The sequence below is a fragment of the Podarcis tiliguerta genome (assembly GCF_965153285.1).
Source record: "Podarcis tiliguerta genome assembly, chromosome: 8".
In the NCBI taxonomy this organism is placed as follows: domain Eukaryota; kingdom Metazoa; phylum Chordata; class Lepidosauria; order Squamata; family Lacertidae; genus Podarcis; species Podarcis tiliguerta.
Window position 1 is genome coordinate 22,234,542 of NC_139541.1, and position 261,387 is coordinate 22,495,928.

The 261,387-nt window shown below is 47.0% G+C and overlaps 6 protein-coding genes across 16 annotated transcripts; all 6 read left to right on the plus strand.

Moving 5' to 3' along the window:
* The first annotated feature begins 22,265 nt into the window (after positions 1-22,265).
* Positions 22,266-25,508, plus strand: C1QA (complement C1q A chain). Its single transcript, XM_083452270.1, has 2 exons — positions 22,266-22,457; positions 24,037-25,508. Exons 1-2 carry the CDS (start codon positions 22,295-22,297, stop codon positions 24,603-24,605), a joined length of 732 nt encoding a protein of 243 aa, XP_083308396.1. The 5' UTR covers positions 22,266-22,294; the 3' UTR covers positions 24,606-25,508.
* Positions 25,509-30,985: 5,477 nt separating this feature from the next.
* Positions 30,986-34,701, plus strand: C1QC (complement C1q C chain). The gene is made up of 3 exons (XM_083452267.1): positions 30,986-31,133; positions 32,472-32,656; positions 33,720-34,701. Exons 1-3 carry the CDS (start codon positions 31,129-31,131, stop codon positions 34,274-34,276), a joined length of 747 nt encoding a protein of 248 aa, XP_083308393.1. The 5' UTR covers positions 30,986-31,128; the 3' UTR covers positions 34,277-34,701.
* Positions 34,702-38,312: 3,611 nt separating this feature from the next.
* C1QB (complement C1q B chain) lies at positions 38,313-42,585 on the plus strand. Its single transcript, XM_083452268.1, has 3 exons — positions 38,313-38,471; positions 40,242-40,414; positions 41,728-42,585. The coding sequence occupies exons 2-3, from the start codon at positions 40,243-40,245 to the stop codon at positions 42,297-42,299; spliced, it is 744 nt and encodes a 247-aa protein (XP_083308394.1). The 5' UTR covers positions 38,313-38,471; position 40,242; the 3' UTR covers positions 42,300-42,585.
* A 23,789-nt stretch (positions 42,586-66,374) lies between these two features.
* EPHB2 (EPH receptor B2) lies at positions 66,375-180,946 on the plus strand. Of its 11 annotated transcripts, none has more exons than XM_083452089.1 (16): positions 66,375-66,760; positions 94,990-95,054; positions 106,501-107,185; positions 140,838-140,993; positions 141,647-141,982; positions 154,914-155,038; positions 159,045-159,207; positions 160,180-160,288; positions 160,968-161,074; positions 163,818-163,943; positions 164,737-164,984; positions 167,203-167,418; positions 171,171-171,392; positions 172,754-172,947; positions 173,798-173,953; positions 174,297-180,946. In XM_083452089.1, the coding sequence occupies exons 1-16, from the start codon at positions 66,670-66,672 to the stop codon at positions 174,403-174,405; spliced, it is 3,108 nt and encodes a 1,035-aa protein (XP_083308215.1). In that variant the 5' UTR covers positions 66,375-66,669; the 3' UTR covers positions 174,406-180,946. The 11 variants fall into 11 exon arrangements, with proteins under 11 accessions (XP_083308215.1, XP_083308219.1, XP_083308221.1 ...); XM_083452093.1 differs by having other exon boundaries at positions 161,007-161,074; XM_083452095.1 differs by having other exon boundaries at positions 161,010-161,074.
* Positions 180,947-205,510: 24,564 nt separating this feature from the next.
* LACTBL1 (lactamase beta like 1) lies at positions 205,511-224,646 on the plus strand. The gene is made up of 8 exons (XM_083454553.1): positions 205,511-205,629; positions 206,013-206,097; positions 215,123-215,264; positions 217,612-217,721; positions 218,558-218,715; positions 219,502-219,749; positions 220,359-220,464; positions 222,384-224,646. Exons 2-8 carry the CDS (start codon positions 206,077-206,079, stop codon positions 223,357-223,359), a joined length of 1,761 nt encoding a protein of 586 aa, XP_083310679.1. The 5' UTR covers positions 205,511-205,629; positions 206,013-206,076; the 3' UTR covers positions 223,360-224,646.
* Positions 224,647-247,384: 22,738 nt separating this feature from the next.
* On the plus strand, positions 247,385-252,706 carry GUCA2A (guanylate cyclase activator 2A). Its single transcript, XM_083454571.1, has 3 exons — positions 247,385-247,513; positions 249,871-250,054; positions 252,254-252,706. Exons 1-3 carry the CDS (start codon positions 247,442-247,444, stop codon positions 252,316-252,318), a joined length of 321 nt encoding a protein of 106 aa, XP_083310697.1. The 5' UTR covers positions 247,385-247,441; the 3' UTR covers positions 252,319-252,706.
* Positions 252,707-261,387: the final 8,681 nt, after the last annotated feature.

Here is a 261,387-nt window from a genome sequence, read left to right on the forward strand (position 1 = left end):
CCGTAATTAACAAAGCAAGTCTATCTCTCTGCAAAATTAACCCTTTGAAGACTGCTGCTTCTCTATGAATCAGTTTCAGTCCAATTTATACACGAATGCCAGCTCTAAATCTTCATTCCCATATATATGGGACTTGTCGGCATTTCCACCTGTCTGTCTGTGCAATCTTTGTAGCTGTTAACATGGCTGTTCTGTAGGATTACTAAAGATTCTCCTTGATCACATAGATGAACTCTATGCTTGTTATTATAGCGTATCTTATTTGCCTCCAAAAATCCACAAGCCATCTGACACTCCCACGTCGTGTGAAGCAAATGACCATGCGTTAACTGAGCAATACCAATATTTTAAGCAACGGATACATATGAAATGTTTACATTGGTTCACACCAAAATGGTGATGAATTTTCATGAGAATACTTTTTAAAAAATAATCACAAACAGCTGAGGAAACATGGAGAACCGAATTTAAGATTGGAGAAACTGAGAGAAACCAAAATAGATTCACCCATCCGTACTCCAAAATCAAGCTTGATCGGTCTTTCTTTAGTTGCTTTCCAGTCCTACAAATCTATGATTGATGGCTAGCTAAAATAACTCAGCACTTGTGTTTCTTACTAGATTCTCAACATGTTACTGCTTTATAAAACATTGGGTGGTGGCTGACCAAGGTGCTTTTCCTTCCGTGGGATTATTTGAATGCACCCTGCAGCAAATATTAAAGAGGCAGAAAACTGAAAGACAAATAAGTCATGGGTGGTGGTGAAGGGAGGCAGGGGAAATGGTGAGTGCGAAGCGGGTGGGGCCCCACAATCTTGCTGCTGTTCCTGCTCTCACCTGCTTGCTTCCATCAAGGCCTCATCAACATGCAGAACAACACTCGGTTCCTTCCCTCTGATCAGCTTACAGCGAGCAGTTGTCAAACACTTCCCTAATCGCAGGTATAATAAACCTTTCCCATCTCCCTGATTCCTGTCTCCGCTGGACAAGCCTGCTGTGAGCTGGGGAAGCTTTGTGCATGCAGATGTCATTTACCTGTTCCAAACCAACACAAACCAAGAGGCATTTCCCATGGCCTCAGGGATAGGTTGGTTTCTTAGGAGGACATCAACATCTTGGGATCCCTGGGTTGTATTCAACTAAGTTCATGGAATCATAGAGCTGTATGGTTGGAAGGGAGCCCAAGAATAATCTAATCCAACCCTCAGCAGTCCAGGAATCACAGCTAAAGTATCCCTGATAGATCCCCATCCATCCTCTCTTTAAAATCCTCCAGAGAAGGAGGTCCCACCACCTTCTGAGGTAGTCTGTTCCGCCATCAAACAGCTGTTACCATCAGAAAGTTCTTCCAAATGTTTAGTTGGAATCTTCTTTCTTGTTATTTGAATCCATTGGTTCAAGTCCTGCCCTCTGTAGCAGCAGGATACAAGCTTGCTCTATCTTCCCTGGGATGCCCTTTCAAGTACAGCGGTACCTCGGGTTAAGTACTTAAGTCGTTCCAGAGGTCCGTTCTTAACCTGAAACTGTTCTTAACCTGAAGCACCACTTTAGCTAATGGGGCCTCCCGCTGCCACCGCACTGCCGGAGCACGATTTCTGTTTTTATCCTGAAGCAAAGTTCTTAACCAGAGGTATTATTTATGGGTTAGTGGAGTCTGTAACCTGATGTGTATGTAACCTGAAATGTATGTAACCCGAGGTACCAATGTACAGTGGTACCTCTGGATGCGAACGGGATCCGTTCCGGAGCCCTGTTCGCATCCAGAAGCAAACGCAACCTGCGACCGCGCGTCTGCGCTTGCGCATGCCGCGATTCACCCCTTCTGCGCATGCACGTGACATCATTTTGACCGTCTGCGCATGTGCGAGCAGTGAAACCCAGAAGTAACACACTCTGTTACTTCCGGGTTGCCGCAGAGCGCTACCCAAAAATACTTATCCCGAAGCTACTTCAACCCGAGGTATGACTGCATTTGAAGATGGCTGTCATATCACCTCTCAATCTTCTCTTCTCCAGGCTAAACATACCCAAATCTTTCAAGCATTCCTCATAAGTCTTGGTTTCCAGGCACTTGATCTTCTTGGTCTCCTTCCTCTGCACATGTTCTGTGACTCACTTAAGCCCAGTAATTTCAGTGGGACTAAACTCTGCACAGAGTTTAGTTGCATACAACCAAAAGGCATCTCAAGAGGGTAGTCCCCCAACCCGTAAGTCCAGAGGCTAAAACTGCCTAACTTCACTGCTGCAAAAAGCAGCCATGTGACTTCTGTGGCCAGTCACATGACACATGGAATGGCCTGAGGAATTCCAAGGCTATCCTGCCTGTACATTTCCACACATGGGGTGCTGAAACCAGGAAAAATTCCAGAGAATAGAAAGCATGCATGCATGGAAAACAAAGCTGTCACTTACCCATCCTGTATCCTAGATAATAAGTTTTGTTTTTCCCCACTTGCTCCCAATGTGGCTTTGACCTTCCCAGGGCTGCTTCTGTGGAGTTCTGCTCCTGGCCTGTGATCTTTTGTGGGCTGGTGGTCTTCCATTCTGTAGCTGAGCACAGGGCAAGGTCCCAGCTTCTGTCTGTGCCTTTTTCCCTCTGACTCAAGGAGCTGGGCTTTTAGTGGCAAAACCTGCCAATGCATCCTGGTAGGGGGCCTTTCCACTAAATTAGTTGCTGGCACAAACGGTCGGGTGGCTGCATTATCTGTTCATCTGGGCCAGCAGTGAGCACAATCTCACAGCACCCGAATTCTACAACAACACCTGAATGCACTCATGGGCTGGGCGGTGGGCAGGCAAGAAAGATTGCTGCGGCATGCAAGGCAAAGCAGAAAGGGGAGCGAGGTCAACATTGTTTGGCTGTGGGGGGAGTGGGCAGAATTTTGCTGGACTGGCCTGAATTGCATTGGCAAATGAAGGCCATTTGCATAGGCCATTTGCCTGTGCAAATGGCCTTCATTTGCCAATGCAATTCTAGGGGGAGTTGTGGGCAGAGGCAAAGAGTTGTTTTGTCCAGAAAGCACATGAGATTGCACAGATCATACACTCCACACTTGGTGTTTTTTCTATAGGAAGCTCCTTTAGTCTCGTTAGACCATTGGTTCCTCTAACTCAGTGCTGCCTACACTGACTGGCAGCAGCTCTCCTGGGTTTCCGACAGGGAGTCTTACCACACCTCTCCTTAGAGATGCTAGGGATTCAACCTGGGACCTTCCACATGTGCATTTTTGTGGGAATATTTCCTTCTGTTTTGTGGGTGCCGTAGGAGGTCCTAGTGGACCATTGTTTCCATCACCCTTGCTAGTTGAGGCTGATGGGAGATGGAGTCCAACAACATATTGAGAGTCATTCCATTCCATTGAGCTCCAAGTTCTGGAACTCGTTTCTGATATCTCAGCTTTCTTTTTTTCCTCCTGGATCGTCAACTTCCCTAGAGGAGTCTTGCAAGATAGCAAAGCTACTCCTTTAGGTCAGCGGAAGTAGAGACATAGCCACAACTCAGTGGCAGAGCATCTGCTTGGCATGCAGAAGGCCTCGGGTTCATTCCCTGGCACCTCCAGGTAGGGCTGGGAGAGACCTTCCATGGGGCATTGTGGGCTCCTCAGTTTAATTACAAGAAATGGAACCATAGATACAGGAGTGGGAGTGACTCAGCAGAAGGTGACTTCATATGTTCCTACGGTGCCGGAGAGCAGGAGGAGAGAGGACTTCCATCCCATGTTCCCAGTGATTTTTATCGTCCCCGTTACCAGGAGAGCCAGTGTGAACTTCTGAATCCGGCAACTGGGACACGTTGGCACATCGGGGAGCGAACATTTACATTCTCATCATGCCTGGGAATTCCACACACAGTGTGTGCAAAGTGCCCGTCAGAAAGATTTCAAACCCCCTTATTAATCTGCGTCTTTGTAATTTGCTATTTTGATACTTAAGCAACTTGATGGGTTGCATATCCCACTGGGTCTGTAATACCGCAGCGGATGGAGTGGGTGGGGAGAGCCGAGGAGGAGAAGGAGGCAAGTGCAAAGGAAACTGCGGAAGAGAGAAGCGGGCATGAAAGGCAAGCGGCTCTCCCCTCTCCCCATCCCTCTCCACCTCTGTGTGCTGCTTTGGTTCCCATCAGCCTGTCGTGAGGCAGGCAAGCAGGCAGCGTGGACTGTGAATGCTCAATGAGGATCCCCAGACAGGAGTGCCTCGGAAAAGCGATTTCCCAGGAAGGGTAGCCCTGAGCCTGCAAGTCCTGGCAACTGCATGCCCAGCAAGGTGGCCCCTAACCTGATAGAGCTCTTGGTGGCTACTAGCCACAATGGCTACACTCTCCCATCACTTTCAAAACCAGTATGCCTCTGAATGTCAGGTTTTGGACATTACAAATGGTGAGGGTGCTGTTGCACCCTGGCAGGAGCGCCAACTTGGCCCTGCAACCGTGGGTGCTCAGGGCCATGGGTGTCGTGCAGCATGTATGGCCCTGGTACCAGAATTTGTGGGTACCCAGCCCCTTAATGGGGAATTTTGTGGGGGCTCAGGCAGCCAGCGCCCCAGGGAGTTGGCACATAAGGCACCCTGACTTTGTCTGGGGGCTTCTCATAAGTGTCTCATTGGCCGCTGTGAAAAGTGGATGAATATGTTGGCAGAAGTGGGTGATATTTGCAGGCATGGTAGCCCCTCCATAGTAATATAGCCTACCAAAAATACAGGCAAATAGATCCTGCAGGTTTTGTGCTGTGTGTGTGTGCGTGTGTGACACATCTAAAACTTGGGGAGGGTCAAGGCCACCTCTTCTGATGGCATTAATCTTGGCAAATTTAAGGATAGCTTCTGAAAATGGTGGTTTTCTTGCAAGGGCAAGAAAGGGAAAGGGCCATAGCTCAGTGGTTGAGAGTCCCTACCTGCTTTGCATGTAAGTCCCAAGTACAATTCCTGATGACCTCTCCAAGTCTGGGCTGCATCAATAGGAGTATAGCATCTAGATCAAGGGAAGTAATAATCCCACTGTATTCTGCTCTGGTCAGACCTCACATGGAGTACTGTGTCCAGTTCTGGGCACCACAGTTCAAGAAGGACACTGACAAACTGGAACGTGTCCAGAGGAGGGCAACCAAAATGGTCAAAGGCCTGGAAACGATGCCTTATGAGGAACGGCTAAGGGAGCTGGGCATGTTTAGCCTGGAGAAGAGAAGGTTAAGGGGTGATATGATAGCCATGTTCAAAAATATAAAAGGATGTCACATAGAGGAGGGAGAAAGGTTGTTTTCTGCTGCTCCAGAGAAGCGGACACGGAGCAATGGATCCAAACTACAATAAAGAAGATTCCACCTAAACATTAGGAAGACCTTCCTGACAGTAAGAGCTGTTCGACGGTGGAATTTGCTGCCAAGGAGTGTGGTGGAGTCTCCTTCTTTGGAGGTCTTTAAGCAGAGGCTTGACAGGAGTGCTCTGATGGTGTTTCCTGCTTGGCAGGGGGTTGGACTCGATGGCCCTTGTGGTCTCTTCCAACTCTATGATTCTATGATTCTAAGTAAGGCTGGGAATATCCCCTACCTGAAACTCCAGAGAAATTTCAGCTCTGCTCTAGAATAAAACCAGTGGGTCTAACACCTCTACCAAACTGGGCCATGTTCTAGTTTAGGAATTAGCTTTAGTTTTTTTCTGATAGCAGAATTTAGAACAGGATTGAAGAAAGACCCAGAGGAACAGCGAAGCAGGCCTTCCCCAACCTGGTCCCCCCAGATGCTTTGGACTCTGATTCCCATCAGCCCCAGCCAGCACTGCCAATTATCAAGGATGATGGGAGGTGTTGTCAAAGGCAACGGAAGGGCACCATGTTAGGCAAGGCATGGTGGAGATGTGCATAATGATTGGACAGAGTCATGGCAATGGCAGAGGCTGGGGAGAGGCAAGGCAGGAAGTGTTGTCATTTCCCCCTGACTGCATATGCACTGAGAGCACGCATCTAAAATAAACATTTATTACAGCACAGGACGCCTCGCCAATCATTGCTAAGGGTGCTGGGAATGGTAGCTGTGCGGGAGTAAACTACAACTTCCAGGATCCTTTGGGGGGAACAAATGTGTTTTAAAATGTATGGCGCACTGTCTACACAGACTGATTCTACGCCAGAGGGCTGCTTTCGCTCTGAGCCAAGCTGCAAGCGAACGGCAGGATTTTCTCCCCTCCTTGCTTTTATTTCATTTCATGTTTTGCAACCTCAAGCTCCGGCAGTAACTGGGTCACAGGAGCAGTTGGAAGTCAGCCCTGGCTGGAGATGATAGTGGCCACGTGCTTCCCGGCGGGTTTCCTCCTTCCCTCCAAGTGACCTTGGCAGCTTGATCGATACCAAGTTGCATCTCACTCCTCACGTCGGCTCAATTTGGAAGGCATCGCCTTGTCATTTAGGCAGCCCTGATTGCCTTGGCGGCCGGCTGCTGGGTCCTTCAAAGGCACTGCTGACGCTCCTTTTTCTCCCCGGTGCATTTAAGAGGAGGAACCGGGGGGATATAATTTGATAGGCTTGGATTGACCAGGTGGGATTCTGAGGGTGGGGATGTCTAAGCCATAAGGGAAGATTTACTGGCCAGGCATGGGGTGTTGGGTGCTTTTACGAGGGTCTTTGGTATAGGGGCAGTAACAAACTGCCATGGATACTAGAGGAAAATAGATTCATTTCAGCCACAGAAGCCTTTGCCTTCTTGTTCAGGAATTCAAACAATGCCATCTTGTGCAAGTCTGAATCTTGCAAGACGGGATATGTAAACAGCCTGCCTTATTATTATTTGCCTAGAAGGAAGTATGCAAAGATGGGGCAGATTTATTCTTGGCTATAAGCTCAATTCAATCTTACGATTCTTCCCCCAACTCCATATATGCCCTTTTCACTTTGTTTTTTAGCTGTCAGCACCAGAACTTTTTTAGTCTGTATACCCAGTGGAGGCTGGCCCATTGGGGTGAATAATAATAATAATAATAATAATAATAATAATAATAATAATTTTTTATTTATACCCCACCCTCCCCAGCCAGAGCCGGGCTTAGGGAGGCTAACACCATTAAAATTACAATAAAAACATAAGGGGGGGGGAGAGAAAAGAAAAGAAAAGAAAACCAATTTAAAATACGGGTTAAAATACAATTTAAAATGCAGCCTCATTTTAATAGTAGCCCATAGATCAAAACCATAAGGGGAGTCCATACCAAAGGCCCTGCAGAAAGATGTCAAGTCCCGCAGGACCCTAGTCTCTTGTGACAGAGCGTTCCACCAAGTCGGGGCCAGTACTGAAAAGGCCCTGGCCCTAGTTGAGACCAATCTAACCACCTTGTGACTTGGGACCTCCAAAGTGTTGTCATTTGTGGACCTTAAGGGGTGGGTAAAATATCAGCCCCAAGCAAAGGCTCTGTTACCTCAAGAGTCATTTGTTCCACCCATGGATTTCATGGATACAGACTCTATTCCCCAGGAGATCTCTCTCCATTGATTTGCATAGGTGGGGATGGTGTTGGGAAAATAGCAGATATTCCCAGGAAAGACTGGAATGGGGAGGGGAGTGAATGTGACCACTCCAACTAAGGCCTTGCTACCCAAGGTTGAGGAGGGGTTGCTGTCCCCCAGATGAATTTTTGGAATACAATGGAAATCTCTTACCCACAGGGAAACTGCAGTTTCGAACCACTCCCTCAAATCACTCTGATTGGAGTACCCTGGAGAAATTGTTTACTGTGGTTAAAAACCAAACCTGTCTGTCAAACTGGAAGACACCACCACCTCTAAAATCTCCCCATCCCTTCTTGAGCTCTGCAGATTTCCCCAGTCAACTCAGTCTCATTTCCTGCAGGGTATGGGCACAGTTCTTCATAGCAATGGTCACAAAGCTACTTGAAAGTCGAGGAAGCCCCTGCATTGCTTCAAGGCACCTCTTGCAACAGCACAGTGTAATTCAGCAAGATGAGGACCTCCCTTGAATGACCCAATTCTCCTTTGTAATTTTGGGTGCACACAGAACTGGTGCACTTTGCCATTGTAGCCCATTCTTGGGCTCAGGACAAGACAACACACTACATCATGGGAGGCAGAGATGGTCACCAACTTGGATGGCTTGAAAAGAGAGCTGGACAAATTTATGTAGGACATGGCTATCGATGGCTACTGGCCACAATGGTTACGCTCTGCCTCCAGGGTCAGATGCAACAATGCTTCTGAATAGCAGTTGCTGTGACCCACAGAAAGGGGAGAGTGCTCAGATCCTGTTTTCTGGTTTCTCATAGGCTTCTGGATGGCCTCTGTGAGAACAGAATGATTGGACTAGATGGACCACTGGCTGGATGCAGCAAGACTCCTCTTCTGTTCTTAGATAAGGAGTTTAGAGGAAATCTCTCTGATTAGTTGGTAAAGATAGTACTGTGAATATTTTAAATGGGATTCATTACTCACTGTGTATTCCAAATTATTACAAAGCAATGTACAAAAGATTTTCCAGGAAAGAACGATGCAAGGTACACATTTTTTAAAAACCTGAGAATTAGTAAGCAGCGTGTCTGAGATCATCCCTCTGGGAAGATTTATCTAAATAAGGTTTCCAGCAGGTGACAAAAATGAATGGAGATGAGATAGTATTTATAGGAGGAAACAACATTTAAAGTAGTTCATGGTTAGGCTGCACCAAAGACAATGGGGATCAAAGGAAGGGAACACAACTGTAATCTAAACAAGTTCAGGATTTTGTTTTAGAATATCAAAATAAATCTGTTGCTTGGAAGCAGCTGGGAAATAAATATTATTTCCAGACCACAGCTGAGAATTCGGATAAAATCAATAGTTTGTTAAGGGATGCTGACTGTATTTCACCATTAGCCACGATACATAATTCCATTAGAAGTCTCTATAAATCCATTGAGTAAATTAGTTACCTCGACCACCACCGCTCTGGCATTTGGGCTAGGAAAGTTCCTTATCCCTACAATTTAAACTTCTGCTCATCTCCGTTGGAAGAGCTCAGGAAGTTCAATGAGGGCAAGACCTTTCAGAAGCTTAAGAAAGGTTTGGAAGCGTGTTTTTGCTTCCTACAAACTTGTTTTTGTCTATGTTCTTTGTTCTCATCCCATATCTTGTTAATGTGTAAGTACTGCACATAAAAAATTTGACATTTCAGAGTAAATTAGGTTTTTATTTTCCGTTTAAAGGTAAAGGTAAAGGGACCCCTGACCATTAGGTCCAGTCGTAACCAACTCTGGGGTTGTGGCGCTCATCTCGCTTTACTGGAAGAGGGAGCCGGCGTTTGTTTGCAGACAGCTTCCGGGTCATGTGGCCTGCATGACTAAGCCGCTTCTGGCAAACCAGAGCAGTGCATGGAAACACCGTTTACCTTCCTACCGGAGCGGTACCTATTTATCTACTTGCACTTTGACATGCTTTCGAACTGCTATGTTGGCAGGAGCAGGGACCGAGCAATGGGAGCTCACCCCGTTGTGGGGATTCGAACTGCCGACCTTCTGATCGGCAAGTCCTAGGCTCAGTGGTTTAACCCACAGCGCCACCCACGTCCCTTTATTTTCTGTTTATGAATGTCTTTTCTCAAGCCTTAAATATTTTTGGTCAGTGTAAATCCTGTCAGAACAAGTAGAAGAAGATGCCTTCACCCCGGTATGGTTCCCCTTTATCACATACACAGCCCAACAAGACAACAAGAAGAATCCACTGAAAGCATACAAATCAATTTGGCTAACCTGATCCAAACACACACACACACACACTCACATACACACACCACTCACACACAAAAACAAATCTCACTACAGCCAGCTAAAGACAACCAACCACACCCTAGGCCACCAACCTCTCTTACCACCAAGGAAATCATGCTGACACAAAACCCCACACATACACTAAGTAGAAGAATAGAAGCATTGCCACCCGACCCCACCCCACTCCACTCAACACTCACCACTCCCCCTCTTTCCCCCTCTTTTCTTCCTAACCTAACACTGTATGTAACACTAATGTCTCACAGCAAATGAAACAAATCTGTAGAAAACACAACTTGAAAAAAGAGACAAGGTGCGTATTTTTGTAAACTAAGAAATCTTTAGTAAATAATATATTTTTAAAAAATCAGCCTATGCATATTCCATGCAAATCTATTCCCCCACTCCAGTAATGCTCTTCCAATACTTTGTCAATGCGTACGTTACCATGCTATGTACACTCAGACCTCAGCATTTTCAGCAGGGGGGGAGTGAGCAGACTCGGGGTGACAGGAAAGGGCCATTCTGACTATGGGATTCTGCTCACCTTTTGACGTAACCAGATCTCCATCTCTGGTTCTGCCTGCAGTTGTGAAAGCCCCCTCTTGCTCTTCAACCTTTCAAGCACTGCATGTTGAGATTCCTGCATTGCAGGTGGCTGGGCAAGATGACCCTCATTTCCCCTTCCAATTCTACAATTCTATGATTCTAAGAAAGTAGGGGGTTACTGCAATCCTTCGGCAAATATGGCTTGGAAAAGGCAATGAGCAAATAGCCTAGCAAGGGAGCAAAGAAAAGGAACCAACTCAGGCAAGGAAACCTTGTTTGCCTCTTTCTTTCCATTAAGAAGACTGCAAGTATTTCATCATATCATTAGTGTACTTAAGACACCAGCATAAATATTACATGATGTGGATTTTAAAGATTCCCTGCTTTGTGATTTCCCTGCTCTGGCCTGGAGACTTTGGGATGAGGGGAATTTCAGAAGCATCCATCCCTAGCCGCCACCCCACCATCAATTGTATCTGCTTGGGTTGGGTGTCTGTGACTTTAGAAGCTCAGAAAACTAGGGAAATTCTTTATCACACTGTGGAGCAAGGGAATGTCTTCTGGAAACAGTGAGGTTTTGAGGAACTCAAAGCTGGTTCTGTTTCTGAAGTGATGACCTCAGCACCTTCAATTGTGCAGTGGTCAATTCTGAAATGTTGAAATCCAGGAAGTGGTGGACTTCAGCCCTGGTGTAAATCATACCAAGTGAATTGGGTATGATCTGACTCTGTGTTGGACACGTGCTATTAGGCTGTGCACAGTTCATCACCCCACTCTGGACCAACCTAGGGAGCAACCAACCTGACTCAGATATGGTCCCAAATCAAGGGAGGGGAGGACCTTAATTAAACATAAGTTTGGGAGGGTGATGGGGGAGATGCAGTGTCAGAGAGACACTCTGAAATCCTCTGTGAGCAGGAGGGTTCAATCCTGCAGGGTGCTTCTTTGCAAGTATCTTCCCTGCAGAAGGAGGCCCTTGTGGAAGAGCACCCTGCAGCCAGCAGGATTGCATCTTCCGCTCACCATCTGGAATCGCAGAATTGTAGAGTTGGAAGGAATACAAGAGTCATCTAGACCAACCCCTGTTGGGCTTGTCTGCTCCCCAGCATGTTCTCTGCAGAATATACTCTGCAGGAGGGACTGCTTCTCCTTCTTTCAACCTCATGTCCTGCCCCCTCACATCCCTGGATCACTCTAGGCAGCCTGGCCCAGTTCAGGGTTGTCTCCACTGGACTCACCCAAAGCCCAGATCTCCCGCAAGCCACATTCATGCTGCCGTTCATTGTTGTTGTTGTTGTTTAGTCGTTCAGTCGTGTCCGACTCTTCGTGACCCCATGGACCAGAGCACGCCAGGCACTCCTGTCTTCCACTGCCACCCGCAGTTTGGTCAGACTCATGTTTGTAGCTTCGAGAACACTGTCTAACCATCTCGTTCTCTGTCGTCCCCTTCTCCTTGTGCCCTCCATCTTTCCCAGCATCAGGGTCTTTTCCAGGGAGTCTTCTCTTCTCATGAGGTGGCCAAAGTATTGGAGCCTCAGCTTCAGGATCTGTCCTTCCAGTGAGCACTCAGGGCTGATTTCCTTAAGAATGGATGCGTTTGATCTTCTTGCAGTCCATGGGACTCTCAAGAGTCTCCTCCAGCACCATAATTCAAAAGCGTCAATTCTTCGGCGATCAGCCTTCTTTATGGTCCAGCTCTCACTTCCATACATCACTACTGGGAAAACCATAGCTTTTACTATACGGACCTTTGTTGACAAGGTGATGTCTCTACTTTTTAAAATGCTGTCTAGGTTTGTCATTCATTACATTAAAATGTTGTCTAGGTTTGTCGTTCATTACATTTCCCTAAATTTCTGTTATTTTTGAAATTTTGCATAACATAAAAGCCATTTCTGGAACTCTAATGGAATATGGTGCATGTTTAGCACTCATTTCCATGTTATCTTATTCTAGGCAGAATCTATTTGCAGCCCCCTTAGTTGCAGGCCTAAAGTGACAAAATTTGGGGAGCTTTTCAGGTGCACAGTTATTTCCTAACATTTTCATGCTTGAATTGTGGGCATGCAACAGAAGCGAGCATGTGCAGAAAGGGTGTGGAAGAAGTGACATTGTCCAATGACATTCATTGTCATGCCACATTGCACCCACTGGTGTGAATGAAATTTAGCATGACGTGCCAATAGCTCTGACAGATCCATAATTCAACAGGTGCTGCAGTGTGAAAGGAATGTTAGAAAACAGGACAGAAGCCCTAGCATGACCATCAAAAAAATCTAATGCAATATTCCTCATCTCTGAATACACCCTGAATGTGTCCAGTTTGGTTCAAGATTCTGATTTCAGTTGAATCTCACACACCGCTTGAGTTCCTATGTATCAAGAATATTGCTCTAGCTATCTTAGTACTGACTACACCAGGGTTGGGGAAGTTGTGGCCCTTCAGATGTTGCTGAATGACAAATCCCATCTTCCCTGACCATGGGTCATATTGGCAAGGGCTGATAGTGTCCATTAGTCTAACATCTGGAGATCCACAGAGTAGCCACCTCTGGTCTACATGCATTGACCGTCATCTGCTTCCTAGGGCCTCTGACAATCAAAAGGACACCACAGCATATGCATGCTTCTGAAAAGACACCCTGCCCATCTCCCCCATATTTCTGAGGCGGCACAGCTCATCCTTTAGTTTGGGGGCAGGCTTTCTCATAATGAGGGGAAATGTCTGTCCTCCCCACCCCAGTTAAAAGCAAAGATGGGCCGTGCCAATGCATACTAATGCAGAAAGAAACCTGCAATTGCCTGAATGGCCAGACATCAATTGAATTTGCAAAGTCTCACCTGGAGAGAAGACCTGGGGGTTTTGCCTAAAGCAAAAGTCTTGCGGTAGTCTTCTCTCACGTTATTTGACATCCCTAGCTACCCGTCCTCCTATTTCTTCCTGTCTTTTCAATATCCTGGAAAGATTAGAAGGCTACTTTTATAACCTCATTCTGACACCTTGCCAATGGCATAACTTTCTGCAGGACCACAAAAATTGGCCAAGCTCCTCTCAAAGTCAACCAAGTCTTTGGGAAGCCAAGGTCAGCTACAGGAAGCAATGGAAATAACTGCATACGGCAGGGGTGGGGAACCTGGAGCCCAGGGCCAAATGCATTCACCCCCACCCACCCCAAAAAGCATATCTATCTGGTCCTTGGGAATATCACCCCTTATCCCCAAGCCACACTCCTCAATGACCTTGCTTTGTGCTCTCCTTGGATGCAATTTGCCTGCTTGGAAAATGCATCCTTGAACTCTGTCAATGCCTTTTGCTTGCCTGGATGGAGGATAGAGAGTTCTCGAAAGCATCTTGCAGGGCCCAGCCACTTCTCTTTGTTCCCCAGGGTGCCAGCACCCTCTGCTGTGGAGCAGACGTGTCCCGCCTCCCCGCTACAACCCAGCAAACTTTGCATTTAGCTGGGCAGGAATGCGGCTAATTATGAAAAGAGAACATGCTTTGCAAAGGAGGTCGGAGGCCAGCCTTTCTCTGCCTAATGCCCCTCTTTGAGGATATTTTAATTCTGAATCTAACGATTCCCCATTATGGAATCCTGCAGGGAATCCACAAGGGGAGGGGAGGGGAGGGGAAACTCCCTAGAAACAGAACATTTTAAAAAATGGTTTGGAACTGTTCAGAATGCTTCAGTGCCGGCTAGATTGGGGAAATGGCTCCCTCTGTTTGCGAGAAAATGTAATGGGCTGCGGATGAGTCAGAAGTTGAGACTGGGAATAAGAAGTGGGAGAATAGCAGGGTCAAACTACAGTGGTACCTTGGGTTACATATGCTGCAGGTTACAGACGCTGCAGGTTGCAGACTCCGCTAACCCAGAAATAGTACCTCGGGTTAAGAACTTTGGTTCAGGATGAGAACAGAAATTGTGCTCCGGCGGCCCGGCAGCAGCGGGAGGCCCCATTAGCTAAAGTGGTGCTTCAGGTTAAGAACAGTTTCAGGTTAAGTACGGACCTCCAGAACGAATTAAGTACTTAACCCGAGGTACCACTGTATATGTTGCACATTTCATTGGGGGAAGTAGAAATTCTCCAATGACTTCTCAGGGCTAGTAGCACAGTCAAAGTACTGCCAACCATTTTGCATCTTCTACAATGCACTGGGATAGCTTCATTCTAGAATATCCATACAGCAATGAAAGAAGACCCATAGTTTATGGGTAGAGCATCTGCTTTGCATGCAGAGGATCCCAAATTCAATCCCTGGCATCTCCAGGTAGGGCTGGGAATGTCTCCTGACTGGAACCCTGCAGAGAAGCTGCCACTCAGAGTAAAAAATATTGCGCTAGATGGACCAATAGTGCAGAAGGCAAATTCCTAATATTTTGGTGGCTGGGAAATTGCAAAGATGTGTGTGTGCATAAAATTTCACAAAGTGCCCTTTTTACCAGGGAAAGAGGAAGGAAGGAAGGAAGGAAGGAAGGAAGGAAGGAAGGAAGGAAGGAAGGAAGGAATCTCAAGAAACATTAGATTGTATCCAATGCTAGTCCTAATCAGAGTAGACCTCTTTTAAGTAATGGTAATGACTGATTTAAACACATTAATTCAGTGGGTCTACTAAGAGTGAAATTTAGTTGGCTATAAACCAACATCTTTTGACAAATGTGGGCTCGATTTCAATTTGAATGGACCAGGGTGCTCCCCCCTTTTTCTTTTGCCCCTTTGTATTTGCCATGTTATTTCTGTCTTCCTCCACACAAGAGAAGTGAGGAAGGAATAGGTGGAAGGAACCCCAGAAGAAAGGAACCAATGTGACAAAGCTGTTCGAGTGTTGGAGTAGAACCCCAGAGACCAGGTTTTGAATCTCAACTCAACCATGAAGCTCACTAGGTGTCAGGAGTGCAAGCTTGGCCCTGCTACCATGGATGCCCAGGACTGTGGGTGTCAGGCAGCCCTGGAACCAAAATTTGTGGCTGCCCGGCCCCTTCATGGGGAATTTCGTGGGTGCCCAGGCACCCAGGGCCGCAGGGAGTTGGCACCTATTGTGGGGATTAAATGAGGAGGGGAAGAACCATGTGACCACCTTGACCTCTGGAGGGTGTGGGGGGAGGGAGGAACATGGGGTATAAATGCAATAATAAATATATCATTAAAGGTGAGTGAGTTCTGGCTCTGTGACGGTGCAGACACCCAGTAAAGGGAGATGAAGAGACAAGAGGAAATCAAAGGGAGACAAACAGATCAAGAACCGAGAGATGAGGCTGTTGTCAGCACAGAAGCTCTGAATGCAAGAAGGAATGCTATGGATGGAGAGAACATGCTTGAAGGAGAAATGAGAGGCAGAGGAGACTTTATGACTTAAAAAAACAACAACACCTTTAATCTGTTCAGAAACAGGACACAAAACCTAGGAATTCCAAATCAGTCTGCATTTGCCGGCAGGGAAGATAAATTTTTAATAACTTGTATCTTAATGATTTGAACCACATTGTTTACAAGTCTGGAATAGCTAAATGACATGTGTTATCTTGTTGGATCACTACTAAAAGGGGGGGAGGACAAATGCAGATGCTCCCCACCACTAGACAGACAATTTGCACCCTGCCGTTTTCTAAAAGTGAGTTTTGCTGCAGTTGGACTTTGGCTGCTGCAGTTAAGGGCATCCACCTTGGCTTGTAGGGGAGGAGCTCAAAATGCAAGAGAGAACAAATTAGGGGAGGGCAAGCAGTGGCTCCCCAGGTGATGCTGAACTTCACCTATCTCTCATTCATTATCCATGGTGACTGGGGCTTATGGGAGCTGGAGTCTAACAACTTCTGCAGGGCCACAGTCTCCTGGTTCCTACTCAGATCACAAAAACAGAGGTTCATCACTGAGAATAAGGAAGAGGTTTTTACTGAGGCATAGTAAAGGTGCAACAGGTAGTGAGTCACAGAAGCCTCAGCGCTCAGGTTAGGTGACAAGAAAGGGCCATAAGACCAACTGGGCTAAAAGCAGCTGTTCAGATTTAAGTAGTCCAAGCTGGGGGCAAGGAGATCAGAACTGCGTGGAAGCAAGAGACCTGTCTCAATGGGTTGGCATGCCCACCCACCAAGTTTTTCAAGGCAGGGCAAAGCAAGCTTACACATGAGACTGCTGGGCATGTAAATGCACACTACATCAGGGAGAATGGGTCTTTCCCCAGTGACAGGAGCACCACCAGGCCCTGGGAGACCAGGTTGTGCCTTGCCCTTCTGACTCTGGTGCCTCCACTCCCAGTGATTGGTTGATGCCCTTCCTAGATTCCGTGGATGCTCTCCTCTTCCCAGGAGAGAAGAAGGGACGTGTCAGTCCTTCTTCTTCATCCAGAGCAGCCATATCCTGAGAGGCAGAAGAACCTGCCTCCTCCAGTCACCATTCCCCACTCTCATTTCCATCCTCTCCCTATTTTCTCCTCTTCTCCTTCCTTGAGCCTGCAACGCTTTGGGACTCAGGACACACATCTCTTTTACATTAGCACCAGCAACAGCATCAGGGGTGTGTGTGTGTGTGTGTGTGTGTGTGTTACTAATGGGTTGCATTCAACATTGGTACTACTCAGAGAAGACCCACTGAAACAAATGGACCTTACTTAGCTATGACCATTCGTTTCAATAATTCTGTTCTGAATGGAACTAATGCTGAATGCAGCTCAGAAAAAGTAAATAAAGGGAATGCAATTAAAACAAGAACAATGTTAAGCAACACACCAAAGGCTATGAAAACAGCCTCATATAATATTTCACACTAAAACGGAGCAGCAACCACTTAAGGCGAGTTAAAAGCTCCAAAGGACTTTTAACTGGCCTTTTGTCCAAGGTCCTGTCTAAATAAAGAGACCTAAATAAACAGACCTTTTGCCCGTTAACAGAAGGTCATCATTGAACTCAGATGGGTTTCCCTTGGGAGGAAACTCCTCTTCTGTTCTGTCTGTAGCTTGGACCCAGAAGGGACAGCAGCAAGAGTAGCTGTAGGTTTCAGCACCACGGACAGCTCCTAGTGAGCTTCTTGCTCCAGCAATGACTGAAGGTGAACTTAGACCTTCTGAGCGTTTGACCATGGCTGTGCAGAAGACTCAGGGGAAGGTACTCAAGAGGGACCGGAATCCAGTTTTGTAGGGTCCTGTCTGCCAGCTCTGTTGGTTTCTGATGCATGAACAGAACCACGGCTATGTTTGACTGGACCTCAGAGACTACACTGGATTGTGAATCCACACAACAGGAAACCATTTGTCCATTGTTCAATGGGAAAGGAAGGAGCATCTTTTGTGTGATGATGCCATCTAGTGGCCAGTCCTTTTCTATGACTACTGCACATTCTGTGTGTGAGAGAGAGAGAGAAAGGGGGGAGGGAGATGTTGGAGGAATTACAGATCAATGAAGGAAAGAGAGGGAAGAAGGATGAAAGGAAGGAGAATAAGATAATCAATGGCTACTTATCTCTGGTATCAGAGGCAGTAGGGTGGCAATCAAAAGTGAGGCGAGTTGCTATTGCACTAGACTTGGCATGTGTCAGGGAAATTCCTGACATGCCTTGGTTCTGGGGTGTAAAAATGGTGTCTGGGGTAATTTTGCCTAATTGGCAAAATGTCACGGAAAACTGGGATGTATGGCAACACGCTGGGAAAAGCATCAAAACAGCCCCAAAAGCTTAAAATCATTATTTGAGGGTTAGGTATCCCCCAAAAAGCTTAACAATTTTGGTGGGTTTCTAATAAAGCTCAACAACTTTGTGGGTGTCAGGAATTATACTTTTTGAAATATAGCAACCCTATACAGTGGTACCTCGGGTTACATACGCTTCAGGTTACATTCGCGTCAGGTTACATATGCTTTAGGTTACAGACTCCGCTAACCCAGAAATAGTACCTCGGGTTAAGAACTTTGCTTCAGGATGAGAACAGAAATCGTGCTCTGGTGGCGTGGTGGCAGCAGGAGGCCCCATTAGCTAAAGTGGTGCTTCAGGTTAAGAACAGTTTCAGGTTAAGAACGGACCTCCGGAACGAATTAAGTACTTAACCCGAGGTACCACTGTATTGCACTAAGGTACTGCATGAAGACTTCCCTTTGTGGCCACTGTGAGAAGGAGATGCTGGATTAGATGAGTCTGTGGCCTGATCCAGCTGGCCCTGAGAGAGAGAGGGAGGGCAGAATGAATGTGCGTTTATGTCCACGCTTTTTGGGCCCTATCACTTTCATTTTGGGATCTGCCCACCATTCTTGCTGTGAAGCTCCTGACCAGTTTCCCACAAGGGAAGGTGGCCCTCGGGAGTGAAAAGGACACCCACCTTTATAGTGCAGGACAAGGAGAGCCAGTGTGGGGACCTCCAGATGTTGCTAGGCTCCAACTCACTTTATTTCAGAAGATTGCCTGGGGCTTCTGGGAACTGGAGGGTACTCCATTGGCTATCCCTGACGCAAGCCAATTGCCCATCAGATGCAACTCAGCTGACTCCTGCATTCAGTGCTGCAGCTGGGCTCAGTTGCTGTGTCTGCATTTGCACTGTGTCATATTTTACTTTATTTTATTTATTAAATTTGTATATCACCCTTCACCCGAAGATCTCAGGGCACTTCATAGCACAACATGTGCAGGCTGCACTGGGCTGCCCCCCACCCAAAGATTCTTCTTCTTTTGACAGCTGAATTGTGCCACAGGGCAAGTTCTCCACGCAGTCTGCCTAATCAGAAGAAGAAGAAGAAAAAATTCATCTCAGCAAATACACAACCAGGCTGTGGTACTCTGACCATTAGGCAGGGCTGCTCAATTTCTCTCTCACTCGCTTTTCCCAAAACACAGAGAACTCTGAATCTACAGCATTCATATGTACCAGCATGTGGTCAGCCTGTTTGGGCCAGGAACACTGGGGGAAATTAACCAATGCAGAACAGAAGGGGGGGGGGCAGAAAAGGGGCATAACCTGGCAGCTTGATCTCAGACCCTTCAGCAGAAATCAGAGGGAAATGGTGTACAGGACTAGTTTGGAGTGAACTTTCGGAATAGAATAGAATAGAATAGAATAGAATAGAATAGAATAGAACAGAATAGAATAGAATTTATTATTCATACCCTGCCCACCTGGCTGGGTTTCCCCAGCCACTCTGGGCAGCTTTCAACAAAGTATTAAAATACAGTGGTCTGTTAAACATTAAGAGCTTCCCTAAAGAGGGCTGCCTTCAGATGTCTTCTAAAAGTCTGGTAGTTGTTCTTCTCTTTGACATCTGGTGGGAGGGCGTTCCACAGGGTGGGTGCCACTACCGAGAAGGCCCTCTCCCTGGTTCCCTGCAACTTGGCTTCTCACACTGAGGGAACCACCAGAAGGCCCTCGGTGCTGGACCTCAGTGTCCGGGCAGAACGATAGGGGTGGAGACGCTCCTTCAGGTATACTGGACCAAGGCCATTTAGGGCTTTAAAGGTCAGCACCAACACTTTGAATTGTGCTCGGAAACTCCCAGTTTCATTCCCCAATATGTTTCTGACAGTAATAGCTGTTCAACAGTGGACTGGGCAGTGGACTCTCCTTAATTGGGAGTTTTTAAATGGAGGTCTGATGGCCATTAGTCAGGGATTCTTTAGCTGTGATTCCTGCATAGCAGGGGGTTGGACTAGATGACCCATCCAAGACAGCTCAGTTGGTAGAGCATGAGACTCTTAATCTCAGGGCTGTGAGTTCAAGCCCCATGCTGGGCAAAAGATTCCTGCATTGCAGGGGGCTAGACTAGATGGCCCTCAGGGTCCCTTCCGACCCTACAATTCTATGATTCAATGAAATAGTGGGAAAGATACTGAAGCTCTTTGGGCATCATGGCTTGTTGTGATCTTAGAGAGTGGACAAACCAAGAGGAAGCAATCGAAAGGAGGAAGGGAAACTACATTTTCTGTGACTCAGCCAAACCCAACCCCCTCCCCACCATCCCCGTTCTTCCTCCTTTCTGTGCGGGGCCAAAAAGAGACATTCTGCTTCCCAAAGAAGCTGGTGGTGAGGGATCTCTTTCAAGGAGGTAAGTGACCCTCCCTGGGACATTTTTCTTATAACTAACTTCTTGATAATATTCCAATTTTATTCCTCTAAATTCATTTTTTAAATGAATTTCATTTATAATCTTTCATAATCACATAAACAAACAAAACATTAAATTAAACATTGACTTCCTCTCCTCCCTTCCATTTTTTCTTCCTTACTGCTGCATCTTCTACAGTTACTCCTTTTTTCCCCTTTTTCGTTTCTATCTCAACGTAATTATAACTGCTGAATTTACTCTCATCCGGCTAATGTTTCAACCTGTTTGCAATGTTTCGTCAGGTATTCTACAAGCATTTCCCAATCTTCCTTAAATACCCCTTCTTCGTGATCTCTTGTTCTGCGGCTTAGATTTGCCAATTCTGCATATCCCATCATTTTCACCTGCCACTCCTCCTTCGTTGGTACTGCTCCCTCCCTCTGTTCGCCAGATATTCTGCAAACATTTTCCAATCTTCCTTAAGTACCTCTTCTTATTGATTCTTTTTATTCTGCCATCTGCACAGTCCACAATGCAGCTTGACTATTCTGTGCATCATATAAAAACTGTGAGGCCCCTCTTTCTGCTGTTCAGAGCATCTCACAGGATGATGAGTTGGTGGGTTCCTTTCTGATATCAAATCAAGATGAAGGGGTAAGAAAAAGCCAGTAGCTGGATGAAATGAATGAAATTTATTACGGTCCCAGACCAGATTCACATACTGTACTAAACGAACATAAAACACAATAGAATTGAGTTTGAATTAACAATAGAATATGACAGTAAGCAATACAAATATGACAGCCATTAGAAACGTGGTTTAGGAATTAGTCTCTAAAATATTATCTAGAGTTTGCATCTGAGGCCTTAGTCTTTGTAATAGCACAGCTTGTTCCCTGAGTTTTATGGCAGCGGCACAAAATTTGGATGATAAACCAATTATTCTAGCTGCAATTCTCAATATCCAGTTGGGGGGGGGGGATGCATGTAACTTTCAAAACAACAACAACAAGGTCTTTTATACACTGACTCCCCTAATGGAGATCAAGATTAGGACAAACCTGGATTTATTCTTTGAAGTGCCCAAGTCTCAGCTGCAAGAATACAGCTCGTTTCTCAACTCTTAGTTGTGGATAACATTGCTGGATTGTATCACTAGGCTTCAAGGGACCAAAGTAAAGGAGTTTGCAGGAGTGGGGTTGATGTAACCTGCACTTTGGGAGGAAGGGTTTTCTGATGCCCCCTTCCAGCTCTTCAGAAGATCATGTCATGGGATTCTGGCCTTATTGAGTGTTGTCCTCACCCTGTCCCCTGCCCCCCAACTCTGTCCCAGCATTATTCCTCAGGGGTGGCCACTGTCTACCAAGTTTGACCTGCAATCTATGTGTACGTTTGGTAGGATTGTTATTTCCTGCCTTAGAACACCATTCCCAATCTATTGTAGGTATTCTGTACATCAACAGGAACCCCAAGCCAAGCCAAACCAAGCCTTTTTGCATTTTGGCTGTTTTACTCTGCCTGAGGTTGGAATAGCAGCTAAGCTAACTTGCATTTTTAGCTCTTGCCTGTGGAGTATTGAGTGTCTCTTATTCAGGCCTGCCCTGTGGCATTTTCCCCACTCCAGGCTTCAGACAACCTGCCAAGCCCCCCCCCCCCCCATTCCCTGGCTGCTAGAAAGACTGGAGTTGTTGTCCAGCAACAACTGCAGGGGTCCCCTAGCCCTGAATTAGATCGGTTCTCCATCTAGTACAGCATTGTTTACTCTGACTGGCAGCTGCTCTTTCAGGACCTCCTGGTCCCATGCTGCCTCATCCTTTAAAGTGGAGGTGCTGAGGAATGCATTTGCTCATCCACTGGGTGATAGTTCTTCCTTCCTTCAGAATGTAAGAAAAGTCGGGGTTTGGGGGTCAGGTAAGTCCCACTGAGAAGTAAGAAGAGGATGAGGAGTGGGGTGGTGAAAAAATTATCATATGGTCCTGTGCTTATGTCCACATAGGCAGGATGGCGAGCAGATTGTGGCTGGTGGCTTGTGCGCTGGCTCTGATTCTGGATGTTGCGGCTCCTCAGGACACAGTGTGCCAAGCAGCCGCTGGCAGAGATGGACACCCAGGGACTCCAGGCAGGGCTGGGCGCCCAGGACAGAAAGGAGATCTTGGAGAGCCAGGTAAGATGTCACTGGAGAGACTGGAGAAGGGAGTGCCTTCATAGCAAGAGTGGAAACGGCCTTCTAAGAAATTTCACTGTCAAATTGTTGCTAGGCTGGTCTTTAGTTTGCTTGTAGTAATAATAATAATAATAATAATAATAATAATAATAATAATAATAATAATAATTTATTTATACCCAGGCCATATGGCTGGGCTTCCCCAGCCACTCTGGACAGCTTCCAACAAAATATTAAAATACAGTAAAAGCTTCCCTAAACAGGGCTGCCTTCAGATGTCTTCTAAAAGTCTGGTAGTTGTTTTTCTCTTTGACATGTGATGGGAGGGCATTCCACAGGGCGGATGCCACTACCAAGAAGGCCCTCTGCCTGGTTCCCTGTAACTTGAATTGTTTCACCACTGTTGTGTTTTTCATTTTATTTTGCACTATCATTGTAGGTCATTTTGTTAAGACAACTGATTAATGAAAATGATTAGTAGTAGTAATAGTAGTAGTAGTAGTAGTAGTAGTAGTAATACCCTGAATGGGAGAGAGCAGAGCAGATATGGCTTCAAGACCTAAGTTGGTGTCTAACTAACTAACTGTCAGGGACTGGGCAGCGGAGGAATGGTGGAGACCGCCTCCCCATCTTGACCCTTCCAGGGGAAGAGGAAGACAGTATAGATTTACAACAGTGGATTGAGGGAGGTCACAGCTCAGAGTCAGATGAGGGGGAAAGTTGGGAAATCATGAGAGAGCCAGGACAACACCTGGCTGATACGTCATTAGAAAGCATTCCAGACCCTCCATTTCCCAGAACCCGGTGAGCCTTAAAAGTAGGAGAGCAAAGAGCTCAAAGACAGGGCGCTTAGCTGCACCTGTAGAGCAGACGATGAATGAGGAAGTAGGAGAGATGGTGGCTGGAGATTCACTCAGGCCAACACCACTATCCAAGAGGCTGGGTTCTATAGCCTCTCTCTGTAAAGAATGAAATAAAAAAGGACGGTAAGAAACTTTTCCTTGTCTTTATAACCAGCCAGGAGTTGCTGACAGCAACCTGACACTAACTAACTAACTAACTAACTAACTAACTAACTAACTAACTAACTATATATCCCCACAATTTCACATAAAATTCCAATACATGACATTTTTTTCTTTATTTTTATTGGCTTCCCATCCCATTTTCCATGGTGTTTATATATTTATATCTCATTGCTGCACCCTATCTTCACTCTTTTATATCATAACCATAATACAATAATCTCTAATTATTTCTGTTGCTTGTAGTTCCAATCCTGTTCATGAATTCATATAATAATATTTATTTAAATAATCTGAAAAAGGCTTCCATTCTTCCATAAACAGTCGTCATTAAGTTCTCTTATTTTAGCCATTACCTTTGCTGATCCAGCACAGTCCATTCTGTCCAACTAACATGTACCCATTGAAATTAACGAACCTCAGTTAGTTGTGTTCATTTATTTCAATGGGTCTGTTCTGAGTAACATTGGAGACAAGCCTTGGCAATGCCTGGGCTGGCCTTCTTCCCTTGAGCTGCGACAAGAAACACACATGTTTTTCTGCTTCCCTTTCAGGGAGGGCATCAAGGAGCACAGGCATACAGGGACCCAAAGGTGACCCAGGGCAGCCAGGCCCCCCAGGCACGCCAGGTAACCAGGGCTACCGAGGCCCCGATGGCCCCCCAGGCCCTCCTGGCGAAGAAGGAGACAAAGGCCAGAAGGGGCAAGTTGGCGACAGCACGAAGCAGCCCCGAGCCGCTTTCTCAGCCTCTCTGAAGAACCACAAGCCTATTGGCAATGTAGTGGTATTTGACAATGTCATCACCAACCAGGACGATGGTTACGACCTCCAGACGGGCAAATTCACCTGCAAGGATGCTGGGTACTACTACTTCTCCTTCCAGGTGATTTCCAATGGCAACCTGTGCCTTCGCCTCATGCACCAAGGCAACCAAGTAGCCACCTTCTGTGACAACAACAAGCAAGGCCTCCTGCAGGTCAACTCAGGAGGGAGCGTCCTGTACCTGGCTAAGGGTGAGAGCGTATGGCTGGAGACCGACCCGCAGGGTGGGAACAACATCAACGTCAGCAGCGATGCAGACAGTGTGTTCAGTGGCTTCTTGCTTTTCCCGTCAGGTGCCTGAGGGACAGGGAGGAAGACAAGGCCACCCCTTCTTCCCCAAACCCACCTCCCTCTTGCTACAAAGCTACAACCACAAGGACGCTTTTTTTCAGATCAATGTAACTGCATATATAGATGTCTGCTTCCTGGGGGTTGGGGGAGAAAGCCACAGAGTTTGAAATTTGAGGGGAAGCCGCCCAATTCACACACACACAAACCTCAATACACAAACCCAGTTAGGCTCTGGAATTCGCACTCCAGCAGATTTTGCTTTGCCATTCCCTGAAAAGAAACTGTGCCCCACTTAGCATCATGGGAACTCTGCACACAAGTGAAAATGATGTAGAAAATAGCATTATAACGGGGAAACTTTGCTTGCAAAAAGGGGTACATTTAGCAAAGTTGAACGTGAAAAAGGTGTATATTAGGAGAACTGAACACCATTGGTGGAAATTAATGGAATTAATGCACACAACTGCATTATATTAGGATGCATGTGCTTGCAAAAATGGGCATATCCGAAGGAATGTACACCAAAATGTGTACAAACCTTCATGAGGACTTTTTGATGTTGATTTTTTAAAGTTTGCAATCGGTGGGGAAAGGGAGTGAATGGAACTTACGTATGGAAAAATGAGAAAGTGAGGGGAATTAAAACAGATTTATCCATTGCTAGCCCGCTTCTGCATTCCAATACATTTAGATTCCCACCTTCCTTCCATCATGGCACCCAAAGTGGTCAAAGAGGTGTCTCCAAACAGGTCTCCCAACCCAACCCAACCAATCCCAGCACTGACCAGACCCAGACCTGCTCAGCTTCAGCAAAGTGATGACCTCATGTGTTCCCAGACCACCCAGGCTGGGACATTCAGTCTTGTTCCTACTTGGCAATGAATAAATACTGTATTCAGAATTTTGAAACTGGGCTGTTCAGTGAGTTTCTTTGTGCTGAGACACTATTTTTTTTTAATGTAACCGAAAATACTTTGCATAAACAACTCGAAAGGGGAAATGTCCAAAGCAGGGGCTGCCCTGACATCTGCCTTCCTGATTCTTCAGTGAACATGGATGGAGGCAATAGCACTTCCTGATAATCCAGGCAGGGAAACTGGGCAGTTAGGTAGAATATCCCTCGGGGTGGAGGCACCAATTGGACGCAGAAGAAAATGCAAGCAAGTGGTCAGTGGTGGTGACAGAGAAGCAAGGGGAAGAGTTCACTCAAGGAAGGATGGCAATGGAAATCAGATTGCCTGAGACACACACATCGGAAGAGCCTAGCTACTGAATCAGGTCAATAGTCCCTGACCTATCCAATTCCTCACATCCCTACATCTGGCTCGGACTGTCCCCTGTCTGGGAAAACTAGAAAGCCACTACCATCACAACAGATAATACTGAGCTATATTGATCAGTGGGTCAAGTATAAGGCAGATTTCCATCTTCCTATGTCTTAGCGAAGGGCATGCAGAAGGTTCCAGGTTCAACTCCCAGCATTTTCAGGTAGGGCTGGGAGAGAGCCCTTACCTAAAAACCTGGAGAGCTACTGCCAGCCAGTGTAGACACTAGTGAGCTTGCTGGACCAGTGATCAATGGTCTTGTTCAGTATACAGCTTCCTCTGTTTAGGAGAAGGGCATTTCCCCAGCTATGACTCTTCCTCTTTCCTAGGAATGCATGCACACAGACAAGCCAGGAGGGTCTGCTTTGCCCAGTGTTGCAATCTATATCAGTTGATTTTGTTGAAAGGAGAATTCCAAATAGGGTTGGTCCACATGGGTTTTGTTTTTTTGTTAAGGGTGGAATTTCCCCCCCCACACACACTTTTTTCTTTGCTGTGTTCTGTGAATTAAAATTCCCCTCCTTGCATCTTTGCATGTGCCAAGCAGCATAGCAATCGCACATTAGATGATCGTTTGCATTTTTAATGTTTTTGCCACTTGCTACCCTTTTACAACTCATGTTGGGTAGCCCCAGGCAGCGAAGAAAGATCAGAAGGCTCCCAGATCACAGTCCCTAGAATGTAGGACACACATTGCCCAGCCAATAAGCTGCTAAGCTACCTCCATGTGACCCACCCCCTTCCCTCCAAAAAATGCAGGCGGCAGAGCTCCTGCTCCAAGAGATTGACATCACTGTGGCAAGCCCACCTTGCAACTTGGACATCCTTGGTGGTTGCCGAGATAACGGGTGAATTGAACTGGCTCATATCCTAAGCAGGAAGGATGTCCGATGGCCAAGGATGATGGAGGTTGTAGATCTGCATCATCTGGATGGCTGAGGACATTGGGTTGTCTGCAACAAAGCCCTACCCAGAGTAAACCCACTGGAAATCAACAGCCCAAGTCAGCCATGAGTGTGACCTTCAGTTGGTCTATTCTGAGTAGGACTATGGTTGGAGACAACCCCTGCAAAGAATGGATGGGGAACCTTAGGACAGGGGTGCCAGATGTGGCCCTCCAGAACTTTCTACCAGGCCCTCAGGACTCTCCCCAGACCATGCTCTTCCCTGGCCCTGCTTTGCGTGCTCCTTGGGTGTTTTTATGTCTTGAACTCTGATAATGCCTGGATGGAGAATGGAGGTGTGTGTGATTGTATGTAGAAGCAAGCCTAATTTACAAAGTGTGTATTCATTGTTCCATCTCCTTTTGATTCTGGCCCCCATTGCCAATGGCACGAGGCTCCTGGGATGCTGCCCAGAAATGGAAGGTGACCCTCAGGCTGCAAAGTTTTTCCAATCCCTGTTGAAAATATAAGAATAATGGACTGGGCACACCTTGTTCTGGCCTGTTTCAACCACACATTTCTAGCATCCTTAAGCCAAGCTGCATTTTCAGGATCACTTAATATGAATGAGTTTTTTGCTTAATTGTTTGGACCTCTTGAGAATGCATGTTCACTTTGTAAATTTCAGAGCACATTGGTGGACAATGGGACTTCCTAGGAATAATTACGACTTTTTTATTTGAATTGCTTCTTTGCTGCTTTTCAAGCTGCTTGCAATAGCTCAATCACAAATAGAAAGGACAAAACAACAATGAGTCTACTCTGAGTAGTTTTGTGTGTGAACTACAGCTGAGTCAAAATTTATCACAAGGCATTGTTGTTGTTGAAAATTTCTGAGTTTGTTTGTTTTTCTTTATATCACCCCTTAAAAACAGAAGAACACAAGAACGTAAAATGAACCCTGCTGGATTCAGCCAGCGGCCCATCTAGTCCTGCATCTTCTTCTCATAGCAGCCCATCAAAAAAAGGTCCATTTTGCAGAACTTCCTCTGGCTATTTTTGATCATTTTTGGAAGTAGTCACCACTTCCTGTCCCAGGCATACACGCACACTGCTCCACTCAGTGCTAGGTTTGGGACATTGTGGAGGATGCAACTTTGCAGCATCAGCCAAAAAAAAGCGGGGAGGAAAAAAGGAAAGAGAAGCTGTGCTATTGCCACTGCTTAATGGCAAGCCCAGGACTGGCCCACCCATGAGGCAAACTGAGGCAACCACTTCAGGCAGCAGGACCCACCAGCCAGCAGATCCTGATTTTAGAGCTTCATTCCCCACTTGCTCCTAATGTAGATCTTCACACAGCCCTTGCAGGGAGGGTGGCTCCATTTGTGATTTGCCTGAGAGACCAAAGCGTATTTGGCTGGCCCTGGGCAAGTCCAGCTCCCGCAAAAATGGAGAAATTTAGTGATCGCCTAATTTCTTTGCCAACAGATAGAGTGGGGAAATGCAACGTGCCTCTTGAGCACAGCTCTAGGATGAATGATACCCCCCAACCCCCATTCCTAAGTTTGGAGGAAACAGAAGTAGATGTGGGGAATCTTCACATACCCCAATGTGGCCCTCAGAAATGTGTCTAGGCCACTCATCATCTCCCCACATCACGCCCCTCTGTGGTCTTACTCTGTAATCTGTCTGAATATTTTTATCTGACTGGAATGTGTCCATGAATTCTGATCATGCATCTGACTTGCCTGGGTAGATCACAGAGAGGGGCATATGAGTGCAGCAAAATTTACATCTGTTGCTTCCACCACTGGAATGTGGCCTCTAGAAGGTTGACCAGAAGAGAATGTGGCCCTCAGGCTGAAAATGGTTCCCCGCCTCTCCTGTTAAGGGCTGGAGGCAATTGAGGGTGCAAGATCTTCTCCCTGGTGGATCCGCTGCTTTGCTTCTGCTTAATGCTTTGCTTGCATATTTGAAAACAAAGCAAAAATTACAAAGGCAGCATCAGTCTCCAGCACTCTCTCATCCAAGAGCAAGCTTGCCCCTGGAAGGGTCAGGAAATCTTCTCATGATTCATTGGGGAAACATCAAACAACCATTTTGCACGTTTGAAGTTAGATGGACCACAGACCTTTGTGCGGGCCTTTGAGAGAAGCCCACAGAACTCATCTTCAGGAGTGACAAGATGATAGAGATAGAGATATATAGTCCATCAATGAATAATGGCATATTGTTGGTGTGGGCAACATGTGACCCTGCAGATGTTGTAGGATTAAAACTCCCAACACCATCCCTGACTGCTGGCCATACTTGCCTGGGTCTAATGAGAGTCAGAGTCCAACATCTGGAAGGTCACAGCTTCCCCACCCACAATTCACTGCAAACTTTTGTGGGGTGCTTTTAATCACTCTATTTAGGGAAGGGGTTGTCATGCACTGCATGCCACAATTCCCAGCATCTCCAGGTATGACCATGGGGGCTGCTTTCTGCTGAAACCTGTCCTTCAATTTCTCAGCAGTTTTCTTCTGCAAAAGAGGCATCCATTTCTCTTCCTCTTTCTATCCTCTGCCCCTCAGAATGTCACTGGCATTTCCTCTCAGTTTTCATGATTTCTGAATGCAATTTCTTAATTCAAAAATTGATGGAGAATGGTTGCAGGAGAAAAGTGGGAGCAATTTTTGGTGGAGCAGGAGCCTCCTGTCTGAAACCCTGGAGGGTTGCTACTAAGCTCAGTTGGTGGAGCATGGAACTCTTAATCTCGGGATCATCGTTTCAAGTCCCCTGTTGGGCAGAAGATTCTTGCATTGCGCAGGGCTGGACTAGATGACTCTTGTAATCCCTTCCAACTTTACAATTCCATGGTTCTAGTGTTCAAATTTATATAAAGAGTATCCCTGCATGCACACGCATGCACACACACATACACACACACACACACAAACACAGTTAAGGCAGCTTCTTGTATTCATAGAAATCACAGAATTGTAGGATTGGAAGGGATCCTGAGGATATGCAGCCCTGGCATTATCAGCACCGCAGTCTACCAAGCTGAGCTAGAGAAGACTATGTCTTCATGCACCAGTGGGGAACCCTTTTAAGCCCAAGGGTGGGTTCCTTTCTGGGCAACCTTCTAGAGGCCACATGCCATTGGTGGGCAGGGCTAGAGGCAAATGTGAGCAGGATACACACACACGCACACACACACACGCACACACACACACAGATGTTACTTTATGGGACGCGGGTGGCGCTGTGGGTTAAACCACAGAGCCTAGGACTTGCCGATCAGAAGGTCGGTGGTTCAAATCCCCGTTGCAGGGTGAGCTCCCATTGTTTGTTCCCTGCTCCTGCCAACCTAGCAGTTCGAAAGCACATCAAAGTGCAAGTAGTTAAATAGGTACCACTGCTGCGGGAAGGTAAACGGTCTTTCCGTGTGCTGCTCTGGTTCGCCAGAAACAGCTTAGTCATGCTGGCCACATGACCCGGAAGCTGTACGCTGGCTCCCTCGGCCAATAAAGCGAGATGAGTACCGCAACCCCAGAGTCAACCGCGACTGGACCTAATGGTCAGGGGTCCCTTTACCTTTACATGTTACTTTGCACATTAGGCTAATTTGTTCACACACTCACACACCCCGGCACTCATGCAAACAAGAGCCATTATCATTTATAGGATGAACCAAAGGACACTCTCAAGCACACCTTGACCACCTTGCAAGCAGGGAAAACAATTAGGGTACAAAGCAGGACAAGTAAGGGCTGAAGCCTAGGGAGCGGGCTTGTTGCCTGGGGAGAGTTCTGAGGATCAAGTAGAGAGACCTGGAAAGCCACCCTGGGTTCCTAAAACTGAGGTTCCCTCCCATGTCTTAATGAAAGGGTTGTGGGTTAGTGGTAAAGCATGCACTTTGCAAACAGAATGACCCTGCATTATGCAGGGCTGGGGACCCATCTGAAACTCTGAGAAGGCATTGACTGTCAGTATAGACAACTCTGGGCTAGATGGACAAAAGGATCAAGTGGGCATAATGAAGATTCTTATGTCCCTCTCTAAAAGAAAATAGGTCTCTTAATAAAAAAAAAAATGCTGGATCTGTGTTTTGGGTTGTGTTTTGTTTTTTAAAAGAATTGTTGACCAGAGAGTTTGCAGATGAATGCCATGAAACCAGGAAAGGGGATGGTCTACTTCCTAATTCTCCCAGGCCACCAACTTCCCTGTTGCGGGTGGTGATGTTGCAAACGGAGTGCTCTATTCCACACCGAGTTGGCCTGCAGCTCTCTGACACCTCCAAGTTGCCTTCAGGCTGCGAGAGTCCAGCTGGAACCCAATGAGGTAAGAGTGGTCATCTCAGGGCTTCTCCACCAACAGCATTGACCCCCTGGGATGTCCTTGGAGGGCTGGGGGAGTCCCAAAGGAAAGCATTGGGCACTGGAAGGGCTGGGGAGGTCCAGACAGAGAAGGAGAAGTGGATTTAGAATTGGGAAAATTAGAGACAGGGAGAAACCAAAATGGCCAGATCCACCCAGCCCTAACAGCAGGAGGTGGGGAAGTTCTTGAATGATGATCTTGGAGAGCAGCTGAAAAGACTTGAGGGGGAGAAGCTGCAGGCCTGGAAAGGGTTAAACATGCCTCCCCTTCTGCTTCTGTGCTCCAAGGTTAACCCTCCTGAAGCAGTTAGATAAAATGAAAACACAGGCAGAGAGTTAACAAGATCTCAAGCTCAGCCAAAGGAGAGAAGATAAGAGTGAGAAGACCTTTCCTCCAGCTAGCCAGCCAGCCAGCCTGCCTGTCTCCTTCCATCTTTTGGGGTGCAGAGGTGCCAGCTTCTGAGTTGGATACAGTAGCTCTGTCTCCAAAAGCAGTTTGATATACAAGAGCAAACAGGCGAAACTCTTCTGCAGCATGATGGAAATAAACATCACTGTCCGGCACATTTCTAAAGAATAGGCTGACGCTGAAAACACAAGAGCAGTCCAGGCTGGCTTTTTCCAGTCATTTGGCAACTTTCTTTTGGATTCCATGAGAGGAGGAAAAGGAGGGGGGAGGGAGAGACAGAGAGAAGCTCCTTCCACTAGCCTGCTTTGACCCCCTTTCCCCCCCTGTAATTATTTCTGTTGAAAATACAAGGCACAATAGATAATTAATTGGTATTGATGAACAAGCTGCTTGCATCTTTTGCTGAGTGGCTGGGTGAGGCAGAAGTGGAGAGTCTTTTTCAGTCCCTGGGCCACATTCTCCCAATGACATGTTTCTGGGGGCTGCACACCAGTGGTGGCTGTAGTCACACACACACACACACACACACACACACACACCATCCTCCATCCAGGAAAGCAAGAGGCATTATCACACTTCAATGATACATTCAGCCAGGTAAAGCCAACAGCCAGGGAAGGATGTGGCCTGAGAGAGATGCATGCCCTGGGCAGAGTATTAAGGGCCAGATAGAACTGCTTGAATGGCCACATTCCACCACCTTCCTCCTGCCTAAACCTGATGTTCACTATCGCCTGGGTGAGGTCTGCTGGAGATAACAGGGACAGTGTTTTCTTTTTATGAAACTTTTAAGGATGTTGCACAGCTAAGGGACCCCTTCTTTCCCTCTTATCCAGCCTAGTGAGGCATCTGTGACCCCAACCCTTGCTTCCTTCTGCTTCCTTGCCTCTGCAGAACAATGATGGACGCAGGGAGGTTCTTCAGCTGGGGGTGCCTTCTCCTTTTCTTGATACTGATGGAATCGTCTACAGGAGTTGATTCTCCACACTTCTGCTATGGAGCACCAGGACTTCCTGGTGTGCCTGGCCCTCCAGGAAAGGATGGCAGAGATGGGTTGAAAGGATCCAAGGGAGAGCCAGGTAAGCATCTTCTTCCTTCTCCTCCCCATCCTCCTCCTCTTTCTCCTCCTCCCATGGTCTATGGGCCTAATTAAGCTAAGCCAGGGTTCTTGATTTGGACCATGAGGTCCTTCTCTCTAAAACACTTTCACTGGTCCCACACCCTGAGTCATATATATTGGCAGGTGTTTGGAAGGTAAAGACCCTGCTGAGAAGAAACAATCAGGCACTTAATGTGTACTCCTGGTTGTTCCTTGGCAAGCATTGCTTGCTGACAGAGTCAATCAGCTGATCGGTGCTGACAACAAGTCGTGCAGGGTTTTGATTCAAATTGCACCTGCAAAGAAACTTATTTTCCTTTGCAGGCAGCTTTGCCAGTCTGTAGAGGGGAAGAAACATCCATTTGCAGGGATGGTTTGACTCCAAGTCACAACTACAAAAGGACAAGGCAGGGCTCACTGTCAGCATGCAATCAGCATTGACAGCAAGGCTCTTTTTTCTCCTCTTGCAAGTGCGACAACCAGAAGTTGTCACTAGACTTCATAACGTTGTCAGGCTGGATCTAGCTCCCCACCCTATTCCATGGGACTGCCATAGAGAGGAGAAATAGCTATTTAAGACAACATTCAATCACCTTAAATTCAAGTCAAGATGGGAGAGGGAGAGGATATTGCCCCATAAGAGGGTGACATGGCAAGCTCCTTGGAGTACCAACTTCTGTAACATTATGCCTAGTGAGTCAGTGAGAGCCAGTGTGGTGTAGTGGTTAGAGTGTTGGATTAGAACCAGGAGACCAGGGTTCAAATCCTCACTTGGCCAAGAAGCTCACTGGTCAGATCAAACAGCCCATGCATCCTCCTTTTATCCTCACTAGTTGGAACATCCCTGGGTAGTTCTCCAGCTAGGGAGCTTTGAAAGCACATTTTGCTCCATAAAAAGCTGAGTGTGTATGGCAGCCCCAGATTTGGCAGAGACAGGAAGCAGTGTGCTAGAAGGGATAGTTGTGTCCTTCATCCCCATCCTCTTGATTCATCCTTTCTTTCCTTTCTCCAATCACGACCTGCACTCCTTTGGTCCCCTGCAGGCCCACCAGCCATTCCTGGAAGTCGAGGTCCCAAGGGAGAGGAAGGAGAACCTGGAGCTCCTGGTCATGTGGGGAAGAATGGGCCTCGAGGCGCTGCTGGACCTCCAGGGGAGCCCGGCCCCAAGGGGGACAGGGGTGAACCAGGGGAGCCGGGCGGCTACAAGCGGAACCACCAGTCGGCCTTCACGGTGATGCGTCAGACAGCTCAGTACCCTGCCAAGAACGCCCCCGTTGTCTTCAACAGGGCCATCACCAACATTAACCAGGACTACGACCTCAACAACGGCAAGTTCACATGTCGTATCCCTGGCCTCTACTACTTCACCTACCACACGTCCCAGACAGCCAACCTCTGCGTCAACATGTACCTGAACCGGGACAAGGTGGCCAGCTTCTGTGACCACATGTCCAACGACAAGCAAGTCAGCTCGGGCGGCATCCTGCTTCAGATGCGGCAGGGGCACCAGGTGTGGCTGGCAGTCAATGACTACAATGGCATGGTGGGCATTGGGGGATCGGATAGTGTCTTCTCAGGCTTCCTGCTTTTTCCAGACTAGATTCTTGGTGGAGCAGATGAGCACAGTTTTCCTTCCATGCCTTCAAGCTTGGGATGGACATTTTTTTTAAAGTTTCTAGCTGTCTCATTTTTCCAGTCTTAAATTCATCATGGGGAGGCAATGTGCTTAACCCTTTCTGGGCCAGCAGCTTTCCCCACACCTAAATCATTTGAGTGCTTAACCCTTTCCAGGTCCTCCACTTCTCTCCAGAATGTTTATCTGATAGCTTCCCCACCAGAAGCTACAACACATTGTAGAGGGACTAGGTGGGATATTTTCCAACTCTGCAATGCTATGAGTCTTCCCCAAGCTTTGAGGTGCAGCTACTTTTATCATTCTTATTCTTCATCCTTGTTCCACCATGTCTTAGCTGTTGTGAAAGAAAGAAAAACATGCTCAATAAAGCAACTCTTTTTTTGGCTGCATATTTATGAATGTGTGAATTTTTAAAACACTCTAAAACAGTCAGCAGGATTCAAAATGGATCTAAAAGGTTTGTGTCTGCTTTGGAAACAAAGGCTTATTAATTCAAAACAGGTCTCTATTATCTTCTGGCTGCTTTCCCCAAAGACTCAAAGCATGCCACTGAAATAAAAAGAAATGAAAATAAAAATGAGAAATCAGCCACAACCAAATCACAGCTTTGCCTTTTCAGTTTGGGAGTTTCCAGAGGGAGTTAACACTGAACACAATGGGGCTTGCTTCTAAATTGATAGGTTTGTACTACTGGAAAAGTACCTTTCTAGTGCCCCCTAGATCAAATATTGGTTTATTTATTGCATTTGCATCCCACCCTTTTCTCCAAGGAGCTCAGGGTGGTGCACAAAGCTCTCCCACACTCCTAATTTAATCCCCACAACAACCCTGTGAGGTAGTTTAGGTTGAGAGGCAACTGGCCCAATTTCTCTCCATGAGCTTCATGGCCAAGTGGGGGGTTTGAACTCTGGCCTCCCAGCTCCTAGTCTGACACTCTAAACCTGACACCACACTAGAATTTGGAGAGGTGAGTTGAAACACCTCTCCAGAAAATGTTGTTAAGAGAAAAGGTTTGAACCAGCCTTCCCCAACCTGACAGCCTGCAGATGCTTTTGGACTGTGATTCCCATCATCCCTGAGCACTGAGCCATGCCGGCTGGGGCTGATGGGAGTTTGGACCCGAAAGCAGCTGGAGGGCCACCGGTTGGCTGTCACTGGTTTGAACCTGCTGCAAGTGTGATGCAGCTCTGATCTAGTTTGTGCTGTTAAGTGTCCTGGCATTCCAAAGCGGAAGGGAAGCACGCTTTGGACTCTGCCAACAGCTAAAGGTGGAAGAGCCACAATAAGGTTGCATCTCCTACCTCTTAGTAAGAGCACCATGGCAAGGAGAAGACCAGTCTGGCCCTATCTATCAACCAGAGAAGGAGCAGCTGCGGGGATCTTCCTTCCACCACCACCACCCTGTCCAGAAGGAGAACTTTGCTCTAAGTGCCAATTGCACTGGAACTTCAGAGCTGAAGCAAAGCCTACTGTGATCCCATCTGCTGGCTAAGAGGAAATGGGGCTATTGAGCTTTGTAGGTTTTGGAGTTGGGTGCATTTAGAATGGAGAAGAGGAGGTTGAGAGGTGGCATGATGGTGATCTTCAAATATCTGAAGGGCTGTCCCATGGAAGGTGGAGCCAGCTTGTTTTCTGCTGCTCCAGAGGGTAGGACCCAAACCAATGGATTCAAGTTACAAGAAAGGAGATTCCAACTAAACATTAAGGAGAACTTTCTGACAAAGCTATTTGTCAGTAGAATAATGGTGGATGATGGGCTCTCCTTCTCTGGAGGATTTTAAACAGACATTGCATGGCTATCTGTCAGGGGTTATTTAGCTGTGATTCCTTCATTGCAGGCTGTTGGACTAGGTGGTCCTTGGACTAGACGGTTCCAACTCTACAATTCTAGGATTCTAGGATTTTAACCCTTCAAATACCGCCTCATTTTTCATCATCAGAACTGTTAGCACGTAGGAACAGAGGAAGTTGCTTTATACAGAATCAGACCCTTAGTCCATCAAGCTTAGGTCAGATTCACACTAAACATTAGGAAGAACTTTCTGATGGCAAGAGCTGTTTGACAGTGGAAGGTGGTAGACTCTCCTTCTGTTTTTTTAAACAGAGGTTGGGTGACCATCTGTTTGGGATTCTTTAGCTGTGACTTCTGCAGAAGCCCATCCAGGTCATAACAGAACAACAGTATACACATAGCTTTATTTTATTTATTGCCCTATACCCGGGGATTTCAGGGCGGTTTGCAGAATAAAATCAAGAAGAAATAAAACCACAAAATAAATAATAAAAATAAAAACAACAACCCAATAGCTTTGCTCCACACACACACACACACCACATTTTAAAAGGGCATAGGATGTAAATCAGATCAACCAAAGGCCTGGTTAAAAAGGAACAAGATGTATAATGAAAGTTCCAGGAAAACTTCCCTGGGGAGAGCATTCCACAGGCGGGGAGCCATTGCAGAGAAGGCCCATTCTCATGTTGCCCCCCTCCAGACCTCTCGAGGTGGAAGCACACAAACAAGGGCCTCGGAAGGTGATATCAGGGTCTGGGTAGGTTCATATGGGAAGAGGCAGTCCTTGAGGTATTTATAGGTCAAAACCAGCACTTTGAATTGGGCCCAGAAACTAAATAAATAGCTTTAGGGTGGTTTTCAATAAACAAACAAAATACAAAAGCAATTTCCCAGGCCTTTACAATACATTTGGCAACCTAACAATACTATGTTTATGGTACAACCCTATACACGTCTACTTAGAAGCAGGGAGAGGTGAGTCTGTTTTGGTTTTGTTCCTCTCTTCCCCAGTAAATCCCGTTCTCCACATTTACACATCAGCTTTCAATCCTTTCTTTAAAAAAAGTCCTCGTAAGAATTCAACAGCATTTTAGAGTGAATTTCTCCTGATATCTGATGGGTCCCCACATGGAAGGTGGAGCAAGCATGTTTTCTGCTGCTCCAGAGGGTACGACCCAAACCGTTGGAGGTTTTTAAGCAGAAGTTGGATGGTCACCTGTCAGGGATTATTCAGCTGTGGTTCCTGTATTGGGTTAGACAATCCTGGGGCCCCTTCCCATTCTACAATTCTATAATTCTACCTTGGGACTTGAGAACACCCAGTGAAGCCAAATGTTGGCTGATTCAGGTAAGACAAAATAATGTTCGCACAGGGAGGGTGTGGTCTCCCGCAAGAGGCAGTGATGGTTTCTAACTTGGATTAGTGGATAAAAACTCAGTTAAGAGGTATATAAAGTATTGGAGCTGAGGCTCCAATACTTTGGCCATCTCATGAAAAGAGAAGACTCCCTGGAAAAAACCCTGATGTTAGGAAAGATGGAGGGCACAAGGAGAAGGGGACGACAGAGGACGAGATGGTTGGACAGTGTTCTCAAAGCTACCAGCATGAGTTTGACCAAACTGCGGGAGGCAGTGGAAGACAGGAGTGCCTGGCGTGCTCTGGTCCATGGGGTCACAAAGAGTCGGACAGGACTAAACGACTAAACAACAACAAAGTGACTATGTTACCCCTTCACTGTCAGAAGCAGTAGGTCTCTGAGTACGCATTGTAGGAATCACTGGTGGGGAGTGTTGCTGTTGCACTCAGATCCTATTTGCTGTCTTCCCATTGAGGCATCTGGTTGGCCACTCTGAGCAGGTTAGTGTACAAGTTGGGCCTTTGGCCAAATCCAGCACACCTCTCCTTACGTTCTCATGGTTGAAAAGAGTGCTGACACCCAGGAGACCAGCACAGAGCATCCTCAAGCCCAGAAGCACCAGCTGTGCCTTTGTGGGTTTCCACCAAACCGCAAGCCATTGGGAAAATGCCTTTGCTCGGAAAACGCCTGACCAGGCAAGGGCAGGTTCCCCATATTTCTTGCGCAGCTTGCACAAAAGGCCCCCAGAAATAGCACTGCACTTCCCCCGTGCTGTGTGGATGTGAAAGTACTGGTGTGTTTGTGGAAGGAGGGGAGCCAAATGGAAAAAAGGGAAGCAAACTCCAATTTCCCTTTTGTTGCAAACCCTGGGAGATAGGAGGGAGGCAGACACCACATATCTCATGGGGGGAGGTGTTTCTTCCTGTCTCTGCTGTGTGAGCGTCCTCAGTGTGGGCCTGGAGCGTGGCGAGTCTTGCTGTCCAGAGATTCTTTGAGACACTGCAAGGTAAGAGAAAGGCACTCATTGAATTATTTCCCCTTGCATTCAAGACCAGCCTTTGGAGGGGTGAGGAATTGATGGCTGCTGGCCAGAAGATCTCCAGAGGGAGATCCAAAGAGGGCACTGGTAGATAGGAAGCTGCCTTGCCCCAAGTCAGACCACTAGTCCATCTAGCTCAGTAGTGCCTACACTGATTGGCAGCATCTTTCAAGGATTTCAGACCAGGAGTCTTTCCAGCGCTGTCTGGCAATGCAGGAGATTGAACCCAGGACCTTCTGCATGCAAAGCAGGTTCTCTACCACCGATGACTACAACACTAAAGCACACAGAGCAGCACCATGCTAGAATCTCTCTCTGTGTGTTGTTCATACAGGAAAAGGGTTTCTATAAGGCATGGCTTTCTAAAATGGAAATGTCAGCACTCTGAATTTAGAAACTGGCAACCAGAAGGGTTCTCTCGGTGATGGACTGATATGGTCCAAAAGGGTAGCACCAGTTTAGAAAGGAGAAAGCTAGTTCAGCAGAAGACAGATAGTTTGTGTGAGGATCCATGCTTCATTTCATCCAGCAGCATCAATAACCCTTGGGATGTCACTGCTGTGGTCAAGGAAAGGGGATGAGACTCTGGAGAGGCTCATTTTGCAAAACTGGGTTGACACCAGGGAATTGATGTGCCTGGGAAGAGATTTCCTCTACAGACAATGCCGGCTCCTAAATAATAGGAACACAGGAAGCTGCCTTAGACTGAGTCAGAGAGCATTAGTCCATCAAGCCCATTAGTGTTCACACTGACGGGAAGCCGCTCTCTAGGGTTTCAGGCACATGGCATACCCAGCCCTACCCGAAAATGCCAAGGATTGAACCTGGGACCTTCTGCATGCAAGGCAGATGCTCTTCTACCAAGCTGCAGCGTTTCCCAGTTAGAGTACTGAGCTAGTTGGAGGAAGCACACCTGCAAACCCTCCAAGAGTCCCTATTTTCCAGGAACAGCCCCGGATTTACAAAAGCTGTCCCGGTTTCTGATTTGATCCCAGAATGTCCCACTTTTTCTTATAACGTCCCTGTTTTAATCTGAGAAATGTTGGACGGTATGTGAGGGTGTTCTTCTTGAGGTTAAGTTGGAATCTCCTTCCTTGTCATTTGAAACCATTGGTTCAGCTCCTACCCCCTGGAGCCACAGAAAACAAGCTTGGTCCATCTTCCGTGTGACAGAGAGATATTTGAAGGTGACTATTAGATCTCCTAAGGGACACGGGTGGCTCTGTGGGTTAAAGCCTCAGTGCCTAGGGCTTGCCGATTGAAAGGTCGGCGGTTCGAATCCCCGCGGTGGGGTGCGCTCCCGCTGTTCGGTCCCAGCGCCCGCCAACCTAGCAGTTCGAAAGCACCCCTGGGTGCAAGTAGATAAATAGGGACCGCTTACTAGCGGGAAGGTAAACGGCGTTTCTGTGTGCGGCTCTGGCTCGTCAGAGCAGCGATGTCATGCTGGCCACGTGACCCGGAAGTGTCTCCGGACAGCGCTGGCCCCCGGCCTCTTGAGTGAGATGAGCGCACAACCCTAGAGTCTGTCAAGACTGGCCCGTACGGGCAGGGGTACCTTTACCTTTTATTAGATCTCCTCTCATTCTCCTCTTTTCCAGGCTAACCCTAAGACCCCTAAGATTCCTTTTCACTCCATCAAGGCAGGTGTCCCCCATCCTATATTTGTGCATCTTCTTGCTTTTGTGCGTTGCTGGTCTCCCAGCTGGGTGCTCCTGCTTTCTCCCTTTACCTTTCCAGGATGCTGAGTCCCAAGAGGTTGGCATGGGCAATGCTGATGTGCCTGAATGCAGCCTGGCTGGTTGGTGCTGACACTTGCCGGGGGCCCCAGCTCATCCCAGGAATTCCAGGCATGCCAGGTGCCCCAGGCCCTGATGGCAGCGACGGAGTGCCAGGGAGTAAGGGTGAACGAGGTAAGGGGGCATTCACTTGGCGGGGGGCATGGTTTCTTTCTCACTATGGTTCTCGTCCACAGTGCAACGTGAGCATCTGAGCTGGAAATCTGTCCCAACCTATCAGGGAGCCAATCTATTGCATGATGGGGAGGCAGGGAAGCAGCAAGTATGGTGGTGGGGAGGCGGCAGGGAGTTTTGAGGAGAGGGCCTTACTAATAACCCTCTGTTGTGAAGGGCATGCTGATGGTGATTTCCCAGGACATGAGCCACATTCTCTCAACATCACAGGAGCAGCTTGAGATAGAAAGAGAGAGTTATATCCAACCAAATCCTACTCAGAGACAGAGCAGACCCCATTGCAATTAAGAAACCTAAGTGAGCCATGCACATTGATTTCAATTGGTTTACCCTGAGTAGGGTTAACATTGGCTAAAATTATTTTTTAAGAGCTCTCAGCTCAGCTCTAATTTATCGATTGGTGGGGTTGGGAGTTCCACATACAAACCATTCCCTTATTTATGATACCCCCCCCCTTTCCTGCAAGGAGGCCAAGGCAATGTGTACAATTTTCTCCTTCCCCATCTTATCCTCACAAAAAACCCACAACGCCGGTCCGGCTGAGGGTGCCCTGTGATGGCCCAAGGTCACCCAGCGAGCTTCATGGCTGAGCGAGGATTCAAATGCTGGGCCAGACCTGACCAAGTTGATAACACAGGTTTCTCCACACACACCACACCTCTTACTGGGATTGTGAATATTGTGCACCTGGAAGCCGTTGGATGAATGAAAACTGGCTCTTGTGTTGAGAAAAAAAAATCCAGTCCAAAAACATGGTTCAAAAACTTTTCTTTTCCAAACAATTTAAAACGATAGAAGTTACATTCATAATTTCTTATACTGATCCCAGCAAAGGGCATAATGCCATAGATTACAAATATCTTTAATTTTGAGCTTAAAATCAAAGGTCCATCTCTTCTCCATTGCAGCCTCCATTAGCCTCAGGCTGTTTGTGGGAGGCAGAGATTCACATGTCCATTCTCTTCACTAGCTTGGAACAAAGAGAGCACTCCACCCAAGACAGATGCCTACAAATTAGCATACGCATAGACCTGTAATACTCTCCCTTTCCTGTGACTTTAAGCACAAAAATACAGTTCCATGTTACAACTCCATTAATGATTAACCTGTCGGACTCTTCTCCAGCTTCAATGTAAATTTCTAGCCATGCTTCACAGTGCTATAGAGGCACATTATAGATTTGTCTTCCAATTCAACATACATTAAACAGTTCTACTTAACACCTCTGCCTTCCTCTTTCCTACTTCTCATAGGTCCTCCTGGGGGTGTTGAAGCAAACAGAGATTCTGGAGAACCAGGGGAGCCAGGGGAGCCTGGTTACCCTGGCAAAGTTGGGCCCAGAGGACCAGCAGGGTTCAAAGGCCCCCCAGGATCTCCTGGCCCGCAAGGAGCCAAAGGAGAATCTGGTGACTACAAGACCTCGCTCAAATCCGCCTTCTCGGCCTCCCGGGGAATCTCCATGCTGCCGCGGCGTGCGCAACCCATCCGCTTCGACCGTGTCCACACCAACGTCAATGGCCACTACGAGAGCCGCTATGGGCGTTTTGTCTCCAACATCACCGGGATTTACTACTTCACCTACCACGTAACCTCCCGGGGCAACCTGTGTGTCCAGATCAAGAAAGGGCAAGGCAGCCGGGGCGAGAGGGTTGTAGCTTTCTGTGACTACGTCTACAATGCCTTCCAGGTCACCACGGGCGGTGTGGTTCTCCACGTGCAAAGGGGCGAGTCGGTCTGGTTAGAGCCTACAGAGAAGAACTCGCTCATTGGGGGCACAGAAGGGGCAGACAGCATCTTCACCGGGTTCTTACTCTTCCCCATTTAGCTAGAGGAACCTGGGGAACCTGCTTTCCTGCTTGCTCTCTCCACCAGACTCCACCCTCTGCTGCAGGTCTGGTCTTGGGAAACTGCCGGCCAGGGATGGAGCACAAGGTATGGGAACTGCAATGCCCTTGCCTCTCTGAAACGGTGCAGCCTTAATGGGTGATCATTGATAGGTTCTTTCAATAACCACTCGACCTTTTTCAAACCCCCTCTTCCTCCCCAAAAACTCCATCACAAGAAGTCTCTGCGGTAACTTTGTAAACAAATAAACAATCACTTGTGCTTTGGTTTGGAGAGTTATTGTCGATTGCATCAGTAAGGATGAGAGGCATTGCTTTGTTGGTCACCACGAGGTGGCAGCAGATACCTAGGGATAGCTGACCCCACTTGCTGTCTAGCAAGCCTTGGCCAGGAAGAAAGTTTCCAAGAAAAGGAATTTATATACTCTAGATCCTGACATAAACAGTACTATGGCTGGGGTGGGGGAAGCCTTTGTTTCTTTTAGAGCTGTCACAAAACCGACTCCTCCCCCCTCCCAAAAAACCCCTGATCCCCCTCATTTTCAGTTAGTGAATTTTGTGGGAAGCACATTTTTGCAGTTCCTTTCTCTGAAAGGTCTGAATGTGATGTTATTCTGGAAAAGGACGTCTGCAAAGTTCAATCAAGAGGGGCTTGGAAACCAACTTTCAGAGGTTCATTAAAATTGACCTCAGAACCAAGGGCAGCTTAAAAAAGTAACTAAGATCACCTCTGGCTTTGGTAATGATTGGCACCAAAGGAGTTACTACCGCTGGCCCAGCACACAAACTCTGTCTCCAAAGCTCCTGACCCAAACACACTCCCCTTCAGGGAAGAACTGTACCTCAGTGGTAGAACATCTACTTTGCATGCAGAAGGTTTGAACTTTGATCCCCAGCATCTCCAGGTGGAGAGAGAACTGTGCCTAAAATCCCGGAGAACTGCTGCCGGTCAGTCTAGATAGTACTGAACTAGATGAATCAAAGGTGTCACTCCATATAATGCAGCTTCACATTTTTCTATTCTCCCTTTCCTCCTAGTTCAGGGGTGGGCAATGTCTGGTTTGTTGGACAAACCTGCACACACCCACCCAGGTTCTACAATTTGGCTTACAAGGCCATTTCTCTCAAACCACACCCACCGACCCCATACCTGATGTCATATTATCTATTTATTTGTTTATTTATTGCATTGCTATGCCAACTTTTTTCTCCAAGGAGCTCAAAGCAGTGTGCATGGTTTTTAAAATGCAAGCCCCATTGAATTCAGTAGAACTTCCTTCCTAGTAAAAATGCACAGGGTATATCAGCTTTCATCCTCATTCAACATGGCCTAGAAATCCCGTCACAGAGCCACAATTCCCTGAGTTCCCTGGGAAGAGGGATCAATAAACCACTCTGGGAATGGTAGCTCTCGGAGGGGAACAGAGATGCCCTAACAACTCTCAGAACCCTTAATAAACTACAGTCCCCAGGATGCTTTGGGGTAAGCATGCATGACTGTTTAAAGTGATCCGATGCAGCTTTAAATGTATGGTGCAGATGGGACCATTGTCACTCTTGGGGTGTTGCTGGGGATGGCATTTTCCTGACTTAGGTCTCGCTTCATCTCCCTTCCTCTTTCTGCGCTGCTGCCTGCAATGAATCCCTTTTCTCACATCATTGTTCTTCTGGTCATCAGGGCTAAAGAGCTGCTCCAATCTGGACCAGCAGGGAAGGGGGGGGGGAGAGAGAGAGGAATTGGGTTTGGTTCACATTTCCATGCAGCCCTGCCTGCTTTCCACTTCCTGAAGCAGCATGCAAACCGAAACTCATCTCTCCTTCGAAATCCAAAGCTCTCCGAATTTTGTAATTTAGTTCATCGACCAAAGCATGGGGTGTGTGTATGTGGAAGTGTGCGTAAGAAGGCATTCATTAATAAGAATAACATGCAAAAATGCATACAGTGGTACCTCGGGTTACAGACGCTTCAAGTTACAGATGCTTCAGGTTACAGACTCCACTAACCCAGAAATAGTACCTTGGGTTAAGAACTTTGCTTCAGGATGAGAACAGAAATCGTGCGGCGGCGGTGCAGCGGCAGCGGGAGGCCCCATTAGCTAAAGTTGTGCTTCAGGTTAAGAACAATTTCAGTTTAAGAACGGACCTCCAGAATGAATTAAGTTCTTAACCTGAGGTACCACTGTATATTAGTGGAAGTGCTAAAATTGTGCTAAAATATGTATCTTGAAACTACACGCTAAGATTCATAAAGATTTTTAAAGAAAAAAATACAAAGTGTCGCAGAAATGTGGAAAATGTAAGTTGAGATTGAGGGGGAAAAACAGAAGCAGAGAAACAGAAATTGACAGGTTTATCAACCCCTCACTGGGAGAGTCTTTCCGAATTTCACTTCTTGGGATGTAAGGCTGTTTGTTCCTGGGGGAGCCTTCCTTTCAAAAGGGCTGAATGAAAGAGGCTCTCTTGCAATGGGGTTCAGGGGGGTGTCTTTCGGCCCAGTCTCATCCCTTGGTTCCAGGACGAGACAAGAGGGTGGGAGGTTGCAGAGAGAGGGGCCAAAGCCATGATCATCTCCCATTTTCCTGTGCATGCCGATTGCGAAGACGGACGTGGAGGGGTTAATCCAGGGACGACACACTCCCTTGCACACACACACACACACTCGCCCGCCAAGCCGCTTCCTTATGAAAAGCAGGCTTTGTGGGTCTTAAGGAGCGTTGTCTCTCTGGGAATGAGCACGCCTGTGTGTTCCAGATATTAAATTACTCATAAAATATTTGTCCTGTCCCTGAGGCGGTTCGCCAGCCCTCGCCGGCCACCGCCGCTGACGTGCTGCTGCCTGTCACCTCCTGCCCCGAGGTCAATCCTGCCAAATTGAAAGCAACATCTTCGAAAAGGAAAGCCGGTCCGGGCCAAAATCAGCTTCCAGTGGGGGTATTTGGGGAAGGGGAGGGGAGGAACGCCAGACATCCTCCACGACTACTCCATCGCTTGCATGGATAGGCCTGCCCTGCCAGGCCACCGAACCTTTGCTTCTCTGTTTGTGGAGAAACAAGGGAAGGACCACCAGGAGAACTTCAGCATCAGGTTGCCCTTCAACAGACACACAAACCGCCTGACGCTGCCCAGTTGCATCGCTAACTGGCCAGAGCTTTGACCGCCAACTGGGAGCCTCTGAGGCCCATTGCACCGGCAGAGGCCATCTGTGACCTAGAATCTGCCACGGCTGCCAAGGCAGGATAAAGGGTGGCTGCTCTCCCTAGGCCGAGGTTACCATGGGGACGGCCAGAGAGCAGCGTGCCTGGCCTGCGTTCAGCTCCAGGCATCCCTACCCAGCATGCCTTGCTGTCAGCCCCAACTCCTTCCGCTCTGTTTCCTTTGAGGCCTTCACATCACCACACTGGATTTCCCTCTCTGTACAAATGGCCTCCTTTGTCCTTGCAGGAGGGGCTGGATGGGGCAGGATCCGTGTGGCCCCCCAAATGTGCCCTCCCCTCGGCCAGACCGGCTGCAGCGGCAGGGATGGGTTTGCCAACAGTGAGAGTGAGAACAGGTGGGGAGTGAGGTTCGAATCTTGCGACGCTGTTGAAATCTGAGCCTTGGTGCTTTGTCGACCAGACCACAGCTGCTGAGGCTCCATCCGCACTATGAAGCAGCGTTGTACCACGTTAAACAATCAAGGCAATCCCATGTAGGGTGCTGAGAGTTGTTAGGAGACATGGCTACATTTCCCAGTTCCATTGAACAACCAGTCGCTCTTCCCAGCACCCTTAAACTATGAGGGTTCTGCCAGGGTTTTGCAGGACTGAGCCTTCCTAAGTTTGTTCTGGAGAGGCAAGGTGCTGCCACACAGGTGAGGCCGCTTGGTAACTCACTGCACATGGTGGCAAGAGCTGAGAAGGGATATAAGGTCAGCATTTCCCTTCGGCTTTTTGCCAGAGCAACTCGTTTCCTGCCTTGCTGCGTTTGGCTTCTTGCTTCCTGATCCTCAGACCTCCGCTTCTTGACTCCTTGCTTCTTGACCCTCGGACCCTTGGCTTTGTGACTCCCTGCTTCCTGACCCTCGGACCCCTGGCTTCTGGACTCTTGTTCCTGCTCCCAACCTGCCATCTTGCCCCCAGTCCTCACGTCCTCAGCCGGGACTTCGATCACACATAGACTGGACCATGACAGGTTCTTAGAGACACAAGATGGAGCAAGCTTGTTTTCTACTGCTTCAGAGGGTAGGATCCGAATCGATGGATTCACAGCAGCCAATCCAATGCCTTGTAGGAAGACCGAAAGCAGGACCCACCCACCCCACAAGCCCACAAAAGTAATTCAGCCCAGCAGGGGTCTTAATCTGACCTGCTCAGCTACTTTCACTGAACCACTCCCACCTGCCTCACTGACATCAGGTTGCCATTGCTTTGAAGCCTGTTTGTAAGTGGATTGTTTTGAAACTGCTTGCAAACCAACTTTGAAAGCCAGCCCCCTCCAAGTTATCAGCTGACTGACCACTCTCACCTGTCAAGTTATCAGCTGGCCCTGAAGGGTGGGGAAAGGAAGGAGGCAGCCAGCCAGCCAGATCCAGCTAATCCATGCCTGATTTAAATTGTTTCTAACACTGCTTCACGTTAAAATGAAAGAAAGTTGTAAACCCCCTATCCTTAAAACATCAAACGTAACTTTGCAGAATATAAAAAACCCATTACAAACGAAAATCAAATACAGTAAAGATTCGCTTGTGAAGAAGCGCAATTAACAGAAAAGCAACATAGTCTGCGATATAGATATAGATATATCCCCATTACAAATGAAAAATCAAACACTGAAATACAGTTTTAAAAATCCCGCTTATAAAGCAGCCAAACATTAGAACTTCCTACTGGAACAATTATTGGGGACAGACTGTCCCAGAAAGTAGTGTGAGGCTTTTAAGAGGGGTGCTCACATGTTGCATTCAACAAGTGCACAACCTGTGTGGTTGTGCACACAAACAAATACTGGAGCAGCTGTACACTCGTACAGTTATTCATATGTAGAAGTCAAGGAGTGTACAGTCTGTGTACATGCTTACAGAGGAGCTGAGCCATGCAAACAAGTAAGTGTGCACACATTTGCACAATCACCTGCACATGTTAAGAGGCAGCTTGTACCTGTGTACATTGTGAATAGAATCAGAAGCTTTATCAGGGATATTTTAGCAGCAGATTTCCTGTATTTAAAGGGGGTCAGGTTAGATTATTTTTGATGTACCTTCCAATGGTATGATTCTGTTTTAATAGAAGGCCTTCAGAAATGCTGGTGGAGGCTTTTTTTTCTAGACAGAGACATTCATTTCCATTTATAGAAACAATTTACCAGCTCCACTGACCTAGAGTGATGTGTAACCACAACACTAAAACAAAGTGTTGTTTGTTTGTTTGTTTTTAAAAGCCCTGAATATCAATTATTCAATTTCAAAACAACTAACAGGAGGAAACAGTCAAGAAAAAAATGAATTGACTGATCCCTAAATAATAAGCCTCAGAACCATTGCTTAAAAACCTTAGTAAATATAAAAGTTTTTATCTGGCACCTACATATTGTTAATGAAGGAACTTCCTGAATCTGTAGCAGAGCTACCACTTCCTCTTCCTGGTCACTAGGGCTGGGGCAGGAATTTGATTCACGCTTGAAGGCAAACCTGGCAGCTAATTCAGGCTTTTCAAAACAATACACAAAATGAAAAACAGCCATCCTTTGAAATTCACACTTCTCTGCATTTTTCAGTGCCTTTCTCCAGCCAAGTAATGCATGCACTAGGGAGAAGTGTGCATAAAAACGCATATATTTGTGAAAATTGCATTCTGTGGGGGGTGCAGGGATATGCTTTGCAAAAATGTGCTCATTAGGCAAAACTGCATACAACAATACTGTATGCATGTTAGGAGAAATCTGCACTAAGATGCTGATGATTGTTCACACCCACATTGTCCCTCTGACTGGTTGGGGACCTGAGCATTGTCCCCCTTCACCTCTGAAATTCCAGGTATCTGATACTCGGAGCAGGAAGGAAGGAGGAAGCAAACTCCCTGCAGAAACACCTGTGGAGGAATGGTAGAGCATCTGCTTTGCGCGGAAAGGGTTCCAGGTTCAATCCCTGGCATCTCCAATTGGGACTGAAAATGTGCCCTGCCTGAAACCCTGCATAGTTTCTGCCAGTTAGCACTGATAATACTGAGCTAGATTGTCCTGCGGTCTGACTGAGTATAATGTAGTTTCCTTTGATCCTATGTTGCAACTGTTCCTTTTGTAGCCCAAGGCCACCACCAGTGTGGTGCCTCCCAGTTGAGCTCAAACTATCTTTTTTATAATATATATAAATTTATTTATTTGGTTTTTCAGATTAAAAGTTTACAGTCACATACAGTATCGAACACACAACATAAAAACAAGATTCCAAGGAATCTCCTGGACTTCCCCCTCCCCTTTGTGAGTCCTATTGTTAATCATTTCCTCCTTTGTGTCCAAAATTCACCATTAAGCTACAAGTGATATTCCAATCCTACTAACTGTTTACAATGGTCTTTAAAATGAGTTATAAATTTCCCCCATTCCTTATTAAAATTTTGGTCTCCCTGATTTCTGATTCTTCAGGTCATTTTAGCCATTTCAGCATAATCCATCAATTTGATCTTCCATTCTTGTCTGGTGAGGACTTTATAGTTTTTCCATCTCTGGGCCAATAACATCCATCCAGCCGTAGTCACATACATAAATAGTCTTTTCTGCTTCCTTGAGATTGTGAGTAAGGTTACCAGACATCTCTTTTTCCTGGGGACAGTCCCCGTACTTACCAATCAGTCCCCATACAAAAGCCATTGAAGTTGAAAAGTGTCCCCAGATTCATTGAAAAAATCTGGTAACCTTAATTTTGAGCTCCAACTATCAACAGCCCTGTCCATTGTGGCCAATGCTCAGGAATGATGGGAGTCGAAGTTCAGCGAAATGTAGAGGGCTACCCCTGCTTTAGCCGATGGATGATCTCCTCCTTCCCATGATTTTCTCCCTAGGAGGTAGGTAATGTATCATCCCACGGACTGTTGCTCTCCTCATTGATGAGAACACATAGGAGCCAACTCCTAGGGGCCATGGGGGCTAAGGCCCTGACAATAAAATATTTGAGGGGCTGAGTCCCACCCAAATAAAGTTGATGGGCACACACATTGAAATGGTGCGTGCGCACTGTGTCATATGATCAATTATGTGGGGCAGAGCTTACCTGGGCCCCCACAATATGTTTTTTCAAGTTGGCACACCAGTAAGAACATAATGAAAGCCTGCCTACAAGATCATGTAAAGGAGAACCATCGAGTCCAGCATCCTGTTCTCACAGTGGTCGAATAGAAGCAGCACCCGAGTGTAACATGTTCGCCCAAACTAGGATTCAGTATTCAGATGCATCCTGCCTTTAACAGCAGAGGGAGAACGTGGCTATCATTGTAAAGGTAAAGGGACCCCTGACCATTAGGTCCAGTCGTGACTGACTCTGGGGTTGCAGCGCTCATCTCGCTTTATTGGCCAAGGGAGCCGGCGTACAGCTTCTGGGTCATGTGGCCAGAATGACTAAGCCGCTTCTGGCGAACCAGAGCAGTGCACGGAAACGCCGTTTACCTTACCTTACCTACCTATTTATCTACTTGCACTTTGACATGCTTTTGAATGTGCTAGGTTGGCAGGAGCAGGGACCGAGCAACGGGAGCTCACTCCGTCATGGGGATTCGAACTGCCAACCTTCTGATCAGCAAGTCCTAGGCTCTGTGGTTTAGGCCACAGTGCCACTATCATTGTAAGTAGCTGCTAATAGCCTAATCTTCCTTGAATTTGTCAAATCCACTTTTGAAGTCAACCAATTTGGTGGTCATCACTGCCTCCTGTGGGAGAGTATTCCACTGTGTGGTAAACCACTTCCTTTCATCTGTCTTGAATCTCCCAGCATCCATCTTCAATGGATGAGTTCCAGTATTGGTAAGAGCAAGGCCCAAGTGGGCTTCTCTTCAATTCTGGGCTAGAGAGAGGCAATTTTTGGTCTCTCTCAGTTTCTTGTTTTTCCAATTAAAAGTTCATTTCTCCACATTTCCACATCTGTTTGTACATTCCATTTTTAAAAAGTCCATCCGAAGATTCACCAGTGGTTTTGTGCAAATTTCTCCCAACATGTACATTTGTACGCCATTTCTTCTAATACCTTTTCTTGCAAAATCATCCCACCCTCCCCATAGAATTCATTTTTGCATGCCATTTTTACGAGCACGTGTAGCCTTTTTCAACCTTGCACATTTCTGTATGTGTTCCTTTGGCTTGAGACCTGAATTGCAAAATTCAGATGATTGCGAACACTGAAGGATGGCTGCATTTCGGAGGAGTGCAGGTTGGGGAATTTTTTTGCAACGCCAACTGAATTGAACTTCTTTTCTACCATTGCACTGGGCTCCCAGCACATCACCCCTTAAGGGCCAGAGCTCACAAGTGTGTGTGTTTACTCAGAAGTAAGCCGAAGTGTCAATGTTTACCTGGCCTTACACACTTGGCAACCTCTGCTTACTGCGGCCCCTTCTCCCCTCTCCCAGGAGATCTCGAGCCCCCAGCCCACACTGCGAGGTTAGCATGCCGGGACAGTAGCTGGGATTCAGGGATCAGTGAGCATTGTAATGGCAACTGAAACCCTTTTCTTATTTCCCACAAGCAAGCTAAGCTGCTCGGCTCAGCCACAGACTCTCTCTCTCTCTCCCCCTCTCTCTCCCGGGAGGGCCCTCTCCATCTCCTTTCTCAAAAGGGGGCGATCCTGTCAAGGCTGGTCCCTCAGCCCAGCCATACAGCTCCCCTTAAACAAGCTGAACAAACACGGCCTTTATGGGAGCGTTCTTTTCTTCTCGGAGTGGAAGACGGGAGAGTGAAAAGCCCGCAGCTCCGGCGGCATCCCACGGCCGCCGAGAGCCTCACAAAAGGCCCCGTTTGCGCTCAAAAGGGGCCTGAAGCAAATCCTCTTAGGGGTCTGACTGTATGCGTATTCTTGTTGCGGCCCATCTGCTGGGAGAGGGAGAGGGAGAGAGTCCCGGGTGAGGGGAATCAGCGCAATGGAGCTCGCCTCCCCAGCCCACGGGAAACAAAAAAACAAGCCCAGGGCATTCAAAGAACTGAAGCGGGCTGGAAGAAGAAGAATGGGCACCCCACGTCACCCTGCTGATCCCAGGGGTAAATAATAAATACAGTTCTCCCAGGGGGTGGGGAAGGTGTGGGGGGGAGGAGGGGTGTGGGGGGCATAATAGTCCCAGTTCCTTTGAGGGAAGCAGGGGGAGGGGGAAGAGATAGGTCCTGGGGTGTAAATTGCTTTTCACTGTTCTTCGCTCAGGGTATGGTGGGGGTCTCTTTGCACCTTTTGCTCACAAAGATGGCCAGGAACCCAGTAAATCTCTCATGCACAGAAATGTTCCTTCCACCAGATGCAGAAACTATTTTATTTTATTTTATTTTATTTTATTTTATTATTTTATTTTATTTTATTTTATTTTATTTTATTTTATTTTATTTTACAGTGGTACCTCGGGTTACAGACGCTTCAGGTTACAGATGCTTCAGGTCACAGACTCTTCTAACCCAGAAATAGTACCGCAGGTTAAGAACTTTGCTTCTGGATGAGAACAGAAATCGTGCTCCGGTGGTGCGGCGGCAGCAGGAGGCCCCATTAGCTAAAGTGGTGCTTCAGGTTAAGAACAGTTTCAGGTTAAGAATGGGCCTTCAGAACGAATTAAGTACTTAACCCGAGGTACCACTGTATTCTATTTTATTTTATTTTTATTTCTCAAAGCCCAAGCGGTGGGCACTGCCAGACTGGGTTGGTCCTAGAGGACAGTTGAGGTGCTGCCCCCAAACATGCACCCCACAACCTCAGATCAAGTTAGCTTGTGCTTTTTTACTGGGGGTACTCAGGTGTATACAGTACTGGCACCTCCCCCCCCCCCGACAGCCTTTCTCAACCTTGTGTCCTCTGATGTTGTTGAACTACAACTCCCATCACCCCTAGCTTGCAAGGCCAGAGCTCCGGGATGATGGGAGTTGTAGTCCAGCAACATCTGGGGACCCAAGGTTGAGAAAGGTTGCCCTAGAAGAAAAGCCCTGGTTAAAAAGATGGCACTTAATAATGGGAAATGATTGCAATATAAGATTAATCATAGGGAGCAGAATGTGAATTAGAAATAATTGGGGAAACCATGCAGCAACAATATGAAATTATGGGCATGCCGAAAACAGAGGGTGTGAAGTCATATTCATTTATTTATTGGAAAAATTGTATTAAATTTGTTTTTATTAGTGGTGGATTTGATAAAATTGGGGAGGGAGGATTTGGCAAAAAAGTGTTTCATTTACTGTAGCAACTTCATTGTGAGTACTGGCACTTTTTTTTTTTTCCTAGAAGAAAAGCACTGAAGGTAGCTAACAACCAGCTTAATACTCTGGTGGGCTACAGAAACAACAAGCGCTCCCAGAAACATGTCCCCAGCATTTCCACTCCTTCAAAGAAAACTAGTGAAATGCTTACACATGCACACACACCTAACCCCCGGCTCACAAACAAACAAATCAGAAAAGCAGCTACAAATTCAGAAGGCTCCAACACAAGTTTCTGAAATATTGCCCAGGATCCTGACTTGGCTCCTGCTTGGGTAGTTATCCTGCGACCCTCCAGAGGCTGTTTTGGATTACGACTCCAGCCTTCCTTAGATAGTGTTCCCTTGGAAGAGGGGTGAAGCCACTTTGAGAAGTGTAGCTCTGTGAGAGGGATTAGACAAATTAGGTAAAGGTAAAGGGACCCCTGACCATTAGATCCAGTCGTGACTGACTCTGGGGTTGCGGCGCTCATCTCGCTTTACTGGCCAAGTGAGCCGGCGTACAGCTTTCCGGGTCATGTGGCCAGCATGACTAAGCCACTTCTGGTGAACCAGAGCAGCACATGGATACGCTGTTTACCTTCCCGCCAGAGCGGTACCTATTTATCTACTTGCACTTTGACGTGCTTTTGAACTGCTAGGTTGGCAGGAGCAGGGACCGAGCAACGGGAGCTCACCCCGTCATGGGGATTTGAACCACCAGCCTTCTGATCGGCAAGTCCTAGGCTCTGTGGTTTAACCCACAGCACCACAAATTAGACAAATTAGTGGATGATAACTAATGGACCTTCTGCATGAAGTGCTATTTCACTGAGCCATGGCCAGTATCCCCCTTCATGGAGAATCAGGTTACCAGTGGCTACTTGCCACGCTTTCCCTCAGGGCTATACTGCCTCTGACATTGGAAGGGAAGCATGGCAAGTAGCCACTGATAGCCTGATTCTCCATGAAGGGGGATAATGGCCATGGCTCAGTGAAATGGAACTACATGCAGAAGGATTTACAAGTGGGCTGTTGGCCTCAGGTGCTGCTTGCAGTCTCCCCATGAGCATTTGCTTGGCCACTGAGATCACAAGATTCTGGACAAAATGGTCTGATCCATCAGCCAGGATCTTCTGGTGTTCTTATCCTAAGGATGCTCATTCCAACCCTGCTCGGCAAGGCTGGGCTGGGGAACACACCTTTGTGGTGACTCTGTAGCTTGCAGAGGATGTCCTGGATTGCTTGCCAGGAAGCAATTGAGTAATTTCAAGGAGACTCCGCAAGTGTGTGAGTTCCTGTGTCTCTGTTCAGTCGTGGCATTAGATAAGCAAACATACAGTAATGAAAGCCAGGCTGGGAGGAGGCCGAGCTGTGGAGGGAAGTGGTTGTTTTAACAGGCGGAGAAAGCAGAGAGTTGGAGGGGAAGGAGGGGAAGCAGTGAAAGGCACACTGGAAGCTGGCAGCCTATTGCAGTCCAGGGTAGATCATAAGAAGAGCCCTCCTGGGACCAGGGGTTGTTGGAGCTGTGGTTCAACAGCACTTGGAAGACCACGAGCTCCACACTCCTGAGTTAGAACAGCGCACAGCTGTCAGAAAAGGAACTTGAGAGGACCCTAGTGTGGCTCATGGCTCCATGGCTCAGTTCCTGGTCTCTCCAGTTCACAAGATCTCAACTCAACTTTTAACAGACCATGGAGCACATTTTGGCCAGAGATCTTGGAAAGTTGGGCATGACATCTAACATGCCTCACCTTTGGGATGCTCATCTCTCTTGTCTTGGCCACATTCTCCCCCAATTTGGCTGTTTGGTAGGCCAGGTTCTAATTCACTACATTGTTAGGCAAAAAAAATAACAACTCAATTTTGGCACAGATGAAGAGTCATGCAGGATCAGTCCAGTGGCCCATCTAGTCCAGCATCTGGTTCTCACAAGGACCAAGCAGATGCTCAAGAGGAGCCAGCAAACAGCAGCTGAGTGAAACAGCAACTCTCCCCACCTGTGATTCCCAGAAACCAGTATCCAGAGGCATTGTTAGGTTGTGGGCGAACATATCAGATGACATAGCAATTCATCCAAAGCAGCTCTTTATTTGTAAGCTGGAACAGAACTAACTGAGGAGCTCAGTCAGCCTGCTTATATAGAGCTCCAGAACAATTGCAACTGTTGCAACTTTCTAAAACTATCCAATCACAGAACGTCACTTTTCCATCCTTCATTTGCATACAAACTATCCAATCAGTGAACATCACTTTCGATCCTTCATTTGCATAACTATCTACAGTATCCCCCTGCTGGCCCAGGGTGAGAACATCAGTACATAACAGGCATCCTGCCTCTAAAGACACAGCCACACTTCCGGTAGCCCTGCTGCATCTCCCTGGCCTGGGAAAACCTGCTCCTTACTGCTGAATTGGAGCAAACATCAATTGGGTTTTCTCTGGATTGGTGTTTGCTCTGATTTAACGCTAAAGAGTTGGTGTAGCAAAAGCACTCAGTTTCTCATTTTTCCCAGCCTTCACATTTTAACATCAATTAGCAAATTCTTCTTATTTTAAAAAAGGTCATTTTAGTGCTGTTCTCCTAATATACAAATTATTTTAGACATATTTATGCAAAGCAGTTTTCATTTATCTAATGAATTTCCATATGCCATTCCCAAGAATGTATGGATTTTAGCCAGCGAATGCATTTTTGCATGGGTTACTTGCCTGGACAACGTCATTGCAAAATTGGGAGAGGCCTGAATTTTGAAGGACAACTACAATTCAGTTCACTTACTGCTTCCGAAAGAGTGATTTGGGTAGATGCTCCATTAAGTATGAACTGAATTGAATTTCTTCCCTCATCCCTCATCACAAATGGAGAAAGCATCCTTGGGAATCTCATAAAGAAGAGGTGGGTTTTTCAATATTGAGGGGTAGGGGAATCTCATCTTCCAAGGATTGCCCAGGAGATATTTAGATAAGGTAATGGCAGCAGGTGGAGTTATACCATAGATCAATGGAGATAGATAGACAGATGAGAGAGAGAGAGAGAGAGAGAGAGAGAGAGAGAGAGAGAGAGAGAGAGAGACTGTGTTGCCCATTCTGCTCCCTCCCCCACCTCCACCAGGAATAGGTTTTTTGGCTAAAAGTCTGGAAAGGATTGCTGACAGGAATTATTTTGATGAGATCTGTTTTCCTTTAGCAGATCAAGATGAAACAAAACATATAAAAAGGCTTTTGAAAATGCTACATCAGCAAACACACACACACACACACAAAAATACACAAACCCAGGCATAAATTTCCACAGCCCGGGGGTTGTATCTCCTTCTGGAGATCTTTTCATTTTGGAGATCTTCGTGCTGTTTATGTATGTTCAGGGAGCGAGGGACTTAAAAGAAGGATGTGCTCTGCTTTCGTGACGGTGGTGATGATGACCGGTGGTTTTAAGCAGAGAAACTTCAATGAGAATAATTCTAATTCCACCCAACAGGTTCTGGAAGTGCTAAGCCTGGCATGTCAGAGGAGGTGGGTTCGACACACCTGGATTTTCAGAAAAGATGCTGGAGGCAAGGGAGGCGGCGACAGCTTTGATGTGGACTTTTCTTCCTTCCTTTCTTCCTGGACCACTGCAGGATCTGACATGTTGCCCCTCACCTTTCGGCCTGGCCACCTCTCCCTCCTGATTCAGCTTTGTGAAATCCTCTGCATCCACAGCCCTGCTGCTCTGCAGGTGAGCTTAGGGATGGAGACATGGCATGCCATCCATCAGGCTGAATGAATGAGCAGCTCACCTGTCAGGCTGCATTCAGTCACCGTCCATCTGAAGTGAGGCAAGAGGGCAGAAGTGACAAACTGATGACCCACAGAAGAGAGAGGACTCCATCCCACATGAAACACTGCCAGCCTTACCTGTACATGTGAAGATCTCAAGGTCCAGCACTCCTACTCCCATGGTCTAGAGGGAAACATCACAGCAACCTTGCCAAAGCCAGGGGCAGAGACTGGATGGGACACAAATATAGGCCACTTGAGGATGCATGATGGAAAAAAGACTGGATATTAAAAGGTAACTGCGCATTTCTCTGAGAACCAGCAGGGTGAGTGGAGTGTTTAGTGATCCAGGGCTCAGGATGGAGGGTCTGGTTCACAATTTAAGATGAACCAACCCAGCTCGGACTTCCCGAAACAATGCGAGAACAAGAATCTTAATAGCTCAAAACTGGAAGACCGGAGAAGTACCATTGGAAACACAATGGCATGAAAAGTGGATGAACCATGCAGAGTTAGCAAAGTTAATGGACAAACTGCATGAAAAGGACAATAGCAACTTTGAAAAAAGAATGGGAACCCTTTGCAATATATTTGCAGAAACAACAGAAAGAAGTGGTCTCGCTGGCAGGATTTCAATAAACATTTGCAATTTTATTTACAGAGAACAAGAAGTACAACAACGTGATAACATAATATTGTATATAAACAGCAGAATGTATCATCTGACGTAATAAACCAGAAATGGTAGTTGAGGGAAGTCAACAGGGAGGGAGGAAATTGGAAAGTGTATGCTTAGCAATGATATTGGATATTTGTTTTGAGAAAAGGAAATTAATAAAAATTGTTGAAAAGAAACAATGCAATAACAGAAATGCAGCTATTCTTTGAAATCCACGGTCCTCTGATTTTTGCTGTGCATTTCTCCTGCCAGATAAGATGCACCAAATTGCATATAATTAGAGGGAAGTGTGCACCCCAGAACATGCACCTAGCAGACAAAATATGCTGACCTACTCCAGTGTTTTGGGCATTCCCAGCCCTACCTGGAGTAACTCAGTGGTAGAGCATCTGCTTTGCATGCAGAAGGTCCCGGGTTCAATCCTTGGCATCTCCATTGGGGGGCTGGGGATTTTCCTTGCCTGAATTGCTGAGTTGGATGGACCAATGGATTTGCAGACTTGTGGGGTTGGAAGGGTCTCCAAGGGCCATCTAGTCCAACCCCCTGCAATGCAGGAATCTCAGCTACAGCATCCGTGACAGGTGGCCCAACAACCTCTGCTTAAAAACTTCCAAAGAAGGAGAGTCCACACAGTGGCGTAGCGTGGGGGGTGCAGGGGGGGGCCGGCCGCACCGGGCGCAACATCTGGGGGTTAGGGTTAGGGGGCGCAAATCCACGGGTTAGGGGGCGCAAATCCACGGGTTAGGGGGCGCAAATTACTTGCCTTGCCCCGGGTGCTGACAACCCACGCTACACCACTGAGTCCACAACCTCCATTGGGAGGTTGTTCAATTCCCAACATCTTCATGCAGGACTGTGAATGTTGGAATGGTCTGACTCGGTGTCAGGCAGATTCCTCATTTCCATACGTTCTTAACAGCAGCTGAGAAGCAGCAGCTGCCGGTCACTGCTAAGTTGAGATCTGCCACCAAACACCGTTCCGCCACCCCCTTCCCTTTCTCTCTCTCTCGGTGTGTATGTGTGCATGTCTCTGTGTAAGTTTCCTCTGGGCAATTGAATGCAGGGAGCAGGGGGAGGCAGGAGGAATTCCTTAAGACAGTTCCCTCTGGCTGAAAAGATTTGCTGTGTGCACTCACTCAGAACTGGATCCAAGCTCCAGGCAAGTTTGCACCGTTCACAAGGGGGGTGAATGCAGGTGCCTAAAGATGTCAGCGCAGTAATTATTGATGGCCTCTGCGTGAAGAGGTGATTCTGTTCGCTCCTTGAAGTTGCTAAGGTGGCTCTGCAGGAGGGAATGGGAGAAATGGCCCGTGAAATCCTGTAGGATGGAGATACGGTACAAACTGAATATATAGGATATTGCCTTAGACCAGGTCGGAATACTCCAGCCCAGGAATGGGGAACCCCTTTCAGCCTGAGGGCCGGATTCCCTTCTGGGAAACCTCTCAAGAGCCACATTCCAATGATGGGCAGGATCAGAGGCAAAGGTGGGCGGGGCAATGAAAACAAATGTCACCTTTCCAGCCAAGCAAGAGTCTATCAGGGTTCAAGGACACATTCCAGCTAGGCAGAAATGCTCAGGGGTCATTGCAGAGCAGGGCAGGTGAGGGGTGTGGTCTGGGAAGAGTTCATTTTAAAAAGTGGGCTGGGGGGAGGGAAGTGGTAGGGAATTTTTAGTCTAAACTAAGCCAATTATAATTTTGGGAACCGAGTTTCTTCATATAGTCCTTATAAATTATATGAAGAAACATAGTTCCCAAAATTATAAATGGCTTAATTTAGACTAGAAATTCCACAGGTAAACAAATTGTCTCTCCATTAAGTGCAAAGTGATTACAGACAGCTAAAGATATGAGAGCATATAAACTGTATAGTGGTCGAAGGAAGTCAACTTTTTCTGTTTTTCTTTAGACTTTTAATTTTTTTCTAATTCTCTCCCCTCCCCTTTCTTTTCCGATATGTATTTTTTTTGTATTTTTTCTTATTATTACTTTTTTTGTATTCAGTAATTTGTATTATCTGTATAACTGTATTTTTTCATGTATGTAATATGTATATTATTAATAATGATGATGATGAAATGGAAAATGTGGATTCAGAAAATGATTAACAAGAAGTAAACCCCCACAATTGAATTAGGATGGAAGCTGATTGAAGACTGGACTTAGTATCTAACTTAATGAAGATTTAGTTGTACCTAAGTTTTACTCAGAGGTAGGGATGAAATCCAATCCAGGACTCCGTTAAAGCCAAATCTATCATATTTGCACTTTTCAAAACAATATGTAAACCGAAACACAGCTATAATGCAAAATTCGCACAGCAAAAAACCACTTTCTGCTATGCAGTTAGCCAACCAAACCATTATTAAAGGCATAAATTCAGGAGAAATGTGCATAAAATTGAGCGTGTTGGTAAAAATAATAATGCGCAAAAATGCATCAGACACCAAAAGTGCATACAAAAATGTGTTTAATAGGAGAAATTCACACAAAAACGCTAATGGATTTTCATTGGGGAGTTTTTTATTCTGCAAAATGTGGATAACTGAACTTAACTGATTTTATATCTATTGTTTTTTGTATTTTTACTGTTGCTACAATAACTGCTTTTGTTTTTGATGTTTTTGATCTGTTTTATATTTGTTTTATGGTTCTCTTTTGTAGGCTACCTTGGAAATCTAGATTGATAAAATTATGTTTATCTATTTTATTTTTTTAAAACAGATAACTGAATTTAATATGGGGGGGGGGAGAGAAATAGTGAGAGGGCCAAAATGGACAGATTCTTCCATTACTACACAAGTTCCTTTATTTCACTGGATCTATTCTGAGTAAACCTTTGTTGAATGCAATCCTATGCCCGGTCTTTAATGAGCATTCATTCTAATTTGCTTACTCAAACCTTTCTTGGTTATTTGACCACTGGTCATAGAATCATTGAATTTTAGAGGTGAAAGCTGCACCAAGGATCATCTAGTTAAACCCCCACAATGCAGAAATCAGAGCCAAAAACCCCCTGATAGATGGCCATCCAGCTTCTCTTTAGACACCTCCAGTAATGGAGAGTTTATCACCTTCCGAAGAAGCCCATTCCACTGCCCAACAGCCCTTGCCATCAGAAAGCTCTTCCCAGTATTAGGTGTGAATCTCCTTGTAATTTGAATCCATTCATCTGGTTTCAACCCTCTGAACCTGCCGAAAACAAGCTTGAGCGTTCATCCTGATTTGCTTGCACAAAGTTTATGAGGTGCTTAGACCACGGGGGTTGTAGCCAATTTTAGCCTAACTCAGGGTAGACCCACTGAAACTGAATGACCATAACAAACTTAGGTTCATTCATTTCACAGCTCAGTTTCCTAAGAGCAAACTGTGTTTATAGAAGACAATCTTACTCGGCTACGAGTGATCGCCAAATGGGTGCTGATAATGCCAAGGTTGCAGGTTCGATTCCCCAAATAGGTCGGCTGCCTATTTCTGTACTGACCACTGGTCTTGCTAGCTAGGGATGATTGTAATCTAAAAGCAGCTGGAGACCCAAGTTTAGGAAATACTGGACTAGATGATCCTCAGGGTCATCCTTCCATCTCAACAGTTCTATAATCCTATGGTTCCAGGATTTCAGTGGGTCTGTCAAACTAGACATAGTCATTAATTTCAGTGGGGCTTCCTTGAGTAGGACAGGTACTGGCTACAACCCCATGGTCTAACCACCGCATACCGTATTTTCCTGTGTATAACATGCCCCCATGTATAAGACACCTCTTATTTTTGAGGACTCCAAATTGAGAAAATGGGGGATATTGTATTCATGTATAAGAGGACCCACAATTCTGAACATAATTTTTAAATAAAAAAAAACTAGTCTTTTTTTGAAAAAATCATTTTTATTGATTTTCCAATTAAAAACATCCAATTAAATATCTAATCATAATACTTCAATTAAAAAATAAAAAACTAAAATAAAAAGATCAAATTATACTCCAAATTGTATTTATTAATTTTTTGGGGCTCCCCACGGTTTGGATTTCTTATCCATTCTAGTTTTATACATGTAAAAGTATGGTAAGCAAATCAGGCTTAAGAACAGATAATCTCTCTGAAACACATCTTGTCTTTAGCAAGATGCACATAGAAATGCACAAGAATGAACACCCCCGGAGCTGGTGCATTTCATTCTGAACTGTGAGAAACATATGCTGAGGCATATTATGTTTGTTTGTTTGGAATCAGACATGTTGTGCCTGTCTGCCTGTCTGTCTGCTTGTAGTATGTCTTTAACCCAGAGAAACAATTAGACTCTCTTGGCTTTCGATTTGCCAGAGGAGAGGAGATTGCGGAGCAAGTGGATAAAAGCAAGCAGAGCGGAGCCTTCAGCAGTGCGTAAGGATGCCATGGGGGAGCCTTGGGCACTCTTCCCTGACTGTGCAAGAAGGGGGCTACCCCTGCAAAGTCTTGGAGGGCGTGTGGCAGCGAAAGAGGTGAAACTCTGCCTTTGCAATAGACAAATGTCAACTGCTGTCGTCAGATGCTTAGCAGTTTGTTCACACTGTCAAGGAATTATGCTTCTTTCAGTGGCCCAGCCAACCTCCCCACTCCCACTGCAAAGATTGGTTTTGTGAACTAAAGCTGATTGAGCATGCTTAGACAACATAGACCCATGAATGGGTTGTCAGAGAGCTCACACTACAATACTAATACTAATATTTTTATGCTGCCTATCTGACCGGGTTGTCCCAGCCATTCTGGGGGGCTTCCAACAAATTAAAAACATAAAGCACAGTAAAACACCAAACATGTAAAACTTCCCTATACAGGAATGCCCTCAAATGTCTTCTAAAAGTTATATTAAATTTCCTTGACATCTGGGAGGGCTTTGCACAGGGCAGGTGCCACTACAGAGAAGGCCCTCTGCCTGGTTCCTTGTAACTTCGCATCTTGAAGTGAGGGAACCAGCAGGACACCATCAGAGGAGGACCTCAGTGTTCAGGCTGAGCGATAGGGATGGAGACGCTTCTTCAGGTATACTGGGCTGAGAGTGTTTAGGGCTTGAAAGGTCAGTACCAACACTTTGAATTGTGCTCGGAAAAACACCCTGCTTGGTGTGCATAAGGTCCCAGCTTCAGTCCCCTGCATTTCCAGGCAAATCTGGGACAAACTCCCTGCCAGAAATCTTGGAGAGCCCCTGCCAGTCAGTGCACACATTATTGAGCTAGATGGCACTGGTGGAGGAAGGGCAGTGCAGTGGGTGCGGTCCGCCCTGGGTGTCATCGCCACCCTGCCACCCTGGGATGCTCGCCACGGGTGGCGCCCCCCTGGGGTGCTCTCCCCACCCCTGGGTGCACAACATGCCTCTGCTAGATGGACCAATGGCCTGACTCAGTACAAGGCAGCTTCCTGCTGATAGAGCATTCTATGCCAGCACTGCAGACAGGAACACACAGCATTCCTCGCAGGAAAGAACAATCAAATAGTAACCCTGAATGTGCAAACTACGGTATATGTTGTGTGCAAAGCAAAGTAGCAGCTGAAGTTTCCAGGCTGCTTCCCATATACTGTATTGCTATGAAATGCTATGCTGATGCATTGCAATTATAAAGGGGTGGGGAGCAGCCCCTGTCGCGTTCCATAAAGTGCTAGGAGTGAACATTTGCAGACTCACGACTGCTACAAAGAGTAACACATCAATCTGCTGCCAGCACTTGGAATCACAAACAGGTATAAATTCTACTCAGCTTGGGTTACTTGGCATGGCGAGAGGTGGGTCTGCACCCCTGTTTCAACCACCTAGCTACAATAACAGAAGAATAGAAGAACTGGACACCAGACTCCAGGCAGGGTCTGACCAAGGCAGAATAGAGTGGCACTATTAGTTCTTGTGATCTGGACACTGTACTTCTGTTGATGCAGCTTAGAATTGCATTAGGGGTTTTTTGCTGCTGAATCCACTGTTGGCTCTGTTACACTTGTGGTCTGCTAAAACCCCAGATCCTTTTCCCATGTACTTCTGTCAAGTCAGGTGTCCTTCACCCTGTATTTAGGCATCTGGTTATTTCTGCCCAAGTGTAGTACCTCAAATTTGTCCCAGTTGAAATTTGTTGTGTTCAAAGCAGTTCACAATTTCAAGAAAGTCTCAACACAGTAAAACAACAACAATGAAACATAATAAACAGTTCAATAAATGTCACCTATTGAAGACCTGAGTTCTATCCAATACTATTTCTACCTAGAGTAGACTCGCTGATGTTAATGGATGTTAATAGACATGACTGACTTAGGCTCATCAATTTCGATGGGCCTACTCTGAGTATAATTTATTTTCACATGGCTACTTTTTCAACAAGCCTTTTAAGTGGAGATTTTTTCTTAAAAACCCCCCAAATCCATTCTATATCTATACTTGATTTGTTTATTTTTAAATACGGTGTGTGTGTGTGTGTGTGTGTGTGTGTATATATATATATATATATATATATATATATATATATATATGAAGTTGTTTTAGTTGTGTTTTTATACATGACACTGTGTGTGTGTGTGTGTGTGTGTGTGCGCACGCACGCGTGTGTGTACACACACATGTCTGTTTATTATTAAATTGCTTTGTGCTGTTTTGTAGGAAGTAATTCATAAACTGACTCAAATGCATGGACAGTGTCAATATAACACTGGAAGACACCCACAATGAACCATTCATTTAATGCACAACAAAGATTTAACTGAGCAGAAAGCTCAGGTAAAAATACCACCCAATAACTTCTCAGCAAATGAAGCCCCAAAGTGGGTAACATTAGCACCTAGTAACACCCCGCGCCCTTCAATATTTTATTCTCAACCCTCAAAAGCCAGAAAACCCACTTTGGAAGATATTTTGGAAGCGGTTCCCTTGTGAAGGGCTGGAAGAAGGAAACTGCTGGCAAACACAGAGGGGTGTACCCAGTGCTGCTCCTACTCAGAGTATACCCATTGAAATGAATGGCTATGGCTCACTTCTGTCTATTAACTGCAGTGGGTCTGCTCTGGGCAAAACGCTGTTGGGGGCAACCCAGACTTTTTTGCCTACTCACAGTTCTTCTGGAAACAAAGCTCTAAACAAGTGTTTGGAGGGTGCAAGAGGATGACAAGCAGTGAAGGGAGAGCCATTGGGGTGAATGGGGCAATGCCCCACTCATCTCCTACTGTCTTCTGTCAGAGCCAAGCAAAGTATCTTCTTACTTATAACCAATCAGGGGGTGGCAATGCCTTTGTCCACCGTTGGGCTTCCTGCCTCCTTCTGCCTATTAGTCCCAAGGGAAACCAACGCCAAAGGTCTTCTTTCCTTTTCCAATACAAGTGGTACAACCAATTTCTATAAGAAGTTATCTTGTGAACTGCCCTAAGAGATTGTGATGAAGGCAGCTATATTATTAACAACAACAACAGCAACAACAATTCAGATCAATACCCCGAGGAGCGACAAATCTCAAGGCAGCGAGTAATGAACCCCACCTCCTGTTCCTGCCACAAGCCAACCAGAATGGGAGGAAGATGCTACTTCCTGGGCTATCAGAAGAGCCTGTTCTGAATCACATCAAAGGCCCACCTAGACTCTCAACCTGGTAGCTGATCAGGTGCCTCTGAGAAGCCCACACAAAAGGGGCATGAAGGTGACAGCAGACTCACATCCTTGCTCTCCAGCAACTGGTATTCAGAGGTAGACTTTCCTTAATCTTGGAGGCTCTGTCAAAGCCATTGACAGACCTCTCCAACTCCAGGGAAGTGTCTGATGTCTTTGTAAAGCCATCTAACACAGAGGCAACCATTTCCACTTCTTGCTGCAATGAGCAGTTATGTACTGCACGAAGAATAATACTTTCCGGTTACTCCTGGTCTACTGATTTCACTGGGCAGCTTTTCATACTCAGTTTGACTTGACTTGACAAAGTTACATCTAGCTTTCCAAAGAAAATGTTATTGCATGTTGTTCTGCTTTATCGTAAAAACATTAAGTCTTTACATTAAGTGGTGGTAGTGGGGAATCTACAAATAAACACATAAGTGATTTTTGCATGTTGCTAGATGTCTTTCCCTCGGACAAGTGTTGCTGGACTTCAACTCCCATCAGCCCCAGCCAGCATGGCCAATGGGCAGAAAGGATGGCAGTTGTAGTCCACAATGTCTGGAGGGACTTCCCTCCTCTAGAGTGAACCTTGGTGGCTGAGACCTAAGTGTGGTCCAGCCTCCTCTTTCCACCTGACAGCGGTGAAGAGTAACAATTAATAGACTCTGGACTTAACAGCCAGGTTCCCTTTAAGGTGGTCAGTTTCACTTATTTCACAATGCCTGAGTCAGCCCAGGATTAATAGACTCATAGAATCGTTGAGTTGGAAGGGACCCAATGGTTTTCTGGCCCAACCCCCTGCAATGCAGGAATCTCAGCTAAAGCATCAATGACAGGTGGCCATCCAACCTCTGCTTAAAAACAACCAAGAAGGAAAGTCCACAACCTCCAGAGGGAGACTGTTCCACGGTCGAACAGTCTGAAAGTTCTTCCTGGTGTTTAGTCGGAGTCTCCTTTCTTGGAACTTGAAACCATTGGTTCCTGTCCTACCCATCCAGAGTAGGAGATAACAAGCTTGCTTCCTCTTCCATGTGACAACCCTTGAGATATCACATATATCTAAACCGCAGCCCACCTTGGCCAGCCCTAAAGCATCTGAGAAGCCCGTACTCCCAATCATCTAGTAGGCTGCTCCTGAACACGGAGGCTCCATTCCGCAACGGGGACTAGCAGCAGCCACTGAGGGCCAGAGAGCTAGCCTATCCCCCTAGGGGATGCGGTGAGTGAGATGGCCGCAGGACGGATGCATCTCACACCCCTCGCAGCGGATCTCCATGTGCACAGAGGCTTCTGAGGCCACACGTCCAATTCTCCGCCCCGCTCCCCCCCCCATATATGCCGGATTAACCCTCTCTATCCTGGAAAGCTCTAAGGAAGCGCTGGGCAAGCCCTTTCCCCGGCGAGAGCGGAATCCACAAGAGCGCGCAGGCAGGGCGCAAAGGCCGGCGACGTGCCCAAGTCCTCGCGCTCGCCGGCCTCCTGGCGCGGCCCTAGCGAGGCAAGCGGGCGGAGCGGCGGCGGCGGCAGAAGCAGCAGCCCCTCGCTCGCCGCCCCCTCCCCCCGCCAGTCTCCTCCCCGCGCCCCCTCCCCTCTGCTCCCCTCCCCTCGCCGCGCCTGCCTTTGCAGCATCCCGAGCCTTCCAGGCAGGCAGGCAGGCAGGCAGGCGGCCAGCCCAGCGCGCCTCCGTCCAGAAGCCGCGGCTCTCGCTCCCTCTCCCAGAGCGCCAGGCGGACACGGTCGCGGACGGAGCGAGCGAGCGAGCGTCCAAGCGGGGCGCGAGCGAGCCAGGCAGCGCCCCCTCCCCGATCCTCCTCCCTACCCCACTCCAGCCCCCGATCCTCCTCCTCCTCCTTTCCCCCCCGCCGGCCTCGCCGCTCTCCTCGGAGCTCCATGGCCGCCTAGAGCCCCTGAGAGCGCCGCGCCATGGAGCCGCCGCCGGGCCCGGGTGCGCTCCTGCTTCGGCTCGGGCTCCTGCTATTGCCGCCGCTGCTGCGCCTGGCCGCCGCCGTGGAAGGTGAGTGCGAGCGGGCGACGGCGAGGATGCTGAGCCGGGAAGGGCGCCCCGCGACGGCCAGCTTTCGGGGGTTTTTTTGTGGGAAGGTGGCGAGAGGAAGGGGGAAGGGTAGGGGAGCCGAGGCCGCTCAGCACGAGCCCTTCCTCGGACCGGGAGAGCCAGCACCGCGTCGCTCTTTCTCTGGCTCCGGCTGCTGCTTCCAGCCCCCCTCGACGGGCGGCGCTCTATGGGAAGCGTCCGCTGCCTAGGCAAACGCGCGTCGGAGCCCGGAGTCCAGGGCGCGCTGAGAGGCCGCTCCCTGGCCCGGTCTGGCCTGGCTGGCAGCGGCCGGGAGGAGGAAGGAGGCCCGGCCAGCGAGTTGCCTACGAGGATTTCGTGAGGGCGGCCCGGGCTGGGCTGGGCTGGGCAGCAGTAGCTTCTCCTACGGTGGCTCCTCCAACGTGGCTTTGCCATTTGGATTTTGAAAGCTGCCTCGCTTCGTGGCGTTGGCGCGGCTCTGCTTCCAGAGCGTGGTTGGGCTTTTGTGCTGGTGTGGGAATGGAAAGGGAACGGGCACGATGCTTGGGAGGTGGCCGCAGCTCAGGCTGGAACTTGCTGTCTCGTTTTGGGTTGCAGGAGGAGAATAGAGGAGCCCTCACGAACCAGCGGGAATGGTGCCTGGGCGGTCGCCTCATCCTTTGACATCCTTTGACAGGTGGCTGTCACCTGGGGTGCTTAGGGACACAGGAAGCAGAGGCAGGCCGTCTAGCTCAATATTGCCCACACTCTGTGGCAGCTCTGTAGCGTTTCAGCAGGAAGCCTTTTCTAGAGATGCCAAGCGTTGCATCTGGGACCTTTTGCATGTGAAGGCCTATCCCAAACTGGAACCCTGAAAGCTGCGAGTCAGAGCATCAATTCATACAGCTCTGTATTGTCTACACTGACTGGGAGCAGCTCTCCAGGGTTCCAGGTAGTGGCTCTTCCCAGGTCTATGAGAAGGTGCCATGAACAGAACTTGGGACCTTCTGCATCTCAAACCTTTCATCTTCCACGAGGACAGGATGGTCCTCATTAACTAGCAGGAATGATGTCCCCACATGAACGGCCTCATCATGTGACAGTTGGCCAGAAATTTGGGGAGGGGGGGAGCAGGAGAAAGGTGGGCTGCCCTTAGTGGCCAGCAGGAGCCGATCATGTTCTGCAAGGTGGAGTAACAATGGGCTGCCTTCACTGACCCTCTAGGAGAAATGTGGTGGATGTACTCATCTCACAGGCTTTGCCCTACCAGGTGCTTGTGCGTATGTGTTTATGAATGGGTTGCGCTCACGGCAGCAAGGCTGATGCATGAATGGACCCCATCCTGCAGTCACACACCTAGGAAGTGGTCTGGAGGGGGTGATGGACTGCCTTCACTGACCACTGTGAATGAATGTTGCTTGCGCAACGCCATTTTGAGACACAAGTCGCAGGGTTGGTTCTGCCTCCCCCCATTCTGTCTCTGCAGAAATAGAGTACCCACCTTCCCTCTCCATTTCCTGCTAGATGTGGGCCCAGATGGACCTGGAAGTTACCACCTGGTGCTCTAGTACAATGTGCTAAGTGAAAAGCCCAACTCTTGGCCATGTGCAATGTGCTGTGGCCTTCGTTCCCAGCGATACGCCAAGCACAAATCCAAGACAAGCAACAGTCACTTTTAGGGGTGTGTCATTCCCCACCCGCACCCACCTCCAGGACTGAGACAGGCACACATTTCACTTCACCTACTGCCCTGTTGGAACTTCGACTTTTTTCTCCCCCAACTTCCTGGTGGTGAACTGGTGGCAACCACAGATGCCAAATATTTTTGTCACAATGCTGGCCGCGTCACACTTAATTTGTGAGCAGGATTATTGTTGCAATATTTGGGGTTCTGCAGGCTTTTATGTATTTACAGAAGTTCAAGGTACTGGGCAAGAGGGTTAAAAAATGGAGAAACACCCGCTGGGGGGCAGCCCCCCCTCCATGCAGCCTCCATATGCTCTAGTTGTCTTGTAGCTCCAGATTCATCAGCCATGACTTCCGTGGACTTCCAAGGGTACTCTCAGATCCTGTCCTGTTGATTTGATTTTCTGGAGCAGGTGGATGGGTTCCAGATGATGTGATTTCTAGTCCTCATAAGAATTCCCCTACCCCAGTTAAAACCATTTAAACCACTGTTCTCTGCCACAGAATACTCAATGTGTGTGTGTGTAGGGAATCCACCACACTGTAAATATTGAGTTGTGTGTGGATGGATCACAAGCATTAAGCAGAATGCTGTAGATCTATGAACGCAGCCACCAATATTATTATTTTTTAGCTTTAGAGAGGGGGGGGGCGTGTTCGGATTTCAGTCGAAGCAGCTTATGAAGTGGCTGTTTAAATCTATTCTCATTTGTTTTCCAAACCCAAGACTCCTTCCTCCACACACACACACCCCAATGGGTTTAGGAACATAGGGAGCTGCCTTCTACCAAATCCAACCATTGGTCCATCCAGGCCATTACAACACACTCTCCAGCGTTTCAGGCAAGGGAGCATTCCCATCCTTACCTGGAGATGCCAGGGACTGAACCTGGGACGTCCTGCATGCAAAGCTGATTCTCTGCTGCTTAGCTAAGGCCCTTCCTCATGATGCCTGGTCAGAAGCAGCTGAGAGAGAGAGAGAGAGAGATTGTGTGATTTAGAGCCAGCATGGAGGAAAGTGTGAACAACCCCTTTCCCCAGCTCTATTGGTGTAATCAAAATTGGAATCCCAGCGGCTATATATATTTATATAAAGCACTAAAGCAAAGAACGGAAAAAAAGCTTGGGAGATCTGATAACAGCTCCCCTGTGTCAATTTCGGCATTAAGATTCAGCCAAAGCCAGACTTCTGTTGCTTCCCGCCCCCTTCCCCGCCCCATGTGAACTTGGTTACCTAAAATACTGTCATTGCAGGAAGTGCCCAAGTACAGGAAATACTCCTGTCTGAAACCCTGCAGAGCTGCTGTTAGTCAGAGTTGACAACACTGAGCTAAACGGATCGATAGTCTAGCAGCTTTCCATGTCTTAAGGGAAGGGCCTCAGCTCAGCAGTAAATCATCAGTGCTGCATGCAGAAGGTTCCAGGTTCAATCCTTTGGCAAATCTAGCCAAGGGTTAGGTGCACCCCTTATGTAACCTGATTGATCACCGCATTCCTGCAGATAGCATCTACTCGGGAGGTCTGTTCCTCACAATGTAGAACGGGGCCTTTAGTGTGGTGGCACTGACCCTTTGGAACACCTTGTCCTTGAATATTAGGCAGGTGCTGTTTCTGGTGCCTTTTCCGAGCAGTTTCCTCTTCCAGCTATCCTTTTAAGCCCCAAACTCTTCCCAGCGTTTGAACTAGAATTGTGTTAAAGGTTGTTGTTGTTATAATTATGGTTTTGTCGCTTGCTGTTTGTGGCCCTTGGCTTCTTTTGGAATAATAACAAATAAACATATGAAGATTGCTGGGACGGGATCCCTGTCTGGTGAGCTGTCACCGATCAGTTTCGACAGTGTGAAGCTAGGAGAACCAATGACCAATGGCAGCTTCCTTTGTATATCATACGCACAAAACATTTCATCTTCATTTATAGTAGTGAATAATAGAGTGCAACCCCCTGCTAGGCAGGAATGTGCAGCTGTCTCATATGGGGCTTGAACTTGCAATTTTGGCATTATCAGCACCATGCTGCAACCAACAGAGCTGTCCAGAATCGAATACTGGCTGATCATGGTGGGAGTTCTGTTGTGATGTAAAACTTGGGTGATGACTCCCAGGGGTCTTAGACTCCAACTCCCGTCAGCCCCAACTGGTAGGGCCAAAAGGCAAGAGAATGATGGGAGTTGAAATCAAATGACATCTGAAGGACATTACTGGCTATCACCCCCAACCACTGACATTTGGCTGAGCCTAGGTGTCGTGGTTGGGCCTGGAGAATTACTCAGTGCCTATACAGTGGTACCTCTGGTTACATACTTAATTCGTTCTGGAGGTCTGTTCTTAAGCTGAAACTGTTCTTAACCTGAAGCACCACTTTAGCTAATGGGGCCTGCCACTGCACCGCCGGAGCACGATTTCTGTTCTCATCCTGAAGCAAAGTTCTTAACCCGAGGTACTATTTCTGGGTTAGCGGAGTCTGTAACCTGAAGCGTATGTAACCTGAAGCGTATGTAACCCGAGGTACCACTGTAAAGGTGAAGAGACTATACTTGAGATCTTTGGGAAAGCAAAGGGGTCTTGGGGAAGGCCAAGACTTATTTCCCTAGATTTGCGTTCTGCTTTCCTGACAATTATTGCCTCCTAGTTAAAATAAATGAGAGGCAGATCCTGCCATCAGATACAGATCCTGCTGTGGGAGAGAGTATGCCTCTGAATGCTAGTTACACAGAGAGACAAGCAGGAAGTGTTGATGTTGTACTTAGGACCTGCTTGTGTGCTTCTTAGGGCATCTGCTTGGCCATGGTGAGCAGTGTTAGAAACTCAGATATACAGTGGTACCTTGGGTTAAGTAATTAATTCATTCCGGAGGTCCGTTCTTAACCTGAAACTGTTCTTAACCTGAAGCACCACTTTAGCTAATGGGGCCTCCTGCTGCTGCTGCACTGCCGGAACACAATTTCTGTTCTCATCTTGAAGCAAATTTCTTAACCTGAAGCACTATTTCTGGGTTAGCGGAGTCTGTAATCTGAAGCATATGTAACCTGAAGCGTATGTAACCCGAAGTACCACTGTATAATCTAATCACCAAATGGCACCTTTAACCCGGGTTATGGTCACCACAATGGAATGTCTAGGCTTTGTTTTTGCCCCCTAAGAGGAATAATGATAAATTATTATTTTTAGTAGTATTATTTTCATTTCTATACCAATATATTTTAAAGAACAAATCACAAAGTGGTTTACGACACATTGAAACATCAAATAAAACAACCCAAATTCAAGCTTCCAGGAAAATATTTCAGATCCTTCCCTCAGCAACATTTTGCTTTCCTCAGTTTGGCACCCAGAGATCTCCACGTGGTCGCAATTGGATCCATTCCAGTTGCAAAATGTGCTTGACGCCTGGCTATTTTCTAACACTGATAATGAGAATAGGATGGCAGACATTTAGAAGGGCCCCCTGTGTCTTGATCCAACAAAGCTCTTGTACCTGACGTTCTGAATTCACCTTTGCAGCTGTTGATGCCCTGTATTCACCAAACATTCATAGAATCATAGAATCATAGAGTTGATTCATCGAGTGTTTTGTATTGGTTAGCAAGTCCTACTCAGAGCAGACCCACTGTGAAACTAATAGACCTAAGTTAGTTGTGTTCATTAACTTGATGGGTCCACGCTTAGCTCTTGCCCATGGTATTTGACTATCTTTGACAAGCTGGCATGCAATATAACTGATGATGTTTAGTAGCTGACATGATGCACACTTTCCTCTTTTTTTGGACAGTGTTTAAGAGTTAACATGCAATGGCTTTCTGTCTTGGACATGGTATGAAATGGGTATAGGAACAAGAGAATTGCTTTCCTGGATCACAAGACCTTGAGGTCATAGTGGATTATGTTAACCATGATTTGGAAAGCCTGCGATGTTTTGGAGCTTTTTTAGTTTACAGAAAAGGCGAGTATGGGGTGACATGACTGAAGTTTATAAAATGGTGCCTGGCATAGAGTAAGGAGATAGAGGGAAGTTTCTCTCTCACACACACAACAGCAGAACCTGTGGACACCCAATGAGTGTTGGAAGATTCAGGACAGAGGAAACAAAGGACTTCTGCATGCGGTACATGTGGTTAAACTATGGAACTCATTCCTGCAGAAAGTGGTGGTTCAGCAGGGCTCTTCCCCCCCTTTTCCTTTTCAGCAAAGCTTTTCTTGGGACTGGCAGCAAAGGCTCTCTCAAGTTTCAAACCAGGAGGCTCTTGCAGCCTACTTGGAGGAATGAACCTGGAACTTTCTGCATGCAAAGCAGACACCCAAATCTAAGCTGCAGCACTTAACGCTATCCTCTTCTAGAGTTGCATTCAATTGATGTGTTTGGCAATATTTGAGAGGTCCCAGCTTAAGATTTGTCATGTTCAGCACCTTATAAAAAAATCAAAACAAGAGTTGCCAACAAGGCTAAAGCACCTGGATTTTGACCATTGTGGTGGGGTGCAGAGTTCAGATTCAGAATTTACGTGGAACACTGCATGCACTGGTTTTTGGATCTGTGGCCTAAGGCGGTTAAAGGTTTCATAACACCTGAAGCTTTTTATTTTCACCAAAGTCAGCGTGAACAGTAGTGTGTGTGTGTGTGTGTGTGTGTGTGTGGAGAGAGAGATAGAGAGAGAGAGAGAGAGAGAAACTGTTACACAAAAGCAAAATGCTTCCTTCCCTTTCAATGCCTCTAAGAGGGCAGAGATGTAGATACTGTATTGGAGTGTACAATCCCCATTAGCAACAGCAAACATGGCCAGTGACCAGGGATGATGGGAGTTGTAGTAGTAGTAGTAGTAGTAGTAGTAATAATAATAATAATAATAATAATAATAATAATAATAATAATAATAATTTATTATTTATACCCCGCCCATCTGGCTGAGTTTCCCCAGCCACTCCGGGCGGCTCCCAATCAAGTATTAAAAACAATACAGCATTAAATATTAAAAACTTCTCTGAACAGGGCTGCCTTCAGATGTCTTTTAAAAATAGGATAGCTACTTATTTCCTTCACATCTGAAGGGAGGGCGTTCCACAGGGCGGGCACCACTACCGAGAAGGCCCTCGGCCTGGTTCCCTGTAACCTCACTTCTCGCAGCAAGGGAACCGCCAGAAGGCCCTCAGCGCTGGATCTCAGTGTCCGGGCTGAACGATGGGGGTGGAGACGCTCCTTCAGGTATACAGGACCGAGGCCGTTTAGGGCTTTAAAGGTCAGCACCAACACTTTGAATTGTGCTCGGAAACGTACTGGGAGCCAATGCAGATCTCTCAGAACTGGTGTTACGTGGTCCCGGCGGCCACTCCCAGTCACCAGTAGTTCAACAATATTTGGAGGGCCAGGTGTAGGCCAGATGTAGAACTTGAATGGGAAACATGTGGCCCTCTAAATGGTGATGGGCTGCAGCTCCCATCATTTGGAGGGCTGGGAGTTCCTCATTCCCACTTTAGAGAAGGAATTAAGCTGCCTCAAAAGCACCAACCAGTAATACCTGTTAGGCTTAAGCTTGTCTCTCCTGGGACCTTCCCAGCTGAGTCCTTTGGATATTTGCACTGGCATTCTTGAATGAAGGGCTGTGGGTTCTAATCCTATGCCATCTGTCTGGAGAAGGCATCCCGTGACACAGATCTCTTCCCCGGATAGAAGCAAAGCAGGCTGCTTTGAGAAACAGAAAATGAAACAGAAACACTCGACTGGCCTGCGGTGTGTGCATTGCTGATGCTTTCAAAGATAATGCTTTGCAGAGCCAAGCAGAATCACAAAAGAAACAGATGGGCAGGGAAAGAGTGGCCCTGGCTGCAGTCGTGGGAGATCTCCCACTGCTAGACATAAACAGGGAAATGTTAATGTCAAAGAAAGACAAGAGCGTGATCGCATGTGCACATTTAAATCCCACATTTGAATCTGGAACCATCTGAGGCTGGTGACAGCTACCCCATCTTCAGTGGCATCTGCGATGGCACTAAAGGTCTCCATCTGAAATGCAACGACCTGCATCTAAAATATTTACGCTAAATATTTTTAGATCAGCACATCCAGGTTTGGAATAGAGAGAGAGAGGAGTCCTCTTTATTCGTGGAAGGTGAACAAGGGAAAGTTCCTTTTGCATCTGGTGACAGGATCTACTGTTTTTAAAATAGGAAGTGGAGGGAGAATTTTCTCCTGCTCTTTATCTCCCCCTTTCACATCCCCAAGAATTGGGGGGGGGGGAGAATACCTCTTGTCATTGGTGGCAACAGGAGGGTGTTTCTCTTTTGGGTCACGGGGTGAAGGGAAGAGTCCTGATAGGCCGGCAGCACCGATGATGCCGGTGATTTAGACAGTACCATCCACGTAAGTTGCTCTGGAGAAAGAATGAGATGACAGGTCCAGGCCTCTGAGCAGTTTACAGTCTAAAAATAGGCAGGAGGGAGACAACAGACGATGGGAAGCCGGGAAAGGGTATGTCATTCTTGCACTGCAACATCAGGAAGTGCCTTGTGTTGAGTCAGGTCGTTGGTTTGTCTGACTCAGAGTTGTCTACATTTGGGATGATGGAGATGCAAATGGAGTGGCCTCCAGACAGACTGTTGGACTCCAGTTCCCATCAGCCTGTATCTCCAATGGTCGATGCGAATTGTAGTCCAATGTCCATCCTTACTGGGGGATGTCAGGGATTGAACTCAAAAGCTCTTGCATGCAGCTGAGCTTTGGATGCTGCTAATCTGCACAGAAATCTGCCTTACACTTTGTCACAGCATTGGTCTACCTAGTGGGTTTGCTGGATCTCAGACAGGGGTCTTTTCTAGCCCTAACTACTAAGGGCCACATACCTTTCTGGGTAACCTTCCGGGGGCTGCATATCAACAGCAGAAGAAGAGAAGAAGAAGAGTTTGGATTTGGTATCCCGCTTTATCACTACCGAAGGAGTCTCAAAGTGGCTAACATTCTCCTTTCCCTCCCTCCCCCACAACAAACACTCTGTGAGGTGAGTGGGGCTGAGAGACTTCAAAGAAGTGTGGGTAGCCCAAGGTCACCCAGCAGCTGCATGTGGAGGAGCGGAGACACGAACCCGGTTCACCAGATTACAAGTCCACTGCTCTTAACCACTACACAACACTGGCTCTCAGACAGGACAGAGGCAGAAGTGGGCAGAGAAACACACATAAGGTTTATCTTTGCATAGTACCCTAGCTATTCTCAGCCCTCCCTCTCTGTCCTCCAAGAAGCATCATTAGAGTTCAAGGACAAAGTCCAGCCAGGTAAAAACACTCTGGAGGGTGTAGAGCAGGGCCAGATGTGGACTGGGAAGAGGAGGTGTGGTTTGGGAGAGTGCAGAGAGCTAGAGGAAGAGGACCAGAGGGCTGCATTTAGTCACCAGACCTGATGCTCCTTATCCCTGAATTAAAAGGTCACAAAATTGTGAACAAAATGTCAAGTTCTCCGGAAGTTTTCCATTGGCTGGATGTTAATCAAATTGAATTTGGGGTTCAGAAGGAAGAGAGAAGGGAAAACTGGGCTTTATGTCGAAACTGAAAGGTTGGCTGTTCGTAACAGCTTGGAGACGGAGTGTAAGGAGATATATGAGAACATAAGAGCACAAAAAGAGCTTGTTGGTGGGTCAGGCCAGTGACCCATCTAGTCCAGCATCCTGTTCTCACAGTGGCTGACCAGATGTCCTAATGGAAAACCCATAAGCAGAATTCCAGCTCCCTTCTCGTGGTTTCCAGCAACTGGCATTCAGAAGCATTGCTGCCTCTAACCGTGAAGGCAGAGAATAGCCATCACGACTAGGAGCCCTTGATTGCTCTCTCCTCCATGAATTTGTCCCATCCTCTTTTACGGCCATCCAAATCGGTGGCCATCACTGGTTCCTGGGGGAGCGAGTTCCACAGATTAACGGCACGAAGTTATTTTCTCTGTCCCAACTCTTCCAACATTCCGCTTCAGTGGATGTCCATGAGTTCTAGCGCAGAGCAAAAAACTTTTATCTATCCACATTTGGCTTCGTGCCTGTTTCGCTTCAACTTCAGATCCAGGAGCGAAAGGTAATTCACTGAGTTGGTGTGTGACTTGTTTTTCAGGCTGGGGGCCAGTTTACAAATTGACCCCCGAGACATGAGAAGTCAGAGGGGATGAAGTCGTGATAGGAGGGCTCACAGAGCAGTGGCAGAAGAGCACATTATAAATGGTTTTTTTTGGGGGGGGGGAATGTTTCAGATAGTTTATGCATTTTGTTTTTAAGTTGTGTATCTGTTTACCGGCCTGGGGTCCTTGGGGAGAGAGGACAGGCTACAAATTCAATAAAAGAATAAACAGCAAGGATTTGCTTGCATGCAACATCTGAGCTCCAGAGCTGTCCAAGGTCCATTGCTCAGGCTCAAGAAGGAGCAAAGCTGTCACTGACATGGCAGGAGGCTTCACAGCTTGTGATGGGATTTGTCAATGTTGGTGTCTCTCGGTTTCCTTTTTTTCCAATCTTATGTCCGGTTCTCCATCACTCTGCATCAGTTTGTGTTTAAAAAAGCAAAAAGTAACCAGCATTTTACTGTGCATTCCTCCCAATATAGGAGACTGCCTCACAAGTGAATTAGATCATTGCTCCATCTAGTCCAGTATGGTCTACACTGACAGGCAGCACCTCTTAAGGGTTCCAAACAGGGGGACATTCCTAGTCATATGCGAAGGACTGAGCTTGGGATCTTCTGTGTGAAAAGCAGGTGCTCTACCACAGAGCGCTGACCCTTCCCACCATAGGAAACTGCCTCATGCTGATTCAGACTGCTCGTTCAATTAAGTCAGTATTGCCTACTCTGACTGGCAGCAACTATCCAAGGTTTATTTTAACTTTTAATTCCTTACATGCGCCGAGGGGCCCACGGTGGTGTGAAATGGTTCTCTTCTCCAAATTTTAGTCTCGCAACAACCCTGTGATATAATACATATAGGATAGTGTCAGGCTTCTGGGAATCAGCTTCCTCCCCTGTAAATAAGCAGATCAAACAGAAGGAAATTCTTACAAGTTAGTTCATTTAATAAATAAGGGACAAAGGAAAGCATCTACCTAGGAATGGCGGTGCTCCCAATTAAGGCTCACACCCCTCTGTCCCTATTAATCTACGTCACTCCTATGTCTTGTCATCCCAGCTTATACCCTCTGCGCTTTCTGTTCTGAGACTTTCTGAGCTCTTCTTGACCTTGGGGAGAGCGGAGGAATGCTGTCCAACGACTGTGAATCTGTTAACTCTCTCTCTTCCAGTGTTTCCTCTCCTAGCTATTCCCCATCCAGTATCTCCCAGCTTTTGCCTTCTGAACTATACCCCTCTTTAAGCCACTGTTTCAAATCTATACTGTCCTCCTGCTTCTGAGAAGATTCAGGAGATTCAGAAGAGCAGGAGCAGAGGGAGGGGGAAGCTCCCGCCATTCCTCCTCAATGCAGTGCTCCTCAGCGCAGTCCCTGACAGATAGCTAAATTAGTAGAGCATGAGACTCTTAATATCAGGGTTACAGGTTTGAGCCCGATGTTGGGCAAAAGATTCCTGCATTGCAGGGGGTTGGACTAGATGACCCTCACGGTCCCTTCCAGCTCTACAGTTCTTTGATTCTATGATCATATACTCTTTTAATGTATTTATGGGAGGGGCGGTTATTGTCTTGTTTTGTTTTTGTTTTTGTTTTGTATTTTTATCTTGTATTTTTATGCTGTGAACTGCCCTGGGATCTATGGATGAAGAGTGGTATATACCAGTGCAAATAATAATAATAATAATAATAATAATAATAATAATAATAATAAGGAAGGCACAGTGAGCTTTATAGCTGAGTGGGGACTGAAATCTTGGTCTCCAACGCACTAACCACTAAAGCACACTGCCTTCAGGCCAGAACTCCCCCAGCCTGGTGAGACCAAGGCTTTAACCTAGGACCTTCTGAATCCAAGCCAGATGCTCTACTGCTGAGCTAGAGCACAATCGTATTGCATGCTTACTCAGACGTAAGTCCTGTTGTGTTCAGGATTGCAACCTTGTTGTTGTTGTTGTTGTTTAGTTGTTTAGTTGTGTCCAACTCTTCGTGACCCCATGGACCAGAGCACGCCAGGCACTCCTGTCTTCCACTGCCTCCCGCAATTTGGTCAAACTCATGCTGGTAGCTTCGAGAACACTGTCCAATCATCTCGTCCTCTGTCGTCCCCTTCTCCTTGTGTCCTCAATCTTTCCCAACATCAGGGTCTTTTCCAGTGAGTCTTTTCTTCTTATGAGGTGGCCAAAGTATTGGAGCCTCAGCTTCAGGATCTGTCCTTCCAGTGAGCACTCAGGGCTGATTTCCTTCAGAATGGATAGGTTTGATCTTCTTGCAGTCCATGGGACTCTCAAGAGTCTCCTCCAGCACCATAATTCAAAAGCATCAATTCTTCGGCAATCAGCCTTCTTTATGGTCCAATTGCAACCTTGGAAGAGCCCTTATTGTTCAGCCCCTGTTGAAAGTCCATTCTGCAGCCATGGTCCTCAGTGGCATCTGCCAGCATCCCATCAAATAGTGGCGGAAGATCCCAGGTGAGTTTTGTGAGGGGAAGCAGACAGGTCTGGGGCTGCCAAATCTGGAGAATACAAAGCACTTTGAGTTCTTTCCCCCTCCTCGCTCCCCTTTCAAATATTTAAAAGCATGTCAGAAAGGAGAGGGAGAATCGTTGTTGTTTTTTTATCCACCAAAGGTAGGACAAGGAAGACAGATCTGGGCTAAGCTGTGTCAGAATGTTCGAAGTGATAAGATCAGCCAAGCAGCCTGGGCGATTCACTTTCCTGAAGGGTTTCAAGAAGAGACTGAATGGGCACTGAGAGAGGTGGCCTTTTGGTACGGGGTGGGGAGAGCTTTTTTAGTCTGACGGCCAGATTCTCATCTGGGCAGCCTTCCAGGGGCCACCTGCCAGGGGTTGGCAGGACCAGAAGGAAAAGTGGGTGTGAATTTTAACAACTGTATAGTAGGCGAGATTCTGCAAACCCTGACAGCTGCCTCTCTATCCTCCCTCCAGGCAAGCAAGAAGAATTGTCAGAGTTCAAGAACCCACTGCAGCCAGGGAAAAGCAAGAAAGGAGGACTGGTGAGGGGTGTGGCCTTGGGAGAAGGCCTGAGGGCCACAAAGAGAGGCCTGGAGGGCCGCATTTGGCTGCTGGAGCTGAGGTTCCCCATCCCTGTTTCAGTACGTTAGATACCCTGCTAGATGGTGGTGGCTGTGATTAGGGTGATGATCAACACTATTAATAACAATTTCTATTTATGCATTAAATGCGTGATTGATATTGACCTTGAAGTGCTCTGGCAAATGAGGACACCAGCAAGCCTGAATCCAGGGCAAAAACACTTTGGATGCTTCGAGCAATAATTACAGGAAAGATTTGCTTAAACTTTAAATTGGATTTTTAATTAAAAAAAATCAATTATAGCCAGCCTCTCTCTCTCCTTCCCCCTCCCCTCTCACACGCCTTTAAAAAGAATTAAATAACCTGATTTAAAAATGAAAACTGCACTTACTACAAACAGACGTGCCTAAATACCATAGTTATCAGAATGGCTTAAAAAGACATTTGCGATGGTGAAGTACCTGTAGACTTTGCTCTCTAAATACAGCATAGCAGGTCATGTATTTATGATAATGGCAGGCAGGCAGGCAGGCAGGGGGCACTCTTGGCCTTACCTGGAGATGCCCAGGTATTGTTAAAGGCTAAGGGGGACGTGGGTGGCGCTGTGGGTTAAACCACAGAGCCTAGGACTTGCTGATCAGAAGGTCAGCGGTTTGAATCCCTGCAACGGGGTGAGCTCCCGTTGCTCGGTCCCTGCTCCTTCCAACCTAGCAGTTTGAAAGCACGTCAAAGTGCAAGTAGATAAACAGGTACCGCTCCGGCAGGAAGGTAAACAGCATTTCTGTGCGCTGCTCTAGTTTGCCAGAAGTGACTTAGTCGTGCTGGCCACATGACCTGGAAGCTGTACGCCAGCTCCCTCGGCCAATAAAGTGAGATGAGCGCCGCAACCCCAGAGTCGGTCACGACTGAACCTAATGGTCAGGGGTCCCTTTACCTTTAGGGGGGAAAGAATCTACTTTTCATGCAGAAGGTCCCAGGTTAAATCTTCATGTAGGGCTGGGAAGTGCTTCTGCTGGAAGCATCTTCATGAGCTGCTGCCGGTCAGTGTAGACAATACTGAGGTAGACGGACCAGTAATTTGACTCTACAAAAAGCAGCTTCCTATGTTGGGGGTTGCACCTGAGCTGTTCTGCATGCAGTGCTTCAGCTCTCCTGCTGATATGCTGATGTTCCTAATGAACACATGTTAGAACAGGAGTCCATCCGACTGGCAGAACAGGGTGCCAGACTAGGTTGTCTCTTGGCCTGATCCAGCAGGCTCTTCTGGTGTTCTTCTGCCCCCCCCCCATTGGAAGTGCCCTGCATCCCATTAAAAGAGGGTGCCTCCCCCTGCAGAGATGCCAGTTCTCTCTGATAGCGAGAGCAGCGATGTAGCCGTCAGTTTTCTTCTGGACAGAATAGCATGGGCTATGGGGAACCTTGGAGTGGGGTATCTCTCCACTCCCCACCCCTCATCATCCAAGCAGTGTGGATCTGCAGCTGAGCCCCCCTGCCATCCCCCAGATCAGCCTGGTTACGTGGCCTTTGACTGAGTTCATTGCTATACCCCGGGGCTTCCTCTGCAGTGCTGGGCTCTCTGTGTGTGTGTTTTATGGGTCGTGGGACTTTGCCAACAGTTGAATCACAGCTGAAACCTCGCAGAGCAGTCAAAAGAAATGTTGAGGCTGGGATTATGTTACCCGCCCTCCCTGTAAAAAGACTCTATAAAGGGTCCATTAAGCAGCCGAAGGACCTTTCTTTTTGGCTGAGGGCTTCTGCTGGAGGATGGAGATTGCTCTGGTGGCCTTTGTTGGGATAAGAGTGTGGGAGGAGGGCTCTCCACAATGACAGACTCCTGGAACGTGACCTCAGAACTCATCTCTAGAACTCATTGCTTTGTCTTGTCCCTTGCAGGGGGGCAGAGTGTTTGTATGTACTGATGAGCCCCCTGTTGGCTTGAAGACCCCAAGTGCTTGTTTTTTTCAGGTGCCCCAAAGTATCAATTCTGGCAGGTTTGCAACCTTGATGTGGGCAAGACTGCAGGATGGAGGACAACCCTTTCATTACTTCGTAGATGTGGAGCCTTGGTAGTACCTGGTAGCTATGCAGTCATGTTCAGAGGTCATAATATCCAGATTTTGTGGACAATTGAGGACCCTTGCCTTCATTCCAGGCTTGTGGGATACCAAGATGCATCTGTGGGGGCTTCTTGGTAGTTCCGCTGCCCTTGGAAGTTTGGAGGAAGTTGTGGGCTGGGAGAGGACGGTCTCTCTGGCAGCTGTTAAACTGTGGGATACCCTCCTCACAGTGGTGAGTCCAGTACCTTATCATACAGTGTTTGTCTTATGTGAAGAGACCTCTTTACTCTGACCTTTAACACACACACACACACACACACACACACACACACGTATGAAAGATGGAGCAAAAAAAATTCTCTCTGCTGCTCTAAAGGGTAGGACCCAAGCCAATGGATTCAAATTACAAGAAGAGTGATCCCAACTAAACATCAGGAGAGCTTTCTAATGGTAAGAACTTCTTGACAGTGGAATGGACTACCCCAGAAGGTGGTAGACTCTGTTTCATTGGAGGTTTCTAAAGAGAAGTCGGATGCTCCTCTGTCAGGGATTTTTTAGCTGTGATTCCTAAATTGCAGGGGGTTGGACCAGATGATCCTTGGGATCCATCCCAACTACACAGTGGTACCTCGGGTTACATACGCTTCAGGTTACATACGCTTCAGATTACAGACTCCGCTAACCCAGAAATAGTACCTCGAGTTAAGAATTTTGCTTCAGGATGAGAACAGAAATCATGCTCCGGCAGTGCAGCGGCAGCAGGAGGCCCCATTAGCTAAAGTGGTGCTTCAGGTTAAGAACAGTTTCAGGTTAAGAACGGACCTCCGGAACAAATTAAGTACTTAACCCGAGGTACCACTATACAAGTCTATGATTCACTGATTCTATGTGTACATCTTTAGGACCAATCTTCTGATTGCAAATTGCTTTAACAGATGTTAATCATGGGTTGTACCCAATTCAGACTTACTCAGAGTAGACCTGTTGAAATGAACTGACCTGTATGCCATGCCCATCAACTTCAAGCATGAGCAGAGCTAACATCGGAAGCAACCTGTTGTATTTTTATACGGTCATCCTCCCTGGGACCTTATGGCAAATGATAGGTAAGATATCTACATCATCATTGCCTGATGCAGTGGGAAATGGGAGTCTGAGCTGGAGTGCCCTTTGCCTTGAACCTGGCAGGCTCTTCTTATATAAACTGTCGCAGTCTGCTGCATGCCCATCGTTTTGTCATGTTCCGTTTGAGCTGGAAGGATTGCTGCCATGGTCGGAGGGATGCAGAGACTGGATATTCCTAGTTGCAGTTGCCTTCTAAGAATGAAAGAAAATACTGGGGGAGAGTGTGCCGAGAAACATCTTCAGTGAAAATCCTGGGATTTGGACACCCTTCTCGAATCTAGCCAGCTTGCCAGTGCTGTCTGTTTCAGGCTCCTTTGTTTTTGGACAGAGCTGGAGATCAAACACGTCACACCATATTTGGGCATATTTGGGGGGGGGGGAGAGATGTGCAACTTTGGAAGTGGGAATCCCCTTGCCAAAGATCATGTGCAAAGCCAAGACTCACTGTGCTCGCCCTCAGCGGGGTTGGGAACTCTTTGCTCCAGCCTCCCCACCTAATGCTTTTGTTCAGCACTGAATATGCTCCTGGCGCTGCATTCTGCCTCCTTACGCTGCACATTTCTTTTAGCGCAGGGATTCAGAAATGTGGATGATTCATGGCGTTGCGTGCTTGGAAACAGCCTCTCGTTCACCCCTCTATTGGTGAAAGTTTTGGACTGGGCCTCCTTGACACAAGGCAGATCCGGCTCTTCCTGATGGCAGTGGGGAATTCAGTGGACGGAATCTGCTTTTCTGCAATGGTTCTCCTTCCTCCAGCCTCATCTACACTTCTTTTGCAACAGCGAGGTCGTTCCTTAGGGCACTAGAGAGAGGTGGATCTGCCTAGCTCTAGCCTGTGACAATCTTGCACACGTCATTCCTAGGAATGTTGGAAAATTCTGACACCCCCAAAATGGAAATGGAAGCAGCAATTGCTAATGTCCATGCATTCATCTCATGTTTGGGATGGAAAACAGAGCCTTCCTTGGTTCCCAACCAACCCCGTGTTGAGCAGAGAAGGTCTGCAGGAGAGATCTATTTAATGTTCATCTGAATGCAAGTAGAACACCTCGCATGACTGGAGATCCATCTTTATTCCGATGTTTGACTGCATAGATAATTCTACTGGCATTCACGCAAAACAAGTAGAAGCTGCCTTTGGATATTCTCTGCTCAACATCAGGATGGTTGTAGATTGAGCATATGTAGCAATGCTCACAGACATTGGGAGGAGGGCTTGCAAGCATTTCCCTGCTTCCTGTCCATGGATATAGAGGCCACATGGTTCAGGCAAATTCATTAACATGCTTCCTTTCCAGCGCTCGAAATTCACCGGGAGCCAGGCGCATTTTGCACCTGGCTATCGGCCAGTTGCAACCAAGTGAAGATACCCGGGTGCCAGGATAGTGCCTGATGTCTCCACCATCTGGAGGTGCCTACCTGGAGATCCAGTGTGGTGTAGTGGTTAAGAGGGTAGACTTGTAATCTGGTGAACTGGGTTCGCGTCTCCACTCCTCCACATGCAGCTGCTGGGTGACCTTGGGCTAGTCACACTTCTTTGAAGTCTCTCAGCCCCACTCACCTCACAGAGTGTTTGTTGTGGGGGAGGAAGGGAAAGGAGAATGTTAGCCGCTTTTGAGACTCCTTCGGGTAGTGATAAAGCGGGATACCAAATCCAAACTCTTCTTCTCTTCTTCTTCTTTGATCTTGCCTGTTTTTGCACACTAACAACACACACTGTAGAATTCTATTTGTGGTGTTTTATCTACACAATCAGAATGAATTTCAGGAACCAAAAAGTCGTATTGAAAAATGTGACTTTCCTGCCTTCTGGCCCTAAAAAGGGCCAACTAGGCATTCCGTTTTGGCAGCTGTGGTTTAAGGAGCCAGTTGGCGCCTAGCTTATAGATCTGAGTTTCTAACACTGTTACTATCTAATTTCTTTGATCTACAGCCAGATCACAGAAGCACCCCTAAGCTCGTTGGAATCCTTGCTTCACTTTGGGTTGCTTTGAAGAGATCTTGCTTCAGTTTCCAATTCTGTTGTTGTTTAGTCATTTAGTCGTGTCCAACTCTTCATGACCCCATGGACCATAGCACGCCAGGCACTCCTGTCTTCCACTGCCTCCCGCAGTTTGGTCAAACTCATGCTGGTAGCTTTGAGAACACTGTCCAGCCATCTCATCCTCTGCCGTCCCCTTCTCCTTGTGCCCTCAATCTCTCCCAGGGTCTTTTCCAGGGAGTCTTCTCTTCTCATGAAGTGGCCAAAGTATTGGAGCCTCAGCTTCAGGATCTGTCCTTCCAGTGAGCACTCAGGGCTGATTTCCTTCAGAAGTTTCCAATTCTGGATTCCTTCAAATCTTTTGCCCATCCCTACTCTTTCCCCAGCTTCCAAGCCAGCATTAAATGCAGCTCATGCATTGCTAAGCATTTTCTCTCAAGTGGGTTAAAGTTGCAGAGAGGGTGTGTGTGTGTGTGTGCGCGCGCCTCGCAGGGTCAGATTCTGCTCATGTTACCTGACCCTCTGCTTGTCAGGTATTCCTAACCCCTTGCATGACGCACAGGTGTTTCAATCAAGCCATGTTATACTAAAAAAAGGGGGAAATGAGGTTTCACCTTGAGGTATGTAGAAGAGACCCAGTTTTGTTATTTAAGATTTCTACATAGACCTGTTTCAAGTTCAAGAGGCAGATGATGCTTTTAATTTGCAATACATCAAAAGGCTTTCAGAGATGGCAAGGGTGCCTGTGTCACTGAAATATATATACTTCTGCGTGGTGTGGAGAAAGTAGAAGTCCCCCCCCCCTTCCCTTGACGTACTATAACTCAGGCATTCAGTGAAATGAATGAGCAGTAGATTTAAGACAGATGAAAGGAAGTCCTTTCCTATATGACAAATCATTAATTTAGAGCGAGGGTTGTACATTGTGATTTTGGAGCGAGTACAATCAGCGGCACCTTTCTCATAATTTGAATCCACTGGTTTGGGTCCTACCCTCTGAAGCAGCAGAAAAGAAGCTTGTTCAATCTCCCCTTCATATATTGGAAGATGGCTATCATATCACCTCTCAGCCTTCTCTTCTAAAAGGCTAAATATGCCTAACTCCCTCAACCATTCCTCATAAGGCTTGGTTTGCAGACCCTTGATCATCTCGGTTGTCCTCCTCTGCTCACATTCCAGCTTGAGGCTACCAATGCATGGGACACCATCCCCAATCTTATCCCTGTTCAGGAGTGACCCAGGAAGAGCTGTTAAAAGGCATCAAAGACCCTTAAGCCTCCAGCGACAATGCTGGATTAAGGGAGTATCACTAAGATGCACACCTTCTGAATGAAATATATGGGCATGGGAACCGAGCTGCTGTGAGTGCCTTTAGACAAGATGCTGCACTAGATGGATCCAGCAGAATTCTCCTTGCATTCTTATGAATGGCAAACTCAAATGAACTAATATGCATGCCATACATGTGATCTTCCACTAAGGAACGAGTGCAAAGCATGTGCATCTCTACGGTGTCTTGCAACAAGGCTGCTTGATGCAAATCAATGTCGTTCTTTTACCGTTTCCCTTGTATTCTCATGTCCCGGCCACCGAAATCAATGAATTTGGCTTGCTTATGCTATCGCCCCTCCTGATCACCTTGCTTGGAAAACGACTTTTGCAAAGGAAGCTGCCTGAAACTGAGTCAGACCACTGGGAGACAGAGAAAGGAGAGGGGAAAGCAGGGTAAGAATGCACACTCTGCGGGGTTGGAGCCAGAGCTGAAAAGTCAGACCCCCAGCTATCTCAGTTGGTTAGAGTGTAGCGTTGATAACGCCAGAGTCATGGGTTCAGTCCCCATACAGACATATTCCTGCACTGCAGGAACATGGATTAGATGGCCCTTGGGGTCCCTTCCAACTCTACAACTTTGCAAATTCATTGGTCCATCCAGCTCATTCATGCTTGGCTATAGCAGCCTACTTTATCCAGCTGGCTTCAATCTAGGACAATCTAGGGGCGTCTCCACCCCCATCGTTCTGCCCAGATGCTGAGGTCCAGCACTGAAGGCCTTCTGGTGGTTCCCTCACTGAGAGAAGCAAAGCTACAGGGAACCAGGCAAAGGGCCTTCTTGGTAGTGGCGCTCGCCCTGTGGAATGCCCTCCCATCAGATGTCAAAGAGATAAACAGCTACCTAACATTTAGGAGACATCTGAAGGCAGCCCTGTTCAGTGAAGTTTTTAATGTGTGACTTTTAATGTATTTTTTATCTTTGTTGTAAGCCACCCAGAGTGGCTGGGGAAGCCCAGCCAGATGGGCAGGGTACAAATAAATTATTATTATTATTATTATTATTATTATTATTATTATTATTCTGATGGGGTGGGGTTTTTCATCCAGAACATTGGGAGGGCGCCAGGCTAGGGAAGACTGGTTCACAGTAATCAGTAGCATCTCTCTAGGATAACGGTAGGCAACCTTAGCCCCAGGTGCCAAACGCGGCCCTCCAGGTCTCGCCACTTGGCCCTTGGGACTCTCTCAGGCCACACACCTCTCCCCAGCCACACCCTCTCTCCCCAGGTAACACCCCCCACTGACCTTGCTAGAAGACACTCACCTTGGGTCTCTCTGGCTGTCTGGAACATATTCCCAAACTCTGATGAAGACTCTTGCTTTCCTGGATGGAAGATTAAGAGGGGTGTGTGTGTGTTTGTGTACAAGCTAGGGGTGAAATTTGCATGAGTTGCTCTGCCATTAGTGGCTCTGGCCATCGACTTGGATGGCTTTAGATGAAGATGTGGCAAATTCATTGAAGGGAAGGCTCTCGATAACTACTAGATGGACCACTGGCCTGATCTAACAGGGCTCTCTTTGTGTTCTTCAAACCCTTCTGGGATGGTCGGGGTTTTAGAAGGACTTCTTTGCTTTCCCTGCTCTGATACTAGGCCAGCCTGGGCTCATTCAGTGGAGATTTAGGTCAGTTTGCCTGCTTTAGCTACTAGCACAGCTGTTCTCCATTCTGCGGCTGGCTCTGAGGAATCAGAGCAGAGCAGGCTAGACCGCAAAAATCTGTACTTCTGGCAGGAGTTGGGATGCAAACCTCCCTGTAGGGCAGCCTTTCTCAACCTGTGGGTCCCCAGATGTTGTTAAACTACAACTCTCATCACCCCTAGCTAGCAAGGCCAGAGCTCAGAGATGATGGGAGTTGTAATCCAACAACATCTGGGGACCCACAGGTTGAGAACCACTGCTGTAGGGTTTTTCTCCTATTCATACAGAGCCCGCCCCCGCCCCGCCTCATCTTAGGGTTGATGCAGTGGGATTACCAGTAAATGTCAATCACCCTGTACTGCATGTTCTGGGGAAACATGCAAGCCTACAAGGAGCAGTGAGGGGCCTCCTTGCCAGTCCTAAGAGTTGCTCCCTACAGATGCTCAGATGAGGGGACAACATGCAATGTCACCTCTGATCGCTACGCAGCAGGCCTGGGAGGTCACGTGACATGGGCCAATCTGAAGCTAGTGCAGGTGGTCGCAGATGGTACAGCCACACAACAGCCCATAATCCTCCTGGCCAAAAAAAAAAAAAAAAAAAAAAAGTCAATGGCCAATTTTGCACCACCACCCAATAGGAAAACGGCAAAAATTGCTCAGTCCTGGGCTACTTGTTAGTGAGGGAGGTCACCAGGCCACTCCTTCATGCTGTCAAATTCTGGATCTTCAACGAGTCAGCCTGTCCCTTGTCTGCTCTCAGGCCTGAGTGCCTGACACAAAACTGGTTCTGGAGGCAACCCAAGCAGCCTGGCGTTTTCAAGATCATACCGTCCAACATTTCTCCATTGAAAATAGGGACATCCAAAATAATAATGATACAGTGGTACCTCGGGTTAAGTACTTAATTCGTTCCAGATGTCCATTCTTAACCTGAAACTGTTCTTAACCTGAAGCACAACTTCAGGTTGGGGCCTCCTGCTGCTGCTGCGCCACCAGAGCACGATTTCTGTTCTCATCCTGAAGCAAAGTTCTTAACCTGAAGCACTATTTCTGGGTTAGCGGAGTCTGTAACCTGAAGCGTATGTAACCCGAGGTACCACTGTATTAATAATAATGATATTTTTTACTCCGCCCATCTGACTGGGTTGCCCAAGCCACTCTGGGCAGCTTCCAACACACACACACACACACACACACACACACACAAACACACTTAAACATTAAACATCTAGAAAACTTCCCTATGCAAGGCTGTCTTCAGATGTCTTCTAAAGGTTGTTAGTTGCTTTCTCCTTGTCCTGGGGTTCACATAACTCCATGCTCTCCAACATTTCTCCAATGAAAATAGGGACATCCTAGGAAAAGTGGGATCAAACCATTCTGGGATCAAATCAGAAACCAGGATGGCTTCTGTAAATCCGGGACTGTCCCTGGAAAATAGGGGCACTTGGAGAGTCTGCAAGCTGCAACACCTGACAGGTGTTGGCTATCCCTAGATCAAGAAGAAAAACAAGTGATGTTTGCTGATGCAAGGGCCAGTCCCTGGGTGGTGGGTTCCAGTCTTGGCTCCTTGCATCAAAGCTAGGCAGGATGGATACCTTCCCCAGTCCCTGTTAACAATATCCCCGCATGCAGAAATGAAGCAGCCAAATCTTCCCCTTACCTTTCTAACTTACAGCAAGGAAAAACTTCAGCAGTGTAGTTTCTGTGCACCAGGTTGCCTTTAAAGCAAGGGTGGGGGAAGTCTTTCAGCATGAGGGCAACTTTTCCTCCTGGAAAATCTTTGGAGGGGAGGCACATGTCACTGGTGGGTGGGGCCAGAAACAGAAGTGGGCGGAGCATCCAATGCAAACCTCAACTTTCTACAAATGTTTCTCCGCACCATAACTTTATGTGCCTCTATGATCATTCCACATCACTCCTCTTTATCCCTTCCCCCCAATTTGTTGTTGTTTAGTCGTTTAGTCGTGTCTGACTCTTCATGAGCCCATGGACCAGAGAATGCCAGGCACTCCTGTCTTCTACTGCCTCCCGCAGTTTGGTCAAACTCAGCCTGATAGCTTCGAGAACACTAGCCAACCATCTCATCCTCTGTCGTCCCCTTCTTCTTGTGCCCTCCATCTTTCCCAACATCAGGGTCTTTTCCAGGGAGTCTTCTCATGAGGTGGCCAAAGTATTGCAGCCTCAGCTTCAGGATCTGTCCTTCCAGTGAGCACTCAGGGCTGATTTCCTTCAGAATGGAGAGGTTTGAGCTTCTTGCAGTCCATGGGACTCTCAAGAGTCTCCTCCAGCACCATAATTCAAAAGCATTAATTCTTCGGCGATCAGCCTTCTTTATGGTCCAGCTCTCACTTCCATACATCACTACTGGGAAAACCATAGCTTTAACTATACGGACCTTTGTCGGCAAGGTGATGTCTCTGCTTTTTAAGATGCTGTCTAGGTTTGTCATTGCTTTTCTCCCAAGAAGCAGGCATCTTTTAATTTCGTGACTGCTGTCACCATAAAAAGCCCCACCTCCTAAGCGGGTGCATTTTTGCAAACTTTTCTTGGCTGGAGAACTGCATGGCTAAATTGGGACTTTGAAGGGTGGCTGTGTTTTAGAGAATGCGAATGAGGTAGATTTGCTGTTAAATACAAACTTAATCAAAAAGTTAACTTGGGATATCCTACTGTCATGTGGATTCTCCTTGCAAGGCAGAGATGATGGCAGGCATTTGGACTGTCTGCCCACTGTTATTTTTCTGCTGCACATGACTGGGATTGCACATGTGGTTGAGCATTACCTGTGTGTGCATGTACAGATACATGCATGTCTTTTAAAAATAGTGGTATCTCGGATTACATATGCTTCAGGTTACAGGCGCTTCAGGTTACAGACTTCGCTAACCCAGAAATAGTACCTCGGGTTAAGAACTTTGCTTCAGGATGAGAACAGAAATCATGCTCCGGCGGTGAAGCAGCAGCAGGAGGCCCCATTAGCTAAAGTGGTGCTTCAGGTTAAGAACAGTTTCAGGTTAAGAACGGACCTCCGGAACGAATTAAGTACTTAACACGAGGTACTACTGTAGGGGAAAGTTAGCACCCGTGGCAAGCCCTGCTGGATGAGACAAAAGCACCACCGAGCCTGGCATCCTGTTTACTTGCATGCTTGTACATCCGTTGCTGTGCTGCTAGCGCTCCCCTGTGCCATCGATATGCACACTCTTGCCACCAGAGCATCCCAAAACGGAGTCCCTTTTTCTTCTCGCTTGTCCTCCTCGCCAGCCATTTCTTGGGTAGAAGCCCGTGCGGAGCTGGCAACAGTTGCCTGCTTTGCAGCCTGTCAGTTAAAACACCGAAATCTGGTGCTCTTGGCTGTTGGGGAAATGCAGAAGGCCAAGAGCAAATAATTGCAGAGAGGGTATGGCAGGATATCTCCCGGCCCTGGCTCATCTTCATGAGGTTTTGACCCCCTGAGCAGCTTCCTAGCAGGAAACAGGATCTGTCTGAAGCTGAGCAGTCAAGGTCGGTGCATGTACACCCTGCAGGACTTCCTGTAGGTCTCAAAGACCCTGGGCAGAGTCCTCATTTACTGAGCAGTCCTTTTGGCTGCAGTAGCTCCACATCAGCATATTACCCTTGGTGCTGAAAGCGCCTCGCTGCTTGCCGGAACATCACCAAGCCAATATTACTGCTGGTGAGAACCAGTGTGGCGTAGTGGTTAGAGCACCAGACTAAGACCTGGGAAACCAGGGTTCGAATCCCTGATCGGCCATAAAGCTCACTGGGTGAGACCATAGACCTGTCACTGGCTCTCTGTCCAATCTGCCTCACAGGGTTGTTGCGGGGATTAAATGTGCACCACTTTGAGCTCCTCGGAGGAAAAAATGGGCTATATATGCCATTAATAGTAATAATTAATGGAATTAGGGCATAAAGCCCTCAACGGTCTAGGACCATGGCTCTTAAACACAGGCCATGTTATTGTAATCATCTGAGGAAGCAGGCCTGACTTTCCCACAGTTATTCACATATCCCTCTACTTTGTATGCAAACCAAAGCTTTTTAGCTTAGTGGCACCAGTAATTTGGAATGCTGTTTCTATTGAATTGTAGACAGGCACCTACAATTATTCTATTTTGAAACATACTCAAAACATTTTCGTTTCACCAAGCTTTTCAGAAAATTTGGTCACATCCAGATACCCGCGAGTAGCACCTGCAGATACATGGTAGCTCCATGAGGGAAAGAGCCTTCCCACAACTCTCGGCATTGTTTGTTAACTAAAGCTGCCAGGATCCTTTCATGGAAACCATGACTGTTTAAAGTGGCATCATCAACATCATAATTTTATTATTTATACCCCAACTCTGGGTGGCTTACAGTACACAGTGTACATAGTGCTTCAAATGTTTTTGCAAGTACAGTGGTACCTCAGGTTAAGAACTTAATTTGTTCTGGAGGTCCATTCTTAACCTGAAACTGTTCTTAACCTGAAGCACCACTTTAGCTAGTGGGGCCTCCTGCTGCCGCTGCACAGCCGCTGTGCGATTTCTGTTCTCATCCTGAAGCAAAGTTCTTAACCTGCGGTACTATTTCTGGGTTAGCGGAGTCTGTAACCTGAAGCGTCTGTAACCTGAAGTGTCTGTAACTTGAGGTACCACTGTAAAGCTTTTGAATGTTAAAGTCTGGACATGAGGTTAATTTCCAAAGAAGGGTGTCAGTCATATATATGATTTTAGGTTCTTAGCTGCAATTTCACTACTCTGACTCCAACAGATCCTGCATGCATGTATGACGTTCTTATGAACCTCACCTTCTAAGAATTGTCCATGAGGTTTCCTCGACTGGATCATGGGAGTGCGGGACTAGGCAAGCCTAGCTCTAACCACTGTACTTTACTCTCCCGTCTGCTGTTTCGGCAGAGCAGATCCCCGTGGATCTGCAACTGCAGTGCCAGGGCCCAGCCCCGAAGCCACCCTTCTGCCTTGTGTGTGGCCTTGCCTCACACCCGGTGCCTCAACGTGGCGAGATGTGGCAGGTCGTGTGCCGTGGAGACTTTGGTGTCTGCACGGCTGCCGTTTGCACTTGAAAGATTTGAGGCCTGCGAAAAGGAAAAAAAGGGGGAGGGAAAAAAAGAAGCATTTAATTATCTGGGCAATTAATTCCACTCAGTATAGCTCGTGGGGAGGGGGTAGACCCGATGTCAATGGGGACGCTTATTTAATGAGGTAATGATGCTGGGGGGGGGGAGGAGACCCGAAAACCCCTGGTGAATTCCTCAGCCAGGGAAGGAGGGAGGAAGAATCCACCTGAATAAAGGGGAGGGGGGGGATGGACGGTTGGAGGAGAGGTTGCCTTTATGGAGGCACAAAAGATTTCCGAATTCCCCCAGCCTCCGCAGCTGCCCCCACCCCAGCCCCACGTCTGGGAATGCTGCCCACAACAACTTGGACCTTGGGAGATGCCTCACAGTTTCTCCCCATGCTGGGCAGGCTAATGCCTTGCCAATGTGCCCCCCCCCCCCCCGCCGCCAATGCACTACTTCTGCTTGGAAAGCTGGACTTTTTACTATCGAAGATACGTCTGCCTTGGTTCCTCGGAGGCCAGAGCGGCATTCAGCCCTGGCATCTCCTTCGGCCTGGAGGGAGGCCAGCCATGGCGGCACGGACATTTTAATGAAAAGCCCATCGACGTGGGCAGGCCGGGTCGGGCTGGCTTGGCTAAGTGGGCCTGGGGGGGGGGGAGTGGCACAGACTCCTGCCGGGATGGCAGCCAGGCCTGCGCCTGCCCGTTCCCATCGGCTGAGGAGGATTTGCTTTAAATGCCAGGCACAGCGTGCCGGCCTGCAGAGACAGACATGGGCTGGAACGGCACAAAAGGAGCCCCCCCCCCCAGCATCCCTGGCTCCCTCGTCCTGCCGTAAGAGGGCAAGCGGTCGAGTGCCTTCTCCTGGCTCACACCCTGACGTCCCCTCCAGCCCCCCTCTCTGCTCTTTGCTGAGGTGAGAGGAAACAGCAGAGCCTGAGAGTCCCAGCTCTATGATTCTCACGGTTGCAAAGGACGAGTGCTTCTGGCGCCACACGGTCATCCCTGACTGCAGGGGTAAAGGTAAAGGGACCCCTGACCATTAGGTCCAGTCGTGGCTGACTCTGGGGTTGCGGCGCTCATCTCGCTTCATTGGCCGAGGGAGCCGGTGTACAGCTTCCAGGTCAGGTGGCCAGCATGACTAAGCCGCTTCTGGCGAACCAGAGCAGTGCACGGAAACACCATTTATCTTCCCACCAGAGTGGTACCTATTTATCTACTTGCACTTTTGTGCTTTCGAACTGCTAGGTTGGCAGGAGCAGGGACCGAGCAACAGGAGCTCACCCCTTTGCAGGGATTCGAACCGCCAACCTTCTGATTGGCAAGTCCTAGGCTCTGTGGTTTAACCCACATCTCCCTCTGTTGGGGGCCGCTTGCCTGTGGTGGACGGGCCAGAGGCTAAACTGGCGAAAGAAAGAAATGTAACTTTTACCATTTGTACAGTAGGCTGGTGTCTACACACAGACACTGATACAGATAATGTTTCTGTTTCCTGTTAATTTTGTTGCTTTGAATATATACTTTATATCTGACTTTCTTCAATGATGCTTTATTCTGGATTAATTGACTGTGTTGTCAACCACTTTGAGATTGTTCCTTCAAACTGTAAAGCGGTACAGGAATGAAATGTAAAATAATAAAAGTAATATCAAATGTAGCTCCAGATTTGCCAGGCTTGGAAAAGAAGCTTCTATTGTTTACGTAATGAAGGAATGCCAAGTTATCTAAAAAGTATCTGGGGGTTCTAGTCCTTGTCAAAATCTCAAATTATGCCTAATTTTCTCCATGATAAGTATATTCCAGAGTGAGTGATACCTAGCACCTGGAATAAGATCTTCCGCTGAGCTTCAATTACTATTCATTCTGATATATATTTCAAGCGAAGAACTTGACAATTTGGGGATGGCAAAACTCCATGGGAAGCTTAGCCGTGCGTTCCTAACCAATGTTTGCTCAGGAGTGAGTCCTATCCAATTCAGTGAGACTTAACTTCCAGGCAAGCAAAGTTAGGATTGCAACCTGGAATCCCATTGCTGTCGTTTGGGTAAGATTGGCATGCATTTTCCTGCAACATCAGCCCAGTGGGGGAAGCACCACCTGCTAAAGTGCTTAGCTCTAGGGTCAGAAACCAAATGGGGTCAACTCTAAGCTTGGGCTGGTTGAGAAGGTGACCTCTGACTTCTGTTTCTTTTCTGTTCACCTGCAGAAACACTGATGGACTCCACGACAGCAACGGCAGAGCTAGGCTGGACAGTGCATCCACCATCAGGGGTGAGTTTTTGTGGAAGAGGCACAGGAACCGGAGTGGGGAAGCCGGACTTCGTCAGTCCGACATGAGCAGGGATGTGTGAACCTATCAGTTTTGGCATTTCTCATTTCCCCAATCTTAAACTCAGTTCTCCCCAATTCCACACCAATTTGCTTTTTGGTTTTTTTTTTAAGTCCTTGTGAAAACTAATCAGCGCTTTGTGCAGGTTTCTCCTAATATACACATTTTGGCAAAAGCATTTCCCCTGATCAAATGCATCTCTGGAAGTCATTTTCACAGATATATGTATTTTCAACCCAGTGTTTTGCATTTTTGTATGCATTCCTCAGCCGGATAGGTGAACTGCAGAATTTGGAGAAGTGTGAATTTCAAAGGGCGGCTGTTTTTCAGTTTGCATGCGGGAAGTGTGAACGAGGCAAGTTTGCCTATAAATGTGAATCGAATGTACAGTGGTGCCCCGCAAGACGAATGCCTCGCAAGACGGAAAACCCGCAAGACGAAAGGGTTTTCCGTCTGCAGAGGCGCTTCGCAGGACGAATTTCCCTATGGGCTTGCTTCGCAAGACGAAAAATGACAAAAAAAAAATCGAATTTTTTTTTTGCTCCAAAACCCCTTATTCTGAATCGCTAAGCTGCTAAAAGCATTTTAGCAGCAAAACCGCTAATCCCCCCCCTAAAAAAGCCGTTTTTAGCCCTTTTTTAGCCAATAGCGCTAATAGCGCTACTCTGTCAATGGGCTTGCTTCGCAAGACGAAAAAACCGCAAGACGAAAAGACTCCCGGAACGGATTCTTTTCGTCTTGCGAGGCACCACTGTATGCCCATCTTTAGACATGAGAAAGGTCTCCTTGGTCAGGGACAACTTTCTATATTGGTCTCCAAGAAAGAGGGAAACGGGCTAGCTTCAAGTGGCTCTTCAGGGTTGCAAGTTGTGCTGTGATGACTTGGTGGTGGGAGACGGTGGATACAATTCGAATTATCTGGCAGGGTTGCAAACATGCAAAGCATGCAGTGCACGACGGACAGCAACACTGGTAGCTGCCTAATGCCAGTTCCAACTGTTTGACTCTCAGGCTGAACAGAGTCCTGCCCATCACCTGCTTCCCTGATCTGGGGATTGAACCTCAAACCATTGATACGCCCTCCTGACACACTGCCCTATATTGAGTCAGTCCATTAGCTCATCCAACCCAATATTGCTTACTCTGACTGGCAGCGACTCTTCGGGATCTCAGACAGAGGCTTTCCCCACTCCTTGCAATCCAATCCTTTAAACCAGAGGTGTCTGGGATTGAACCTAGAGCCTTCTGCATTCAAAGCATGCAATCTACCACTGAGCCTCTTCAATATTGACAAGGGAGAGGGAGGGAGAAGATTTGCAGGTTTCTGATGAAAAGCTCCCCCCTCCCCAAGCCAATTTCAGAACCCTCCATGTAATATGTATAAGGAGAAGGCTCCAAATGCTCGCTGCTCATTTGCGAATTGCACCGAGGAAAATGCCTAGGTAATTTTCTGTCAGAATGCCGCAAACTCTCACATAATAATTCTGATAAGGCTGACAGCGCTAATGAATGCAATTAGTTGATTAATTAAATTCATGGCAATTTATTTTTTATTTTTTTTTAAAAAAGGTGTTTAATTGAGGGTGGGGACACTTTGGATGCCATTGTGGGAAGCAAGTTGATGTTTAGGCATCACACTTTGAATAGGGTTTTTTTGGGGGGGGTATGCAAAGAAAGCATTTTGTGGTGTTGAATCCAAGGAAATGCTTATTTCCCCCAGGTAGTCTCAACACACACACACACAAACACACACACACAATCTGCTTGCAGATGTAACCTAGCAAGCAGCTACAGTAAGCCAGACCCGTCTCAGACAAGTAAATCAGAAGCAGGGAGCTTTCTAGAGGCTGTATTTCATTTGTTAAAAGAAAATATGCATATATACGGCCCATCATTTTGAACTGAAGGCATCTGCACTGGAAGAATCAAATGCAAATTAAAGATAAGCATATTATGCATAACCCAAATCAACTGGCAACTGGTCAATCAAATAAGCTGCAAGGATAAAAAGCAAAAGCTGGTAGTGATGCTGGGAGTTAGGAAAGAAGCTAGTTAAGGAAACTCAAGGCATATGCCTCCAGGGACTCTTGGGAACTGTAGTTCCCACACACATAGAGCTACAATTCCCAGCACCTTTAGTAAGCAACGGTTCCTAGGATTATTTAGGGGAAGCCATGTGTGCTAACTGAGCCTTCGATGTGTTTTCACGTTGATTTGCTTTTATTTAAACTCGTAAAGGCCCTGAATGCCCTCTTCAACAGCATGGGCTGTGTACACACTGTAGATTTGAAGCACATTTAAGACACATCACTAAAGAACCCTGGGAACTAGTTTGGTAAGCATGCTGGGAATTATAGTTCTGTCAGGCGCAAACCACCTGGGGGCCTCTGGGGTTGCTTTCTAAGCCAACCAACAAGGAGAAAGCAGAGCGGTATGATTGCGGTTTACTGCCTCCAGCCAGCTAGGCCAGGGGTGCGGAGTCTTTTTCAGCCTGAAGGCCAAATAGCCTTTTTGGCAGCCTTCTATGGGCCACATAGAGACGTGGGTGGTGCTGTGGTCTAAACCACTGAGCCTCTTGGACTTGCCGATTGGAAGGTCGGCGGTTCGAATCCCCTTGATGGGGTGAGCTCCTGTTGCTCTGTCCCAGCTCCTGCCAACCTAGCAGTTTGGAAGCATGCCAGTGCAAGTAGATAAATAGGTACTGCTGTGGCAGGAAGGTAAACAGCGTTTCCATGCGCTCTGGTTTCCATCACAGTGTTCCGTTGCGCCAGAAGCAGTTTTGTCATGCTGGCCACATGACCCGGAGAGCTGTCTGCGGACAAACGCCGTCTCCCTCAGCCTGAAAGCGAGATGAGTGCCGCAACCCCATAGTCGCTTGGATTTAACCATCCAGGGGTCCTTTACTTTTACCTTACCTTTTAGGGACCACATGTATCGGGCAAGCAAGGGGTGAACGAATGTGTGCTGGCTCTTGGGACATAAAGGAGAGGGTGCTGCCTCTGCCTTTGGGCTTGGAATAACAGAACCATAGAATTGTAGAGTTGGAAGAGATCATAAGGGGCCATCTAGTCTAACCCCCTGGAACCCTGGGGTGCTTTTGCAGACTCGGGCTTCCCCATCTGTAACATGGGGGCAAATCATTGCACTTCGCTTCCTTGCAGATTAGTTGCAGGATCTGCAGAGCTAATGTGTGTGCAGAACGCTTTGACTGCTTCATGTTATGTGAACGCTAAGTGTTTTCCTTGCTATTAGCGCCGGGAGTCCAGCCAGTAGCCAGTAAACCTGAACCGCTTGGGTCATGGTGATGGAATTCACCTGGCAGGAACTGCCACAGCGATCCTGTAGGGTGTGAGCTGGGATCAATTAGCCAGAGAGGAAGTCTGGAGCAGAGAGCAGCTGCCAGGAGGGGAGGGGAGGAGGACAGAGGCAGGAGGGGGAGCAGGTCTAAGCAGGGACTGAAGGGAGCCAGGCTGAGCCAACAATTTCTGGGTTCTGCTCAGTCTCGGGAAGTGCAGACACAGCAGGTTTCAGGAGCTACTCAGAACCTAAGCGGACTTTCCATGAAAGGTTGGATGTCAACTCCTGTGGCTGGTACCAGAAGCTTCTTGGAAACATGTAAGCAAGTTACCAATGACATTTCCTGTTATTTTGTCCCTGGTATTCATGGGTACACCTGTTTTCCAGGGGGTGGGGGCAACGAGAAGTTCCTCTAAGATTCTGTAATTCTATGTTTCTAAGCAGAGGTTGGATGGCCATCGGTCAGGGATTATTTCAATGTGATTCCTGCATTGCAGAAGGTTGGACTAGAATCTAGCTGATCCTCATGGTCCCTTCCAACTCTACAGTTCTATGATTCTACAAGTTCCATCAGACCTGACTACAGGCCAAACTAGCAGGGTATGATGGGAGTTGTGGTTCAGAAGCAATTTAGAGGGCTGCAGGTGAGTCACTCCTGTTCTGATGAGTTATCACAGGAAGTTGCTATGGCCAGGCTTCTCCAGAACTATTCTTTTACCTTTTAATTTCTGATGAAGAGTTCTGATGGACCAGCAGAAATGTCCATCTCTGGGGTGGGGCACAGGGGTTAAATAAAAGGCATGATTCATGGAGTTTGGGCTGGTGCCTTCATGATACACTCTTCTTCTTTTTCTTTGGCAATCACTCATAGCCGAGTAAGATTATCTTCTGTGAACACGGTCTTAACAGTGACTCCGTAAGTCTTAACAGTGAGTCTGTAAGTCCGTAAGTGTGGAGGCCAATTCTGGATCCACACGTCCTTCCACAATGGGGACATAGGTTTCCAGGTGGGAGTTGATCACAGTGAGGGTTTGCCAGCATGCCTTCCTCTTAGCTCATTTCTCCCTTTCACCCTGAGTTTGAGCATCTTCAAAGTCCATGACACCTTTTTTTTTTTTTTTTTTGTTAATCCTTTATTATTAAGTCCATGACACCTTTGGTCAAAGTTGTTCTCCAGTTGGAGTGCTCGCAGGCCAGTGTTCCCCAGTTGTCGGTGTTTATACTACATTTTTTTAGATTTCCATTGAGAGCATCTTTAAACCTCTTTTGTTGACCACCAGCATTACACTTTCCATTTTTAAGTTCGGGATAGAGTAGTTAAAATATACTGTTAGGCTCTAGGTGAAAACTTTAACCAGGCCATTGGCTGATGAACACCCTACACCCTTTTAAATGTTTTTTTGGGGGGCGGGTATTGGTTTGTTTGTTCTTGTTTTTATTATGCATTTTGTGCTTTTTTATCATGTTGCAAACTACCCTGAGATCTATGGATGAAGGGCTGTATACTAATTTAATAAATAAATAACAATAGTAGAGTTGGAAGAGGCTTCAGAGGTCATCCAATCTAGTCCACCACTGACCTGCTGATGCAGGAAATCCCCTGCCACAACAACCCTGAAAAGTGGGCCACCCAGCCTTAGCTTGCAGTGCAGGATAATTCCCCATCTGCTCCACTGTCAAACAGTGTGTGCCATCTGGGCGTCTTTCCTAATATTGTGTCTAAATCTTATTTTCTTGTAATTGGACAGAGTTGTGCACACCAACTCCTAGATTTGGCTCGGACAACAATTCAGCACTTTGAAAATTTCCCAATTCGGTTCAGACCCAAATCCCAATTTAGAAAAATGAAAGTAAAGCTTGTGCCTCCCTCTTTTTTTATTTATCACGTGAAAAATGGCTGGGTGGGAGAGGCTATAACTTGTTTCCCTTTTGACGGAACTTGATGACACTTGCGGATAGAGTTGCTCGACACGAGTGGATGGAGCCTGCCAAATTGCAGGCAGATAGGTCCAGGGAGTTTGTGATGGGAACCTTTTCTATTTTATTATTGTTTTTAAAGGAAGCCATCTGTAGCCTCTTTCATTTTTGGCAGAAATGAATGATATCTGCATGCTTGTTAGCCTCCCGTGAGAGGACAGATCCTGCCAAATTTCAGACGGAGTGCTGCCGGGGTTCTCGGGCAAGGACAGCCTTTACAGTTTGGGGATGGTTAAAGAGGAATTGCTTAATGCTTCAGATGCACTTAGTGGGGAATTTGTATGAAAGTAGCAAACTGGAGACAGGTGTCTGTGGATCAGGAAACCGAACAACACATAGATAAATCAGCCTAGGGGTGCTTTTATATTTAGGCATCTTTAAAGGAGCGGTGTGCACCAGATTTGGCTGAGTCCTGAGCCAAATTGGGCGCATTCCGAGGGACTCTGGCATCAAATAAGTCAGGTTCAGACAGTCACAGATTCCTGCGAGTCTTGTTAGGTGGTGCAGACCAATCCATGGCTGGCAAGGGGCGGGTGAAGAGGTGTGTGGTGGGGGCAGGCTGCCCCAGGTGTCACCACTGAGAGGGGTGACAAAATGCCGTGCGGCATTCACCGCGGGGCCTGCAGTGTGCCCGAGCCACGTGTCTCTCCTGGGAGAGGTGTGGTGGCTTGGACACGCGCAAGATCTGAGCTGCCCAAACGGTCCACCCGCTGCCTCCCCCCCCCAGCTGTAGGGCGGCTGAGTGGGAGGAGGCAAGCAGACTCCGGAGGCCCCATAGTGCGCCCCATCCCTATGGGTAACTCGCCCTGCTCCTTTGGCAAGGAGTGGGGCATCAAGCAGGAAGCAGGGGCAGGTGGAATGGGAAAACTGCAAAAGGCCAAGACCTCCTTGACCTGTGACATCATCTTCCCACGAGAAGGCAGACCCGGCACCGTCACTCTCCTTCATGCCTGACACCCTGCAGGGTCGACGCCTCTGTTTTGTGTTGGTGTTGACCTTTAAAGCCCTAAATGGCCTCGGTCCAGTATACCTGAAGGAGCGTCTCCACCCCCATTGTTCAGCCTGGACACTGAGGTCCAGCGCTGAGGGCCTTCTGGTGGTTCCCTCCTTGCAAGAAGTGATGTTACAGGGAACAAGGCAGAGGGCCTTCTCAGTAGTGGCACCCGCCCTGTGGAATGCCCTCCCATCAGATGTCAAAGAGATAAACAACTACCTGACATTTAGAAGACATCTGAAGGCAGCCCTGTTCAGGGAAGTTTTTAATGTGTGACATTTTAACATATTTTTAATCTTTGTTGGAAGCCGCCCAGAGTGGCTGAGGAAGCCCAGCCAGATGGGCGGGGTACAAATAACAAATTATTATTATTATTATTATTATTATTATTATTATTATTATTATTATTATTGTTATTATTGTTATTATTGTTATTATTGTTATTATTGTTATTATTGTTATTATTGTTATTATTATTATTAAAGTTGCTTTTAAAAAAAAAGAACAAAAAGGCATCCCCTTCCCAAAAATGGCCTTGAATCATGAAAGTGCTCCTTGGAAAGTAACCTGCAGTACAGTCATACCTTGGGTACAGATGCTTCAGGTTGTGTTTTTTCAGATTGCGGACCGCCAAAACCGGGAAGTACCAGATCTGGTTACTTCTGGGTTTTGGTGATTGCGTATGCGCAGAAGTGCCGAATCTTAACCCGCGCATGCGCAAACACTGCAGGTTGCAAATGTGCATCCCACACGGATCACGTTTGCAACCCGAGCGTCCACTGTATTTCAGGTGCCAGGAGTTGTGATTCCCCCCCCCCCCACTCCTGGCTTGTGTTCTTCTCAGTTGGAACCAAATGTCACTAGGGCAGGCGACCGGGGGCCCAGGGGGGCGGGGGTGAAAATGCAAAGCTGAGTTGACAGGAGAGGATGTGCAGGCATGTGGCACAGAGGCAGAAGGGCTTTGATGCCCTGCGTTTCCCAAGCAAGCAGAACTAGCAAACAACACAGAACAGAATGGACAGGAGCAAATGGATACATCGCTTCAGCATCCCTCCCCCAAAGCACTGTGGTCGGGGATCCCTGGTAAAGGCGTTTTCTCTGATCAGAGGCGAGGCCTGTCAGTCGCAGAAGGGCCTCCTTCCCCCCCATATTTGCATTTTTCTTTTATGACAAGCTTCGAGACAAACGTTTCTGTTTCTGAGAAACTGAGAGAAACCAGAACAGACAGGTTTGTGGCCGCTGCCAGAGATTCTTTAGCCGTGGTTCCTGCATTGCAGGGGGTTGGACCAGATGACCCCTGGAGGTCCCTTCCAGCTGGACAATTGCATGATTCTTTCCACCCCTGTGTGTTCTTCTCAAAGAGCTGGTTCCCTAAGGATTCTTCAAGGTCTGGCAGCTGTCATCCAAAAACATACACCCCCACTTTCAGCCAGAAAGTGCATTTTCACACCAAGTTGTTATCAGTTCAGTGCACAGCATCTCATTCCCCGAGAACTATAATTTTCAAAATTCAATACCGGCCAAGAAAATTGCAGAAATCCATGTCCCATAAGAAGGCGGCATCAACTGGCAGGTAAGCATCGGCCATACAGGTACATGTTTTGAGCAGAAATGAGAGGGAAAATAATAATGCAATTGTTTCTTAGGATGGAGACAGACAGTTTGTCTCAGGCAGGGGTGGAGAGGCAGAACCAAATCCTGTTTTCTTCTAGCCCTGGTTGTGCAAGGAGGTTCCCTGCATGAAACTCCCTCATGAGCCCCATGTCTGTTCCAACTTGGGGACTGAAAAGTCCCCCATCACCTGACATCATTGTGACATCAGGGGATTGGCAGCTGGAAAGCCCCACCCACCTGTCAAATTTGGCCCACAAAGCAGGAGAAGGTTCCCTACAACCGGTCTAAGGGAGCTGAAAGCGATATGGCAGGACTTCGGCCTCTCATGTCTTCCTCTCACCCCATCATCTGCACTACAAAAAAGATTTTGCAGGGATCTTAGGCACTCCAGACCATGGGTGATAGCAGTGCCACCCATGGACAGCAGCCTCCCACAATCTCAGGCCGATATCTGAGCTTTGCCACAATGTGAAAACCACTCACAGAAACAGAAAGCCACTCACAGGAGTGTTCGTTGCAAATATATTTCTTTTCTGCAAGCAAATCACATGGAAGTGATAGAGAGTTCTGTTTCCAGAAATGGCTGTTGCATCGTATGAAAGCTCAGACACAACATGGAAATGAACAATTGGGGAAATGCCAGGAGAATGGAAGAAACTGCCATGTGAATGCAGCCTGGTCGAGAGGCAAAGTAAGGTGGACTGCACACATTTGCAGAGCCGGCTCTGCCCTTGGGCAAAGGGAAGTGACTGCCTCAGGTGGTAGATGCTTGGTGGGTGGCAGCAGCAAGTTCCCCAGCTGTTCTTCCTAAATTCTCCTCACCAACAATTTCCTTCCATTGGAGGACAGAGCTGGATATTCTCCGCAGCATATCCTGCCCCGCACACCCAAAATGAACCTTGTGGGGTGGAAGATACTATCCTACTGCCAGTGTCGAAATAAATTGCAACTACCTGTCCAGTTGGCTCCCATACATCTCATCCTTGGCTTCAGGTGGCAAAATGTCTAGCGCTGGCTCTGCACCTTTGGTTGCAGCAGAACTGGAGGATGGAGAGGCTTTAACTGTGGCTCCTGCATTTGCAGGGGGTTGGACTAGACGATTCTCTGGGTCCCTTCCAACTCTACAATTCTAGGATTCTTGAGGCTGCACGGCAGAGATAGGGGACCTCTTTCAGCCCAACGGCCATGTTCCCTTCTGGACCACTTACCATGTGTGTGTGTGTGAGAGAGAGAGACAAGGAAAGCAGCAAAAACAAGCAGAGCAATGGCTATAAATTTCACCCTTGAACAGTAGGCTATCTCAGTGGTTAGAGCACGACACTCCTAACCTCAGGGTCGTGGGTTTGAGCCCCATGTTGGGCAAAACATTCCTGCATTGCAGGGGGTTGGACTAGATGACCCCAGAGTCCCTTCCAGCTCTACAGTTCTGTGATTCTACAGAGGCCCACATGCTTTTCTCTGCCCTCTATCCAGGCAAGCAAGGACTCTCAAGAATGGTTCAAAGGAAGAGAAGGGCATGGCCTTCTCGGGGAGTCCTGAGGACCAGCTAGAGATGCCTGGGTGGCCCCTTGCCTCTGCTATACAGATTTGAGTAGCAGCCCCACTGCATGTAGCCCTTTGGGGTGCAATTTTACCCTAGGAACATGGAGAGACACCTTATAATGAGTCAGACGGATGATCCATGTTGGTCATTTGTGTTTGACCACCAGCGTCTCTTGAGGGATTCAACTTCTCCCTGTCTCTCCCAGTCTGACCTTGAGATGCGGAGGATTGAACTCAGGACCTTTGGTATGCAAAACAGATCCTCTGCTGCTGAGTTACATCCCTTCCCTACATCCCTATAGCCCTACAGCTCAGCCAACTTTCCCAGGCACTATTCATCTTTTACGAGACAAGAACAGCTTATGCGTCTGAGCAGGAGCTGTTCCCTCTGGGATATCCCTGCTTTCATTCCACATTATTCTCCGAAGATGTTTTCTGCATCTTTTTTTTTTTTTTAAGACCCTGTTAAGATGCCCAGAGGCAGCATTAGGCTGTGGGCTATATCTAACCCACAGAGAATTCCTGCTCTGCTGCCATGCGGTAACTCACCTGAGTGTCAGTAGCTCTGGGCTGCAGAGGGATGAAAGCAGTTCCAGAGGGGAAGCTGAGGCAAGCCAGATATGTCCCACGTTGCCTCTCCCTGCCTTAAATTGTATGAATCAGGAGCATTGGGGGGGGGGGTTGAAAGGGAAATATTGTTTGTTTCTACCTCCAGACGCAGGATTTTTAAGGAACAGAATGTGCAGGAGGTTGTCCTTACTTAGCTAACAAATGTATTATTTGATGACGATGTGTTTTACCCCACTCATACAGTGGCATGCAGAGATCAGTGAGAAGGCAACCTCTGCCTTTGGGCTCACTACCTAAGAGACACGGCACAAAAGGAAAGGCGAAGGGAGGGAGGAGGAAAAAGCAAGCTCAGGCACTAACTCTTAGTAACAGAGGTTATAACATGAGTGAACAAATTTGGGGAGGAGCCCATAGCTGCTTGCCTTTCAGCTGAGCGGATGGAGTAGCCATGCAAAGTATTATTTGCTCCAATCTTTGCATTGGCTGCCAGTATGTTACCAGCTAAGTTCAAGGTGTTACTGCTATTGTATAAATTCCTAGAACCAGGTGACTTGAAGGACCACCTTGTCCTTTATACAGTGCCACAGTCATCTCCAGAAGCCCTCCTGACTCTCCCACCATCATCTCAAATTCATTCCATTTCTATGCGAACCAAGGCTTTCAGCATAGCGGCAACCAGTGCTTTTGGGGCACTGTTCCTTTTAAAATCAGACAGGCACCTGCAATCCTGATATTCCATTTCCCGCTGAAAGCATTTTGGTTTTGCTGAGCTGTTTTGGGAGAATTCCTTTGTTCTGGCATTGTGTGTTTTAAAATGTTGTATAATGATTTTTATCGCACACGACCCATATACATATTATATATATATATATATATATATATATATATATAGTGGTGGTTTTCAATATTTTTTACAAAATAAGTAAATTAATTAAAACTGTGGAGTCCTGAAACTGTATTTGCCTAGCACCTGCTTCAAATAAAATAGGCAGGTGGGTTTTTTATTTATTTAAAAAAACTACTTGATTTTCTCAGGTTTTAATCAACACATCGTGGCTGGGTTTTTTGAGCTGCTTTGGAACTGCTGTTGTCGCATGATGAATTGCTTTGTGCTGTATTCTCAGTTGTATCAAAATGTGTATTGTAGCTGTTTTACTGCATTTTTAGTTAAAACAAAAATGTTGCACTCGCTCTCTCTCTATCATCCCTTCACCATCTGGTGCTGTAGCTGCTTGGGCAGCTGGGGGGGTTGAGCAATAGGGTTAGTGACACCCCTGAGAAGGCACGCAACCTGCTCAGCTAAAACCCTGGGGCGTTGCTGCCTTGTCCGTTTGCCCCACACCTTCGGGGCTGTGCATGCCGAGCTCTGACTTTCTGCTTTTCCTCTTCTGCAGTGGGAAGAAGTGAGTGGCTACGACGAGAACATGAACACAATTCGGACTTACCAGGTGTGCAACGTCTTTGAATCCAGCCAGAACAACTGGCTGAGGACCAAGTTCATCCGCAGGAGGGGCGCCCACCGCATCCACGTGGAGATGAAGTTTTCGGTCCGGGACTGTAGCAGCATCCCCAACGTCCCCGGGTCCTGCAAGGAGACCTTCAACCTCTACTATTACGAGTCCGACTATGACGCCGCAACCAAGACGTTCCCCGCCTGGATGGAGAACCCCTGGGTGAAAGTCGACACCATTGCGGCAGACGAGAGCTTCTCCCAGGTGGACCTGGGGGGCCGCGTGATGAAGATAAACACTGAGGTGCGCAGCTTTGGGCCTGTCTCCAAGAATGGCTTTTACCTGGCCTTCCAGGACTACGGGGGCTGCATGTCCTTGATCGCCGTCCGCGTCTTCTACCGCAAGTGCCCTCGCATTATCCAGAACGGAGCTGTTTTCCAGGAGACGCTCTCAGGGGCCGAGAGCACGTCACTGGTAGCAGCTCGGGGTACTTGCATCCCCAACGCCGAAGAAGTGGATGTACCGATCAAGTTGTACTGTAACGGGGATGGGGAGTGGCTGGTCCCCATCGGGCGCTGCATGTGCAAGGCGGGCTACGAATCGGTGGAGAACGGGACTGTCTGCAGAGGTAAGATGACCTTCCATCAAGGGGCCATGTGGCTCCTCTGTGGTGGGTGCATGGGGCAAGGAGCGGGAGCGGGAGCGGGATTCTCTGCCTCATCTCGTGTCAGGGAATGGTCTGAAGAGGGAGAACTTGAGGGAGAAGAGACACCCCTCTTGGCCACAGCGTGTTCAGAAGCAGAGAGAGACAGGAGCTGAATAGCTTAGCGGGGAGTTATCTAGTTATGAGATAATGACAACGGAACCAGACAGGAGGGAGCAGCTAGTTGAAATGTCACTGGCGTGTGAGGGACCCCCACCACCACAATGGACTCAGAGGTCTGAATGTATCAGAGAGCAAAGGAGTCAGAGGGAACTTCCCATTGGCGCCCAAAATGCTGAGGAAATCAGAAGGAGTAGATTAGAGTAGCCAACTGCTCTCCTTGCGGAGAGCTGTGTATTTGTGCTCCCAACATGACGCTGTAATAAAAGGACTATAAATCTATCAACTGCTCATTAATTCTTATCGGTGAAGTTACCGAAGGGAGGGGAGGACTCTCCATGCCTGACACCTCGCGATGGACGGGTGACTCAGAATTGGCTCACTAAAAAGCTGTTGGGTCAAAGGGAGATGGTGGGAAGGACTCACAAAAATGTAGCAAGTATATGCTGAAAATGCCAGGGTCGTTTTATCACATGGGGTGGTCCTGTGAAATGGCGAAGGGCTTTGGGGAAATAATTGATATGGGAAATAATGAATTGAAAAGAATGTTTAAACTGATAAATCCCGAAAGCCTTTTGGAATAATGGGGCCATGGAAGGCCTATGTAGGGAATGCATACCTCGGGTTAAGAACGCTTCGGGTTAAGAACAGACTTCCGGAATGTATTAAGTTTGTAACCCGAGGTACCACTGTATATGACAACAGCTGCTAGAACTTTTGTATGCACAGAACTGGAAAGGGAAAGGATGACCAAGTAAGAAGGAATGGCTTATGAAACTGATGAACTATGGTGAAATAGCAAAATTAACTGCCAGATTAAGAGGACATAATGACAAAGTGTTTAAGGAAGAATGGAGGTGACTGATGAATTATGTATCAAATTATCACCCATATATGAAGTTGCAGGCAGGATTTGAAATATAAGCAGTGGATTATTGAAAGATTAAATGGTTGTGGGTTTAGATAATAAAAATATGTGTGTTATAAACTTTATTAAAAAGGAGTAAAAAACAAACTTCAGGAAAGGAGGGGTAGGAAGTCAAGGAGAAACTTTGTATGTTAAAAAAAATGTATATGCTGATAAATGCTTTGAAATATTTTTAGAGACTTCATAAAAAAGGGGGGATAAGGGATAAGAAGTGGTGGTCGTCGGGTACTTGATACAGAACTTGATTCAGTGGCTACCCATGTCCTCAGAGAAGATGAAACAGTGTTGTTGTTGCATTTATATCACACCTCTTTCTCCAAGGAGTTCAAAGTGGCCCACATGGTTCTCCCCCTTGTCATTTAATCTCCACAACAACCCTGCAAGGTAGGTTAGGCTGAGAGACAGCGACTGGCTCAAGGTCACCTAGTGAGTTTCATGGCTGAGTGGGGATTTGAACCCTGTGCGCTCTGGTTTCCGCCATAGTGTTCTGTTGCACCTGAAGCGGTTTGGTCATGCTGGCCACATGACCCGGAAAGCTGTCTGTGGACAAACGCTGGCTCCCTTGGCCTGAAAGCGAGATGAGCGCCACAACCCCATAGTCGCCTTTGACTGGACTTAACCATCCAGGGGTCCTTTGCCTTACCTTTACCTTGTCTCTTGAGAAGCAGTTCTTTTGTTGCTGTCACTCCGGTTCATGTGTCAAACAGCCATCCCATAATTTTTGGCACTGCCTGTCAGTCTGGATGCTGGTGGTCAAGTCCAGGGTAGGGTAGGGAGCCTCCTTTGGCCCAAGGGTGGCATTCATGAGTGGGCAACCTTGCAGTGGCCATATGCAGCAGATGAGATTCTTACCTTTATACTATGGGGTGTATTCTAGACATGAAAGAATTCAGAGGCTTACACACAAACACACAGAGAGACACAGACAATACAGGAAGGCAGACACACCTCTATGTAGATAAGCCAGAGTCATTATGGACACCTTCCAGCCAGGTACTTGAGGAGGTCATAGATCAAGGCCAGCAAGAGGCATGGCCTGGGCAGAGTCCCAAGGGCCAGATGTAAAGGCTTGGAGGACCACATTCAACTGGGCCTGCAGTCCCCCCCCCCCCACTGGCTGAAGAGGCAGGTCCCTGGACTCTGATGATGGCCAGCTCAGGTTTTGGCTGCAGCCCTCATTCAGGGTGCTTCTCCCTGTTCAGGAATGCCCAAAAGGCCCCCAGGGAATGGCTTGGCAGGCGTCAGACCTGAGTTGCCAAGCACTGGGGTGGTCTGCCTTCTGGGAGACTCGGCCAGCCTTGAAGGAAGGGGGTTTCTTCCCTCTGGGCCCCTTTGGTGTGTGGGTGTCTGTAGGGGGTGGGCGGCCCACCTCTGCTCCCCGCCTTGCTGCGAACACCCATCCGCAGCAGCACCGAGCAGCAGAGTTACTTCGCAGCCTTTTGTCGCCGCCTGAGATAGCTCCCAGCTCCTTTAATTAAAGACAATTACTGCTTTCAGGCCCTCTCCCGGCTCGGCCGCCTTGTTTGCAAACACACAGCTGCGGGTGCTTTTGTGTCCCTCGCGCACACGCACACAGAAGGCTTCCTCCTCCCTCCCACCCCCGCCACAGCCACACAGAGCCGCCTCTATTATCGGCATCGCAATCCAGGCACCAATGAGAGAGTAGCGGGTGGAGACCAAAGCTTTGCAGCAGCACAAGAGAAGAAAAAGACCCAGAAGGGTTGGATGCACTGTGTGTGTGTGTGTGTGTGTGTAAGTGTTTGCAGATGCAGAATGGGGCTCCTGTACCTTTAACGGTGGTGTTGAAGGAAGAGGTTTCGGCAGGCACCAAGGGCTTTCACTTCTGCAGCCTTGCAACGTGATGTGCACTTCACATCTCTCCTCCTTCTGTGCAATGTTGAATGGGAGAGGATGCATGAACATGGGTAGCTGCCTTATACGGAGCATTGCTCCACCAAGCTCAGTATCATCTGCCTTGACTGGCAATGGGCAATGGAATTCTGGGCTGCATCAATGTCCAGCTCAAGGGAAGTCATAGTCCTACTCTATTCCACCGTGGTCAGACCACACCTGGAGTCCTGTGTCCATCTTTGGGTACTACAAATTATGAAGGGCATTGACAAGCTGGAACGTGTGCAGAGGAGGGTGACCAAGACGATCTGATGGGAGGGCATTCCACAGGGCGGCCACCACTACCGAGAAGGCCCTCTGCCTGGTTCCCTGTAGCTTTGCTTCTCGCAATGAGGGAACCGCCAGAAGGCCCTCGGCGCTGGACCTCAGCGTCCAGGCAGAGCGATGGGGGTGGAGATGCTCCTTCAGGTATACTGGGCTGATGATTATATATATTATGATTTTTATGTTGATCTTTTGAGTGAACTGCCCTGAGGCCACCGGGTATAGGGTGGTACATAAATTATAATAAGAATAAGAATAATAGTCCTCTGGCAGGGATTCTTTAGATGTGATTCCAGCACTGAAGGAGATTGGACTAGATGACCCTCGTGGTTCCCTTCCAATAAGAAATCTATGATTCTATTGCTGCTGAACTACAGCCTCTCTCTGTGTGTGGTCTATCAACCCTGAGCTATCATCCCTGGCCATTGGATTTCCTGGCTGGGGGCTGATGGGAGTCTAACAACATCTTATGGGACTTTAACACCATTTTATGGACACTATGTTGGCTTCCCTTGATCTATCCACTTCACTTTGCTTGTTGACCCCAGTCTCCATTCAAGGAGCTATTGCCCATTGCCCATTCAACCCCCCACCCCCAGCTTGCATCATTAGAGGAGTACATAGAAAGCTCAATATTGTCTGCAGCAGTGGTGGTCCACCACCGCTTTGAGTACCACTGTGGTAAGAAGTAAGGTCATGCTGCAAGATAGTCTTACAGAACCCACTTGTGGAGAAGATTAAAACTCACCCTTGCTGCATAAGGAGGAGGTCTGGGCTGTTTACCCTGAAAGACACACACACACACACACACACACACACACACACACATTTTCAAAATATGTGAACCACTTTTCACTTCCCAAAGCAGAAATCTCTGCTTTGCTTTGCCCCCCGTGTTGAGTCCTCTGTGACAGAGGGTGTCTTTCATGTAGACCTGCCACTTTTGCGGGGTGGAAGGAAAACCCTCAGTTACTGAGCAGCAAAAGGAGAAGAAAGAAGCAGGCTCCGTTAAATACATTTGGAAACAATGAGAGACTACTAAATGGTTTTTTAAAACACATGCACAGCCCCCCTCCCCGACTCCTGGAAGTCTTATTTATTAGTTGTGAGTCATTCTTTGGTTTTTCTTATTGCTTCTTACAAGATTGCTGATGCTCGGTTCCCCGCAGGCCTCCCTTGCTGGCTCTTAAACTTTCCGTTCTGTTTTCAGCTGGTTTGGATGACGGGGAGAGTCGGGAACAAAATGCATCTTTAATATTATGCATAATGTTTGTCACATTATGTGTGTGGAGAGAGAGAGTGTCCTCAAACCGGCTGCTTTTTTGTGGATCCCAAAGCAGCCACAGGGTCCTAATCCAGAACTTGCGATTGTGTCCAATGTGACTCCTACTCTGAGTACATCCACGGAAGTTAATGGACATGGCTCACTCAGGTCTTAGCTGGAGAGAAACCCATGTTCCTTGTCTCAGATGCAGGCCCCCAAGCCAACTTCCTGCTTAGAAAAAAAGATGCTTGAATTTATTTGGTCTGGGCCCTGGATTGGGAGCACACTCTAGTTCAGTCCTCTATGGCTTCTTTTTTTATTTAAAATATTTTCTCTCCATTTTGATAATTCCTGAATGCCCCTCTTTCCTAATCAATCGATGGAGAATGCTCGCCAAGCTGGGAGGGTGTAATTTTTGGCACAGCATTGCCTGAGACTTTCCTTAAATTGTGTTAGTCAGGGATCACCGACGTGGCATTCTGCAGAAGTTTTGGACTACAACTCCCATCATCCCTGGCTATTGGAAGTAAGGGCTGAATGAAGTCGAAATCCAAAGCAACTGGATGGCACCATGCTTGCCACCCTGGGTGTAAATAGAAATCTCAGGAAAAGAAGGCCAACCATTGGATTTATCCATAAACCTGATGGATGGGCAGAAGTAGATGCTTACCTTAGCTAGGCTGTATGTGTCTGTGCTTTAAAAACTAACTAACAAAACTTGAGTTTAAATGATGCAGTGGAAATTTACTGAGCAGTAAACTGCAAGACTGCAGAACAACCCACAAGGCGGAGGGAGAAACCACGAGGTTCGCCTTGGAATAAAACCAAAGGCTTGGGGTTGAGTTTTATATTTCCTCCCTCTTAGATCAGGAGAGAATGTAGGCTGGGGTTGTAGCAGGGGGAGCTCCTGGCTTTTGCTGAAGCCAGTGCAGCACCTTCCCTTCCCTTGTAACCGTGTCTGAAATATTTACACATTTAATGTGTGAGAAACCGGGGGCACCTGCACAATTGTGTGTGTATTTGCATGGCTATTCGGGGTTTGTCTGTTTGTAAAAGAGAGAGATTTTCTTGCCTATGCGGCTGTCTCTCACCCAACCTCACGTGCCCTAAAATGCTCAGAATTTGTATCAGGCACCAGTGCAGAGCCCTGGGAATAAAAGCCAGAAAGAAGTTTAGCTGTAATGTTGTAGTGTGGAAACCTTTCTTTACACCAAGATGGATACAATTTGTCCATCTATTTATTGTGTTGTAGCCAAAGCTAGTCCTACTTGAAGCATTTACACTTAAATCAATGCACACTGGGCCCAATGCATTCCAGGAGGACTGCTTTGACTAAATCCTAGTTGTATGCAACTCTGTTGTCACTATTGCTTACACTTATCCATTGCTTACCGCACAAGATGACTCAAAGCTACTTACATGATACAATATTCAAATTTCGCCAGGAAAGTGAAAGAACATTAATTGGCAAAAGTGCTCATCCTGAAATTGCATTAGCAGCAGTGGCTGTGATCCCTGCATCACAAGGGGTGGACTAGATGAACATTGGGATCCCTTCCAACTCTTAAGATTTTCTGATTCTATCATTGTCGTCTATCCCAGTATTGATTAAGATGGTTAGGGTGCTGTTGGACTTCAGCTCTCATCATCCCTAACCATTGGCTGTGCTGACTTGGGGTTGGTGGGAACTGGGGTCCTACAATGGACAGATGGGCCCTGCTTTCGCTGGAGCCACCAGGGAGCAAACCTGAGGCAGGTGAAGCAGGTGAACTAAGGTCCCTCAGCCCAGTGGAAGCCTAGAACCACAACCCGCAGCTGCACATATCCAGTTTTTGCAGAAGGCGATTTAGGGCTTTGTGAATTAACCTGAGAATCATTGCTTGTTATAACCTAGATTTCAGCAACTTCATTTTAGCAGTGTGTTATTGACCGACTGCCAGAATAGAATGGCAGAGTAGACTGCCAGGCATCTTTATTTATGATGATGATGATGAGGTGTGTGTCCCCACCCCCCTTTTTTCTAAACTGAAACTGCTTTTCTTACTTGCTTGCTTTCTGTGCGCATCTCCATCTATGAATTTCCATAAAAGAAGCTCATAGGGTCATGGGGGGGGGGGGATGGATTGTCATGAATGCACGCACCGTGCATTATTTTGTTGTGTGTGGTTATTGGCAAACTTAAGTCAGAATATTCAGAATTTCTGAAGGGGGGCACGACCCAAATTGAGCAAATAATAGTAAATAAAAGTTGCACAAGTTACTTTTTTATATGAAATAGCAACACACAATAACCTTTCAAACAACTTGGGGCCAAAGTACCTTAAATTTCACCTGATTCCTTGAATACTGAAACCTCCCCTTTTTGTGCTCCCACACTGTCCTTGAGTCTCAGTTGGTCTTTACCAGGGACTGAGCCTTTAGTGCCCTGTGGAACTCCTTGCCAGTAGAGGTCTGCTGGGCTTTTAACAGGTTGTGGGCTTTCCTTCATTGGAGGTCAAAGCCTCCCTAGGCCAGCCGGGCCTTGCGCTCTTCTCCTGCCTCGTTTTTTGCAAATGCCCCTCCAACCGGCTTTCAGCAGCTCTCTGTTTTGTGTATGTGTGTCTCTGTCTGACTGCATTTCCTAAGCCCCGCTGTGAGCACTGAGCCCGTTGCCATAGAAACCACTTTAGGCAGCTGGAATCTGTGCCCCACTGGCATGGCTGGCACGATTGGCTGGTTGTGTTGGCTGCTGGCCTCCTGCCCCTCGCAGGATGCCAGGCTGTGGCAGAAAGGCACTTCACATCCACACACCCCCCTTTCCCACACAGGAAGAAGATCTGAGATAGGTTTTTTTCCTCCCCACCCCCACTTCTGTTCCTCTCTCCCAGTTCTCTGCATGTAGGGAAAACTTGCCAGTTCCATCTTTAACAACTCTGCTTAAAACATCTTGGTAGGATATCTGAAAAGGCCTTTCTCCAGCTCACATCTTGGACAGATGCTGTTAATTTGGCGGGGATGGTAGTGGCTGGATGGGTCAGGCTAAGACAGCTTCCTGTGTCTGAACCACACTGAGCTCTAATGTTGCTTCAGTGACAGCTAGCCTTGAACCGGGCCTCACTGAGGAGCAGCAGGCCCTGTCCCAGTTGCCAGCTTCGCCATCCCTGAAAGGTGCTTAAGTTAAGATGCTCGAGCACCGCAGCATCTCTGATGGAGCCCTTTGAGTCAGAGGGTGGCTCTGTGTCCAGTTCTGGTCAGCACAAATTAAGGAGGATATTAAGAAGATGAAATGTGTGCAGAAACATAGCTGTCAATGTTTCCCATTATTTAAGGGAAATTCCCTTATTCCGAATAGGATTCCTCTTATTTATTTTTCAAAAAAACTTTGTGTGCCCTCCTCCTAACCTGCCTCGCAGGACCGTTGCGAGGACAAAAACAGAAGGGCCAGAACTGCGTAGGGTGCCTTGAGCTCCTCAACATTGAAGCAGGATATGAATGCAGTGAAACAGATGTATAAATAATAGTAGCTGTGTAATTGGCAACAGCTGCCCTGACAGCTGCTGGTGGACACCCATCCCGCGCTAAGCCTGAGCATCTTCCAGGAGGTGTCTCTGGGAAATATATCTTTTTGTGTGTGTGTGTTTTATCAGGGCGCCTGTGGTTAGGTAGCGAGCTTTAAATGAGCAAGACTGGCCTCTGAAAGGGACTTCTTAGCTTGCTGGAAATGGCTCCTTCGAGCTGTGATAAGCAGTGGATATTTCAAATGGCACAGCTGGTCATCTGTCCCTTCTCTGCACACTGAGAGTGATGGGGGAATTTGGGTTTATCGGGGAAAGACTGTAGCTCAGTGGAAGAGAATCTGCTTTGCATGCAGACGGGCTCAGTAAATGGCTCATGTCCAAAATATCTGAAAGACTGCCTCCTTTCCTACAGACCCTCTCAAGGGTTGAGATTAACAGAGAGGGCCTTCTTGGTAGTCCCGTCACCCCCAGAGGCTCTGGGTAGTAGCAGCCCAGGAGACGGCAGTCCCCTTTTTTTGAAATGAGGTGATCTTGTGCAAAGATAATGCCTTTTCAGCTCTCCCGTCATTCCATCCCACCTCAGTTGTTTCTTTTTTTTTAAGAATAATTTTTTATTAACCGACCAATCACATCAAATCAAACCAAATTACATAAATTCCAAATTACACAGACGAATTTTAAATTTTTGTTGGGGGTACCCATATTTCAAGTTCTGAAGGGGATCCAATCAACTTCTTGCTTCTTACTGCTGTTTTAATGTCCACAAATCTAACCTTATGATGTTCACAGTACTATCCAGGCCTTTCTTCTTGTTTTTCCACATCTCTTGTTGTTATTTTCATATATTTTTCCTTTCTCTTTGTGACCTCTGATAGTCTCCACAAGCTGGTTAGACAGTTTGTAATCCTGCGTGGATACTTTTTTTTTTATCCAGTAGCCATATCCAGACGTTTTCCATGTAACATCACTTCCATACATCAAAACAGTCTTAGCGTCATTAATCTTCACCAATCTGCCTCCTTTCTCAAAACCTCTAAGGAGATTCACCAGGAATGCAGTCTGAGAACAAGTCCATTCCTTCTCTCGGCTATAAATCCTTTGGCAAGATGGCGACTCCGAATTAATTGCTGCGCCATTCCAAAAGCTCTTATTGCTTCTCGATCTCCATAAAGCATGCTTTTGGTTAAAGTTTATCTCCACACAGACCTTAATCATCCTGCTTGGGTCAGTTCAACCGACGATTCTAATGAGGAGGGGTTCTTGTAAATCACATAGAAGGAAAGTAAAAAAGGTCCCCCCCCCCATTCAGTCCCGTTGTCAACATACCCAGCCTTTGGTGTATCTTAATCGTAAAATATTCCTGTTTCTCCAACCCGTCGTCTTCTTTCGCAGAGGTCACTTAAATCAGTGTTTCCCAACCTTGGGTCTCCAGCTGTTTTTGGACTACAACTCCCACCATCCCTAGCTAGCAAGACCAGTGATCAGGGATAATGGGAACTGTAGTCCAAAAACAGCTGGAGACCCAAGGTTGGGTAACACTAACTTAAATTAGCAGACTTCACTCCCCTTCTTCACTTGAAATATGTGCATTTGCTTCTTTTGTAATTAATTATTCCAAATTGCTGCAGCTAGTGCGCGATCAGAGACAGCGTGCAGGAGACCCAAGGTCCACACGGGGGCATTCTGCCTAGGGCCCTCACCCCCTTCTTTCGAATTGGGGGTGATTTATGGTCACAGCAGGCAAGGGCAGTGTTCCCCATTTCCTTGGGGCAACAAGGGAGGCTGCCTACTCCCATAACAGCCTCTTAATTACCCCATGTGGGTCGGAGAGATGGTATTGTTGGCCATCTTCCAATGCGCCCCCTAGTGGCCCCCCCACCTCAGTTGTTTCTTAGTGGCGTGGCACATGCACAGACAAAGCACTTAGCAAAATCAGAATCCATTTTTACATACATCTATATCCAGAGAAAGACCCTCAGTTAGAGAAGAATTTAATATCTTTATCACCCAACCACAGGTGATGCTTCCTAATATCCCAGGCATCTTGGAACTGCCACACATTATCAGGACATTAAACATAACGCTCTGTACTCATCAATTAAATTATGGGACTTTTCCTGTCTCCGGTACAGTGAGACACCTGGACAACACGTGCCATTTTTCCAGCGAAGGAGGACTCCAGATCGGATGTTTTGCTTGCTTGTTGTCGGAGGGGAGGAAGCTGGGCGAGACGGCTTGTGTTGCAATATTGGCACTTAGCGATATCCTCGCAAATGCTTAATCAGTAACTTAAAAAGATGCTTTAATCAGCAAAAATCACCGAGGGACCAACAAATTATAAGAGAAACTGCACAATTATGGTAAACATTGGACCAGAGCCAGGACACTGCCAGTTCAGAAGACACACTAAATATGCAAGATTCTTAACTGTGTCCATTACTGAACTCAGCGTCCCGAAGACGGATAATTTTAAAGAAGAAACCAGCATTGTTTTATTAATGGTGTTAGAAACTTGTTATCCAATAAAATGTATTTTTATCAACTCATCACATGCATCCCTATTGCATCCCCAAGTTTCCTTTCCTCTCAGCATAAAGTATCTTCCAGCTGCCATTCATAGCTCCATCCCACTCAACAAAGAGAAACTGCCAGAGACCCTTTTTCACTTAAAGGGCCGCATTATGTCATGAACATGTTTCTCAGGGCCGCATGTGAGGGTTGTGTGTCACCTGAGGCAAAAGCGGGCGAGACCAGAGGCCAATATGGGTGGAGTAATGGAGGAGACTCTCACAGTGGATTGCATTTGAGCCACGCTACTCATGGCGACATAACATCTTGATCCAGGCAAGTGAGAGCCATTAGCATGGATAAAGGACACGTTCCAGCCAGCCAGAAAACACTTGAAGGCATTCTGGAGCAGCAGCAGTGAGGGGTGCAGCCTGGAGAGAGGGATGTGTGGGAAGAGTCCCAAGAATGAGGGCCAGTGCCAGAAGCAGGTCAGCAATAAATCACACGGTGTCAGTGAAGTGAACTCTTTATTCAAGGAAACAAGGTTGACTGAGGAGGCCAGGCCTAGTGAGCACAGCAACGCGTCCTGGTAGATCTTGCCCCTATGAGGCAGTTGTGGGGACTGAAGGTCACCGCCTTCCCACAGTTCCCTCAGTCCTCTTCTCACCCAGGTCCTTCCCAAGCAGTCTGAGTCATTGCCACTGTGCCTGACTTTGCTCTACCCTCTTCATACCTCTTCTGGTTCTGGGAGACCAGAGGGAGGGGAGCTTGTCACAGCAGGAGAGGAAGATGCTCTGGCTTCTTCACCAGCCTGGATCATCTCTGCCTCTTGGCCCGCCTCCTCTCCAGCCTCTGCTTCTGGGTGGCTCTTTTCCACAGACTCCTCCTGCTCACTAAACCCCGTTGCCTCCTCAGCTTCCGACACCTCCACCTTCCAGTCTGTTCCTTCTCCCTCAGATCACTCATTGCCATCGCATCACCAGTCCCTTGGATCTGGGCCTTCGTCCCCTGGGAGTTCCCCAACTGGTTCCTCCCCCCCCCCCCCCGCATCCAGCCAGTCCGCGATAGAGAACTTTACTAATACTCTGGTATGTTATTAGTGTGGTACCTCGGGTTAAGCACTTAATTCGTTCCAGAGGTCCGTTCTTAACCTGAAACTGTTCTTAACCTGAAGCACCACTTTAGCTAATGGGGCCTCCAGCTGTTGCCGCTGTGCCACCGCCGCCCAATTTCTGTTCCTGAAGCAAAGTTCTTAACCCAAGGTACTATTTCTGGGTTTGCGTCTGTAACCTGAAGCATCTGTAACCTGATGTGTCTGTAACCTGAAGCATATGTAACCCGAGGTACCACTGTACTGCATTTGGGAAACTGATGAATTGAGGCTGCAACCCTAAATCCACTTCCCTGGGAGTAAGATCCATTGGATTTTAATAGGACTTGCTTCTGAGTAGATATGTTTGCTGATAAAACTCCCACTGGCTGTTCACCAAAATCGAATGGAGGTGTGGCGTCTGAGCTCTGTATTAGTATGATGGAAGGGAGTATCGAGAAAGCAGCAAGAAACAGCTCCAGACCTCTCTGGCTTTAACCCTCAATGTCCTGGACCCACACAGACCTTGTCCCTAGAACAGCTTTTGCTCGGCTATGGGGCCGATTTGATGCATGTGGTGGTGGGGAGAACCACAGACCTTTCCCCATCTGTTCCCTTGGCACTCCCGATGGGGCAAGGTGAGAGGCCAAGAGAAAGCTGTGCGGTTGCCATAGCGATGGAGACTTAACCCCACAGGGGAGAGAGCAAGGCACCTGATCTCAGCAGAGGGCTTGACACACGCAGGCACCCTTCCCCTTGTCCTGCGTGACCCACTTCCCCAGTTTGGGCAGAAGCATCTTGCGGAGGCCAATGCGCTTTCATTAACAGGATTAGCACCTTCAGTGTGTTGGGAAAGGTGGGGGCGGGGAGGGGAGGAAGAGCAATATATATATATATATTGCCATGCAATTTCTGTATGCATTCTGTATGCTATTTAATTTATGCACACTTTACCCCAGCATATGTATTTCTGTACACATCACTTGGCTGGAGAATTGCAATGCAAAATTGGGAGAAATGAATATTTCCAAGAGTTGCTAGCTATCTGGAGGCGGTTGGAGGATGGATGGCGGCTAATGGATTGAGGTTGAATCCTGACAAAACAGAAATATTGTTTCTGGGGGCAGAGGCGGGCAGGTGTGGTGAACTCCCTGGTTCTGAATGGGGTAGCTGTGTGGAAGTCATTTTGGACTCACAGCTGCCCATGGAGTCTCAGATTAATTCTGTGTCCAGGGCAGCTGTCTACCAGCTCCATCTGGTATGCCAGCTGAGGCCTTACCTGCCTGCGCACTGTATCGCCTGAGTGGTACATGTGCTGGTTATCTCCCGCTTGGACTACTGCAATGCACTCTATGTGGGGCTACCTTTGAAGGTGACCCAGAAACTACAACTACTCTAGAATGTGGCAGCTAGACTGGTGATTGGGAGCTGCCGCTGGGACCATATAACACCAGTTCTGAAAGACCCAGTATGTTCCTGAGCACAATTCAAAGTGTTGGTATGGACCTTTAAAGCCCTAAATGATCTCGGCCCAGGATACCTGAAGAAGTGTCTCCACCCCCATCATTTAGCCTGGACACTGAGGTCCAGCTCCGAGGGCCTTCTGGCAGTTCCTTCACTGTGAGAAGTAACACTACAGGGAACCAGGCCGAAGGCCTTCTTGGTAGTAGCGCCCGCCCTGTGGAATACCCTCCCATCAGATGTTAAGGAAATGTGTAATTATATAACATTTAAGAAACATCTAAAGGCATCCCTGTATAGGGAATCTTTTTAAGGTTTGATGTTTTACTGTGTTTTTATATATGCTGGAAGCTGCCCAGAGTGGCTGGAGCAACCAGTCGGATGGTCAGGGTGCAAATAAATGATGATGATGATGATGATGCCGCAGGGCTCATCTACAGTTACTTTTGCTCCACACTTCTAGGCATAGGTCAGGTCCATGTCTGACAGGTGTCCATCCCCCCCTTCTCCTTCCTCCACACAAATCCTGAATCAGAGCAAACAGCAATTCATGGAAACCCCAAATCTCCCTTTGCTCCGATTCTACACTAAAGAGTGGGTTTTCCTGGAGAAAGCTGGTGGGGAGGGGGGAAAGCTCAGACACAGACCAGCAAAGTGTGGTGCAAAAATTAAATTTGAATGATGTGTTAGTTGTCATACTGTGTTGGAAAGTGCGAATTAGGTTTGCCCATAAATGTGAGTGGAACCAAATATCTCCCACACCAGTGCTGTGTTGCTCTGCGGAAAACGTCCGATGGGCTTCTGTGACCTGCATTTGTATGCAAGGCATGAGTGGACTTTTATGCAAGGTTCCTCAATTGCCCTTTCTTCTGAGCTAAAAGCCCCTGTAGGAATTCCCCCTTCACCCTCTCACCCGGGACGGTTTTTCTTACAGAAAGTGACTAAATATTCCCATATAGTACAGGGAGCTGACATTAACGAGCAGCTAATTAACAGCACTGATCTTGACAATTCCAGTGTCAGAACCCCTAATTAGTCTCACATTCTGCTTTAATCAACTGTCCCTGTCACGGTTTTAATTTAATTTCGGGATCAGGGGCTGAAGCGCAACAACTGGAATGTTGTTGCAGAAGAAGGAAGTGGGGAGGCAGGCTTAACCCCCCTACCCCCCGCTAATCCTTCCAATCCTTCCATTCTACCGCATTTATTTATTTAAAAATGTATACCCCGCTTTTTCTTTGTAAAATCAGCTCAAAGCAGCTTCCAAGCACTTTAATAAGGCACAGTAAAGACGTCCTGATTTTCTCAAATCAGTGTTGTCTAATGGCCATGGAGCCCCAGGGCCACATTGCCTTAGAGAGCAACATTCCAGTGGCTACATGCTGGGCATGGGTGGGAGTCAGAAGCAAAAAAGTGGGCAGGGCAAGGGATGTGCTTTTACCTGCATACAGTCGGTCTTGCAAAAGTCAAAGGCATCTGCATGAAACCCCAGTACATGGACCTCCCCAGGCATCATCCAGGCAAGCCAGGCAACAAGCACTCAAGGAAAGCAGGGATTTGAATCCTGGTCTCCCAGGTCCAAGTCCAACGCTCTAGCCTCTGTGCATTGGATTTCTATTTAAAACACAGCTATTATTTCCAGGCTTATAGCTTGTACATGGGCCAATTTTACGCAGATCCCTGTCCTCTTTTGCCCCCTATTTTGATGATGCATTTCCTTGGTTTTGGTAATGCGTCACTGACCACTCTATAAGTCCTCTTCCCCACAAGCTGCTTCCTCAAACCAGGGTTCCAGATGTGTACATTCTGTCCTGGCACACTCAGTTAATGAAGTTCAGTTTGGGGAAGGACCACATACCCTGATGAAAATAGGGGTGTCAATAATAATACAGTGGTACTTTGGGTTAAGTATTTAATTCGTCCCGGAGTTCTGTACTTAACTGAAACTGAAACTGTTCCTAACCTGAAGCACCACTTTAGCTAATGGGGCCTCCTGCTGCCGCCGCACCACCAGAGCACGATTTCTGTTCTCATCCTGAAGCAAAGTTCTTAACCTGAAGCACTATTTCTGGGTTAGCGAAGTCTGTAACCTGAAGTGTATGTAACCCGAGGTACCACTGTAATAATAATAATAATAATAATAATAATCCCATCTGACTGGGTTGCCCCAGCCAGTCTGGGCAGCTTCCAACATATATAAAAAAGGTAAAGGACCACTGACAGTTAAGTCCAGTTGCAAATGACTCTGGGGTTGTTGTGGTGCTCATCTTGATTTACTGGCCGAGGGAGCCGGCGTTTGTCCACAGACAGACTTTCAGGGTCACGTGGCCAGCTTGACTAAGCTGCTCCTAGCGAAACCAGAGAAGCACACAGAAACGTTGTTTACCTTCCTGCTGGAGCGGTACCTATTTATCTACTTGCACTTTGACGTGCTTTCGAACTGCTAGGTTGGCAGGAGCAGGGACCGAGCAACAGGAGCTCACCCCATCATGGGGATTCAAACTGCTGACCTTCCAATTGGCAAGCCCTAGGCTCAGTGGTTTAGACCACACACACACACACACACAAATTAAACTTCCCTATACAGGACTTCCTTCAGATGGCTTGGGGTTGGATGACTCCCTACTCTTGGAGAAAATAGGGACATCCTAGGAAAAGCAGAGGATGCGGGTGGCGCTGTGGGTTAAAGCCTCAGCACCTAGGGCTTGCCGATCGAAAGGTTGGCAGTTCGAATCCCCGCGGCGGGGTGCGCTCCCGCTGTTCGGTCCCAGCGCCTGCCAACCTAGCAGTTCGAAAGCACTCTCGGGTACAAGTAGATAAATAGGGACCGCTTACTAGCGGGAAGGTAAACGGCGTTCCGTGTGCGGCTCTGGCTCGCCAGAGCAGCGATGTCACGCTGGCCACGTGACCCGGAAGTGTCTTCGGACAGCGCTGGCCCTCGGCCTCTTTGAGTGAGATGGGCGCACAACCCTAGAGTCTGTCAAGACTGGCCCGTACAGGCAGGGGTACCTTTACCTTTTACCTTTAGGAAAAGCAGAACATTCCAGGATCAAATCAGAACTGGGATGGCTTCTGTAAATCCAGGACTGTCCCTGGAAAATAGGGACACTTGCAGAGTCTGCGATCATAGCTCAGTGGTAGAGCATCTGCTTTGAGTGCAGAAGGTCCCAGAAGGTCCTTATGTTCCTTTCCCCTTCCCTTTAAAGCAAGTTTCTTGTGCCATAGAGATAAGCCATGTGGATCGCTTTGAGGTGAGTCAGTCCTGAAGGGCTCATGGAACAGTTTGATCTAGTGCACTTATCCCTGAACGCAGCAGAGTAGCTCAGAGCGAAAGCCAGGAAGGCTGCAGAGTTAGTGATCATGGGAACATAGGGTTGCATCCAGCTAAATTATGCTTGGGGTGTTGTCTGCTGAGATAGCTCGGTTGGTAGAGCATGAGACTCTTAATCTCAGCGTCATGGGTTTGAGCCCCACATGAGGCAAAATATTCCTGCATTGCAGGGGGTTGGAATAGATGACCCTCGTGGACCCCTCCAACTGTACACTTCTATGATTCCATCACTGTTAGACCACTTTAGGAACTGTGGATCTTGGAGAGGAGTAGGGGCCTCCTAACAACACGCAACACCAGTCATGAACTACAACTTCCAGAAATCATCGGGGGAAGCCCATACCCTCCAACATTTCTCCGATTAAAATAGGGATGTCCCATTCCATAATGATAATTTTACTATTTATATCCCACACATGTTACAGGGTTTCCCCAGCCACACTGGGCAGCTTCCAACATATATAAAAACATAATAGAACATTAAATATTATATTTTTTCCCCTTTGGTATACAGCAGGGATGTCCAGGAGGTCAATCACAATCTACTGATAGATCCCCAGGAGGTTTTGGTAGACCGCAGTCGATTGCTGGGTCCATTTCCTTAGTGCTGGTAAAAGAGAATCCATCCCCGCCCTCCATTGTTGCACGACCTGCAGAATGGAAGACGGAGTTAACTCAGTGAGGCTGTATGTTTCCCCAGAGACCTGTTGGCAAGTGGCTGTTCCCCTTTCTTCCCAAAAATGGCCAACAGCTTAGCCTTGAACTCCCCAAAAATGGGGGTAGATCACTGCCAGTACAGTGGTACCTCGAGTTACATATGCTTCAGGTTACAGACGCTTCAGGTTACAGACTCTGCTAACCCAGAAATAGTACCTCTGGTTAAGAACTTTGCTTCAGGATGAGAACAGAAATCGTGCTCTGGCAGCAGGAGGCCCCATTAGCTAAAGTGGTGTGAAATATACTCAGAGTCGCAAAGTGATTTCATGCTCTTTATTCAGCTCATAGTGGTGAGGGGGAATGAGTGAATGTCCCCTCAAAGTATCTGCTTTATATACATTATTTACACAATGGGCTGCACAAAGCCCTCCAATTATTTCCACAATTGGCTAATTCTGGAATTCTACTGTAAGCCAATCAGGTTGTGGATTCACTTATATCTGGAGCATGATTGGGTGGTTCCTGCCAACCAATCATACTGCTGCATTGTTCTAGGACCAATCAGACTGCTGCATTCTGAATCCTATTGTTCTAGGACCAATCAGACTGCTGCAGTTTGGATCCTATTCAACTCAGTACATAACATGATGCCTCAGGTTAAGAACAGTTTCAGGTTAAGAACGGACCTCCGGGACGAATTAAGTTCTTAAGCCGAGGTACCACTGTATTTAATTCTGTGAGTAGATTGCAGTCTCTTGGGAGTTGGCCACCCCTGGTATACAGGATTGTCATCAGACTGCTCAGGGGTCGGATAACTTCATATCTTCCAGCATTTCTCCAATGAAAATAGGGACATCCTAAGGAAAAGTGGGACATTCTGGGATCAAATCAGAAACCGGGATTTTCTAAATCAGGGACATCCCTGGAAAATAGGGAGACTTGGAGGGTCTGGAAGACCATGACTGTTTAAAGTGGCATCTGTGCACTTCACATGTGTGGTTTGAATGTGGCCTGAGCTGGCGCCTACTGTTGACCTCCCCTGCCTTCTGCCCCTCCAGCTCCAGTGGGCATCAGCCCCCAATGCGAAAAGACAAAGCAAAGGGGCAAAACAAGAAGAGGTGCCAGGAAGAAGATGGGTTAAATTAGGACAGTTAGAGAACATAATTTTTGATTCCTGACACCATGTTGCTCCATTGCAGACCCTCTTTCTCTCAATCTTCATCCTCTTAACTCGGCCTTGTCTCAGGGGCACACTCCTAGCAAGGGCCCATTCCTCTGTGAAATTACTCATTTTTCCTTTTAGATCCAAACCGCTCTTGGTCTCCGGGGGTGGCATGCTGTCAGGTTTACAATCCTTTTAAAGGCCGTGCTTCTCTCTTTTAGAAAGCCCCCCGAGATAAGATTATCTTTGTTTTAACACTAGTTAAATCAAGAAGGGTTTATGATATAGTCTGGCGAGTGCGGGGAGGAGATCCAGCTTTTCATCAGCTCCACTTTGATGTCTCCCACTCCCTTCTCTGGCTTTGGTCTCTGCTTAATAGTGGCCAGGCCCAGGAAATAGATGCAAGCTTTTAAGGAACAGTTCATACAAAGCCCCACAAACTCACAAGACGTGGGGATTCCTTCTGGAGAGCAGCTGGCCAGGAATTATCCCCTGTCTCCGGAATCGGGCCAGGAAGAAGGGCGAAAGCTCCACTTATAAAGACTTTTAAGAGAAGGGAATGAGACCTCCTAGATTTTGCACTGTGGTGGAGAACCATCTCCCCAATTGAGACACAATACATAAGTACTGAGGGACGCGGGTGGTGCTGTGGGTTAAACCACTGAGCTTAGCACTTGCCGATCAGAAGGTCAGCGGTTTGAATCCCCACGACGGGGTGAGCTCCCATTGCTCGGTCCCTGCTCCTGCCCACCTAGCAGTTCGAAAGCACGTCAAAGTACAAGTAGATAAATAGGTACCGCTCTGGCAGGAAGGTAAACGGCGTTTCCGTGTGCTCCTCTGGTTCGCCAGAAGCGGCTTAGTCATGCTGGCCACATGACCCGGAAGCTGTACACCGGCTCACCCAGCCAATAAAACGAGATGAGCGCCGCAACCCCAGAGTCGGTCACGACTAGACCTTATGGTCAGGGGTCCTTTTACCTTTACCTTTACCTTAAATAAGTACTGCAGGGAAGAAATTCAATTGAGTTTGCATTGAAAGGCGAGCCTGCCTAAGTTGTGCTTTCCGGAGCAAGATGCAAACTGAAACACACTGCTGTGCGCTTCTCCAAGGTTTTTCGGTGCAGCTCTCTTGCCAAGTAGTAAGTAGAGAGAGAAAAAACACGCCTGCTCTAGGGGGAAGGTGTTGGTCAAAACACATGCATTTCCAGCATTGCAAGGGGTTGGGCTAGATGGCCCTTAGAGCCCTTTCCGACTCGACACTTTGATTCTATGATGAGTGAAAATAACATACAGAAATGTGTTATATTAGGGGAAATATAAGCATTAGAGGAAATACGCTTTGCCAAAATGTGTCTGTTGGAAAAGTTGCATTAAAAAATGTGTCAGGAGAAATTCACACTAAAATGCCAAGGGGTTTTCACAGGAAAACTTACAGGGGTTTTTTTCTTTAAAAAATGATGCAGAAACGTGGAGGGTTGAATTTAAGATTGGGAAAAAGAGAGAAACGGTGAGAAACTGAAATTCTTTTAAGATAGAATGGGGGGAAATGTGTAATTTATTTGAAAAAACATTGTTAACAATTAAACCCATTAGCAGGATTAATCTAAAATTCACAGTCAAGGTTATTGATTGAGGAAATGTAAAGGAGTAAATTAAAAAATGGAGTTAGAAAGGAGATGCTTCTCAACAGAAAGAACCACGAAAGGGAGGAGGTGGAGTTGAAGGGAATATTCATATTTTTATTTGATGCTTGTATGATGTAAGACACGGGACGCGGGTGGCGCTGTGGGTAAAACCTCAGCGCCTAGGACTTGCTGATCGCATGGTCGGCGGTTTGAATCCCCGCGGCGGGGTGCGCTCCCGTCGTTCGGTCCCAGCGCCTGCCAACCTAGCAGTTCGAAAGCACCTCCGGGTGCAAGTAGATAAATAGGGACCGCTTACCAGCGGGAAGGTAAACGGCGTTCCGTGTGCTGCGCTGGCTCGCCAGATGCATCTTGTCACGCTGGCCACGTGACCCGGAAGTGTCTGCGGACAGCGCTGGCTCCCAGCCTATAGAGTGAGATGAGCGCACAACCATAGAGTCTGGCAAGACTGGCCCGAACGGGCAGGGGTACCTTTACCTTTTACCTATGATGTAAGACTGATAAACTGAAAATAAAATTGACACGCACACACACATAATGAAATGGATTGATTCACCCATAGATATATTCTAAAGAGCAGAGTAGCTTTGCTTGGGAGATGAGAAGGAACCTGCCCAACCTCTCAGGCGGCTTTGGGAAAGAATCTCTTGCTTTGCACTCTTCTCCTTGAAACCCTGACTTCTCGGACCTGGAACATATAATGATGAGTAGCTTCTTTTCTCTCCTGCCCCTTCCCCCACCGCGCCTGTTCCAGGCTCCATTGGATAAAAATGGAGCCACAGCGCAGCTGCACAGATGTGGGGAGCACACAGCGAAGCATGAGCCACATGGCAGGGACCCAACCGCAGCCCATGTGGTCCACGGAGCCAGTGTGATGCTCTGCTTCTGGAATTCATAACCGCAAATGTGGAAAGCTCTTCAGAAATGATGGCAAAGGCCCGACTTGAAAGCTATTGCTTAAAATCTGGGTATATGGAAGAAAGGTTTCTCGCTGCTGTTATCTGGCTCCTGAGCCAGACCTTGACCTCAGAGCTTCATCGAGCTTCAAGTTTCTCTTCTCCGTGCAAAGGGAGGAGGCGGGAGCAGCTAGAAGGATCATTCAGTTTATAATGTAAGGGTCAGCTCTGCTATCAATAGGTCAACTCACCCTAAGAGGGTGGTGGAGGAGGTGTTGCTTAGCAACCAGATGGAGCGGCATGATGTTTGCTGAGATGAAATGTGCCCTGTTTGGCTGCGTAGTTCTGAGGGAGTTTCCCCATTGTTTGTTCAGTTGAATGTCTCCCTGCTATGTACAAGGCCTGACATAAGAAAGACAAAACCTCTCTGTTCCGTTCTCCTCAAATTTTACACTGTTTTGGTTCAGTTCTGGTTCAGTTTTCCTTGTTAAAGTGTGCTCGGGATTTAATTTCTTTCTGGACTCCATCTGTATTATTTAAGTGACTTTACTAACAGTTGCAACAACAACCGTGACATTATATGTGTCCAGAATTTTTTTTACTAAAAAAAAACAGTCATGCATATATCTTACATAATTTGCTCTTCTTCCAAAATTCTGCTTTCAAAGGATACTACAAATCATGTGTGCAGTGTGTGTGTGTGTGTGTGAGAGAGAGAGAGAGAGAGAGAGAGAGAGAGAGAGAGAGAGAGAGAAACAGACAGACAGAGAAGAATCAGCCACATGGAAAAGGACATTAGCACAGTGGTTGAGCCAAAGGTTTGCAATAGAGAACATGATCTATAGTAATGGCTGAGAATCCGTGAAAGTGATTCTCAGTAAGTTGCTTCTATGCCAGACATTAATTTTCGGATTTGGCTGGAAATTCATCACTGGACATTTAGAAAAATGCAGGCCACCATCCCATAAGCATAGTTTTAAAAATGAAGAAGGGCAGGTGGGGGATGCAGCAGGAAAACTGGGAACAGCACCCAATTTTTCTGTTTGATTTGTGTTTTGATTTAATGCCAGGGTGGGGAAGCTTGGGCATGGAAACCAAAGGAGGCCCTCCAAACCTTTCCACCTGGCCCTTAAGTCTCTCCCCAGGCCATGCATCTTCCTAAGCCATGCACCTTTGAACTCATGCCTTTTCCCTGTCCTGGGTGCCAGACAGAGAGAGCGGTAGGAATGTCTGTAGAAACAAGCCTACTGTACAAAGGTAAAAATATACCTCATCTGCCTACTTCTGCCCCTGCCCATCACTGCCACGCGGCCCTCAGAAGGCTGTCCAGATGCTGAATGCAGCACTTAGGCTGGAAAAGGTTTGCCACCTCTGATTCAGCATATGGGCTTGCTGTCGGCAATAATAATCATGAGAGCTAGGAGATTCATTTCTCATTTGAACAGGCAGCTGGGATTCTTAGGTTTCTAACCAAATGCTAAAGAGAGACTGGGAGTTGCTTCTTCCTCACTCCCCACCCCTGCTGGCACAGACCTTCATCACCATCAAACTTTATTACGGTCGCAGACCAGCATAAGATAAAAACATGCGAATGAAATAAAGCATGTGAGACATAAAGAGGAAAGAGATAAAAGCTAACAGTTAAAAGTGATTATAACTCACATCAATTTAAAACAGAAACAAAAGACAAGCTGCTAAAAGCGGCTATAAGGGAGGGAGCGTGAAGCAGCACAGGTCCTGCTGTCAAACCATCCTTTGACAGATGTCCATCATGGCAGTGCAAAATCTAGCAGCTGAGTATGTGACGTTTGAGTTTTCATATTGGAGTAGTAGGGAGATACAGAGTTTTTATGTACATCCTGGGAATTTGTATAGTACAGTGGTACCTCGGGTTAAGTACTTAATTCGTTCCGGAGGTCCGTTCTTAACCTGAAACTGTTCTTAACCTGAAGCACCACTTTAGCTAATGGGACCTCCTGCTGCCGCTGCACGATTTCTGTTCTCATCCTGAAGCAAAGTTCTTAACCTGAGGTACTATTTCTGTCTGTAACCTGAAGCGTATGTAACCTGAAGCATATGTAACCCGAGGTACTACTGTATAGGCAGGGTGAACCTAGCTCCTATGTCTGTATGGAATTGGCAGTGAAAAAATGCATGTTCTGTTGTTTCCAGTTGCCCAGAGTCACATGGACATTACTATAGCCACCAACATTTCTCTGACGAAAACAGGGACATCCTATTCCATAATTATAAGAAGAACTTTGCTATTTGTACCCCACCCATCTGACTGGGTTGCCACTCTGGGTGGCTTCCAACATATATACAACATAATAAAACATTAAACATTAAAAAAAAGCTTCCCTATACAGGGCTGCATATAGGGATGGCTTGGGAGTCAGATAACTAAATCCCTCCCACATTTCTCTGTTGAAAATAGGGACATCCTAAGGAAAAGCGGGACATTCTGGGATCAAACCAGAAATCGGGTCAGCTTCTGTAAATCAGGGACGTCTCTGGAAAATAGGGACACTTGGAAGGTCTGCATTTCCTCTCCTAGTATGGTGTCTTCCTAAAACGGCCTTCCTGGATAGCTGAAGGGAAAGCCTGACAACAAGTCAGAGTGAAAGCCCTTCTCTGTTTTGGAATTTCAAGATTGGTTTTATATGGCATTTGGGCGATGAGGTATCTCCTGGTTTCACTAATTAGGAATTTCGGGGACCTGGCTAGATCTGTTTGAGGTTCTGTTTCTTCCACACGCTATTTAATGTTTTTTTTTTAGCTTGTTCATACCCCATGTTGAGTAGAATCTGTGGTGTGAGAGCTAGAGTTGTTGTCATGTTTATCACTGCCTGTTTCCATGTCTTTTGGAAATCATCCTTAACAGTTAGGGTTAGGGTCAAGGCCATGCAGGAAGAAGGATAATCTCACTGGCACAGACCTTGCCCCTTTCAACATATTCCAGCTGCCCAATTTTGTGCTGCAGTAAGGGAGGGCCAGTTAAATTCAGACTTTGTGGAAGGAGGAAGGAAGATCATGTGGTTTGCTGCCAATGGCCATTTCCCATCTGCTGGTCATGTGCGATGAATAATATGCAGCTGTCTGCAACGAGGAAAGTCCAGTGGTCTCCCCGTCATCTCATAATGGCCTTTGTTCATTGTGCCTTATTGGAGCAGCAAGCTTCCTGGCAGCACAACCATCTCTCTCTCTCTCATTGCTTGCTTGAAGTTATACAAGGCAATGCATGATGGAGTTGGTACCATTGCATGTATCAAGATTAGGGTTGAGATGTTGTCTGAGGAGGGCTGTGACAAATTGCTTCTCCCGCCTTCCCCACCATTGCCACCTGTAATGGTTCTAGGGGTTGCTCGTGCGTAAATCGGCGCCACACCTGGGTGGGTTACCTGAGTGAACCCTTTCTGTTTGGACAGCCACTCGCCCTTGGCTGTCTCAATCACTGGCAGAATCCATCAGTGGGCATTTCTTGAACTTCTTCCAGCATAAAAGTTCTTTGGCGCCTAGTCGCCGCCTACTCTCCCTGCGCGGAAGCCTTCTGCGCAGGGAGGGTGTGGGCATCGGAGGACCCGTGCTCTCCCCGCTGGTCCCCGGTGAGGAGTCTTGGAGCCACCTCGCCGATTTCCCCATCTGCCCCCCTCCTCCACTGGTGCTACGCTGATTTCCTTCCCCAGAAGATGTGCTGCTTCTCTTCCTCCCGGGACACTCTCCGGAATCCCTCTGGAGCCCTCCCTCTCCTTCTGGCTCCAATGGCAGTTCCCTGACACCACCTCATTCACTTTTTTTAGGGAAGTCGGATTTTACCAATTTTCAAGGGGGAAAACATAATCAAATCGGTTTGGAGAGGAAGGCTGTGCATTGCAGCTAAGTCTAGTTATGTCACAGATGGGGAAAACTTGGATCAAATGTGGCCCTCCAGGCAAATATGTTTGGCCCCTAAGAGTCTTCCTTTGGCCATGCATGTTCTCCTTGGGTGTTCTTCTCCAGCCACAATGTCTCTTTGAACTGTGAATGATGCCTCTTGCCTGGAAGCAGGTGTGTGTCAGCCTTGACAGCATGGCTGGAATGTAAGCCACAGTGCGAAAATAAGCCTCAGATCTATTACTCCGCCCACTTTTGCCTCTGGACCCTCCCACCTTCCATGAGTGTGGCTCATGGAAGGTTGTCCATTAGGGAATCTGGTCCTTGGGTTGCAAGAGCTTCTCCATTCCAGACTTACGTGGTAAGCAGCAGCGGTCGCTTGCGTCTCCACTAGTTCCAGTGGAGCAGCCATCTACAATCTCTTTGGGCCAACCACGCATCTTTAGTATCCATCATCCCAGGGGAAGGCACTTTGATGTTCATCTCTCTGGCTAAAAGCTGCTGCTCTGGGGATAAAATAACAGTAAGAAAATAGGCAGCCTTTGACCCACCTTGGAAGTGGTTTTTCTACAAGTCAGCCAACTCAGCATGGAATTTGGACACAGTGCAGGCTCCAAAATAGACCCATGTTTGGGAAGGGGAGAAGGCATTATTTCCATTCTGCCCTGTGTTTATAGGGAGCAGTGCTGTTTCTGTTCTGCTGCAGTCCCTCTTCTTCCAAAAGCCCAGTTCAGCAAACAAGGGTGTGCAGGCCTTGGAACATGGGTCATGAGAGAATATGGCCCCTTTGGGGCTGAAAAAAGCAGACACACACAAACCTACCTCTGGACTTCCAAACCCTCTAAAGAAGGCTCTTAGATATTTGCAGGGGGGGTGGTGGTGGTGGACTTCCTGTATATGACATAAGAACATAAGAGCATAAGAAGAGGCTGCTGGATCAGACCAATGGTCCATCTAGTCCAGAATCTTGTTCTCACAGTGGGAAAGTTTCAAGCAGGATTTGAGCGCAAGAGCAGTCTCCCCTTCTGTGGTTTCCAGCAACTGATAATCAGAATCATTGCTCCAACTGCTTTTGATAGCCCTTAGTTTGATAGTTCCTTGGTTTGACTATGCACTGCACAAAGAAATCCTTCCTTTCATCTGTCCTGAATCTCCAAACATGCAGCTTCACTGGATGTTCACACGTTCTAGTGTTATCAGAGGGGGAGAAAAGCTTTTCTCTGTCCACTCTTCCCATTGCCATGCATGACAGGACACTTGCTGCCAGTTTCTTCAGTTTGACACTGTGGCCTCACTGTCAGGACCAGCAGAGAGGGAGTTCCAAAAATATTTGGCTGAAGAGCAGGCCAGATCAGTTTCATTCCTGCCCCAGCACCCCGATCAGTTGGCAACCTAGATCCACAAGGCAGCACTTGAAATAGAAGCTGCCCTGGGGAAATTCTTTGATGGGACATAAAATAGTTCATATAAATTAGCAAAGCATCAATGTTTAAAACAGCCAAAGCCACCAATAAAACCTAATAATAATGTTAAAATCTTGAAACAATTATTTTTAAAATGTGCTTATGCTTAATGCAGCTCCCTTCATGTCTGTAGATGTCCCACCCTCCACACTAGAGATGGGGAAGAAATTAAATTCTGTTTGAGTTTAAAGACGAACCTACCTCCTTTGCACTTTCCGAAACAATGTGTGAACCAAGGCACAGTCAACGTTCAGAATTTGCACTTGTATTAGTTTTCAAATGCAGTTCTATAGCCAAGTAGTTCCTGCAAAAAAACGAAACATATAGGGTATCTGAGTTTGCTATGAGTATGTTGAAGCTCACCTCCAAAGGCATGTTGACCCTGCCCAGGAGACATTCATTCCCTCTCACTCTTTCTCTCAATAAAGCATATATGAAAACCAGGTCTCCTTCCCATTCCTCACTCTTCTCGCCAACAGCACATAACCAGGGACTTGAATTTGGCCCAGAAGCAGGAGCTGGTGCAAAGTTCTCAGTGCCAAACTGCTGGCAGCGTGTGACACCTCTGTTGAAAGCACTGGAAATGAGACCCTCGCCCACAGTACACAATGTATTAGGGGTGAGACAATCCTGTATAGGGCTTTGCACACCAGTATCAGCAGCTTGAACTGGGGCCAGTAGCTTCTGGGCTGTCAGCCCAAATGGTCATAAGCATTTCCTGGGAAAGAAGAAGAAGAAGAAGAAGAAGAAGAAGAAGAAGAAGAAGAAGAAGAAGAAGAAGAAGAAACAGAAACTTTATGGTAGAGATAATTAAAATATGAAGAATGCAACCTTCTCTGGGCTCTGCAAACCTGTTTGGCAGTTTTCTGACCTGCACAGCAGTGCCTCATCTCATCACAGGAGAAAAACAAGCCAAAGAAATTGCCACAGACAACTGTGAGAACAGGATCTGGACTGGGTGGGCCATTGGTCAGATGCAGCATGCTTGCCTTTATGTAGGTTGTTCCAGGGTTACAAGTTAAGCTAACGTAATAACCAGGGGTGCCAATATTGGGGAGGGGCATGTCCAAGTAAGCCCTGTCAGTGTTTGAAAAAAGCAAAGGCCCTGACTTCCTTTGTCTCCTCAGCCTGGTCCTCGGACCCTTGTCGGCATAAAAGAGTCCACGAAAGAAGTGTATTTGCAGAGTATTTTCTGCTTTTATTCTTAAAAGTCTTTATCCGCAAAACAACCGACCAACTGTGCACACATCAACACCACCAGCTTTCTCTAACCAACCAACCAACCCACCCACACCCAACACTAACATTGACCACTCTACATATACAGGTACAATTAGGTGAAAGGCTGCTGACTCATGCTGACTTAGTTCTTTTAGCATTAAAGAAACAGCCGCCAATTTTAAGCCGTGACAAGCCCCGCCCCACATAATTGATCGCAAGACACGCCATTTGAGTGGCAGTGCCCATCAACTTTGGGGACCCCCAGCCTCCTCAAATATTTTATTGGAGTGGGGAGCAAACGGACCTCGGTCCCTAGGAGTTCCCTGCACCTGGCAAACCAGGTGGGTAGATGGCTAAACTCAGTATTAGAAAGAAAATCCACCCTAATCCTTGCCCCCCAGATTCGCCACAATGGGAGCCTTAAGATTTATGTTGAGATCAAAGGATGGAACACCACTTCCCATCAGGGTCTTTTTTGTTGTTGGTGGTTCTGGTTGATTTGGATCCAGAATGTGGCTTCCACCATTACCACCGCCCTTCCTCCTCCTCAGTAATTAGATATTCTTGGGCAAGGTCTATTGGAATGAGTCAAGGAGATGTCATCTGGAATAGATGGGTTGTAGGGAAGGAGGGGGAGTCTCACAGGGCCATATGACCTCCCACTCAATCACCCGCTGGATTCTGAGATTTCACAGGACCCCACTTAGCCCACATGACTTCAGAGGCAGGATCCACCATAGCCACAAATACTGGAAACTGGAAGGTTCCCTTGGCCTCCCTGTATGTTGTTGGTGTTTATACAAATCCGTGGTGCCACCACAACTGGAACACAGTGTACAGCTCTGGGGTTGGGACAGGGTCAAAAAAAAAGATGACTAAAATGATCAAGGGGGTGGAGCAGCCGCCTTAGGAGGAAATGTGTTTCAGTTTAGGGAAAAGGCAACCAAGTGGGGGATGGGGTGGAGGCATATAAAATCATGCACGGAATAGAGAAAGAAAACTTTCCCTCCTTACCTTAGAGAAGAAGAACTTGGGGTCATCCAGTTTCTTTCTTTCTTTCAAGAAGGACACTGACAAACTGGAACGTGTCCAGAGGAGGGCAACCAAAATGGTCAAAGGTCTGGAAATGATGCCTTATGAGGAACGGCTAAGGGAGCTGGGCATGTTTAGCCTGGAGAAGAGGAGGTTAAGGGGTGATATGATAGCCATGTTCAAATATATAAAAGGATGTCACATAGAGGAGGGAGAAAGGTTGTTTTCTGCTGCTCCAGAGAAGCGGACACGGAGCAATGGATCCAAACTACAAGAAAGAAGATTCCACCTAAACATTAGGAAGAACTTCCTGACAGTAAGAGCTGTTCGACAGTGGAATTTGCTGCCAAGGAGTGTGGTGGAGTCTCCTTCTTTGGAGGTCTTTAAGCAGAGGCTTGACAACCATATGTCAGTGGGGTGTCTGATGGTGTTTCCTGTTTGGCAGGGGGTTGGACTCGATGGCCCTTGTGGTCTCTTCCAACTCTATGATTCTATGATTCTATGACATCCACATTTAAAGATTCCTCCAAATCTCTGAACTTCCCACCTTCCCTTTTGTGGGTCCTATTACTAAATCTTTTCTACTGCAGCTTTTTCAATAGTCAATATTTTACATAACTCCATTATCTCCACAATTCTTGCTACATGACAAGTGTTGTTGCAATCCTGCTAACGTTTACATTTGCTTACAGTGGTCTCCAAAGATAAATTATAAATTTCCCCCATTCTTTGTTGAAGTTTTGGTCTTCTTGGTTCCTGAACTTTCCGGTCAGTTTTGACATTTCGGCATAGTCCAACAGTTTAATTTGCCATTCTTCTCTGGTAGGGACTTTATCTTCCTTCCATCTGGGCTAACAGCATCTGTGCGGATGTCATCGTATACATAAAAAGTCTCTTGTGCTCCCTTGGAATATCAGCACCTACAATTCCTAATAAAAAAGCCTCTGGGGTTTTGTTTTGTTTTTTGGTTTTTTTAGAATATTGAATGTTTCAAGACAGACAAAAGAAAATACTTCCTCACACGGTGCATAGTTATATAGTGTTACCTAGGGTTAAGAACTGAATTCATTCTGGAGGTCCGTTCTTAACCTGAAACTGTTCTTAACATGAGGTACCACTTTAGCTAATGGGGCCTGCTGCTGCGTTGCCACTGCATGATTTCTGTTCTCATCCTGAAGCAAAGTTCTTAAACTGAGGTACTATTTCTCAGTTAGCGGAGTCTGTAACCTGAAGCATCTGTAACCTGAGGTACCACTGTACAGTGGAATTTGCTCCTGCAAGACATCACAGCCTGTCTTCTTCTTCAGTGCCTCCAGACTGACACCACCACCACTGGAGCAAAGTGGGGCTGCATCGAGCCACCTACCTGCCCACACGGGGGGGGGGGGGAGCCCAGCCAGCCAATGCAGCCCATGGCGGGTGGAGAGGAGCACCAGGCCGGACCTTGTTCACACCCCCTCAAAAATGGTGCAGCCAGGGCCACAGCCCCCCTGGCACACCCCACACTACCTCCCTGGCTGTAGCTATGTAAATTGGCAGGATCCACAGTGAGCTAAAAGAGTCCCTCCCCTCTCTCTCTCACACACACACAAGCATACTTGGGCTGGGCAATATCTGGTTTTCAACTTAGTGATATACCACCATCTAAGCATCGTGATATACTATGTCTGCAATAACGATGGAGCTATGTAGAGGCATTGTCTGGCTTCATGGTTCCCCCCACATTGTGATTTTTGCATAACACACATACGCTAACAACAACAACAACAACAGCAATTTATTATTTATACCCCACCCATCTGGCTGGGTTTCCCCAGTGACTCTAGGCGGCTTCCAACTGAATATTAAAAACAATACAGCATCAGACATTAAAAACTTCCCTAAACAGGGCCGCCTTCAGTTGTCTTTTAAAAGTAAAATAGTTGTTTATTGCCTTGACATCTGCTGGGAGGGCATTCCACAGGGCAGGCACCACTACCGAGAGGCCCTCTACCTGGTTCCCTGTAACCTCACTTCTCGCAGTGAGGGAACTGCCATCATGATTCTCAATATATTGCCGGATCAACTAATATCATGATATGGACTTGAAACCGCCCAGCCCTAAAATATACACAAACACACAGGAACATCAGAATCCATTTTATACCCAGTCAGACCATTGGTCTATCTAACTCAATATTGTCTGCACTGGCTGGCAGCAGCTGTCTGAATTTTTAGGCAGCTGTCTCCCCCAGCCTTTACCTGGAGATGTGGGGGGGGGGTGAAATTTAACTGGGGACCTTCTTCTGGCAAAGCAAATGCTTTTCCACTGAGCTATGTCCCTCCAACACATCAAAATCCAGGGAGACTAGAGCAAAAGGAGAGGGGCTGGATTTGCAGCTGTTTCAGGCAGGACAAAGCCCACAGCTCCCATGCCTTAGGATGGGTCCTTTGCTCTGGAACAGCCTGGAGTTTGTGGAGGGAGGGGGCTGGTGACTTAAGAATCTCAACTTTACCTCCCAGCTGCTGCTGCCACAAGAATTAGAGGAGGGGTTGCTGTGAGCTCCATCCTAAATCTTGGATATTTGAAGGATGGGACTGTGGTAGGAGGTCTTTCTGCGAACAGGGTGAGGGGGACTGAGAGAGATACAAAAGAGGTAAGGTGATAGCTTTTACTGGAGCTGCCTCTATTGTCAAGGGAATGAGCGGTGCTTCGGATTACACAGAAAGAACTCTTTCCCCAGACAAAATAGGAAGGCGGGGGGGGGGGGGCAGTTGAGACAGAGAGACAGAGAGAGAAGAACGGGCAGTTCTAGGATCTGTCAGGGCACTCCAGTTCAGAAATATGGGGGTCTGAAGCATGCAGACTCAAAACACACATAAATCCGGGATTTGAAACCAAAGAGGCTTGCAGCTTGAGAAAGTGATGCATTCGGCTTAGGATCAGTTTCCTTAGCAGATTGCTTTGTCCTACCCATTCCTATTTGCAGGGCTGGATTTAGGGCGGTGATGGCGGCTCCCCAGCACAGGGCACTGAGCCAGGAGGGCGCCAAATTGAGCAGACCCATAATTGAGAAGATCCATTTGGGGGCACCAAATTGTGGCCTCTCTCAGGGCACCATATTCCCAAAGATTACCCAATTCTGCCCTTGCTGTTTAACCACTTTGCACCTCAGAACTGGTGCTTTTCCAAGCGTCACATTGTGTTCATTTCACATTTGCAAGGACTCCATCTTTTAGTATGCCAGTACCTGTACTTTAAGGGACACAGGTGGCGCTGTGGTCTAAACCACTGAGCCTCTTGGGCTTGCTGATAAGAAGGTCAGCGGTTCAAATCCCCGTGATGGGTGAGCTCCCGTTGCTCTGTCCCAGATCCTGCAAACCTAGTGGTTCGAAAACACACCACTGCAAGGAGATAAATAGGTACTGCTGTGGTGGAAAGATAAACGGCATTTCTGTGCACTCTGGTTTCTGTCACGGTGTTCCATTGCACCAGAAGCGGTTTAGTCATGCTGGCCACATGACCCAGAAAGTCGTCTGTGGACAAATGTTGGCTTCCTTGGCCTGAAAGTGAGATGAGCGCCGCAGCCCCATAGTCGCCTTTGACTGGACTTAACCATCCAGGGGTCCTTTACCTTTACATTTACCTGTACTTTTGAACTCCTTGCCTCTGGACATGAAACAAGCACCTGCACAATGCCATGTCAGATGCAGGCTGAAAACTATTAATTTATTATTGTTATTTCAGCAATTTAGCTGTGTATATTTGTTTTAAAAGTTGTGCAGATTATTATTTCAATATTAACCAGTTTACATATATATATATATATATATATATGCAGGTTTTGGTGTCCTCGGGTGTCTTCCCGTGTAAAAGTTGGGGTGTCTAGGCGACGTTTCGACGAGGTCTCACTCGTCATCTTCAGGCTGGTGCTTTCGGCTTCTTGTTACTGGAACAGAGCAGGATCTCAGTGTTTGAGTTCCTATAAATACTGTTGAGGAGGTGTGGTGTATAGCCTCCAATGTTCTGGGCAGAGAGGAGGTTCCCAGGCTAGTGTGCCTTTTCTTCTTTTGTTCCTTAATTACTTGAGGGATATCTTGAGTGATTTCTTGAGTGATTTCCTGAATCCCACTTAGGTGGGTCATTAGGTGTGGATTAGTTGCTAAAGCCTTCGTGTCTTGAACTCTTGAACTTTGTGAAGAGTTTTTCTGAGAAGTACAGTACAGCCATCTTCTCAGAAAAACTCTTCACAAAGTTCAAGAGTTCAAGACACGAAGGCTTTAGCAACTAATCCACACCTAATGACCCACCTAAGTGGGATTCAGGAAATCACTCAAGAAATCACTCAAGATATCCCTCAAGTAATTAAGGAACAAAAGAAGAAAAGGCACACTAGCCTGGGAACCTCCTCTCTGCCCAGAACATTGGAGGCTATACACCACACCTCCTCAACAGTATTTATAGGAACTCAAACACTGAGATCCTGCTCTGTTCCAGTAACAAGAAGCCGAAAGCACCAGCCTGAAGATGACGAGTGAGACCTCGTCGAAACGTCGCCTAGACACCCCAACTTTTACACGGGAAGACACCCGAGGACACCAAAACCTGCATTCCTGTACCCGTGAAAATCTACGAAAGCAAATATATATATATATATATATATAGGCTGTTTAATAGTCTGTCAATTTTTAGCTGTGCTTTATCTATAATTTTATAGGGTGCGCTCCTTAGATTAAGCAGTTTGTAAATCTTTCGGACTATATCAGCAAGCAATGTTGCCATTTCAGAGAAGTGGGTTTCCTGAGAATGTACATGCCCCACCCCCAAGGCCCACAATGGGACGGGAGAGAATTTCGTTTCCATTTGCATTTTAATGTGAAACTGGCAGCTTTCAAACCGAAACGTGAACGAAATTGTGAATATCCTTCAAGATTTTGTCTCTGAATATTGCTGTGCAGCTCTCCCAGTGAAGAGGGTGTTCAAAAATGAAAATATTTCGGGGAAATGTCATACAAAAAGCCTTGCGAAATTGTGCATATTAGGCAGAACTGTTTATTCGGAGAAATTTCCACTAGAATGCTGATGTGTTTTCATGGCTTTTTTGTCTAAATGCAAATTTCTGCCCAAATGTGTTGAACCGAACGGAAGATTCAGAAGAAGAGATTCTGAGAGAAATCAAAACTGGCAGATCCATCCATCCCTCACCGATTTCCAAACCTCCCTGTATTTTCATTGCTTTTAATAGGATTCTCCCCACCCCCTTTTTCCTTTTCCAGGATGCCCCTCAGGGACGTTCAAAGCCAGCCAGGGGGACGAGGGCTGCGTCCATTGCCCCATCAACAGCCGGACCACGTCAGAAGGAGCCACGAATTGTGTCTGCCGCAACAACTACTACCGCTCAGACTCCGATCCACTGGACATGCCATGCACCAGTAAGTTGCCCACAAAGGGGAGGGGGGCAAGTCTAGAAGGGCGGCATACCTCATCCTTCAGGGTCCTGTGGGCATAGACCACGGGTAGGCAAACTAAGGCCCAGGGGCCGGATCTGGCCCATTCGTCTTCTAAATCCGGCCCGTGGACGGTCCAGGAATCAGCGTGTTTTTACATGAGTAGAATGTGTCCTTTTATTTAAAATGTATCTCTGGCTTATTTGTGGGGCATAGGAATTTGTTCATCCTCCCCAAAAATATAGTCTGGCCCCCACAAGGTCTGAGGGACAGTGGACTGGCCCCCTGATGAAAAAAGTTTGCTGACCCCTGGCATAGACTATAGCTCAGTATCAGTGGCAGCTTCCAGGGTTTCAGCCACACGTCTTTCACCGGCCTACCCAGAGATGCCAGGAAGCAATGAGTGTAAATGCTACTTTTATCCAATAGGCTGCTTTCCACACACACACACACCTGCCTCTGTATCCTCCATCCAGGGAAACAGTATCAGAGTGGAAGAAACACATTCCAGCCAGGGCGAAACATTTGGGATGCAAAACAGAGCCTGTAATGGCTGTAGCCTTAGGAAAGTTCTGGCAGCCCTGAAAGTCCCTGCTGTCCTGCACCATCTTACCTCCCCATTTCCTCCCTTCCCGCAGCAATCCCGTCGGCCCCACAGGCCGTCATCTCCAGTGTGAACGAGACCTCCCTCATGCTGGAGTGGAGCCCGCCCCGGGACTCAGGGGGCCGCGAGGACCTGGTCTACAACATCATCTGCAAGAGCTGCGGTTCGGGTCGGGGGGCATGCACCCGGTGCGGGGACAACGTCCAATTCGCACCGCGCCAGCTTGGCCTGGCTGAGCAACGCGTCTACATCAGCGACCTGCTGGCCCACACCCAGTATACTTTTGAGATACAGGCGGTGAACGGCGTCACTGACCAGAGCCCCTTCTCGCCCCAGTTTGCCTCTGTCAACATCACCACCAACCAAGCTGGTAAGGATCTGTTCCATTCCATTGTCATGTTCCTTCTTGTTGTTTTTGTTATTTACTTACATCTTTGGAGGACACTCCTCCCCCCAAAATATGAAAACCTGTATTTCCGTTCATACATGGCATACATGTTCATACATCTATAAAACAGGTCCTTATTGTGTGATCCACAAATTAGTACAGACTGTTGGAACCAGTCTTGGGTTTTCGGGAGAATTTGTGAATGAAACAAAGCTCCGCCATTCTCCCACACTGGTATCTCTGTGCTTTGTTCCTCTTGGCAGTCTTAATTTTTCCATAAGGGCAATACGCCATACTCTCCTGTACCAAGTGTTCCAGTTGCACCTTTTAAGTCTAAGATGTGGCTACAACCATATTTGCTGCCACTAAGAGAAATCCATTTGGTGGTTTATCCACCAACTCCTGATTCTTATTTAAACAGAGATCCAGTAATGCAAGTTCTGAAGCAGGCTTCCTCAAACTCAACCCTCCAGATGTTTTTGGCCTACAACTTCCATGATCCCTGGCTAGCAGGACCAGTTGTCAGGGATGATGGGAATTGTAGTCTCAAAACATCTGGAGGGCCGAGTTTGAAGAAGACTGTTCTGAAGACTTTGTGATATACTGATGTGAAATGTTATTTAAATTTAAATACATGTTCCGCAAAATCTGCCACTTTTGGTCATGTCCACCAAAATGCCTATATCTGCCTCTTTTCCTACACCCATGCCAGCACATAGATACCCATAAGGATGCTTATGGGTGTATGGAAGTTTAACTGGGGCTAAGTATCATTTCTGAAGTATCTTCTGCATGGTTTTCATGATGCTGGTAGAGATAGTTTAATAAGGAAACTTGCCCTAACTTCGCCCCTGAGTCCAAGATTCAGCTTCTGTTCGCATTTCCAAATCTGTTTCTTACATATGCTTTAGCCCCCAAAACCTGTTGCAGAAGAAATTGTTTCTTTTAGGGGTGGAGGAGGAATAGATTTTATTAAAGTTTTTGGGGGAAAGATATACAAAGGTTGGTATCAAATGCCTTTTTTTTTAGACTATCAAAGATAAAATAAATTAATCTAAATAAAAACACAAAGAAAAAAATATAAAAAGGGACAAGGGGCAAGAGAGAAAAAAGCAGAAGTTCTGATTCTTTTTGTCAGCTATATATAGAAAAATATTCAAAACATCCAGTCCAAGGTAACACCCAACTATTCTACTTTCTATAATCCAATGTATTCTTCAATCCTCAAAGGAGAAAACAGTTTTCAATGGCTTTATCTGACCTAATTGAGTTTTGACTGCCTTGAAGCACTTCTTGCAAGTGAGCACTCAGATTGCTGGGTTTTTAATCCTACTTTGTTTTTTAAAAGTCTGACTAACTATATGCAAAATTATACCCCCAAATAGACCCATTAAGATTAACAAACCCAAGTTAGGAATGTTCATTAACCTCAATAGGTCTACTGTGTGCAGGGTACAAGCCAATGCTAGTCCTGCGCAGGGTAAATCCCATTGATTTCAACGCATCTAAGTAATCAAATCAAATCTTTACTATGGTCATAGATCAGCATAATTAGGGTGGGGTACAATCATTTAATGTCTGTAAAACCTTTTTGGAAAGCTAAAAATTATTAAAACAGAAGGGATATCTAAAAGACTATAAGAATCTAAAAGAAGCTGAAATAATCTAAAAGAAGCATTAGAAGCATTAAACAGATGTGGAAGAGCGTAAAAGGTTAGTATATAAAAGACTATAGCTAATTTACAGATAGGAGTATGCAGTAAATCTAGTTTGTGGGACAGATCGTCATCCAACGGATTTTGAGTGCTGCTATGCAGAATCTGACAAAATTGTATGTTGTAGCAGGGAGGTATAGAATTGTCCTGTGTGCCCTGAGTACTTATGGAGCAGTGAGGAGATGAGGCTAATACGAATGTCTCTATAATATAGGCACTGGAGAAGCACATTCTCTATTGTCTCTATTTGTCCAGAATCACAGGGGCATTGTCTCTCCGAGTAAGCTACAACCCAACACATTTAAAATAACCACGTCCACTGCATTACTGCAGCGTAATTCTATAAACATTAATACATATGTGTTTGATTATAAAGTTATACGCCTCATTGAGTGTATCTGTTTATGTGCTGGTTCGTTTAAGAAACCTTGAATGTATACATACATAATAAGGGTGTAATATTATGGGTATGTGTGTGTGTGGAAATGAGGGGTTTTTTTGTCAAGATCAAGGAGCAAGATAGAAATTGGTGCGGGGGGGGGGGGGGATCTGTGCATATAAATTAGGCACTGGGATTTGCAGAAAACGCCATCTCTAGTTTCCTCCTTTCTGCCGGCTCCCCGAGGAGGTGGGCATTTTGAAAACTCTGCCCCTGAGAAAATAGCATCTTCTGGGGTCTTCTTCATCTCCCTTACCGAGACACAAAGTCAGCTCCTTCAGACTGGCCGTTAGAGGCCCACACCCAGGGCCGGATTTAGGTTTGATGAGGCCCTAAGCTACTGAAGGTAATGGGGCCCTTTATATGTCCAGCTGTCCTTTGTCAACAATAAATTGTCGCTGTTTATTGTGTTGAATATATGCTATATGGTAATTTATGGCCTTAATAGGTATCTAAAGCCATTTGCACATAGCATGTATTTTATCAAAGTAATTGTTGAACTGAAATACAATTAAGAAGTATATTAATAGTGAAATACAATTAAGAAGTATATTAATAGTGATATTTTAGGGAGCAGGCTAGCAGGCAGGGCCCATTACTTACATCATAGGAGCCTACACAACACAAAACACTGTTGCTGGCTGTATGTAGGTTTTATTTTATTTGTTTTTTTATCTTATATTTCAAAAATGTACATCCAGTTGTTTTTTTCCTTTAATTTTTTTTGGGGCCCCCAAGAGAGTGGGGTCCTAAGCTATAGCTTGTTTAGCTTGTATGTAAATCTGGCACTGCCCACACCTCTGTTTACATAGCATGGCTTGGTAGGTGTGCAGAATCCTAATCATAACATCTGAATCAACCATGCATTTACAAATACTGACAGGCTCACAACAGTTATTCAGGTGATAAATTCCCATGCTTCAAGAAAACACACACTTTGGTGTATCGTAGAGGCTGGCCAAGCCAAGGAGGCATTCCCCCCCCCCCCAATCTTGAGGACTAACATCTTGTCTGTTTGAGCCTTATTTCCCCCCAGGAAAGATGGGATTCTCAGAATACCGAGCACCAGGGAGAAATGACACTATGCTGGTTTGTGCAAATGTTTAGGAATGGTTACAAAGTTCTCCTCACTTGAATTTCTCCCGGGACGTTTGGATTGTCCACAACTCTTGCCAGCATCCAGCTAACTGTAGACCCATTGAAATTAATTGACCTAAATCAATCACAGCCATTAATTTCAGTAGATCTACTTGGAGCAGGAATAGCATCTCATACAGCCCCACTTTCACATAGGTTTTAGCAGCAGTCATTCTGACTCACTTCTGCATTAACCTGGTGTGTGTGTGTGTGTGAAAAATTGCAATTGAAGAAGTATTCAAATACGTTCTTTAAAACTTATTTCCTCTCAAAACACACTTATTTATTTGTTTGCTCCATTTCTATCCCACCTTAACCTCTAAGGAGCTCAAGGCAGCATATCTGATTCACTTCCTCCCCGTTTTATCCTCACAACAACCCTGTGAGGTAGGTTTGGCTGAAAGACTGTGCCTCGTTCAAGATCGCCCAGTGAGTTTCATGGCTCAGTGGGGATTTGAACCCTGGTCTCCCAGAGCCGAACCCAACACCTTAACCACTACACTACACTTTCTCCCAAAAACACCATGTTGGCAAAGGTGGGTTGTGAACTGACACCTGCAGAGCAGTCTATCACCGTTACCACTCAACCACATTTTGGTCCTTTAAAAATTAAAAATAAAAATTGGAGAACTCCATCGGAACATTTGGGAAGTGTGTAATCTTGGGGATACCTTAAATTCTGATCCTGGCATTTGCAGCACAACCCTAACCCCTTGTCTGCTCTGAAGTAATCCCTATTGAATTCAGCGGGGCTTACTCCCAGGTAAGTGGCGTTAGGATCAAAGCCTTGAGATTATATACAAAGTCGGACCTAACTAGGCCCATTACAGTTAATAGATATGAGTCAGGTCTATTTTCCCTCAGTGGGTCTACTCTGAGTAGGACTTAGTTGAAAGCAATATGTGGGGGGGGGGGGGTCTGGTCAGTGCATGTTGGGATTTGCAAAAGGCCAAACTTCTGACATGCTCCTGAATTCCCCTCGCTTGTTGGGGCTGCCTCTGTGAGCTGCCAGAGCAGGCGAGCTGTCAGGCCTGCCTCTTGCATGCTCAGATCTCACCCCTTGTAATTAAGCAACGTGGTTGCGACTTTATTGCAGCAACTGTGAACATTCGCACCTTGGCGGGAGGGAAGGGGTGGCAGGGAGGGTAGCGGTGGAGGCGGCGGGGGGAGAGAGAGAGAGGAAGACGGGGAAACCTCCCGCTCTGCCTCTGCTCCCCCTGCGTGTTTCTGCTCGGCTCGGCCTTATTATGCGTCGAGCTGAGGCTCCCAGCCCGGGCACGACGCCTTCCTTAATGTATCTGTTCATTAGCGCTAAACAGTAACTGTCTGCTCGCTAATTCTCCCGTAATTAGAGGCAGGATTCTTTCGCAAGCTCTCTGCACAGCCTGGCAGCCTTGATGTTCATCATTAGCAGCTGGAAACAGAAGCTGTGGGGGGAAAGACACACACACACACACATCCAGCATGGAGCTCGAACAACAACAAGAGGGTCTGGCAGCAGCGATCATGAATGATGGCGCTGAGGGAGGTTGAGGCAGGCCGAGACTTTTGTCTGCTCTGAGTGCAGAGGCATGCTGCTCTGCCCACGCTGCCTTCTTCCAGCAGGTCGCCTGCCCTGGAGGAGAATCCCCCCTGGAAAAATCTAACTTCTGCTCAGAATAAGTTCCTCTGAGTTCCAGAATAAGCTCCTGGGTAGATAAAGGAATGCACTTCTTCATGCAGCTCATAGTCAAACTATGGAACTCCTTCCTGCAGGAGACAGGGGTGGTCACCAGCTTGGGCAACTTGAAAAGTGGATTGGGCAAATTCATGGTGGAGAGGGCTTTTGTTTTGTTTTGTTTTTTAAATGCTTTTTACTAAGTTTTCATTTTAAATACACCAACACCAACAAACAAAAACATCAAGTCTTTTTACATGTATCCTACTTTATGCTCCGTAGAGCCGTTGACTTCCGTCCTTCCCTTCCACAGGTTTTCTTATTCCAATCCTTAATTCACAGTTTCATTAATAAAGGACTAAACCATGACATAAGATTCATTTCAGTCCTGCTAACGTCTTCAAATTTCTACAGTTCTCACTTACATAAACCATAAATTTATGCCATTCTTTTTGGTACTTTGTCTCCTCCTGACTGCGAATTCTATGTGTCAGTTTTGCTAGTTCTGCGTACACAACCAACTTTGTCTGCCACTCCTTTACAGTCGGTGTCTCCTGTGTTTTCCACTTTGGGGCTATCAAGACTCTAGCTGCTGTTGTAGCATACAAATACAGTCTTTGGTCCGTCTTCTTAATATCCTCTCCCATCAAACCTAGCAATAGTTCTTCAGGCTTTTTTGAGAAAGTATATTTAAGCATCTTTTTAAATTCATTATAGATCAATTCCCAAAAATCTTTCATTTTGTCATATGACCACCACATGTGGTAAAAATCCCCGTCCTTTTCTTTACATTTCCAGGCGGAGAGGGCTTTTGATTGCTACGAGCCATAATGGCTATGCCCTGCCTCCACAGCTGGAGGGAGTAATGCTTCTAGATCGCAGTTGCGGGAAACAAACAGGGAGAGGAGAGTGGTCTTGTTCTCAGATCCTGCTCACAGGTTTCCCACAGGCATCTGGTTGGCCACTGTGAGAACAGGAGGCTGGACTGGATTGGTCATTGCCCTAATCAAACAGGATCTCCTTAGGTTCTCATCTCTGACCATTGGCTATGCTGTCTGGGGATGGAGTCCAACAACATCTGCCAGCCTTGGCTGCTGGGCAGCATCTGGTAGGAAGCACCAGGCACAGAAATTTTGAGGTCCACGTGATGCGTAATGTGGTCAAAGTGAACACGTGAAGAAGGCAGCAGGGTGTCAGCCCTGTCCCAAATTGTCCCTGGGCCCGGAGGAGACCTTGGCGTGCTAAACAGGAATGGGGCTTCCAACACAGGGCTTGCCTCCAGATGTTGTGGACTGTGAGTCCCACCAGCCACTGCCGATAACCAGGAATGATGGGAGTTGTCATCCAAAACACCTGGCAAGCAATAGCCTGGGTACCTCAGTTCTAGCAGCACTCAGCTGATTGTGATTTGAAGCCTCTGAACACCTGGTCGCGCCGAAGGTTTTAAGTGCATTCATAGGGTTGCCATATTTCCAGATGAAGAAAGTCATTGAGCTTTTTTCAGGCTACCTCTGAGCCCTAAACAGAGCCTGAGCTGGACATTTGCTTACAATTGTAAAAATCCCCATCCCTACCCCTGGATGGGCATGTAGGCCCCCCAAAACAGGACATGTTGGGGATTTCCCAGATGTATAGCAATGCTATCATTCATACCAAAGTGCTCAGAAACCACCTTCAGACCTTCCCACTTAAGAAGGAGGAATGGGCTGACACAAAAGGTGGAGACATAAGGGGCACCCCCTATACCCTCCCCACACTTCCACTGGTGGTGTTTGAATTCCCAGATAAGGCTCAAGCTGTGGGTTGCATAAGATTGCAGTCTGGGGTTGTGCGTGTGCACAGATTCCTCTATGTATGGCTTGTGAAAAGGGTGTCTAGAAATTTGCCTGCTCCTTCAAGAACACTTATCACCATTGAGATCAGACTCTGTCCCTGCTCCATCTCTCTCCCCGCCCCCCTCACCATTCCACATCTGGAAGAAGGTGGGTGGTGATGGGCAACAGGACCTTTTCAGTTTGGGCCCCTCATCTCTGAAACTCCCTTTCAAGGAACAGGGACTCTCTGAGTATTTAATAGAATCATAGAATTCTAGATTTGGAAGGGGCCCTGAGAGTGATCTAGCCCAACTCGTTACATTGCAGGACTCTCTTGCCCAACGTGAGGCTCGAACCCACTGCTGTGACATTTCTGTGCCCCAAGACAGAATAACATTTGATGTGGACAAGTCAAGTGATTAGGAAGATTTTCTTCTTATACTATTTCCACTTCTGGCTTTGAAATGAGGATGGAGGGAAAATTGGCTTAGTTTGCATTTTCACTCACGCTTCCAGAAGCAATAGGGGAATCTAAACAACAGCTGTCCTTGGAAGTTTGGACTTTTGCAGTGCTTTTCTCCAACCCAAAATTCGGTATGCAAGAGCATCTATTTGGGAATAGGAAAGTGCCTAATGGCAAATGCATTCTAATTAGGAGAAGTGGCTTGCAAAAATATGAATGCCTTGCCCCCCAAAATGTGCATATTAGGAAAATGCATATGTAAATGTGCATGAATTTTTATGCAGTCTTTAAAAAAAAAAAGCAATGCAAAATTGGGAGGAACTGAAGTTAAGCCTGGAAAATTTGAAAACACAGAGAAAGAGAAATGAGCGGGTCCATCCGTCCTGACCTTGGAGTTTTCCCCCAAAAGCTCCGTCTCCAGTGATAAGGGAAGCCTGCATATCTGAATCTGCTTAGTCCAGCTTTCTGTGTCCTCCCTTTTCCCCCACAACCACCCCCCAGCCACACGCAGCCGCCCTCCCACGAGACATTTCTGACCCTGACCTCAGAGCACAGCCGTGTCTGCCGGACGTTAATTGAAAATACCAGAATTCCCCCGTTGGCTTGATGGTGGCCAACGGTAACCTGATGCTGGGGGAAGAACGCTTGAGTGAAGGTTTGGAGCTGGGGGTGGGGGGAGTCCGGAAGACCCCCAGCTGCTCTGTCCTTCCTCCTTGCCCCGTCTCATTCCTCGGAGCTCTTGGGGTGAGGTGTGGGGGGGGAACAGAGAGGGGGTTTCGGTGGGCTCAGCCGCCCCTGCGATTCAACACAAGTTACGGGGATTACTGTGATCAGAGACTGATTCTGCTGCACGTAACCCAAGCCGGGCGGCTGAGCCCCGTCAGCCCAAGGAGACCCTTTGATTGTGGGCAGGGGGTGGGTGGGCAGGAGGGAGACCCCTTCGCAAGGACCAGATTTGCTCCGCAGACCTGGCAGCTGACACAGAGCGAGGGAGAGACGGAGAGAGAGGAACAGTGAAAATGGATTGGCGCTGGCAAGGTTTCAGGCCATGAAAGGGGAAACTGGAGACGGGTCGTGGTTTCATGGCCAGCATGTGGTCCAGGGTCGTCCCAGACAACATGTCAGTTGACCCCCACCGCCAGCTCCCTTCCCCAACCCACCCACAATGAGAGGAACGGCAAGAGAGAGGCAGCTTGTCTGCTTCGTGTCTTGCAGCTGGGGAGGTCGGGATGGAAACCGATGTGGGGGGAGGAGGAAGCATCCCCATGCCTCGATTTCCCCCAACTTCTTCCCCATATAGTGGTACCGCGGGTTAAGAATTTAATTCGTTCTGGAGGTCTGTTCTTAACCTGAAACTGTTCTTAACCTGAGGCACCACTTTAGCTAATGGGGCCTCCCGCTGCCGCCATACGATTTCTGTTCTCATCCTGAAGCAAAGTTCTTAACCTGAAGCACTATTTCTGGGTTAGCAGAGTCTGTAACCTGAAGCGTCTGTAACCTGAAACATCTGTAACCCGAGGTACCACTGTATTAGCTGATCTGTTCAGTTCAGAGCAACTTTTTCCAACCCTTGGGATGCCCACATTGGAAGACTCGGGACAGATAAAAGAATACACTTTTTCACACTAGTTAAACTATGGAACTCGCTCCATCAGGAAGCAATGGTTGTTGAATGGTCTCTCTAAATTTGAAGGTTCATTATTGTTCCACAAGACGTGTATTTCTTTAAGGGCCAGAGCAAATAACGTGACCTAGTTTTACAGCTGTGAAGCAGTATAGCAGGTGCTGTTAAGTTATGTTAATTAAGCTGTTGGGTATAGTATATAAAGAGCAGCACCTAGCTCTCTCAGTACCCCGGGGGATGGGTCATGCTTATTGGTATATTTAGTGTAAAATGAGTTTTTGTTTTTGTTATTAAAACCTAGCAAAAGTAGTTTTTGCGTTCCTTGTAATGTGTGGTCTCCCCAGCACGCCTTCTGCAGCGCAGCTAATCTGCGAATAGCCAACAATGGTGTCCACCAACTTGGGAAGCTTCCAATGGGGATTGGGCAAATTCATGGAGGAGAGGGGCTATCCAAGGTGACTAGCCATGATGGCTATTCTCTGGAAGCAGCAATGCTTCTCAATACCAGTTGCTGGAAACCCCAGGAAGGGAGAGTGCTCTTCTGTTCAAATCCTGCTTTCAGGCTCCCCCAGGCACCTAGCTGGCCAATGTGAGAACAGGATGCTGGACTAAATAGGACTGCTATTGTGATGGCCGTTTTATTATTAGGCTGCCTGCCAGTATGCTTTTTATTATGTTTTTTATAACTGATGTTCTGTAATGTGTTTTTAAGGTTGTGCACTGCCCTGGAGGGGACACGGGTGGCTCTGTGGGTTAAACCACAGAGCCTAGGGCTGGCTGATCAGAAGGTTGGCGGTTCGAATCCCCGTGACGGGGTGAGCTCCCATTGCTCTGTCCCTGCTCCTGCCAACCTAGCAGTTTGAAAGCACGTCAAAGTGCAAGTAGATAAATAGGTACCGCTCCGGCAGGAAGGTAAACGGCGTTTCCGTGCACTGCTCTGGTTCACCAGAAGCAGCTTAGTCATGCTCCCCACATGACCCGGAAGCTGTACGCTGGCTCCCTCAGCCCATAAAGCGAGATGAGCACTGCAACCCCAGAGTCGGCCACAACTGGGCCTAATGTTCAGGGGTCCCTTTACCTTTACTGCCCTGGAATCTTTTGATAAAGGACAGTATATAAATTTAAATACTACTCCTACTACTACTGCTACTACTACTACTAATAATAATAATAATAATTTGCCATTGCCCTGATCCAGCAAGATCTTAGGGTCTAATGGCTTCACCCTGAAGCATCACAGTTCAGTAGTTTCTTTCTCACTAGCTGCAGAGTATCTAGAGTCTGACTCCCATCTTCTCTGGTCATTGGCCATGGTGCCTGGGACTGAGGTGGGTTCAGCCGCTTCTGGGGAGGCCATGCCACCTCTTTGTCCTGGATGCAGAAGGTCCCACGTTCTTCAGAATCAACAGATTGGGCTTGAAATGTGTCCCTTTTAGAAACCCTGGAGAGCTGCTGCCAGTCAGTGTAGGCAATATGGATCTGGATAGATGAATAGTCAGCTTCCCATGTCTTGAGGGTGTGCTTTGCATGCAGAAGGTCCTAGAATCATCCCCCAGAATCTCCAAGTAGGGCTAGGAATCCCCGCCCCCGCGCCTGAAACCCTGGAGAGCCACTACCAGTCAGTGTAGACAGTGCTGAGCTGGATACATCAGTGGTCTGACTCAATATAGGTCAGCTTCCTATGTCCATATGAATTGTGTTAAAGTGGGGAGGGGGAACCAATTAGGTTGTAGAGAAATAATCCCATTGGGGTGGTCCCTTGCCTGGAATTGGACAGACCAGCATTTTCTCTCCTAAACAAGCTTGGTTTTTTTTTTTTAAAAAAGTAAATAAATAAATCAGCATTTAAATGTCAGTGTGGGGCAGTTTTCAGGAAAACAAAGGATCAGATAACAATCAGGTTCAAATCTCTGTTCTAAGGCCATTCACACATCGTCCAGCCACCCTCACCCCTGCTAATCCAGGTCACGGGGTACTCAGAGCAGAAGACAGGAGCAAGCAAAGTGTGTCACTGCAAATGTGCTGGGAAAGACACACACACACACACACACACACACACACACACACACACACCATGACTCCAGCAAACCAAGCCATGATACTGCTTTCCAACCCCTAACCTTGCTGACCCTCAGGGAAAAGCTATTTCAGCTCCAAAGATGTGTGATTCAGCTCACGTCGCTCTCTGAGATACTCAAAAACACTTTGTTGTGAGTGCATGTTCAGAATTCTTCCTTCCAACACTCTCAATGGAGAAACGTTTTTCTCCTTCTCCCATAATGCTAGAACCCAGGAACATCCAAGGAAGCTGAATGTTCAGAGATCCTGGCAAGACAAAATAAAGCTCTTCTTCACACACAGAATTTGCTCCCACAAGATGTAGTGATGAACACCAAGTCGGATGGCTTAAAAAGAGGGTTGGACAAATATCAGTGACTACTAGCCATGATAGGTATCTCCACTGCTGGAGCCAGGAAGCTTCTGAATATCAGTTCACAAGTGGGGATATGTGCTGTTGTGGTCAAGTCCTGCTTGCAGGCTTCCCATAGACGACTGGTGGGCCATTGTGAGTTCAGGCAGCTGGATTAGATGGGCCTTTGGCCTGACCCAACTGAGCTCTTCTTATGTTCTTCCTGATGTCTTCATGAAATTTTGAGTTGACACTAAGACTATTATCTCTGGGCTCAGAAATATTTGCATCGGGGACTGTGGACTTATGAAAACCCATATCAAAAAAAAAAACCACACCAAGGAGATAAGTTAATTACAACCTTTAGAAGACATCTGAAGACAGTCCTGTATAGGGAAGGTTTTTTAAAAAATATTTAATGTTTCATTGTGTTTTTATATATGTTGGAAGCCGCCCAGTGTGGCTGGGGCAACCCAGTCAGATCGGCAGGGTATAAATAATAAAATCATTACTATTATTATCATGGAATAGGATGTCCCTATTTTCATTGGGAAAATGTTGGAGGGTATGGTTTCATATAATGCTTTATTGTAACAAAACCTCTAAGTAATAATAATAATTTACAATAATAATTTATTATTTATACCCCGCCCATCAGGTTACAAAAGTGGTTACAAAAAGAATAAGGCAATACAATTGTCAGTTAAAAACAGCTATTTAAAACATTCAAAAATAATTAAAATCAACAGTAGGCCAAAAAGTAGATTAAAACACCCAGCAAAGTTCCATCTCTAGGTAGTCTTGCATGAAAGAAAAATGAATTTAGCTAGTGCCAAAAAGAGTACAGTGGTACCTCGGGTTAAGTACTTAATTCGTTCCGGAGGTCTGTACTTAACCTGAAACTGTTCGTAACCTGAAGCACCACTTTAGCTAATGGGGCCTCCCGCTGCTGCTGCACCACTGGAGCACAATTTCTGTTCTCATCCTGAAGCAAAGTTCTTAACCTGAGGTACTATTTCTGGGTTAGCGGAATCTGTAACCTGAAGCGTATGTAACCTGAAGCGTATGTAACCCGAGGTACCACTGTACAGTGAAGGTTTCTGCCTGGTGTCAATAGGCAGGAAGTTCCAAAGTTGCTGCCATGGGAGAATATCTATTTCCTGTAAATGCAGAACGCTGGTTACAGTGCCAGTTCCACAGTGGTCAAGTGGGTATATATGGGTAAGGCGATCTCGCATGAAAAATGGTCCAAAGCTGTTAAAGGCTTTATAGTATTAATAGTGACACCTTGAACTCGGCCCAAGAAGTTCAGGCAACGAGGCAAGAGTCCAGGCTGGACAGCTCCTTGCAGAGTTGGAATAAGCTGTGATCAGCAGGTAACCCCAGAATGAGCCTGAAATATTGTTGCAGCTCAACAGCCACAGGAAAGTTGTTGAGAGAGGGGAAGGAGCTCACAGGACATGCCAGTTCAATGACACGGGATTGATACCAGCAATGCCTTTGTGGTGACAGTTGCAGATGCTGAGCCATTGCTTGTAGGTCAATAAGTGTTTGATGTGGCATCAGCATCTAGAGGAGCTTCCTTGAAACGTCTCCCTTCCTGCAGGGCAGTGATCACACACTGGCTAAGGCAACGGACCTCTTTCTCTTACAGCCCCTTCAGCCGTGTCCATCATGCACCAGGTGAGTCGGACGGTGGACAGCATCACCCTCTCGTGGTCACAGCCCGACCAGCCCAATGGAGTCATTCTGGATTATGAGCTGCAATACTACGAGAAGGTACCAGGGGACAGAGGGGCATGGGTTGGGGCATACATTCAACTCTCGTCAGGGAGAGTCATCAGGGACCAAACTGCGGGCACTCTCTGGCAGACCACTTGCCGTGGCTGTTCCAGTCGAGAGACCAGCCAGCTTGTGATATATCGCAATGTTGAAAACCAGTTCTCGCCCAACTCTGAGGCAGAGCATCTCCTTTGCATGCAGAAGGTCCCAGGTTCAGTCCTCAACAGCCTCTCTAGGAAGGACTGAGGATGTTCCCCCTGCCTGAAACCCCCAAGAACTGCTGCCAGTCAGGGTTGACGATATTGAGCTAGATCAGTGGTTCTCAACCTGTGGGTCCCCAGATGTTGTTGGACTACAACTCCCATCACCCCTAGCTAGCAAGGCCAGAGCTCAGGGATGATGGGAGTTGTAGTTTAACAACATCTGGGGACCCACAGGTTGAGAACCGCTGAGCTAGATGGACCGATAAGTCTGATGGAGTATGAGGCAGCTGTGGAGGAGGAAGAGCTGGAGGAAGCGTCTATGAACTCTGGGTCAAATACATTGGTCCAATAAGAAACCTAATTGGCCTAGTTGGTTATAAGTGGGAAGATACACCTTCAAAGTGTCTCCCATATCTCACTTTGATGTTGCACCTGAGCACCAGACACAGAGCTGGATTTCAAATTCCAGTATGATCTCTGCATTAGTGAATCTGCCGACAGGGTTTCTTTGAAGTGAGCCTCTCGAGTTCCTCTAGAGCTCTGGCATTAGAAGAGGCTTTGAATCGTCTCCCGCTGGGAAAGCTCCTCTCTCTCTCTCTCTCTCTCTCTCTCTCTCTCTCTCCTTTTTCTTTTTTGAAATGGAAAACTGACAATTACTGTCAATGTGTGTGTTGCTTTTTCTGGAAAAGAACAACATTAGTTTTATTCTGGAGAGCCACTTCTGAGCCTCATACTGGGAGCTGAGGAGGGGGAAAGGAAATGGACCCATTCTGGGCCCTCTCCTCAAACTTCACTTGACATGCAATTGCATCTCATTCTCTCCTCCACCCTGATTAGTGCTGAGCTGAAATCCTCTCTGCCAACCTCCCCATTCTGCTGGCCAGCTATGAAATTTGGAGGGGGGGGGGACATTTCTAACAAAATTTGGGATGTGCAAACAAGGAGCAATCTGAGGACCATATGTGGCCCTCAACGGCTCTCTATTTGGCCCCCCAGGACTCTCCCCAAACCATATCCCTCACCAGTCTTGCTTCATACCTCATGAGGCTTTTTTCTGGCTGGAATGTGTCCTTGAATGTCGAGCATGCCTCTTGCTTGTCTGGATACAGGATAGAGAGCGGTATGTTTAGAAACTATCCTGTTGTACAAAGGTATATATTATATTTATTGCTTTTCTCCACTTTTGCCTCTGGCCTCACTCACCACCATCATGTGACCCCTACACAGCACCGAGGGCCTTCTGGCGGTTCCCTCGCTGTGAGAAGCCAAGTTACAGAGAACCAGGCAGAGGGCCTTCTCGGTAGTGGCACCCACCCTGTGGAACGCCCTCCCACCAGATGTCAAAGAGAAAAATAACTACCAAACTTTTAGAAGACATCTGAAGGCAGCCCTGTTTAGGGAAGCTTTTAATGTTTAATAGGTTATTGTATTTTAGTGTTTTGTTGGAAGCCGCCCAGAGTGGCTGGGGAAACCCAGCCAGATGGGCGGGGTATAAATAATAAATTATTATTATTATTATTATTATTATTATTATTATTATTATTAATTGTTATTGTTATTATTACAAGGTTGCCCAGAATGGAAAGTGGCTCTCAGGCTGAGAAAGATTCCCCCACCACAGCTCAACAGTGAGGGCAGAAATTAGTGCCCTTGCTCTGATCTGGCTTCATGATGATTCCATGGGATGATGATTCCAAAGCCAACTGAGAGTGAGGGCAATGATTAATGCGTTCACTGTGGAGCCTTATGAGAAAATAAATGAATGAATGGTGTTCCCAGCAATGGGGAGTGTGATTGTCAGTGTTTTCAGAATCTCGAAAAACAGGCAGCAAAGAAGATAAACAGAAGCGTACAGCGTCTGCCTCTGCTGCCAACTCACTAATTTCAAGTCCTAAAAATAGCTTTTATCTATATAAATAGCTTATGCATATAAAATTAAAATATAAATTTTATTCAAAAGTTACAATACAGCTTGGTCTGCTGCCATAGAATCCTAGATTGATCACTCCAATCTTCAATGCCTCTTCACTGTCATGTTGGCTCGTCAAATACCCTCAGTAGGAACCCGACTACTAGATATTTTCCATTAATATATCCCCTCCACGGACACCTGCGATGATTATAAATACCCTGTTCTTCTTCAATGAATTCCTTAACTTCTTTCCTCTACAAAAATCATGCAGTTTTAAACCAGATTGAGTTAGGCACTCTTCAGTTGGAATGAGTCAGGTGCAAGAATCGTTGGCAGACAGAAATGCTTATGACGGGGATCCACAATCTCTTTCATTCCCCAGTTGCGAGGAATTGCGTGTATATCAAAGAGGGGGTGTATGTATCAGGGAAAAAAGCTAATTAAAACTCCATGATTACATGAAGTCACAAATGTCCTTCCCACACTTCAATTCGCAGAGGAAAGGGCTAATCCTCTGTTCCCTCCAGATGACCTATATTTTGGTTCCCTTCAGGCCAGCAGGAGCTGGGGGAGGGGGAGGAGAGCCCACCGTTTTGAGCCGATAAATAGGTCCTGACCTATATTGCATAAACGGGTGCCCTGGCTCTGCCTTGCTCTGTCCTTGTTCCGCAGCAAAGCCAGGAGAGAGTAGCAGAATCAGGGCTGGTTCAGTGTGTCGGGAGGGGGGTGTCTCTTCTGAACCACCACCTCCTTCACCAGATGGTTGTTCCCATGTAAATATTAGGGGGAGGCTTTCAGGAGGGTGGCGTGGAAGTCGAAGGACTTTCAGGTGAGGGGATGTTCGGATAGATGGATGGATGGATGGATGGATAGACAGATAGATGATAGATGATAGATAGATAGATAGATAGATAGATAGATAGATAGATAGATAGATGAGAGAGAGAGCTTTTTTCTGGGGGTATGCAGAGGTACTCATACCCCTAAACATTTTGTGAATCTTTGTACTTTTGTCCATTTACTGTATTTATTTTTCCTGATTTGAACTATAAAATGGTGATTTTCTTGAGTCAAAATGAGAGCACCCCTAAACATGTTTTTTAGAAAGTGAGCACTGGGTAGATAGATAGATAGATAGATAGATAGACAGACAGACAGACAGGCAGACAGGCAGAGAAATAGAAATAGAAATAGAAATAGAAATAGAAATAGAAATAGAAATAGAAATAGAAATAGAAATAGAAATAGAAATAATAGAAATAGAAATAATAGAAATAGAAATAATAGAAATAGAAATAATAGAAATAGAAACAGAAATAGAAATAGATGATATAGATGATATAGATATAGATAGGTGGCAGGGCAACCCAACTAGATGGATGGGATATTATTATTATTATTATTATTATTATTATATAAATAGATAATTTGCATATTGTTACAAGCTTTAATACATGCAAAACCACAGATAGTATTGCACCAGTTATATAAATGGCACAGAATAACTATGTGTGAGTATAATTACAGTATCATTCATATATATATATATATATATATATATATATATATATATATATAATTATCCTTAGTATAGTTCAGCCAATGGGCATAAATATTTGTATACAAATTTTTGTAATCTTAAAAAAAAAAGTACCATGGTGTGGAATAAATACATATAAAACAACGACTTAACAAAAATAAATGCATGCGTTAATTATATAAAATGACATAGAATCACTACGGGTATGGTAAATATAATAAAGTAAAACACAGCTGCAAACCCAAGTTGTGAAAGTCTGACCTAGAAAAGGCCCAGGGTGATATATCTTGGGGGCGGGGGGTGCCCAGAAGGTTTCGTTTTATCAGCTGGCGTCTGTTTGCCTGGCAGGATCTGAGCGAGTTCAACGCCACGGCAGTTAAGAGCCCCACCAACACTGTGACGGTGCAGAACCTCAAAGCTGGCACCATTTACGTCTTCCAGGTGCGGGCACGCACTGTGGCAGGCTATGGGCGTTACAGCGGCAAGATGTACTTCCAGACCATGACCGAAGGTGAGATATGGTGCAGAAGACTCCCTGGGAATCTTAAGCTCAGTTCTCCATGATTCCATATCCGTTTCAGAGCATGTATCTATACATATATATCCTCCGCTGCCTTGCAAGATACAGTATTTTCGGGAGAAGAAAAGGCAACGGAGTAAAACCTACACAAATCTGGAGTAGAGTCCTTAAGATGGCTGGATGGTGCCTTGTACGCCTCTTTCTGGCAACTCCTGCAGCCAAGCTGGTGCCAAATGTATTGCTCTGCTTTCCTTTGGACCACATCAGTGAGGCCAAGAGGGGGGTCTTGTCATCTGGGCAGCCCAGGACCTCCACACACACTGTCCAGGCTTGCGCCGAGGATGTCTCTCCAGTGCTTCTAACACAGCGATTTGGCTTCACCCTCGGAGGTGCACCCCATTGTCTCTCAAGACAGATGGATGCCAACAGCAAATATATTTCAAAAGAATTTTTAAGTCTGAACAAAATGCTTGTTTAACCTGGAGATAGACTGTCTGAATTGTGCATTGCTTTGTAATGATTTGTTGGGTCTCTGGACCGTAATAAAGATTGATTGGTTGATATTTCAAAAGACCTCTTGAAAATTCATCAATACTTAAGTGGTTCCAAGGAGGTGGTTTGAGTATCCATGGTTTCCCATATAAGTGCCACCCCCAGAACATAACCCTTGCCTAAGATGTGAGTTACCTGTATACATTTTTTGGTCACCAATATGTGCATTTTATGATACGTGATCTTACATGTGTTACTTTGCACTGCAAAATTCAGGAAAGTGCAAAATTTCAAAGGATGGCTGTGTTTCTCTTCACCTATTGTTTCAGGATGTGCAAATTAGAGAGGTTCACTTTTCACATGCACAGTGACTCAGCTCTCCCTCTCAGTGCCAACCATGGTTGGGATTGGGCCCCCTTCATCCACCTGAGGAGTAAACCCCACCTTGTTCTTCTTTCTTGCTCCTCACAGCTGAGTACCAAACCAGCATCCAGGAGAAACTGCCGCTCATCATTGGCTCCTCGGCTGCGGGACTCGTCTTCCTCATTGCACTGGTAGTCATCGTCCTTGTTTGCAACAGGTAGGGAGCTTTTGCTACTGGGAGAGGCAGGTGGGGATCATTGGGAGGAGGGAGGGAAGCTGGGAGAGATCTAGCAGGCTTTATAAGAGATGCTGCACTGCTCCCGTTTCACAGCTCTTGCATCAAACAATGCACAACGGAGAAACCAGTGCTGCAGAGGAAAGGGGCGCCAGTCTGAAAGGAACCACTTGTATGCTAGCTCAGGTTTAAAGCATTCTGGTTTGCATGCAGAAGGTCCCAGTTTTGAATCTCAGCATCTCCAGGCAGGACCCTGGAGAGCCTCTGTTGGTCAGAGCAGGCAATAACAGGCCAGACTGACAGAGGCAACTTATTCTATTCTTAAAAGAAGCAGCAGTAGAAGATGCTCTGAGATGGTTGGCTCTTGCTGGTCCAGGAGTGGGTGGGAAAACCTTGTGGGAGAGAGGTGGCTGGTGCAGATTGGTGCCCTGTGAATGCTTAACATAGGCCCCAGAGACAGTGCAGATTGTATGCACAGCCTCTGTGGATATTGAACGGCTGCCCCATATGCACCCTAGTGCAGATGCAGCCTCCCAGGAGAGGGAGGGAGGGACTTGGAAGGGGGGAAGGGGCGGGCTCTAGGCTGGGAGGGGCGTGGGAAAGATGCTCTGTGCCTCTGGGCTGAGAGCTGAAGCCCAGCCTTGCCCCCCTGCTCTGCTAGTCCATCTGCCTCCCGCTCAGCCCGGTGCTCTCCTTCCAGAAGACGAGGATTTGAGCGTGCAGACTCCGAGTACACCGACAAGCTGCAGCATTATACCAGCGGCCACAGTATGTACTCTCCAGTGGGCATGAAGCCCCAAGGGTGAGGTGAGGGGTGGGGTGGGGAGGTTGTTTCCTGGTCTGCCTCAGTGCCTTCGGACTTCTGCCCCCCATTGTTTGAAGGCATCTGGACAAACTTACTTTTTTAGAGCCACCTCCTTCAACCCTGGCTCCCCAGATGTCGTCAGACTACAAGGCCCATCATCCCTGAATTTTGGCTATGCTGGCTGTGGGTGGTGGTCCCTGTAGTCTAGCAACATCTAGGAGAGCCAAGGCTGAAGAGTTCCTTCATAGCATATTCCAAATAATGTTCCACCCTCTAGGCTCACACTTTGCTGTTCTTTGCACACGAAAAAGTCCCCAGCTGTCAGTCAGGTCTCCATAAGAGCCAGGCTTCTGGTGGTAGAGCAGAGGACAGAGATATAGGGTGGAGTGGAGGACGGAGCTGGGCACCAGAAATGGATGTGCGTCTTGGAACAGTCTGGGGACAGAAAACACAGACCAGAAAGGGCCACAGAGAGGCCCACTTACCACTGACTTGCTTGATACCAGAAGCTTGCCCAAAAGCGACCATTGCTCTTGGGCTGAGGAAGGTCCCCCACCCCTGGCTGAAATCATTGTCCTCACACCATAAATGATTTCCTGACCCACTGAGGCCAGGGTATTGCATGGCAGTGATGTCTTGGATGGGGGAGGGGAGGGATGAATTCAACAAAGCACTAAGCAAATTGTTCCATCAATATAAGGATTTATGGGGTCACGAAGAGTCGGACATGACTAAACAACAACAACAATGGAATTATCTCTGCTTCCCCTCTCCCTGAAGGCTCCTGAAATGGGAGCCAGTGTGGTGTAGTGGTTAAGAGTGGTAGACTCGTAATCTGGTGAACTGGGTTCGATTCCCCGCTCCTCCACATGCAGCTGCTGGGTGACCTTGGGCTAGTCACACTTCTCTGAAGTCTCTCAGCCCCACTCACCTCACAGAGTGTTTGTTGTGGGGGAGGAAGGGAAAGGAGAATGTTAGCCGCTTTGAGACTCCTTAGGGTAGTGATAAAGCGGGATATCAAATCCAAACTCTTCTTCTTCTTCTTCTTCTGAAATCTCAGCAGATTTGGGGACAGCATCATGCATGCAGAGAGGGGGCGGGGACAGAACGTAGCTAAATGCCACCCAGAGATTGGCCTTTGCTGATCAGCTGACAAAGCTCAGGGGGCTGGTAGTACCTCTGAAGTATAGGGCACAGTTTCCCGGACCTGCAGTTGAAAGAGCATTAGTGGTGCAGAGATCAAGTGTTGGGCCCGGGTCACTTGGAGCCCCAGTCTGAGGCATCGCTCCCTCCTCCCTAGACCTCACTACATCTGCTAGCCTGACCCAACAGTGTCTCTCTCTTCTTCTTTTACACACATGCACTGGATACTAGCTTCAGGTAGTTAGCGCCCTTACTCCACATGCAATCGCCAAGTACCCCACTTTCAATAAGGAGGGAAATGGAACAGCCAAATAGCAATGCAAGTATAAAAGCAGTTTATTTTTAAAATATATTTTGAAACTGTTTTTATATAACTAACAGACTATTTCAACAATTCAACAACAACAAACGGGGGGAAATTGAGCATGGTCAGGTATAAGGTAAGGAGACGAAAGATAAAAAGGAAATCGGGCAAAAAGAGGCAGTATAGCAGTAATAATCCAAGATCAGACATAAACAGCAGATCAAAAACTCACAAAATCAAAAACAGTGCAAGATGAAATCATGTTTTGATAGGATTTGCTGTGTGTGTGTGACTGTCATTAAATAAGCTGCAAGAAGCCACAAAATCCATCAGGTCTGTTTCTCATCTAAGAACCCAGAGTTGTGGGTCTATTTCTCTGATGGCCCTGTAAAGAAGGCTCTTTGAAACCAGTTGGTAATGGAGTATGTAGAAAGGTCCTTCCTGCCTTGAGCCACGACTGAACAAACGAGTTATTAATATATCTTGCTTTGTTAAATTGAAGGAAATCGCCCATAAATATTGAAAGTAAGCACAACCTGGGGGTCCAGATAGATCTTTGGTGCGGTGATGGTGCTGAGTTCAAAAGCCACTGGATCCCAATATGTATTGACATAAACACAATCCCAGCATGTACGGTATCAAGAACTTCCCATGTTGCAACCCTGCCCACAAAACAAGGATCACCCTTTTAGAATAAGAGCAGTTTCTACCCTGTGCTTGTTTCCTGACACTGCAACGATCCCACCCTGATAGATGCCATATCAGTTGGTCCACCAGAGGCACACAGCTGAGTTGCGCATAAGCATTTCCTCATACAGGCTGACCACAGACTCGTGCAGACACTTCCGGGTATCGCTGCACATTTGCAATAAAGGCAGTGTGCTGTGGTGGTCAGAATGGGAAGGGAGAGAACTGGTTGGCAACCGGGGAGAATTGGCTCATCTTGCTGCTTTGGCCTCATTTTCACTACACGTTTATAGTGCTGTGGTTAAACCACGTTAAATACTCATGGTTTTCCCTAAAGAAACCTGGGAAGGGTTGTTTGTTAAGGGTGCTGGAAGGGTGCCAAAGGTTGTAAAGTGGGAGAAACAGCGACAGTTGGCCTGAGTTCTTTGGGGATGGGCTGGGTATTTAAGTGTGCTGAATGAATACATACAGAGAGAGAGACAGAGAGACAGAGAGACAGAGAGACAGAGACAGAGAGACAGAGAGACAGAGACAGAGATATATACACATCTCTACCCTTTTCCACTCCTGAGCAGTGACTCCCGGCATGAAGATCTACATCGACCCTTTCACCTATGAAGACCCCAATGAGGCTGTCAGAGAGTTTGCAAAGGAGATTGACATCTCATGTGTCAAAATTGAGCAGGTGATTGGGGCAGGTAAGTCCCCTCCCTTGGATGCCTGTGCTGCAACCCCAAACGGCCACAGGGAGGGTGTGTCAATGGGAGGGTGTGGCCGAGTTGCACACCCAGCTGGGGCCATGCCGAAAATCTGCATTTTTGAACTTCCGTCTTGAAAATCAAGAGTGGGACAGGGGCCATTTCAGGCGGAGCAGAGGTGGGATTTTCTCTCTCTCTCCCTAGATGGTAGTGGAGCTCTCTTCAGCAGAGCAGCAGCCATTCCCCACCCCACACATTCAGAATATCTCATATATAGAACAAGCATTTTGGAGGAAAATGGCAGCTACTTCATAAACTGGTGGTCTCTTTTGCGGACCACCATTTCTCCAAAAACATTGCTATCTTTAGGACATTCCCTTTTTTGGACAGGAGAATAACAATCAACAACCAGGAAAAGCGCCAAAGAGTTTCTCAACAATCCCCCACAAAGTGCCCTCCCCACCTCTGTCAAAACTGCATAAATGGCCCCATTTTACTGGGATGTGATTGGGTTGGCCTACATTCTTCTTTGGGTCCTTTCCAACTCTGCAATCCAAGGATGCTAAGAAATGAGGGAAGGCGCTTGGCGCAGCCTTAGGCCCAGTCTGTGTGGGTGCCTCACTTTCCCATGGGTGGCTCTGACCAAGGGAGGGATCGTGCCTTGCTTTTGAACTGGGGGTGGGTGCGAGGAAATGGGGAATAGTGGGAGGTAACCGCTATCTCTCCCCCACCCACTCCCAAAGCTCAGAAACCTAAGGCGCTCTTTCTTCCTACACCGTGTTTTCCACTCCAGGGGAGTTTGGCGAGGTGTGCAGTGGCCACCTCAAGCTTCCAGGCAAGAGGGAGAGCTTTGTGGCCATCAAGACACTGAAATCTGGCTATACCGAGAAGCAGCGGCGGGACTTCCTGAGCGAGGCCAGCATCATGGGCCAGTTTGACCACCCCAACGTCATCCACCTGGAGGGGGTGGTCACCAAGAGCCCCCCTGTCATGATCGTTACAGAATTCATGGAGAATGGCTCATTGGATTCCTTCCTACGGGTACGCTGTTATGGGGGAGGCTGGGAGTGGGTTCAATGACTGGTAGAGGTTCCTCATGGAAGCAGCTGTCCTCTTTGTGAGCCTCTCTGAAGACCTGGAAGAGAGATGCACAAAAGCAGGTGACAAACACACAGAGACAAACACGCACAATTGGAATTGGGTATCTGCCGAAAAGGGGCTAAATATGTCATCACGTTGACTCCCTTTATTTCTATCCATTTAAATCGTTTCTATCCCACCTGCAACCTTTCTTTACTGATCAAATTGAACTTTACAAAGTATCAAAATGAAACACTACATATGAGAATCGGATACAAAAAGAGAGCGGAGTAGCACATTTAAAGCAGCATAATTAGTGAGAATGCAAAGCAGGTGCTTAAACATTGAAGAAAAGCATTACAAATGTAAATCGAATACCAAAATACAATTAAAATTCCACATGTAAACATCATTAACAGCTAAACAAAATAAACGGAATCGATGTTGCATCCGCACACACAAAGTCTCTGGGTTGCTCCTAATGCTAGTAGTACTCAGAGTAGATCTATTGTACTTAAGGGACATGACTAACTTAGGTCCACTCGCTTCAATGGGTCTACTCTGAGTAGGGCTTAGTTGGAGACGGCCCCCTGTTCTCATTAAGCATCATTTACAAACAGATTGCTCACCCACCTCCATGTAGGGGTGTAAGGGATCATACAAATACCAATCTAACCCCTCTACTCCCTACGTCCCGCCCATGTGGATCCTTAATCTATACCAGCTTTTCTCAACCTTGGGTCCCCAGATAATGTTAGAATACAACTCCCATCATCTTTGGCCACAGGTCCTGTTAGCTTGGAATGATGGGAGTTGTAGTCCAACAACATCTGGGGACTCAAGGTTGAGAACAGCTGCTCTATCCTCTCACTCCACCAAGTGTATTAAGAGCTGAGTGGTAGGAAGCAGGCCATGCAGTCAAAGAGAGCATAGAAACAGAGGAAGCTGTCACTTCCTATGGCCCATCAGGTTCAGTCCACACATGAGTGACAGCAACTCTTCAGGATCTCAAGCCAAGGTCTCTCCTGGCCCTACTTTAGGTGCCATTTGGGGTTGAAACTTGGACCTACTGCATGCAAAGCAGATGCTCTACCACTACGTTAGCCTCCTTCCCCAAGGAGCAGCTGTTGCACATGTTGTTTCCTGCATATTGGACGATAACGTTGTCAGACAGGATTTCCTCCCCTCCGCACCCTCTGGATAGGGAAATAACTGACTGAGCCTGATTGGTGCAAAACCCTCGAAGAGCAGCAACCTGCTCAGGTCTCTGGGCCAACCGTCAAATATCTCAAGGGCTGCCACATGGAAGACAGAGCAAGCTTGTTTTTTGCAGCTCTTGACGGGAAGACCCAAACCAGGGAATTCAAATTACAAGAAAGGAGATTGCGACTAAACATTAGGAAGAACTTCCTGGTGGTAAGAGCTATTTGACAATGGAACAGACTACCTTGCAAAGTGGTGGATTCTCCTTCACTGGACGTGTTTAAACAGAGGCTGGGTGGCCATCCATCAGGGATTCTTTAGTTGTGATTCCTGCATTGTAGGGGGTTGGACTTGATGACCCTTGGGTTCCCTTGTAACCCCACGATTCTATGAAATGCATTAAATTGAGGAAAGTGGCTGGCAGAAATGTGTATATCAGTCAAAACTGCTTACATAAATGTATATAATAGGAAAAATTCACACCAAAAATCTGATAAATTATCATGAGGATTTCTTTTTAAATCTTTGATTGTCTTTGTTATTGCTACAGTTCTGCTTGTTTTTTTTATATTTTGTTCTATAGACTTATATATACCATATTTTTTGCTCCATAAGACGCACCTGACCATAAGATGCACCTAGTTTTTAGAGGAGGAAATGGGGAAAGCCCCGTTTTTTGGGGAGGGGGGTCAGCTCACAGTTGTGCAGCTTCTTTTGCAAATAATATATTTATAAGAGCATGAGACTCTTAATATCAAGGTCCTGGGTTCGAGCCCCACATTGGACAAAGGATTCCTGCATTGCAGGGCGTTGGACTAGATGACTCTTGGGGTCCCTTGCAGCTCTACAAGTCCGATTCCATGAGCCAAGGTGATTAGCCAGGTGGTTTGGTGGCCTGAATTCTCCTTGAAACCCCCTTTTGTCCAACCCTGATCCCTGCTTGACCCTGTCGGTCCTTTTCTCTTCTACCCTGCAGCAAAACGATGGTCAGTTCACTGTGATCCAGCTGGTGGGGATGCTACGGGGCATTGCTGCTGGCATGAAGTACCTGGCCGACATGAACTACGTCCACCGTGACCTGGCAGCTCGCAATATCCTCGTCAACAGCAACCTCGTCTGCAAGGTCTCGGACTTTGGCCTCTCCCGCTTCCTGGAAGATGACACCTCGGATCCCACCTACACCAGCGCCCTGGTAAGACACAGGAAGGAAACCTTCCGGGGTGAAGGCAGGATGGAGGGGGGAGCTCAGTGGTTTCCAAGTTGGTGTCAGGCAGCAGGTTGCCAGGAATGGATAAGACAAGGAAAAGTGCTTATCACCTACCTTTTATTCAATATTTACAGAGAGAGAGGCTTGGGAACACAGCCTCTTGGAGTAATGGCATTGTCCCAAGTGACTCTCCACCCCCTTTTTCTCCCACTTCTTCATTTGTCATCACGGCCCTACCGGTGGTGCTGAGGGCCCTTTTCTTCTGAGCCCTTTGCTCTCCTACTTTCAAGGCCCACCGGGTTCTGGAAGGGGGGTCTGGAATGCTTTCTAAAGACACTATGTCCATCAGCTGTCACCTCCCCTTGGTGTGTCCTCTTCCTCCTCCTCCTCTCCCATTATTTTCCCTCATCTGCCCCTGAGCTGTGACCTCCCTCAAACCCCTGTTGTAATTCTGAACTGTCTTCTTCTCCTTCTCTGGAAGGGTCAGGCTGGGGAGGCGGTCTCCACCATTCCTCCTCTGTCCAGTGCCTGACAGGTGGTCAGATGGGTGGTCAATCTCTGGGAGAAAAAACATGCAGCACACTTAAGTGGATAGAGAAAACCTCCCCCAGGCCCTTTCTCTCATAAACACTAGACCTCATGGGCATACAATGAAGCTGAAAGTCGGAAGATTTGGAACAGATAAAAGAAAGGGCTTATTCATGCAGTGCAATCTCTGGAACTCATGTCCACAAGAGGCAGTGATGGCCAACTTGGATGGCTTTAAAAGAGGATTAAATTCACGGAGAAGAAGGCTATCGATGGTTGCTAGCCATGATGGTTATGCTTTGCCTTCACAGTTGGAGGCAGAAATGCTTCTGAATACCCATTGCTAGAAACCACAGGAGAAGGGAGAGCACTCTTATGCTCAAATCCTGCTTGCTGGCTTCCCACAGACAGCTGGTTGGCCGCCATAACAACAGGATGCTGGGTGAGATGGGCCATTGGCCAGATCCAGCAAGCTTGAGAGAGCCAGCGTGCTGTAGTGGTTAAGAGCGGTAGACTCGTAATCTGGTGAACCGGGTTTGCTTCTGCACTCCTCCACATGCAGCTGCTGGGTGACCTTGGGCTAGTCACACTTCTCTGAAGTCTCTCAGCCCCACTCACCTCACAGAGTGTTTGTTGTGGGGGAGGAAGGGAAAGGAGAATGTTAGCCGCTTTGAGACTCCTAAGGGGAGTGAAAGGCGGGGTATCAAGTCCAAACTCTTCTTCTTCTCTTCTATGTTCCCCTCCTGTGAAATTGCCTTGCCACCGCTTCATCACGGGCCTTCTATTCTGATGCTATTCAACTGAGTTCTACTCAGAGTAATGGACCTAAGTGAGGTTGCCCACAAGGAGTTGGGAACGGGTATGCCTGAGAATCTCCAGCTCATCGCTTTAGCAGGAGACCCCCATGGAAGTCTGCTAAATGATGTGGGGGTGGGAAACACTTCTCATTTAGCAGCACCTCGCACATGGCGTGGTTGTAAGGTCATGTGTTTAGCAGGTGGGCGGCTCCCCCTACCTGCCGAATTTGGCCCGCAAGGCCGATCCTGGTGAAGATCTGGCCCATGTGGCCAAAAAGCTTCCCTGCTCCTGGGCCAAATGGTTCAAGAAGTGTTTCCCATAAACACACAAGGAAAACTGGTTCTAGAGTTGGCACAGTGGATCAGAGGACTCTGGGCAGGGCAGGGACGTCTCCCCGTGACGTGAGTTACTCAGCCCCAACATGTACAGGGAGAAGACACACACAAGAAGTTTCTTCTGGAGAGACGAGTCGGAAGGGTCACGGGGCACCTTATCTGGGCCAACCTTCCACAGGAATCTGGCTTTTCTCTGCAGCAGACAGAAATGGCCTTCGCCAAAGGCCTCTTAACGCAAACCCAGCACGGCAGTGTTAAGAATTTATGGCTCTTCCTCCTTGATGATCAGCGAGGCTGTTGAAGCATCACTGATGCTGGCAATGAAGCCTCTCCCGTTGCATTTTTTATTTGGTCGGTGCGAACAGCGCTGGGTGGGGGTCTGGCACTGTGCTGTCACAGAACTGGATCGGTACAGTGAAAACAGGCAACCTAATTTTTCCTGACCTTCCTTGAAAATAAGGAAATATATGGGGGGTGGGGGGGAAGGAAAAGCCTTCTGGATTGAGAGCAAAGATCTGCCTCGTTCAGCATGTCTGTATCTAGTGGTACCCAACTTGTTGCCACTGGGGAGCACTACCAACAGGGTAGAAAGGGGGTGCCCCCCATACAAGCATTTGGTATTCAAAGGCAGACTGCATCTCAAGATGGGAGTTCTATCTTGCTCTCGTGCCTCAAAATCTCCCTTCTCATTGTATTTATTCACTTTTGTTTCATAAACCTTATGCACCGCTTGGTTGTAAAAAGAAAAACAGCGCTTCAAAGCAGTTCGCAGAGAGAATAAAATGAAATTATCAGTGGAAAGCACAAAAGCAACCCTTTAAAACATTCAAAAGCTAAAATCAGCAACAGATCAAAATACACATCCATGTTCTACATGTCTGTGCAGGCATGCCTCTTTTTTTTAAGATTTCTTGCAGGCACTGAAAAGAGTACAGGGTCAGCCCAAGACATTTTGGCACCAGAGGCAAACCACAAAATGGCACCCCTTTCCCCACTAGGGAAGAAGGGGCAAGTGAAGGTCTAAATCAGGAACAAGGGGGCAATAAAGATCTACATTGGGAGCTTCTGTCCCTGTAGATCCTGCCACCTGAGGCATTCACCTTACTGTCAGGATGCTGTCAGTGGCTCCCGGCTGGTTGCTCAGGAAAGTATAAAGACAAGGAAAGGTTTCTTACCATCCTATTTTATTTCAATCTTTACAGAGAGAGGCTATTGAACCCAACTTCTTGGATAATGGCGTTGTCCCAAGTGAATCTTCACACACACACCCATCTCTCCCACTTCCTCATTCGTCACTTCTACGGGTGCTGTTATGTGCCCTCTGTCTTTGAGCTCTTTGCTCTCCTACTTTTAAGGCTCGCCAGGTTCTGGGAGATGGAGGGTCTGGGATGCTTTCTAATGACACTGTGTCAGTCAGCTGTTACTCTGCTTCTACTTCCTCCTCCTTCTCTCCCATTATTTCCCAACTTTTCCCCTCATCTGCCTCTGAGCTGTGACCTCCCTCAGTCCACTGTTGTAAATCTATACTGTCTTCCTCTTCCTCCTCCCAGGCAGGGTCAGGATGGGGAGGTGGTCTCCACCATTCCTCCTCTGCCCACTCCCTGACCCTTACCTTGCCTCATGGGTGGTCCAGCCCCGGTGAAGGCAGTTGCCTGCATTCCAGTGTGTAGGTGCTGCCACATTAAAATAATGATTTCTTACCAATGTGGAACGGGTATTATTTTTCACCTGTGCTGGTGCCAGTTCTGCCAATCAAAGCGATCAAGTGGGCATATATGGAGTGACTCCCATAGTTTTAAAACCAGTATCTTATGGAGAGGATTCTTAGGTTTGTGGTAGCCTTGCTTGCTTGAAGAAACCTGGACTCACCAGCCCACATATGCTATCACTTCACCAACCGGTGAAATATTCAACTGAGGAGTCAGGGGATGAGAGACTTGCACTTGCATTAGTGGTGCTGCGGTGCTGCCAGGTATGAGTACAGGTGCAACTGGACCTATGCCAACATACTAGCCTCCTTACAAGAAGTTGGTTAGGGCTAACTCTTATTTACTTGTTCCCCACTGACTCCATTAGCAGTCATTCCACTTGGCTGGGGCTGATGCAAGCAACCCAAGCGAGAAACCCTGTGCTCCACCCCCACTACAGGGCGGAAAGATCCCGATCCGTTGGACAGCACCGGAAGCCATCCAGTACCGAAAGTTCACTTCTGCAAGCGACGTGTGGAGCTACGGAATAGTCATGTGGGAGGTGATGTCCTATGGAGAGCGGCCGTACTGGGACATGACCAACCAAGATGTAAGTATGAGGGACTGCTGGTGGAACAGGGTATGTTTAGCCTGGAGAAGGGAAGGCTGAGAGATGAAAAAGTAGCCATCTTCAAATATCTGAAGGGCTATCACATGGAAGATGGTACGAGATGGTTTTCTGCTGCTCCAGAGGGTAGGACCTGAACAAATGGACTCAAATGACAAGAAAGGAAATTCTGATTAAATATTAAGAAGAACTTCTTGATGGTAAGAGCTGTTTGGCAGTGGAACAGACTTTCCCCAGAAGGTGGCCAGCTCTCCTGTTTGGAGGTTTTTTAGCAGAGGTTGGATGGAGGGCTGGCAGGGATTTGCTGAAAATCCACTTGGCTTGCCAGTCTGTTTCTGGGGACAGTTCAAAGTGCTGGTTATGACTTATACTGTATAGTTAGGTGGGTTTTTTGTTTTGTTTTTTAGGAAAGGACATTTAATAGTGCTGTGCTGTTTTTAATATCTGCATTTTGATAGATCCCCCCCCCCCTTACATTGTTTTGATTCTATCAAGGTTTAATTACTATTTAATGATGGCCTTTTATACATTTTTCTATTTTATCTGTGGTTTGTATTTTTGTCTGCAAGCCACTTTGAGTCCCAGTCTAGGGAATAGGTGGGGTATTAATAATAATCATAAGCCAAGGGTGGCATTCTGTCTCAGCATGTGGACTGCTGTCATTCTCAGTCTGATGTCAAATCCCTGCCCCTGTAGGAACATGATCGACTCAGGGAGCTGCCTCACTTCGTAGCGGCTCCCAGCCTTTCTCCTTGGCGGGTTCCTTCTGCTCTGCGCTCCTGCCCTTCCTCCAGCCCTGGAGCGCTCCACCCCAGAAGCCATTGCTGGCTAATTGACAGTGATCTTTCCAGCAAGGGCAGAGCGTTCAGTAACTTCACCCCCTATTAGCCTCCTCGACCCGGGCTGCGAACACCAGCAGAGGGGAGAATCGCTCATGTCTCCAGCAGGGCATTTGTGCCGGCAGCGTAGCAGGTGGGGGAGGGGAGAGGAGAAGAGCTCCGGGGGGGGGGAGCAATTTCATGTGTGTGTATTTGCATGTGCATAATGTGCATTGTCACATCCCCAATTACGGATCGGGAGCGGCAGCCTTGGCCGTCAGACGTCAAGGCCGATGGATGCTTAGGCAATATTTCCCTTTGGATGTGGATTAAGTCTGTTGACGTGGCCAATTAATGAGCCGCTTCAGACAATGAAGGAGGGGAAAGCTGTGGCTGAACCTGTGAATGAACTCTCAAGTCGCATTTGTTTCCATGAGAACGGTGTCATTTAGCCATCACCGGTTGGCTAGCAGTCAGCATCTACAGGACAAAAAGATGTATGTGGGCTTTTTCCTCCCCTTGCAGGTAATAAACGCCATTGAGCAAGATTATCGGCTGCCACCACCCATGGATTGCCCCAGTGCCTTGCACCAGCTCATGTTGGACTGCTGGCAGAAGGACCGTAACCACAGGCCCAAATTTGGACAGATTGTCAACACCTTAGACAAGATGATCCGGAACCCAAACAGCCTGAAAGCCATGGCACCCCTTTCCTCTGGGTAGGAAAGCAGGGCACACAATGGGGGTTAGGGCTTATGGGAATTGGAGTTCAGCATCTTCTGGGTGGCAGCAGGTTGGGGGAAGGTGCTCCAGAATTTTACCCAGGCTAAAATGGATTTCTGGTTTCCCAGAGCTGGCACTTTGGGTCAGGGATGTCCACATGCAGTGCTTTACTGTTGAGTGCTGAAGATGCTTGAGGTTCACAAGGGAGGCAGGTGCTGTCTAGTTGTCAGGAGTCCATGTCATGCAGGGAGCCTACAGGACCTTGGACAGCTCCAAGGGGTCCTGCAAAGGCAGCTGCCAGAGAAGACCTCTGGATAGAGAGCCAGAGCCAACTGAAGTCTTATGCAGACTGATCCTTCCTGGAGTGCATCAGGCTCCAGCTCCCAGGTGGGGAGGAGGAAACTACCTGGCTGGCTAAAAGGCCATTGCCTTCTTTTGCCATTGTTGCCTTTTGCAAGAAAGAGCCACTGCAGGAGACTCGTCTTTTGAATCACAGGGTGGTGGCCAAGCTGCATTCCTTGACCACAAGGGTCCCAAATGAAGCACCGGAGGTTCTCCCCCGAGAAAGTAGCCTCGGACCTGTCCTCATTGAAGTCCTCCACCATGCACGTCATGGCCCCTGAATCATAAGAGTTTCCAAGAATGTGGGTCAGGTCTTATAATCCCCCTGAACCAAGAGGGTCTTCCAGCCCTACCTGGTGATGCCAGGGATTACACCTGGAACCTTCTGCATGCAAAGCAGGTGCTACACCACTTGTGAAAATGATCAGTGTGGGTTTCTTCCATGCCAAACAAATCCAGATCTTTCTTCTGCTCTTCTGTTGCGATTTCCACCCCCCCCTCCAGGATTAACCTCCCCTTACTGGACCGCACCATTCCAGACTATTCCAGTTTCAACACCGTGGACGAGTGGCTTGAAGCCATCAAGATGGGGCAGTACAAGGAGAGTTTTGCCAGTGCTGGCTTCACCAACTTTGACGTGGTGTCCCAAATGAACATGGAGTAAGTTCCAGGGGAGAAGAGGTGGATGAGTACTAGCCATGAGGACTATGTTCTCAGCAATGCCTCTGAATACCAGTTGTTGGGAATTACAAGTGGGGAGAGTTGCTGTCACACTCAGGTCCTGCTTGCAGGCTTCCCATGAAGGCATTTGGTTGACCACTTAGCAAAGCTAAGCATGGTCCACTATGGTTTCAAACTGGATGGGGGACCACATGTTGAGATTCATGGTCCCTTCCAACACGATGATCCTCTGATGGAGTCTATAATTAATAGTGTGCAGTGCCCCTAATTTTGCCACCACTAATGTTTGTCTCTTGTTGCTGTGGGTATTTTTCTCCCCTAGGGACATCCTGCGAGTAGGGGTCACATTAGCCGGGCACCAGAAGAAAATCCTGAACAGTATCCAGGTGATGCGAGCACAGATGAATCAAATCCAGTCCGTGGAGGTTTGAGAAGCTGGGTACTTGCACACACCTCTTCCTCAAGGTCCTGTTCCCCTTTTGTCCCTGTGTGTCTGAGCCCTTGGGCGGGTCTTAACGCTCCCCCATGGAGACGGCAGCTACAGGGAAGGGGCAGCCACAGGGCAAAGATGCTGCAGACTTCAAGAATCCAGAAAAAAAAGGGAAGAGGAAGGACTCTTATTTAGAAGGATGTTTTAAAATGAAACAGAACCGCAGTGGATTTCTCTTTAAGGGCTCTGAGACAAGCAAGCTAGGGAGGGATCCAGAGGGACCCTTTCGCCCTCCTCCTTTGCACGAGTTGGACCTCCTGGGGCACAGAGTGGACCAGAAAGTCTTCAGGGAGGGGGGGAGGTTACAAAACTGCATGTCCCTACAAGTGTTGCTGGGCATGCCCTCCCCTTCCCACAACAGCCAGCAGATCTGCGGACCGAAGAGGGGACAAGCGCCAGCAAACTTTCCACCCATGTAATGGGGTCACCTCTAGAGTCACAGACTTCAGAGATGGACACATCTTTTTAACTTCCTTTCCTCTGAAGGACTGGATCTGGGCGATGCTCACCTACCCACCCATCCACCCACCCATACCTCCTCCTCTGTACGAAAGAGAATCTTTGCCCCACACTGGGGAAAGCAAAGTCATGGGGCTTTCGGAGGTCTTGGTCTCTGTTGCGCTGGGACTGTTTTTGCAAGTGGCGCCTCCTAGAGGCTCTGCGCGCTGCACTTCCCGGTGGCAGCTCCTACATATCAATATGCACAAGACATTGGAGAAGGCTTCATGGTTTGCCAATGACCTGCTTCCGGCGGGAAACTCCCTGCCCCTCTCGTCCTGTTCCATGCAGTATGTTGTAGATTTGATGTGCATTTCCATCTGGTTGTCGTTGTTCCATCTTTTTCTACTTTGTTTACAATGGGATGTGGGGGGAGGGGGGATTATTATTTTGGGGGGAGCCGAGTTGTTTTGTTTTAACAAAAAGAAAAAAGAAAACAGGATGGCAAATCCACTGTTCTTCTCTCCCAGGGACACTCTGTTGTCTCCTCCTGGGCAGCTTCCTGGCTGAGCACTCCCAGGGGGCCATGAGCATTTCGGACACACTCTAACCCCTTCCCCCTGTTCTGCCAGGCTGCTCCTAAGTCCTTCGTCATCTCTTAGCAGTTGTCTCAAAGTTAGTTGGCTTGTCTGCTGTTTCATATTGGGGACCCCTTGCTGGACCTCGTGCCTAGATATGATAGTTTTCAAAAACTATAGCAACCTGGGAATTGCTCCGAGGGGGCCTTAAACTGAGAAGTTCAGCTGGGAGTGAAGAAACATCTAAGAGGGCTGGAGGAGCATGGGGCAATGGTTCTTGAAGTCCTCTGAGACACCCTCAACTGTTCTTCAGCATCCTGAGGAGACTGGAAACAAAAGTGGAGGAAGGTCAACAACAGAGGAACCTGAGCCTTGTCAGGAAAGGCTCACGGCAGGACTTTTAACCTCCAGCCCAAGGCCCCATATCTCAGTCTCGGCAGCCACAAGTTGGAGCCCAGCTGGTGCTCAGCACATGGGTGGTATTGTGGGTCTCAGACTTGCCATGGCCAAGCTCTGGCAGGTTGTGAGAAGGACTGTTGGTTGGAGCTTAAGCTTGCACAAGGTCTCTCCTCATTGACTCAGTCTGTCCTTCTGAAGGTTCAAAGAACAGGGAAAGTTGTGAATAGTTTGGAAACCCACCATGTCACTGTCAGGAGGATCACAGGTTGGAAAGGGTCACTCTGCTTAGCTCAGGGTCTCTTATTTCTGTAGGGGAAGGTAATGATAACCAGCAGTGCCAATAATTCCACAGAATTTTCATCTCTCTGGGTTCGAGAGACAAAGGCCTGGTTCAGGGATAATCGAAAATTGCAGACATCTGCTACATGAATGAGCAGTGCTTCCTCTTTCAAGCAAATCAGAAGGAGTTTGAAAACTTTGGCTTCTAATTTTAAAGTAGTAACGATTCCCCATGGCATCCAAACTTTAGAGAATTGTGGTTTGTTTCACCTTAGAGAGAACTATCTGGGATCCAGTCTAAAGACAAATCCAGAATAAAATGTAGCCCCAAATAAAAACTTAGATTTCTTTTTTATCAGCTAAATATTGCACAAATGGTCATAAAACTATACAGAAGGAGAGGAAAACTCTGGGAGAATGGAAAAAAAAAAACAGGAAGAAGGGAACTCTGATGGGGCAGAAGAATGGGGCAGCTTCTGGAGATGTCAGAGGCTGCATAAAATAAGGCTAGAGTCCTAGGTGGCTCCTGGTTTCCAGCTTTGAACAAATCATGCTTTCCAGTATTCAGATGTCATGAAGAATTGAAGTAGAGCTAATGAGATCAACCAGCACTAAAACATTTTTTTCAGATCCTGGTTTGTTCTTAAATCCTAGTTTAAACAAACCTTCAGTCCTTGAGTTTGGACATTGTGGGGAACTGTGCCTTGGTTAAAAATAGATCAAAAACATCTGATCTCTTCCTTGTGACCAGAAAAGAGGAAAGGAGAAAAGGAATAATACAACCCTTAGCTTGTTCGCATGGCAGAAAGCCACAATTTTCTGTTACTCCTGAACTGGGCTGCTGTAGATAGGTTACCTGGGCTGATTAAAAAATAAATAAATACAAATGCTGGCAAAAGTATATATACTATCTTGTGGACTTGCCAGAGGTGTGTGCGCATGGCAGGGAGAAAGAGATTTCACTGTCCTGAAATCTGTCATAATCCCACACACCTATCACAGAATCAGGTGTAGCTTGGTTGTACAGAGCAAAGAGCTCTTACAATGCCATGGGCAGCTATCATCCCTTTGGGTGGGGCAGGGAGTACCATTCCAAGCTATCCCCATTTAGTGCCACAGCAAGCTATCCCATGGAACCTGAGCCAGCCTTGGCCTTTGTGCTCCGCTGCCTTCCTTCTGGTTTTCCGTGCAAGCTCCTTTGCATGGGGGGGAAGGACCTGACGTATCTTTGCACTAAAGCTGCCCTGACCCTTCCCTCCTGACGAAGGCCCGGTCTTGTTCCACTGGGTGCTGCTGGCGTCACGGGAGGGAGGGCAGGGGAGCTGTCTTCACCAGCAGACGGGCAACACAACACAACACACACATCTACCTGAGCCATTTCACTGTGTGTGAGAGAGAGAGTCCACCCGCAGCACGCCTAATGCAGATTACGATTCCAAGAGAAGGGGGCTGATGGAGGCTCGCCTCATTTCTTCCATTGTTCTAATAAGATGGGACTCACCCATCTATGCTAGATATTTCATTGTGACCTCACCAGGATCCTGGAAATCTCCCCTCTTTCTCCTCGACTGTGCTTCCCCCCTGCATACATGCACACTCGACTTTTCTCTGTCCTTAAGCCAGCAGAGAGACTTCTTTTGCAGGTATTTCAAGTGCGGTGTCAGAATTCAGAATCAGGACTGTTCCGTGCACAGCGCTTGCCTTTAATGCACCAGAGCTGTCCTGTCGGTCCGCATCACCCCATTGCAACTGCTTGAGTCACCCTTCTGATTTCTTCCAACACGCTGAGCCAGCACCCACCCTCTCCTCATCCCATGCCCGCCACCTTCCTCTACCGTCGCCATGTTTTTTTTTTAGCGATCCTGGAGCTGAAACTGGATTGGCAGCGTTCTGTCGAAGATAGCAATAAATCGTCAGGCCCCGGGCTCTGGCACTTCTGGACACTGTGATAGGGCTAGGAGTGGAGAGGGGTGGCATGTTGTTTCGGAAAGAGCAACTTTCTCAGTAGGGCCCCAGGACTTGCATATCAGAGGCAAGCACTTTGGGGCTGCTGGGAGAGAGGAGCAGAGAAAAGCAATTCCCAAATGCAAAAGTCTGATAGAACGCTCAGATATTTCACTGTGATTTTCTTTTTTTTAAAGCAGAACAGTAACTGAACTGGAATGGAACTTCCTTGGTTTAAGACAGGGGTGGAGAAGCTTCTGCTAGCTAGCTTCATTAGGTCCACCAGTCTCCAGATTTGGAACACTAGGATGTTTTGGTCAAGCCATGCTCACATGTCCTACATCCGATGACATAATTTATGTCAGGTGTGGGGCAGATAAGGATGCAGCTGGGCTGGAAGCAGGAGGTGTTGCTGTTACCACCAATCAGCTGATCATCAGGGCAGGTGAAGTGCAGGGCCTATACCTACACAGTTTGCTTTCAAGCCACATGGGCAAAAATGGGTTGCCTGGCGTTGATGTCAGGTGATTGACAGGTGGGCAGGCTGCCTGCAACCTGCCAAACCTGACCCATAGTGGGATGGGGAGGTAAGGATCCAGCCCATTAGCCAGATCCAGTTCACCACCCCTGCTCTAAAACTCTACCCGTGAACAAACCCAGCTTGCAGTGCAATCCTATACATACCAACTCAAGAAGTCAGTCCCACTGAATTCAGTGGAACAAATGAGTTGTGTGTTGGGTTTCAGAACCAGGTGCTTCTTCTCATCTGGTCTTCTTTTATGCATTAAAGCTTAGCTTTGAGTCCTCCAGGTGCTGTTGGTTTCATAACATACATCAGCCCTTGCCAGCCTGATCAATGGTTATAGGATATAGAAATTGGCTCTAAGCAACATTGGGAGGGCTGCAGGTTCCCCAGCCCTGTGTTAGATCTTGGTCTCTGCTGCCCAACCCCACCCTTCGCACATGCCCAGTAGCATGGGAGCCGTTTCTCCATGGTTCCATCTCACACTGCTGAGGATAATGATGGATTAATTATCCAAAGGGTGGAAGAAAATATGAGATGCTGAGAGAACAGGCATGGGTCAGATTGGGTTCATCCTCAGTGGATATTCCTTCTACTGGGGAATCATACCCATAAGGTGGGGTTACAGCCTGTCCCTCTTGTGACTTCCAGGAAGACTCAATGGCCTCAGCATCTCCCTTGCCTTTCTTTCATGAGAACAGGCTTTCCAGAGGCCTTGGGCTGCCTAGAGAAACAGGCTAGAAGGCTCTGGTCTGGCTCTTGCAGGCTGCCTTCTCCGTTCCCCCTTTCAGTTTTGTCTACACTTCCATGTTCTACAGATCAGCAAAGCCAGATGTTGGTGAATACCTATCAGACCTTACAGACAGCAGGGCCAGTGGTCAGAGATGATGGGAGTCCAGGAACATCTAGAAAGCCATAACTGTAGATGGCTACTGTTTTAAATTCTGGATGGGCCCTGCAGCAACTGATGCAGCCTGGCCTTGATTTCAGATACTAGCTGTCCTCTTCCAGCTGGACCTCCTTTGATTCATGCCCCGTCACCAGTTCCAGGGGAAGACTTTGGTTTTTAAGTTCCATGCCCAATCCAATAAGGATGAAACTGGCTGATGGGCTGTAGCTCAGGGGCAGAGCACCTGCTTTGCATGCAGAAGGTCCCAGGTTCAGTCCCCAGCATCTCCAGGCCGGGCTAGGAAAGACCCCTGCCTGCTGCTTCCCGTGCCCCTGTGTTCTAATGCTGCTAGAAAGACAACTGGAAACACCACTGTCGTTGCCACCAAGTTGGGAGATCTCTTACTGCAAGGGTTAGAACAGCAGGTGACAGTTTCACCTACAACAGTATCAGGATTAAAAGAGAGTACATTGGGAGTGGTTTCTCAGAGATCTCTCCCTTCTTGCAGTGCTGCTTGATAGGTTAGATGTGTCCTTGTGAACAGTACAGGAAGCACTTCCCTGGCTCTGAAAGGTTTCATTTAACCACAATTGACATTAGCCCATCACTCATTCCAACTGGCTACCATAGTTCACATCCAGTCTGTGATTCCTGATTGGCTAATATCATTGCATCCAGTGCATGATTCCTGATTGTCTGGAACCAACCAAGAGGTTGAAATGAACACTACTGAAAAAGCGGCAGATGTAGGAGGGAAGAGCGGCTGCCAACTGCAACAAACAGCCCTGAAAAAAGTCATAGCATCATAGAATCATTCCTTCAGCAGCATCTGGAGTCATCTAGTCCAACCTCCTGCAATGCAGGAATGACAGCTAAAGGGTCTTTTTTTTCCAGAAGATCCCCATGCACCAACCATCACCAGTCTCAAGATGAAAACCAAACTGGCCGGGTGTTTGTTGCCACTTTGGGTTCTCTCCTACCCACCCCTACCTTGCAGCCCTGCACCTCAGCTCTGGCTCAGAGCAACGTCTTCAGTCGCCAAGCCTCTTCTCCCTGCTCAATGGTGACCCATTTATTGCACAGGTCTCTACTTCAGAATGCCTGCGCAGTCTCCATCTGCCCATGGGCTGTGGCCTTGGGTGTGCGACATTTTCTGTTCCCCTGACCGTGTTTGTATTTTTTAGAAAATGTGAATAGGTAAGTGGCGTTCCAGCCCTGCTCACATGGGGGTGTCTTCCATTCCGACCAGGGCCTTCTCCTGGCTCCATGATGCATCTTTTGATGTTGCTGGGGAGGAAAGAATAATAATGAATAATAATAATAAACCAGATGTATTTATAAAGGAAACAAAATCTGCTGCTCCGATGCCTTTGTAGGAGTATTTTTAAGAAGACTTTTTTTTCAAAATAAATGTGAAGTGTAAAAGTTTGAAGCACTCACTGGCGGGCTCTTATTCTTTGTTCGCCGGCTGTCCACTGCCTCGTTGGAGAACCATGCAGAATGGAAGTGAAGCTTGAGGATGGCTCTGACTTTTAGGCAGTCCTGCCTGATGGAGCCTGCAGGCCTCATTCCCCCACAAGCCTACCTGGTGGCTTACCTCAAGGTTGGGGGGAGGGGGGCTAGAATTCAGCCTGATGGTCACATTCCATTCTGGATAAGCTTCCACATGCCAGAGGCAGGTAAGGGCACAGGTAAAAGTAGGCAGAGCTAGAAATGTAAAGACTGGAGCCCTGGTTTTATATGATTTGAATTCCATATATCCTCCCTTTATGGAAGGCAATGAGCCCCTTAGTGCTCATCACTGCATGGGGGGTTGGGACTGGGGCACTGGTAAAGGGTCTCAACGGGCCTTTCACTGCCCTGACCCAGGCATGCTGCCACTCAAGGCCTTACTGGGCACCTAGTGGTGTCACCTTTGAGAGCAAAGCTTGGTGCCCACCTATGGAGGCTATCTTGCCATCATTGTTTACCCAAAATGCGATGCCCAGTTTCTTTCTTTCTTTCTTTCTTTCTTTCTTTCTTTCTTTCTTTCTTTCTTTCTTTTTTGTTAAATCATTTTTATTAATTTTCCAATAAAAAACATCCAATTAACATATCAAATCATAATCCAGTTAAAATAAAAAACTAAACTAAAAAAGACCAAATTATCATCCAAATTATAATTATTAATTTTTCGGGACTTCCCATAGTCTGGACCTTGAAGCATATCTCCAAATCTCAGTCCTGCCTCTCCTCACAATGCCCAGTTTCTAGATAGTCTATACAGGGTTTCCCAAACTTGGGTCTCCAGCTGTTTTGGGACTACAATTCCCATCATCCCTGCCCACTGGTCCTACTAGCTAGGGATGGTGGGAGTTGTAGTCCAAAAAACAAACAGTTGGAGACCCAAGTTTAGGAACCCTGGTCTATAAAACCCAGCCTGTGAAAGCCACAGAGCTCACAAAGCTATAGCAGCTTTTCACCAACACACATTTGTTGGGGCTGATAAGGGTTGGTTGCCCCAAATGACTGAAGGGCACTGCCGTGGATGGGAACTGAGAGTAGCTTCCATTCAAAAGTGGCACTGCCCCCCTTTCATTGCTAAAATACTGTCAGGGGTTGTCAGGGAGGGTGGTGAGTGGCGTTGTTTGTGTCACTGGGCGGCACTCAAGTTTGGGTTCTGCTGGGTCTCTGGCAGCCATCCGAGAAACTCAGATGCCATAGCCTGAGGTGCACTCCATTTCCTGGTTGTTTAGCCTGAAAGTTTCTCCCTCACCAGTCAGAACTTTGCTGCCTCCCTTCAACACAGTTCTGATTTGTGAGTTAGAAACTGCCTTCTCCCCTCTGTGGCTTGTGTGAAAATTCACAGGATCACGAAGCAGCAACCCGCAGCAAGTCACCCTCAATCCCTGTGTTGGAGGAAAGTGACTGAGGAAAGTTTCACCGAAACATTGAGTCATGTAAGCGCAAGCTCCCCAAGAGGAGGCTCCCACTCCCACAAGTGTAGGGGAGGACCCTCCAATTGCAATTATTCAATAAACTAGACTGGAAATAGATTAAATCTGAAATTCCATGCCAGCCCTGGGCACGCTCAGGGCTGTTTTGAGAAAATGGCTATAAGAGCACAGTAAGAATGGAAAAAATTAACAAATTATAGTCCGGTTGTTGCATCATTCATAGCTCTGGGTGTTAACTAGGCTAGCTCTGTTGTGTTAAGTGGGATGAGACTGTTTGATCACTCTTGAGGCAGAGAAACATCAGGATCATCTGCCCTCTAAGGAAGACGCCCTGCATTTCTGTGTGAGTTAACAATCTGGGCTTGCTGGCTTGCTTCCAAACCATGGCCACCATGCAGGACACGGACCCACAGTGCAGCACATCGACATATGGCCAAATCACTCATCCAGGTAAATCTTATTTTGCATACTTACATTGGAATGTGCCATCCCACTTTAATTCAAGTGGAAAGGGGGAAGTGTGACCTATCAACAGTTTCTGGCAAAAGCGGGTGACAAATGTGTGCTTTGGGAACGAGGTGTGAAGAAGAAAGCCCTGGTCTTCTGCTTCTAAGGAGGCACCTTTCAAAGGCCTCAACTCCCAACAGCTGATGCACATGGTCTGAATCAGCTTCTCCCATGACTGACCATGAGCACAGATGTCAGAGATGGGATTGGGAAAGGAATGCTGGGGAAAGAATAGCTGCTCATGGGCTGGCAGGGGGGGAGAGCTGTGGTTCTCATGATGTTGCTGGACTCCATCTCACTATTCTTGGCTATTAGCCATGCTAGCTGGGGCTGATGGAAACTAGTGTCCCAACAACATGATTAGGACCCACAGCTTCATCATAGCAGATGTTTCTCAAGATCAGCAATTAGCACCCTGATGGCCCCGAAGGACACCTCATGCGCTGGCTCCTCACTGCCATCGATACTTTCTCATCAGCCCACTGCTGACTTGGGTCATTCCATTAGCAACCCTTCACCCCTTGCTCTCTTACTCACCTGCCCAAAAGCTGTTCCACCCCCTAAGCTCCTAAGAACCCAAGGGACCGAGCAACGGGAGCTCACCCCGTCGCAGGGATTCGAACTGCCGACCTTCTGATTGGCAAGCCCTAGGGTCTGTGGTTTAACCCACAGCGCCACCCGCGTCCCTACATCACACATAAGGTGGGGTTATTGTGGCTCAGGCAGGCCAAGGTGTGATATTCCTGAGGATTTAGCAAGTTTCACATAGTTCCAGACACAGTTTACACAAAACATTAGCATTTGATAAGACAACCAGGAGGTCAGTCAGACATCCCTCAGTGCAGAGCATCTGGGCAAACAATGACCATTAATGCAAAGGAGGTCCATAGATCTAGGAGAGGAATCTCTTCAGGAACTTCCCCTAGTTGCTATCTGTTCTCAGGCAGATGGGATTAAGGAGGCAGAGGAAATATTTAGTCTTTAGGAGAGCCAAGATGGCTTGTGGGTTGCTCTCCTGTACTATTTTAGACATGTGGTTTATATACTTATGTATGTGTGTTCACCTTATGCAATTATCAACATTTATTCTATATTTAAGACCTTAGAATTCCTATAATATGGGCAAGCAAGAGACTGCCAGCAACAGAGTAGAGATGGAGACATTATTGTGCATGGAGGGGGCAGTTCTTCCAAATCTTGAGCTTGCACAGCACTCAGGGTCTGCCTGGGTATCCAATTCAGCCCAGCCGGAAAGCATAACGTTTAGAATGCCAAGATCAGAAGCGACTGAGATGGCCATTTTAGTACGCCTTGTGAGTGGAGCCGCTGATACCAAAATGGCCGTGCAGCTCATCCCCGATCAAAGCTTTGCGGGGCAGGGGCGGGGGAGAGAAAGAGAAAACGCCCCGCGAAGCTCTTATCTATAGAACATGCCCAATTCGCTCTGGAAGAATTTGCTTGCCCACCATCTCTCTGAAGCTTCAATCGGCTCCAATTAACTTTGAGAAGGGATTTCACACCCCTTGTGTGCTCAGCAAATTGGTGTTTGGATCCTTATGAGCTCTGGCAGGAAGGAAAGAGCACTGAACCAGCGAAAATTGGGTACATTTGGGTGTCGGTCTTGCAGACCCCTCCGATTCACAGCGAGGCAGCTTCCTAATTGGTGCAGATGAAGAAAGGCCCCCATGTTCTGCACAAAGAGATATTGTTGCATGTGCCTATGCTGCACGTTGCACCTCCCACAGCTACTGGTGTTTCACTGGGGTTGCTAATACAATGATGGATCCTGAATGCATCCTCAGGTTGACGGATATTGCTTTTGATGTGCTCCCTTGTGTCCCCTTGGTGGTGCAAATGTGCAAAAGGGCAATGAACTTTACATGACTCCTGAAAAACTAAAAAAAAAAAATTAAAATAGGTCGTCGCGGGTTCAAAAGTTCAGCGCACATCAGGAGAGATCAACATCCCCCCTCCCATTCCTAAATGTGATGGGTGGGGGAGGGGAGGAAGCTTTTCGCACCAAATAAGGATAATTGGGAAATTCTCGCCTCTCCTCTTTTCTTGGCTAATTGTGATTGGAGGAGCGTTCTGGTAGAAGCCCAATACCATTGGACAATGAAAGCCCAGCATTTTATCGGTACAGTCTGTAGACCCGCTACAGTCCGTAGACCCGCAAACAAAAAGGGGCCGCCATGTTTGTTGCTAGCGTAAAGAGGGAACGATCTCCCACAACTGAAGAATGCTGCAAAAAAAAATATGAGCAAAATTTCAGGTCAGAGAAGCTCTCCAGGACTTGCGCCACTCTTAATCTGCACTTCTGCCAGACACTGCAAAGTCAACCTATAAATGACAGGCCCCGTAGCCATGTGGAGCACAGAATCCCTGAAGACGTGGAACTATATTGTTCTTTTGTCCTATTGCTTGACTTTAGGGGAGAAAACAAAACAGAACTCCCTTAATAAAAAAAATAATCTCATTTCCCACAGCAGTCCTTTGCCAAACTCATTTTCAACAGCTTGGAGAGAGCAATGTGAGAATTTAAGAAGAGACCTCCTGCAGGATCAGGCCAAAGGCCCATCTAATTCCACATCCTGTGCTCACAGTGGCCAACCAGATGCCCCCAGGGAAGTCCATGAGCCACACCTGAGCCTGCTCCCTAATTCTAATTCTCAAAAACTTGTATTCAGAGACATATTGCCTCCAACAGTGAAGGAAGAACATAGACATTGTGGCTGGTAGCCACGGATAACCTAATCCTCCTTTAAAGTCATCCAAGTTGATGGGCATCTTGTGAGAGCAGATCCCACAGTTTAACTATTCACTGCATAAATAAGTTTCTTTCTTCTCTCTGTTCTCAATCTTCCAACATTCAGCGTCATTGAGTGTCCTCAAGTTCTAGTATTATGAGCAGGAGAGCGGAGATTTTCCCTATCCATTTTCTCCACACTAATTTTATAAGCCTCTAGCATGCCCCTATTGACTTGCCTCTTCCCTAAACTAACCTATTACCATTATTATATACAATAATGTTATATATTGGAACCTTTCTTCACGGTGGTGTTGCTCCACCCCCTTGGTCATTTTGCTTACCCAAATCTCAACTTTCCCTCCAGCTCTGTAATGTCCCTTCTTCAGTGAGGCAAACACTGAATGCTCTGTTTGCTGAAAAAGGCCCAACTTCTGCAATGTAATCCTAGGGGGAGGTTCTGAAACCCTCGTCAGGATTCCCCTTACAATCTGCAGTTCCAAATTCTCCACCCTCGTTTCTAATGTGGAGAACATGTAACAGTGTTAATCATGGTGCACATATTCACTGGTAACGTAAAAGGTGCAAATGGACAGATCTGTGGCAAACAAAAAGCACTCTGATTTGGGAAATAACTTTGGAAGTTCTGCTCGTCTAATCAAAGTTCAAAAGCAGTAGTGGGTATCAGATAGGGCTGCCACCCCTTCTGTATAATACAAGGTTGTCCTGTATTTCAATGTAAAATGCTACATCCTGTATTGATACAATTTTGTCCTGTATTTCAGGCAGTGCTGGATTTACATATAAGCTCAAAAAGCTATAGCTTAGGGCCCCACTTTCTTGGGGCCCCCTAAAAAAATTAAAGGGGAAAAAACAGGATGTACATTTCCAAAATTTTAAGTTAGAGCTTAATAATTATTTCACTATTAATATACTTCTTAAGTGTATTTCACTATTAATATGCTTCTTCTTAATTGTATTTCAGTTCAACAATTACTTTGATAAAATACATATTTTGTTTTGTGCAAATGGCTTTAGATACCTATTAGGTCCATAAATTACCATATAGCATACACTCAACACAAAAAACAGTGACAATACAATGGTACCTTGTGTTAACTACTTAATTTGTTCCAGAGGTCCGTTCTTAACCTGAAACTGTTCTTAACCTGAAGCACCACTTTAGCTAATGGGGCCTCCTGCTGCTGCCGTGCCCCCAGAACACGATTTCTGTTCTCATCCTAAAGCAAAGTTCTTAACCCGAGGTACTATTTCTGGGTTAGCGGAGTCTGTAAACTGAAGAGTATGTAACCTGAAGCGAATGCAACCCGAGATACCACTGTATGTTGTTGACAAAGGACAGCTGGACATATAAAGGGCCCCATCACCTTCAGTAGCTTAGGGCCTCATCAAACCTAAATCAGGTTCTCCTCTCTCTCTCTCTCTCTCTCTCTCTCTCTCTCTCTCTCTCTCCCTCTCTCTCTGCCAAGTTAGGGATCCTCTCCAATGCATGTCTTTGAAAGGGTGTGTGAAAGGTCATGTATTTAAGTTCTGTGTAGCCAAGCACAGACAGATTAACAAATTTGTGGGTGGGTGGGGCAAATTCCAGAGGGGCCATCCTGTTAGGCTGCAATAGGTTGCAACGGATTCCTTTGAAGTCACTTCAGCACCAGATGGGGAGGAGGAATGGCCCCCCCCAACCCCCAACCCCCCCACCCTGTCCTGTATTTTGCCAGAACAAAGGTAGCAACCCTAGTATCAGAGGAATAAGAAACGTAAGGGAAATCCTTTCATTCCAAGATGAGGCTTGGATGAGACCTATCCCATGGTTGCAGAATCTCAGCCCGCCCATCCACCACCACCCCTCTTCTCCTCGTACCCTCCTTGAGTGCTTTTGCCTGGCTGGGATGTGGCCTTGAACCGAAATAATGCTCCTTCCTTCCCTGAATGGAAGATAGGAAAAAGGGTGTGCAAGTGTGTGTGGAAATTAGTCTATTATACAAAAGTAAACATTGCTCTGGGACGCGGGTGGCGCTGTGGGTTAAAGCCTCAGTGCCTAGGGCTTGCCGATCGAAAGGTCAGCGATTCGAATCCCCGCGGCGGGGTGCGCTCCCGTTGCTCGGTCCCAGCGCCTGCCAACCTAGCAGTTCGAAAGCACCCCCGGGTGCAAGTAGATAAATAGGGACCGCTTACTAGCGGGAAGGTAAACGGCGTTTCCGTGTGCGGCTCTGGCTCGCCAGAGCAGCGATGTCACGCTGGCCACGTGACCCGGAAGTGTCTTCGGACAGCGCTGGCCCTTGGCCTCTTTGAGTGAGATGGGCGCACAACCCTAGAGTCTGTCAAGACTGGCCCGTGCGGGCAGGGGTACCTTTACCTTTACCTTTAAACATTGCTCTTACTTCCCTGCAGAAAGAATCTTATTTATTTACAAGATTTAGATACATCTTGATTATATCAATCAATCTTTATTATGGTCCAGAGACCCAGCAAATTGTTACAAATTGTTCAGACAGCCTACCTCCAGGTTAAACAAGCATTTTGTTCAGACTTAAAGATAGGGATCATTGGTTCTTGCAACCACCAATAAAAACTTCACCACTGCTAATGTTCCAGCGTTTGTCCGGTCTTGCAATAGGAACCTGACATAGTGAGGCTCTGATTTTCCCGGGAAAGGTCCCAGCAAGGGTAATATCAGTTCAAATCATCAAAGCGGTTTGCAAAAATAAAATAAAATAAAATAAAATCTGGTACCAGCAGGAGGATTCTTTGTCACACAAGTGCATCAGTGTTAACTGCTTTTAAAGTGTGGTAACCTGGCCTGTGACTGGCTGGTGAAGGGCAAGTATTATTAATTATTTATTATTATTATTATTATTATTATTATTATTATTATTATTATTATTAATGTGTCAGGAGGAAACAGGAATGAATTGAACATGCACCACACAACATTCAGATTTTATTCTAAGGAATTCATTAAAAGTTCCACCTTGAAAACAAGCCCAGATCATTTCATACTCTGAGATGCAAAGGCTTTTTCCTATCTCCTGCCTCTCTTTGTTCCTTCTTCTCTCCCCTACACTCTGCTTCTTCTCCTTATCTTCTCTTTCACCAACTTGAGGGCCAACCTACCCCCCCCAGCCCCCACGCCCAGGTGGCAGAAACCTTCATTGAGCTACTCCATTAAGAAATGTTTGACATGTGCGTGTCGGCTGCCTTGTGCAATTTGCCTTGATTTATTCTCCCTGGAATGGAGGGGGAGGATGGGTGGAGGAGCAGAGGTGAAGGTGTGGGGAGTGGGGAGAGGAGAGGAGGAACTGAGAAGTGTTGGGAATCAGCCACACAAACAGCACCGTTGACGCTTCTCAGCCACTTCAGCCTAGTTGGCTAGAAACGCGATCAGACATTGCTTTCAATGCCCTGCCTCCCCCGCTCCACACACCATTCCTTTTAGCTTCTCACTGATTTCATGTTAATTTTCACCAGGTGTAAAACAAACAAACAAAACTCAAAACACTCTGATGCCCATGAAAATGGTGTGTTGGTTTGGGGGGTGCTTTGGGACCATTTATCACAAACTCTTATTTATGTTCGTTTGAAGGTGATGCCTGGAAATAATTGGGAAGTGGGCTCAGCTGAACCCCACTCATGCGTTGGAAAAATTCACGATGGAGGAATGGCCTTCTCCCAGGTAAGTGGGTCTAGGAACTCAGCTGAGCTAAGCCTGTTTTAGCAGCCTTGTCACTGGTGTTCCTTGAGAATTTTAAGAAGCCCCCCAAATCTGTACAGTTCTGAAGCCAGTGGTTAAAAGCACTGCAGTTTTTACAGGTTCCATCTGAGGAGATTTCACCCCTCCCATATCCAAGAATCTCCTGAGGAGTCTGCTGATTCTGCAGAGAGGAGGAGGCGTGTTCTGCTCTCTACTTATTCTGCTCCAGCACCACATCAAAGAGTCGGTCAGTGAGTGAGTCGATCAGTGTGTGGGTCAGTCAGTCAGTCAGTCAGGGAGAGAGAGACTGAGTGTTAGAGATTGTGTGTTTAGATAAGGTTGCTGCTAAGAGCAGCTGCAGGCACTCAGTGCAGTTCAGCATTCTTTATGCTTAGACCTATTTAGCTCTGTATATAGTTGTATAATAGTTGTAGTTATAGAATAAAGAAGATATTTTCAGAGCTGCTCTCCGACTTGTTCATATACTTTGCTAGACTCTGCTATACTCTGCTGTACTCTGTTGTACGACGACTGTCTTCTTGTTGGAGTGAATCCGGTGCTCATAACACTAAGCTGTGAGTCCACAGCACTTTGACTTGTTCCTGTGTAGAAGGTGGTCTCTGGAAGTGCTACCCCAGCTCGCCTGGCCCAGTCAGGGCTGAAGTGGATGAGTCTAGTTGGTGGCACTGGCTCAAGGGCGATGCTGACACCATCTTCAATCCTGTATCAAAAGGGTGTCCAGCTGTATCCAAACTGTTCCTGGATCTCCTGGATCTCTGGAACCATCGGGGGGGGGGGGGGACTGGTTAGAAACAGGCAAACCACTTTCCAACATATATAGTAGAAATTAGGGTTACCATATTCAGAAGAGCAAGAAAGAGAACACATCTGCTGACTTCTAACTATGGATCATTGTGACGACTCTACCCATGAAAAAGAGGACGTGTCCTGGAAAAAGAGGACATATGGCAACCCTTCTAGAAAAAGTTTGTTTGTTAGGATACCTACATGCAGTCTTTCAATTAAAGAAGAAACCTCTGCTGCCTTCTGGAATATCTTCGGGAGAAGAAAAGGCCAACAAGACAACAACACCACAAACTGGCTTATAAGTATAAAACCAAATTTACTAGAATAATAGCTAGAATAGAGATAGACTTGTAACCATTCAAACAACAAACATCTTAAGGTGCCATGTGCAAGACAAAGCCTGGAGATACTGTAAACATGGAGTGGATAAATGTACAACTCTATCTTAACAAGTTACATGTGCAGTAAGTGTTATACAGACTGGATAAACGAACCGTTCAACAAGTAGTGTAAGTCCAGTCACAGAACGGCAACCACGTGCCGCCACAACGGCAAGGGTAGCACACTGGAGAATATGAAAAAGTTTTTCAAAGCTGCTTTTCAAAGCTTGAACTGGATGAGATGTTCTTCAGTGGGTCTTGGGTTTGAAACACAAAGCCGTGTGTATAGATCAATCACAGGAAGGCAAATCAAAGCCACCACCATGGTGAGTCCCTAAGAACGTTGGATGTCCCTAAAAATGGTTGGGTGCCTTCCGGCAACTCCTGCAGCCAAGCTGGTGCCAAGCTTATTGCTCTGCTTTCCTTTGGTCCACATAAGCAAGGCTGAGAGGGGGGTCTTGTCATCTAGGCAGCCCAGGACCTCCATAAACATGCTCAGGGAGGTCGCTTCAGTGCTACTAGCAGAGAGGTTTGGCTTCACCCCCAGGGGTGCACTCCATTGTCTCTCGAGACACATGGATGCCAACAACTCTGAGTGATGCTTAAAACCCCCAAGAACACCAAGTGGTTTTCTGCTCAGTCCAGAGGAAGATAACCATATAGGAACATAGGAAGCTGACATATCAAGTCCATCTAGCTCTGTATTGTCTACACTGGGATTTCAGGCAGGAGTCCCTTCCAACCCTACTAGGAGATGCTGGGGATTGAACCTGGGAGCTTCTGCTTGAAAGGCAGATGCTCTACCACTGAGCTATGTGGGGACGAGGGATGGTGGGGAGTCTCCATTATTCCCATCATGCTCAAGATAAGCTCCACCACCGCCACCACTGCAGACCAAATCTCTGCAAGCCCACTCCTGCTTACCCAATTCATTCTGCAGGCTCAGCAAATGGCGTGCACCTCAGCCATCAATTCAGCCATTGCCTCTGCATGGCATTCGGTGCGCTAGCTGTGCTGATGGGCTGCCCCACAGCTGGCCCCCTCCCCTCTGCATTTGTTCTCAGAGCCTATTATCTCACGCGTTTGGGTAGCCTGATTCCAGCCTTGCCTTGCTGACCTTGACAATCCAGTGTTGCCTGCTGCTTTTGTCAATACAAGGCCAATTAATTCTCTGCCTGTTCCCCACTGCGGAGTCTTTTGTACCCATTTCTGATGGGGCTCTGACAGCCCCAGCATCTGCTGATAGCTTGCTATCTCCTTTTTTAAAAAAAATCTTTGGCCTCATCTCCACCCAGGGGAAGGCACTGACTTCTAACAACTACAAGGCAAGGGCTGAAGGTGACCTTGTAAAAGGGGCTCGTTTCATTTTGTGTCAAAGGGATCCCACCTAGCAAGCAGGGTCACAGGTGGGGCTCCAAACATGAATGCACCTCTGAACGTGAGCAGAAGCTACACCTTTGTGGGAGGAGGTGACAGTTATGGCTGGATGTAGCTCTGAATCGCCAGTAAGGCAAGGCTCAGTAAGGGCTTCTCTGCATTAGGGATGGGGAGGGAATTCGACTCAAGTCACATTAAAGGCAAACCAACTGAATCCATCCTTTCCAAAACAATGTGAAAACTCAAAAAGAGCCATCCGTTGAAATTCGCACTTCTCTGAATTTTGCAATAAGTGGTACCTCAGGTTAAGAACTTAATTCGTTCTGGAGGTTTCTTACCTGAATCTGTTCTTAACCTGAGGTACCACTTTAGCTAATGGGGCCTCCCACTGCTGCCACGCCACCACTGCACCATTTCTGCTCTCATCCTGAAGCAAAGTTCTTAACCCGAGGTACTATTTCTGGGTTAGCGGAGTCTGTAACCTGAAGCATCTGTAACCTGAAGCATCTGTAACCCGAGGTATCACTGTACAGCTCTTCAGTCAAGTTATCTGTCATGTGTGTGTAAGTGTGAACAGAAATGCATATGGTTAATGGTCTGGAAGGATCAATTGCTAACTGGTCAATGGGAGTTAATTGTTCAGAGAGGATTCCAAATAATGTAGAAAAGTTCTTGACCAGAATTAGGGCATCTTCCAGACCTCCAGATGTTTTGGGACCCTCTAAAAGCTCCCTTCAGCCTTGCCCCAGCAATCATGGTCATTGGGCATGAGGGGAATGGCTGTTCAGTGACATCTGGAGGTCTACAGGATCCCTGTTCCTGGAATAAAATCAGCATTCTCTATGGCCCTTCTCAGAAAGCTGTCCACCTCTGCCCAAATGCCCAAAGCAACCTACATCAACAGCAGATTCCAACACACACTCCCTCCCACCCTTTCCCTCTTCCCTTTTTATTAAGAGGAACAACAGTTCCAATAGTAATAACAAGAGCAATCTAGGCTTGGTCAGCTCTTGAGAAGGTAGTTTGATGGCTGGAGCAGAGTCCATCACATAGATCACATTCTTACCAAGGCTGCAATTACTTGGTTTGGCTTGGGGAATTCTCACCCCCAACTGTTATTTGTTGGGAGGTAGGGAGATTTGCACATGTTCCTCCGCTGAGCCAAACCAGAGGGAGTCTCACTGAGTTTGCCCACTGAGTTTGTTCCAACTCCATCCTGATCTAGAAAGTGCTATCTGCTTTGAGATATCACTGGCCCTTGTCAGAAAGCAGCCAGAAACAATGTTCCCCTTTGCACTTAGAACACAAGGGCTTCTGAGCCCAGAAATGCAAAACTTGGTAGCAACTCTAAATCTCAGGAAGAACATAAGAAGAGTTCTTCTCCACCTAGTCCAGCATCCTAATCTCATAGTGGCCAACCCAATGCTCCTGGGAAGCCCACAACAGCAATGCTCCCCACCTGCAATTCCAGGCAACTTGCTTACTGGCCCTGGCAGAGGAGTCAGAATGTAGCCATCATTGCTAGGAATCAGCAATAGTCTTATCCTCCACGAAGTGAAAGTGCACTGATAGACATCTACTGTGCTTGCAGAAGCCTTGATCTGGACTCTCAGCATCTTCAAGTAGGGTTCAATCTCCTGCTTGAAATCCCAAACTCCAGTGTGGACAACGCTGAGCTAGAAGAACCAATGGCACAGTATCAGTCAGCTTGCTTTGTCCCTCTGAATTGTTCCAATCTTCTTTTAAAGCCACACAAGTTGGTGGGGAGGATTACATTTTGCAGGAGTGAATTCCCTCTATTTAACTATGTCCTGTGTGAGAAGGTAACCGTGTCAGGGGACGGGCAATGTGGCGAAAGGTAAGAAGGGGATGGTGGGGAAGCTGGAGGCAAACAGATCACAGGAGAAAGCAGGAGCACATCCCCCAGGCGGACGGAAGAGGCATGGAAGGGGTTAAGCCACATTGCCAGCTCCCGTTCTCAAACCTCCTTTGTCAACCCTGCTGTTTAGCTACAGGGGAGCGCTGGGTCTGCAGCTCCTCGGAATAAAATGAGGGGTAATTTCCTCCTGTTACCTACTGGTGACCCATTTAATGAGCACATAAAAGGGGCTCAGCATGGCCTGCTCAGCCGGCAGTGGGGGGAAGGACAGCTGCAAGGAAGATTTGGGAAAATTTTCTTTTCCATGGGGATAAACCTTGCAAGGCTTGCTCTTTGATGCCTAGGCACTCACCTTCCCTAGCACACCTCCTAGCATTTTTAAAGGTGCACCCAGACTCACTCACTCCCCATCCCTCTACGTTTTGCAGGTGAAAACACCTGCCCAACTTTCCTTCCTCTTGGTTTCTCATTTGTCTAGTGTGGCTACCTTTCTGCATTGATTGGTGATCTTTTTTCTTTTCTTTTTTTAAGTCATCAGGAAAATCAGTCAGCGTTTGAGTGTGCCCTTCTTCTATGTACAGTTTTTCTACCACAATTTGCCTGAAATACACCCAGAGCATTCCCTTGCAGGGCATGTGTGCCATGGCAAGCCACACCTCAAAGCAGTGAGTGGGGGAATCAAAGGGGGGAGAAGCGTGATGAAATAATAGTTTGCAGCTATCTGCTTTGATGGTGTTGCAAAGTGCTTGATGCAGTATTCAGCGGTGCTGTTCAGGGACCCAGATTAGCCCCAGCCAGACCCAACCCAGGGGACACATGAGCCGGATTCAGCCTGAAATTAATTTGGGATGGGTGGGAGAAATGATTCATTAGGGTTTTTCAAACCAGTGGTTAACAACTATTGGACTTTTAGAAGACATCTGAAGGCAGCCCTGTTTAGGGAAGCTTTTAATACTGAATGAATCATTGTATTTTAATATTCTGTTGGAAGCCACCCAGAGTGGCTGGGGAAACCCAGCCAGATGAGTGGGGTATAAATAATAAATTATTATATTATTAAATTCATATACTGCCCTATTATTAAATTCATATACTGCCCTATTATTAAATTCATATACTGCCCTATTATTAAATTCATATACTGCCTTTCCACAGCTGCCAAAATCTCCTCTTCCTCCACCCCCTTCCCAAGCAATCAGAGAATATGACATCCCTGCTCCTCCCTCTTCATACATCTTCTGGTTCTGGGATACCAGGCTAGAAGGGAGCAGGTCACAGCAGGAGGGGGAAACACCCTGGCTTCTTCACTAGTCTGACTCATTTCTGCCTTTTGGTCTCCCTCACTTGCTTCAGTTTCTGACTCTGATTCTAGACTTCCCTCTGCCACAGATTCTCCCTGCTCACAAACCCCTGCTACCTCTTCTTCAGCTTCCACTACCCTCTCCTCCCAGGCTTCTCCCTCGGACCATTCATTGTTATCCCACCACCAATCCCCAGGCTCTGAGCTTCCTTCTGTTGGGGGTTCCCCAGCTGGTGCCTCCCACCATTCTTCTGTGCACACCTGGTCCATGACAGCTCACTCCCCAAGGTCCTGAACCTGTAGGGTGCCTGGTTCATCCTTTGAGGGCTCCATGTCTGGTACCAGTTGAGGGATAAGCAAAACATCTAGATGCATAAGTGGAGGAACTCATTGCAGTGTGGGTGGGCTTACTCCAGGGCTGAGGGGCCTCTTAGCAATGCACCTTCTAATGGTCCCCTGCCCATAATGCAGTCTATGGGGAGGGGATCCACCATTCCATGCCCCAAAGTGACACTACTTCAGGGGCATTATGGGAAATTAAAATATCAGCTCGCAGACTTGGTGTTGTTCATTGGACTGGAGCACTGGTTAAATAGGACTCAGGGCAGCATCTGTCCTGGAGTTCTATACAACAAGCACCTGGCTAACCGAGGTCTGTTAATTTCAGCAGGTCTACCCTGAGTATCCACAGCATCCAAACTTGCAGGTATTACTGGTTCTTTTAGCTGGGGGTGGACAGATTTATCTACTTTGGTTTCTTGTTTTCTCCACTCTTCATCTCTTCATAATTGTGAGTCTGTTATGCAATATCAAAAAGAAAAATGTGCATGAACATTCTGTATCATGGCGTGCAATTCTCCTAACCATGTAGGGTTGCCATATGTCCTTTTTTTCCAGGACATGTCCTCTTTTCCATGGGTATGTAAAATGAGACTTGTCATAGCGATCCACAGTCAAAAGTAGAAGTTGGCAAATGTGCCCTCTTTTTTTTTGTTCTTCAAAATATGGCAACCCTACACATTTTCAATGCAGTTTTGCTGAGCGCATGCCTTTGTGCAAGCAATTTTCCCCAATTTAATGCATTTCTGCTTGCTATTTTCACTAATATTTTTCCCCATTCTTATGCGCACTTTCTCTGAATATACAAAAAGTTTTGAATGCTACACTGTACTATTTGAAAAAGTGCAGAATTGGGAGGATAACTGTGTTTCGGTTCATACATTGATTCGGGAGGTGTGATTTAAGTAAATCTATATTAAAATGGGAACCACTCATTGAATCCCTAAACCACCCTGCTCATATTTACTTTCCGTTCTCTGAGATGCCCAGAGCTAAGCAACAGCCTGCAGGTGGCAGCAGATGCCCACTCCTGGCCACCCTGGGGCTCCCAAAGGATGACTGGGAATGCGAAGGGACAGGTGGAGATGGGAACAGAAAGAGTGAGTGGCTAGGCCACGCTGAGCTGGGCCTGGTGAGTGCAGCAAGCTCCTGTCATCAGCAAATGGCTATTCCTGATATACCTGCTCAGGCAGAGATGTGTCCTGACTTTCCTCTTGAGACTCAGAACACAAACTCTCGCCACAATCTGATTGTTTAAAAACTTTTGTTTCGGAATTCAGTGCAGCATGCAAATATGGTTGCAACATCACAGAGCAGAGCTGTAAGGTACATGTCTCGGTTTTTGCTAAGGCACCGATCCAACTCTGCAATGTCTACAAAGCTGTTTTTTATTTTTAAGCAATTTATATTCTTCTTAATGGGACGCGGGTGGTGCTGTGGGTTAAACCACAGAGCCTAGGACTTGCCAATCAGAAGGTCGGTAGTTCGAATCCCCGCGACGGGGTGAGCTTCCGTTGCTCAGTCCCTGCTCCTGCCAACCTAGCAGTTCAAAAGCATGAAGTGCAAGTAGATAAATAGGTACCGCTGTGGTGGGAAGGTATACAGCATTTCCGTGCGCTGCTCTGGTTCGCCAGAAGCGGCTTAGTCATGCTGGCCACATGACCCGGAAGCTGTACGCCAGCTCCCTCAGCCAATAAAGCGAGATGAGCGCCACAACCCCAGAGTCGTTCACGACTGGACCTAATGGTCAGGGGTCCCTTTACCTTTTACATAGCGTATATATCACACCTGGGATAATGCTTATGCCCTATCTTTCAACATTTAAAGTCTGGGCATAATATCTATTTCAGACTTCTTACACATATCGGTGAAGCCAAAATGACATCTGAGAAAGTGGCGGTCTGGGTTCCCCGGGGTTGGAATTAATATATGAACGAAAAGGCTACCAGTCACCCTGAAAAAAAAGTATCTTGCTTCACCTTGCCCCTACCAAGCCTACATGACTGTGTTAGCTTATCAGCATGTACCAGTGGCCATCCATATTCCATTGGCCCTCTTCCTCATTGCAGACCTTTCCTCTCATTCCGAGAAATGTGCTATTTCTGTGTGAGCTGCTATAAAAAGAGCAATAATTCCTTGTAGGTGCCTGACTTTGTCCTTGGAAAATAGAGAGTTTTAGGGTCCATTATAATTGAAGTGGCCAGTTTTAAGTATTCTTTTGGGAGTGGCAGGAGATTGAATAATGTAGCATGCAGTTTGGCCCAGAACCAGCCCAGAACTGTAGAGCTCAGCCGAGCCAGAATGGAAGTTATGAACTGGAATAGGGTTGACATATGTCTGGAATTTGCTGGATGTAGCCGGAATACTGCAGTCTGAAGCAGTGTCCGGGCAGAAATTGCTGAAATGTCTGGGGAAATCTGAATGTATGGTAACCCATACATGTGGGGAGTGTAGGTTTTTGGTGAATTTCCTAAAAAAAATAGCTCAATGGTTATTTTATTTTTTTAGATTTTGCCAAAAAAAAAGAGCTCAATAACTTTGGGGGAAAGGATGCAAGAGTGAAGATGGAGAACAACGTGGAGCAAAAGAGCATGGAAACTCAGCTCACCCTGGAGTACTCTGATTTCAATGGCCCAAGATGCAGTCAGAATGAATCTGCACATAAGTGTTTGCACACACCATAGAAACAGGCCCAAGCCTTGCCTCTGCTCCAAACCCTGCTGTGTCCACAGGAAGCACTGATTTTTGTTTTGCCAAAGGTGGGAAGCAAACACAGACTGGGGCCAAAAAGAAGGATAAGAACATGGCGAGACCCCTGTTTGATCAGGCCCAAAGCCCATCTTGTCTGGCATTCTCCCGTAGCCTGTGGCTATGGGAGAAACAAGGCCCTTTTGAGGTGTCGATGCTGTGAGCTCTTCCATCACAGGCTCAGGTTGCATATATGTGTAAATAAACCAGATATCATGAAGACACCACAGTCTCCTCTGTGCCTCATTCTCAGAGGAAGCACAAACTCTGGGCATATGCCTGGAACCCCTAGTATCTTGCACCTGGCGCTGTCTTTAGCATATGTGCCACCAGGGTGCAAAGATTCACCCAGCGCCCCCAAATTTAGTTTAGCCCCCCAAATTAACTTTTATTATGCTTATGTCATATACCACGCTTGCGCCTTATCTCTTGTTTACGAAAGAAGGGAGGAAAAAGAAACTAGCTTTTTTATTCGCTCATGCATTTACAGTACACTTATACTTAAGTATACAACACCACCACATTTAACTTATAAGCATTGTTTAGGCACCTACTTAGGAGAAACACCAGTCGTGTCAAAGGTGGCGCTGCTGCAGAGCAGCTCAATGCAATACATACCATAATATTTTGATGTAAGAGTTAATTTCGCGTGCACGACGCTGTTGTGAATGACAAGCACCGCATTTGGCATGGCGCATCTTTGGTAAACGAGTGCACAAAGTCGAAAGTCCTTCAGTGAAACAGTAGGTAATACCTAGACATATATGTATTTTGTTTTTGTTTTTCTAGCTTCACACAAAATATTTATTATTTCATAACTGGTAGATAGTTAAGAGCTTAGGCGGCTTCAGCAGCGGGCACCTGGCACCCCCCAGAATTCGACGCCCGGGTGCCCCGCACCCCTGGGTAAAGACGACCCTGCTCTCACCACTTGGATATTGCGGTGGGGCACAACACTCCTGGATCTTCCAACATTTAGCGGCACTGGATGAGTTTTAGAATTGAGAGAAGGAGAAAAACTTCTCTTTCTCTATACCATACACAATGTCATACACTTCTGCCATGCCCTCCTTTGCTCTCTGTGTGCCTGCCTGCCCGCCTGCCTGCTCTCTTCAGCATCTCCCCCAAGCCCTGGGAGTTCCTGCATCTATTTTAGGCATGTCTCAGAAAATCTGCAGGGGCTCAGCCGCCTCCGAGCTCTTTTGTTAACTGCCCGCCGGCAGCCCGTTTACAGATAATGGATATCGCCTCTGGATATTTCAGCCCCATGGCAACAAGATCTTTAATGGCTATTAGCACTCAATGAAGAATCAGGGTGCTTTAGCCTTAGGGACCCACAGGAGCCAGCTTTCCTCAGCAGGCTGGGTTATCGGGCGCACGTAGACCCAGCCGAGGTTTATGCGAGCTTACATGTGCGCTCTCTGCCTCTCTCTGGCGTACACTCTCTCATGGGCAAATATTAATGACACTGAAAATCTGTGTAGTCCTTTTGAAGCATCTCACATTCATCATCACATTAATCCTTACAAGAAAACCACACAGGTTATGACAAGGGCATTGTTTTCCATTCATCTCAGGCGGCGCTGTTGCTGCTCCACTGCGGTTCATCCTCCACCATAAACAACATCGTTCATTTCATTGTGTGCTATGACGTTACCTAACTCATGTAATTGAGGTAGTTAATTAGGCACATTGTATGATTCCACTCCATTCATTTCTGTGCAAACGAAACACAATGCAAATTAGGGGAGGGCAGGAGGACTCTGCTCCAGCATCCTCTTCTCATAGTGTCCAACCAGATGCCTGTGGGGAACCAGCAATCAGGACCTGAGCACAAGAGATATTCCCCCCCCCCCACTTGCGAATATTTGTGGTATTCAGAGGGTACACAGTCTGTGACCGCGGAGGCAGAACATAGGTGACATGACTAGTAGCCACCGATAGCTTTATCTGCCATGAAATGGCCTAATCCTCTTCTACAGCCATCCAGGTTGGTGGCTTGGTCCCCATCTTCCAGAGGTAATATGCAAAGGTCAGAGGAGCCCAGCTGAACCAGGTCAAAGGTCCATCATTTGATTCTCACAGTGGCCAACCAGAAGTCCTAATGGGAAGCCTACAAGAAGGATATATGAAGAGCCCTGCTGGATTGGAACAAAGGTCCGCCTAGTCCTACATCTTTTGGCCAATCAGAAGCCCTCAAGGAGAACCCGTTAAAGCAAGGAGGACATGCAGGAGGCTTCAGAGGTCAGCTGTAGATGCTCTGCAAATTCCCAGAGTGTTCTACTGCCAACTCTTTCCATACCCTTTGTTATCTTTATACAGTGGTACCTCGGGTTACATATGCTTCAGGTTACATACGCTTCAGGTTACAGACTCCGCTAACCCAGAAATAGTACCTCGGGTTAAGAACTTTGCTTCAGGATGAGAACAGAAATTGCGTAGCAGCGGCGTGGCAGCAGCAGGAGGCCCCATTAGCTAAAGTGGTCTTCAGGTTAAGAAGAGTTTCAGGTTAAGAACGGACCTCCAGAATGAATTAAGCACTTAACCCGAGGTACCACTGTACTTGTCTATTATACCTGTGGCCCACCAATACCCCAAACGAGGCAAGCAGCAGCATTATGGAGATGTCTTCTCCTCTCCCAGTGCCTCTTGGGAAGGCCCTTTGAGCTCCTAGATCTGGTTTCTTGCTTAGCAGGCTGGCGGGCAGACTTGAGCAAAGGTGACAGGTCCACAGCAGAGCACTTGACAGGAGACAGTGCCCTGCCAGGCAGCCTGTCGGGATGCGCCTTGCCTTTCCCATCCCTTCTGCAGCTTGCAAAGGTCAACTGCTCTCCTCATTGCATCAAAAGAGATATGAGATTGGATGGGACGGGACGGGAGCAGTCCTGAGAGCTGGAGTTCACTGCTTTGCAACTGGCAAGGCAGAAGCTGCCAGGCATGTCTCGGTATTGGCTTAGATTGGAGCCAGGCTCTGTATTGGCTTGGTTTAGAGCCCAGAAGCATGTTCAGTAATCGGCCTCATCTGCCCCATCCCAGTAGCTGCAGCTGCTCAGCATCTAGGAAAACCTGCTCTTGACGTTAATTGTATGTGACATAGTTGCTTTTTGTATTTATAGATGTCATCACAAGTCGGAGGGAGGAAGTGAACCTTTCATGTGTATATATATATATATATATATATATATATATATATATTTATTGACGAAGCTATAAACAATGGATTCCAGGAACTGCTGGTTTATATTCTAACAGCCAATGATCTTCTGAGCTCCATGGTGAATGCTGATGGAGGCACCTGGAACAGAAGCATGGGAAAATAAATACTACAGTGACATTATTAAAACATCACCATAGTAAATAAAAATGTGATGAATTTAATGAAGATTGGGAACCTTTTGTTTCTTAAGCACACTCCTTCACAGATGACCATGCATTTCAGTCATGGGTGTATATATTGCAATGCAGTAAATCAGCCTGCAGGTATATCAATATATTGTATTTTAAAAACAAGGAAAATGTTTATATGCAGGCATGACCCATTCTCACTGTGTCTGAACCAGTGACTGGTGGTGAGGGGTGTGATTGCTGAGTGCAGTAGCAGATGAATGTGAAGGGAGGGGTCACATGTACAGCGTGCATGCTTTTTCCCATCAGAGCTTTTGCTGGATACCCAAGAACATGGGATAGAAAGGTGGAAAACTCCACAGAATTCAAGGAGTGGGTCTGCACACTCCCTCAGGAAACTGAAGAAACAGCTGCAGCTTTGGGCTAGCCAGATGTGAAACAGCAGAATGAATTTTTGATGGCAACATTCAGCACATAAGAACATAAAGAGAGCACAGCCATCTTGGCTAAGAAGAACTGATCGCCTTCTCTGCCATCAGTTTGTGGAATCCTCTACAAAAGTGGGGGCTACCATGGCCTCTTGTAGAAGGGAGTGCCATGACACACCACACAACTGTTCCATTTGAAGTGGGGCATCCCAGATTGACAGAAGCCGCCCTGGCTTCTGATCCCAATGCCAGCAAAAGCGCAGGACCAAAAGATGGGCATCATCCCATCCTGTGTGTCACCATGCTACTTCCTCCTTCCATCACTTGGCACTTCGGGAAACTGGGTCCTAGAAGTACATCTGTAGCACCGGCAAAGGAGGCGGAGCCTGTGCCTGTGGCACCCTGGGCAGAGGCCATGCTGGTGGCAGTTGCCTCTGTGGAGGGCATGCCAGGAACGCTGCTGCCAGTGGGCAAAGAAAGGAGCAGACAGACAGGCAGTGTCTGCTGGTGAGTGAGTGGGCCAGGCAGGGGGCAAGTCCAAGTGGGAGATAACCAGAGCATGTACCGCTCAGGTGAGACAGTCAGCAGGCAGGTAAGGTCTCAGCTGGAGTACCTGACAGAGCTGGTAGATGGGGAAACCCAGCCAGATGGGTGGGGTATAAAATTATTATTATTATTATTATTATTATTATTATTATTATTATTATTATCTGACAGCACTCCAGAATGTGAGATGGATTGCAACAGCAGAACTCTCTCGATGCAAATACAGCGGTACCTCAGGTTAAGAACTTAATTCATTCTGGAGGTCCATTCTTAACCTGAAACTGTTCTTAACCTGAAGCACCACTTTAGCTAATGGGGCCTCCCGCTGCCGCTGCGCCGCCTCCACACAATTTCTGTTCTCATCCTGAAGCAAAGTTCTTAACCCGAGGTACTATTTCTGGGTTAGCGGAGTCTGTAACCTGAAGGGTCTGTAACCTGAAGTGTCTGTAACCCGAGGTACCACTGTATATGGCAAAAAATAAATAAGAAGAAATGGATCCCAAAAGGAATGTTTGGTTAAAAGCAAGTCTTGGGTCGGAAAGCATTGAAGACTATTGCTCTACACTGACTGGGGGTGGATCTATACATGGGGGGGGGGGGTTGCAACACTATAAATAAGTCATCAATTAAATCGTTATAACGAAAGAAAAAAGCGCCATGTAAAACCACACAGAAGTTTTGTGCTCTACAGCACCATCTAGTGTTGCATGTCTATTACGTATTCAAAACACTGTTTTTTGACTAATATACCTGAGTTCTGGCAGTGGTTCTCCAAGATATCAAAGAGGAGTCTCTGCTGGGGATTGAAGCTGGGACCTTCTGCATAGAAAGCAGACCTTCTGTAGGTGAGCTATGGTTGTTTCCCCCAAGCAATGGCTGCTTTTAAGACCCTGAAACTGCCGTTTTCAGTAAGAGCATGATGCTCCTAGAGAGCGCTGGTGTCTAGAGCAGCAATGGGGAACTTGCATCGCCACCCACAGACATTGTTTGACACTAACTTCCATCCTTCCTTATGCTTTCTGGGGCTGGGGTTTTCGGCAGGGACTGGCACTACTCAGGAATTCTTCTAACAATACTATGATTCTATGAATCCCACCCCACTTGGAGCATGGGCTTTAAACTAATCTGATCGTTCTTGTTCTTTCTGCCTCCTAGCCCAGCCTCGGCAGGCTATTTGGATCCGGTTAAACAAATCAATATATGCAAATGGAGGAGGGGGGAGCCAAAACGAGAGGCGCTGCTGCTCTGATCCTAAGCCCGGCACCAGCTGGAGAAGCCGCTTCGTTCTGCTCAGCACCCCATGCTGAGTTCTGGATCCGAAAGCTCCTTACATAATTTAACGTAACAGGGATCTAAGCTGGTGCTTCTGTATAAGATTGTGTGCCGGCTGTGGTTCACCCACGTCAACTGGGGAGGGAGGTGCCAGCCTCCTGGCAGGTAGTGGGGAGGGGGGGCCTTGGGAGGGGTCCCAGTATGTCTTCGCGGTGATTCCAGGAATGTGAATTTCCACAGCTTAATTCACTTTAACATGCAAACGTTGGAAGATGTGTCAAACCATTGGTGCATCTATCTCAGAACTGGCTACGCCAAGGCTGGAGGACTTTTTCATGTTGCAGGTGTTGCTGAACTACAACTCCCAGCATCCCCAGAAGCATGGGCAAAAGCCAGGGGTGATGAGAGTTGTAGTTCAGCATCATCGAGAGGGCCAAATGTTTCCCACACCTATTCTGTGCTGAGTGGAGGTGGCTTTTCAGGGTTTCAGGCAGTGTGTGGTAGTGTATCTTTTACCAAAAGAACAATCTTTTTTTACATCAGTCAAAAACTGCAAACAAACCCAGGAAAGATAGAAACTTCAGCGGTGCAGAACAAGGGGCCATCCTTGCTATGAAAATAAGTGTGCCCCTATTTTGATCTGTCACTGGGGAACTTTTTTTTTTTTTTTCATTTTCTGTTGCATGAGATTTTTCAGCTGTTCTTATATGTTCTTTCAATGCTGATTTCAAATCTGAAATCGATTTTTGTGTACGTGCTATAGCTATCTTTCAATTTCCGACTTTTGCCAATATGTCATATTTACACTGGGGATAAGTGGACACTGACATGTTGATCTACCCTAACCACATGGTAATTATTGTTTTGCCAACTTAATTTTTCTTTATTTTTATAGTTGTGTAAATATGACATATCGGCAAAAGTCGGAAACTGAAAGATAACTATAGCACGTACATGTTGAAAAATCTCATGCAACAGAAAATGGGGAAAAAAGTGTTCCCCAGTATACTATGTACATTTTTTTGCATACCTCCAGCTGTACATAGATATACATGTCATTTTCAATGCTATACATGTCATGTTCAATGCTATATAAGTCACTTACATTTATACTCATATTGTACTACTTTGGCTATCTGTTTAATAAAATATTGAATTCTTGCATTGTGAAAAACAAAGATGATAGTGAAAAGTGAAAAACATGAATTGCAAAAAAACAGCAACTACAGCTTACAGAACAAAACCAACTTCAGATATGAAATCAGCATGTCGAAATTAGGTTAGAACAACTGCAGGTGTCAATGCAACAAAAAATTTGTTTCCCAGTGAATCTCCATGTTGGGCAAAAGATTACTGTGCTGCAGGGGGTTGGACTAGATGACCCTCGTGGTCCCTTCCAACTCCATGATTCTGTGTTTCAACACATACAGCCCTTGCAAGGAAGGCTGCCTGGCTGCCCCAAGGCCCAGCACCCTTCCACCTCCTTCCCTTCCTGCTCCGGTTAACACATTTCCCGTCTGAAATCTGGAGTGGTCAGCTGCCTGCACAGCTCAGCCAGCAAATGTTTGTGCCAGGGCTTAAAGCACTCCTCCCCGTCTGCCCCCTGAAACCCCAGGCTGCATTTGGGCTTGCTCCGGACCAGATGTTCCACAGCCTGCACATTGCCTTGGCGAGGGGAGTAATCTGCGCCCGACGGGATTACCGTTCTGTCCGGTCTTAACATCTGCAGCAGGACGCCAGCCCCCAAACTCCCAGGCAGCACCGCTTGGACACACAAAGCAGAAGCAGAGAGCCTGGTAAGAACTTTTTTTTATGGCATCTCTGCAGCATGGGAGTTGGTGGCCCTTGCGAGGCTCCTTTTTGGGGAGGTAGGGGTGGTTTTGCTTGTTGGATTCTTCTGGGCCATTCTCAAATTAAGAAGTCTACCGGAACGGAATTGGGGAGGTGGGCAGTGCCCCTGTAGCCCCAAGTGCCTGGCTAGCACCAGAGCACCCATTTAAGTTTCCTTGGGCTTTTAGAGACATGAAAGTCCAGAGGAAGACATCCTACCTGCAAATATAGGAGGAGGGAAAGGTGATGAAGATTTATCGGAGGCCATGGGAACTTTCAGAGCATCTGCTTCCCAGGTCTCCCAATCAACTAAGGAGCCCTATTCTAACTGATCCTACCTCTCTTGCAGGGGCCATCTCCCTGGATTTTTAGAGATATCGGTGGACGCCATGAAGGAAAAACTGTAGCGAGCTATGGAAGGCCTGCAGCTTCGGGTAAGCCTCAATAAGAAGGAGGGGAGGGGAGAAGGAGTCTGCGGCTGCCCTCTGGGTGCAGCAACCTGGGCTCTCCGATAAGAAGGCCAGGTCTGCCATCCTCCTCCTTATTTCTCATTTGCATAGGTTAATTTATGTATCTGCAAGTTAACTGCTGCCTGGGGGCGAGTCTGAACAACTGAGGGGGGAAATGATGGAGGAAAACAAAACAACCCAACAGTCAGGAGGGGAACACAGCCAAGGTGGTTTTTAAAACAAATCATCGCAAGTGCAGTTCTGCAAATTTGGCACTTTGGGGAAGAGCTGTAGCTCAGCAGTAGAACTCCTGTTTCACAGGCAGAAGCCCTGTTCAGTCCCCAGCATCTCCAGATTGGGCATTCAGTGTCCCTGCTTTGAAACCCTGGAGAGATGCTGCCAGTCCGAGTTGACAATAGTGAGCTAGGATGGACCAGTGATCTGCATTTTAGGCAGCTTCATGTGTTCCATAGATATCATTGGTCATCTCCTTCTGGGCACGATAAACAGCACAAATATTTAACTCTTTATTGCGTCATGCCATAGGATGTGTGGTGCAATGTAGGGCAGAAAGCAGAATGAGGGTTTCTTTTCTTTTCTTTTTTAATAAAAAACCCCTATATATTAATATTTTATTAAGAAAAATATCATTTACAAAAAAGAGTGAAAAAGAAGAAAGAAAATGTGAGAATGGAAAAAAGAAACAATACTGTTACATTACCATACATTAATATACAAATATGTATATTCTTATTATCCTAATCCACATATTCTTTTCAATAACCTAATATATTCTGTATAAATGCATTCCAAATTTCATTGTATTTATCCAAAGACAGTCTGTGTCTGCAAGCTGTCCGTTCATATGTTGCCAATGTTGTCATGTTGCGACACCATTGAGTGAGCAGAATCGTACCTCTATTCTTCCAGTTCTTTAGTATCAGTCTCTTGGCTACCGTTAGGGCGCGTAGAATCCATTTTCACTGCCCTGTTGTCAATTTCCATACAATGGGTACATAGCTCAAGAACATATTGACCTCTGAAAAATCTTACTTTTCCCCATAGTGTCTTATTAATAGAGTTCAGCACCGTCTCCCAAAACATAGTAAGTGTGGGACACAGAATGAGGGTTTATCCTGCTATTGCATACCCACCTAGATTAGCTTCTACTAAATGCAATAGGAGTACCCTGAGAACAGGATCCTGCTGTTAGCTGGGGCTTCCTCCTTAACCAGATGGAGAGCCAGATGCAAAAGAGGATGGGATCCTGCACCTTTAGGAACCGTGTAGAGAGGGGGCTGCTGGTTTGCCTATGTTATGCATTTTTGTGTTTTTTTGTGAGAGCCAGTGTGGTGTAGTGGTTAAGAGTGATGGACTCGTAATCTGGGGAACCGGGTTCGCGTCTCTGCTCCTCCACATGCAGCTGCTGGGTGACCTTGGGCCAGTCACACTTCTTTGAAGTCTCTCAGCCCCACTCACCTCACAGAGTGTTTGTTGTGGGAGAGGAAGGGAAAGGAGAATTTGAGCCGCTTTGAGACTCCTTAAAGGGAGTGAAAGGCGGGATATCAAATCCAAACTCTTCTTCTTCTTCTTCTTTATATTGCAAACCACCCTGTGATCCTTGGATGAAGGGCGGTTTGGAAATTTAATAAATAAAATAAAGCTGGCATGGATGAGAAACTTGTAGACTGGCCCATGCCTACGCCCATACTAAATAACATGATTTTAAAAAATAAAATCAGTGAAGAAGCCTACAGTCTTGCTTTCACCCTGCCTATTATTGGGAATGGTGACGCAGAGGGTCAGCTGCCCATCAATAGGTGGAATCACCTCCTGAGATACTTCGTCTATTGTGAGGCAGTGTGGTGCAATGGTTAGAGTGGTTAGGATCTGGGAGAGACTGGGATTCAAATCATCATGCAGCCATGAAGCTCACTGGGTGACCTTGGCAAGGTCACTGCCTCTCAGCCTGACCTACCTCACTGGGTTGTTGTGAGGATTAAACGTGGGAGGGGGAAGAACCAAGCACACCCTGAAGAAAAGGTGGAATGTTAATGCAATAAATAGATAAATCAGAGCCAGTGACAGACAGAGAGTTTTGCACAAACAGCCTGCTGAGTTCTACAAGGGGCAACACTGAGACTTAAGGAGGCCCTGCTAACAGGCAGGGCCAATCCCTGGATTGGTTGCAAATAAGGAGGCAGGCAGGTGGGGATTAATGGAGTAGCCTCTGCTGGTCTTCTGGCATTTGGTTACGGAAATATACGGTGGAGGGGATGTGGGGATGAGCACACCGGCTCCCGCTGCATGTTGCTGCTCTGATCACCTTCCATCACTTGTGAAGTGAGGTGCTTGCTGTCCTGGCAGAGGCTCCCCCTCCCACTGTGTTTTAGAACCCCAGGCTCAGCCCAAGACATTTGACTCCTTGTGGTGCAAAGGACAAGCTTGAAGGGCTGTATCTCATGTGCTTTCCATGCCAAAGGTCCCAGGTGCCATCCCCAATATGCTCAGGTAGGTCTGGGAAAGATTCTAGCTTGGAACCCCAGAGAGTCGCCCCAAGTCGCTGTACAAAATGCAAAACTTAGATGGACCTGGCTCAGTATAAAGCAGCTTCTTGTGTTCCTGTGGTGCTGCCCAGATTTCACATGCAGAATCTGACCACATGGGCAGTTGGATCTTATGTCAGCAATGGCAATAGGACAGCATCCTCCATTGTATTCCAAGGCATCAGGCTATTGTGTGCAGAACAGGACTTGGGAAGTGTGGTGGGAAGACTGTTGCTACCACCATACTCTCCAACATTTATCCAGTGAAAATAGAGATGTCCTAATCATTCATTCATTCATTCATTCATTCATTCATTCATACCCAGCCCCATCTGACTGGGTTGCCCCAGCCACTCTGGGCGGTTTGCAACATGTATATAAAAACATAATAAAACATTAAGCATTTAGAAACCTTACCTATGCAGAGCTGCCTTCAGATGGCTTGGGGGTTGGATAACTTCATACCCTCCAACATTTCTCTGGTGAAAATAGGGACTTCCTACCATACCCTTCAACATTTCTCTGATGGAAATAGGGTTGTCTTAAGTAAAAGCGGGACATTCCAGGATCAAATCAGAAACTGGGACGGCTTTTGTAAATCCGGGACTGTCCCTGGAAAATAGCAACACTTGGAAGGTCTGCAAGCCAGGTTCTGCCACCTAAGGCAGCTGCCTCACTCTCCCTCATGGTAGGGCCGGCTCTGTAGAACTCAGATATTTTCACTTGTGCACCTAAATGGATGTTTTCATTGTTTCCACCCCTGCTTGCAAACCGTGCAGGAAGAGGAAGATTGAGGTTGTCTGATGGATCACTGGCCTAGATGTGCAGGATGACCTAGTACTGACTGGCTCCTTGCAAAAAAATATATGCTGGGCTATGCAGGCCTCATTCTGACCTTCATGTTCTTCAGCAGGCTGAGCATCTCTTGGTCAGTACAGATACGCTCTGCCTTAAGAAATCCTGACTGTGACTCTTGCTTTGTAATTTAAAGCGTGTTGATGGGCAGCGAGGATTCAAACAGAAAGAGAAAACAGACCACACAGGAGTGTAATCAGCCCCACAGGGATCTTGTTATAGGAGAGAAGGATGGGGCTGCCCATTGGCTGGGGTAATCCCCCGCCCCAGCAGATGCTAAGAGGAGATTGAAGGGGTTTTTTTATAAATAGCTGAGGTCAGCCCCCCCGCATTTTGCCTACATGGCTGAGAAGCATTAGAGAGAATTAATATGCAATCTCTCTGTGAGAGGGAAGTGCAAACTCCCCCTCCCCATTCTCGCAGGATTAATCCCTGCTCCTCGATGAAAGCAGTGGTGCTTCTGGGAAGCCAGAATGGCTGAAAGGGAACCAACAGGAGAATCCAAACTCCAGGCAGGCAGCAGGGGGACATGATGGAGAGGCAGGTCTCAAGCTGCCATCACAGAAGGTCGCCGGTTTGAATCCCCACGACGGAGCAAGCTCCCGTTGCTCTGTCCCAGCTCCTGCCAACCTAGCAGTTCAAAAGAACACCAGTGCAAGTAGATAAATAGTTACCACTCTGGCGAGAAGGTAAATGGCATTTCCATGCACTCTGACTTCTGTCACGGTGTCCCGTTGCACCAGAAGTGGTTTAGTCCTGCTGGCCACATGACCCAGAAAGCTGTCTGCGGGCAAATGCCGGCTCCCTCAGCCCAAAAGCGAGATGAGCGCCACAACCTCATAGTTGCCTTTGACTGGAATTAACTATCCAGTGGTCCTTTACTTTTTTTTTTACTTTCACAGGCCCATCACTCACACCAGACTGAGTGAAAGGTAGGCAGGGAGCCAGGCAAATCACTGCAGCAGCCATGGTAGCAGTGGGACCCTGCTCCTCCCATGCCTGGAATGCCCCAGTTTTGAACTTCCTGCGGGCTCCTGCTGGCAGCAATCCTGCACTAATGGAGCCATACTGGCTCACTTCTCAGGCAGAAGCTGGCAGAGACTGACATTGCAGGGTGCAGACAGACACACCTGCCCCAATCCTCAGCCCAGCACAAATGTTTTCATTATTATTATTGCAGCTTAGGGGGATCAAAGGGGACAACTCCATGGTAGAACATCTGCTTTGCATGCAGAAGGTCCCAAGTTCAATCCCCAGCAGCATCTCCAGGTGGGCCTGGAAAAGGCTCCCTTCCTGAAACCCCCAAGAGCTGCTGCCAGTCAGTGTAGGCAATGCTGAGCTAGATGGACCAATGATTTCCTATGTTAACAAAGAAGACCCAGTAGGGTGGCAACCGGTGGAGCACCAGCCTTGGTAGGGATGTTTCCATGGCTATGGAACTGCAGCCAGAAGGACCAGCAATGTGCTCTCCTTTCATGATGCCCCAGCCTTGGTCATCGAATCGTAGTATTGTAGAGCTGGAAGGGACCGGAAAGGTCATCCAGTCCAACCCCCTGCAATGCAGGAATCTTTTGCTTAATGTGGGACTCGAACCCACAACCCAGAGATTAAGAGTCTCATGCTCAACCGACTGAGCTATCTCAGCTTCCTTAGTTGCCCTTGCTCTTATACATTCAGAATACTGTATATGGGTGAAAATGACTTTGGGGGGGGGGGATGCCATTAAAGAAAACAGCTCTCAAAAATGTTTGTGGTAGGATTAATGTAAGGGATGTCACCAACTAAATTGGACTCAGAGAAGACCCATTAAAATCGATGAACCAAATTTAGCCATGTCTGTTCAATTCAGTGGGACTAATCGGACTAGCGTTGGATATAATCCTGTGTTTCTGACTAATGCCCGTGAAGCCTTTTAAAATGCAATGAAGCAACTGCAAATTGATGCAGAAATGTGGAAAAACTGGATTTAAGATTGGAAAAATGGGAGAAATCGAAACTGACCGGTGGGATGTCCAGCATCAAATGCGGAGCTAAGCAGACATAACCCTGATCTCCCCTCTATCCATTTAGCAAATGTGTGGAGACAAATGTCTCTGTGGCTGCGGGGTTAATCGAGAATGTGGACAGGTTTGGCAGAGTGCAAAGCAGGGCAAACCCAAAGGAATCCTAAAGGGACATAATGGCAGAAACATTTCCCACTCTGCTGCCATGTTCTGAGACCAAAAAAAAGAGTCATTTATGGGGGAGAATCCGTGGATGTCAGAGGAAATAAACACTCCATTCTCACCCTCTAATTCATCCTTAACAAATCCCCATGTTTGTGTTACAGCAGCAAAGTCTTGGTTTGGAAACCCTATATTTTTCCAAGATAGCATGTTGTTTCACCTTGAGTTGCACAACTATGCTATTCACAACAACCCTTTTTTAAAATAAAAATAAAGCAACTCTAAGTATTCCCCCATTCCCCTGAGTTTGCTCAGATTGCACCCTGGCTGGTTTTAAAATTGATATCGCTGGTTGTTTCAGTGGCTCTGTTGGTTTCCTTTAACATGCCGGAGTGAAATTACACTGCGGTGAACTCACATGAGCGAATCTGTTAGGGGTTGGGCTTGTTTTTGCTTTCCCGTCTGCAGGAGATTCGAGGGAACTCCCTGTTTTGTATTAACATAGCCCAGTGGTGGGGCATCTCCCTTGCCTGCAGAAGGTCCCAAATCCAAACCCCTTGAGGGCTGGGAGAAACCCTTGCCTGAAAACCTTGGAAAGCTTCTGCCAGTCAGTGTAGACAGCACTGAGCTAGCTGGACCAATGGTTTGACTCAGTATATTGCAGTTTCAAATGTTCCCTTATGGGAATGTCCAGGGCCCAGACACTGGTGTGGGATCCACAGGGTGAGATACTGCTGTGCAAAGAGACAGTGTGTGTGTGTGTGTGTGTGTGTGTGTGTGTGTGTGTGTGTCTGTGTCTGTATCTGTATCTGTGTCTGTGTACTGGAATGAGGCAGCTTGACAGGAGAATCCAGTTCTTTGGAGTCAGTGTCTGCCAGGCTGCAGGGATCCCAGAGCACATAAACAGAGCACACAGCAGCTTACGCCCCCTCCCCCAGGGGGTTTAGCCAAGGAAATCTCTGGCTTTCACCCTGTTGGCAGGGCCATGGGGTCCCTGAGGACAGTGGTGAGAGGGGGAGGCCTGCAGCTGGTGCGGTGTGTGTGTGTGTGTGGGAAATGCCAAAAGGGGACTGGAGCAAACCCACAACAGCCAGAATCAGCAACGGTGTCCACAGCGCATGGTGGAGAGTCGTCCTCTAATGGGTTGCAGCTCCATTGTGGATGACAGCTTGCCCATTATGGCATTGCCCGGAAGACCTCGAGACTGCAGAAGGAGGGAGTGCCTTCTGTTGGGCTTGCAGTAGCCCCAGTTCCTGCTGGTAAGGCTGGGCAAGGGCTGGGGAGGTGGCACCCAGGGATGGGCAAAGCAGTCGCTTTCAGTTTCTCTCTGCTTCTTGCTATTTCTCCAAACTTAAGTTTAGTTCTTCTCATTTCCACATCCATTTTTCTAAAATGTCCCTATTGAAAATTTGCAGCATATGAGGGAGAATTCTATGCACATGTAAGCAATTTAGCCCCAAATACCCCATCCCCCTTTTTTTTTGCAAAGCCATTTTTCTGTATGCTATTTAGCAAGTAAGGCGCATTGTACCCCAGCAGATACATTTCCATGCTCATTACTTAGCTGGAGAACTGCATGGCAAAATTCAGACAAATGTGGATGTCAAAGTATGGATACATATTTTTTCCATAACATTTGAATTAGGTAGGTACCCAGGTTGTCTACATTTAGTCAGAGTTGAGAAAGCTATTGTAGAAGTTTCCATCACAAGGGATACTTTTTATTATTACAAAGGTTTCTTTGGGATTTGCAGTCTCTCTCTCTCTCTCTCTCTGTGTGTGTGTGTGTGTTATGGGAGGGAGGGAGGGAGAGATCCAACAGAAAATAATTGACACCTACCCTAAACTAAAATTTCCAAGTTCCTTGAGGGAATCCTATGCCACTAAAAATTCTATAGAGCTGGTATAAATTTGTATCCTAGATATACCCTCTCTTTCTCACTTCCCCCCATGCTTGTTAACTGCTATTTAGTTGGGGGAGGGATGTGATGATGTTGAAGTGGTCCACCGTAGGGCTTGCAGCAATTCCCTTATGGGTCTCAACCCAAAAGATGAAGAAAATGGTCACGATCTAGGGGTGCCCATTACGTTCTCTGAAGCTGTGATGTTTTGGAAATGGGGGGTCTGCTTGAAACAATTTTGGACCAGGATATCTACAAGATCACCTCCCCTAACACAGACTAAGCTGATGTTTGAGATCTTCTGAAGAGACCCTGCTGGTTGTTCTGCAACCACTGGGTTGTCCCTTGAAGACAATCAGCGAGGCAGACAGGAATGACATTTAAACACCTCTTTAAAACTTAGTTTCCCCAAAGTTTCCTCAATTCTGACTCCTGCACCTCTGCTTTCTACACTGCTTGTTTTTAATTTCAATATGCATACATTTGATTTGTTTTTATCTTACTTTCTTTAACTAGGAAATGTTACTGAAAGTTACTGCTTTTTACAAAACTGTTTTTGTATCAAAGGCTTGGAGATTTTTTTTATTATGTTAGCTTGCCCACATTTCCTCTCTTCCTGCTGCTTCCCCCCGGGGAGCAAGCAGCAATTTGTGTTTTCTCTGGATTGCTGTTTGCTCCAATTTGGCACAAAAGAACGGGTTTTCCCTTGGAAAGGAAGGGAGCAAGGGGGAAACCACTCAGACCCGTGCTTTCTACACATGGGATGAGCGGAGGTGTGGATGAGCCCTTAATTTAAAGAATAGATGAGAACATAAAAAGAGCCCTGCTGGATCACCCCCATGGCCCATCTAGCCTAGCATCCAGTTCTTGCAGTGACCAACCAGATGCCTCCATGGGAACCCATAAATAAGACCTGAGTGCATCCACCTGGGATTCCCAGAAACCATTATTCAGAAGCATCACTGCCTCCAACATAGGAGGTCAAACAGAATCAGAAGAGTGTAGGAAACAGTTGGCCATTTCACCATTGGCGAAAAAGGTATCCTTTCATAAGGCCGGTGTTGGCTGATGCCCATTGAGATTGGTAGGGTGAAAAGCAGGGAGGCCAACAGTAGGGGGTGCCAGAGCCAAAGACAGGCAGAGTAAATGAATTCTAGTTTCGTCCCTCTCCTTGTATAGACAAAGAAGGGACCCTGCCCAAGCAAGCAATTTTTAGAGGGAACATATAAAGGGTCAAAGGTTGTCCTTACAGGGCACACACATACACACACACTTCCCAAGAACATAGAAAGTTGTCTTATACCGAGTCAGGTCATTGGTCCATATAGACCAGTATTGTCTACACTGGCTGGCAGTGGCTCTTCAGCATCTCAGGCCAGGGCCAGGAAATGTGGCAGGCACCTTCTGCTCTGTCACTGAGCTACGACCCTTTTCCCAGTGTCCTTCTTAAAATGTAATTCTCCATGCTGTGTGTAGTGTTCTGTGGTTTCAGCTGTGATTCTTAAAACCTTGCTAAATATCTCCTAAACATTGCTTCCAGCAGGCCTCTGGTGGCCACAGCCTCTTCCGGCTCTCTGCTATGGAAGTGAAGTTGATCCATGTGGCTCTCCTCGTCTTCTTCCTTCTCTCGGTTGCCATGACCAGCTGCTTCCTCTGGCAGTATAGCCTTCCCAAAGTGGAGCCCAGTAAGTATTGAACCAGGTGCCCATTCTGGCCAAAGAGTTTCACGGCACTTCTCATCAGAAGAGTGTGGAGGGGGCCAGAGTAGCAGGGGGGAACCGTTTACAGGTTTTCTTTATAACACACACACATATGCACCATGTTCACACTTCTACCAGGCAACTAGGGATTTTTAAAGGAATTTAGTCTTTGCAAATTCTCATATCAGCTGACCTGACCTGCAGACTCCCCAAGTGTCCCTGTTTTCCAGGGACAGTCCCAGATTTATGGAAGCCATCCCAGTTTCTAATTTGATCTCAGGATGCCTATTTCCTATTTTCATTGGAGAAATGTTGGAAGGCATGGTGGGACATCCATATTCGAGAAATGTTGGGGAGGTCTGGAGTGATGCTGCACCCTGAGCCGAGGAGATAAGTAACTATGCAACTTTTAGAAGACATCTGAAAGCAGCCCAGTGTCGGGAAGTATTTTAATGCTGAATGTTTTATTATGTTTTTTTATGTATGTCGGAAGCCGCCCAGAGTGGCTGGGGCAACTCTGCAAGATGGATGCGGTTTAAATAATAAAGTTGTTGTTGAATAGGATGTCCCTATTTTCATCAGAGAAATGTTGGAGGGTGTGGATCTGCACTTCCTGGACTAGTGTGCAGATCAGATTCCACGCTTCTCTAGTGTCCTGACGCAAGCCTTGGCTCAAAATGCACACAATATACAGTCATACCTCGGGTTACAGACACTTCAGGTTGTGTTTTTTTGGGTTACGGACCCGCCGAAACCCGGAAGTACCGGAATGGGTTGCTTCTGGGTTTTGGCTGTCGTGCATGTGCAGAAGCGCCAAATCACAACCCGCGCATGCACAGACGCACCGCTGCGGGTTGCAAATGTGCATCCCGCATGGATCATGTTTGCAACCCAAGCGTCCACTGTATATATATATATATATATATACACTGTATATGTATATATATATATATATATATATATATATATATATATATATATTATGATAAAACGAGAAAAAAGTGCCTAGAGAGAAACTATTTTTTTAACGCATATTTTTATGCAAAACCCATTTGACCACTTTTGATCTGCGGAACTGCCAGAGGCAGTTGGTAAACTGAAAATGGAAGGCATGCTTTTTCAATCAGGTTCTGCTGCTGCTCCCATCCAGGGGTGTGTGTGTGTGTGTGTGTGTGTGTGTGTGTGTGTGTGTGCATCTGCTTGGCCACTGTGAGAACTGAATGTTGAATTAGATGAGCCTTTGGTCTGATCTAGCATGTGGGCTTTTCTCATACACTTATAGAAATGCATTGCAAATGTTTTCTTGTTGCTTTATTTGAACTGCTCCGCTGCTGATTAACCATTGAGGAAAATGTTTATTATGTCTCTGCCTATTGTCTCAAACCTTTCCATGAAACACTATCTTAGCCGTTAATACCAGTGCCCCAGATTCCGTTAATTGGGGAAGTGATCTTTCCCCAATACAATGAAGCAGACAGCCTTGCCGCTGTCAATAGATTAGTAATTCTACATCTGCTTTCTCAACGTGCCCCTTTCCATTCCGGTTATATTAGCTGCTGGTAAAAGAGGTTTTCAGAACGCAGCTGGTGTTCTGAGCTCAATGGAGAGGCTGCGAAGGAGGCAGAGGGAAGGGAGACAAAAGCTGGGTGGAGGGGAGAGTGTCCTTGTTTGGCTTTTAGGCTGCCTTCCCTGGCTTTGCAGCACCCCTAACAATTCAGCATCATTACGCTTGCAAATAAGCGGGTTTTTATTTTCATTCTATTATTATACACATGCAGCTTAAGCTCCCAACAACCTCTCACTCAGTAACAGCCAAGATAAAAGAGAGTGGTGTCAATTTAAAAGGCTGGGAGAATCTTAGAATCATAGAGTTTGAAGGGATTCCCCCAGAGGTCATCTAGTCCAACCCCCTTCGATGCAGGAATAATTGTCGAAGATCCAAAAGCTGGGGCCTATATGCATCAGCTTCCAGGTTTTCCATGGGTGTGTTTGTTTTCCCCTTGGAAGCTCCATTGGCCCTGTTTGATAGGAAGACAGTAGAAAGGAGGATGGCCAATTCAGATATTATTGATTTGAAATGTTTGTTCCTTTATTACGGCATTTATGTCACAGCTTTCAAGGTGTCTCCATTCAATCCTGTGAGGTCAGCCAGGCTGAGAGACAGTGCCTGGCTCAAGGTCAGCCAGAGAGCCTCATGGCTGAGTGGAAATTCGAACCCTGGTCTCCCAGGTCCTAGTTTGATACTCTAACCACTACAACACACTGCCTCTCAAATTCCCTAAGCACCTGAACCATGGCATTCCCACCAATCTGTCTCTGTTTCTGTTCATAGCCCCATCAGTGATGGAGGTCAGGCCAGAAGCGGTACAGATGTGTCCCCGTTACCCAGACCCCGTGCCTTTGGACCACCCAATCCCAATACTGAAGGATGCCCTCGAAAAGGTACGTTGTGGTGAGACTTATGGAGGGTGAAAGCTTAGCTTTTTTTTTTTCATTTCTGCAAGTCTATCCAGGCATGCGATTTCTATCATGCAACTTTGCGATTTTATGAAGTGTAATGGTTTTAAGAGAGCTGGTTTTATTTGTATTTGCTGCGTTAACTTCCTCTTGTTTTTATTGGCCTTTCTTAATGGATTTTCCTCTTTTAGGTTGGCCTTTGTAAACTACTTAGGGGGATCTTTCATCAAGTTAAGGGGTATACACAATGGGTTAAAGAAAGAAAGTCCCGAGCGAGAGGGGGAAGCCCTGCCATCCTCTGAGCTGGCTTCGTGATATCAACCAATATCACGACTCCATCACTGGCCATTCAGAGTTTGAATAGGAAGCCTCGCTTTCGAATTAGCATTGCAGTTTTGTCTGATTGGCTACGTTTTGGGGCTGTTCAGAGTGTAAGTAGGAAGTACTGACTGGCCCAGGCTTAGCTCTCTGACATCATCACCCAAACAGAACAGGCTGACGTTATCACAATCTTTGTGTGATCTCTTATCATGCAGAGAGTTGGGCAGAGGGAATGGCACCCAGCAGAAAGCAGAAGCAATAAAGGAACAGCTGTGGAAAAGGAACAGTTCAGGTTTTCTCAGGGAGCATTTCTCATGGAGTTGAAAATTCATTGCAACCTTAGTGATTAGCTATCACTCATAGATGGGTAATCCAAAGATATCCCATCATAAGAAGCAAAGAAATATATGAGAGAGAGAGAGAGAGAGAAATGATGATGATAGTGATGGTGATGAAGGCCTCTGATTCTCCATTCTTTACCCTTCTCAAATCTCCTGCAGGTAGACACGCTTCTCCGTCACAAAATCCGGAGCCCTGGCCTGCCAGCTCTGTCAGCCATCGTCATCTACAACGACACAGTACTATGGACAGGAAACTTTGGGAAACGCAACGGCTCCGACCCTTTCTCAGGCATCCCCAATGAATACACCATTTACAGGTGAGCCTGCTGCTCACTCCAGCTGGACAGGTGAGGCAAACGGCCTGAGTCTCTTGTCTCAACGGCCTGCACATTTCTGTCTGCAGTGTCTTCTCTGAGAAAGACCCCTGCCTGCAACCCAAGAAACCCACAAACGGTCAGTGTAGTCATTTCTGAACTACACCAATGCTCCAGACTACATTCTTGGACTACGTGCTTCAATGACACTTTGAAGAAGAGGTTCCATTTCCAGCAAATGGTGTCCATGGGGAGGAGGTGTGAGGGAAATCCTTTGTTGTGGAATGTTTCCAAGAAAAGGAAGCTTTCCATGGGAAGTCCTTTGGTAGCCAACACAGCCTAGGGTAGCCTACATATCTGTTATTGGGCTACAATTCCCATCATACCTGACTATTGAATGTGGTTTAGCATGTGCTTTGCATGCAGAAGGTCTCAGATTCAATTCCTATCATCTCCAAGTAGGCCTTGGAAAGATTCCCTGTCTGAAACCCTGAAGAGCCTCTGCCAGTTGGTATAGACCAATGTTTCCCAAACTTGGATATCCAGCTGTTTTGGACTACAATTCCCATCATCCCAGGAATGATGGGAGTTGTAGTCCAAAAACAGCTGGAGACCCAAGTTTGGGAAACACTGGTACAGGCAATGTTGAACTAAGTGGACCAAAGATCTGACTTGGTATAAGCTAGCTGCCTGGGTCTGATTAGACCCGAAATCCAACCATGTCTGGAGGGTGTCCTATTTGCCTCCCCTGCTCCAGCTGATTATGCATTGTTTGTTTGTGCCTGGTAGGATTGCAAGCGTCTCCAAGATCTTCCCCACCATCATGTTGTACAAGCTGTGGGAGGAAGGGAAGGTGACATCACTTGATGACCCTTTAGAACGTTATGCCCAGAGCTTCACCATTAAGAACCCCCTAGGGCGGCTCAAAGAGTCGGAGCAGAGATACTCAGCGGATGGACTGATCTTCCTGGAGAAGGGATCACTGCCCCTCAAGCCGTCTCCAGTGACTTTGCGCAGAATGGCCAGTCAGCTCTCAGGTGAGGGATTGCACGTGTGGAGAGAACCTGTCAGGCCTTTGAGATGGAACCACACCGTGACCTCATTAGATGTCTATAAGCTTGTCTTTCTCCAGAAGTCTCCTTGGGAGAAGGATCCTACTTTTGTGAAGACTTGATTCCTGAGGAGTTCTTGTCTGCAGCCAGACACCTCTCTGGATGGAATGGGTTTTCTGTCAGTCTCATAAAAGGCCCCATCTCTCCCATGGGCTCAGGACTTGTTCAGCCTCACTTTCAGCAGCCAATCTCTCCCATAGTGCAGATGCCAAACCCCAAATAGTCTCATGTAAGGATCCTGGCTCTTCATCCTCAAACTGAGCCTGATCCAAAGCTTCGTGCTATTCCAGGGCCTCTGAGTCATCCTCTGATGAGGAATCCTCAGGCTGAGACATGAGTGCTGTTGGACTAAAACTCCCATCACCCCTTCCTATAGTTTGTATCTACTGGCTCTGGTTTTCCAAGTCTGAAATCCACTCCCCCTTGCTCTAAACCACCCAGATCAGGCAAGTGAGAGCCTATCACAAACCTCTTTCCCAACTGACATCAGTAGATAGTATGAGTGACTTCTCTTTCATGTCTCGGGTACTGCAGGTTTGCCCCGACGGCTGCGCTCAACCACTTTGTTGTGGAAGGGGACAACCCAAGAAGCATTGGCACTGTTGAAAGATGACGTCCTGGTGGCTGACCCAGGAACCAGGTGAGAATGCCTAGGACTTTGCACCATGTTTGGCCAAATTGAACCAAATTGGGCTGATTTGTGCCCTGTCTGGATCTGGTTGAAGCAGATACAGACCACTACAGCCGAATGGGTTGTTACAATTGGTACTGATTTGTAGCTCAAGCCAGATAGACTGTTTCCAAACTGTTGCAGTTATTAATTGCAACACCATATAAGGAGAACACAGGGGGAAGGGAAGAAGGGGAGCTATGGGAAAGCTGGAATGATTGTACCCTACCCAGCACTCTCTAATCACATTTCGAACGAGGGTTTGCAGTCCTCCAAGCCTATTTATCTAGTCCCTGAGAGTCTCCACGTTCCATGCCCCCTCCTTGGGTCACACCCCTCTCCAGCCCTCCTTGAGTGCATTTGGCTGACTGGAATGTGTCCTTGAACTGTGACAACATCTCTTGTTCGCCTGGATGGCAGAAGGAGAGATGTGTGTAGGTGTAGAAATTGCTAAGCTTTGTTTGGTCGCAATGTAGCCTACTGTATAAAGGTAAGTGTCACATCAATTGCCCTACCCAATTTGCCTTTGGCCCTGCTCACCACTGGCCTGAGGAACCCAGATGGTTGCATACAAAGGAATGCAACCATTGAAAAATCTCCCCACACCTGTTTTAAGGCTTCAAACAGTGAGACAACGATCTTACTTTACCTGGATATGTACAGGTGTAAAACAAAAGCTGGTTTCTCACTGTGACAGCTTTCTAGTTTACTAGTCCGGTTGAAGGGCTGAAATGGATTAGCCTGCAACCAAGGTTTTGTGTATTGCTGGATAGGCTCAAGGAGCTGATCCACGACAAACGCCACAGTTCTGGCTTTGACACCAAACGGTGATGTACGTGCTTCAGCTGTGAGAAATCGTCAAAGCAGCTTAGCTGATCCCTTTCCTCTCCTGTCCTTTCCTAAGATATTTTTTTGTAAGTGTTTAATCTCACAATGGATCTGGCTGCAATTCAGACCCCTTCAGTAGTATACATTCAGTAGGCAGTTAAGAGAGTGTGGGGAGGATGGAATGAAAAGCATATACTTACAATGTTGTCCTTCTGATGTGTATCCATCTACATCCTTTGGGGAAGTGGTGTAGCTTAGTAAACTCCCATTTTTCACACAGAAAGTTCCATCCATGTCGATCTCCAAGTAGGCTCCTGGTCTGAAATCCTGGAGAGCTGCTGCCAGTCAGTGTAGGCACACTGAGTGAGATGAACCAAGGGTCTGACAGCTTCCTATGTGATTGTGCAGACCATTGCATTGATATTCTTTTGAGTGAGATTTTTGGAAGCATACAGAGATCATAGAGTGTTGCTCGTTTTGGCAACTTTTCATTCATCCCCAAATTCCAGTTCATTCAATGATAGAACTGTAGAGTTGGAAAGGATCTGAGGGTCATCTAGTCCAACCCCCTGCAATGCAGGAATCTCAACGCAAACTTCATTATGTGCAAAACACAAAAATCATATAATTTATAGCATAAAATGAGTAAACATGCATAGAGTTATATGCAGTGATAGTCCTACTCAGAAAAGACCCATAGAAATTAAATGGCATGACTAACCCAAATGGAAACAGAAACCTTTTATGAATCTTTGCAACAGTGCAGATCCCATTATTTCTTTTGTCCCTGCCAGCCAATATGTAAGCCAAATATCACTTAGAAAACTCTTCCTGGGTCTTTTAGTAAAACAGCACCAAATAATCCATTTCACCCATCTCTGTAAAATTTGCATTAATAGAATAAGAAGATGCATTAGCACCATGCTAAGTTCCAGTTGACATTCTTTATCCATGTCTCTGTGATGCAGGTGGGATGACTGCATCAAGTATTTCAGGTCAAACTCAGTGGGCACCCTGGAAAAAAAGTTTGCTCCTTTCTATCCCTCTTTCTCTCTTCCCAGATGTCATTATAGCAACTTGGCTTTCTCGTTAATGGCCCACGTCCTAGCTGAACACGCTGCAGAAGGCGAGTACCAGCGCTGGGTTTCTGAGAACATCCTTGACCGCTTGGGGATGGAGGACACAGGCTTTGACATCACGCCTCCCATCCGCTCTCAGATGGCTGTGGGTTTCTACAGCAGCGGTCAGACAGCACCCCTCTATGACCTGGGCTGGTACAGACCTTCTGGGCAGATGTACTCCACAGCTGCTGACCTGGCCAAACTGGCCATGGTCTTCTTGGGCACATACCACCGGCGTCTCCTGGAGCCTGACACCGTGAAGACCATGCTGACCCCCCTCTTCAAGTGCTCCAGCGAATACTTTGCCAACAAGACCGGCACGCCCTGGGAGATCAACGAGCAACTGGGCTATGACATCATTAGGAAGGACGGTGACCTGGACGGCTATTCGGCCACCTTCTCCCTGGTCCCCAAGCTCCGCCTGAGTTTCATTGTGCTGATGGCTGGTCCCCGCCCTCGAGGAGACGTCGTAGCTCAGACCTACGAGTACCTGATCCCCGCCATGGAGTCCGCCTTCCGCGAGGCAGAGAAGAGCCTCAACCCACCTCCAAGCCCTACTCCTTACGTTGGCTACTACACCTATTCCAACCTGACTTTCTATGAGATTAAGGTTGGGGGCGGCGGAGTGCTGGTCATGCAGCAGTTTGGGCCGCACATCGAGGAGTTGATCCCGGAGAATTATCGGACCATCAAGCTGCATCACCTTGAGGACCGCGTCTTCCAGGTGGTGTTTGATAAGGAATTCCCATGCACACTGCACTTAGGCTCCGCCTCCGTGTCCCTGGAGACCCAGGATGGGCAGCTCTTCAATTTCTACCCTTTCGATCGCAAGGGCTTGTCCCCTGGCTTCGATGCTCCGGGTCTGAACACGTACAATGTCGTGCGCATCCAGCGCAAGCCAGTATTCTACAGTTAACTGCTAGCAGAAGTGGTGAGAGAGATATTTTCTACTCTGAGCTCCCTGTATCAACTTCCCCCAGGTCTGCTGTCCAACAACCAGGTTGCAGAAAAGAAAGGGCAAGGTGGCAAGGAACCGAGAACATCCAGCTCCGCCAATGGCTTAGCTTTCCTCTTCCTCTTCCCTCTCCAATACCCAACACAAACTCCACGGCTGTCTACTTGGACTTGCCCCAGTCACCTTATAGGTCACCAAGACACGAAAAGTTTGGGAGGCAGTTCCCTGCCCCCTGCAATAGCAGCACAGCTTCTAGGATCATGTTCTTGGGACACCTTCAAGTTCTCTCCATGCCTAGGTTCTGATCTAGGGGCAATCTCAAATCTTGGAGGAAAAGAGGGAGAAAGAGAGGGGGGAAATGCCTGGGCCCTTCAAAAAGGCCAGGCGTAGGGAAATCCTCTTCAGCCTGGGGTCTGCATTCCCTTCGTGAACTCCTTCCTGGGGTCATGTGCCTGGGTGGGCGGGGCCAGAGGCAAAAGCAGGTGGCTCAATGAATATGAGTGTTACATTTGTACAATAGACTAGGTGATAGACACATTCACATATCCCTTTCCATCCTCTATTCAGGCAAGCAGGAGCCATTTGAGTCCAAGGACACAGTACAGCCAGGCGAAAACACGAAAGGAATGCAAGGAAGCATTGGTGTGGGTGTGGCCTGGGAAGATGGGGGTGTGGCTGGGGAGGGTCAGCAGAGCCAGACAGAGAAACCTGGGAGTTTGCACTGAGCTCTTGGACCTGAGGTTGCCAACCCCTAATTGAAGCCCAGCCAGCCAGCAGTACATTGAGCCCATTGGCATCTCCATGGACTAGGGAAGTTTTGTGTGGACATAATAATAATAACAGCACAGGGTCAGCTGAGAGATGGAACAGAAGGTCATGGAATTGCTTCATAGCTTTGTACAAAACCTTGTAAATGGAACACAGTAGAACCACCATCATCCCGGACAGTCTCTGGATGCAGGATCTACCCCTAGAGTGTGGTGTTTCTGTAGATGAATGGTTGTGTCCTTTTTAATATACGATGTGAGTCTTGTTCGGATGTATTCACACCAGGGCAGTATGAAGAGATGGGTATTCATGGGATGGGAGAACTTGGGTGTGATTTGGGTCACCTAATGCACACCTTCCAAAATAGTGTGTTAACTGAAACACAGCCGTCCTTCAAAATCTGCGCTTCTTCAGATTTTGTGATGCCAAATAATGTGTGCAAAAAAAAAATGCATCTGTTAGGGGCAAGCGGGCCCCCAAAATGCATATATTCGTGAAATATTTGATGTATTACTGTATTTTAATATTTGGTTGGAAGCCACCCAGAGTGGCTGGGGAAGCCCAGCCAGATGGGTGGAGCATAAATAACAAATTATTATTATTATATTATTATAAATATAGAAATAATTGCATCAGGCAACATTTTGTACAGAAAGGGAGAAATTTGTGCTGAAACGCTGGTGGATTTACATGAGGACTTTTAAAAAATAAAAACAGCAAACTGATTTGGAAGTTCAACAGGAAAAATGGAGAGAAACCAAAATCAACAGATTCCATTCACCCCGGCTTAAAAATGTGTGTTTCAGTTTGAAGAAGGATGTTTGCAGGCATAGTGAGGGAATGGGGCTGTTCATGGCTTTGGTCCCGTAAATGTATTGCGCAGGAATATAAAACCTCTTGTAAAATATACCCTTCCAATAAAACACTTTGGTCTGAATGGATTGCTAAGTGTTGGGTCGACAATCTTTTTGCACTCATTTTAAAAAAATGAATTCTTATCTTGTGGCTGGCTGATGGCAATAGCGTGCGGGTGTTGTATCTTCTAAGACGTCTATAGCCCCGCCAGGTTGCTCAAGGAAACAAGGGTCAAGGATAGTGACATTTCTGGATTGCATAATTCATGGTTTCAAAATGCAAATCTCAGCAATCCACTGCACTCAAACGCAAAGCGAGCCCATGGCACCCAAGAATTCAGGCCTGATAGAAGCCAGAGGAGAATTCAAGCTGGCTTCTGTACTTTGCTTGCTGTTACTCCACCAGTGAAGGTGGAACAAAGGGAATATTCTTTCTCTGCTGTCTTCCTCTCTCCACCCTCCTCCATCTAGGGGCTAACACACTGCTATGGCTGCCATCCAGGCCCCAGAGGCTATGGGAAATGCAGTTTCCCCAGGGCTACTGACATCTGCTTGCTGGTCCAGAAACCCGGCTCTCAGTGAGAATGCACTGAAAATTGTGATGCAGTTTGGTTTCAAGGAAATGTGATAAAAAATACATGTTTTATGGAAATTATGGGTTGCATACAATGCTATAACCCTATTAAGCACCAGTGTCAGATTTACATACAGACTGAGCAGGTTGCAGTCAAGGTCCTCATAATCTAGGAGGACCTTGGCATCTTGCAAATAAAATAAAATAAAAATAAACACAGGCAGATTTTACCATCTAAGCCCAGTTGGTTAGTAACACCCGTCTATGACTGTATAACAGTTACACAAGTGCATACTTCCTGTTTAAGTAAGAAAGTTATCAGCTTTCAACATAATAACTACCCAGGCGCTGCACAGACAGAGCCTTTGGATACAATTTGTATTGTCAGGAGGATAACTACTGCTGAGTCATTGTTGACTCTGCAATTCAATGGACAATGTTTTCAGGCAATTTCCACAGGGGCGTATTGGCTAGTGCCTGTGGGGTCATTTGAGAAAGAAACAAAATTAACTTGAAGGCTTTTATAACTCTCTGCCCTGCTGAGTTAGCCATGTTAGCTGCATGAATTTTGACTATTTCACTTCATCCAGTGATTGCCATTGTTTGGATTTGGCTGCTTTGAGCGTATCCTCCAGTCTGACTAGACAATCAACCAATAGTCTGAGTAAAGATGTCAGATAATTCTGCTGAAAATGGGGAACGAAGCAAAAATTGCTCCAGTTCGTGTGTTTGTGACCACGAATGGAAATCAGTCAAGTGAATAGGATTGGTATTTGTTCAGATTTTTGTGGGTCTTTTAAGTCTGCAAATGACGCTTAATTCATTATTTTCCCCTCCCATTGTTTTGACAGTTCCTTTACATTGAATGGAGTGTAAGTTATGTAAGTCACACGAGAAACCTAAGCTAAATAGCACCCTGTGAGCCAAATCACATAGTACAGTGGTACCTCGGGTTAAGAACTTAATTCGTTCTGGAGGTCTGTTCTTAACCTGAAACTGTTCTTAACCTGAGGTACCACTTTAGCTAATGGGGCCTCCTGCTGCACTGCCGCCACGCGATTTCTGTTCTCATCCTGAAGCAAAGTTCTTAAAACGAGGTACCATTTCTGGGTTAGCGGAGTCTGTAACCTGAAGCATCTGTAACCTGAAGTGTCTGTAACCCGAAGTGCCACTGTATTTGGCAGAATCTGGACTGCAGCGGAACAGAAACAGCACGGAATATGACAAATACAGGTTACAGTGGAAACAGCTGCCTTCTTACATCTCTGATTCAATATAAGACAGCTTCCTGTGTTTATTAGGAGATCCATAGCTTAGTGAGAGAGCATCTGCTTTGCATGAAAAAGGTCCCCAGTCCAATCCTGGGCATTTCCAATAGGGCTGCCTCGCACCCTGGATTCTCGCTGCCGATCTGTGTAGGCAATACTGAGAAACATTGCTTCTGCCTGCTGCTTCCTTCGTTGCAGGGAGTGGGGGTAGAGCTTTGCCTTGGCTGACCCAGCAGGCTCCCAGCTTGCTCCCCGCATGCACTGCCTCGAAACAGGAGCAAGGCTACGGATCATTTGGCTCAAGCTGCTGCAGTGACCTGAATCTCAGCATTTCATCTCTTTTGGATCTAGCAAATGAAAATCGTAGTTGGAGGCCAAATCCTGCGGTCTGGGCATGCCAGCTGCGGAGCTTTGGGGGAGATTATGTGCTGAGTGATAATATGATGGGAATGCAATTTCCAATTGCAGGATTTAAAAAAGAGAGAGAGAGAGAGAGGGTGGGAGGTGGGGGCGCCTGGTTATGAATTTGCACCCAGCAAGGATTACATACTGATCTGTGCAATAACACCTGCAAAAGAAAAAAAAGGAAAGCTTTGCGACGGAATCACCCAAAATTTGTAATGCTAAAAACCTGTAATTTCAATCAAATAGGTGCACGGTAAGAGACACATCTTTTAAAACTGGCCTCCATTAGAAAAGACTTTGGAGACATTTCTAGAAAAAAGAAAATTGTTACCGTTAGTAAGAGTGCTTTTCTTCTGGGAGGGGGAAATATCCCGAGTACCTCCGAGTACCCCCAGGGAATATCCCCGAGTACCCCCAGGGGAAAAAGCACTGATTAGATGAAGCATGCTGAAGCCAGCAGTGGAGGAACCATCATGAATAGGAGCCATTGAGAGCCCTTTCCATGAATTCATCTAATCCTCTTTTAAAGCCATTCAGGTTGGCTGCCATCACTGCCTCCTATGGGAGCCCTTTTGATAGTTTAACTATGCACTATGTTACAATATGACCTAGTATCATTTGCAGTGTCAATCTTGGGGTCCAATGATACCCATAAAATCAGAGGTCAGCAAACTTTTTCAGCAGGGGGCCGGTCCACTATCCCTCAGACCTTGTGGGGGGCTGGACTATATTTTGGAAAAATAAATGAATGAATGAATTCCTATGCCCCACAAATAACCCAGAGGTGCATTTTAAATAAAAGCACACATTCTACTCATGTAAAAACACCAGGCAGGCCCCACAAATAAACCAGAGGTGCATTTTAAATAAAAGGACACATTCTACTCATGTAAAAACACACTGATTCCTGGACCGTCCATGGGCTGGATTTAGAAGGTGATTGGGCCGGATCTGGCCCCCGGGCCTTAGTTTGCCTACCCATGGATAAGATCCAACCTATGCACTTAGATATACATTTGCGGTCTTCCTCTATGCCTGCCTGCCCTGCCAATTGATTGGAGGCTCATGTGTGCTAACTAGCCTCATATAACCAACATGCTTAAGTCTAATTAATGCACAAAAGGGGTTAAAATCGTAGAGTAAGCTGTCCTGCCAGGTTAGCTATGTCACTTCCCCTTACCTTGGGAGGAAATCAAGCTCAATGTCCCCTCCCCCAGCCTAAATGAAAAGGTTTGTGACGTGAAGAGGTTTGAACTGGTTGCTCCAGCTCAGACCACATGGCTCTCACTAGCCACTCTTGAGTTCCTATACCAATAATCTAGGAATGTTCACCACTTTGTAACCAAGCTAAGTTCTACTGCCTGTGCACATTTTCTGAAGCACATGAATTTGACCTTTGGACAGTTGGTAAGTAAACCATTTTTAACTTATCAAATGAGTGGTCTTTTCCTATGCTGAGGGAAGAGGGAAATTTTGGAACTCACGGAGAAGGGCAAATTTTAAAGATCTAACAGCCTATATTTCCATGCTTTACATTGCTGCATATTTTGTGAACCACTAGGGTTCTCTCATTGAAAAGTTCTTGTCCCAAATCTGGATCTTGCCATCTGAGAATTCTCCTTTCTATGGTGCATTTTTCTGAACCAACAGCTCAAGAGTCAAGGTCCCCTTTGCACCCATGGCCTAAATAGGGGGATAGCAAAATGCTCTCTCAAGGATGCTGTCCAACTGCCATTAAGTTAGTTTGCCAAGGGAAGAACTGTGTGGCAGACCCTACCATGCCCATCTGGCCTGGAGACTGCAACCAGTTCTGCTCCTGGATATTTGGGGGTATGAAAGAGTCCTACAGAAGAGGAACTAGGTAAAGGTAAAGGGACCCCTGACCATTAGGTCCAGTTGTGACCGACTCTGGGGTTGCGGCGCTCATTTTGCTTTATTGGCCGAAGGAGCCGGCGTACAGCTTCCGGGTCATGTGGCCAGCATGACTAAGCCACTTCTGGCGAACCAGAGCAGCGCACGGAAACACCGTTTACCTTTCCGCCGGAGCGGTACCTATTTATCCACTTGCACTTTGATGTGCTTTCGAACTGCTAGGTTGGCAGGAGCAGGGACTGAGCAACGGGAGCTCACCCCGTCGCAGGGATTCGAACTGCCGACCTTCTGATCGGCAAGCCCTAGGCTCTGTGGTTTAACCCACAACACCACCCACGTCAGAAGAGGAACTACTCTTTATCAAAGGCAAGGCAGACAGAACCAGCACTGGTGTCAGCTGTAACTTTAATAACTGTAACTTAAAGAACTTGTAATTGAGCTTTCTTTCCTCCTTCTTTTCTCCTGTTCTTTTTTCCTCCTGAGTCACTGCGTTTTATATTGTTACCCTGAGGGCAGAGAATTGTCTCAAAACTAATTTTTGCAAGCTGCTCTGAGAGCCTTTTTGGCTAAAGGAAGGGCATAAATGCTGCAAGCAAGTGAATGAATGAGGTATTTTGGCAAACAATTTAAAAAAAACACATTTGTTTCACTGGACATTGGGCTCGGCAGAAGCTGGAATTGTTCTTTATTATCAAAGCTAGTCAATGTCTGTTTTGATTTTCTCTGTATTTTTACTTTTGGCGCCTTTGTGCTGAAAGGCAGAAGAAAGCATTTTCTAGAAACAAGCTAAGTATTGGGCCTGCTGTTCTGCTCCTGGAAACCCACCCCAACCCCCTGAGTGTTCTCACTAACCCCATTCTGAGTAGCTTCCCCAAATTTTCATTTGAAGCATCTTCAAGCCTAGCTCCTGCTATCAAGCTCATGGAATAATGAGATTTACTGTATATGGGGCAGAAATAGCTGGTAAAGAAAACCCGAAAACCCTGGCAGGGAGCAGGGAGGAGTACTTTGTTTCTGCCGTTCTTTACTCACTGCTAAATGGTGCTCAAGTTGTGCCATGTCAACACTGTGTTATATTCAACAATGCAGCAAAACTCTTTTTAAGCCCTTGTTTGGTTTGGGTCCTCTGAGAGTCTCTTGAAGCACTGGTAAAAAACAAACAAACCAAAACAAGCCCTGCTTTTTGTATTGTCAGGAAGGTGCCGAGCAACACGGAATGAGCTTAGATCAAACGGCATGAGACACTTTCACTAAGCTCTAGGTGGATTATCCCTAATCAGGCTTACTCTGTTCTCTCTTCAGCCAAAAGCCTGGTGCAAATGGGACTGAGTTGGCAGGTTCCGATTCAGCACAAGATAAACGTAAGGGGGAAATAACAATTCTTGCCTTGCCCCTTAGAATATACAGCAGGATCTCAAAGCGACAGTTACCAATAGTACATTTGATGAGCATCTTGGGGTCTAGTACAAAGTGTCCCCTTTCAGCCACTTTTTAAAAGTTGAGAACAGTGGTGACACAGTTTTTGTGTTCAGAGTGAACACGCCTACTTTTTTGCCCTCACTCTGAATTGGATTTGTGTTATCACTAAGCAGCTAAAACCTGATTGACTATATAGTGTTGTGAAGGCAAGCTATTCTCTTTGTGGGTGTGGCCCTGATTTTGAATTGGCTTCTTTGACATAGTACATGGTGCAATGATGGCTCAGAGTGAGAGCACTCCCTTCACTCTGAATTGGCTTTGTGACAATATCGCATGGCCAATTCTCATTGGTTAGAAAATGATGCTCTGGAGCCACCATGCTGGCTACATAGAAGTAAAAAAACTTGGCAAACATCATCAGCTTTTTGGGGGAGGTCTATGAGCCCATTTGCAAACTAGGGAAGCTGTCGTGGGCACCACACACCCTGCAACTAAGAAAAAGACCACAGTCTTTTCTGTCAGTTATAACAGAATGTTTCTTTCAAGCCAAACTTCAGCAGAGCAGAAGGAGGAAACCCTGTTTGGGCCAGAGAAGACCTTTGTGGGTATATGATCCTTCACTGATGCCACAATGATGACTTCTGAAGCTGGGAAGATGTAGCTTGGAAGAAGACCCTTTTTTAAATGATGCTGAACAAGCTGTCAATCAGGCACTGGTCAGTTCCCAAATACAGGTTGAGAAGTGAAGCAATAATCTAACCAGGCATAAAGCAATCTACCATATTTGTCATGCATGTGTCCCCATCCTAGGAAGAAAGTGGCACCTCTACCATCTTTCAGATGGTAGATGCAGCTAAATTTTTGTTCTGCTACAGAAGGGACAGCACCAAACAGACAGCCTTGGAGCAGCCGCTTGCTCCCATTCCAGCAACTGAAATGGAGCCAGCGGGATTTTTCTCTCTGATGCATTAAGAGATTTCACATTGGAAATACAGTTCAAGAACAGCTGTTGCTTGCTCCCTCGTGGCAGGCATGGAAGAAAATTAATTCCCCATGATCCGTAAGGGGCGGAGCAGGCCTTCCTGATGGAGGAAGCGAGTCCACGATTCATTCAGCTGCTCAATCAAGCCCGGTTGCCTTACCTCCCTGTTCCATGTTTTCTCCTTGAGCAGCAGACCCCAAGAAGAGAATTCTTGGAATTGCTTGCAAGTCTCCCTGGTAGGCTTGAGACACAACAACAAGGAGTTGCCAGTAAGGCGACAATGGGGTTGACAATAGGGCGAGAGGCACCCAGGCTCCTCCTGGGTGGGAAGTGAACTGGAGTTGCTGCCACTGGACCAGGAGGAAGTGACCAGTGCTAACCCTGGGATGGACAGAGAAGCAGGCACAGCAGTTCAAAACAGGAGGGGGGGAACCTTCCCCCCTTTTCTCTCTGCATCTTCCTCCATACACTCTTTCTTCTCCTTTCTGACTCTCTCTCTCTCTCTCCTCCTGCCCAACAGGCTTCCAGCAGAGGGGCAGATTGGTTTTGTCAGAGATCCAACCTGTCTGCTTCTAGAGGGGTTCCCCACCCACCTTTCTCCGTTGACTCCATCTGTTTCGGCTGTCCCACTGTTTCCCACCTCCAACACTCTGCCTTGTACTGAAATTCAGGCCTGTTCCAGCATAGCTAGTTCTGGCTGTTCATGGCTACTTCTGTTAAAGAACCTAACTACTGTTGTTAATACTCTAGTAACCTATAGGCAAGATTAGTGCAATGAGTTAGTAGGCTGCCTCTGAAGATGGTTTGGAAACCTCTGCTAGCGCAGAATTCAGCGGCCAGGTTGCTCACTAGGGCAAGACAGTTTGCACCAATCCTGGCCCGACAGCACTTGCTGCCAATTAGTTTCTGGGCCCAATTCAAAGTGCTGGTTTTGACCAATAAAGCCTTAAATGGCTGAAGGACTGCCTCCCTCCATATGAACTTACCTGGATCCTGAGATAATAATCTGAGGCTCTTCTTCATGTGCCTCCTCCACAAGAGGACTGGAGGGTGGTAACATGAGAATGGGCCTCTTCCACAGTGGCTCACCATTTGTAGAATGCTCCCCTCCCCCAAAGTCTAACCTGGTGCCTTCATTATACACCTTTAGGTGCCAGGCAAAACCTTTTCTCTTCAACCAGGCCCTGAACTGACTGACATCTGATCACCTTTGACATGGAAGGGTGGGTGGGTGGGGTGATTATTGGTTTGTCTTTGTTCTTATTTTTATCATGTATGTTGCTTTTTATTATGTTATAATTTTATGTTGTGAAGTGCCCTGAGAACTATGGATGAAGGGCAGTATACAAATCAAAAGGAAGGAAGGAAGGAAGGAAGGAAGGAAGGAAGAGAGAGAGAGAGAGAGAGAGAGAGAGAGAGAGAGAGAGAGAGGTGGGGAAATCTATGGCTCTTCACATGTCTTTGAACTTTAACTCTCATCAACCCAAGCCAGCATGGCCAATGATCAGGAATGGTGAGATTTCTTGGAGGTCACACTCTCCCTATCACTGTGGCAAGGCAACCAGCAGCCTCCTTTTGCTTTAAGGTTTAGAAGAGCACATGCTAGAAAGAGAAGTCATTCCTTTGCATTATTCTGCCATCTGCTGGGGTTTGGCTGTCAAGACAGCCACTCTAGTCCTTGGTGACTGGGGTGCTGGCCAGATCTATAGCCCCTTCCCCATAATGGTAATCCAATATCAGGTCATCTTACTGTGAGGATGGCCCTCCAGATGTTCTTGGACTCCAGCTCCCATCTGCCCCAGTAAGCATGGCCAATGGCCAGGGATGATGGGAGTGGTAGTCCAGTGACATTTGCAGGACCACAAGTCCTCCAACTCTGAGCTATAGATTTATGCTTCCTTGGAGCATAAGGAAGACAGCTGTCGGATCAGGCCAAAGGTCCATCTGGTCCAGCATCTGTTTCATATAATGGCTGACCAAAAACATCTGAGAAGACTACAATTAGAGTCATAGAATCACAAAATCATAGTGTTGGTAGGGACCCCCAGGGGTCATCTGGTCCAACCCCCTACAATGCAGGAATATCAACTAAATCCATGACAGATGGCCATTCAACCTCTGCTTAAAAACCTCCAAGGAGGGAGGGTCCACAACCTCCCATGGGAGACCATTCCACTGTTGAATAGTTCTTAATGTCAGAAAGTTTTTCCATATGTTTAGTCAGAATCTCATTTCTTGTAACTCAAAGCCATTAGTTTGAATCCTACCTACCAGAGCAGGAAAAAGCAAGCTTTTCCCCTCTTCCATGTGGCTGCCCTTGGGATACCTGAAGATGGCTATCATTATCCCTCTCAGTCTCCTCTTTTCCATGAAAGGTAGGTCATGTTTAGTCGTGTCTGACTCTTCGTGACCCCATGGACCAGAGCACAACAGGCACTCCAGTCTTCCCCTGCCTCCCGCAGTTTGGTCAAACTCATGTTCATAGCTTCAAGAACACTGTCCAACCATCTTGTCCTCTGTCGTCCCCTTCTCCTTGTGCCCTCCATCTTTCCCAACATCAAGGTCTTTTCCAGGGAGTCTTCTCTTCTCATGAGGTAGCCAAAATATTGGAGCCTCAGCTTCACAATCTGTCCTTCCAGTGAGCACTCAGGGCTGATTTCTTAAATGGATAGGTTTGATCTTCTTGCAGTCCACAGGACTCTCAAGAGTCTCCTCCAGCACCAAAATTCAAAAGCATCAATTATTTGGCGATCAGCCTTCTTTATGGTCCAGCTCTCACTTCCATACATCACTACTAAGGAAACCATAGCTTTAACTATACAGACCTTTGTTGGCATGGTGATGTCTCTGCTTTTTAAGATGCTGTCTAGGTTTGTCATTGCCATGAAATTATAATCTTCCCCTATTGTCCCTTGTTGTTCACCCCACCCTTAAAAAAAAAAAAGGCATTCAGAGTTATACCACATCTGAAGGCGGGGTTTCCATATAAGCATCAAAGCTAATTCCCAGGCTTCAATTTGTCCATGAATTTGCCTGATCAAAGTGTAAGCATCCATTGGCTGCACACAAATGAAACATTTGCACGCCAGCCATGATCTACACTGCACCGTGGCTCATCTATTGCTTATGTTGCTGTTCAGAACTGCGATTTTATTTTATTTCTTGCAGTGTGGAGTGCTCCTGCCCAGTATTCCAGCCAGTCAGGCATACTTTCTTTGCACTGAAAAAGTCCCCAGATATTGCTAGCAAAACTAATCAAGGGTTGGGGGCAGTTTCTTCTTATCCAGGGCCGGCCCACCCATGAGGCAAAGTGAGGAGTTGGCCTCGGGCGGCAGATCTGGGCCCAAGGAGCGTACTGCCTCCTCCACCACAGGGGACCATACGACGTCCCTTCCATTCCACCACCTCCAAAGGCACTCCCCACTGCCAAGCCTATGCCCCCTGTGGTGGAGAGAGTGTGTCATGGTACAGCACGCCCACAGCAGAGGAGGACGAGGGGTTTAGCAGGGCACACCCGCAGAGGAGGAGGCAGGACAGGGGCATGGCAGTGGCAGGCAACAGGGGTTTTGCCTCGAGAAACAAAACCACCCAGGCCAGCCCTGCTCCCATCCCTTAATCTTATTTTGAGTGCAACCAGCCCCATCTCAGAAATCAGGTGAGTGTGAACTTTGCATTTAGTACGCCACAAAAGCAATGCTCAAAGGGCTTCAAGGAAAGTGTTTGTCACCTGTTCTAAGATGCTTCCTGATTTCCAGAACAGCTTAGGACCGCAATACTTCAAGGACCGCCTCTTTCCATATGAACCTACATGTACCGTGATATCATCTTCGGAGGCCCTCCTTCATGTGCCTCTTGCTCAAGAGGTTTGGAGGGTAGCAACAGGAGAACGGGCCTTCTCTGCAGTGGCTCCCCATCTGTGGAATGCTCTCCCCAAGGAAGTTCGCCTGGTGCCTTCATTACATACCTTTAGGTGCCAGGCAAAACCGTTCCTTTTTAACCAGGCCCTTGGCTGGTTTGATTGATATCCTATGCCCTTTTAAAATGTGTCTCTTTTCTGGGGAGGGGGGTGTTATTGGGTTATTGTTTTTATTTTGATTTTATATATTGGGATATTTTCTGTGAACCGCCCTACGACCTCCAGGTATAGGGTGGTATATAAATTTAATAAATGAATAATAAATAAAATAACTTTTTTTGGGGGGGGGGTGGAATTCCACTGCCTTTGCTGTACTTCCTAAACATCTCTTTCCTTTTGTTGTTGAGGCTGCTGTTGTTTCATCACTTTTTACAAAGTGACTTACAAAATATTAAAATGCAGAACAAGTTACCAGATATTTAAAATCCATGAGAATAATAATAATAATAATAATAATAATAATAATAATAATAATAAATGTCCTTCTATCAAAAAGAAGAGGAAGGACTGATCCTACCCCTACCCCACCAGCTCAGGTTGGTACATGGGGGTGAATGGGGCACAGCCTCGCCAATCTCAGCCTGCCCTCAGCCTGCCCCCACCTGGCTACCTGCACATTTACAACCAGTCCAGGAGGTGACACTGCCAATCTGATTCCTCCTCCTTAGTCTCAGTGCTGCCCCTTGTAAAACTCAGTAGGAGGAGAAGATGGGGACAAAACTAGAATGAGTTGGTTCTGGCTGCCATCGACTCTCTGGCGCCACCTACTGTTGGGCTCCCTGCCTTCTGCCCTACCAGTCCTAAAGGGCATCAGCCACCACTGCCTACCCCACCCCATTCCAACATCAAAAGAGGCTAAAATCACGCCGCATGGAATTGCAGAGCTGGCAGGGACCCCACGGGTCATTTGGTCCAACCCCTTGCAATGCAGGAATCTTATGCCCACCGTGGGGCTCGAACCCATGACCTTGAGGTTAAGAGTCTCACGCTGTACCGACTGAGCTATCCACAGGGAATCAAAAGCCTGCATAAGCAGGAATCTCTTTTGCTTGGCTTCCCAGCAAAGGTGAGACCAGCAGGTATTATGATGCCCTCAACCCCATCCAATTCCCTTCCCTGGGGAAAGGAGTGGGAGGCCGATGTTTACAAGCTATATATCTGTTACCTGGGCTGATAAAAGGCAACACCCAGGCAAGCTTTCTCACTCCCGCACAGGCTGGTAAAGAGCAGTTGGTTTCCATGGGAACAAAGGCCGGGCAGCGGGATGAGGAAGCTTCAACATTGTTTGCTGATAAGGACAGGAGGGTGCTGCAAAAGGTTCCCCTCCACCCTAGATTCTGCACATCTCCCACCCCACTACATATGGGGAAAGTACCTTTTTGGACATGCAAGTGCGCCCCACAATTATGAGGGGCAAGGATATTCCCACCCTCATTTCCTCTCCTTTGTCATTTAGCTGCTTTGTCCTGCCCGGCAAGACGTCACTCCTGAATTCTGCAGAACTAGGATGCATGCAAGCATCCGGAGGGCCACATCTGGCCCTCTTGGAGACCTTCAGCGTGGCCTGCATCAGTGGCTAAGCTTCCTTAAGCTGCCGAACCTTTCCCCTGCTGCTGAATTTTGCTGTCTCCCCCTCAGCCTGCACACACTGTGCTCCCCAAGCAAATTGTGCTTTCTGCCCCGCTGAAGGTTTCCCAACAGCAGGATGGTGAAGGGGAGACTGGGGGGGGGGGAGAGAGAGAGAGAGAATGGTCCCAACCACCAGACCCTTCTTACAACCAAATATCCTCACAACCAGAGCTTATTTCAGCTGGAACTCACCAGATCTCAGTTCCGGCACCTCTCAGACGGATGCCATTTCCATTATAAGAGAACAAAGGAGGTGTTCATGGTGAGTTCCGGCGTCTCTTTTTCTAGAAAAACAGCACTGCTCACAACCAAATATCTGAAAGGTACGCAGCAAGGAAGGTGGAGCGAGCTTGCCTTCTGCTGCTCCTGAGGGTAGGGCCCAAACCAATGGATTCAAATGACAAGAAATGAGATTCTGAATAAACATTAGGAAGAATTTTCTGATGGTAAGAGCTCTTTCACAGTGGAAGAGACTACCTTGGAAGGTGGTAGACTCTCCTCCACTGGAGGTTTTCAAACACAGGTTGGATGAGCATCTGTCTGGGATTCCTGTATTGCTGGGAGCTGAACTAGATGAGCCTTGGAGTCACTTGCAGCTCTACAATTCTGTGATTCTACAAGTACAGCTCAACTGTTCCAGAAGCGACGCATCTACCGCAGAAAGTAGGTTTGCTGTTGCTGCTGTTTTTGCTCCGAGTCTGAAAGGCTTTTCCGTGCCAGATTGTGGAAGCTGACAGATGACGAAGCCGCTAGCCCAACATTTACAAACCACGATTGCAGGAACCAAATGTGTGGGTTTCCCCAGCTGTTTCAACCCATATTGAAGCCACGAGGATTCTTTATTCCTAGATTGGTGTTGTTGCTTTTCTGAAGTGTGCCAAATAACGTCTGTGATCGTAACAGCAGCGGAAACTGACAACAACATTTTAGCTCATTTACAAATCACCAACAATGACAAGAGTAACAAAATAACTCTAACAGGAAAGGAAGAGAGGAGTTTTGTACAGAGCCCTCTTTCCCATTGGGCTTACTGGCACATTGCGCCAGGGCACTGGCCTCTCAGGGGCGCCCCAGCAAGTGGGGGAGCTGTGCGGCTTTGCTGGCAGCCTCCCCTTTCCCTGCACACCCACCAGCTGTGCCCCGTCAACCATACAGCTAGAGGGCATGCAGCTTGCCTCCCAAGCCTCCGCGGGAGGAGAGTGATCCCCACAGAGGCTTGGGAAAAAGTTGACAACTCTGGGAAACAGGGCGGGGGGGGGGGGGGGCAACAGAGGGATCTTTGCACCACAGCTCCGGATATGCTTAAGACGGCCCTGCTTCTGTAACATTCCAAGTGAACAGAAATTAAAAAATAGAACAGGTCTTTCAAACAGGTACCTCTGAAGACAAGGCCAACCCACCTATGAGACAAGGCAAGGTGACCACCTCAGGGGGCAGGTTCCACAGGGCAGCAGATCCCCATGTTACTCTTTCTTCCTCCCTTGTTCATGATCTTCCCTCACTCCTTCCTCCTTGGCAGCGAGGGAGCACCATTTTGAGGTCCACCTCAGGTGCCAAAACGTCTTGGGCTGGCCTGATTAAAGAGGATGCTGCCAACCCACATAGCATAGCTATCCGAAGAAAGTTCCGCTCCACCCAGTACATAGCTAAACTATGGGATTTTCGTCCACAAAGTGATTTTCATTTCAACCTTGGTGACAGGTCAGTGTCCTTGGTTTGACCTGTGGGCCGCAAGTTTGTTTAAAGAGTAGGGATGGGAGGGAAATTCAATTCAGTTTTCATTGAAAGGTGAAACTACCTAACTTTCTTCTCCTTCTCCTTCTCCTTCTCCTTCTCCTTCTCCTTCTCCTTCTCCTTCTCCTCCTCCTCCTCCTCCTCCTCCTCCTCCTTCTCCTTCTCCTTCTCCTTCTTCTGGAATGTTTCAGGAATGCTTCCCTCATCATTTATTTTATTTTTGCCACCCTGTGCCATTGGTTATTTGGTCCTGCTTGAGTCGACAACTGCCCCCGGGTGATCTTTTTTTTTTTGACACCCAAGACCTCAGAGGGAGGGAAGGAAGCATTGTACTCACTCTGTACTGGCTTCACAGTGGCACCATATGATAGCATCTGAAGCCTACTCACAATGAGGGCGATCTTCCCTGGCCCTCGCTCTGGAATCTTGGGACATGGGGGGGGGGGAGAGAGAATCTTGCCCAGCAACACCAAGGAACGTGATTTCTGCCACTGCTCATTTCACCCTGTAATTCAGCTGTGCACCCTCCCCAATCCCCCATTTGCAACCTGCAAAAAGGGTGGCAAAATTGGAAGAGGGGAATTTCACTCAGTATCAGTTGCTTCACTTGCATTCCACCCCCGCCTGCAGTCATGTTTTAGTCGCAGGGCTGGAAATGGCTTGGTTCGCTGTTGTAAAACAGGGTTCTCTCTGCTTCACTTCCAAAGACCTCAGGGAACCCTCCTACTTTGAAATATAGAGCAAGGTTTCAGTTTGAGGGCATCTGTTCTGGTGCCTTGACTGCACTGGAACCTGATCGGATTATGCTTACAGAGGAGCTGACCCGTGACATTGCTAACAAACCAAGGCTCAAGTGTTGGATTAATTTTTCATACTTCCATGTGGCTCTGTGTGCAATCTGCTGACCACGTCAATCAAGGCCTGGTGGGATAGTAACAGCATGTCTTATTCAGCTACCTCTCTGGTTTCTGTTAAAATGCTGCAGATTTCAGATGGGGAGGCTTAAGAAATGTGATCTTTACAAATTCTAGTACAAACTAACCTGATCTGTAGCTCCTGGAGTAAGATGCCATTTGGAGCGGAACTTTTCACACAGTTTCACACTTTCTCAATGTTCTAATGCAGATCTTGACGGGGGAAAAAAGTCATAATATATTTAGAATGGGAAAGAGGAGAACATCATTTGTCCACTTTTTTTTTCAGTCCATTGATCCATTTCAGCAGTTCTGGACTTCTGTGTAGATCAGAACAGAACTACGAATCAGAATGCTTCCCTGAATTTTTGCAATACAGTGGCACTTCGAGTAATGCGCGCGCAAAAAGTATTTAATGTGAAGAATGAATACCATGAAACATTTGAATGAAAAGCAGCATAGAAATCTAATAAATCAAAATCAAATATGTGTCATTCAGGAGAAGAATGCATGCAAAACACACACAAAATGTGTGTAAATGTGTACAATTTAAATGTTACGCTTTTCTGCATTGAATGCCCCACCCCACAAAGAAGGAGATGGAACAGAAGATCTGAGCACACATGAAATGGAAAGGAAATGGAAATAGGATGCTGTTTCCTAAGACTTTAGAAATGCTTTCCTTGAGAGAAAACACATTTATAAACGTGTGTTATGATGGAAAATATTAGGGATGTGCACTGGATTCAGCCAGAGTCCTAAGGGCAAGGTAGATTGGACTGATTTGGAGGGATCTGGGTTTCACCCAAGTCAGCTGGAGACAGGCCCAGATTTTGTTGGGTCACACCCTCGGGTTGTAAAGGGTCGGGTCTTGTGAGGGGCTAATGCCTGAGAAGAACCTCAAATACCAGGTAGACAGGCCTTGGGGAGCAACATTTGCCCCAGGGTTCTGAGGTTCCCCATTGTTATAAAGGCATGCAAGCTTCCAAGCTGTATACAGTTATTAGCTGAACGAACTACAATAAAACATTACACATTATTGGCTTCTGAGCTAATGAAAAGGCTGTCAGTTTTTGATTCTATAATTCAGGGGTGGCCAATCCCAAGAGACTGCGATCTACTCAGAGAATTAAAAACTGGCAGTGATCTACTCCCTTTTTGGGGGGTTCAGGTCAAAGTTGTTGAGCTTCTTTTAGGGAGGGGGAAAGCCACACTATAATTGGATAACGGTTCTATGTCAAATGAATATGTTTGTTATCTTTGGGAAACTGGTGTCATTCTAAGGATAGCTTTTGTCTTACTTGCACCCCTACTTGCCATTTTTTTGTGCTTAATCTCACAAGAATGGGAACAGGTGGAAGAATGGGAAAGAAACCTAGAATTAGTTGGCTCGGCTGGTCATTGCCTCCGGCTGTTGGGCTCCCTGCCTTCCGCCCCAGCTGTCCCAATGAACACTAGTTGCTACTGCTGCAAGCATTACTCTCACTCAGAATAGGCTATCTAATGCAGGCCAAAAGTGGGGAACCTGTGGCCCTCAGATGTTTCAGATGTTATCCCTGACCATTGGCCATGCTGGCTGGGGCTGCTAGGAGCTGGAATTCAGTGGCATTTGAAGGGGCCACAGGTTCCCCATCCCCGATGTAGGAAATTGAATTTGGTGCTGCTGTGAAGACCGTCCCGAGTGAGGGCAATCGTTCCTCAGTTCATTCTGAATTGATTAGCCTTTTTGTCCCATGTCACAGGGTCCTTCCAACCAATCACTGACAGAGGGGATGAGTACTGTGAGGTGAGAAAAAAAAATGCAGTGGTACCTCAGGTTAAGTACTTAATTCGTTCCGGAGGTCCATTCTTAACCTGAAGCACCACTTTAGCTAATGGGGCCTCCTGCTGCTGCCGCGCCACCGGAACACAATTTCTGCTCTTATCCTGAAGCAAAGTTCTTAACCTGAAGCACTATTTCTGGGTTAGCGGAGTCTGTAACCTGAAGCGTATGTAACCTGAAGCATATGTAACCTGAGGTACCACTGTATTATGAAAGCTGCCTCTCCCATTTTGGTTGGTCCTACTAGGATTACCTTCTGAAAGCTACAGCCTTCTGGATTGATTGCAACCCAGCTTGGGTGGTCGGTGTAAAAACAGCTTTTGACCTTCTTCCTTCCTCTCGCTACCTCATCATATTTATGGTACTGTTATTACCTAGAAGTCAGGGCTCTCGTGTGCCTTTGCTGCCCTTTCCAGGAGTTAAAATGTTACCCAAATGGCACCTCTCTAAGTGGCAGTTGATGTCATTCATCATGGGACCATCCCAGCCATTTCCATTTACACCAGGCTATTCTGGAGGTCCTTGTCATGAGGCCTATTTCTCTTCCACCCATAAACTGACGAGTCTGTACTTTTGGACCCAAATAAGAGAGTTGTTGCATTATGTACATACTAATTTACAACTAAAGAAAGCATTTTCCCCAAAAATATGGTCGTAAGGCCTTACCTTCAACCCACATGAGTGATGCTTAGGGATGGGAAGGCTGGATGTGTTTCTGGACCCCACTGCCATTTTCAGAAGTTAGTTTTTTGTTGCTTTTGTTTTACAAACTGCTCTGTCCCTAAAAAAAAAGATTCCACCTACTTTCACAAAGAAAAGTGCTTATGAGATTATCTGAGAGCTGACTGTTTCTTCCTTTAATATTTTAAGCTGCTCAGAGGTGTTCTGTGGCCACGCAGTTTAAAAAAGAAAAGAAAGGAAACCTTGTAAGATGCTTCCAGGAAACGGTTTTGCATCATAACATGCAGCCCCCTCCTGGGGAATTGCATGCAGAAGATGTCTGCATAGGACCACCATCTTTTCTTCACCTGTACAATGACCATGGTAGCCTTAGATCATAGAAAAGACCTGTATCTGAAATGCTGGGGACTTGCGTCATGCAATTCATAGGGGTGGTGATCTGTCAAGGATTTTTCTTTGTATTGCAAGGGGTTGGACTAGATCACTCTTGGGTCCTCTACCAACTCTACCATTCAACAATTATATGAATACCCAGTTCTATGAAGACCCAGTCAGGTCTAGCATGGTCTAGCAGGCACTTTCCTGCAATCCTAGCTGGAGAGCAGACAGGAATGTGCATCAATGCCAAGGCCACTTAGCCAACTTAAGTACCTTTAGCCCACTTTGGCCCACTTCAACCTACTTAGTCCCAAACAGACCTACTTCAGTTCACTTCAGTCCACCTTGGCCCACTTAGCCCACTTAAGTCCCCTTAGCCCTCTTAGCCATCTTAAGTCCCCACTTAAGTCCCCTTAGCCAAATTAGCCAACTTCTAAATGCATACAAGAATGGGTGCATTCGGAGAAAGTCACACTAAAAAGCTGGTCAATTTTCACTGGGACTGTTCACGCACACTGCTTTCCATTGGGGACTATTGCCTAAAAAATGGGTATACAGTGGTACCTCGGGTTACATATGCTTCAGGTTACAGACTCCGCAAACCCAGAAATAGTACCTCAGGTAAAGAACTTTGCTTCAGGATGAGAACAGAAATCATGCTCCGGCGGCGCGGCAGCAGCAGGAGGCCCCATTAGCTAAAGTGGTGCTTCAGGTTAAGAACAGTTTCAGGTTGAGAACGGACCTCCAGAACGAATTAAGTACTTAACCCGAGGTACCACTGTATTAATAGAAATTAGCCCTAAAATGCTGGTGAGTTTTAATGGGGACTTGAAAAAGAAATCCATAAACTGATTTGGAGAACTGCCCTTAAAACTGGAGAATTGGGGAGAAGGTGAGATAAGCAGAGTTGCCCTCCCCCTCCCTGCTCATGCTCAGGTTGGTGTCCTTCAAAGAGCACGTCAGAAGGCAGTTCCTCTTTCTTCTGATATATGAAAGGCAGCTGCGTCAATTGGCCCCAAGGTTGATATGGAAAAGTTAAACGATAAACCTTCATCACCATTATTTGCAAACTTAAAATGTTGAGCAGACCTTCAAAGATGTGTGACTACCACCCCAAATAAAGCCCTCATGGTCTGTCCTCCTGAGAAATGGGGGGGGGGGAGTTCTCAGGATCCTGGTCCCATCCATCTCCATAATCCTATGATTCTATTACTATTGTCGGCTTCCATATGTTTATTCTGCTTGTAGTTGTTTTGTTTTAAATGAATTTTAGAGTCGTTGGATTGAATCCAGAGTTCAGGAGATGTAACAGGCCTGTAGGATGCTGGGTACCTGGCCTCTCCTACCCATGGGAGGCCCTGATTGGGGGAAAAATTAGGGGCAGTGTAGCCTGATAAATTGCCCCCCCCCCCCCCGCTGGTCCACAGCCCACTCCATTCAGTAGGAACCACCAATCCTCGGCCCACACCAACCTGCCCATTTCTGAAGATCTGCATCAGGAGACTTGCTATGGTCGCTGATGCCTTCAGAGCTGCAGGTGGTGGCCACTGGAAGCGAAGCCTTCTTAGTGGTGGCACCCCAGTTGTGGGATGCCATTTCCCAGGGTGCCCTGTTGGTGCTGACTCTGTTTTCCTTTGGTCAGCCTGTCAAAACTTATTTTGTTGTCCGGGGCTTTTAATGGGAAAGTTTTAACTGTGCATTGATTGCTGCCTTTATGAGGTGCTCCTTCGCATGTCTACTCAGAGGTAAGCCCCACTTAATTCGATGGGACTTACTCCCAGGCAGATGAGAAGAGGAGTGCAGCCTTGCAGTTGGTGTAATTTCAATTGGGGGTTTAAAATGTATCAATTGTTTAATATGCAAATTAAGCAAATTAAGCTCCTCCCACCCACTTCCCCTGCTTTTGCATTATAGCATTGTTTCGGCTGCCTTGGAAGCTTCTACTGAAAGGTGGCCTTGGAAAATTAGAAATAAAATAAACAGGTTGTCGTAGGTTTCCCTTGAGCCAAGGGAAAGTTAAACATAAGCAACTGTAAAGCAGGAGGGAATGGGTTGTTACTTTATATATACTTTCAGGAATGTTTATTATAGGGCGAGCAGTTGCACAACTCCTATCTACTTCAAAACTAAAACATGGCCTGTATCTTTTGCTGCCAGGAAAGAACATGTAGCTACCTCCAAAGTACAACATGGCAAAATACAAAAAACAAACAAGCACAACTTTCTTCATGTAATGGTTTGCTTTTCTTAGTGGAGGGCTGCAGTTGCAGGCTGAGGTCAGTCAACAGCTGCAAATCTTAAAATCAGTTCTCCGTGTTTCCATGTTAGTTTACTATTTTTCTTCTTCTAAAAGTCTCCATGAAAACTCATCCACATTTTAGCACACATATCTGCCAGCCTACATATTCTCGTGCGGAACGTCCCCTAATACAAACATTTCTTACAAAGCAATGTAATGTATTTTTGCATGTCGTTCTCACTAATAGGTGGAATCTAGACACATATTAAAAAAAACTTGGTGAAAATGCTTTTTTTTAAGCGTTTTGAAAAATATATTGAATTTGCCATCGCCATCTAGTGTCGCATTTGTATAATGCACTTAAAACACACTTAAAACGTTATATTTGCAGCTGTATAGCTGAGTCCATAGATGCATTTCAATGCCCACTTCTGGGCCATAGCATATGTATTTTCGTACACATTCCTTGGCTGAAGATCTTGCATTGCAAAATTCAAAGAAATTCGAATTTCAAAGGATGGCTTTATTTCAGTATACAAACAGTTTGGGGAAGTGCATAGTAATTATTATTATTATTATTATTATTATTATTATTATTATTTATTTGTACCCCGCCCATCTGGCTGGGTTTCCCCAGCCACTCTGGGCGGCTTCCATAGAAACAAAAAATACAGTAAAATATCACAGATTAAAAACTTCCCTGAACAGGGCTGCCTTAAGATGTCTTCTAAATGTCAGGTAGTTATTTATCGCTTTGACATCTGATGGGAGGGCGTTCCACAGGGCGGGTGCCACTACCGAGAAGGCCCTCTGCCTGGTTCCCTGTAACATCACTTCTCGCAAGGAGGGAACCACCAGAAGGCCCTCAGCGCTGGACCTCAGCGTCCGGGCAGAACGATGGGGGTGGAGACGCTCCTTCAGGTATACTGGGCCGAGTCAACACCAGCACATAGTGAGTAGATTTGCCTTTAAATGTGAGCTGAAAAGATCTGGAGAACACCAGGAATGGGAAAGCTAAGTTAGAACGTCTCAGAAGTGAGGCAAGCACCTCTGAGACTCTATTGCAACAAGTAACAGCCTCCCATTTGGATTACTGTAGTGTTTTGCACATGGGGCCGCCCTTGAAGATGATCCAAAAGCTTCAGCGACTGCCAGAATGTTAACCAGTTCTAAAGGAGTTGTATTAGCTTCATACCCACATCTGGGCCAAATCCAACACAAAAATGTAACATCAATTGAAAACATCAGTAAAGTCTGGGGGTAAAACAAACACTGTCCAAAGGCCTGCCTGACCTTCATGGATTTTGTAAGACAGGCATAGGCAAATTCAGCCCTCCAGATGTTTTGGGACTACAATTCGCATCATCACTGACCTCTGGTCCTGCTGGCATAGGGATGATGGGAGCTGTAGGCTCAAAACATCTGGAGGGCCGAGTTTGCTTATGCCTGTTGTAAGACATCTAACAGAAAGCAGGCACAACTCCTGTCTGTCTTCAATTGGCAAGGAGTTCCACAGGGCAGGGCCTGCCACGTTAAAGGCTCGGTCCTTTGTGAAGGCCAACTGAACCTCAAGGGCATAGATGACCACCCAAATGCCCCATCAGATCTCAGCGATGGAGGTGAAGCATAAGGAATTAAGCAGTCCTCCTTTTGGCCCAAACACTTTAGGGCTTTGTGAATTCACACCAAAACCTTGAAGCTGGTTCAGATCCTATTTGAAGCAGGAGTTATTTTTATGTATGCCACAACGGCCGCAAGTATACTTCTGGCTCAGAAATGGAAATCACAGGAGATTCCAACATTGGAAGAATGGTGGAGTAAGATAGTGGAATACGTTGAGTTAGCAAAGCTGATGGGGAAGATCCTGAATCAGCGCAATGAAGTGTTTCAAAAGGACTGGAGCAAATTTATATTATATATGAAAGAATATTGTAAACATCTGAAAACGTTTGGAGCTTTGAGTTGAAATGTTTTGTAATGACAATATAAGGAACTGATTTACATTTAACAAGGGGAAAAATAAAAATAAGACAGAAGGTAAAAAAGTGGTTATAGAAATGTTAAGATTAAAGTAAATATGTATGGAAGTCAGGAAGAGGGGCGGGGGGAGGTCGATGCTCTGGTAAGAGCGAGGTTTGAGTTTATTGATGTATGTATGGCTATTGTAATTACAAAAATTGAAAATGTAATAAAAATTATTTTAAAAAGAAATGAAGCAGGAGTTGCTCAGCAGCCTACAGGATTGGGCCTTGGTGTGGTCCCCCTGCCCTTTGGCTCTTAAAGCTATCCACCCATCACCTGCTGGCAGCTCCATCCCAGCTGGGATACGGCAAGCAAAGTTCGTAGAAGGAAACACTCTTCTGACGAAGTGCCATAAAACAACAAAGATGTCAATGTTTTCTGGGCGGAGGCATTTCTTTGGGGCTATCACACTTCACAAACTGCCTAGGGGGTTGTCACCATCCTAGCCAGTGCCAATATACCTTAGTTATTCAATAACTAGAGGGCATCCTTTAAAAATCCAGCTCCATCGCTGTCGAGCCAGTCCACCCTGACATTCCAAGTGAGAACCAGAATCGTGACTCACCATGAACACCTACCTGGTGGCCACAGTCTGCCTGAGTGTGCTGGCCGTCCTCTCAGATGGAGTCGAAGTCAAGGTAAGAGTTGTGGAATCCTCCCAGGATCTCCTTTCTGCCTTTATGGCATCACCTTGAAGGAAAGGGCTGTGGCTCAGCGGCTAGAGAACTTGATTCCTGGATGCCTTTGGTCCCAGGTTGAATCCTTGGCATCTCCAAACAGGGTGGAGATACACCTTTCCCAAAGACCCTGGGCAGCTACTGCCCGTCAGTGTAGGTGACAGCGAGATGTAAGTAATAATGGTCTGACCTGACATAGGTCAGTTTCCTTTGTTCATATTTGGACAGCTTTCCATTTAGAACTGGAATCTTTAGTTTTAAGGGAATGGACTATAGCAGAGGATTAGAGCATCGGCTTTGCAAGAGAAAGCTCCCAGGTTCAGTCTTTGGTATCTCCAGGAAGAGACCCCAATCTAGAACCCTGGAGAGCTGCTGCCAGTCTGTGTAGACCGGGGTTTCCCAAACTTGGGTCTCCAGCAGTTGTTGGACTGCAAATCCCAAGTGTGGGGAACACTGGTATAGGTTATATTGAACCAAATGGGCCAAAAATCTGATTCACTACAGGGCAGCTGCTTATTGATCACTTTGGGCTTTAAGTCTGGGAGGTCTTAGATCCTGTGCATGTCCACTAAGAGGTCAACTTCTATAGTCTTAGTTGAGGGAGGCGAAACAAAGGAGACCCCTAAAAGAATAGCTTACAGCAAACAGTGGGTCCAGTTAATCATTTACCAAATGATATGTACACAGTCAGACTATTAGCAGAACAGTGAATCTACCAAGCAGCCACATGGCCACTATTATTGAGGATTATTTTTCCTCTCTCTTCTTTGCTCTGTTCTGAAATCCACTCCACCCAAATACTGGGAGAATCTCTAAAACAAATTATGGATTTGGACCTCGCACAGTTGGACACACCCTTCCTGTCACACCGTTTACATGCCTTTCTCCTCCTTGCCTTATTGATGGGCATGTGTGCATTGAAAAACAACCACACTGCAACAAAGCAATTTTGATGTGGCTGTACAGTGGTACCTCTGAATGCGAACGGGATCCATTCTGGAGCTCCGTTCGCTTCCAGAAGTGAACGCAACCCTTGTCCGCACATCTGCACGTGCACAGGTCGCAATTCACCACTTCCACGCATGCATGTGACGTCATTTTAACTGTCTGCGCATGCATGAGCGGCAAAACCTGGAAGCAACGTACTCCGTTACTTCCAGCTTGCCGCAGCACACAACCCGAAAATACTTATCCCAAAGCTACTTCAATCCGAGGTATGACTGCCCTGTGTGGTTGCCTGGAGATTCTTTCTCTGCTGTGTTTGAGCTGATGTGCACACACATGCCAGAATATTGATAAAACACCCCATGAAAAGAATCTTGATACAGTTGGATGCACATTGGCAGAGCGGGGGACAATTTTCAGCCAGAGGGCCACACCTCTATTACATAAACTTCTAGGGGCCACATGATGGTGGGGAGGGAGTCAGAGGGAAAAAATGGCAGAGAAATGAATGTAGATTTTACCTTTGGGGCTAGTTTCTACACACACACACACACACACACACACACCTCTATATTCTATAGAGGATGGGGGGAGGTGAGTTCATGTGGAAACTAGCCTAATGTACAAATATAAAATTTGGCCCCTGGAAAGTTGTCCACAAAGAAATGTGGACCTTGGAATGATTCTTTTTTTTTAAAAAAAGGTTCCCTGTTCTACAGTAGCTTTATAGAGGGTTTGTGCATTGTTAGTTTTTAGCAGCCTCCAGGCAGGCTAGGCTCCTTGCAGAGCGCAGGATTTGATCAGGCAGCACAGCCTTGGAGGATGGTCTTCTGAGAACAGGCCTCTATTTTTATTGCTTTGCAAATACATGCTAGGCAAGGATAAGCCTTGCCCTTGAAATTTCCCAGCCAAGGGATTTGCTTGAAGAGCAGGTTCCTTCACACAAACACACGCAGGTTTCTAAGTTACAGTTTGACCTTTTCAGTGGGTCTCCGTGCATGAGGATCTTCCTGGCAAGGCTCTAATGTGCAGTGGTGGCTGGTGGGGCAGAAGGCAGGAGGACAACAACAGTAGGAGGAGACAGACCCAATGGCACACAGTGCCCAATAATCCTGTTTGTCCGTCTGATGAATTCTGTAAGGGCAGATGACAGCAGATCCCAATGTCTTCCCCCTCCTTCTTCCTAATGTAGATCTTCCCTCACCCCTTCTTCCCTGGGACAGATGGAGGCACTATTTGGGGGCCTACCTCAGGTGCCAAAATGTATCTGGCCAGCCCTGGCACCGAGACTGGGGAGGAGGGAAGAGGAACCTATTGCATGCTCTGCCGTGGGCAAGTGATGGTGATACTCTGTTCTAATTTCCCCTGGGCAGGTGGGAGACTACGTATTCCCCTTGGAATCAGTGAAGCAGCTGGAGGGCTTCTTCAAGGAGAGGTCCAAGAACGTACGCACGCGCATGGGCGCCACATTTGGTGCATGCAGAGACCCGAAAATGCCCTCAGAGTTTGCACCAGTCTGTGCATCCCCCAAAGCAGGAGTACTCCTCCGACAACTTGGTATGTGGTGATGGTGAAGTGCATGCATGAGAAGGTGGGATGACTCCTCAGCTTTGAACAGCCAGACAGAAGAGGCATATTCCAGATGGGCCTCTGTGCAAGTTTGCTTTGCAGCTAGAATATCAGACCAGCCCTGCTCATCTTGCCCAACAGTCTATTATCACAGTGACCAACCAGATGCCTGGGGGAAGCCCAGAAGCAGGACCAATGAGCCCAAGACCGCTCTTCCCATCTGCAGTTCTTAGATGCTGGTACTCAGAGGCATACCACCTATACTCGTGGAATGAAAAACTAGTAGCCATTGATAACCTCACCCTCCATTGATTTGTCTGATCCTCTTGTAAAGCTGTCCAAGTTGGTAGACCTCACTGCCTCTTGTGGGAGCGAATCCCCCCAGTTTAACAGTTAACTCCTTGAAGGAAATGCTTTATCTAGACCCGTGGTTCCCAACGTGGGGTACATGCCCCACAGGGGGGCAATTTGATTTTTAAAGGGGGCAATTTGAGAATGAGTCATTAACAGTTAATGACCTTTTAGGCTTCCTCCACATGAATTCACATTTGGAAGAATAAGAATTATATATCACCGGGGGAGGGGGGTCAGGATTTTAGAGATGCTGGGGGGGGGGGCATGGCCAAAAGAAAGGTTTGGAACCACTGACCTAGACTGTCCTGAATCTTCCAACATTTAGCCTCATTGGATGGCCCCACTGAGTTCTAAAATTACAAGAGAGGAAGGCAAACTTTGATCCAGCAGAGATCTTCTGGGGTCTTATTCCTCCTCCTCTCCTTGGATGGCTTTAAAGGGGGGGGGGGTTAACAAATTCATGGGAGAAGAAGGCTATAAATGGCTACTTGCCACAATGGCTGTGCTCTGTCTCCACTGCAACATTTTTCAGAGGAGTAATCAGAGCTGTCTTAAGCATATGCGGCGCCAGGGTGCAAAGATCTGCCCTACGCCCCTCCCCCCAGGTTTCCCAGTCCCAGGTGCACAGAATGGCAGAGCCAGCCAGCCACCTCAGCGTCTCGCTGGCTCGGTCGCCCCCGAACTCGCAGTGCAGAGCCGCCCGTAGCAGAAGAGCCTGGCGTTCCAACCAGTGGCTGGGTTCTTCTCCGGACTCAACTCTCGGGCCCCAGACTCTTGGCCTGGCGCCCCTGAGAGCCCGGCACCCAGGTGCCCCACATCCCTAGAGCATATGGGTAAGGTTTGTATGTTGCTGCACAAACAAGAGAATTTTCTTGTGACACCTTGAAGAGTAACAGGCTTATGCTGGGGACTAGTGTTCAAAAGGTTATGTCATAATAAATGTGTTAGACTCTAAAGTGCCTCTAGATTCCCTGTTGTTGTTTTCCTACTTGCTAGGTGTCAGGGACTGGGCAGAGGAGGAATGGTGGAGACCACCTGCCCATCCTGACCCTTCCAGAGAAGAAGACAGTTCAGAATTGCAACAGGGGTTTGAGGGAGGTCACAGCTCAGAGGCAGATGAGGCGGAAAGCTGGGAAATAATGGGAGGAGGAGGAGGAAGGAGAGGACGCACTGGGGGGAGGCGACAGCTGACAGACACAGTGTCTTTAGGAAGCATTCCAGAATCTCCCTCCCAGACCTGGCAAGCCTTGAAATTAGGAGAGCAAAGAGCTTGGAGAAAAAGTGCCCAAGGGCACCTGTAGGGGAGGTGATGACAATGACGAATGAGGAAGGGGGTGAAGAGTCACTCAGGGCAACACCATTATCCAAGAGGCTATGTTCCAAAGCCTCTCTCTGTAAATATTGAATAAAAAGCGGGAGGTAAGAAACTTTTCCTGGTCTTTGTACATTCCTGGCAACCAGCTGTGGGAGTTGCTAACAGCCATCTGACACTAGGGAGTGAGATCTCCTTCTCAATAGGCTTCCTAACCTGGATCTAGGCCAGATCTAGGCCAGGGATGAGGAAACCGAAGCCTTCCAGATGTTCTTGAACTGCACTTCCCATCATCTGTGGCCATTGGCCATGCTGGCCGGTGATGATGGCAGCTGAAGTCCAACATCTGGAGGCCTAGAGGTTCCCCATCCCTGGTGAAGTGACATGCTTGAGATGATTAGCGGTGAAGCCCCAGAGGTACCCATGGATCCCCTCCCCTCTCAGTCCCAATTGGAGTACTTGAGTCACCCAAAGAGTCGCCCCAAAGTCACCCAAAGAGTCTTTCTTTTTCTTTGCTTCAGAAATGATCAGCGCAGATGCTGCGACCTGTGAGATTTGTGCCAACGTTGCATGCTCTGGATGCTAATGAAGAAGACCACCACCATCCCTGCTGGCTTTCTAAGTGGATCCTGACAACTGGCCCTTGCTGCTACTGCTGCCTTTTTCTCATCCAAACCAACAGAGAACACCTCTACCCACTTGCACAGATTGGTTGGGCCATTGTGTCCCTGCTGCTGCTACCCAGCCTTGGCTTCCTGGACCCCATCCCTAAACCTCTGTGAGCACAGTTCAGAATCCATGTCGGAGGGGAGAGTGCAAGGGACAGGAAGTTGGGCTGGGGAAGGAAGGAGAATAGTTGAAAGGAAGGTGATTGGTCACTGCAAAAAATAATAATGACATCAGTTCCATGTAATTCTTCTTCTGCTTTTTAAAAATTGAAAACCATCTGTGTGAGTTTGCAAATGCGAACAAGAGGGTGGGGAGAGGAAGTTTTTGTTGCCAGACATGTTTTCTAGTCAAAATCAAGACTTGGCTGTATTTCCCCCTGAACAGGCTCCAGATACATTCTCCCCTATGGGAAGAAAAGTAGCTGGGGTGATATTTTGAGCAAAGGGGGCAATCTGGCTCCCCTCTCCTCTACTTACTCTTCCCTCAAGATTACAGCCTCCTGCGGCTGATTCTCAATGAGAAGTAATATTACATCTCAGGAATGTTAGATGCTGCCTGAAGTCATTTTTTCACCCCTCACACTGCCATTCTTAGGTCAGTTCTCCACATTTCTGCACCAGTTTGTCATTTTAAAAAGCACTCGTGGAAATTCACCAGCATTTTGGTGCAAATTTCTCTTAAAATGCACACATTCCCATGAGATTTCCCCTAACGTGAATATTTTTGCAAAGCAATTTCCCCTAATATAATGCATTTCTGCCTGCTATTTTCACTGTTGTAGGTACATGCTTATCCATACTTTGGCCTAGTATACAGTGGTACCTCGGGTTTCATACGCTTCAGGTTACAAACTCTGCTAACCCAGAAATAGTACCTCAGGTTAAGAACTTTGCTTCATCATGAGAACAGAAATCGTGCTCTGGCGGCGCAGCGGCAGCAGGAGGCCCCATTAGCTAAAGTGGTGCTTCAGGTTAAGAACAGTTTCAGGTTAAGAACAGACCTCCAGAATGAATTAAGTTCTTAACCTGAGGTATCACTGTACATTTTTTTTTTGGCTGGAGAGCTGCATTGCAAAATCTAGAAGGGTACGGATCTTGAACAATGGCTGTGCTTCAGCCAGGGAAGTACAAATCAGGCACTTTAAGCTTTAAATGCAAACTGAACTGAACTGAATATCTCCCCTATCGCAACCCAGCAGCCAGTTTCTGGCCATCAGCTTTGGGGTGCATGGCAGCGGAGTATAGTGGTAGCAGAGAGCAACCAGAAATCCCAATTTCTTTCCAGCATTTTCCTTCCATCCCCAGCAAACCTTTCCTGTTCCCATGGTCTCCCTCTTCCTCTCCTCAGAGGCAGTTGATCTGGATGATGCCCCTGCTTCTTGATAGCCACACATTATAAAAATGAAATCAATATGCAGACTAAAACACTGTGTAGCCCACATAACACTTCTATTTGAGTTTAAATACCCTTTTGTTCTCTGTTGGTGATTTGGTCGTTTGGTTTTGATGGCGATCTCTTAAGCAAAACTGGCTTCTGACTTGCAAAACTGGCTTCCTCGTGGATATCCCTGTTTGGTGTGTCCAAAATAAAGATTTCCAGTGCACTGATGCTCTCTGCCTTTACTACTTTGATGTGAAAATGGCTTGGCTCGTTTAATTATTAATTATTATTTATACCCCCGCCCATCTGGCTGGTTTTCGCCAGCCCCATTTCCCCAAAAATTCCCTGTTGCAAGGAAAAAACTCTCTCCATGTAGGTATTAAGCAATAATAATCATACTAATGCCAATTTATTATTTATACCCCACCCACTTGGCTGGGTTTCCGCAGCCACTCTGGGTGGCTCCCAACAGAATATTAAAAACCACGACAAAACATCAAATGTTAAAAACTTCCCTAAACAGGGCTGCCTTCAGATGTCCTCTAAAAGGCAGGTAGTTGTTTGTTTTCTTGACATCTGATGGGTGGGTGTTCCACAGGGCGGGCGCCACTACCAAGAAGGCCCTCTGCCTGGTTCCCTGTAACGTCACGTTTCACAGGGAGGGAATCTCCAGAAGACTCTTGGGGCTGGACCTCAGTGTCCGGGCTGAACGATGGAGGTGGAGACGCTCCTTCAGGTATTCTGGGCCGAGGCCGTTTAGGGCTTTAAAGGTCAACACCAACACTTTGAACTGTGTTCGGAAACGTACTGGGAGCCAATGTAGGTCTTTCAGGACTGGTGTTATATGGTATTGGCGGCCACTCCCAGTCACCAATCTAGCTGCTGCATTCTGGATTAGTTGTAGTTTCCACGTCACCTTCAAAGGTAGGGTGCATTGCAGGAGATAACCTGTTTTGCATGCGGACAGCTTTATCTCCAGCATCTCCAGGTGGGTCTCGAAGAGGCCCCAGTCTGAGATCCCAGATATATACCACCAGTCCCTATGTAACCTTAATGGCATCCATCTGTTTCAAGCGACAACGGAGTGCATCTCTGGGGGTGAAGTCAAACCACTGTGTTAGCATCTCTGAAGTGACCTTCCCAGCATGTAAGCCTGTGCAGTGTGTATGGAGTTCCTGGGCTGCCCAGACGAGAAGACCCCCCTCTCGACCTCGCTGATGTGATCCAAAGGAAAGCAGAGTAATACATTTGGCACCAGCTTGGCTGCAGGAGTTGCTGGAAGGAGGTGTACAAGGAGCCATCCAGCCATCTTAGGGACTCCACTCTGGATTGGTGTAGTGTTTGCTCCTTACACATCTCCCAAAATTGTCCTGCAACGCATGGGTACAAAATTTTCCTCTGGGTTTCCTCCTGAATACTTTCTCATGAATGAGCATAGCCAAGAGGCAGAGGAGCTTTAGGGTCAGAGTTTTCCTTCTCCTGATAAATTACCTTGCCAAGTTGATGGACCTCATCTGCCCCTCACTTCCCTCTGTGGCACATGCATAATAATAATAATAATAATAATAATAATAATAATAATAATTTATTTATATCCCGCCCTTCCCAGCCGAAGCCGGGCTCAGAGCAGCGAACAACAACAACAACAGAAACCGCCTTCTTGATTGTTGGTCTCGCTTCTCAACCTGCAGTATTGCGCTAAACAGATCAATTGCATGTCTCAGTATAAGGTAGCTTCCTTTATATATTCTCAACCCTGTTTGTGGGCAAAACAAATGAATGAATAAACGGGAGGTAACACTTTCACCAAATTTCCCGGGATGGGGAGGGGAGGAGAAATTATCCAACAGCTTCTCAAAGATCATTCTTCACAGCAAGCGTACTTTCATGATTACAAATTGGGAAACGAAACAATACACCTCTCTCCCTATGTGTGCGGCTTTGCACGTACACGCATGCCCATGTATACAAAAGAGCTACCTAGGATGAAAAGAGATGAGCTGAATTCAATAAAGCTAATGCAACTGGAATGCAGAAAATGGTTCATTCAGGAATGTGTTGACTCAGCTCAGATTAGGATATGCAAACACTGGACTGGAGGCGGGCATGGCACAACGGCAGCTGAGGGACGGGGGCCCCAAAATTAAGAATGCAAGAAGAGCCTGCTGGATCAGACCAGTGCCCCATCTTGTCCACCATATTGTTCTTGCAGTCGCCAACCGGATGTCTGCCAGAGACCTGCAAGAAGGTTTCTGAGCACAGGAATACTCTCCCCCTTGTGATTCTCAGCAGCAGGTGCTCAGATCCATAATGCTTCTGATAGTGGAGGTAGAACATAGGACACTGCTGGACTTCTCCAAAAACCCGACGTCATCCGATTCCTTCGAAAATGGTGCTGAACACCTGCAATGCACACACTGAAACACAGTTCAGAAATAGTTGAAAAGTAGGACACAGTTGCTGAACCTCTCCATCAGGAAGGACAGTAAACATGAAAGCTCTGGGGAGGTTTGCCTGGAATTGCCACAACTCAGAAATTGATGTGAAGATTCAGGAGAGCTAAAAGAACATCGCTGCTCCTTCCAAACCTCAGCAGGAAGGAAGGAAGGAAGGAAGGAAGGAAGGAAGGAAGGAAGGAAGGAAGGAAGGAGAGAACAAGACAAGGGCACAATCAGAAATCTCGGGTCTTCTGCTAGCTTTTGCTAATCGATCCTTCTGCCAGGCCCATCATCTACCACCATCAATAACAGCTAGTGCAGGCAGCATTGGCACAGATATCACACAGAGCAATGTTGGGCACAGCAAGATCTGTTCAAGAAAGAGAAAAGACCAGGTTGGTTGTTTCCTGATGTTATAAGTGATGCTTAAACAGACACATTCCCTGTGAACGAAGGTGAGTGGGGAGCTAGCTAGAATGCACATTTTGTTTCGAATACCTATGATCTCTCTTCAGCTGCATGTTTCCATAAAGAGTGTGCAGGAAGTACACATCCAGGATTCAATCACCATTGTATAATCCTCTCAGATGATGCCCACAATGAGAGCTGCTCCCCACAGACGGCTCCTTGTATAACTTATGCCAGGGGTCACCAAGGGGATGCCCGCGGGCACCATGGTGCCCTTGAGGTTTTCCCTTGGTGCCCACAAAGATGTCCATCACCAACTTCCTCCCTGCCACATTTTCTAAAAGGGCTAATGGAGGATGCTCCAAGGAGGATGCTTGCTTCCAGTGCCTCGTAAGTGTGAAGGCAGGCTGGCGGAAGGCAGACAGGTTGGTTGGGCAGCACCCCATTTGCCCAAAAGGACAAGTCTCCACAAGTTTCAGCTTTTAATACCCACAACCCCACCCTTCCATGTGAAAGGAAACAGGGGCTTCCAATGAGACAGAGCAAGGAGATCAGGAGCCCTCACAACTCACCAAGCCTCTTGAAAATTGGGGTGGGGAGCATGTTTCCCTTTACAGATGCCCTGGAATTCTTCCGGCAGCTCTGGGTTTCCACAGAAAGTAAAGAAGGTGAGCTGGTTCCTCATGTGGAGGGGGGCAGATCCCGCGTTCCTTTCCAAGAGCTTCTTCAGCTTTTTCACAGACTCCAGGGAAAATGCAATGTCTCCAACCTGACCCAAGATAACCAAAACATCAAAGAAACAACAAGATTAGGGTGGTCCAGGAAGCTCCTCAAGCTGAGCTCTGGACTAAGACTGGAAATAACCCCAATGTTCTATTATTCCTTCCTTCCTTCCTTCCTTCCTTCCTTCCTTCTTGAATTCCACTCATCCTGAATTCTAGTTCCTCTTCAAGGATTTCTAAACTTAATTCTGGAACTGGACTGTAAACATCTATCTGATCATCATTTTCCCTTCCTTTACTTGGGAAGCTTCCTTATCCAGAGTCAGGTCACTGGTCCATCTAGCTTAATATTGTCTACACCGACTTTTTCACACAGGGCATAGTGAGAATTTGCTCCCATAAGATGCACTAACTTCTAGAGGCCAGGTGGAAGACGCTTCATGACACCCAACCATAAGTGTATTTGTTTAGATGGGGAACTTGAGGATATGAGTCACTGTTTATTTTACTGATCCATCATAAAGGAAGTCTGAATGATAGGTGTTGGACACCAGCGCCTCTTTGAAACGGAAGTTTATGTACTTATTAAATTCTGATAAGGGTGACAGTGTGTGTGTGTGTCTTTGTAAGCAAAATGAAAAAAATTAACTTTTTTTTTTAAAAAGGTCATAGCAGCAATTACCAACATAATGCAGCTTTTAAAAAAATAATTATAATTTATTATATATATGATAGTTCAGCCTGGATAGCTCTGTTGACTGCTGATAAAGCTACTTCCACCCTACAGAGGAGGTGGGCTTGCGGGCTTCACAGCCCCACCACGCATGCAGTGGCTGGAGCCCAGCCCCACACGATTGGGGGGATTCCCGGCTGCGTCACACCCTGGCCAGCCAATCGGCTGGCTCTGGGGGCGTGGCCTGCCCTATTTAAGGCAGGACCCAGCCCGGGAGCTCCCTCTTTCCCCGCCTGCCAGCTGTTCCTGCTTTATCACTGCTGATAATGCCAAGGTTGCAGGTTTGATCCCTGCATGGGACAGCTGTATATTCCTGCCTTGCAGGGGGTTGAACTTGGGGGTTCCAACTCTACAGTTCTATGATTCTAATACACACACACTGGATTCTCGGACTGTTACTTCCGTTGTCTTAATGGTACCATCAGCATCGTGGTGATGCTCATACATCATTTGCCTGACTCTTTAGGGCTTGCAAGGATGCTCCACTAGGTTCACCCAGGAGCAATCCCTGGCAGCTATTTAAATCCTTTTATTGTAGGTTGCAGTAGCTGCATACCTGTTTGCTGGAGCCACTCACCCACCCTGACACAGCTCCTGCCTGTCCCCAGGGCTCAGAATTCCTTCACACACCCCTTAGTCTCTTGTATCTCTTGACAACACAGGTGGGGAACCTCAGAACCAAGGTCCAAAGGTGGTGGCCCTCCATGGCATTCTATCTGGCCCCCACAACACTCCCCACAGATTCTGCGTCACCGCTCCCCCCTGTAATTTTCCCTGGCTGACTGTGTCCTAGAACTCTGATAACATGTCTTTGATGTTTGGATTGAAGATAGAGATGGGTGCATGAATGGATGGGCGTATCTAATCCAATAAATATTTATTGCTTGTAGTCAGAGGCCATTGCAAATACAGTAAAATGCTTATTAGCACAGACATAAAACAGCAGGTGTGCAGCTGGGCTCCTTGTTGCCTCCAACATTGTGCCTCTACCTGACTGGTTTTGGCTTTGCCACCTTGTTTTCGATGTTTATTAAGAAGATTCCTACAGGACCAGGCTAGTGGCTCATCTAGTCCAGAGCACAAGAGCACTCCAGAAAATACCAGAAAATGGAATTCAGAAGCATTCTTGCCTCTGACCATGGAAGCAGAGCCCAGCTAGTAGCTACTTATAACCTTGTCCTTGATGAATTTGTCTAATCTTCTTTTAAATAGCCCTGTCTGAAATCCTAAACAATGATTAGCTAGATGGACCAAGCCAAGGGTCTGACACTAGATAAAGCAGTTCCCAATATTCCTCCTTCTCTAGAGGCGCTTTCTTCAGGACATGGGATTCACAGCTGCACACTCTTGCCTTTGATGCAATCAGAAACTAGGGTCAAACTGGAACTGGCATGAGTGTCAGGAAATTCGCTTGGTTGAACTAAAGAAATAATTTCTCTGAACACAGTATGCTTATTGTGTCATGTTGTTGCCCTCTACTGGCCATTGATGGATTTCATCAAATTTCAGCTTCCGTGTTTTTTCAGAGACTGCAGAACACCGTATTTTTCGCTCCATAAGACGCACCTGACCATTAGACGCACCTAGTTTTTAGAAGGGGAATACAAGGAAAAAAATTTTTTTTAAGGGAGTGATACAGGCTCTGCTCAGCTCTCCCTTTCACAAGCCGCGTGGAGCATTTGTGCGGCGCTTGCAGGCTTTTCCTGAGGAGGGAGAAGGGCAGCCCGTCACTGACCGGTTGCCCTTCTCCCTCCTCGGGGGGAAAAGCAACCGGTCAGTGACGAGCTGCCCTTCTCCCTCCTCAGGGGGAAAAGCCCCCAAGAGCCACACATAGGCTCCACGCGGCTAGTGAAAGGGAGTGCGGATATTGGGGGGTTTTCTGGGAGGTGGGGGAAGAGCCTGACGCGGCCAGTCAGTCTTTTCTCCCTCCTCGGGAAAAGCCCCCAAGAGCCGCATGCTCTTTAAAGGGTGTGCGGTTCCTGCGGGCTTTTCTATGAGGTGGGGGAATTTCTCCACCTCCCAGAAAAGCCCACAGGAGCCGCACACCCTTTAAAGAGCGTGCAGCTCTTGAGGGCTTTTCTACAAGGAGGAAGAAGGGACTGGCACGCCTAGTCAGTCCCTTTTCCCTCCTGGGGAAAAGCCCGCAAGAGCCGCACAGAGCGTGTGCTTGGGGGCTTTTCCCACCTGCCTCCCACCTACATTTGCTCCATAAGATGCACACACATTTCCCCTTACTTTTTAGGAGTCCGCGTCCCTCAGGTGCTTGCTTAGAATGTTCTTAGTCATGTAGGCCTACCCTGTCGTGTGGCCCTGTCACGTTGCTTGAACCATCGAAGATGTTCTATTGCGGCTGTTGCCTTAAATTCGCTTTCAAGTCTTAAAATGTACACCACTCTGGAACAGTATAAACACATCTGCTTGTAGCTGGGGGGGGGGGGGGTGGAAAGCAGTATACCAGCTAGACAACTTTGCAACACTTTTCTTTCTGAAACCTGCGTCACACAGAATGATGCCTTGCCCTACGTATGTGTCAAAATGCTTAGTTCTCCCCTGCCCAAACCACTGAGCTTCTGGTTTGCTTTTTCAAAAGGGAACATGTACATTAGGCATGCCGTGTCCTGGGGGCATATGTGACCTGCTCACACCTATGACTCAAATGAGTCATGAGTAGTCCACTGCTTTTCTACTCATGCCTTGCTCACGGGCTTCTCAGAGGCATCTATCTGCATGACCACTGTGAAGGCTTGATACGGAAGGAGATGGGCATTTATCCTGATCCAACAGGGCTCATTTTATGTACATATGATCTGGTCTTCTGTCAGTTTTTGGTTTGCCAATAAGGTCTCAAAAATTTAATCTTTTCCCAGTACTGCTATTTACCACAGTTCCACAGACTCCCTTCTTGGGAAAGTTAGTTCAGGTTCAATGTTCTGCCCTATAATTTCCACACTTTAGACAGATGGAAAGAATTTGTTCAGCTTCTCTGCAGTCTCCTTATCCTCCTTTAGCACCTCTTTCACTTCCTTGTTGTTCAGAGGTCCTCCTACCTCCCTAGCTGATCTCCTGCCTATAAGGTATTCAAATACTGGGATTTTGCGGCTGGGTCTCAATGTTTTTAGTGATGTCCTCCTCCATTTCCTTTCTGGAATCCCTTATTTTTGGGGTTGCCACAACCCAGAACTGTTGAATCATAGAATTGTAGAGTGGGAAGGGACCCCCAAGGTTCATCTTGTCCAATCCTGCTCACAGCCCTCCTGGGGTGGGCTTGAACCACCAACCTTCTGGTTAACAGGTAGGTAGCACCT

Excerpts from the sequence above, each read along its gene's own strand:
- C1QA (XM_083452270.1), top strand. The coding sequence starts at position 22,295 with ATGGCGAGCAGATTGTGGCTGGTGGCTTGTGCGCTGGCTCTGATTCTG. Across the intron at positions 22,458-24,036 it reads AGGAGATCTTGGAGAGCCAG|GGAGGGCATCAAGGAGCACA; the intron begins GTAAGATGTCAC and ends CTTCCCTTTCAG.
- EPHB2 (XM_083452089.1), top strand. The coding sequence starts at position 66,670 with ATGGAGCCGCCGCCGGGCCCGGGTGCGCTCCTGCTTCGGCTCGGGCTC. Across the intron at positions 159,208-160,179 it reads CTTCCAGACCATGACCGAAG|CTGAGTACCAAACCAGCATC; the intron begins GTGAGATATGGT and ends TGCTCCTCACAG. Across the intron at positions 164,985-167,202 it reads CATTGGATTCCTTCCTACGG|CAAAACGATGGTCAGTTCAC; the intron begins GTACGCTGTTAT and ends TCTACCCTGCAG.
- C1QC (XM_083452267.1), top strand. Across the intron at positions 32,657-33,719 it reads AGGATCCAAGGGAGAGCCAG|GCCCACCAGCCATTCCTGGA; the intron begins GTAAGCATCTTC and ends GGTCCCCTGCAG.
- GUCA2A (XM_083454571.1), top strand. The coding sequence starts at position 247,442 with ATGAACACCTACCTGGTGGCCACAGTCTGCCTGAGTGTGCTGGCCGTC. Across the intron at positions 247,514-249,870 it reads CAGATGGAGTCGAAGTCAAG|GTGGGAGACTACGTATTCCC; the intron begins GTAAGAGTTGTG and ends TCCCCTGGGCAG. Across the intron at positions 250,055-252,253 it reads AGTACTCCTCCGACAACTTG|AAATGATCAGCGCAGATGCT; the intron begins GTATGTGGTGAT and ends TCTTTGCTTCAG.
- LACTBL1 (XM_083454553.1), top strand. The coding sequence starts at position 206,077 with ATGGAAGGCCTGCAGCTTCGG. Across the intron at positions 219,750-220,358 it reads AATGGCCAGTCAGCTCTCAG|GTTTGCCCCGACGGCTGCGC; the intron begins GTGAGGGATTGC and ends CGGGTACTGCAG. Across the intron at positions 220,465-222,383 it reads GTGGCTGACCCAGGAACCAG|ATGTCATTATAGCAACTTGG; the intron begins GTGAGAATGCCT and ends CTCTCTTCCCAG.
- C1QB (XM_083452268.1), top strand. The coding sequence starts at position 40,243 with ATGCTGAGTCCCAAGAGGTTGGCATGGGCAATGCTGATGTGCCTGAAT. Across the intron at positions 40,415-41,727 it reads AGGGAGTAAGGGTGAACGAG|GTCCTCCTGGGGGTGTTGAA; the intron begins GTAAGGGGGCAT and ends TACTTCTCATAG.